The 288,358-nt window shown below is 37.3% G+C and overlaps 1 protein-coding gene across 1 annotated transcript; it reads right to left on the bottom strand.

Annotated features, from left to right (window-relative positions):
* Nucleotides 1-57,457: 57,457 nt before the first annotated feature.
* LOC149216054 (protein disulfide isomerase-like 5-4) lies at nt 57,458-263,893 on the bottom strand. The gene is made up of 15 exons (XM_089392687.1): nt 263,501-263,893; nt 210,086-210,176; nt 209,569-209,663; nt 208,692-208,749; nt 158,918-159,111; nt 142,483-142,540; nt 142,178-142,218; nt 141,937-142,011; nt 122,765-122,821; nt 122,255-122,321; nt 121,982-122,122; nt 92,232-92,444; nt 58,775-58,936; nt 58,422-58,499; nt 57,458-58,032 (listed from the first exon to the last, which is right to left on the bottom strand). The coding sequence occupies exons 1-15, from the start codon at nt 263,539-263,541 to the stop codon at nt 57,955-57,957; spliced, it is 1,449 nt and encodes a 482-aa protein (XP_089248813.1). The 5' UTR covers nt 263,542-263,893; the 3' UTR covers nt 57,458-57,954.
* Between the last annotated feature and the right edge of the window lie 24,465 nt (nt 263,894-288,358).

Genomic DNA, 288,358 nt, shown 5'->3' with positions numbered 1-288,358 from the left:
CCTTGTTTGATGGTACAAACTTTGGTTTTTGGAAGAAGAGGATGTCCTACTATTTAATGTCTCTTGGACCTGAAGTATGGAAATCTGTTTTGGATGAGTACAAAAATCCTCCCACTCTTCCGACTGATCAAGATGGAAGGAAATTTTACATTGAAAATGCCAAGATTTAAATTCCATAATTAGTGGAATTACTGACTATGAATTCACAAAAGTCATGGGTTGTGATTTTGCAAAACAAATGTGGGACAAACTCATTGCTTTATATGACGGGGACTCCAATGTTAAGAAGGCAAAGCTCCAAACTCATGGAAGTCAATTTGAGAGTCTTAAAATGGATGATGAAGAAGACATTGCATCATTCTTTGTCCGAGTCGCTGAAGTCGTCAACTCACTTAAAATCTTAGAAGAAAATATTGAAGAAAGCACAATTGTTCAAAAAGTCTTGAGAACTCTTCCAAATAGATTTGACTCCAAGGTAAGTTCCATATAAGAAATGAAGGATTTAGATACTTTAAAAATGGATGAACTTCATGGAATTCTCATTGCTTATGAAATGAGAAAAGGGATCCCAAATTCCAAGGAAGCAACATTAAAAGCTTCAAAATCAAAAAAGAAGGGGAAGAATTGGAATACCAGCAGTGATGACTCTGATACTAAATCTGAACTTGCATAGTTGTACAAAATCTAAGAAAAGGATCCAAGATAAAAGATAAGTATCCTCACATTTGTTTTAAATGTGGAAGGATAGGTCACTATGCTGCAAAATTTCCTCATAAATATGATAGTGATGATGATGAGGAATATAAAAAGGGGGTGTTCAAAAAGAAAGGTTTTAACAAGAAGAACTTCTTCTCCAAACAAGAATATTCTGATGAAGATGAATTTGTGATCACCAAGAATAAATCAACTAAAAATATCACTTTTCACAAAGGAAATGATGATTAGTTAGATAAGGAAAATGACTATGCTGGAAGCAGAGAAGTATTATTCATGGAATTTACAAATGATGATGACTCCGAACAAGAAGGCGAAGGAAATGTGTATGAGTTACTAATGAGTTCCATTGAATAAAATGAGAAATTACGAAAGAATATTGTTTCTCTCAAAGTAGAAAAGGAGGAAGCAAAAAGGAGGGAAGATGTCTTGAATAATAAACTAAAACATAAAGAAGAGATTTGCGAAAAATGTGAAACTGAAATTGTTTCACTAAGAAAATAATTGGATCAAGTTAAAAGGAGTTGGAAAAGCTCTCAAACACTTGATTACATCCTTAATGCTCAAAGACCTCAATATGACAAATCTGGGATTGGCTTCAAAGGATAATCATCAAGTACAAATGAGAATGTGAATAAGGAAATCCAAAGAAGTTATGCTGGCATTCTTTCCAGTGCTCCAAAAGAAGAGAATTCATCTCACCAAGAACCAGTGTTCACCTTTATCAATCCAAGGAATGGAGGAAGGACAACTCCAAGGAAGAATAATACCTGAAGTCAAGGCTATTCTAACAGGTACCGAACAATATTTCTTGGTTATTGTTTTTATTATAAAAACTTGTGTCATCAAGCCAAGCATTGCAAGGCTCGTAAAGACAATGCTTCAAGAAATAAGAATCAATAAAGTAAACCACTTGGTCTCAAAGAGCAAGGACAAATCAAGACTTACAACTCTTTTGATCCTTTGGCTAAGTATGATCCAAGTTTCTCATTATGTAATGATTATGGTCATGATGAACAAAATTGTCCATTCAAAAAGGAAGATCTACAAAAGGATGAACCCGCTATTGATAAATGTGGCCTAGCCCTATGTGCTCATAGTGATGAAAATCAATGGTTCATAGACAGTGGATGTTCAAGACACATGTCAGGTGACCGAAATAAATTTACCTCCTTAATCAAGAAATATGGAAATGTGTCTTTTGGAAGTGGATCGGCCAAGATAACTGGAAAAGGAACTGTTTCTCTCATCAATGGAAAAGGAAAATCCCAAAATGCATTATTGGTGGAAGGACTCAAACACAATCTTTTGAGTGTAAGCCAACTTTGTGATCAAGGACACAAGGTTGTCTTTAGTACAAAAGATTGTGAGATAAGGAGCTCCTCCTGAAGTGAACTTATAGCTAAAGGAATAAGAACACCAGATAATGTATACATTTTGAACAAAATTCAAGAAGATAAATGTTATTTAAGTCGAGAAGATAAAAGTTGGCTATGGCACAAATGATTGGGACATATCATCTTTGATAACTTGATCAATATGATCAAAACAAATTCAATAAGGGACATTTCAAACATTATCAAGCCGGATCAAGTTTTCTGTGGACCATGTCAACATTAGCTCCTCTTGAAAGTGAACTTATAGCTAAAGGAATAAGAACACCGGATAACATATACATTTTGAACAAAATTCAAGAAGATAAATGTTATGTAAGTCGAGTAGATAAAAGTTGGCTATGGCACAAATGATTGGGACATATAAGCTCTGATAACTTGATCAACATCATCAAAACAAATGCAATAAGGGACATTTCAAAAATTATCAAGCTGGATCAAGTTGTCTGTGGACCATGTCAACTTTATAAAATTCAAATCTGAAGATTTTGAATGTTTAAATTTTTTAAAGATCTAGTAGAAAATGAGAAAGAATCAAAGATTAAATGCCTCAGAATAGATAGAGGAGGAGAATTTAATTCAAAAGAGTTTGATGAGTTTTGTAAAGTACATGGAATCAAGAGAGAGTTATTTGTTGCTAGAACTCCCAAACAAAATTGAGTAGTAGAAAGAAGAAACCGAACTGTACAAGAAATGGCAAGAACAATTCTACTAGCAGTTGATTTTCAGCCCAAGTTTTGGAAAGAAGCAGTCAGGACAACAGTTTATACGTTGAATTGAACTCAACTAAGACCAAATAACAATAAGATACCATAAAAACTATGGAAAGGGAGACCTGCTTTGACAAAATACTTTAGAATCTTTGGAAGAAAATGTTTTATGAAGATCAGATGGCTCACCAGGAAAATTTGATTCTTTAGTCGATGAAGGAATACTCCTTGAATATTCTACAAGAAGAAAAGCATACAAATGCTACAATAATCGACTATGAAAAGTAATAGAAAGCATTGATGTAAAAATTGACGAAGCCCTTCCAGAAAAAGAAATTGAAGTCCATGAAGAAGATTTTATCCATGAAGAATACAAAGAAGAAGAGTCAACAAAAGAGGAAGAAGATCAAGAAATAAAAAAGAATCGTCTCAAACTCCTTCGAAAGTGAAATTCCTCCAAAAACATCATCCAGAAACGCATACTATTGGCAATGTAGTTGAGGGAATACAAACCCGAAGAAGGATGACAAATATACCAAGGTAAGATGATGTTGCTCTCTTTTCTATGATAGAACCAGAAACTTTTACTCAAGCAAGGATCCTCATTGGGTGGAAGCCATGGAGGAAGAAATGTTTAAAATCGAGAGGAATGAGACATGGGAGCTGGTACCTCGTCCAAAAGGTAAAGATATAATTGGAACCAAATGGGTGTTCAAAATCAAAATGAATGAAGATGGACAAATAATCAGAAATAAGGCAAGGCTTGTTTGTAAAGGTTATTCACAAATTGAAGGAATCGATTATGAAGAAACCTTTGCACCGGTAGCTCGTATGGAGCTATAAGGATGTTTTTGGCATTTTCTTGCTCAAAAGAATTAAAATTCTATCAAATGGATGTACAATCATCATTTCTAAATGGGGAACTCAAGGAAGAAGTCTATATGGAGCAACCAGAAGGGTTTGATTTAGCAGAAGGAAAACACTCTGTATGTAAGTTTAAAAGGGAATTATATGGGTTGAAACAAGCTCCTGGAGCTTGGTACGCAAGATTGGATCACTATCTACAACAACAAGGCTTCAAAAAGGGGGTGGCAAGAAGTAATATCTACATGAAGATGGACAAGGATAAATTACTAGTCACTCTTGTCTATGTTGATGATATAATTTTTGCTAGCAATGATGATGAGATGAGCCATGAGTTTGCTCAAAATATGTCAAAAGAATTCGAAATGTCGATGATTGGTGAGTTATCTTACTTCCTTGGACTACAAGTATCTCAAACCACAACAGGCATGTTCATATCTCAAGAAAAATATCTTAAAGACATGCTTAAAAGATATGGGATGGAATATTGTGCACCTATGAGCACACCGATGACCACAGACTGCAAATTGAGCAAAGATGATGAATCCCCCTCGGTAGATGCAACTCTTTACAGATCAATAATTGGATCTCTCCTATACTTAACTGCTACAAGACCCAACATTATGCAAGCAGTAGGAATGGTGGGAAGATTTCAATCAGCTCCTAAGCAATCCCATTTGTTGGCTGTGAAAAGAATTCTCAAATACTTGAAAGGAACTCCTGACTTTGGTCTTTGGTAGCCCAAAAGCACAACTCTTACAGTGACAACTTACACCAATGCTGATTGGGCTGGAAGCATGGATGATCGAAAAAATACCAGTGGAAATGCATTCTTCATGGGAGGTTGTCTAGTATCTTGGCTTAGCGAAAAGCAATCATCTATATCTCTTTCCACAATTGAAGTCAAATATATAGCTGCTACATATTGTTGTACACAGATACTGTCGATGAATGAATATTTGAAGGATGTCAACATAGAAACTAAACAGCCAATCACCATCTATTGTGACAACACTAGTGCCATCAGTCTCTAAAAGAATCCAGTAATGCACTCAAATACCAAACATATTCCAATCAAATACCACTTCCTCCGTGAACAAGTTGTTGAACAAAACATCAAGCTGGAATACATCAACACAAAAGAGAAAATTGCAGATATCTTTACAAAACCTCTTCCACGAGAAGCATTTGAACACCTTCGCCAAAAGATGTGGGTCATTTCTCTTGCATCACATTAAATAATCATCTTCACAAGAGTAGGAGTGGCATATCAGGGGGAGCAACATGACAAAGGAAACAATTTGATGGGGAAAGTACTTGGGCACCCCATCGGCCATTCATGTCAAAGGGGGACAGAATGGAAAAATATTTCTATCAATGACAAAGGGGGAGATTGCTGGTCAATAATTGTCATTGATGAAATATATATTGAGCTCTCCTAGTAAATGTCACAATGAAGCCTTACATTTCATGGCCTTACTCTTCATGAAGCCATTTTGTCCTACCTCCAATTCTGCACTAATTGATGACCAATAACATTAAAAATGTTTTTTCACTACATTAAAGGAAACCTCTCCATATGATACCTATACCATCTTTTAGAGCCTAATTTTTCCTTTCCAATGAGATCTTATTGGGCCCGAAACTCCAAATAGTTTGGGAGCTATGATTTTTTTAAGTTAAGGATATTATTCTGGACAGTGAGCCAACCTATACTGACTTATTCATGTAGGCCTATTTTCATAGACATGAAAATTATAAAAGAGGCACGTATTCATTCTTTACTCACTAGTTCAATCATAACTTCGAAGACAACGAGCTACAGGTTCACATCTCATGAATCTTCAAGAAGGAGAATAAAAAACCAGGAAGTAATATATAGATCATTTTCTGGCTCAGATTGGTGTTTAGCTTGATTGGTGGACTGTTTCTCGGATCTCAAGATCACTACAATGAAAAGGTAGAGGTTGCTCCTTGGGTCTGTGACTCTATATATTTGTTTTTGTTGCAGTATACCTCCACTCTAGATCCCAAGTATGTCTCTACATTTGAACCTATGACATCAAATATTCGGACCTGTGATAACAAGATATTTGGACCTGTGACTTGTGCCAGCAAGATATTCAAACCTATGACCTATGACAATAAGCTATACGGACCTGTGACAACAGGCTATTCAGATATGTGACAACTACATTCAGACCTGTAACATTAAAATACACTTGGACCTATGACAACAAGATACATTCATTCTCAGGCTATCTTTGTGGTGAAAAGAACTCGGGTCTGTGACTGCATAAAAATAGAGATCTCAGTGATGTTTTTTTTTTAACTACAACACACATTTTGACATAAGACTCCTCACTGCAGAGAACTGTGGTTTCAAATTGCTATTACATTGAATTTAGATATTGAACTATGGCATGGAGGTGCAATATTATCAATAACAAAAGTGTTATTTGAACAATGGGACAGTGACATCATAGTGAAGCAAGTGATGAAACAGTGAAAGCTCACAAGCAATTTGAACAATGAAGATATATTTCAAGGACATCCAAGTAAGTGCTCTCCTTCTCTATTAAAAGAAGCAAATAGGATTGGTGTCCTAGGGGTTGGAGCCTTGAGAAGAATAGGGTTGAGGCCCTAGAGGTCGGAGCCTCATTAAAAGTCCAAGTTGGTGCTTGGCTAAAGGTTGGCGCTTGGAACTTTGAAGGGTTGGTTCCCTCAACCATTATTGTACGCAATGATTTGAAAAGAGGAATAAAGTCCTATTTTAATAGAGTTATTATCTATTTCATTTCTGATTATAATTGTGAAGAATTTAACTCGTAAAAAGAACAATTGAAAATAAATATTGATTCACCCCCCTTTCAGTATTTCCAATAAAAGATTTGTTCAAATTGCAATTCACTATATGGAGAAGTTTAATGCTTACCTTGCAAGATCTTATACTTCCAAAATTTGTTCATAGATTTAGAGTTAGGAGGTTGTTGTAGCCCAATTTTACCCTATTTAAATTGAGTTATCTCTGCAAATTTGATCTCATGTGGACCCTCATCTTATAATTACTAGCCTTATTTTGTTTCTTAAAACATATTTTTGTCATGCTAATATACTCCTCATAGTTGATCTCTATCTAAATCATTTAAAGTCTATAATCATAATCATACCCTCTCAAACATTTGCTTTACTATTTTATTATATCAATTTTAAAAAGTGAATTTTCGATCATACATGAATTTGATTATTCTAATGCTCTAACACACAGCCTCATTAACTAAATCTTATATATATATAAATATAATAAATGCATATGTTTTAGATTTGAGTCAAATTAAGATTATTTCTATTAAATCTAAAATACTAATGTTAGCTTAGTATCTTTTATAATCCATAAACATGTGATAAGGGTGTTAGGAATAAAAAGCAAATAATGTGAAGGTAAATTCATAAAAAGTCAATTCACTTTAAACATAATGCTTTCCATATAATTAAATTATTATTGAGGGAGATAACTCATACTATGATTTAACATTTCCACGCTAGTTAAAACATGGACATCCTTCTACCCAATATGTTTTACCATTGTTAATTTTCAACCCTTTGATACATAGCGCTCACACCACATTTGAATTTCACATAGCCCTATACCTGATATCAAAATTCAATCAACCATTTAATCTCTCATTTATTATTTGTTTTAATTCAAATTTGGAAAACAAATTTATCAAAATTAAAAATGAAACATGTCTCAATATTTTAAGGTCTTGTCATATATGTTACAATATTTTAGGATTTTGTCATATATGAGTTAATTGAGAAAATTATTTTTTCAAATATTTACTCTTGAATATAAAAACAAAAATAACCCAATATTCTTGCATGTAATGAGGGACATGTAAAGTATTTATTTAACCTAGAAAAAATTATTTCAAGAAAATAATGATGCAACTAGGTAAGAAAATAAAGTTGTTTTTGTTTTGTGTCCAAAATCATTATATAAATGTAATTCTCATTTTATATTATGCAGGAAAGTAAATTGGGTAACAATTAAAGTTTTGGGCATAAATAATTCAACTTGGTTTGAATAAACTACAACAAAGGATTAATGCATTTTGCTAAATTGTGTGGATTTAACAAGAAGCCATTAATATAGATTACCAGTAATCTGAGAGTTGTTAAAAGATAATTTATTAAAATCATAATGGTAAACCAAGTTTGGATGGAGTAAAAAGGTTGGAAACTATCAAAGCAAGGGAGGCTTTTTATGCAGGGGAAAGGAGACCACGCTTAGGAGATGTTGGTGGGCCAAATTTTATTGGAGTAGATTGAGATTAGCGAACAAATTTATCTCCATCACATAGATTTTGTTCATCTTGCTTTATGATTGTAAACTCTTCTTATGTATTTCAATATAATTGCAATTTTTTTGTAATAATTGGTTATAGTCATGAGTAATTTTAATGTTGGCAAAGCTCCATTGCTTTTCACTCAATGATTATCTTGAACATAATTTAATAACTTAGTTATTTAAGAGTTTACTTCTTTCTAAAATTTATCACTCGTGGATCATGATAATTGTATTTCTTAAAGAATGAACATTATAATAACTTGATGATATGGTTTTCAGGGAATGAGTTATTTTGGATTTTTTATATGAAAAAGGTATACACTATCGGTCATCAATCATAAATATTTTGTTTCTTAAATAATCAATGTTTTAAAGATCTACTTTATTGTGAACCATTAAGTTGACTATTAATTTATGGTTTTCATGCATGCCCTAATTTTGTTCATGCAACTTAATGTGTTTTCCTCTTGTTAAATACTAAGGCAAATTCATACTATTACTTAGTATTTAAAATGCTTCTATGTGTTTTCCTCTTATTAAATACGAAGACAAATACATGTTATTACTTAGTATTTAAAACGTTTCTCTTTGTTTTCCTCTTATTAAACTACAAGGATAATACACGATATTACTTAGTATCTAACATGTTTTGAAGTGCTTCTTTCTTATTAAATACTAAAAAAAATATACGTTATTACTTAGTATTTAATATGTTTGTGTTCCCTTGTGCTAACAAATACTTACAATATTTGTTAAGACACATTTTCCTCTAAATATTTCATTCAATAATTCTTAAGTATCTATGTGGTAGGAATAAAGGCACTTGATGTGGCAAGCCTTGATTCTCAAACATTAGTTTGAGTGCTTCCTCTCTTTCTTATCAAATCTTCAAACTCCCCTTTACAAATTCATTAACTCACTTGGCCTATCATTAATTAAAAGTTATTATTATTTGTAATATTTTTTATTCCTTCATAAATAATATAAAATACAAGGAATACCCTTTGTGGTTGGAGAATACCAGTCTTCAACCTAAAGCAGGAAGATCATTTGGTCCTCATGAGATGCCTTAACAATGTTTCTTGTCACCGACAATAGTTTGGGGAACAACATCCTTTTGGCATCATTTTCGAGGAGCGAAGTGAACGACTTATTTTCCTTGGGAAATGGCAGATGATTAGGTTGCACCCTAGTGGTGAATAAGAACACGACAAAACACACATGGTAATTTTCAAGAAAATTTGTTTTTTAAAGTTTCATCTGGCAACTCTTTAATTTTGTTTGTATTTTTTGCACTGCTTCAATGATTACTTCTTGGGTATCTTCACAATTTGCTCATATTAATTTTACTAATATACCTAGTTTCCATAATGATATACCTAACATAAAAATGTGCGATAAATATATTCCTTGATTTTGAGAAGATGAAATGATGACCCTACTCAACATGTGATTAAATTTCATGATTGCATTCATAAAATTAGGATTTACCATAAAAATGCACTTATGAAATTATTCATGATGTCTTTGGAAACAAACACTAGAAAATGGTACATAAGCCTTCCTTCTGCCAACATCTCTTCCTTAAGAGATTTTCATTTTGTATTTCATACTTATTATAAAAACATGTACCCTACCCAACTAATCCTTGAAGATTGTTGTGATTTGAATGAGCATTTCAATAATATTGATTGTTGTGATTTGAATGAGCATTTCATTAATATTGATTTAGCATTTCAAGAAAATAAACATTATGTTAGTGATGAAAATTCAAAAGTTATAAGTTTTCGGGAAGAATCTACACAATGATAGTTGGAGTTTAACATTAGTTTAGGGTGTATAATATCATAGCATTTACATTGTCGCATGGAAACTTCTCGACCACCCTTCTCGTGCTCTTGCATTGCACACTTGGATGTTTCCCCGCCGTTGATCTGGTCTTTGATCGACGGTCCTACTTTTGGGGATGGCAGTTAGGGTACTACCCTCTCCCCAACCCCTACCTTTGTTCTCATTTAGCTGCCGCTCCGTGGCATGGTGTCGCTATGCAACTTGGAATGGTTTGAGCCTTCTCTGCGAGTCTTTACCTCAACCACAACGCTACAGGTGTGACTGCACTTCTCTGGTAACCCTTATCTTTGTAATTTCTGGTCTGCAGTGTTTTTCCTCATTTTTAACTGTTCTGGGTTTGGAACTTTTAACTGTTCTGGGTTTGTTCCACTGACAAGTTCTGGAATCATTAGTGCACAGGGGTGAGGCCATGACGTTGTCACCAACCAGTGAGTCGATTCTTCAATACCTCCGTTGCACTACCTTTAAACTGCGCTTTGTGAACCTGAGCAGGGTTTCTATTTGTTTTCCCTGGTTCCAACAACCTCGAACGACGTTCACTTTTTTCTACATGTATTCTAAGTTTTTCTTCTTACACAGTTCCCTAAATTTTGTTTTTTTTTGAAGTCTCATAACTAATGTACCCTCCCCTCTTTGAATGGTGGTGAATTCAGGTATACCTCCTAGTCCTGCTGGTTGTATACCCTCTACGTAATCTCCTACACAAGAAGGAAACGTGATATTGTTTTCTCACCAGGTAATTTCAGAAAAGCCCAGTGGGCTCTGTATCAGGTTATGCTTGCCCTCCTGGCTTCACGAATTGATAAGGAGTTAGGGACTTTCTTTTGAATTTCCATGTTTATTTGTTCGGCTCCTTCAGGGACCAGTACTGTAAAATCTTAAAGGATTATGGCCCATTATCCTACCCATGGTCACGCCAATTAGTTTTATGTACATTTTGTCCTCTGGGTCAATTGTTTGCGAAGTTCCGAACTATTGTTGAATGTCTCTGTTGTTAATTGACTGGTTCAGATTAAGGCTTGAATATGTGGTTTATCAATTATGCCTTCACTAATGGAATACTCCCCTCGATTACTAAGCAAATTTTGTTAGCAGTTCTCGCTGTATTGTGTGGAAGCTTCTAAATATAATGTTACAGATTCACTGTTTTGAATAAGGATTCGTTTTAGTTTTTATATGGAATACAACACAATATTCATATTGTTGAACACTAAAATTTTAGTTTTACAGTTATATTACCTCGTGTGTATATATATATATATATTCTCGCATGTATACGGTGTTTGTACAAGATGTTTCTAACATAAAATTCCGTCGTGTTATATATATATATGTATTTACAGAACCAACATTCCTGTAGGACTCTGACTTTAGTCCAACATAAAACTTTCTACATCTATAAATTTTGTATTTACAAGTAACAAACTCATACAAATATTAACAAAACTAAGTAACTAAGTAACTCATGTAAAGTACTTATTTGCACCCATGTAAAGTACTTATTTGCTGATAGTAGCCTGGAAGAACTCAATTAGAGGAGTACCCTCCTCCCTTCCACATGGGCAATAATGTGCAATAATGTCTGGATCTCTCCCCTGAGTCTCTACTGGTATCTCTCCCCTTAGCCTCTACTACCAGAGCAGTTCCCAACTGGGTGAACATTGCAGACCTCAAGAACTCCAAGAGTCTAGTCCAAAGTTAATAATATGGACCATTCCACTGGGTCCAACTCAGCACAAGAAATTATTTTCACATGTGGCATTCAACTGCCCTTTCCCGGTGTGATTCCGTTTTTCCTTTCTCCTCTCATAAAATTAAAAAGGCAAGAACCATTTTCCTCTCCCGTTTTTCCTTTCTCCTCTCATAAAATTAAAAAGGCAAGAACCATTTTCCTCTCCACTAAGACCCATTTATCTTAAGAACCATAACTATTTAATTGTTTGGTAGTTAGATAACTTTGTTTAGTGGCAGCATTCAACTGTCCTTTCTTGGTGTGATTCCTTTTTTCCGTTAACTCATATATATATATATAAAATCCCATAACAATATAAATCACCAGAATTTACTTAACAAAAATGATTACTAATTGTTTTGTACAACACGAAACATGTTTATCCTCTTTCGTTTTACAAACTAAATATTGTGTTGAATAGGACATGACAACATATAGCTTTCATTACCAAGAAATCCTTCTATTCTAACGTACTATCAAAGTGTAAATTTATGTCTTGAAGAATCTCACATGACTAATATTGAATGTCTCTGTTGTCAATTCACTAGTTCAGATTAAGGCATGAATATGTGGTTTATCAATTATGCCTTCACTAATGGAATACTCCCTTCGATTACTAAGCAAGTTTTGTTAACAGTTTTCATTGTATTGTGTGGAAGTTTCTAAATATAATGTTACAGATTCATTGTTTAAATTTATGTCTTGAAGAATCTCACATGACTAATATTGAATGTCTCTGTTGTCAATTCACTAGTTCAGATTAAGGCATGAATATGTGGTTTATCAATTATGCCTTCACTAATGGAATACTCCCTTCGATTACTAAGCAAGTTTTGTTAACAGTTTTCATTGTATTGTGTGGAAGTTTCTAAATATAATGTTACAGATTCATTGTTTTGGTTTCCAGTAACATTAATATGGTTTTTTCTTGAATAAGGTTTCGTCGAGTCCAAAGTTAATAATATGGAGCATTCCATTGGGTCCAACCCAACACAAGAAATTCTTTCCACCTGCACCATTCAACTGCCCTTTCTTGGTGTGATTCCCTTTTTCCTTTCTCTTCTCAGAAAATTAAAAAGGCAAGAACCATATTCCTCTTCACTGAGACCCATTTATCTCCCAGGAGAGGAAACCAAGAACCATAACTATTTAATTGTCTGGTAGTTAGATAACTTTGTTTAGTGGCAGCATCCAACTGTCCTTTCTTGGTGTGATTCTCTTTTTTCTTTCTCTTCTCAGAAAATTAAAAATGCAAGAACCATTTAACTCTCCACTGAGACCCATTTATCTCCCAGGAGAGGAAACCAAGAACCATAAATGCAAGAACCATTTAACTCTCCACTGAGACCCATTTATCTCCCAGGAGAGGAAACCAAGAACCATAACTATTTAACTGTTTGGTAGTTAGATAACTATGTCCACACATTTATTAACATGCCTAATTTTTATGCACACACACATATCTAAGACCTCCAAGAGTCCAGTGCAAAGTTAATAATATGGAGCATTCCACTGGGTCCAACTGCCCTTTCTTAGTGTGATTCCCTTTTTCCTTTCTCTTCTCAGAAAATTAAAAAGGCAAGAACCATTTTCCTCTCCAGTGAGGGGAAACAAAGAACCATAACTATTTAACTGTCTGGTAGTTAGATAACTTTGTTTAGTGGCAACATTCAATTGTCCTTTCTTAGTGTGATTCCCTTTTTCCTTACTCTTCTGAGAAAATTAAAAAGGCAAGAACCATTTTCCTCTCCACTGAGACCCATTTTATCTGACAGGAGAGGAAATCAAGAACCATAACTATTTAATTGTCTGGTAGTTAGATAATTTTGTTTAGTGGCAGCTGTCATTTCTTGGTGTGATTCCCTTTTTCCTTTCTCTTTTCAGAAAATTAAGAAGGCAAGAACCATTTTCCTCTCCACTAAGACCCATTTATCTCCTAGGAGAGGAAACCAAGAACCATAACTATTTAACTGTCTGGTAGTTAGATAACTTTGTTTAGTGTCTCCTTTTTTATTTTTTCCAGTCATGTCCACACATTCATCAACATGTCTAATTTTTATGCACACAAACATGTCTAAGACCTCCAAGAGTCCATTCCAAAGTTAATAATATGGAGCATTCCACTGGGTCCAACCCAACACAAGAAATTCTTTCCACCTGCAGCATGCAGCATTCAACTGCGCTTTCTTGGTGTGATTCCCTTTTTCATTTCTCTTCTCATAAAATTAAAAAGGCAAGAACCATTTTCCTCTCCACTGAGACCCATTTATCTCCTAGGAGAGGAAACCAAGAATCATAATTGTTTAATTGTCGGGTAGTTAGATAACTTTGTTTAGTGTCTCTCCCTTTTGATTTTTTCGAGTCATGTCCACACATTTATCAACATGTCTAATTTTTATGCACACACACATATATAAGAAAATCAATTAATTCCCCTTTTTTTAATTACGTGATTTTCCCTTAGATATATATATTAATTCCTTTTTTTTTAATTACGTTAGCTTCCCTATATATATATATATATATATATATATAAATAATCCCATAACAATATAAATCACCAGAATTTACTTAACAAAAATGATTAATAATTGCTTTGTACCAAGGTGTGACAGGAAACATGTTTATCCTCTTTCATTTTACAAGCTAAATATTGTGTTGAGTAGGACATGACAACATATAGCTTTTATTACCAAGAAATCCTTCTATTCTAACATACTATCAAGGTGTATATCTATGTCTTGAAGAATCTCACATGGCTAATGTTGAATGTCTCTGTTGTCAATTGACTGGTTCATATTAAGGCTTGAATATGTGGTTTATCAATTATGCCTTCACTAATGGAATACTCCCTTTGATTAATAAGCAAATTTTGTTAACAGTTCTCGTTGTATCGTGTGGAAGTTTCTAAATATAATGTTACAGATTCACTGTTTTGGTTTCCAGTAACATTACTATGGTGTTTTCTTGAAAAAGGATTCGTTTTAGTTTTTGTATGGAATACAACACAATATTCATTTTGTTGAACGCTAAAATTTTAGTTTTACAGTTATATTGCCTCGTTATATATATATATATATATATATATATATATATATATATATATATATATTCTCACATGTGTACAGTGTTTGTACAAAATGTTTCTAACATAAAATTCTATCGTGTTATATATATGTATGATGTATTTATTTTCTAGTTAGTCTACTAGTTCAAAATTACTTGTATGTTTTCAACAACGTATGAAACTTTCTTACTAGATTTTATAGAAACATTAATGAATTCTTTATAGACTCTAGTTCGAACTAACTAGTACTACCAGTACAGTTGTGTCAGGTCTTACTAGATTTTATAGAAACATTAATGAATTCTTTATAGACTCTAGTTCGAACTAACTAGTACTGCCAGTACAGTTGTGTCAGGTTTTACTTTCAAACCTCTGTCAATCCTATCCTCACAAGGAAATAACTTAATTTCTACTTTACTTGTTTAAACAATTTTTACAAAGCCAGCGTTCTTGTAGGACTCTCACTTTAGTTCAGCATAGAACTTTCTAAATCTGTAAATTTTGTATTTACAGGCAGCAAACTCATACAAATATTAACAAAACTGAATGTCGCAATAACAGTAACTAAGTAACCCATGTAAAGTACTTATCTGCTGATAGTAGCCTGGAAGAACTCAATCAGAGGAGTACCCTCATCCCTTCCACAAGATCGGCAATAACATCCAGATCTCTCCCCTGAGCCTCTACTACCAGAGCTGATCTCTCCCCCGAGCCTCTACTACCAGAGAAAATCTCTCCCCCGAGCCTCTACTACCAAAGCAGTTCCCAACTGGGTCAACTTTGCAGACCTCAAGACCTCCAAGAGTCCAGTCCAAAGTTAATAATATGGAGCATTCCACTGGGTCCAACCCAACACAAGAAATTCTTTGCACATGCAGCATTCAACTGCCCTTTCTTGGTGTGATTCCCTTTTTCCTTTCTCTTCTCAGAAAATTAAAAAGGTAAGAACCATTTATCTCCCAGGAGAGGAAACCAACAACCATAGCTATTTAACTGTCTTGTAGTTAGATAACTTTGTTTAGTGGCAGCATTCAATTGTCCTTTCTTGGTGTGATTCCCTTTTCCCTTTCTCTTCTCAGAAAATTAAAAAGGCAAGAATCATTTTCCTCTCCACTGAGACCCATTTATCTCCCAGGAGAGGAAACCAAGAACCATAACTATTTAACTGTCTGGTAGTTAGTTAACTTTGTTTAGTGGCAGCATTCAACTGTCCTTTCTTGGTGTGATTCCCTTTTTCCTTTCTCTTCTTAGAAAATTAAAAAGGCAAGAACCATTTTCCTCTCCATTGAGACCCATTTATCTCCCAGGAGAGGAAACCAAGAACCATAAATATTTCATTGTCTAGTAGTTAAATAACTTTGTTTAGTGTCTCTCCCTTTTGATTTTTTCCAGTGATTTCCACACATTTATCAACATGTCTATTTTTTATGCACACACATATATAAGAAAATCAATTAATTCCCCTTTTTTAATTACTTGATTTTCCCTTTACTCAAATATATATATTAATTCCTTCTTTTTTTTTAATTACGTTAGCTTCCCTTTATATATATATATATATATATATATATATATATATATATATATATATGTAAGTATTCCCATAACAATATAAATCACCAGAATTTACTTAACAAAAATGATTACTAATTGCTCTGTACTAGGGTGTGGCAGGTACATGTTTATCTTCTTTTGTTTTACAAACTAAATATTGTGTTGAATAGGACATGACGACATATAGCTTTCATTACCAAGAAATCCTTATATTCTAACATACTATCAAGGTGTATATCTATGCCTAAGAATCTCACATGACTAATGTTGAATTTGGTTTATCCCTGTTCCATTTCCCTAATCATGGTAGCAATGAAGTTTGTGGAGAAAGCGAGTTTAAAGAAGAAATTCCATCTGTAACACATGATCAAGAGGAATAATGTTATACATTCATGAATATGCACATCAACAATCAATTGACGAAGACCCTTTTCAAACAAGCGGTTCGGTCTTTTGGTCATCTTCTACAAAAGAAATGGTATGTGATGACATCTTCAGCAGTGCTGATTTTGTTCATTTGATTTTTATGTGGATTATTCTAAACCACCCGTATATGATGAATATGAAGATGAACAATTAACTTCTTGTTGCAATCTTGAAATATGTGATAGTTCATTTGCAAGTGCTAGTTTACAATCATTGTGCGACTATGATCTCTTTTATACTTATAAGTACAATGAACATGAGCATGTAACTAACATAACACTCTTCCATTTTCCTAATCATGTGCCTATCTATAATAGTCATGCATAGGATGATGAATATGACAAATTTTCCTTTTTTTATGACAATCATAATGTCCAAGGAGATCAATATGTAAAAGGTTATTTTAGAGGTTTGTAATCAGGAATTATTTCAAGTATATAAAACTCTCGTAATTGAATCTTGCTCTTATTTCTTCAAAATCTATACTCTTCCCTTAGTTAAACAAAATGAAGATATGAATGCTTTGAATTGAAAATTTAAATATATTGATAAATACACTGTCATTAATAATAAATCTTTTCGGAACATTCTTATAAATGGAACCACAAATGGCCTATCTCATAACTTTGTATCAAATGATGTGTTATTTGTTACTTCGCCATTTACATATTATCTCTTTGATAGCACCATACAAATCATGCATGCATACAAAAACAAAATTATAAAACTAATGTTCAAGAAGGACAACCATCAACTTATATCACTTAACCAATTAAAGTGTTGAAAGGGATATTGATTTTCACATTCTTGAAAACGTTGCTAAAGTCTTTTGGAAAGCATGCATGTTTCATATTTTGCTCATCTATCTTCAATCCTTGTTGGAAACAATTGAAAAATTGAATCATTCTTTAAATAGTTTGAGATACAAGAATTTTTTGATAATGTGCATAGCTCTATCAACGAATTATCTTCATGTTGTTATATGCAAAACCATCAAAGGAATTTGAGTTGTCATATGACTCGCCTTGGTATTATTTCAAATAGTTGTGAGAGAGAAATAAATCATGCATGTGCTACAAATATCCTTATGTCAAAAAGGTCTTACCAATTGAACAATCACACAAAGTACTATGACTTTGTGGAGGACTAGATGGAGGAGGTTTTTAAAAGGATATCAACCTATTATCATTAGGACATCAACTTATTTCTAAGAAATAGGTTAATGAGACTTCTATGTAATACATTTTCATTTTGATGACTTAATGATAAAACTATAGTTTATGGTTAAGTTCTTGTGTTTGTCAATTTATCATCATTGACGTAATAGTAAGTACTAGTTGTATCATTGATGAATCATGATTGTGTGCATAATGTATGATTGAATTTATATTATCATGATGCTCATGTCCCATGTCATCATCTAAAATAATTTAATCATTAACTAAGTCACAAACAAACTTCAAGAATAAACTTCATATTTTATTGTTACAAATTGCAAATTCATAAAAACTAATCAACTAAATCTTAGTAGCTCCTATTTCTAAACCTAGGCATCTTTCACTATATCTTGAAATTGATTTACAATCGTAACTTAATCTAGATGGATAACAATTATTTAATAGCTTGGATAACGAATGCCCCATTAAGTTTTTAGGATATGGAGACATGTGGATGAGGATACATGTTTTGGAACTGTTACCCACCATTTTGTGGGTGATATCCCTAGGAGAAATTTTTCTCTAAGATGGTCCTTAGCCGACAGCGCCTTGCAGCCACCAACTAGCTCATTGTGCCATTTCTATGCCACTTGAGCCATCCACGTGGTCCCTCACCCATCTGTCATGATCGTAAGTCTGAAGGTGGGCCTCCCAAACCCAAAGGTATGCCTTGTCATTTGGTAATTGAGTATTGTAGTTTTCTTATCATGGAAACTTTTGGGCATGGATTAATGGGGGGATTCAGTGGAAAGTGTGGGCTAGGTCTGTGCTTCTGTCCCCTAGACCTCTTTTGGATTTTACCCTTAGATCTTAGTCCCATGGGATCTCTTTTACTGACTTTTGGGTTTTAGGGTGGTACTATATGTGAAACCCTGATTTTGGTTGCGGCCCTTCCATTTATTATAGACCCATTCATTATTCTTCCCACCTTGGTCCACACAAAGTTGGCCTCCCCTTCCCCTTGCCCACACCTTGGGTCAGGTTTGAAACGATGCCCCAGAGCTTGATGCAGTTGAAAAGAAGGTAAAAGCATAATTGGCCACATTCAACAAGAAAATATACCACAAAATGCAAAAGATGGTTGGGACAAACACATTTAGCACGTGGGAAAAATCCAAATGCATGAGCTCTACCCAATGCCCATGGTCATCACCTGGTTCCTCTAGGTCGTAGATGAGCCTTCTTTATCATTCTGGAACCCATAATTTTCCTAAGCCCTGCTGGGAAATGAATCGTCCTACCTTAAAAGGGGTATCCACTACTATACCTTACACGTCATGCTCTTATCTTTTGAGCCCCGAGTAGTTAATCAAAGAAAAATCATAAAAGAAAAAATCCATATAAAGAAGGGTGGAAAAATCAAAGTTAGGGTATCTCTTGCACCACAATTTCTGCTTTCTTTACATTATATATCCAAGTGTGGGCTTCCCTTTATTAGCTAACCTTGTACCCCAACATGTGGCTTAGGGTTTCCCTCTCATTCCTTATTCCATTCATCTCTTTATCACATGCCACCACCATGAGGGATGAACCTTGGACATACTATCCCCTCTAAAAGTAAAAACCACCTAGTAGGATACATGGTTAACCCCCTTTGGAGCTTGGAGACTTTAGCATATGCTAAAGCCCATTATGGAAGGGCATGTCATTATGAAGTGCCCACCTGTTGTCCATGGTATTTAAGCTCTTTAACTCGATTCCTTTAAATAATTGGTTGTACTGGAAGGCTAAAGGATGCATTGGATCTTATGCAGGATTGCAGATGCTCCCCATTTTGGATTTTGTCTCCCTATACGTGGTCCTAACCCGCAAGAGTGCTACATTGGCACATGTAGGGTGTGTATAGAAATAAATGGGCCTCCACAACAATAGACAACATTCCTTGGATCCCCAGACATGTTCAAAGATTGCTTGAGATTCACCTATTGAACGAGGAAGATGCACTTAGTTCACCATGCCCAGTCGGCCCCACAGTTGTACCATGCACTTGGCAGATGACCCATGACTTGTATGTTGATGTGGCATCACTTACACCATCATCTAAGCCCTTGCAAATGGTCTACAGGGATCTTTGATCTATTTGGAGACCTGTGAGGTTACTTGTGTGCCCCCACACCCATTGGGAGCACCACAAGTTTATTATTTGGAGAACAAGGGGCCAACCCCTTGTCCACTACTTTTGGGAGTCTTATTGATCATTGTGGCACTTATGGACTTCATCAAGCTTCTTACAAGGCCCAAAAACATGTATTATTTATCATTTGACCTCTTAAGAGGGTTATTCTTTTGTTTATGAGCTAGTTTGGCGGGCTTGTCACCAAAAGTTAGTCATTTTGCAAATTACTTTATTTTAGGAGCTAATGTAGGCCCAAGTAGCTAAATCGAACTCATTAGAAATGTATAAATAAAAGTATTGAGGATTCATTTTAGCATCATCACTTGGATTGGACTTATATCCCTCTTGAGAATTTCGCTATCCTTCTTGGAGGACAAATTTTGGAGCATGTAACGAATTTTGATGTTTGGATTATTTTCTCTCGTCTTGGAGCTTCTTGATCGACAAATTCTTTATGGTTGGATATACTTTTAATACATGTAAGTACAATTTAATGTTATTTTCTTTTCTATTCTTGTCACATACATTGTTGTTGGGATTTCGTTATACTAGGGCTAATTTACTGCATCCAATTGCGCAAAGTTGTGGAAATTCAGTTTCTAGATAGTGATGCTTCATGTATGGGCCATGTATTATGAATGAATGTTCCTAGAGATGCTTCTTCATTGAAATTCATCTTATAAGCCATCAATCTTGCAAAACGAAGTATAAATTTCTTGAAGATGTTTTTGTTGCTACCCTAATGCTATGCAAAGTTGTATTTGAGGCCTCCTTGACATATAAAATTCAATGTCCATTGCCATAATTACTCTTACTCCAAATCTCCTCAAAGAACTGGGCACTGGTCCACCATAAGGTGATCACCTTAAACCTATTTTCCTTCTCACCAAGGGAATTTTGAAGTTTAAAATGGGCCTCCTAATGAAATTATAAAATAATAGTGGAAATAATAAAATAAGATTAGAATACATCATCAAATTTTAGAGAGAAAAAAGAAAAAAAGAAAAAAAATTCAACTCATCTCCATATGGGTTTACTCAAATTTCGAGCGGAAACACTCTTTGGATGCAAAATTTTATTCCTTATCCAAGGAGTACCATTGTTGTATATTTTCGATGGACCCTACTACACGAAAAAAAAGAAATACATGAAAAATGTGAGTGTAATAATGTTTTTTCATGTATTTCTCATTTTTCGTGTAACCTAGTCCATTAAAAGTATGCAACATAGGTACTCTTTAGATGATGAATTAAATTTTGCATCCAACGAGTATCCTCTCTCCAAATTTGAAACCTTAGGGAGATAAGTTGAAAATAGGATTTGAAAAAGTAGTTTTATTATTTTATTATTTTTTAATCATTTTATTTTTTTACTCCAAAAATGGTGAATCATCCCCCATGGTTGATATCATCATCTTGAATCCTATTGGTCCTTATAAAGTTTATTGGTTGTACATTTTTCTTAGGAGGCCCATTTTAGACCTCAAAATTTCTCTAATGCCCCTCTCCTCTTCTCTAGGTCTAGTCCTCTAGGTCATCTAAGGCATCAATTATCTCACAATTTATCCATTCAAATACTTCAATTTTTGGTCCACAGCTATGATGATGTGTCATCAATAAGCCCTCCAAATTGCTTGGGATTTCGATGGTGAGATCTTAAGATATCGCAAGCCATAGCTTGAAGACCAATTCTTGCCCTTGGCTTCCCTTAGGCTAGAAACCTCACTGGGATCCCTGCATTGCCTTTCACTAAAAATTCATTCCTTGATTCCATTCCCTTCCCTAATTAGTTCAAGCATATCATTGGTTTTTAAATATGATCCCCTTGACCTAACTTCGAGTCCACATTGTCCCCTTTGGTCCCATACACTATCAAGGTCAATTCTTCAAAAATCACCTGGAACACAAGTTTCCATAAGAATTATAGAGCTTAGGGATCTCCTTTATAAGGCACATACTCAAAACCTAACCCTTGAAATTCTCCCCAAGCCCTTCCTTGAGAGCCTTCCATCTTGTCTTCCATGACAAGCAAGGCACATATTTGAGCCTCTCTTGTGAATAGGCTTTTAGGATCACCCTTTTCTCTATCATTGGTTCATACATTTCGTGATCCTTATCATAATCTCTCTCCTCCCATTGGTGAAAGTTCGTAAAGAGTAGGGAGCCTTAGCCGAGGTGATAGTGGGCTATCGCTCCATTGTTGCTCTTAGCCTAGTAGTAGCCCTTCAAGGATCCCCTTTTAGGACCCTTGCTAGTTTGAGTAGTAACATTTTTGGCAACATTTTCGGGGACACGAAACGTGTGTTTTATTCCCCATATGACATATTGACATAACATTATTGGCGACTCCATTGGAATAAATAAGCCCTACTTCTTCATTGAACTTTAAGGTCGATGCTTATAGGGTGAAGCATGCATTTTCTAGGCATCTTTAAATTCACCCTGACGACTCCTGCATATTTTTCATGTATATCATAAATAGGTTGTCTTTCTTTGATAAATTTCATGCTTTAGACATTGCTAGCATCCCTGAGCACCCCAATCATGTCACAGGAAGGATGTACATGGGATGCTTGTGTTTGATGGTGATCCACTCTTCACAATTAACCACGTAGAAATATTTAATGCACATGCTTCAAGAGAGGAGGTCGTTCACCAAGATGTCCTTATGTTGTTATTCATGGGATCTCTTGGTGGTCATAACTCATAGTTGCATGATCATGAACCTAAGAGCATCTCATCTATTGAGGAGTTTGTTGATGGATTTCTTAGACATTTTCAAGTATGCCCCACATTAAACATCCAAGAAGAATCCTTCATTGACCATCATCTGGACATTAAGAATCTAAGTAATGAGTAGGAAGACGAGTCCTCCTCGGGTCCACATGACGAAAAGGATGATTTTGAGAACACATGTTGGAAAGGATGAAGTTAAGACCAACCTTACCTTTCTCGAGGATATTACTCTTGATGACTCTCCTTTTGAGAACCTTGAGGAAGGTGATCCCATTTGCCCCTTAGAAGATGTCATTGGAGATTACTTCCATATTGAAAAGGAGAAATGGGAAATTGTTGGTCTTCAATTTGAATGTGCCCCCATTTACGACACTGACAAGGAGGATGAGGCTAAAATTGGTCCTCCCTTTCTCTTGGGTATTATTTATGATGACATATCCATTGATGCCCTTGGGAAGGAGAAATTTTATTTTCCCTTGCATAAGGAGGGGTAGTTGGAAGTGATCAATTTTCCTGTTAGGAGAGGCCCAATCTTTGATACTAAGGAAATCGGTAAGGCTCCCACCTCTATTAAGTATGATGCTATATTCAGGTCCCCTTAACCTTATGATTTTGGGGAAGAAAAACCTATTATATACAACACTCCACCCTCCTCCTTTCCTCCCTCTCTTGTTCATCATTTTGAAAGTAATTCCCGCACCTGTTCTCATATGATTTAAAGTGACCTTGATCCCTTTCCCCTTTCTGATGATAGTATCATGGAAGAGCCCCTCATTGAATATTCGTTATCTCCTTGGGCACCCTCTCAGGATCATGATCAAGCTATAATTCTCCCTTTCCAGTGTGATCATCATGGGCAAAGTACTTGTGCCTCTCCATCTCATCAATCTCCCTTCCCTACTAATCATAACTCTGTAGAGGCCATGAAATATGACATAAATAATAAGGACCATAATAACATGCTCGAGTTTGCCCTCCATCAAAATTTTATGAGCCTAATCATTGACATCTCTATATTTTGGTTAGAAGAGAGTATCTCATGGACTAGATTACCTATTTTTGTAATGATTATCTGTGTGTTGCCATTAATTTTTCCTACCTCCCACCAACCTGATCATCCATGTGATTCTATCCACACTCGTTTGGTGTTTTCTACATGAGTAATCATATAAGCTGACATATTTATATTGTTTTGATGATATGCTGGTTGCGTTGGCTTTATGATTACGCTTAGTATTAGTTTTGCACCATATGCATGTTAAAGTAGGATGCATTGCATCATGATTTTTGCATTAGAACTAATGCCATATGATATTTTCTCATAGAAGAGTAGTTTCATTTAGATTAAAATTTGCACATCCTATTATTTGTTGATTTTACGACCTAAAATTAAGCATGGGTGATCATAAGACACCATACAAACATGTTTCTCTGTGGGTTTAATCTTTGATATGTGCAGGTAACAAGTCTATGGTAAGCAAGAGATTGTTGGTGTTCTCGTGACCTCCCGTTCAAGTAGCTTCGGCCACTTTCCAAGAGATCACGTCCCAGTTAGAGCCAGATGTTACCCACCATTTTGTGGGTGATATCCCTAGGAGAAAATTTTATCCAAGATGGTCCTTAGTCAGCAACCACCAACTAGTGCGTTGTGCCATTTCTCCGCCACCTAAGCTAACCATGTGGTCCTTTAGCCATCTGTCATTATCATATGTTTGAAGGTGGTCCTCTTGAACCTAAAGGTATGCCTTGTCATTTCGTAATTGGGTATTGTAGTTTTCTTATCATGGACACTTTTGGGCATGGATTAATGGGGGGATTCATTAGAAAGAGTGGTCTAAGACTGTGCTTCTATCCCCTAGAACTCTTTTGGATGTTACCTAAGATCTTAGTCTCGTGGGATCTCTTTTATTGACCTTTGGGTTTTAGGGTGGTACTACATGGGAAACCTCGATTTTGGTTGTGTGGTCCCACTCCCTCATCCACATACATTACTTCCCTTCTATTCATTATAGCCTCATTCATTATTCTTTCCACCTGGGTCCAAACTACCCCATTGGGTCCACATAGGGTTGGCCTCCCATTCCCCTTGCCCACACCTTAGGTCAGGATTGAAATGATACCTTGAAGGTTGATGTAGCCGCAAAGAAAATTAAAAGCATAATTGGCCACATTCAAAAAGAAATTGTAACACAAAATGAAAAAGATGGTTGGGACAAACATATTTCGCATGTGGGAAAAGGCCAAATGCATGAGCTCTACCCCATACCCATAGCCATCACCCTAGTTCATATATGCCCTAGATGAGCCTCCTTTATCATTCTGGAACACATGATTGTCCCAACCCCTAGTGGGAAATGAACTGCCCTACCTTAAAAGGGGTATCTATTGCTATACTTTACACATCATGCTCTTATTCTTTGAGCCCCAAGCAGTTAATCAATGAAAAATCATAAAAGGCAAACGACATATAAATAAGGGTGGAAAAATCAAGGTCGAAGTATCTCACATACCACAATTTCTCCCTCCTATACATTATATACCCAAGTGTGGGCTTCCCTTTATTATCTACCCTTTACCCCGACATGTGGCCCAAGATTGCAACTCTCATTCCCTATTCCATTCATCTCTTTATCACATGCCACCACCATTTGAGGGATGTGCCTTGGAGATAATATCCCCTTGAAAAGTAGAAACCACCTAATAGGATACTTGGTTAACCCCCTTTGGATCTTGTAGACATTAGCACTTGCCAAAGCCCACTATGGACGGGCATGCCATTATGAAGTGCCCACCTGTTGGCCATGGTTTGTAAGATCTTTAACTCGATTCCTTTAAATCACTGGTTGTACTGGAAGGCTAGGAGATGCATTGGATCTTATGCATGATTACAAATGGTCTCTATTTTTGGTTTGGTCTCCCTTTATGAGGTCCTAACCCTCTAGAGGGTTTCATTGGCATAGGTAGGGTGTATGTAGAGAGCCATGGGCCTCCTGTTAGAAAATCAGAAAGGCAGAAAGATTTTATTATTCTTGATACTTACTTGTGATGTTTCTTATTATTACAATTATTTATATCTTCTTTATTTTAGTTCATCAAGCAATTACCAAAGCAACATCACATAAAACAATAGACACTAGATGTAGGCACATGCTAGGGAAAAACACCCCTCGAGGGGAAAACCCAGTCAAGATAATTCTTCCTTTCAATAGTATTCTTTGAGACTCTTCACCTTAGACCGAGACCAGACCTTCCTTCCACGCCAAGTCAGCCTCCCAAAATTTCAACCTATATCCAGCAACTTCGACTAGGCAACAACTTACGGAAACTGGCAGCTTCTGACAGCAGATAAATTTGAAGACTTCGATCTCCCAATCCAGAGCACGAAACAGAGAAAGAGAAACATCAAAATTTTGCTTTTCCTTTTCTCCTCAGACTTCCCCAAACTCGCATTCACTTCGCACTTCTTCCCAGCTACAAGAGAACTTCACATTTCTTCCCAACTACAAGAGAATTTCACACTTCTTCCTAGCTATAATAGAAATCGAATTTGTGAGTGAGAATAATTATCTAAATGAATTTAATGAGCTTGCTTTCATAGGATTCTTGTGAGGTTGAATAGGGTCCTTACGCTGACTTGATCTTCTTCTAAGCCAACATGGTGTGAAGGTTTACATAAATCATATTTGACTCAATACTTAACCTTTTTACATGATTCAAAAGCCCAAGAAGGGTCTCTTTAAAAGTACAATGACTATTGACTCAGAATATATCCTAGAAGCTCTCAATGGGGAATTTGACCTAAAACATGGTGACCCAAGCATGAAACTCATGCTTTAATAAGTCACTAATAATAATAAAAATTATTTTCTTTATTCTTTTGACAAGTACATTACATGATGACTCAAGTACATTAATGAAGACCGAACATAGTTACATTTTCCAACACTTCCTCTTAACTAGGGAGGTATTCATAATGTACAAAAACAATGGATGATCTCAAACTATATGAACCATGAAGAACTTTAGGTACTAGAATGCCATGGACTAGATTCCTGACTAAGACAATCTATCCAAACAATCACTCAACAGTTTAGGCATTAGAATGCCATGGACTAGATTCCTAACCAAGGAAATCTATCTAAGTGGGACTAAGATGGACTCAAGCTTTCAACCCATTTATACACCCTCGGTCTTACTTACTAACCATTAACCCAAAAATCCAGGTGTGTATCCAAAACAGAGCTCCATAACTAACACCACCTTTTCAACTTCAGGACCTAGATATCAACACAAAGTGCCAGCCAGATGTCTGCCCAGGCAATGCTTCACTCACAAAGCCTCAACACCCCTCGATCCAGCAAATCAAGAATGACCAATCTCTCCCAATCAAACTGATTGGTAATAAGCATGCTATCAAAACCTTTGAGAGATTTACCTGTACAAACACAACCCCAATCAATAATATACTTTCATATGTACATAATTAAATACAAACCTTCAGGGTCCTTCATACATCTTGATGTTGCCTCTCATCTTTTCATAGTAGGACTATCAACCAAATCTTTGATAGAAGACTCCTAAATCATACTTCTTCCTTCCTACTTCCCATACAACAACATATCCTCAAAAATGTGTTCTTCAATTTAACACCAAGCTATGCCCTCCTTCTCAACCAGGAAGCATCTCTTCATCTGAACTCCCTCTTAATCTTAGGTAGATCTCTTCTATACAGGATTACTCTTAATTCAGTGAGATCAACTTATTCTTTTTTACATCGAATAATCCTTCACAGCTTCCAACCATTTCATCAGAATTATCATTATCCTCATCCTGCTTATCACATCAACAAGCATCTTCACCAAGTTGAAGACTACGTACGCGCACAACTTAGATAGTAAGTACAACCAAACCTATAGAAGCATGATGTTATGCAATATCATAATCACAAAATCATTTCAACTTTATACATATTAGATACCCAGACTTAATTACAAACAAGAGACATATACTCTTCATCATCTTGCTGGGGACTTTTGTCACAGACCCCTAGACTACTCCATAACACTTTTCATTCCATCTAGGGTTTCAATGTTCCTTCTAAAGGTATGACATACATAACAAACCCTAGAAACAATTCAAGCAAATACATTCAACAACCTTTCCAAAATTCATATGTTGGACTTTTCACTATGGATTCATACAAATCCTAGATTTCATACAAAAGAATCAATCACAACTTAGTCATTAACATGACCAGCTTCCATTAGGGTTAGTTTCAAACCCTAGATTTCCAATCAACCATCATATCCATCAAAGACTCAAATTCAACAATCTTTCACAAATCTCAAATTATCGTTTTGTCAACATTCATCAGAGATTTTGCTTCTACTAAGGTTTAGCTCCAAAACCTTAGGATTTCATTTTCACAATCTCAACAATCACTAAATACATAGATCTCAGATTGTTATATTACACACACTAGACAATGTTACTACTAGGATTTAGCTGCAAAACCCTAGATTTTAATTTTCAACAATCATTTAAATAGATCTCATATTGTTATATCACACATACTAGACAATTTAACTACTACTAGGGCTTCGCTGCAAAACCCTAGACTTCCGAATATCATCATCCTAGATTCGTAGACAAGGATTTCCATTAAATCCTAAGACTCATGACCATAAATGACTAAGTCAACACACATATCTAAGAGTTCATAATCATATCATATGTCCAATAACATTAATATCTTACCTAGACCAAGCTAAGGTTTCAACCTAGATTTCATCATCAAGTAAATATATTTCATATCATGTGTTAGTCAAACCCAACTTCACAATGATCAATACGAGTTAGATATACAAACTAGATTAGACTTGGGTTTGTTAAAAAAACACACACATACCAAGGAAATCATTTCTAAGACAATATAAGGGTCTTGCTCACACATTTCCACCAAACCCTAGCTCATTAGGGTTTCAATGTAGAAACATAACAAACCCAACATTACCAAAACTTCAAAAATTCGGGACTTTAAGCCTTATCATTCAACCCTAAGAAGTTAGATTTTCCCAATCATACCAAAATCCTAAACATGACATCATCAATAAAACCTTCAAAAAACATTTCAAAATATCCCTAAATAGTTTAGGGGTTCATACATTCACATAAGCATACCCTTCAGTTAGGGTTTTCCAAAACCTGTCTCGGGTTCTACAAAACTAGTTAAGAATATGAGTGGGGTGGGTAGATTTATCAAGTTATGAATCACCCAAAGCAAGAATCACTATTACTCAATATAGCTAGACAAAACAATGTTAGCAATAGATTATCAAATTAATAATCCTTTCAATCAACATACATTTGAACCTTGTCTTGAAAGATCCTCTTTCATACTCTTTGCAGATGTTTTCCCTAATCATGACAATAGAGCGAGAATGGTGATTAGTATTTAATATAATCAAAGTTGAATGAATATATACACCCAAAAACTGAAAGGAAATGAGATACTTGTCTTTGGGAGTAATTGGAGGCTCCCTCCAAAGCTTGAGGGATACCTACAAACTTATAAAAGCAATACAAAAATGTCTTTTCCAAAATATGTTAAAACCTATAAATTCTAAAACATATAGAACAAGATATATAAAGCTATGTTAGGGTCCTATGATTATAGGAAATCTGATGATTCAGATATTATTTGTTGCTCTCATGATGAAGCTCTTGGCTTGCTGACTCGTCCCGCTTCCTCTCTATTTTGCATCATCGTTTACTCAGCTTCTTGCTTTATCACCCACTTTCCTTGTTAATTCATCTGAATATTACCCCAGCATAAGCCGAATACCTGCTTTGAAATCATTAAGAATAGGTTTGTGTGACAAGAAGGTTATATATTGCAGACGGGCTTGTATCCTCTTTCTGGGTTCACTAGGATTTTTCCTATTTGGGATCTCGAGTTATTTTGGTGAGAACCTGATACCCCTATTGTCATCTCAGCAAATACTCTTTGTTCCACAAGGAATTGTAATGTGTTTTTATGGTATTGCAGGTCTGTTCATTAGCTCTTATCTGTGGTGCACAATTTTGTTCAATGTGGGTAGTGGCTATAATAAGTTCGATAAAAAAAAGAAGGAATTGTATGTCTTTTTCATTGGGGATTTCCCGGAATAAATCGTCGATTTTCCCACGATTTCTTATGAAGGATATTCAGATGATCAAAATGGAAATTCAAGAAGGTATTTCCCCTCGTCGTGTTCTTTATATGGAAATAAAGGGCCGACAAGACATTCCTTTAACTCGTATTGGTGATAATGTGAACCTAAGGGATATCGAACAGAAAGCTGTTGAATGATTCTGGTTCTAAAGCCTTGGATTTTATTGAAATTTTCATAAAAAATAAGCCCAAAAGCTTAGCTCCCGCTCCATCTCGCATTCACAATACCTAAGTCTAGCACACTTAACACCAAGCACAAGTGGGTAGCCTTGGACTTATTTTGTCAAAACACAATGTAACTATGAGCTTATATAAACCATCATGAAAAATGTTCCCTTGTGAATATGGGGTAAATCCCATAAAGTAAATAAATAAATAAATATATATATATATATATATCTACTTCACTAAACCCTATTAATATAAACTTTTGGACTTTATATTAATTTCTTCCCGCAAGCCTATACTACCTCTTCCCCCTACCCAATGGCCCACCCGCACTAAGAATTAAACCCCCTTCATTTTTATTTACCTCAAGATTCATAAAAATAAATGAATTTGTTTTGAATCTTATAAATGTTATGGGAATATAGGGTGGATTAATTTCAAGTGAAATATAGAGATATTAGAATGCGGTAATATTCCAGAGCTACGGATGAAACCATACTTGAGGCAAAATTATTCAAAGTAAAATGGTTTTACAGCCACACATGAAATAAAATTCACGGATGCCATGAAATTATCAGAGAAAATAAAAGGGAAAATTTCACATGAAATTAATGTACAGGAGACCAAAGATAGCATTCAAGTAAATGCATTTTACGATAAAATATTAAGGTGAAATCAATTTACAGACATGGTGAAATCAATTTACAGATGTAAAATCATGTTGTAGGTGAAAGTAAAATAGTAAAGTGAGAATACTCTTCCAACCATACAAATCAACACATGGTTTTGCAAAACGATCCATGTATTCTACAAGGGTAAAAGGATTTTACATACAGATAAAATGAATTTATAGATGAAGGAGTAATAGAAACAAAACTACACATGGTTTTGTGAATTCATGGAAAGAGAAAACAAACCACGATTGGAAACAATACATGGTTTTGTAGAAATTTAATTATAAATTTCATTTAAAATATTTTGGAAATATTATTCAAATATATATATTATTATATATTTTCCAAAATATTTTGTGACACTAATGGATAATAAAACAACAGGGCAGTCAGAGGATCCACTGATCGACTATCAGTGAGGGAAGTCTCAGATTATCAAGTCAGAGGATCAGAAGACAGTTAAGTGAATTACTAACAAAAAGAGAGATACATGCTGATCAACTATCAGTGAGGGAAGTCTCAGATTATCAAATCAGAAGGTAGTTAAGTGAATTTTAGTTCATCTATAGCCTAAAAATGTCTACAGGGAATATGAGAATAAGGTTGTGGAATGAAATTCAAAGGTAAAATGGTTTTACAGCTACACATGAAACAAAATTCACGGATGCTATGAATTTATCAGACAAAATAAAAGGGAAAATTTCACATGAAAGCTTTTAGTTCATCTATAGCCTAAAAATGAGACTAAGGTTGTGGAATGAGATTCAAAGGTAAAATGGTTTTACAGCTACACATGAAATAAAATTCACGGATGCCATGAATTTATCAGAGAAAATAAAAGGGAACATTTCACATGAAATTAATGTATAGGAGACCAAAGATAGCATTCATGTAAATGCATTTTACGATAAAAGATTAAGGTGAAATCAATTTACAGACATGGTGAAATCAATTTATAGGTGTAAAATCATGTTGCAGGTGAAAGTAAAAGAGTAAAGTGAGAATACTCTTCCAACCATACAAATCAACACATGGTTTTGCAAAGCCAACTAGGTATTTTATAAGGGTAAAAGGAATTTACATACAGATAAAATGAATTTACAGAGGAAGGAGTAATAGAAACAAAACTACACATGGTTTTGTGAATTCATGGAAAGAGAAAACAAAACCACGGATTGGAAACAATACATGGTTTTATAGAAATTTAATTATAAATTTCATTTAAAATATTTTGGAAATATTATTCAAATATTTTTATTATTGTATATTTTCCAAAATATTTTATGACACTAATGGATAATAACAGGCTATCAAGAAGGGAAGTCTCAGATTATCAAGTCGAAGGATCAGCAGGCAGTTGAGTGAATTACTAACAAAAAGAGAGATACATCTGCATTTGCTAGTTCATCTCCCAACACAACCACAAATTTGGGTCCACATCCTACTTGCTCCCACTTCCACAACAACAACATTTACAAAGCACATTCCACCAGAACTATTAATCTACAACATTTAGAGATTTTAGTTCATCTATAAAATAAAAGAAAATAAAACCATACAACCAACCATACTCTTCCAACCATACAAATCAACACATGGTTTTGCAAAACCATCCAGATATTTTACAAGGGTAAAAGGAATTTACATACAGATAAAACAAATTTACAGAGGAATGAGTAATAGAAACAAAACTACAGATGGTTTTGTGAATTAATAGAAAGAGAAAACAAAACCACGGATTAAAAACAATACATGGTTTTGTAGAAATTTAATTATAAATTTCATTTAAAATATTTTGGAAATATTATTCATATATATATATATATATATATATATATATTGTTATATATTTTCCAAAATATTTTGTGACGCTAATGGATAATAAAACAAGAGGGCAGTCACAGGATCATCTATCAGTGAGGAAAGTCTCAGATTATCAAGTCAGTTGAGTGAATTATTAACAAAAAGAGAGATACATCTGCATCTACTAGTTCATCTGCCAACACAACCACAAATTTGGGTCCACATCCTACCTGCTCCCACTTCCACAACAACAACATTTACAAAGCACATTCCACCAGAACTATTAATCTACAACATTTAGAGATTTTAGTTCATCTATAGCCTAAAAATGTCTACAAGAAATATGAGACTAAAGTTGTAGAATGAGATTCAAACGTAAAATAGTTTTATAAAATTCACGGATGCCATGAATTTATCAGAGAAAATAAAAGGGGAAATTTCACATGAAATTAATGTACAGGAGACCAATGATAGCATTCAAGTAAATGCATTTTATGATAAAAGATTAAGATGAAATCAATTTACAGACATGGTGAAATCAATTTACAGGTGTAAAATCATGTTGCAGGTGAAAGTAAAAGAGTAATGTAAGAATACTCTTCCAACCATACAAATCAACACATGGTTTTGCCAAACCATCTAGGTATTCTAGAAGGGTAAAAGGAATTTACATACAAATAAAATGAATTTACAGAGGAAGGAGTAATAGAAACAAAACTACACATGGTTTTGTGAATTCATGGAAAGAGAAAACAAAACCACAGATTGGAAACAATACATGGTTTTGTAGAAATTTAATTATAAATTTCATTTAAAATATTTTTGAAATATTATATATATATATATATTCCAAAATATTTTGTGACACTAATAGATAATAAAACAACATGGCAGTCACATGATCGGCTATCAGTGAGGGAAGTCTCAGATTATCAAGTCAGAGGATCAGCATGCAGTTGAGTGAATTACTAAAAAAAAGAGAAATGCATCTGCATCTGCTAGTTCATCTGCTAGCACAACCACAAATTTGGGTCTACATCCTACCTGATTCCACTTCCACAGCGGCAACATTTACACAACACATTCCACCAGAACTATTAATCTGCAACAATTAGAGCTTTTAGTTCATCTATAGCCTAAAAATGTATTGTAAGCACTTTGTAAATTTTGTATAAATACTTCTACTTTTGAAGTATTAGGGGTCGATTGTTTGACATAAAAAATATTAGTTATATGTTGGAGCATTGTAAGTTTTTTTAATGCACTAGAACATCAATACTAAGCAGACCATTCATAGGATTCTTGTGGCTTAAATATTGGTGATGTTTTTCTTATGTTTAAGTGTTTCACTGTCATCTCTTCATTGTAATCATCTAAATTCCAATTGCAAAACAGAAAATGTGATGAATAGGATTTAATTTTGAGTACCTTATTTTGGCCGCTTTTGCAATCTGTGTGTTTTCTATTGAAGGACATACTAAAGAATTCTTGATTGCTCTTTAGTTCTACCTGATTGACTGAATGCCACACTAAAGAATTCTTAATTGCTCTTTAGTTCTGCTGAAGATTTTCATTGTTTTGCCATCATCCACTTATTATTCTGAAAGATCCAGTAAATATTCCTAACTTGCTCTGAGTTTACTTTGTGAAAAATTGATGCAATCATTCAGTTTACCTTTTGACTCCATTTCCCAATAGATGCTAATTAAATTGAATACAATCAGACTTGCAAAACCCAAAACACAAGTACTATCATAAATAGTCTAAGATTTTCAAGCAACAAAAATAAATTTTATAGAGAGAGCCCTCTCTGGGATTAGAAGGGCTAGATTCCTGTCTCAAAGTTGGTTTGATGTTATATTCTTGTGATTTGTCCTACAACCTTCAAATTACAGGGTGATAACATAGTGGCGACTATATTGGGGAACAGTCCTCAGTTTAATAAACCTTAAAGGAAATTTTAAATCTCATCTCTGCACCTTAAGGTCATTTTAGGGTTGTTAAAAGGTTTCGCTTAAAAAATTAAAATTCTGGCTTCCAAAAGAACACATTATATTGGGGCACATCAAGATCCAAACCCTGCTATAATTGTTGATGATCTTGACAAAATTTTAAGAAAACCAAAAAAGGTAGAAACTCAAGGAAGTAGTAGTTAGTTAATTAAAGCAAATTCACTTCCTAAAGAATTATCAAGTTTAGAGGATATTCAATTTGATTTATCATTTGAGCTTTATTTGTTTTGTACCAAATCTGAAAATTCAATTCATGATACTGTAATAGACTCCAATTTTATTCAACTTATTGGATCAAAGAAGGTTCCTATACATCCTGATTTAGATCAACATGTTCTGGATACTTTTGACAAACTAGAAGCTTTAACCTCAACTTTGATAAGGCATATAGACGAAGCCTATCTTCAACAATCAGTTGAATTAGCTGCCCTAACTGCTGCTACCCCTGAAATTTCTACGGAGTCTTCAAAAACTGTAAATACAGCTTCATTTACTACCACCTCACCTATAATATCCACTATAGTTCATTCCCCAAAACCATTCATACCTCAAATTCCTTTCCAACCAAACATCTCAACTTCATCTAGTTCATCTACAGCCATCTCAAGTTCTTCTTCAAACACCACTACTTTACCCCCTAGTTAAACCAAAGTCTTAGCCATGACAGACATATATGCACCTTTGGTCTTACCATCTCAACTACATGCCATGCCCCAAGACTACCAAACTAAGATCTTTATGTTTGATGCTATTGGTCAGTATACTGGCCAACAGAATGTGAATAAAATGACTGATTATTTTGAGTCACATGAGATTGATGAGTCTGATGTGTAAATGAGATTATTTTCTCAAACACTAGCAGGAGATGTCAAAAAATGGTTTAAAGATTTATCTGCTAATCATATTGTTGATTTAACTGCTTTCCATATATTGTTTATCAATAGGTGGGAAAGAAAGAAAAACCCTTTACAAATATTATCTAAATATGAAAACATTAGAAGAGATCCAAATGAATTTGTTTAGGACTATTGTACTAGGTTCAACAGTATCTATAATGTAATTCCTGCAAATACCAAACCTCAACCAGACTTGGCACTAATCAAATTTCCTGATGGTTTTGACACTGATATGTCTTACCAATTGAGAAAAAAAAACCCTGAAACATTGGAACAGATACAAAGTAATATTGTTAGTGTAGAAGCCAATTTATTAGCTAAGAGAGCTAAGATGAGAAATGAGAAAAGAGTTACCATTAAAGAGGAACCATCCACTTCAGATGGTAAGATAGATAGTTTAGCTAAAAGTGTAAAAAGGATAATGGATAGATTAGAAAATATGGAAAGAAAATATCAGTGGGAAAATCAATAAGGACCCCCAATTAGAAACCCCAACTTTAGGAAAAATCTTAATATTGGAAAAACAAGAGATGTTATGCCCGATCAACAGGTTAGACCACCTTTCTAGGAAAATTATGCTGAAGGTTCATAAAACCATGAAGAAGATGAAGACACCTAGATAAACCTATTAGGGATTAAAAACAAAGATGTTGTTTTTCTTACTCAGGAAGAACAAGAATTGTATATGTGACAACAATTACAATTAGAATCTAGAGAGTCCTTTGACTATAAACAAGGCTATGAATCTGATATCTATGAAGTTCACAAACAATATAGCCTTAGAAGCAAAAATAATATAGAAGTTCCCACTAAGAAATCAATCCAAACCCAAACTAAAATAATAGTAGAAGCTCCTGTGACCAAAGTTCTACAAATTCTCCCTAGAGGAACTCATGAGACTTCCAACCCAAAAACTGTAGGCATAACTTCAATTGAAACTCAAATTGAAACTGTTGCTCAAACTATTCCAAATGAGAAAGTTCAAAACAAAACTGTTGGTACACAAACTAACTTACCAAGTGCTGATAAAGAAGACAAAAATACACAAACCACAATTTCTAAGGAAGATCTCATACAATCAGGCAAAACTCAATTGTCATTCAACGTTAATATTGAGATAGCCAAATTGAAAATATCAGTTCCTTTGACAGAGTTAGTGAAAAATGAATCATACAAAGCACAAATCACTGAAACACTAAACATAGGTGAAGGCGAAGATGTTGTAAACCTTAATGATGATCAACCTGAGTTATTATTTGGTCCAAAAGTAAATGGCAAACATCAACAAGGGGGTATCCCTCCATTCTATATTAGCTTAAATGTTCATGATAAAATTTTACATAATGCTATGCTAGATTCAGGGGCATCCCATAACCTAATGCCTAAAGCAATCATGGAAAGATTAAACTTAGATATCACCAGACCCTACAAGGACCTGTTTTCCTTCGATTCTAGTCAAGTCAAATGCCTTAGTCTAATTAAATATTTGTGTGTAATTGTTATGTAAAAATTATTTAGGGTTATGTAAAATTAGATTAGTTGTAGTTATTTAGGCAAAAGGGCATGACCAAAGATCATGCCATTTCACCAAGAGGCACCTAAGGTTGTCTATAACCGGGCCTCTCTCTAAAAATGTAGTCATCAATTCAATATTCATTTATTAATAAGAGCGTTGAATCTTCTTGCCTATGCTGGTTTCACGTATCCAGCCACTGTTGTCACTATACGTATCGCCATTCTGTCCGCTGCCATACTCACTGTACGTATCACCATTTTGTCCACTGCATTCCACTGTCCCTTTCCGCCCATCGTCTGTCGTCTACCGTCTGCTGTCCCTGACCACACTTCCGCTACTTTTCCACCCCCGCTTCCCTGTTGCGTCCATCCTCTACACCTCCAACGCCCATCCACTGCAATCTGTGTCCCTGCAATCCGTCCGCTGTCCATTCTTACTCCGTCTGCCACGCACTTCCGCCCTTCCAAAGCTACAGTGCCAACGTTGTATCCCTCATCGTGTCCCAACAGTGGTTTTTTGCATCCGTCGTTGTCCTTGGTGAACGTCACGTTGTCCACAACAGTCACGCCTCTCCACCCTAACGTTGTCCCATCAAACATTGAATTTCCCTCGCTCGATTATCATATATAGCGACCAATCAAGAAAATTCGATAGTTTTTTTTTTAACAGTCAAAAGATACGACGTGACTGTCTGTAGTGACGCATATGATATACATATAATATAATTAAACGTTAATTTAATTGTAATATATGTATATGATACCATAATTTATATATAATATATAATACAATTATACATAAGTTATATAGATATAAGGTTAATTTAATTAATTAATTAAAAAAAATTATTAATTAAACTTTTAAGCTGGCAGATAAATACACACCCCCACATACTCGCTCGATGTCAATGACAATGGCTGATTTCTAAAAAAAATTGATTGACGCGGAGCATAATATAAATAACAACAATGATGAGGTCAATAAAAGATTAGATGAATTCCAAATCAAGCTTGAAGGGCGCGCTGACAATATCAAAAATCTTCAGATACAACAAATCGAATAGAAATAAAGATGGAAAATCACCGTGTCCAAACAGAAGTAGGTCTCAGAGAGTCCTTAACATTGCTGAAACTTCTGTGTAAAAAGATGAATTGTACACCCACACAACTACTACAAGAAATCAAGAAAATCAACAGCATAACTCATCAGATTCAACGAAGTCAACAAACTCTCATGAAAAAGCTGAATCCCTCAAAAAATCAGCGACACCCCACCAAGAAATGAGTAACGCGACTCTTACAAACAAGAAACTCTGGGATACCTTTACCAATCAACACCCCTTTTTCGCTCAACCATTAGCGACATACCAACAAAGGGCAAATGTCGAGATGCCTAAATTCAATGGAAATGAAAAAAACAATGTTGCATGGATAAATAAAGCAGAAGAATACTTTGAGATAAATGACATCAATGATGATGACGAAAAACTCAGGCACACATCCATGAAAATGGAAGGAAGCATATAATTGGTATATGTGGTGGAAATAGACAACATACGTCATTAGTTGGAGAAAATTTAAGGATGCATTCTTTAAAATATTCCAAGGTGTAAAGGAAGAAGAGTTCTTTTCAAAACTCATCAAATTGTGACAAGAAGGAAGTGTGGATGAATACACTCAAGAATGGGAGACCTTAGTAACACGAGTACTTGGGTTATTAGAATCTTGTCTAATTCAATCATACGTCTCGGGACTCAAAACCCATTAACAAGTAGAACTTGAGATGCATGACATTACATCAATAAAAGTAGCAAGACGAAAAGCAAAAACAGCCGAAAAGAAATTCGCACAAATATTTTGGTCAAAATCAGGAAAAACATATTCAAGACGAAGAATACCCCAGTATGCGGACTCAAACAATACAAGATATGTTCCACCACATCGTCGTGAAGATGAAAAATCTAATGTGGAAACACAAAGGATGAAAGAGGATAAATGCAAACGCTGTGGTGAGAAGTGGGACCCCAAACATAGATGTGCTAAAGGAAAAGAACCAAAGAACCTATATAATTGTGAAGCAACCAATTATTCAAACAGTGAAGTTTCTAACATAGAAGAAACAGAAGATGCCCCAGAATTCTCACCAGAATTAAATGACACAAGTATTTTGCAAGTGTCATTATCAGCTATGACTGGTATATCACAACCTCAAACCTTAAAGTTAAAAGGACACATATAGAAGAACAACGTAGTGGTTCTCATCGACTCTAGTAGCACACACAATTTTTTAGATGCAACTGTGGCAAAGAGACTCAATATTTTTTCATTTCCCTTACCAAATATGAAAGTGATGGTAGCTGACGATAAGAAGATTGAAAAGGTGGGGAAATGCCATAAGGTCAAATTGCAGATTCAAGACTTTAATTTAGAGTCTCCGTTCTTCATGGCACCGTTAGGAGGAGTAGATGTAGTCTTAGGTATCCAATGGCTACGAAATTTAGGTACTTATGCCGCCAACCATCAAGTACAATTTATAAAATTCAAATGGGGAGGTCAAAAGTACAAATTACATGGATTCCAAGCACCAGAGAATCAAATTGTATCATCATCTCAGATGATGAAGATGATTCGAAAAGGAGCACCTGCTTATGTAGTACAATTTCACCAATTAGAAATGTTATATGCAAATATGACCAGTGAAGAGTCACCAGAGATATAAGATCTAATTCGGAAGCATGAAAAAGTATTTCAAGACCTACCTATGAAGATGCCACCTAATAGGGAAATTGAGCATACAATAGAAGTCAAGGCAGGGTCAGACCCCGTCAACATCAAGCCATACCGACATCCACATCACCAAAAAATGGAACTTGAGAGATTAATCCAAGACCTTTTAAAGTGTAGGATCATCTCGAAAAGTAAAAGTCCTTACGTCGCTCCAGTGGTATTGGTAAGGAAGAAGGATGGTTCATTTAGGCTATGCATTGATTATAGAGGATTAAACAAAATAACAATCAAAAACAAGTTCCCAATTCCCTTTATCGACAAAATGTTGGATGAGCTAAATGGTGCAAGGTACTTCTCAAAATTGGACTAAAGATCATGCTACTATCAAATTAGAATCAGATTGGAAGACATACCAAAAACGGAATTCCGAACACACAAAGGTCACTATGAATTTAAAGTAATGCCGTTTGGATTAACCAATGCACCAGCAACATTTCAAGCAACTACGAATGAATTATTTCGTCCACATCTTAGGAAGTTTGTATTAGTATTATTTGACAATATTCTAATTTCAGTCAAACTTGGAAGGAGCATGTGCAACATCTGGATAAAGTTCTTACACTACTTAAAGAACATCAATTTTATGCAAAAAATCCAAATGCACCTTCGAAAAGGAAGAAGTAGAATACCTTGGACACATTATATCCCATGAAGGCATAAAGGTGGACCCTAATAAAATCAAAGCTATAAAAGAATGGACCAAACCTGTCAATATATCCAAGCTAAGAGGTTTATTAGGTTTGACTGGATATTACCAAAGGTTTATTAAAAACTATGCACATATAAATGCACCTCTAACAAATCTTTTAAAAAAGAATTCATTTCTATGGGATGAGGAAGCAGGAAGGTGTTTTGAAAAATTAAAGGAAATTATGTCTAATGCTCCCGTATTAGCAATACCATAATTTTTCTAAACCATTTATCATTGAGTGTGATGCTTCCGGATTCGGTATAAGTGCAATATTAATGCAACAAGGACATCCAATAGCTTTTGAAAGTAGGAAGCTCAACAAAAGAGAATGCCTCAAATCCACATACAACAAAGAAATTCTCGCTATCATGCACACACTAGCTAAGTGGAGGCAATATCTTTTGGGAAGTAAGTTTTCCATTCGAACAGACCACAACAGTGTCCAACATATCCTTCAACAAAAAACACTTTCTGAAGAACAACAAAAATGGATTGAAAAAATTTCCGCTTTTGACTTGGAAATACTACGCAAAAGAGGTAAGGACAATATAGTAGCAGATGCCCTATCCAGGAAAGATGAAGAACCAACACTACTTGCAATTTCGGTTGTTGTTCCTGAGTAGCTTAACGAAATTCGAAGTGAGTATGCCAAGGATCCAGAAATAACGGCAATAATCAGTAATCTTCCCAACAACTCAAAATTTGAGTGGAATAATGATATCCTATTGTACAAGGGAAGAATCTATCTAAATGAAAATTCCGAGTTTAAATTTAAGATACTTAAGGAATCACATGACTCACCGTCAACTAGACATGTAGGATTCTTTAAGACTTACTACAATGCACGTCAATCTTTCTTTTGGAAGGGAATGAGTCGCGATATTTAGAAGTATGTAGCAGACTGTGACACATGTCAAAGGAATAAAAGTGAGAACATTACAACACCGGATTACTTCACCCTTTAAATATTCCAAATCAGAAATGGGAAGAAATTTCGATGGACTTTATCGAAGGATTACCAGTATCTGAAGGCAAGGACAAGATTTTCGTAGTAGTCGACAGACTCACCAAATATGCTCACTTTATGGAAATAAAGAAATCATACTCAGCAAAAGGAATCGCTAAAATATTTTGCAAAAATATATATATAAGTTACACAGTTTTCCAAAAGTCATTGTAAGTGATAGAGGTGCCAAGTTCAGAGGTAATTTCTGGAAGGAATTGTTCAACCATATAGGAACCTACCTAAATATGAGTTCCACTTATCACCTTCAAACAGATGGTCAAACAGAGGTTTTCAATAAATGTTTGGAGGCCTACCTACATTGATACGCTACAAAAAAACAAAATAAGTGGGCTCAATGGTTATATCTTGCTGAGTGGTGGTATAATTCCACTTATCATACATCAACAAAAATGACGCCATTTCTAGCTTTATACGAGTATGAACCCCCGAAATGGAATGATCTAGCTATTGTCTAGACAAATCTACTCGCTGTTAAAGATCAACTAGAAGAAACCCAAAAAATCATCCAAATATTAAAAGAAAACTTGAATAATGAAAGGAATCTATGAAGCAACAAGCAGACTGTAACAAAACCGAAAGAGAGTTTGAAGTCAGAGAATGGGTGTTTGTCAAGCTCCAACCATACAAACAATTATCCTTAAAACAAAAAGGAAAAAACAAATTGGCACCAAAGTTCTATGGACCTTATCAGATCAACAAAAAGATTAGCCAAGTTGCGTATGGTTTAAGCCTTTCAGAGACAAGTCATGTTCACAACGTCTTCCACGTATCTTGCCTTAAAAGGGGACTAGGCAACAATCAATCAACACAAACAATGCTTCCATCCCTAGATGATGAGGGAAGAGTCATTCTAGAACCAGAAGGTATTTTGTCTACTAGAGAAAGAAAGCTTCGACATCGTACTATCAAGGAATATCTGATCAAGTGGAAGGACTTACCCGAAGAAGAAGCTTCTTGGGAGAATGAGTCATTTTGTCAACAACATCCGTCATAATGTATGCTTTGAGGACAAAACATTCTTTCGACAGGAAGGCAATGTTATGTAAAAATTAGTTAGAGTTATGTAAAATTAGATTAGCTGTAGTTATTTAGGCAAAAGGGCATGACCAAAGATCATGCCCTTTTACCAAGAGGCACGCAAGGTTGTATATAACCGGGCCTCTTTCTAAAAATGTAATCATCAATTCAATATTGATTTATTAATAAGATATATATATATATATATATATTTGTTTGCCATTGAAGTCTGTTACTTCAATAACTCTAGTCCAGTGCCCAACAAAGAGTATTGTTATGGACATAGTAGTTGCTAATATCCCACCCAAGTATGGAATGTTATTATCTCGCTCATGGGGAGCAAAATTGTAGGGATCTCTACAGTTAGACATGTCATATGCTACCATCTCCGTATTTGGTCAACAAAGAAAGCTTTATAGAGAAACCTTTATGAAATACATAGTAAGTAGTGCAAAAAAACCACAGAATTACCCTATATACTCCATGCATTCTGATATGGACTCATTTATCTTGTATAATTCAGACAATGGCAAAAATGAAATCACAGTTGTAGAAGAAAAATACAAAGCACCTGATAGTGAAAACATAACACATGAGTCTCTATGGCATTTAGATTTTCATGGCTCTGTAAATAGGTTAGGAGCAGGTGCAGAAGTTTGGATTCATAACATGGAAAATAATCATTCTGAAGGCCATGACTTTAGATTAAACTTTAAATGCACAAACAACATGGCGGAGTATGAAGTTTTAATCTTATGACTGCAAATTGTAAGAAAACTTGGAGCTAAGATAGTTTCTATCATGGGAGACTCAGAATTGATCATAAAACAAATAGTAGGAGAGTATTCTGTGAATGATCCTAAACTTAGCCAATACAAAGAAATTGTTCTAGATCTGATAAAGGAACTTTTTGAAACTGATTTTGCTGCTATTCCTAGGAAATAGAACATGCAAGCTCACAGTTTGGTTATTGTTGCTAGCACTTGCAGATTACCTTTTTCAACCCAACCACCAATACACTGCAGAAGTAAGACACGGACCTGTTATACCTGATAATTTGAAATATTGGCATATTTTTTCATAAGATTCTCAAATCTACGATTTCATGAATGCTGAGGGAGAATTCCAAAACTGTAACATAGATACTGATTGTACAGTAGATAACATCATAAATAATGAGATAGATATAAATGCTTTTGATGTAAATAAACCTACTAAAGTCACTAAAGTAGAAATAGATAACTTAGAAAAAGTAGAAATAGAATAAATAATCAATGATGATTATGAGATTTTAAACCTTAAAAATAACTTTTTGCCTAAGGGATTAGTCTCATTAGAAGCTTTGTTTGATTGAAATGATGTAACTAGAAAACCAAAAATGGAGCCTTTAAGATCAAATGTAGAAGAATGTAACATAGAAACAAAAGAAAAACCTAAGATTATTAAAATTTCCAGAGCATTACCTCCAAATGAAACGCTGAAATACATAAGTCTGTTTAAAGAATTTCAAAATGTCTTTGCCTAGAGTTATGAAGACCTCAAGTCTTATGATACCAACATTATTCCACATAAGATACCCATCAAAGAAGATCAGAAACCCTTTAAACCAAATCTTAGGAGAATTAATCCAGTTCTTATGCCATTAATTGAAAAAGAAGTAAAAAGGATGTATGATGCACAAATCATAGCACCAATTAGATATTAAGATTGGGTCTCTAATTTAGTCACCACAAGAAATAAAACTGGATAAATCAAACTCTGTGTTGATTTCAGAAACTTGAACAAAGTATCACTAAAAGATAACTATCCCCTCCCTAAAATGGACCACATTCTCCAAAGGGTAGTAGGGTCATCCAGAATTTCATTACTTGATGGATTCTCTCGATACAACCAAATGTTAGTTCAACTAGAGGATCAAGCAAAGACTGCATTTACCACTCCCTCGAGTGCTTTCATGTATTAAAAAATACATTTTGGATTAATGAATGTTGGAGCAACATTCCAAAGAGCAATGAACATAGCTTTTGCAAAAGAAATCCATGACTTTCTAGTTGTTTACCAAGATGACATCACAGTGTTTTGCAAATCAGATAATGAACATCTAGATCACCTAAGAAGAGTTTTTATTAAATGTAAAAAATTTGGTATTTCCTTGAATCCCAAAAAGGCACTCTTTCGGCTAGAAGAAGGTAAACTCTTGGGACACATAATATCAAAAGATGGAATTAGAATAGATCCAGCTAGAATAGAGGAAATCTTAAACATCAATCATCCCAGGAACATTAAAGAATTTCAATCATTCTTAGGTAAAATAAATTTTGTTAGAAAATTCATTTCTAACTTAACAGAGCTAATCAGATAATTTAATAACATGCTAAAGAAAGATTCAACACTTAAGTGGACAGTAGAGGTTACGCAGTCTTTTGAGGCAATCAAGAAGCCCTTATTAAAACACATGTCCTCATAAGTCCTAATTTCAAAAAAGAATTTATAATTTTTTCATTTGCTTCGGAACATACTATTGCAACAGTCTTATTGCAAAAGAATGATCAAGGTTATGAGCAGCCTATTGCATTTTTCAGCAAATCTTTGAGAGATGTTACACTAAAGTATAACATAATGGAAAAACAAACACTTGCTTTAGTAAAGGCTATTAAAGATTTCAGAGTGTACATTTTATACTCACACATCATTGCATATGTTCCAAATTTAGTAGTAAAGGACATTTTAACACAGAATGGGCCTGAAGGAAAGAGAGGCAAATGGATTGCCACTATTTTGGAATATGACATTGAAATAAAACCTACAAAACTTATCAAAGGCCAAGGTTTAGCTAAACTCATGGTTGAATCAAACTGTTAGGCCTTAGATATCAATTTCATTGGTACCCTAGATGATCAGGAAGAGATGGCGACCCCACAGATCAATGAATCTTTCATAGATTCACCCTGGTATGCAGATATCATATTTTTTTTACTAAATTTACAAGCTCCTCCTGGTTTATCTAGAATTAAAGGTAGATTCTTGAAAATAAAATCAATGAAATATTGTATCATAGACAATGCTTTATTTTGGAAAGATAATAGTGGCATTTTGTTGAATTGTTTATTAAAAGATGAAGCTGACAAAGTTATGAAAGAATTTCATGTAGGAAATTATGGAGGACACCTATTTTGGAAAACAACCGCTGATAAGATTTTAAGGGCAGGTTTTTATTGGCCCACCCTTTTTGCAGATGTCAAGAAATATGTGACCTCCTGTCACAAGTACCTAATATTTGAAGGCAAAAAGAAACTCTTACCATTACCTCTCAAACCCATCTCCACATAAATGTCTTTTCAACAATGGGGTTTGGACTTCATTGGGGAAATTCACCCATTCTCCTCAGCCTAGCGTAAATGGATTTTGATAGCCACTGACTACTTTACTAAATGGATAGAAGCCATCCCTTCTAGATAAGCCACAGACTCTGTCATCATTTCATTCCTTGAGAACAACATCCTTTCTAGGTTTTGGTGCCCACAAAAGATCATTTCTGATAATGCAACTGCTTAACTGGCTTCATTGGCATTTCTGTATTATTTAAGATAGCTTGATTTTCAACAATATAGGGTAAGGTAGCAGGGTGCAAATAAGCTCAGGACTCTGAGCCTTTTTTTTTAGTTTCAAATTCAGTTTGCTTCTCAACTTTCAGTTCATTGTGTAGTTCAATATTCAGTATGTAAAGTGGTTTTGATTTCAGTTTGAGAGTTGGCAGAATAGGTTGCAGATTTGGGAACAACCTAATGGAGAAGGCACTGATATATAAACTCAGAGATCTACAGTTCTTGGCACCTCCAAGGAGACTGCCATCCTCAAAGCTGGAGCCAATGTTAGGGTCCTATAATTATAGGAAATCTGATGATTAAGATATTATTTGTTGCTCTCATGATGAAGCTTTTGGCTTACTGACTCGCCCCACTTCTCTCTATTTTGCATCATCCTTACTCAGCTTCCTGTGTTATCACCCACTTTCCTTGTTAATTCCTCTGAATATTACCACAACATAAGCCAAATACCTGCTTTCAAATCATTAAGAATAGGTTTGTGTGACAAAAAAGTTATATATTGCAGAGCTTCTGGTTTTAAAGCCTTGGATTTTATTGAAATTTGCATAAAAAATAAGCTCGAAATCTTAGCTCCTGCTCCATCTCCATGCGACCTGCATTCACAATACCTAAGCCTAGCACACCTAACACCAAGCATAAGTGAGTAGCCTTGGGCTTATTTTGTCGAAACACAATCTAACTATGAGCCTATATAAACCATCATGAAGAATGTTCCCTTGTGAATGTGGGATAAATCCCATAAAATAATATATATATATATATATATATAATCTTTGTTTTTACCCCCTTACTTCTCAAAACCTTATTAGTATAAAGTTTTGGACTTTACCAATGGCCCACCCCGCACTAAGAATTAAACCCCCTTCATTTTTATTTGCCTCGAGATTTGTAAAAATAAATGAACGGTTAAAATTCCATATCGCGCGCTCATCTCATCCAACACTTAACACTCAAAAAGCACGCGAGATTAGTGGTTTTCCCAGCTCACTTTTTGGTGCGCATCCTCTAAAAAAATACCACCTACCACTCAAAAGCGATGCGATAAACTATTAATTGTTTTCGTTTTGAATCTTATAAATGTTATGGAAATATAGGGTGGATTAATTTTAAGTGAAATAGAGATATGAGAATGCGGTAATATTTCAGAGCTACGGTTGAAACCATACTTGAGGTAAAATTATATAGCTACAAGAAATATGAGACTAAGGTTGGAATGAGATTCAAAGGTAAAATGGTTTTATAGACACATGAAATAAAATTCACGAATGCCATGAATTTATCAAAGAAAATAAAAGGGAAAATTTCACATGAAATTAATGTACAGAAGAGCAAAGATAACATTCATGCAAATGCGATAGAAGATTAAGGTGAAATCAATTTACAGACATGGTGAAAACAATTTACAAGTGTAAAATCATGTTGCAGGTGAAAGTAAAAGAATAAAGTGAGAATAATCTTCCAACCATACAAATCAGCACATGGTTTTGCAAAACCATCACGTATTCTACAAGGGTAAAATGAATTTACATACAAATAATGTAAAATGAATTTACAAAGGAATGAGTAATAGAAACAAAATTACATGTGGTTTTGTAGAAATTTAATTATAAATTTCATTTAAAAATATTTTGGAAATATTATTCAAATATATATATATATTTTCCAAAATATTTTGTGACACTAATGGATAATAAAACAACGAGGCAGTCATAAGATCAGCTATCAGTGAGGGAAGTCTCAGATTATCAAAGGATCAGCAAGCAGTTGAGTGAATTACTAAGAAAAAGAGAGAAACATCTGCATCTGCTAGTTCATCTTCCAACACAACCACAAATTTGGGTCCACATCCTCCCTGCTCCCAGTTCCACAGCAACAGCATTTACACAGCACATTCGACTAGAACTATTAATCTGCAGCAGTTAGAGCTTTTAGTTCATCTATAGTCTAAAAATGTCTTGTCTATTAGAGAGCATTTATTGTAGACACTTTGTAAAATTTTGTATAAATACTTCTGCTTTTGAAGTATTGGGGGTCAATTGTTTGAGATCAGAAATATTAGTGATCTGTTGGAGCATTGTAAGTTTTTTTTAATGCACTAGAGCATCAATATTAAGTAGACCATTCATAGGATTCTTGTAGCTTAAATATTGGTGATGTTTTTCTTATGTTAAAGTGTTTCACTGTCATCTCTTCACTGTAACCATCTAAATTCCAATTGCAAAACAGAAAATGTGATGAATAGGATTTACTTTTGAGTACCTTATTCTGTCTGCTTTTGCAATATGTATGTTTTCTACTAAATGACATACTCAAGAATTCTTGACTTCTCTTTAGTTCTGCCTGATTGGCTGAATGCCACACTAAAGAATTCTTAATTGCCCTTTAGTTTTGCAAAAGGCTTTCATTATTCTGCGATCATCCACTTATTATTTTGAAAGATCCAATAAATATTCTTAACTTTCCCTGAGTTTACTCTATGAAAAATTGATGCAACCATCCAATTTACCTTTTGACTCCATTGTCCAATAGATGCTAATTAAATTGAATACAATTAGTCTTCCAAAACCCAAAACACGAGTACTATCATAACTAGTCTAAAATTTTCAAGCAACAAAGTAAATTTTATAGAGAGGGCTCTCTCTAGGATTGGAAGGGCTAGATTCTCGTCCTGAAATTGGTTTGATGTTACATTCTTGTGATTGGTCCCACAACCTTCAAATTATAGGGTGATAACAAATTAAAAGCAAAGGATTTAGTAGTGTAAGTCCTAAATGTCGAGTTCTTCGGGCTTGACTTTCTTTGAGTCTCCTTCCTCAACAAAGTTGGCTTGATCCCTTCCCCTCTTCTTATTCTTTGGATTGCCGAGACAGTCACTTTTGTAGTGACCTTTCTTATGACATTGATAGCACTCTATCTTGGACATGTCAACTTTCTTCCTTGGTCCCTTCGATCTCTTACCTTTATGATGAGCAACGTATGCATTTGATACTCCTTCAATATTGGTAAGCATTGAGATCCTTAGTTCTTGTTGACTGCAAATGATCCATAATTCTTCAAAGGTGGGATTTACCTTCCAACTATTGCGACCTGCTACCCCAAGAGTGTGGCAATCATAATAGTGCAGTGATCACAAATTCTTTGTTTGGAACAATCTCATCAATGGCCAAGGGATCATCCCGAAGTCTAGATATCTTCACAAAGAAGGTTACCACAATGTCTTCTTTAGTCATCTTCGTGGTCCTTAGTTCATTCTTCAAACTTGTTACTTGACCAATGTTTTTAACAGTAAACAGCTTCGACAAGACTTCATACATTTCCTGAGCATGATTGATGTTAGCTATGAATGGGACAAGATTGTCCTTTATCCCTTCTACCATCAAGGTCATGGATACCAACTCTAATTCCCTATATTTTACTTTGTCAGCATCACTAGATTCCTCTAGAGGCTTCTTTACATTTCATCTTACCATGTCCAGTACCTTGTTCTTTTCAAGGATTAGGTCAATCCTCTTCTTCCAAGACCTAGCTAAGAGTACGGTAAGGGTACAAGAAAGGCTACGAAATAGCTAGGGGATAACCCACAATAACCGAGGTCTAGGATCTTAAGGTAAACCCCTTCCTTCCAATGCTCTTAGTTCAAGTCTGTGAGTCAGTGGTGGTAAACAAGAAAGGTGGTAGCATGATGACACTAAAATCTCTTCAAAATAAATTCATGAGGAAGGTATCTCTTTAGGATCCACTCCAGCGTCTAGAAGTTGGTTAATGGGTAGAGAGACGTGTATTTGGTGTCTTGCCCAAGATAAAGATCCAAGTCCTAGTAACCCTGCTAAATGATGGTTCAACATGGATTCTACATCCTGGAACCAAGCCAATTTTGGGGTAGCTTTGTGATAAAACCAAGACATCACTTTTACAGAGAAAAGTTAAAGGTTTGAAAATATTTTTTATTTTGTACCATATTCAATTCTTTAGGTTTCTATTGAATTGAAGTTAGAGGCTCCTTCAAGTTTATTCTCACCCTTGATTGAGTTAGACATATTCCTTGAATATAATAGACTCCTTCCCTGATATAGTCCCTTTGAATGGTTCTTAAATCAAGTGCTTGAGACTCCTTTTTACTTCCTTCTTCACCAAGTCTCTTATACCATGTTAGAAAATCAGAAAGGAAGAAAGATTTTCTTATTCTTGATAATTACTTGTGATGTTTCTTATTATTACGATTCTTTATATCTTTTTTCTTTTAGTTCATCAAGCAATTACCAAAGCAACAACACATAAAACAATAGATATCAGATGTAGGCATGTGCTAGGGAAAACACCCCCTCAAGGGGAAAACTCAGTCAAGACAATTCTTCCTTTCAATAGTGTTCTTTGAGACTCTTCATCCTAGACCAAGACCAGACCTTCTCTCCACACCAAGTCAGCCTCCTAGAATTTCGACCTCTTTCCAGCAACTTCGACTAGGCAACAGCTTCTGGCAGCAGACAAACATAGAAGACTTTGATCTCCTAATCCAGAGCACGAAACAAAGAAAGAGAAACACCAAAATTTCGATTTTTCTTTTCTCTTCAAACTTCCCCAAACTCGCATTCACCTCGGCTTCACGACAAAAAACTTCACACATTTTCTCAGCTACAAGAGAACTTCACACTTTTTCCTAGCTACAAGATAATTTTGCACTTCTTCCCAGCTACAATAGAAATTGAAATTGTGTGAGAATAATGATCCAAATGAATTCGACGAGCTTGCTTTTATAGGCTTCTTATGAGGTCGAATAGGGTCCTTAGGCCGACTTGATCTTCTTCTAGGCCGACATGGTTTGAAGGTTACATAAATCATATTTGACTCAATACTTGATATTTTTACATGATTCAAAGGCCCAAGAAGGGTCTCTTTAAAAGTACAATGACTCTATTAACTCAGAATAAATCCTAGAAGTCCTTAATGGAGACTTTGACTTAAAACATGGTGACCTAAGCATGAAACCCATGCTTTAATAAGTCACAATAATAATAATAATAATTTTTTTCTTTATTCTTTTGACAAGTACATTACATGATAACTCAAGTACATTAATGAAAATTGAACATAGTTACATTTTCAAACACTTCAAAACCAGTAGACATCATTCCATGGATCCCAAAAGATGTTCAGATACTACTCAAGATTCACCTATTGGACGAGGAAGATGTACCTAGTTCACCATGCCAAACTGACTCCACAGTGGCACCATGCACTCGGCAGATGACCCAAAACTTGTATGTTGATGTGGCATCACTTACACCATCATCTAAGCCCTTTCAAATGGTCTATATGCAGCTTCGATCTATTTGGAGACCCATGAGGTTACTTGTATGCCCCCACACCCATTGGGAGCACCACAAGTTTATTATTTGGAGAACAAGAGGTCAACCCCTTGTTCATTACTTTTGGGAGTCTTATTCATCATTGTGGCATGTATGGACTTTATCAAACTTCTTAGAAGGCCCAACGACATGTATTATTGATCATTCAAACTCTTAATAGGCTTATTACTTTGTTTATGAGCTAGTTTGGTGGAATTGTCACCAAAAGTTAGTTATTTTACACATTACTTTATTTTAGGATATAATGTAGGCCCAAGTAGCTAAATCGAACTCATTAAAAGTGTATAAATAAAAGTAATGAGGATTCATTTTAGCATCATCACTCAGATTGGACTTGTATCTCTTTTGAGAATTTCTCTATCCTTCTTAGAGGATGAATTTTGGAGCATGGAATGAACTTTTATGTTTTGATTATTTTATTTTGTCTTGGATCTCTTGATTGGAAAATTCTTGATGGTTGGATATACTCTTAACACATGTAAGTATAATTTAATGCTATTTTCTTTTCTATTCTTGTCACATACATTTTTGCTGGGATTTTGCTATACTAGGGCAATTTACTACATCCATTTGTGCGAAGTTTCGATTTCTAGATAGTGATGCTTTATGTATAGGTCATGTATTATGAATGAATGTTTCTAGAGATGCTTATTCATTGAAATTCATCTTGATAAGCCAACAATCTGTTAGGTCTCTATACTATTAGTGTAATCCCTTATCGTTATTAGTACAACCCCCTTATTATATTGTTGTGCCCATATAGTCTCCATATTGTTATTATTGTACCTCATAGAAGCTCACTATTGTTATTATTATGCCCTTACATTATTATCATTATGTTGGCTCTGATTATATTATGACCCCTTAGACTCCTATATATAGAAAGAAAGTCTTGTCATTTGTATCATCCAAGAATTGTTCATTTTTGTAATGTAAAGGAGGTTGTCCCCTCGAAAAGGCTAAATTCTAAGGCGTTGATCTATCTTTTCTATCTTTTTGTGAGCTGGTTTCATAACATTTAGTATCAGAGCTTTGGATTCTAGGGTTTAACTGCTCCAAACAGGGCATCGTGGCATTTTCACTATAAAAAAAAATTCTGCGACGTTTCAGAAGCTAAAAAAAACTCATTTGAGATGACATCACGCTGAACCTCGGCTCCAAATTTCAGATCTTGTCTCGCTATATTGTAGGATATATGATCTGGTGAATTTAGGGTTTTTGCAAGCACCAAAATTTCATCTAAAACAAGTCATCGTGGAATGTTCGCTATAACTTTGTCACTACAAAGTTTCAGAACCTAAACAAAAAACCCATTTGAGAAGAAATCGGTCTAAATCTTGGGTTCGAATTTTAGATCTTGCCTCGCTATATTTTCAGATATATGATCTGAGGAATTTAGGGTTTTTGCAGACTCCTGAATTACATCATAAACAAATGACCTTGGGAAAATCATCATAACTTTCTCTCTGAGCATCAGATTGAAATTTCGTAAGAAGTTATAGAAAGAGGACGGACTGTATTGTGTTTGAGTATAATTTTCAGAACCTAAAGTTGAAACAGTGACACGTGGTACGTCGTACAAGTTCACTCTACTAAACTAGTCTATAATTAAGTCATCACGGAAGATTGGGAATAAATCTTCTTTTAGGAATCCAATTTCGATTAGACTTGCAGAGTTAGAAAGAGGTCTCAGAGGGTTATTGTAGACTGAAATTTCAGAACTTAAAGATCCGAACACAGTGAGTTACAGTCATTTCAAAATCGAGCTTCTAAAATTTAAAAGAAAAAAAGCCAAAAAAAAAAAAAACAACAACAACAAGATGTGGAAGTTTGATGGCAAGGATCCGGTAAATTGGATACTACAGATGGAGAAATATTTTGATCTACATGGTGTACCACTATTACAAAAGGTATGTATTGCATCATCATATTTAGAATCGGATCAATTTTTATGGTATAAGGGGCTTTTTTCTCATAAACCACTTGTTACGTGGTCAATTTTCACAGAGGAAAATGATAGCACATTATGAGGATACAAAGAGAAACACCTTCTTTAGCCAATTGTTAAATTTCAAACAAAAGGGTTCAATGGCAGAGCACATTGAGGACTTTTAAAAATTCAATATAATGGTAAATGATATTCCAAAGAAGCAGAAGATTGATGTCTTCATAGGGACTTTAATAGATAACATCCAACATGAGGTTTGCCTTTGGGAACCTGATTCATTGAAGAAGGCATACAGGTTGACAAAAAAAGTGGAAAACAAAATTATGGCAACGAGGAAGTATATCCCTCACAGCTATAAAGATGGAAGTGTTGTTTCTCCTAGCCTTTCACAAACTACAAGGTTGACACCACAACAATTGGAAGAAAAAATAGCAAAAGGGCTTTACTACAATTGTGATAGCAAACACATTAAAGGTCATAACCGTGCTGAGAAGAAATTATTTTACATAGAATGTGAAGAGGAGGAAGAAAATGATCAAGAAATGTCAAAAGAAGAGGATATACATTGAGAACCAACCCTAGAGAAAGAAGAAATGAATTTGACCATATCTTGTATTGCATTGGCAGGAATTACCACTCCTCAAACTCTCAAGATAGAAGGACATATCAAGAAGAAGAAGGTTCAAGCAGTGAAATATCAAGAAGAAAAAGATCAAGAAACGTCAAAAGAAAAAGATAGTCACCAGGAACCAACCTTAGAGAAAGAAGAAATGAATCTGACCATTTCTTGTAAAGCATTGGCAAGAATTACCACTCCTCAAACTCTGAAGATAGGAGGACATATCAAGAAGAAAAATGTTCAAGAAGTGAAAGATCACATCGAGCATCAAGAAATGAATCCAACCATATCTTGTAATGCATTGGCAGTAATTACCACTCCTCAAACTCTGAAGATAGAAGGACATATCAAGAAGAAAAAGGCTCAAGCAGTGAAAGATCACATTGAGCATCAACAACATCTCCAACTTTTAAAGGATAACGCCACTTTGGTGCACAATCGAATGAAACAACAAGCAGATCAACATCGCAGTGAAAGAAGTTTTGATGTAGGCAATTGGGTATTTTTACGACTACATCCATACAAACAAATATCCCTCAAGAAAGCTATTTATGAGAAGGAAATGTTGACAATACTAAATGTACTTAAGAAATGGCAACATTACCTAATGGGAAGACACTTCAAGGTAAAAACGAATCATGATAGTCTTAAATATTTTTTAGAACAAAGATTATCTTCGGAAGAACGGAAAAAATGGGTCACAAATATGTTGGGTTATGACTTTCAAGTCATCTACAAAAAAGGGAAGCAAAATGTTGTTGCAGATGCACTCTCAAGAAAAGATGAGGATGTGGAAGCATTGTTTAGTGTTATTTCTATTATCCAACCAGATTGGATAAACAAAGGGAGGGATGAATGAAAGGACGAAAAAGTGTGGCCACTCATTCAAAAGTTGCAAAAAATCTCAGTTCAAACAATATTGTCAAAAGTTGACGAGGAAGGAAAAATCATATTGGAACCTGGAGTAGTCACAGAAACAAGAACATGACAGCGACGAAATCGATCAATTTCAGAATATCTCATCAAGTGGAAGAACTTACCCACTGAAGATTCCACATGGGAGGACAAGCATTTTATACAGAAGCATCAAGAACTACTCAAGCGTTGAGAACAACATTTTTTGAAGGAGAGGGACATGTTAGGTCCCTATACTACTAGTGTAATCTCTTATTGTTATTAGTACAACCCCTTATTATATTTTTGTGCTCATATAGTCCCCATATTGTTATTATTGTGCTCTTACATTATTATCATTATGTCGGCTCTGATTATATTATGACCCCTTAGATTCTTATATATAAAAAAGAGGTCTTGTCATTTGTATCATCCAAGAATTGTTCATTTGTGTAATGTAAAGGAGGTCGACCCCTCGAAGAGACTGAATTCTAAAGCTTTGATCTATCTTTTCTATCTTTTTGTGAGCTGGTTTCATAACACAATCTTGCAAAATGAAGTATAAATTTCTTGAAACTGCTTTTACCATTGCCCTAATGCTATGTGAAGTTGTCTTTGAGGCCTACTTGACATAGAAAATTCAATGTCCGTGGTTATAATTACTCAAGACTCCAAATGTACCCAAAGGATTAGGCACAGGTCCACCATAACGTGATACACCTTAAACATGTTTTCCTTCTCCCCTCTCCTCTTCTCTAGGTTTAATCCTTTAGGTCACCTAGGGCATCAATTATCTCACAATCTAGCCATCCAAATACTTCAATTTTTGGTCCACAACTGCACTGGTGTGTCCTCAAAAAGCCCTCCAAATTGCATGAGATTCTGAGCATGGAATCTTGAAATATCGCAAGCCCTAGCTCGAAGACCAATTCTTGCCCTTGGTTTCCCTTAGGCTAGAAACCTCACTGGGATCCCTACATTGGCTTTCATTGAAAATTCATTCTTTGATCCCTTTCCCTTCCCTAATTAGGTCAAGCATATCATTGGTAGCTAAATTTTATCCCCTTGACCTAACCTCGAGTCCACTTGGTCTTGTGTGGTCCCATGCACTATCCATGTTAATTCTTCAAAGATCACCTAGAACCCAAGTTTCCATAAGAGTTCTAGGGCTTAAGGATCTCCTTTATAAGGCACATATCCAAAACCTAACCTTTGAAATTCTCCCCAAGACCTTCCTTTAGAGCCTTCCATCTTGTCTTCCATGACAAGCAAGCCACATATTTGAGCCTCTCCAGTGAATAGGCTTCCAGGATCACCCATCGCCCTCTCATTGGTCCATCTATTTCATGATCCTTATCATAACAAGTCTCCTCCCCTTAGTGAAAGTCTGTAAAGAGTAGGGAGCCTTAGTCGAAGTGACAGTGGGCTATCGCTCCATTGTTTCCCTTAGCCTAGTAGTAGCCCTTCAAGGATCCCTACTAGTTTGAGCGGTAACAAGAACATGGAGATAACCACCAAATTTAAAGGAGCATCGTGGTGGATTTTAGGGTCCTAGCATAAAGCACCACATCCATAAAATCATAAAAAGTTAAAATTTATGGATATAAAAATATCGATGATACATCTAATTGAGTTTCATCAACCATCATTGCAATCATACAAACACAATTAGACTAGTGGTTTAGGTTTTAAGGTGTAGCTTTTTTGTTAGATCCTTCCTTATTTTTCAAACATGTACAACATCCCACAATATATGAGAAACATTTCACTTTTGAGGGGCATTGTGAAAAACCTCTAGCAAGTTTCACCATCTCAGGAGTGTGTCCAATGTAGTACTTTAGATAACGCTTGATACATATAGAAGCAATGTGCACACAATTATGTGGAAAACAGTGACACATCTCCACACAATAAAAAAAGAAGTCTTCTAATAAATATTCATATCTTTTCAAAACGTGTTGAATCAATATAAAGAATTAAAAGCTGTTCTTAAATAATACATTTTAATTAGTATAATAACAACCAATCCAGTCACAAAATTTGGTGGCATAGCTCCCTGGTAAAACCCTGTAACTTGAAACACAGTCACAAAACCACGCATTATGCACTCCACTTCTCACAGCTCATACACATATCCAAAGAGCTGAACCATGCCACGCAAACTGTGCATATCCAGACTAATTTTACATTCTTTGATGAGGATCTCAGAAATATGCTCAAACCCACTTGCTCACATATCAACATATATTCAAACATATCACTGTAAGGGGTTTTAAAATTAACCAGTAAAGCATGTAACATTTCTCGACTTGCACACATACATGGGCACCAAACACTACAGTTCAAAGAAAGACCTTCATATTATTTCTAGCTGCACAAGGATCTACCTTTAGAACATTTTAAGAAGAAACACTTACTTCGATGCAAGATGAGGATTATTTTGAGGAATAAGAACCTGTAACTCTTCTTAACTATATTTGCTGATTCGTGGTAGCAAGAAGTGAATTCCATTAATCCGGGCCAATAATGTGCACAAAATTACCAAAAAACACTACTGTCATTGTCTCTCAAAAGATAACTCATCTCTTGAAGTTGAATCAACGTTATTAGCTAAGAATGGTAAGTTGCAATCCATCTTGTGCCAAAATAGCTGCTTCTATACTTGTAGTGTAGCAATTTTACAAAACTTCCGACGCCAAAAAAGGGACTTTTTCGCTTGTACAAGACTATATATCTGGACTTCTCCAACAAGCTAAATGTAGAACCCAATAACTGGGGAATTTTGGAACATGGAAAACATCTATTTGAAATATCCAGAGCAGATCAATTGCTAAAAGCAAGGACGGAATCCAACTTACACAATCCATACAATGAATAAAGGATACCCATAAACTACTCCGTGTCTGCTCAAATAATGGTCAACAGGTTTCAATGAGAAACCAAAGAACAAGATAGCGTTATGTTAATATCCATTGTTCACTTAAACTATATTTGTTTACCGAGCTCTATTTTTTTTAACATTTGCATTGTATTATGGAACATGGAATCAATAATACCTGCAACCTGAGAGAAACACAATGACAGCAAGCTGATATTAGAAAAATCTTCCCAAGTACTGTTTTCACAAAAGGCAATTGCTGTAAAACATATCAAAATACTCCAATAGAACACAACTACAAATCAACAAATGAGATCATTATGACAAATTATATTGGTGAAAACAATCGATCACACAAATAGAATGTAGAACTTGTCAAACACTTTGATTTTAGCGACACCTGGGAGACCACAATGAACATGTATATCCCATCCAAACTGTAGTATTGAAAAATTTTGATTCAAAATAAAATTGATATTTCTGATTTTCCTAGACAAACAATTTATATTATGTCCACCAAAAAAATCAAAGCAAAGGAACAGTAATAAACAAATAAGAATATTGAAAATGTTACCGTGAAAACACCACCAATGATAGCGCAAACATTGGTAATGAAGTGTGAAAATGACCTGGAATTCTCTGTCATCAAGACCTGATCACGACAGCAACAAATTATAAAACCATGCTAAAGAAAATAATAACCATATCATTAAGATCCTTACTGGCATAAAAGAATATGTAAAATTAAGCCCGAGTTAAGAAAATGAAGCAGTAAAAAGAGAAAAACAGGAGAGCATTTCATGGTTTGAATAGGACAAGACACATGTATTTCATAAACATGGAATGAGAGTTTAGAAATTTTCGATGACATTATTAATTGCCTTCTATTATTTTATGAAATTTGTTTGTGAAGCACAAATTACCAACCTGCAAGGGGGAGAGTTCAAAATGAAATTTTGCAACAGGAACATCTGCAGTTTGCATCATACTACTATGTGCAGTGTAATCATACTGTTCAAGTAAAATTTCACTTCTGCTACCTTTACTTGACGCCACCTCGGTCTTAACAACTTGAATATAGTGATCAATCTGCATGCCAACAAGTAAACTAATTGTCAACCAAGGCAATGTATCCAAAGCAGCATACAATAAAAGCGTAAAGCACAGAGACCCTATGTTGAGTTTGGTCAAGAAATAAATATTTCCCCTCATTCTCAAAATCATAGATGCACACATCAGCAAGCCTTCATATCCATGCTAGATTAATTGCCGATGTCCATCAAGAACTTGACCAACATTATAGTTTGATTTATCATAGTATGACCTGGAGGTATTCTACACAATAACAAACTATAAATAATACAAATTTGCATAATTTTCTCAGAAACAGATATGTCTTCGTATGCATGCTAGTGTAACTGCTAATATCCAATCACGGGAACAAAATTACACCTTAATTATCATTGTGACCCTATGTTGAGTTTGGTCATGAAATAAATATTTCCCCTCATTCTCAAAATCATAGATGCACACATCAGCAAGCCTTCATATCCATGCTAGATTAATTGCCGATGTCCATCAAGAACTTGACCAACATTATAGTTTGATTTATCATAGTATGACCTGGAGGTATTCTACACAATAACAAACTATAAATAATACAAATTTGCATAATTTTCTCAGAAACAAATATGTCTTCGTATGCATGCTAGTGTAACTGCTAATATCCAATCACGGGAACAAAATTACACCTTAATTATCATTGTAAGCCCTCCAATAACTCTACACAATACCAATGATAATTAACACACTTTTGCTGAATTTTCCCAAAGATATAGCATTGAAAGAGCATATACTTTCTTCCAAACAATCAATTTACAATTCCAAAAGATATTCTAATAGTGTAATACTCTAAAATTTATAAACTTGGCAATGCATCTCGATGCCTTTTGGTGTGTTGACACGGGCAGCATCTGAAGGCCTTCTACGACTGCTTGGTGTCTTTGCATTCGGAAGACAATATTTTGCCTCTTCTAGTGATTTATGTCTTCTTTCCTAAGTTTAACTTAGGAAAACTACAATAATTAAAGTCAATTAATTATTGTGGACTATTGGCTTATTTTCTAAGGATAAATAATTTAATTATTTAAGTGACTTAGAAATAATCTCTAATCTTGATCTTCAAGATGTTTCTAAAGGGGAAATTGGGGTTAGGGATTTGGACTCAATGAAGATTATTATAAATGGGAGTTAGTGATGGAGGTGAAGATACAACGAAGACCACAAATGTGTGAGCGAGTCATCACGAGAGACAACGATTTTCCCTGCAATGTGAGTGGCTCAGTGACCAGTGCACAAAGGAGGAAGAAGTGCGAGTGGGTTTGAACGAATCCAAGAGGGCCGAATTAGAGGAGATTGCAAAGGTAAGTTGCCAAAAGGAGATCATGTTTCTCTGGAGAAGGCTGAGTTGTTGGAGTGTTGGGGTTTTTCCAATGCGCATTAGTGGCAGGGCGCAGATCGAGTTTGCTGGAGGGCACAGATCTGATTGTTGGAGGCTGATTTCTTCTGGAGGCAAATTTCCTTGAGGATGATTTACCTGGGCTGAATTCATTTTGAGGGAGTCGAGTTGAAGGTTCCAAATTTTATTTTTCCTAGCATCTTTATGGGCCGGAAAACCCAAATTTTCCAGATAATGAAATGACAAAAAATTGTTTGTGGGTTAATTAATTTTGCAATGTGTGATTGATCTCTCTGATTTGTTTCACTTGCATATTTTAAATTCTAAAAGTTAAAGGTACCAGCGATTCTATTTTTGGGTTACTCCATTATTATTTGGGTAAATAAATAATAAAATGGGGATAAATTAAATTGTTGTCACAAAATAAATCTGGTTGGTATTAGAAATTTAACATGGTGCACTAAAGCCAAACCTAAACTACCACCAAGTAATAGAAAATCCACAATCATCCTTATGTAATGGGCCTACAATTTAGAAAGGCATTGCCTCTATAGAGATGATCTTAATATTTAGAACTTAGAGAGTATTTGGACCAGTGTTGCACGACTCTTATAAGACCCGTGAGTACCCGTGGGTCTTAACGGGTTCTATAGCAAGACCGGTCATTGAAGTAGAAAACTCAGCAATTTATCATAAATGATATATATATTATTTTTTTTTTTTAACAGAATCGGTTACTTTTATATTATAAAAACTTAGAAGCATAATTCTAGTACATAGATATCGGAGGTTTGGGCGAAGAGGATCAAAACCGGGTGCGCAGACCCATTTTCCTCGTTTCTGCCTCTATGATGACTGAAATTGAAGAGAAAACGGCTATATTGCCTTACAAAAGCGCCTCCTAACCAACAGAATTTACAGACCATAGATTTTTTTAAGGGAGTTTTTGAGTGACCGAATCATCCGGCATGGGATCTCTCCTGGCACTGGCTTTGGTGGAGGCTTCGGCTTGATAGCTCTGGGAGAGGGCTCTGATCTGTTCGATGGCTTCCTCCATATGGCTGCACCTTCCTTTCAGATTTTCAATCTCTTCCTTCTGCTTCTCCAATTTCTTTCTCTTCGATCTGCTATCAGCTTCATAGTCGTCTTTCAGGTCATTAAAATGCTTGACAAATCTGTTAATCATGATTGTGTGGGTTCTGCACATGGTGCACTCATTGTTGAAAATCCTGTCTATTGGATTGATTGCTGGCTCCTGAGCGTTCGGCTGGTCTTGATCCGCCATGTAACTGGACTGATTGAGAGAATCTGAAGTATAGGGAGAAAGGTGGAGATCGGGGAGAATGGGAATATCGGGAAGGGGAGCAGTATTACAGTGAATGTGGCTCAGAGATGGGAGGATCGAAGAGCGCTGGGGGAAGGGGTGGATGTATAGCGATGTAATACAAAGGCCTCTGCAACGATCAAAGAACAAGAAGTCAGCTTTAAATAAAACGACAGAGCGAAAACCAGCATTTACCAAGAGCGAGGGGCGAAGCTCTGGGTCCCGATGAGAGTTGGAGACATCAGATTGTTGCCAACGCTTGATGAGATCACAGCGGAGATGCCTTGCATAGCCACGGACTGAAGAGTTACTGAGGATCACACTGCAATTTATAGATATAGAGGTGACCCTCAGATGCTTGATCCAGTTCTGTGAATATCTGTTCTTGGGAGAGGAGAGATCCTCTGTAATGATTTTACTGCGATCGAGGAGCATGCCGACGGGATGGGCACGATCACGCTTCCTGAGAATGACTGCGCTGATCAGAGAGTGATTCATGATGAGACAGTACCTGCCTGTATGAACCGGATCCTGAGGGCGGCTTATTCTCCTTTGGTACCAGGGTGGGCAGTCGAGAAGATTTGAGGGTGAGGAGGGAGATTTGGGGAAGGACCAGATAAAGTGGAGATGATGCCTGAGGTGACCGATGTCCTGAGATGGGGGGGAGAAAGCCTGCTTAGGATATATCTTTTTCATAAACCTTATCATTCTCCCTGACCTGGCCTGTGTGTCTGCCTGTAGCTTTATTAGCTTGCTCATCTGCCTCCATGTTGTTTCCTCTTAGAATGTGCTTGAAGGTTACTTCGCTGAAACACCTGATGTTTTCCATTATCCGGTCTTTGATTCTATTTAGAGCTATTTGCTTGAAATCTTTCCCTGAGTTCATGGCCGCTATTATGATAGCAGAATCGCCCATGACAAGAAGGTTTTGGAGGACGAGTTTCCTAGCGATAGAGGTTCCCAGTAGGAGGCTGTATGCCTCTGCCTTATTATTTGACATGGTGCCTAATCCCCATTCATAAGTGACTATGGTTTTCCCCTGAGAGTCTCTGATAATTCCACCAGCTCCAGCTTGGCCCGGATTATTTTTTGATGCTCCATCAAAGTGGAGGGTGGATCTCTTTTGTTTTTGTATCCAATTTTTGACTTCATCCTTGGTCCCTCTCAATTTCCAGTCCAGATGTCCTATTCCTGTGTTAGCATTTTTTTGGGCTCTTGTTTCATGATTGAATCTACTCATCCACTCTTTTATACTGTCATCTGTTAATTCCGAATCTGCCTGGGATATGCCATTTGCTTCAATGGTCTCTGAAATGAGTGCAATCGTTTTGGCCAGGATGCTAGAGATACTTGGCTTCTTGTTGTTGAATATGCACTTGTTTCTGGCGATCCAAATCTGCCAGCAGAGATTTGAGGGAATACTGTTCCACATCCTTTTAGCTAGGTTCTTGCTTTTGTTGGAATGAGGGAAACTTTTTCCCCAGCCTTTCTGAAGGAGAGTGATCTGGTTAGGGAGATCACCTATATTTAGGGGGCTGGTGATGAGTTTCCAACAAGACTTTGCAAAGGGGCATTCTGTAAAGAGATGGTTGCTGCTTTCCTCAGCCTCCTTGCACATGCAACACATTGAGGGGCCTTGTATGCCCTTCTTCCTGAGGTTTTCCGCAGTAAGAATTTTGCCATGAAGAAGGGTCCAGTTGAAAAGTTTTACCTTTGGCAGGCATTCAGTTCTCCAAGCTGCTTTATGGAGTGGCCAGTTGTTGATTGCTGATGAATTTTGGAGTGCTTTGTAGCCTTCTTTAACCGTATAGCTGCCTCCATTGGGGTCCCAAACAAACTTGTCATCTGACATTCTGTTTGTTGGAGCTGAGCCTATGAGTGAAAACTTAAGGTCGACCCAGAGGTTCTTGAGATCATTGGGGAGAGAGAAAGATTTCCAGCCTATCCAGCAGTTCTGTTCCCAAATAGAGATATCATAAAGAGTTTTGAGATTTGCCTCTGTCATCCACTGTTGCAGGGGCCTGAATTTAGGGAACATTTCCCTAGTCTCTGTGCCCATTATTCTATCCTCCCATATGCTGATATGTCTGCCATTGCCCGGAGCTCTTGAAATACCTGATTTGAATTGGGGGAGAGTTTTTTTGATTAGTTTCCATACAAGTGTGCACTGTCTATCGATGATGGCTTCTGAGAGGATATTGTTGTTGACCCCGTTCAGATATTTCCTCTTGATGACCTCTGTCCACCAGGTCCCTTTCTCATTGAGAATTCTCCACGTCAATTTGAAGCCCATAGCCATATTTGCTAATCTTGGTATTCTAATTCCAAGCCCTCCTTTTTCTAAGGGAAGAATGACCTTGTCCCATTTTACCAGGCTGAACTTTTTTGTGTCTTGCTTTCCCCCCTTCCACAAAAAGCTTCTAATAATCAACTCCATGTGCTTATGGATGCTTGCCGGGGCGAGAGTAGTGGCAAATTGATAGATAGGAAGGGCTGAAAGGATGGCCTTGATAAGGATTGTTCTGCCCGCCAAGTTAAGCCAATACACCCCCCAGCTCTGAAGCTTCCCTCTCAATTTCTCAATTAGCTTGGCCCAAATCTCGGTTTTGATTGATTCCTTGGCTAATGGTAGCCCCAAGTACATAAAGTGGGACCAGTTCGATTGGGCAGGGATTTCCATGATCATAGAGATTCTTTGGGTTATGTATCTTGGGACATTCCAGGTGTAGACCATGCACTTGTTGTTGTTTAATTTACCTCCAGAGGCTTGGAGAAAGAGGTCCAAAGTTTTCTTGAACCTCCTGGCCATGAGGCTTGAGGCACCTCCGATTAACAAAGTATCATCAGCAAAAAGGGAGTGATTGATCCCCTTGGTTCCTCGGACAATATCTACTCCTGTTATTTCCTTTAACTTGCGCTTATTCTCTAGGTGCAAGCTTAGCGTTTCAGCCATGATAATGTAGAGGAAGGGTGATAGCGGGCATCCTTGCCTCAGGCCTCTTGAACTTTTGAAGGCATTGCATGGCCTACCATTAATAAGGGGAGCTGTCCAGTTGAAGGAAATGCATTCCATGACCCTGCTGATGAAGTGCTCAGAGATACCAAATTTCTTTAGGACTGCCTGTAGGAATGAATGGTTAACCCAGTCAAAGGCGTTTGCCATGTCGAGCTTGATGATCATGCCCCTTTCATTTCTAGATATGCTGCTGTGAATTGCCTCCTGTATGAGAATGACATTATCCGTTATCTGCCTCCTAGGGACAAAGCCTCCTTGGTTCTCGGAGATGAGGGAAGGGAGGATTTTTTTTAGCCTGTTTGCCAGGATCTTAGTGATGATTTTGTAGGAGACATTACACAACGATATAGGTCTGAATCTATCAAATGTTTGAGGGTTGGGATCTTTAGGGATAAGAGCTAGGTGGGAGGATTTAATACTGCTGCCCATTTTGCATTTTGTGAAGAAGTTTTTTGCCATTCTGATGTAGTCCTTCTTGATGATTTCCCAATGGGTTCTGTAAAAGCCCACTGTGAAACCATCAGGGCCTGGAGCCTTGTCTAAGGGCATGCTGTGAATTGACCATTCAATCTCCTCCGTCGTGATCTCTTTGTCCAAATCTGCATTTTGGGCTTCTGAGATCTTGTTCTCAATTATATTGAGGAAATCCGGGTTTTCCAAGTATTGAGGATCAGCTGTGAGAAGAGTTTGAAAATGACGGGACGCTGCTTCCTTGATTTCCCCTTGTTCTGTTAGCTCTCTTCCCTCCACTGTTATTCTTTCAATGTTGTTCCCTGCTCGCCTTAGTTTGAGGTTGTTATGAAAAAACGAGGTATTTTTGTCTCCTGATTTGAGCCAAAGGCATCTTGATTTCTGCCTTTGCTCTTCCTCTTCCTTTCGATTCTGTTTGTATAGCTCCTTATACAGTTCATTTTCTTTCATTTGATCTTCTTCTGTGTCTTGGCCTCCTTCCTTTTCTTGATTCCACTACACTATTTTCGTTTGGAGATCGATTTTTTTTTCCCTTCCTCTATTGCGTATTTTCTTGCCCATTGCTTGATGGCTGTTCGGAGGAGCTTGAGCTTGGTTTCCCAAATGTAATGAGGGGAGCCCGAGATTTCAATTGCCCAGTGATCCTTTATCAAGTTTCTGAAGTCATCGCTGCTGTCCCAAGCTCTGTTATACTTAAAGGGAAGCGGGCCCATATCTTTCCCTTTATCCAGATGCAATGCCACTGGTTTATGGTCTGATATATAGCCTTGGATAATTGTGCTTTGAATCCTTGAGAAGTTAGCCACGATTCTCTCCTGTGCCAAGATACGGTCCAGCCTCTCTTTTATATTATTTTTGCCTGTTCTCTTATTTGACCAAGTGAAACGCCCATTTTGAGCTGGGATGTCAACTAGACTGTGAGCTTTGATGATTTCTTCTAATGCATCTCTTGAGGGATCTGCCAGGAAATTCCCTCCTATCTTCTCCTCCGCATTCCTTATTAAATTCAAATCTCCTCCCAGGAAGATGTTCCTTCCATGGGCAGTCATTAGATCTGAGGTAAGTGACTCCCAGCAGGAGGCTTTTTCTCTAAAGTGGGGGGGAGCATAGACATTATATATTGTGTATTCTTCTGTCATGGTTATGTTTTGCATATCTAGTCTTATCCACCATCTATTCTGCCTGCTGTCTTTGAGTTTCCATCTGTTTTTGTCCCAAATTGTCCCTATTCCTCCTGAGGCCCCTGCTGCGCTCAGTGCTATTCCTTCATAACTTCTGCTTCTTTTCATGCTGTTTTGAAATTCCTGTTCAGTGATTTTGGTCTCCTGGAGTAGGAGAAAGTCTGGATGTTCTGTTTTAATGAGATCTCGGACTGCATTAGCCTTTAGGGAGGAGCCCATCCCCCTACAATTCCAAGAGACCAAAATCATCATTTACTTTGTTTGTTGTGGGTCCCGCTTTTCTCCTTCATCTTCTCCCCACTTCCCTTGGTCTTGTCTAGATATGTATCCATTGGCTGTTGGGTCCCTGTGGCCATTTCTTTTGCAGCATTCTCATCCCTTATCTCTTTGTTTGATTTCCTTCCAACTTTTCTGGGGGGGTCCGAGGTGGTGTTGTTTTCCTTCGACTTGTTCCTAGTTAGGATTCTTTCCACTGTTGGGGGAGGGGAGGTCTGGAGGGGAGAGGAGGGGGTTGCCCTGGGGCCTTTCGGGGAAGGAGGAGGGGATGGGGGTTCCTCTGCAAACAGAGATTCGAAAGGATTGGAGGAAGAAGGGAAGGAAGGGCTAGATCCAGAGGGTTGAGATGAGGGGATGGGGGTTTCAGAGGAGGGCTTTGAAGATGCCCCTGGAGGGGGGTTTGATTTTTTCTTCTTGACTATTTCCCATGCTTCTTCAGGAGCTTCATCATTGTTATTAGAGTCTATTGATTTAGATTTACTACATCTATTAGCAAAATGCCCATATTCGTGACATACCTTGCACTTGAAAGGCAGTTGCTCGTAGTCCACTTGCTGTATGTGCGTCCACTGGTCGACTTTAAGTTTGATTGCCTCCGATAACCCTTTCCCCAGATCAACTTCTACACATATCCGTGCACATGAGTGCATGTTCTCCTTTGGTTCCGATCTGTCAATATACTTCCCTACAGCATTCCCAATGGCTTTCAATATATATATTATTAATAATGAATAACTTGATGATTTACAAAGTGAGAGGCTTGGGCTTAAATACAAACCTACGTGCCTCTCGGTGTATGGGCATGATCTTTGATCATGCCCTATGCCTTAATTAGCTAATAGTTTTACAGAATACTAAATTTTTTATATAACATTGCCTTCCTCCCAAAAAGATGCTTTGTCCTCAAAGCATACGCAACGATAGATGTTGTTGACGAAATGCCTCAGTCTCCCAAGAAGACTCTTCTTCTTGTAAGACCTACCACTTGATCAAGTATTCTTTGATTACTCGTGATTGGAGCTTCTTTTCCCTCATGGATATGATACCTTATGGTTCTAAAATGACCCTTCCTTCATCATCTAAGGATGGAAGCGTTGTTTGTGCTGATTGATGGTCACCAAGTGCCCTTTTAAGGCAGAATACATGGAAGATGTTGTGGACACGACTTTTATCCAAAAGGCTTAAACTATATGAAACTTGGCCGATCTTTTTTGTTGATCTGGTATGGTCCATAGAACTTTGGTGCCAATTTATTTTTTCCTTTTTGTTTTAAGAATAGATGTTTGTATGGCTGGAGCTTGACAAATACCCAATCTCAAACTTCAAATTCTCTCTCGGTTCTATTTCAGTCAGCTTGTTGTTTCATACGATTCCTTGCATTATTCAGATTTTCTTTTAGAGTTTGGACAACTTTTTGGGTTTCTTCTAACTGGTTTTTAACAACTGGCAGCTTCGTCTCGATGATCACAAAGTCCTTCCATTTCGGAGGTTCATAACCATACAAAGCTTGAAAGGGAGTCATTTTCGCGGATGTGTGGTAAGTGGAATTGTACCACCATTCAACGAGATGTAACCATTGAGCCCACTTGTTTTGTTTGTCTGTGGCATAACAAGGCAGGTGGGCTTCCACACATTTATTGACAACCTTAGTTTGGCCATCTGTTTGAGGGTGGTAAGCGGAACTCATGTTGAGGTAGATTCTTATATGATTGAAAAATTCCTTCCAAAAATTACCCTTAAATTTGGCATCTCTATCGCTCACAATAGCCTTGGGAAATCCATGTAATTTGTAAACATTTTTGCAAATATTTTGGCAGTTTGTTTTGCTATAACTGTTTTCCTCATTGCAATAAAGTGTGCATACTTGGTGAGTTTGTCGACTGCTACAAGAATCTTATCCTTACCATCAGATACAGGTAAACCTTCAATAAAGTCCATTGATATTTCTTCCCATTTCTGATTCGGAATGTTTAAGGGATGAAGTAGTTCGGGTGTCATAATATTTTCACTTTTATTCCTTTGATATTTATCGCATTCTGTGACATACATTTTGAATATCATTGCTCATTCCCTTCCAAAATAATGACTAGCGTGCATTGTAGTAGGTTTTAAAGTATCCTACATGTCCGGCCAACAATGAATCATGTGACTCTTTATTCCATTTGTCGTGTCCTCAAGTGTCTCGATTATGTCGCCATGTTCAGTCACCTTAGCCTCAAGTTCTATCAATTTTTTATTGAAATCGGCCATCGACATTGATGCAGCCATTGATCTGGTATGCAACAGAATATTCTAATCTAGCCTTACTTTTCTATATAAAATTTTATTTATTTATTTATTTATTTATTTATTTTTTATATATATATATAAACATTAATTAAAATTTATATAAGTAGTCGTGTATCGTTTGAATTGAACCGGTGGTCAGACAGACAATTAATCAAATGGAACGAACACATCGGATGTCGATTTGATTGTGAAAAGACTTGGTTGTTGGGACCAGGAATTCGAACGCTACAACGGATAGTGATTGCGGCCAAGAGGCAGCCTAACGAACGGGTCACGAAATGGACGGGTGGACAGTGCAGGTTAATGGTGGAGAGAGGGAGGTCAGATGACACTGTGGAAGGAACAGCGGACAAAGGGGGGTCGACAACAGACGGTGATGGTAGGTAACTGGAGTGCAACGGAAGTGTTGGAATGTTTCACTGGATGACTGAGTAAAGAGGTCATATGAGGTGGATTTGGATCTGCGTTCCTCCAAGTATGAACACCTGTATGAGCTAGAAATTCATCAGTAAGAACCCTTCAGATCATAGTGTGGAGTTGCCAGAGCAAACATCTTGCAGCCAAACTAAAATACAAATCTTTGTTTTCCCTCAGAGATCTGATTTTCAACAATAAAATCGTTAGGGGAAAAATATGCTTTTCGTTCCCCGACAACATCGCCAAAATGTTATCACTCAGGGAAAACCCTAGTTGCAAGGAAAAACCCTAAGGTAACCTCAAAACCTCTTTTAGGTTGAAGCTGGCCCTTCAACCTGAAGAGAGATCTCTCCATAAAACTCAACTACCCTATGATCACAGTAGTATAAGGTTTTGTGCAATTGAGTTCAGGTGGCCATATTTAGGTCTAGGGATAAATTAGTTGTGTGATCTTCAAAACCATTGGGCATGGAGTCCAACTATTAAACAAATGAGATCATAGCTCCAATGAGCAGGTTGTACAAAGCATGAAAGTCACAAGTCCTTTGACTATTTGGGAGCTTTGGAAGAAAGATTATTGAAGGAAAACAAAGTTTATAATGACTAGAATAACACATTAATGACTGATAATTTAAGAGAGGAGCATCAATGAAATCCAATCTCATAAACTAACATTCTAAGACATGGAAGAAAACAATTATATAACAGAGAAAAACTGACAAGGAAAAGTAACATATGAATTTCCTACAAACTTCTCATTGAACATTGTGAATACATTCAAAATTGCTCAAATATATTTGGACTACAAGTGTTTTTCCAATAAAATCCAACCTCATTTCAATATTCATAAACTGTTTATATAGTGCTCACATAATTGTTTGCAAAATAATAGTCATCACATAATTACAGAAACCGAGATATTTTAAATATCTTTCAAGTTCATGTATGCAAAGATAAACTTAAAAATATTATGTTTTTCCTAGAATAACTATAGGAAAATGCTTGTATTTAGGCAAAAAGAAATATCTAGTCCACTGCCTCCCTTGAAAGTAGGGCAGGTCCCTAAATTGTAGTTTAACATCTCTGTTATCATAACAAGTCCCTCTGCAACAATCCATCAAAATTGCTCCTTTGTTCTTCTTCAATCCTGCTGGAAAATTTTTATCCTTCAAATCTAGAAATTGGTTCATTAATGTTGATCCTTTGCCTTGGAATCTACCGTGGTTGAAGTTGTTTTCGAAAAAACTTGTTGACTATCCATTCAAACAACTAACCCCTCTTTTCCTGTGATTCCACAACTGCCGACTCATAAGCCTTCAACTCTTTGTATGGTCTTATGGGAGAAATTTCCAACTTATTGCTTCATCGGTACTCCTTAGCCCCCTTTGGCATTTGTTTTGTTATATGACCGGGCCAATGACTATCGGCTTAATGCCATATCAGAGCCCCTTTATAATGTAATTTAACACGAAGTTCCAATTTTGTCCTGGCTCCTTTTGCTTTAGCCCTTCCCACATTTCTTCACCATAAGACCAAGGGTTGTGACCTACCGCTTAGCCTTGAGGTGCTAGGGTGTTTTGTTCACTGTCAAGGGCTATTTTTCCTTTGTTAAGTGCTTAGCGCCCGAGTTTCTTTAAATTCCTCTCGACCATGTGCCAGCCCAATATCAGAGCCCCTCTCATCGGAAGTTTCCAATCGGAGGATTTACTTTGGAGCTGCGATATTCCTCAACCTTCAATATGCGACCTCCGATATGACGTCATTAGTCCACGTGGCACCTTGTGAGTGGTGACATGTGTCACCCAATTTTCTCCCCTTAGGCCCCCTCAAAACACCAAAAAAACATGCCACGTGTCCTTCCATACCGCCACATCATGCTAATGTCGAATGTCACTATAGCTTATCAGGACCAATCATATGCCACCACATGTCCTGCTAGAGGAGAGAGAAGAGGGCCCGTCCACCTTTGGTTTTGCGATGAAATCCTTTGTTAAATTGCATCGGCGTTCCCCAATGTTTTTAACCCTATCGACATTCCCCAGTGGTTTTAACTTTTAACACTATTGGCATTCCCTGACGGTTTTAACACTATCGGCATTTGCATATCGCAACTTTTTAAAAGTTATCACATTCCCTGATTCGTCGATTGCCGATATAGCATTGTTATATAGCAAGGCCTTGACTAAAAGCTCTATCACTCCATAAGATCAAAGCACAATGCTCGCGATACCAATGATTTATAGACATTCTCATCATTGTCTCTCTCAGAACATATCCCACCCAGGTTCTCTCAGGATATGCTCCATAAGAACTATTCTTTCCTTGGACTCCCTAGTCCCAAAAGAATATCGGTCAGTGTTGCGGGGGAGCACCCCCCCTCAATCCCGCTCCCAATCCGCACTCCGGGCAAGAGCGACTCAGGAGCGGGTCGGGAGCGGGCTCCCGTTAAAAAAATTTGCGTTCCCTGTCTATTTTTGGAGTGAAGCAGGGAGCGTCGCTCCAGGAGTGATTTTTATAACTCGGGAGTGGTCAAGAAGCGATCGCTCTCGGGTTATAAAAATCGCTCCCGGAGCGACGAGAGCGGCCAACAGGAGCGGACCGCGCGGAAACTATTTAATAACAAAAGAGAAAAACAAAAAACAAAAAACAAAAAGATAATAATAATAATAATAATAATAATAAAATTGGGCGGAGAAAAAAACTGGTTTTTTTGGAAATAAAGTGAGTGAGGGAGGGAGGGAGGGTTTCATTTCATCATTGTGAGAGTGAGAGTGAGATTGAGATTGAGAGAGGGAGATTGAGAGAACGTGAGAGAGAGGAGCAAGGAGAGAATGAGAGAGAGCAAGGAAAGAGTGAGGAGCAAGGAAAGAGCAAGAGAGGGCAAGGAGCAAGAGAATGAGAGAGCAGGAGAAACCAAGGAGCAAGGGGAGATTGGACGCCAAAGAGGTAGGCTCTACAATATTGAATAGAGTGTCTAGCAATTTTTTTTTAATGTTTATTCCTAATTCCTAAATAGATTAATAAATTTTTCTTTATTTCCGATTCCCATTCACATTCCATTTTTTTTAATTTTGCAGATTCAAAACTTCAAATTTCAAACATCATGGTTATATTTCTTGGCATTTTCTTTTTCTTGGTTCCTTTTTTGGTTATTATGGTGCTGGAGAGTAGAAAAAGGAGGGTTGAAATTGAAAATGAAAAAGGGGATGAAGAAGGGGGGCATTGTGGATTTGATGAAAACCCCAGTGAGGAGGAGTCGGAGGGGAGTGAACATGAGTTAGCTCAAAAAACTAAACAAGACCAAACCCCATCATGGAAATATGTTAACAAGCCTGAAGCAGGGAAAGGGGGTCGAACCACTAAATTTCATTACCCCCATTGCAACAATAATTACACAGGTTCATACACCCGTGCCAGAAAACACCTCTGCGGGAAAATGCCATGGGATGGAGATAGACAAATAGGAATCAAAACTTGTACAGGTGTGTCAGCAGTAGATAGAGTCAAATACATAAGGGAAGAGGAAGAAGCCCAATACAAATCTAAAAAATCAAAGGGTTTCTTTGAACCAAGCTCGCAATCACCTGCACAAAGAACTCCTTCAGCATCCTCCCAAGGTAGTGGATATGGAGGCACAGGGTCACCAGGTTTAAGGCGTAGAACCATATCAAATTTCCTTGATGAAGGGTGTAGCAATGATGTGGATTCAAAAGTTTACACGTTTCTCTATGCATGTGGGATACCATTCAATGTTCTTCGCTCACCTTATTGGCACGAAATGGATTCTGCCATAAATGATGCCTGTAGTGTTCTAGCTAGGGTACTAGGCTAGACTATATTTAATATCGACCAGGATGCGTAAGATTAGAGGCATGCGTCTAAAGTATATAGACATAAAGGATTGTTGCCTAAGTGGTTATGATGTAGGTTACAGGGCTTCTTTACGGAAGACTGGGATATGTCACCTATCATCAAACACTCAGATCACCCTACTAATATACCTGATTACAATGCTTATCATTAAATGCATTTACCAAATTAAACATTGAACCTAAACACTGTGTATCACTGCAACAATGATCTTAATCTCCTTACAAAGATATTACCCAGAAAACCCTTGTTCAGTAAGCACCCAACATTTGCTAATATTTACACTATATCAAAATATACAGAGATCATAAATAAATTGTGAAATGAAGACAAAGTTTATGACAGTACTTTTAAAAGACACACAGGGATCGAATCCATTACAGGACGCACTTCCAGATCTCAGTGATGACTGTTCAGCATGACCATAAACGCAAACCAACCATAAGCGCAAACCATATACATTCAATGGAAATCAAAAGCTATGGAAATCGAAACCCAAGTAATTGTAACTGCTATGCAAACCATATAAAACCTATTGAAATCAAAATCCAATCAATACTACTGTGCAAACCATACGAGAACCGAAATGCAAATAAAATGAACAAACAGTATACCGATTGAACGCAGGGCCCGTCCGCGTTCCAGGGGTACACTGGATTATATTTGACCGGCTACCAAATCAATGCACGAGACACACAAGTCGTAACTATAAATGGATCTTAGTATTAAACTCAAAAGCTCTGTTTTTGGAACGATTCAACGATTAACCTTTTAACTGCACTGTATTTACATATGTATATCTACAACCATGTCATTTCGACAATGAATGTACATTCAGAGTTTGGCTGTTGCCGCTTTTATTACATCAAGCTTTTCAAAATGTTTCTATCCTAGTGTTTTCAAAAAAAACAAAAACCAAATAAAAATAGAACGAGCTGCTGTTGCTACCTTTGTCGCCAGTGTGCCATGCTTTGACCTGAGTTGACTGCACATGTAGGAGGGTCGATTCAGCTGGGGGATAGGTGTTTGTCCATGCTTGGACATTCTACTTTTCATCCATGCCTTTCGTTCTAGCCCAGCTGTTGCGCCACATGTCAAACAATGAGCTTATTACAGGATGTTGGAACTTCCTGTAACCATTTCATCAAAAACTTCTAATTCTTCAACATAAAATCCCTGAATCAATTTCTATGCAATTTAATAACTATAAGACTATTAATAATCAATTTTCAAGGATTCTAAGGGATATATGATGAAAAGGAATGGATAAATGATATGTTTTTAGGAGGAAAAAGGGGTCTTGGGATGATACCAACAATGCCCCTAAAGGATAGAAGAGCCCTGGGTATGACAAGGCAAGAACCGCTGGACTTGATCATGAAAAAGCAAAAATATCACATTCTTTGAATAGAATGACAAGTTCTTCGACGGACCATGGGGTGTCCATTGTATCTGATGGATGGACAAATGTAAAAGGCAAGCCATTGATAAATGTTCTTGCTGTGTCTGTTAGTGGTGCCATCTTTCTTTCAGCATATGATTACTCAGACAAGTTCAAGACTGCCATCAAAATTGCAGAACCATTACTTGAAACAATTGATCGTATTGGGCCATACAATGTCATCCAAGTCATCACTGATAATGCTCCTAATTGTAAGGCAGCGGGAGCAATTATTAGGATAAATACCCCAACATATTTTGGTGTGGGTGCTTGGTTCACACAATGAACCATTTGATGCATGATATTGTTAAGAACAAAAACGAACAATACAAATAGATTAGTGATTTGTACAAGAAAGGCAAACAAATGATAAAACATTACAAATCATAGCAATACCCATGGCCTTTTCCGTAGTCACTCAAGATTGGAGTTGTTGAAGATTGCGAGGACTAGATTTGGTAGCTATTACCTCACCTTCAGGCGCCTTTTGAAGGTAAGAGAGTCATTGGCTAGCATGGTATCAAGTCCACGCTGGCAGGTATTAAAGGAAAGGGCTACAAATGCAGCTGACAGGCAAGGTTTTGAACAGGTGGAGGAGGCCACTCTTGATGGTATGTTTTGGGCACATGTGAGGCAAGTATTGGATTTCACCAAGCCCATTTATCACATGATTCGGTTTGCAAATACAGATAAACCAGTGATTGGCGAGGTGTATGAGTAGATGGATACCATGATGGGGCAAATAAAAGATATGTTCATAACAATGATCCCAACTTGTACAAACTGATTCACAATTGTGTGTGTATACGGTGGGATAAACTTAATGTTCCACTACATTGCTTGGCGTATATCCTTACGCCAAAATACTACTCTACATCTTTGTTGGGCCAACCTGCACCAGGGGGTGGGGTTAGGGCCAAACCCCATATAGATGAAGAGGTATCTACAGGATATTTGCAAGCATTAGAAAAGTTGATACCTGACAGTGCTAGTGTGCATCTTGAAATAGGCAGATACTTCAGTTGCACTGGTTTGTTTGGTACCTTTCATGCAATGGAAGATAGAGACAGATTTGATGCTCTCACATGGTGGGAATCATATGGCGGCCATGGACTTTTGCCAAAATTGGTAAAAAAAGTTCTCTCACAAGTTGTAAATACTTCTTTTGCAGAGAGGTGTTGGAGCACCGACAACTTCATACATAATGTGAAAAGAAATAGACTCAATGAAAACCGGGCAAAAAGCTTGGTTTATGTGCACTACAACTTGAGGTTTTTGAGTCATTACTATGATCGGGCTTATGAGGATCCAACATATAAAATTTGGGACAACCACCCAGAGGATGATAATTTGGAGGATGGCACTATACATCTTGAAGAAGTGGAAGTGGAACTTATAAGAGAGCAAGACGAAGCAACAACCATGCCACCTCCACCATCCAGCAGCAGTACTCGAGTTCCGAGTCTTGTTCCTTTGTTGTCGCCGCCTCCATCTACACCCTCACGTGGAGGGCATGTGCCTTCTAGTTCGGGTCATCAGTCTGTGCGGGAGACTCCTAGAAGACCACCACGACTTGCTAATACATTAGACACTTCTCGTGGCAAGGGCCACACGTAGTAGTAGATAATAGATTTACAATTTACTTGTCTTTTCTAGTTTCTATTAGTTTTCATAACTATTGAGTCTTGACTCTTTTTGTAAACAATATATGACTGTGACAACTTAAGTTTGAAGTTTGAAGTTGGCAATTATAACTCATTGGTAATGACTCTAAATTATGAATATGATGCTTCGCGAAAGTTGTTTCATTTCATTTCATAATTCATTTTATAACATTTTATTTCATGTTAGATATTATTTCTTGTAATGGTTAAACTTAGCTTACAAGTACAACTTTGGTGATCAATGATGATAAATGTTATATATTGAATTTTCAATTTTAAAAGCTTGAAGTTGAAACTTTAAGATTGATGAATCATGATTCACGAGACTCAATATGTTGTATGTTACTAACTTGTGGACGTGGTTGATGAAGATTATAACTTCTGGAATCTAGATGATTGATGTTATATGGTTGATGGTTCAATGATCAATCTATGTTTTTTTACGTTTTTTATATCTAATTCATCATTCTACATGTTTTTGTTGACATATATGTATCAAAATATAAAAAATATAAAATATATATATTATATAAAAATCGCTCTGGGATTCGCTCCCAAACCGAGAGCTTTTGAAAATGTTGTTCCTGCTCCCAAGTAACACTGATATCGGTCCTCCACGACTACTCTTTCATGGGATTCCCTATCTCATCCCACAAGAGCATCGAATGCCAAATGATTACACAATCCTCAATTATGTCTTTCTCAGGTGAAGCACAGAACAACATGTCTATCGCTCCTTCTTATACTAGGAGGTTTTATTCCATTAAAGGAATGTACTCATTCCTATCATAAAGGAATGTACCTAAGCTTCTGGCTTAGGAATTTTCGAGTTTCTTCCAAGTAAGAAACTTCTTCTCATGCTCCCTCTTAACCAGGGACCTATAGCAACTGTTCATGTGGAGATCCTACAACAATCAGCTGCATGAAGAACTCCTTTCTTCGATGTCATGAATTTATTTTAAGGAGTCTTCAACCTTTTGGGAACTTCTATATACAAGGCATATATCATCCATCACTTTATTCATGAGTTAGTCATGTTCTCAACTCACCAGAAAGTGATCCATCATATTTTCCATTTGGCTTTGCTTCATGTCATTCTGCTTTCATGCCATATTTCTGTAAGAACATTACATCCTTCACATATCTTCCCTTTTACAGTTCTACATAACCCCAACCAAATGTTAGTTCAAAAAATAATCAATGTACACTTCAAATTAGAATTACCTTTGTGATGATCTTTCACCATGACATCTTCCTGCAAGTGTCAGGATCTACATGCAGATTGGCACATCTCCCATAGATGTTTAGTGTCAAGGGTCTCTATCTTTTTCGACTTCCATAAGAGTTTTCACATTATTTCAAGAGATTTTATCGTCAAACCTTCCTGAATTTCAGATATTGAAAGCCTTCTTTCTTTGTTGCATATTATCACGATCTCTTCCTATATTTTCACACACTTCATTCCAAGGGGCTTCTAATCAAAGTTCTTCAATTGTAGTCTACCATCGCATACTTCATATGAGGACATATTATGTTGATTTCATCTACTGTGACTCATTCCTTTCTGACATTCTTTCATAGGAGTAGATTCCTTTTGTTCATGCTTCTCAAAATAGAAGTAGTAATGCTTGTTATCTGCAACCATACGACATGACTTAATAATACTAAATACAAGCATACCTTATTCACCTTTAGGTCATCTAGACTTCTTTCAACAACTTCCTTGATTGAAAAGATCTTCAACTCCTTGATCTGCTTCATCTCTCATGTCATCATACCATCATCCCATGAACTCCATAAGTTGGATTTCCTGATGAAACACTTGCTTCCTTTCTAGATTGGTGAATCTTCCAATGAGGATTCCATCTCGCAGATGTTTGCATTCAGCAGATGTTTCCTTGAGGTATGATGAGACTTGTCATGGATGACTTCTTCCTTTGATCTTCCAATGAGGTCACCAAGAGCTATATCCTTCAAAGTTGACAACCATAGATTTTGTTCCAACGGTTCTTCATGTTTCCCTATGGCTATGTCATGAGCTCTTACTTCTAATGCTTCTCTTCCTTGGACTTCCTTCTTTCAGCTTCCTCCACTTCTTTCGGTGAAATGGACTTCTTCTCTATCCTTCTTGATATTGTCCTTCTTAAGCTAAGGACAATATTTCCTGTAATGTTCATAGCAATGAATCTTAGCTATGTTCATTTCTTTCAACAAAGTGTCTGAATCCTTTCATTTGATTCTCCAACACTTTTGCCTTCAAGTTGTCTTCTTGCATAGAAACCACAAGTTGTCGAATGAGGCAACTTTCTTATCCCCATGGATATATGTTACCTTGATTATTAGTTAGGGCATTATAGATCAATGATACTTATCTTCTTTCCTAGATCTCGTAGATGAGATCTTATGAAGATATCCTTCATCCTTTGATAACTTTGATTTTGGGTAGATCGTATCTTCAGAGAGTATTCCTACTATAGGGCATTATAGATCAATGATGCTTATCTTCTTTCCTAGATCTCGTAGATGAGATCTTATGAAGATATCCTTCTTCCTTTGATAACTTTGATTTTGGGTAGATCGTATCTTCAGAGAGTATTCCTACTAGATTATCATATAAATCTCTTTGATGTCTCCAATATTTCTATATGAAGGGACCTTTAATAAGAATCCCTTTCCATGAATTCAGAGGAGACCTTTCCATTGATTTGTTCAATGTCTATCCTCCTTTTCCATGCAAGGAATTTTGATGACCCATCCAACTTATAGATCTCCTTGCAAACATGAAGTCATTTTACCAAATTGATTAAATAATGAAAATTACTTACTTGACAAGTGAAGATGAAATTTTCACCTTGATCACTTTGATAATGGTTGAATAAGATGTATTAGTGGTCCCTCTTAGATGATCTTCTTCCAAATGAATAGGCCTTTCTTCAATAGAAAAGGTTGCTCCTTTTTTATGAGGATGATTCGCTGCTTTCTCGAATGATATTCTTCTAGGGCAAGGAGAGGATACTTGCTTGCTTTATAACCTTGAAAATGGTGACAATGCCTTCTCGCCTTTAATATGCATCAACTTCTCTTGTAGTGTAGATCAGAAGCGCTTCTAGGGTTTCGACTTTCTCCAAGATGATGTCATCTTCATCTTTAAAGTCCTTCGAGCTATCTTGCCTTGTAGAAAACTTGATGAGGGTCTTTGTGGCCTTTTGATGATAACTATAGAAACAAAAGCTCTTGTTGTTGCAAATTGCTTCTTCGATCTAGGGTTTGATTTTTCAATGTAGACCTTGATCTTTTGATTTGATAACCTTCAACTTGCTTTGATGCCTTCCTTGAAACTTGATCCTTGAATGTCTCTTTAATTAGATGCCCTTTCTTTGACTTCAACACCTTAGCTTTGATTCCATGTTGAGAAATCTAGGGCATGTAATATTAACAATTTCTCTGCTTGATAATTGCTTGTGATATGTTTGTTCTTCTTTACTTATGATTTTTCACTTTGTTAGCCTATTAGTGTGTTCTTTTCATCAAGACAATTATCAAAATAAATAACAACAAGTGACACAGTATATAGGCTTCTTCAACCAGGGCCAAAACCTCTCGCCTCTTGAGAGGAAAACCCGATCAAATTCTTCTTCTAGATCTTCAATTGGTAAGTACCAAGACCATGACACTGACCCTTGACTCTAGTATCCTCTTCAAGAACCTTCTAACCAACTTGGTCCTCCTAGTTCTTCCTTCTATTTCTCCTTCTCTGCTTCTTCTAGAGAACCTCGGTCTCTATTTCTTATATTGCACCTTCATGACTACTCTAGAGAATCTCAGTCTCTAGGTCTTCTAGAGAAACTCGGTATCTACTTCTCTGTCCCAGAAGATTCCTTCCTTTGCTAGCCCAAACATATTTTTTAAAACCGAAACCAGTGACCGGACCGGTCCACCTAATGAACCAGTTTACCGACCGGAACCGGTCTAACTGGGACTGGTTTGGTCTAAACGAACCGGTTTTAGAAAAATACATTAAATAATTAATTTTTAATGAAACAAAACTATTTTTAAGATTTAAAACCATAATTCCAAGCCAATAGAGACAAAATATGCAAAGTTTTCTCATTTATATACCATTAAAGGTGAATATATCAAAATGGCACCGAGTGCAATACATATCATCGACAAAATAGCAAAATACATAAGCAATGAGGCTCTAAATGGCCTATAAAGTCCAAAAACAATGCTGCAAGCTATGAGGCCATTGGCCTACTACAAGTCTACAGTGTACACATGATCAATCATCAAGTTCATCACCACTACTAGCCACAAGATCATCATCAGGAGCTACATAGACATCATCTGGTTCAGAGTATCAGGATGCCTCAGCCTGATCTGCAACCTCAGTATCAAGGCCACCAATAACAATAGAAGTGGACCTAATGGAAGCACGAGTTTGTCGACCTGCATGACTAGTGCCTTGCATTGGTTCTTTGCCTTTCCTTGATGTCGCTATTGATCCTGGTTCTGATGCCACCACATAATTTGCTTCATCCCCCGCTAAAGCTATGTCGATATCAAAATCAGCCTCAAACACAGGTTCTTCAGTCTCCTCCACCCATTCTGATGTTGGATCAATATCGTCCAACACAATGGGATCTAGATCAGGGATTTTGCTCATCATTTGGAGCTCCGATTGTATTTATTGTTTACCCCCAAACCATGAAATCCTGAAAACCATTAAGTCTGCTGAATTTTGAGTGAAATCTAAAATTCTAGTTTCTCCATATGAAATCCAATGAGGTCGAAACCACTCTCAAACATCCTGAGTCATTTCATGGTAATGTTAAAAATTTAAGTAAAAGGATGAAAATGAAAATTAAAGGAAATGTCACTTTTACTTTAAGAATTTAACATTACCAATAATTTCCAACATTGTTAGGGTTGAAATGTGTCAGGAAAATGAGAGGGTAGGCATGTTTTTCTTGGAGGGACTACTTTTGGAGGAAAACAACCGCATATTTCCCTCAAAACAGTTTCAAAACTCACAAAAATGCATTTTGTGGGGGTTATACTTGCCCTGGAAATAAATCGGCCGGTCCAGTCCTAAACCTACCAGTTAGGACCAGTTAGCTCCAATTTTTGGCCAAACAAGGTGTCTGACTGGGTTTTTTTACCGATTCCAACCAGTGGGCTTGCTAATCGACCGATTAGACCGGTAAGCGTTTAGCTGGGCTGATTTTGAATACTATGATCCCAGAAGAGACCTATTCACTGCCTCCCAGAAGATCCCTTCTTTGTTGCCCCAATAGATATCTCTCCGCTTGCCTAGAAGATCTGACTTCACTGCCCCAGAAGATTCTACTTTGTTTGCCCCAAAAGATCCTACTTCGCTTGCCCCATAATATTCTACTTCATTTGCCCAAGAAGATTCTTTCTTCGTTACCCTAGAAGAGTGTCTTTTTAGCTTTAGAGAAAATCCTTTTTCACTGCCTCTTTTTCGCACTTCTTTTTGCACTTCTCTTTAATAAAATGAGTTTGAACTTGATGCTTAGAATGGAGGCCGAGTTCCTCTATTTATACCCCTCTTCACTAGGTCTTTAGGCCGAATTGACATTTGGATGTAGGCCGACTTGTTCTAGCAGCTTCTTCAATGTTTGTAGGCCGACTTGAAGAGGTTAGGTGACAAGTTCATTGGAGGATACTTTACATAGACAAGATGACCTTTTGCAAAGTGTAACATGACTTATTTACATGACATTGACCCTTATATTTTATGACTAGATGACAAACAAATCCTAAAGACCCTCAATGGGAGTCTTGACTCAAAAACAAAATCCCTTGCTCATGAAACCCATGAAGCAAGTCAATATAATAATTTCATTTTTCTTATTTACATCTCTTTACAAAAAATCATAATTACATGTCATTATGAAGTCTGAACCTAGTTACACCTTTCAACACCCTTGGCTCATACTTCAAGCATACTTCTTTCAATACAATTCTTTACTTTAAATTCTTATGCTCGTAATTGTTTAATTGCTACTTAAAGGCTTGAATGATAGCTAAGCAAAGAATAGAGTTCTCTCATATTCTTTAGCTTAGCATTTGTAGAACATATTGTACATATACTTTTGCAATTTCTTGATTAGTTGCATAGCTAACACTTGGTTTATCTTGCAGTCCTCTCCAACATGTTTTTGTGCCAGCTTGTGGGAATCATTGTTTAAAACATTTAAAAAGTTGTTTTGCAAGACCCACAATTTGAGGCTAGCATTCAAGGAGGTTGTGGGCTTTTTGGGACTCCATTTTCGCAAGGCCGAGTTCCCTTTGAGGGAAACATTATTCTCTCTAGGTCGTGGGAATGAGGAGGACTAGCCTCTCTCAAATTCCTCCTCTCTTCAAATCTGATTTTATATGTAAAGAAAGCCTTCAATTTTCAGATTCCAAGGCCTCGTTTTGGCTTCTTTGTATCAAATAGCTCATCAAGGAAAAATCTATGCAATAAGGCTTTCATTGTAAAGATTTTCCTTGAGCTTGGTTGAGGCATTTAAGGGCTCTCGTCTCCTTTAACTAAACTAATAAAAGTTTGATTTCTTTTTGTGGGATCTTGGGAATTTTTACCATAGTATCTCTTCTCTCCATTTAGAGGGAGAAATTTTGTTTGTGAATTGACCAATTTCTTAGTTAGTTTCTTTAATCTCCCTTGCTAATTTCATTCCATGCATAATTAACATAGCACTCATAATCTTCTTATTCTATGCAAGCTTTTCTTATTTGAGCAAGCAAATATTCTATTTAGGAAAATTTAAATTATCCTACTTTGCTCTACAAGTTCATGAGAATATTGCTTCAATATTTTTATCAATCCATATTCATATGGCATTTTGGTCATTGATGGTTATTTCTTGAAATATCTCGTGTCATTTCATTTGGAGCAAATTTACTTTATTGCAAGCAACATATTTTAGAACTTCTGGTTTTACATCAAGCTAATTGTCTCACATTTCATTTCCATTGAAAGTTATTCGTGACACTTACTTGAATATTTTCTCTCATTTAGACATTCTTAGCATTAATTTGCATCTTTAATTAACTTACTTCCAAGCATAAGCTTGGATGAAATACTTTTAGGACCCTCTCTCTCACCCAACTTGAGAAACATGGACCCTCTTTTGTAATAAACACAGTGACCTTGCATTCGTCAGAGCCACAATCTCTAAAGCGCCGGACGTGTGATAATTCTATCACTGCAACAACTGATTTACTTTTCCTACTTATTCCACAATAAGTTATCTATGAAATTACTTCAATAAACATTAAAATAAATATTGTTGCGGATATCACACTGTAATACTAAAACAAACATATGCACAAGCATCAACACATTGACACAGATATTTTGGACAACAGTCCCCGGAAAAAACCCAATGTGGGAAAACTGGTGTAGCAAGGGAGGATTTTATTATTTAGCAATTCTTCAGTACAACAGGGTGCCAAACTAGCTTACCCGCAGAGAGAAATAATTCTCCAGCACTTCTCCCAATCCCAGTGTCAACCCGACTGACCTCTGCGTGGCTCTTAGACCCTTTGCGTTAGCCCCTACTTGACTGCGTCAACCCTGGGCCTCTTTGCGTCACCCACGCAAGTCCAGTTAGTGACTGCGCAGTCTTTTATTGCCTCTGCATCTGCCTCTCCTGCCTCAGCACTGATTTCTAGTGGTTGATCCCGTCTCTCTGCTCCATAGTTGCTGCCTCCTGACTGCTCACCAAACCACTAGTTCAATTTCTCAGCTGACCATGCTCCAGAAATTGAACTGACTGGTCTCCCTCAGTGTGTTCTCCGAGTGACCCTCAAGCCTACTCTTATAATTTTCTCATTGATAAATCAACAGTCGAGATTAAGTCCCTAATCAACGGCTAAGATTAGATCTGGCTTGATCCATGACTTTTGGACCATTCTAACACAGTTTTATATTAATTCACATTAATATTTTATTTTCACTAAGTTTAGACTTAGGGACTCCATTAAAAATATTGATTATTTTAATATCTCCCAAACTGTTTAGAATCTTCCCAAAACCTTTCTGGGTATTGGAGATCTCATGTGCCTTAGCCTCTCCACCAATTTTCGTGGCTAGAGCACATCCGATGCTACCTCAAATCAACACTCTCTCTCAGCGAGGACTGTGCTCTAGCAATACTCCTCACTGAGCATCACCCTGATCATCCGACATCGGTCCCTGCGCTGATGCTAGGCTCGTTGCCCATCATCCTCTACATTGTTGTATCCTGCACTGCTGCCCATGGCTCTGCCACTGCCACTGCTGCATCTGTACGACAACTCCCTTTGCATCCGTGTTGTTGTTGGTCCTTTCTCCCAACACTGCAACTCCTTCTGCATCTGTGCTGCTATCACTCCCATTTCTGCTTCTGAAACGAGTTCTTTACCATCCCCATCTTTTCCCTGAAGTAGTCAAAATTTGTCCTTCCAAGGGCCTTGGTGAGGATGTCCGCCACCTGTTCTCCTGTAGGAGTGTAGCTCAACTATACAGCTCCTCGTTGGACAAAGTCTATGACAAAGTGACACTGGATACCAATATGCTTCAACCTATCATGAAACACTAGATTTTCAGAGAGCTTGATGCAACTCTAATTATCGCACGTGATCTTGGTCGCCTCCATATTCCTTCTGAATAGGTTCACAAGCAGTTTTCTAAGCCATATGGCCTCACACGAAGTTGTGCTCGCTGCCATATATTCTGCCTCAGATGAGCTCAAAGCCACGAACTTTTGTTTCCTACTGCACTAGGAGGTCATTCATGATCCAATGTTAAAACAGTACCCAGAGGTACTTTTCCAATCCACTGAACTTCCTACCCAATTTGCATCAGTAAATCCACTCAAACTGGTATCCTTACCTTTAGTGTACAAGAGTCCATAATCCACTATTCCCTGTAAATCCCTGAGAACGTGTTTGGCTGCTGCCTAGTGTGCCCACTTTGGTTCCACCATGAACTGACTGAGGGTGTTGACAATGTAGCAAATGTCTAGCCTGGTATTGACCAGATACATCAGGGACCCTATGAGTTGCCTGTATAGGGTGGGATCGACATCCTTGTCTTCTGATGCATCAATCTTCTTCCAGTTGGTGATCATTGGCGTAGCAATAGGTCTATAGTCCTCCATCCCGAATCTTTTTAGGATTTATGTAACATACCTCCCTTGCCCAAGGAAGATTTCTCCCTTTTGTTGCCAAAACTTCCAACCCTAGGAAGTAGTGCATTCGTCCCAAATCCTTCATATCAAATTCTGTGGCTAGATTTTTCTTGCAGTCCCTAATGAGTCTGGATGATCCTCTCAAAAAAAGATCATCCACATACAATACTAAGATTAGCGGCTCGTTTTCTATAACCAGATAGTAGAGATTTGGATCCACGTCACTCTTAACAAATCCCATCTTCTACAAGTAGCCATCTATTCGACCATACCATACTCTCGGTGCTTGCTTGAGCCCATACAATGCTTTCTTTAATCTGCATACATGAGAGTTCTTCTCATGAGTTTCAAAGCCCTCTGGTTGTTCAATGTATACCTCTTCTTCTATTACACTGTTCAGAAATGTCATTTTGACATCCATCTGATGAATCTCCCATCCCATCTGGGCTGCAAGAATATCACGGTCCTAACAGATGTATACTTGCCTAGCGGGGCGAAGGTCTCCTCATAGTCAATCCCTTCCTTTTGAGCATACCCCTTAGCCACAAACCTGGCCTTGTATTTCTCAACACTATTATCTGCAGCGTATTTTATCTTGTAGATCCATCTTGAACCTACCACTGATTTGTCTTGAAGCATTGCCACCATCTACCAGACATCATTCACCATTATGGAGTTGTACTCCTTTACCATCGCATCTACCCAAACCTGATGTTGAGTTGCCTCCTTGTAACTGCCAGGCTCTCCATCCTGAGATACTAATGCCTAATACCTATCTAGTTGTTTTCACTCCCTCTTTTTGTTTCTTGGCGCACCGATGAAGTCCTCTGCATCTCGCAGAATCTGACGAAGTTCCCTGCTAGTTCTTCCTCTGCCAACAAGTGTTTTTGTTTGCTCCTCCTTCTCATCCTAAGAATCTTCCTGACCTGAGGAAAAATCCTTTACTTCTGTTGGTTGAAGAGGATTAACCAACGGCTCCTCTTTAGACTACTCCTCAGAAGGCATCTCAAGGTATCTTCTGAAAGCCCTGTCCTCCATGAACTTTACATCTCATCATACTACTACCTTCTTGCTCCCTGGAAGATAGATTCTGTATGCCTTAGCATTCCGCTATATCCCACCAGATATCCCTTTTTCACAGTCTGATCTAGCTTCTTCCTCTTTTCTTCGGGTATGCGACAATATGCTAAACTCCCAAATATCTTGAAATCACTGACTTCAGGTGTCTTCCTTGTGAAGACTCTCTCTAGAGTAATCTTGCCCAATGCCTGATGAGGAGTCATGTTCTAAACATAGACTTATGTGTTTCATGCTTCTGCCCATAGCAATTCTGGCATATCCCGATCATACATCATGGCCCTAGCTGCTTCTACAATAGTCGTGTTCTTTCTTTCTACTATGCCATTCTGCTCCAAATTGTATGGAGTTGTCCACTCTCTTTTGATGCCCACCTTAGCGCAAAAAACAGTGACGTCCTTATCGACATATTCTCCACCATTATCTGAGCGCAAAACTTTTATTTTCTTCCCAATCAGATTCTCCACCGGAGGCTTGAACTCCTTGAATTGACAGAAAACCTTGAGTGGTCATCAATGAAGGTGAGGAAATACTCAGCACCACTTAGAGCTTTGACAAACATAGGTCCGCAGATATCAGAGTGTATCAATCCTAGTACACTCTTGGCCCTGTGTTTGCTCCTAGGAAATGTTGCGTTGGTATACTTTCCTAGAGCACATCCCTTGCATCCATCATCTCATTCCGTACTTAGATCCGAAACTCTCGTTACAGTGCTCCTGAGAATTCTCAGAGCTCCATGGTGCAAGTGACCCATTCTTTTGTGCCATAGTTCGTTCAAGTCCTTGTCTCCATGACTGCCTATTAGTGCCATTGGTGATTCTAGTTGTAATCTATACAACCGATTACTTTTGATCACGATCTGCACTTTCATTTTCTAGCTCGGGTGTTTGACGTATACCTTCTCCTTGATGAAGTAGACGTCATAGCCCTTGCCTTGTAGTTGCGACACGGAAAGTAAGTTCATCCCCAATCCTGGTACATGCAGCATATTTGTAGCATGGATCCGTTCTCCCGATTCTGTTTGAAAAACTATGGTACCCTTCCCTACTGGAGCACACTTTGTCGTGTTTCCCGTCGTGATCTGAAAGTTCATCTTCTCTTCTCAATATTCTGACAAACACTCCCTGATTCCTGTCATATGCCACGAGGCTCCACTATCTGTATACCATACTTCGATAATGCAGCACTAGTCATACACGCCACTTCTTCTTCCAACCTGGAAGCCAACATAGAGAAATCGAAATCTCTTTCTCTTATGCAATCTTCTGAAAATTTGTGTGAGTCCCCTAACGTGGACGCCTCTGCATCGTGGTCTTGACCCATAACTAATTTTCCCTATCTGTCGTTGATTACTTCCTCTGATACCATGTGAAAATTCTATCACTGTAGCAACTGATTTTCTTTTCCTACTTATTCCACAATAAGTTATTTATTAAATTACTTCAATAAACATTAAAATAAATACTGCTACAGATATCACACCATAATACAGAAACAAACATAAGCACAAGCATCAACAAATTAACACAGAAATTTTGGACAACAGTCCCTGGAAAAACCCAATGTGGGAAAATCGGTGCAGCAAGGGAGGATTTTATTATTCAGCAATTCTTCAGTACAACAGGGTGCTAAACTGGCTTACCCACATAGAGGAATAATTCTCCAGCACTTCTCCCAATCTCAGCGTCAGCCCGACTGACCTCTGCGTGGCTCTCAGAGCCTCTGCGTCACCCACGCAGGCCCAGCTAGTGATTGCGCAGACTTTTGTTGCCTCTGCTTCTGCTTGAAAAGCCCTGCGTCTGCCTCTCCTGCCTCGGCGCTGATCTCCAGTGGCTGATCTCGTCTCTCTGCTCCGTACTCGTTGCCTCCTAACTGCTCACCAGACCACTGTTTCAATTTCTTAGCTAAACCCGCTCCAGAAATTGAACTGACTGGTCTCCCTCGGTGTGTTCTCCAAGTGACCCTCAAGCCTCTTATACTTTTCTCGTTGACAAATCAACAGTCGAGATTACGTCCCTAATCAACGGCTAAGATTAGATCTGGCTTGATCCATGACTTTTGGACCATTCTAACACAGTTTTATATTAATTTATATTAATATTTTATTTTCCCTAAGTTTAAACTTAGGGACTCCATTAAAAATATTAATTATTTTTATATCTCCCAAACTGTTTAGAATCTGCCCAAAACCTTTATGAGTATTGGAGATCTCATGTGCCTTAGCCTCTCCACCAATTTTCGTGGCTAGAGCACATCCGAAGCTACCTCAAATCAACAAGACGCATCAGGTGGTTGGATATTCCAAGGGAGGTATCATTAATACAGCCTTAGTTGTTTTTTCATGGGTATCCCTCCACAACTTACACTAGAGACTTGTTTCAAAATAGTTGAAAGAAATGTTACATCTAGATAGGCATTTAGTTTAAAATTTACTAAGATAATTGCACTCCACATTAAATAGATTATATACCATTCTAATTTAGTCATCTTGGAGAACTTTTAGATTTACTTGCAATTTTATTGGTTTCATGTACTTATCATGATGGCTGACCTCACTATTTCTGAATGTAATTATCTCTTGTTATTCAGTACTTCCTTTAACAAGTGCAACATCTATTTACATTTTTGCAAGTAATATTTTTGGATCTATAGAATCTCATTTGCAAGCATTGTCTATCTTTCAAAGCACTCTCCTTATTTTGCAAGTAGTGTGGCTCCTTCATTTGCAATCCTTACTTTACTTGCTAAGTATCTATCTGATGTACTTGATGTTTAGCTCATGATTATTGGATAATATTCTCTTGTTACTTGAGCATTTATTACAAGTACAATATTCTATTTATATCTTACAGGTGATAGATATTTCTTTATTGATCTAACATTTTTCTCTTTTACAGGATTGCTTGTCATCATATTTCGATTTGAGCAAGTACATATTATTTATTTGAGCAATTATTTCTTTAAGCATTTGTCTGTGATTGTATGTTTTTTAATAAATCATTGAATGATGCTCATATACATATTTCATTACTTGTTCATAAATTGATTGTGATAGGCTCTCCATTTATTTTAATCTCCTAGAAACTCACATTTCCTTTAATCAACCTTCTTTAAGGACCACCCCCCTTAGCTTTAACTAGGAGAGAGCTTTAACGCAGAGAGTTGGGAATAGGTGACAACCCCATCTCTTAGTTTGCCACCAAGTCACACCTTGTGGGGTTGAGGATTTTTCCCACATTAACTAGGTGTGCAAGCAAGGAGACAACAGCTTGCATGAAAGGTGCATTTTTAGTAAGGTCGTGACATACGAATTCAATCTCCCTTATAAGATCTCACAAATGCAACCTCCAATCTTCTTACCAAGCTCTCACAAATCTGCTCCTCAACAACTAATAAACAACCACGAAAAACCCTAGCAAAAATGAGTGAATGAGAGCAAATGGAGTGAGTGAGTATTTTAACCCACCAAGGATCCCCCATCATGCTTACAGCAAGCATTTGGAACCACGTCTTCATTCCCACAAGCAAAAAAGATAGCCAAATTCACCTAATTGCACAAGAGTGCCAAGGCAGCATTTTTAAGCACCCAAGCACATCCTATGAGCATTTTGGAAGCATCCTGGGCAAGCTCAAAGTGCTACACTCCTTGAAAGGGCAGGGAGCATTTCTCTACAAAGAGAGTGTGCTCCCTCAAAGCAAAGCACTACGGAGCTTGGGGGAAGGGGGGATAGCACATGCTCCCCCCACAGCATAACTTGAAAAATTAAAAGAGAGAAGAAAATAACACCCAAGAGGTGTAGAAGCTCAGGAAGAACAAAGCCCAACTCAAGAAGGTAAGCACAAAAACCTCAATGATCTCACATTGTAAATTAGGAGCATAATCGAGTACAAAATTTGTGTCATGAAACTTTGATTGTTTGGGTTACTACTCAAATTTGAAGTGAAAAATAAGAAATATGATCCATTAAAGTTAACAGGACAAGTGCCTTCTTCAACAAATATATGCAGATTCTTATCCATATCATTGGCAAAAACATAGATAATCTTGTAATTGATGGATGTATTGAAATCATCATCATCTCTACAATACTCTGGGATCTAAATCTGCAAATGCAAAACACAAATCAGCTAGCTACACAACAACTGATGTCAAGCCTTCACCCAAGCAAAACAATTAAATAGCAAGCCCTAGCTATTACAACCTCTTCTACTTAGCAAAAATTTTAGCTCTCATCAAGCGAACTCATAACATACTTGAAGCAATGTTTCAAATGCTGGAAGTGGACTCAGAATCAACTGAGGGTCAGAGCAGACTCAGTTCTAAATTGGAGAGGAATCGATTGACAATTTGGAATATGAACTAATTCACTAGAACATCCATAAAATATTAAAATATCAAAGAAAAAAATAAATTTATGGTTCAAACCAGTCAAATTGGCCAGTCAAACCAATTCGAAACCCAGTTCAAGGTCCTCAAGGGGTAAAATGGTCAAACTGGATGATTCTATTTATCATTCAGACGGTTTCCATAACACTAATTTGAAGTGATGTGCTCCTCCTTCCTTTTATAGAGTAAGAGAAGTGGGTTACAAGTACAGTTAAACCCTAACTCTAGACTAGATCCATGAATGGAGAATGGGTCCACAATTGGAGCACTCTACATGTGCCATGCAGGTAGGCACATGCCCTCAAGTACTCACATGCCCATTGCCCAATCCCCATATTTTTATGCAACAACACATGTTTATGCACCCATTGATGACACCTCACCCACCCCAGATGTTTTTATGCAATGAGAGCACCCGCAGTCTAAGTGACACAATAGATGAAAGCATGAGACAAAACACCCTCCCCTTCAAACTCTCTCCCATAAAGAGCTCACTCACAGCATGATTCAAACATTCTCCACGCAACAAGTAAACTAACACAATTGACTACTGGATGATGATAAAACCGTTTTGTAGGAAATATGCATTATTGATATTCAAATGTCTATTTCACTGTTGGTGAAATGCTTTCTTTGTTTGCTGTTTGGTGTACTAGGTGTTTTTTCGGCTCCACCATATTCATATGATGAACAAAAAAATCTGCAAAGGATAGCAGATGCACTCGGCTTTGACAAATGACCACAAGCTTTTAATTCAGGAAGCCATTGCATCTCTAAAGATAGAGCAGCTATGCAAAATTATAGTAATGATTCCTTAGCATCGAAATGGTTATCAAGGTTTGCACATTTCATTTCAGGAATTAGAAAGGGGTTTGCATATACTCTCTAGCTTGGACTTTGTCTGAATGATGTGAAATGAGATGATCATTTCCATTTCCTAAAGTAGCGTAATATCTGCCAGATTTAACTGTACATCTCATTACAACATGATTTCTGATCCTTTTTAGTGATGCAGGAATGCTGTTAAAAATACAAGAGCAAGAGCGATAGCATGTAATTTGGAAAGATACAAAGCTAGCTAAATCCCAATTTCTCCATTGCAGAATAAATTAAAAGACATTGGTCTAGTTGAGATTTCCTTAATTCTTCCTCTTGAAATTCAATTTCCACAACCAGCCATGCATAGTGCCTACATATAATAAGGAATAGAACAATACAGCCAGCACACAATGAAGGATTTCATGAAACATGAAACCAAATTAGTAAAAGACAGAAGGAAATTACTGAAGCATATCGTTAAATAGAGTTACCGTAACATTTTCATGATCTGTAATGTAGGGCTTCCCAGTCAAGCGATCTGTACCCGCACCAAGATAAGGTGTTAAACGCTTCATTTCCTTCACCATTTGCCAGGAAAGTCTTTTTCCAAAAGTAAAATAAGAGATCACGTGGGACATATTCATTGTTGTAGCATCAAATGAATGTGATCCAGAGTGAGCAGATATTATAAGGTTTCCAGGCACCTGCATCCAAAAGAATGGTGAAGAGCATCCATGACAAATTACTTATTTCAATACCAACAGAGCATCAGAATGACACTTTCTTTCAAGGAAAGACTTGCCATCAGTAACTTTGCACTGAGTTTTATGTGAACAGCTGCTAGACATTAACAAATTAAACATACTTCAACCTGAAGAAAAAAAAAGCTTGAGACTGCCCTAATATTTGAATGAACTGGAACTGTTGATGCTGCTCTAAAATATCTATGATATGCTGCAGAGAAAGTTTATAATGACACACTGAAAGCATAGACTAATTAATCGACATATTATCAACAGAAAAATTAAATTAAATTAAAAAAATGCTTGTAATAAAGAATACACCATGTCATCAGGAAAGGGCAAAGGACCGCCTACCACCAACATGTAAGACCAACTGACGCTAGAGCACAGGCATAACTAGAAGAAAAGGTCATAATGGAGCATCATCATCAACATTGTTGTCGCCTAAAATGCACACCTCAATGTGGTCAAATCCCAATCCCACCAGGTGCAATTTTAGAAGTGCAACCCTCAGAATAGGGGTTGTCACCTATTCCATACTCACTCCGTTTAAGCTCTCTCCTAGACAAACTAAGGGGGGTAGTCCCTAAAGATGGTTAGAAAAGGGGAAAACTCGTTAGAATCTCAAGTCCTAGGTGACTAAGGGCGAGACAACTACCTCTCTAGGCAACTTGAATTAGAATTAATTAGAAAGTGTGATTATTAATGAACAAGATAGATTTCCAATTATATCAATATGGCAAGATTAGCAAATATGGACCAGTGCCTTAAGACAGTGCTTAATAAAGATTAAACCACTTGCAAAATGGAAATACTTCAAGTTACAAAATAGGCAGCACTGCAAGGAAAGCGTTAGTACAAGAAAATGGCACAATATTAAAGTATGAGCAGATAAATGTAACTTGCAAGAAAAATAACTTGTACTTCAAGAGAAATGCTCAAGTAAAGTATGACAATATGAAGGAACAATGAGCAAGTAAATTAAAGACAAGTACAAGAATGGAAATGTGATAATGCAAAGAAAATATAATGCTCAAATTTAACAGTATGCCACAAGAGAAAAAGTTGGACAGATGAAATGCAAACTAAGCTATGTGAGATGCAAAGTCCTGGTTGACTTTAATTAAGATATATAATGTAGGTTAAAGCCTTCTCTTCAATTGTTTTGGAGCAGGTCTTAGACAAGGTTGTAGAAAGAAGTCCAGAGGAAGGAGGCTATGGCCTCATTAACGATACCTACCGTGGAGTTCTAACAACCCAAGTGTCTCCATTCCTACAAGGGATTGCCCACAAGAGAACTGCAAGGTCACCTATTTTAACTGTTGAGTAAGGGTCAAGCTCCTCAAATCGGATGAAGAAGGTGGTCCTAAAACTTTCTATACAACCAAGCTTATGCTTGGAGGTAAATTTCAAGATGCAAGTTAAGATCCTAAATGTAATTGCTTCAATGAGATATCAATGATATCCAATGTTGCTTCAAAGGAATCAAGATGCCAATATGCTTACATTCACAAAATAGATGAATACTTCAAGAACAAGATTACTGGCTAATGACAATGATGAATGAAACAACACTAATTACTTAATGAAACAATTATGATTAGAAAATGTTAGAACAAGATCTCACAATGCCTTAAAATAAAGTGTTCTTAAGATTGTTCTTCACTTATTTAGACAATTGAAACAAGTAAAGGTTATATAGTGAAATCAAAATTATTATATGGCAGATGAGATTGCTAATGGTGACTAAAAGAAAACTACTTTAGATTAGATGAAACATGACATTAAATGCTCAGATGCAATTTGATTAGAAAGCAATTAGGAGATGCAAGAATGCAATACAAGGGTTAGCAGCTAGATCTAAGTTCGAGAGAGAGAGAGAGTTAGTAAGTTAGTGATTTCTCCCTTTTAAATAAGGAGAAGGGATACAGTTAGACTCGAGTACATACCAATAGAGGAGCAGACAGCAGACGTTATGACCCAGGATTTGCCAAGGGGCAAATTTGTTTACCTCAGAGAAAAGTTGGGTGTGGTGTATAACGCCTTCCTCTCTAAGAGGGAGTGTTGATTGGACTAGAGCAGCAAAGTTCCTACTTGCCTAGATGCCAAGGCTAGGAGAGGGACCCACAAGACAGCAACATAGCAGATTGTTAATTTAATTAATTATTTCCTAATGTTGGACTTAGAAAAAAATAAAAAGGCCAAAATCAACATATAATTAGATCTCATCCCTTCATCGAGATTTAATCTCATCCAATGAAGGTGATGGTGGGCCCAAGTTGACTTATAAGAGGAAATAGGGCGCAGAAGTGGCTAGTCCAACACTAGTCAACAGGAAGATCAACAACCAAGAGGGAGAAAGAGAGAGGGTCGAACAACCTAATCTCAGCCCAGAATCAGCAAGTAAGTTTGGGCAGAGAAAGGCCATATTGTGAGGTCATACAACTCGTACATGTGAGCAAAGAGGCCGTACTGCACAACTTTACAGCAGCAGATTTGCGCAGGAGATGATTAAATCTTGCTTGGAAGTCGTTCAGAGGGTATTGTTATAAAAAGCAAGTGCTCCCTTGATGTATTAATTTATGAAAATTATTATTTCGTTGAGCTAATAAGAAAAACACAGTTTGCATGCATTCCACAGAATTGGGGTTTCCTGGGTATATTCAGTGTTGCATGTGTTTGTCTTCGCCATTATTTACTTCTGTTGTGCATGCTATGGTTAGAAAACTCAGTTGTATTTGTGATTTAAGTTTCAGAACAGCAATTTAGTTGTTTTTTGGTGGCATGCTTAAAACATCATAAATCAGTTGTGGGTTTTAAGCAAAACTAACACACCCATGCAGGGGGCATGCTCCCTACATTTCGCACACTCCTAGGATAGAGGAACGTCTAGGAAAACATGGAGAAACGTAAGGGGAAACATCTCCCCAATTTGGGGGGCGTGTTTCCCCAAAAGGAATACTTGTGGGCAACCCCCCTCTAAAGAGGGGATGTCTGTGTGACCCCCCTGAATTCTGCCTAAAACCAATAATTTATGAGTGGGGAAGCCTAATATTGTTAATTTGGCAGCTCAGGGACAAATTCCCTCCTTTGGAAGCCTTCCTCTTCAAGAAAGACCCCTCCTAGTCCTTGGAAGAATTTAATTTGGTCAAGGAAAAATAAAAATTTTAATGATGGAACCACATGTGCACAAAAGCACAGGTAAGCCTACAACACAAATTAGGTCTCCTCCAATGCATATAAATACACATCATGTCACATCACTTTGGAGCACCATCATCATTCATCTCATCTTCTCTCTCTTCATTTCATTAGTTCATACAGATCTGAAATAAGGAGGTCTGAGCTCACACGTGCGAAGGGAAGAAGTCTCTTTCTAATTTCTGCGTTGACTCTCTGTTTGGAAAAGTTTGACCAACTGTTGACCATCTTTGACTTGCTTTGACTTGGAAATTTTTTATTTTTGAAGGCACAATTCATTTGGCAAAGGACCAAATTTTTCTAGGCATTTTGACTTGGGTTGACAACAAACCTTTGACTGAAGTTTGACCACTGACCATCTCCTTCCTTTGACCAAACTTTTGAGAACTATTTTCACTGAGGTTTGACCAGCGAAGAAGGTCAGGTTGTTTGACTATTGACCGAGCTCATTTCGAGGAATTTTGATTATTGACTACTGGATTGGTTAGGGCATCTTTGACTATTGTTGACTTTGACCAAATCTGCAAATTTGACTTGTTGATTAGATTTGACCTTTGAGCTATGTTGACCACTCTATGTCAATGACCCCATAGTAGTACACCCATTTTTTTTTGCAAAAGGGATCTATCGTGTTCAAGTGCTTGCATCATTCAGATTTCATCATCAGTCAGCAGTTTGTTAAAGATGTAAACCCATTCGACATGCTTATAATGTAAATGATATTAGTAAGACCATCATGTATGTAACAACCTACGTAAGCATAGTATTTTGGTGACGATTTCTATCCTAGGAGGTTTTTTGTCTCACTGATTCATTTGTCTCTGACACAAATGATCGCTAGAGTTTTTCCCCTCCAACTTCACCCCAAAGTCAGAGTAGATTTTGTCGTCAAGATATTAAGTGAGTCCTAGTGTTTTTTATGGAGTCTTTGTAAAAATTATTTGGGAATAATCCTCGCTAATTGGCTAGATTATTTTATTATAAATTACTTGGTCTACTAGATCATATTTTGAGTCGCAGAATTTGATAGATATTTGAGGGTCTATATCGAATGGTTGTTCCCCTTTCATGTATTAAATTGTAATATCTTGATGTAAAAAATATTTTATTGCATGGTCCCTCATATTTAAACACCATGGCTAAACTAGATGTTTTCATGAATCAATTAATTAAATTTTGTGGACAAAATAAATTTAAATTATAAACTTGAAATTTAATTAATTTAGGGTCTTAGGAAAAATTAATTCTCCATATTAAAAAATTCTTGGGTTTTAGACGAATTAATTTTTGGAGGTCCCCGGCCAAGGAATATTGAAAATTTCAAGAGATTTTGAACCCTCGGGATTTGGTAGTTAAATCAAAGTCAATTTTTTGAGGAAATCAACTCAAAATAATTAATTTTGAGTTCATTAAATTCAATTAAATGAAAAAATCGAATTTCCTCAAAAATAAAATAATTTCGACCGAGGAGATTAAAAGATAATTAAATCTTTTTCAATAGCCAAGATTACTTTGAAATGGATCAAGCCAACTAACCGTTGCAGAATTAATCAATAAATTAGGAGTTATTTGTCAGTGGAAAGGATCCGATCACTGAATCATGTACTAGCTTTTAAAGCTCTTGTAAACTTTTTCTGGAATAATACAATGCAAAGTCTTTGGGGTCTTACTTGATGGTAGTGTTTCTCTCTAGTATCTTATGGTAACGTGTTTAAAAAAAAAAAATTGTTGATCATATTTTTAAGCCGCTGGTTAATAGCTCTTGTAGATCAATTTATTGCACAGTATCTTGCTTAAATTGTTGGGTTTTAAGATAGCACTAAGATTTTTATTTGAATGGTAGGTATCTCCAATTTTTGAAGATTTAACCATTATTTTATACCTCGATTTATTTGATGACTTATATTTTAAGTGTGCAGAAATCATCATTATTCAGATATTTTGGGTGTTTGGGGAAATCCTCGGTTGGACCAACTATTAATTTTGGCAAATAAGGCCAAACTTCACATTGGACAACTCATACGAGGCAACTCATATTTTTCTTGGATTCCTCTCTCCGAGAGGTGTAGGATTGATCTAAATATCATCTCATTTGACATGTACAAATGGAATTATGAATTTATTTTGATTATGGCCAAATTGTCAAGGTCGGCCAGCAAACTCATGTAGGCTTAGAAGCCCAACAGTCACGTCTATTCATCCTCAACATTTGCATATATATACATGATGCCTCCTCATTTTGGACACTTCATCACTCACATCTTCTCTTTCTGCTTGATTGGGTACGAATTCCTGGGCACCTCTCTCTCTCCACGTGTGAAGGGAAGACTAGTTTTTCTAGCTGTTGCATTGACCAGATTTGACCGAAATTTCAGGAGGCTGACTTCGACTAGCATTGACCCTATTTGACTACAGTATTGTGAGGGAGACTTTTGTTTGGGCAGGCCGCAATTCTAGGCACAAAAATAGAGATTGTTTGACTCCAGCGTTGACCAATGTTAACTACCCTAGTTTTGGTTGTTGTGTTGACTTTTGTTGACCAGGTCTGATTGGTTATTTTCAGAGTGTTTTGGGCTGCATTTTCTTGTTGTTGGAGGCCGAGTTGACCAAGGTTGATCGAGCAATTTTGAAGGTCTATTTCAGCCCTATTGACTAGCGTTGACTTTCTGGTTAGGGATTTTTGTTTCTGTTGTTTTGACAAATCAAATTGGGAAGTGAATATTGTAAATTGTACTCTCTCTGCTGAACTTTTTAAGAATTATAAGAAGAATTGATCAAGGGTTCCCCACATTGGGGTTTGTCCCTGGTTGGTGCCATATCTTGTGTCCTCTTGTGTTGGTTTGTCTTCTATTGTCATTGTTTATGTCATATCTGCGTTTTACTATCATGATGATGTGATTGTTGAACTGGATATTGATATTGATATTGGGTTAATAAAGAAATTGAAGTAAAATTGTTCTAAGTATAGAACATACCAATGTTATCCTAAAATTAACATGGTATCAGAGTTGCGGTGAAGACAAAGCCCAAGCAAGAGTGAGAAGAGCAATCACTGATCAAAGACAAGATTCAATGGCTTCCACATCCTACTTCAAGTCTGATGATAATCTTCATGATAAGTCTGATTAACATGCATTGAGGATGTCTCTTGATTTGACATTAGAAGAGCAAGATGTGATGGATTATGTGCAAGGAAAGATTCCAGAACCTCATACTAATGCACTGGTTGCTACTAAGACCAAGTACAAGAAGGGTGAAGTCAATGCCAAGAAGATCATCAAGGGTTCTATTCATAAGCATTTAGTTGCTTACATTTCCGATTTGCACACATCAAAGGAGATATAATGACAGGATTCCAGGTCTTGAAGAATTGTTGACTAGATGATCTCAAGAAGAAACAAGGATGATGGAACTAGATATGCCTTCAAGTAGGAATGATCCTACTGCATTCTCTGCTCATGCTAAAAAGAAGTACAATGCAGGTTCAAAGAAGCAATGTCAAGGAAGGTCGGGTTTCAAAAATGGAAGGAAGGAAAGATGTTTCATTTGCAACAAATTTGGTCACTATGCTAGGGCGTGTCCTAATAGAAGGGATACACCTCATGATGATGACAACCACAACAACAACAATTTCAGGGGCAACAACAACCAAAGGAATGGCAAATTCAACAACCAAGGAAAAAGGAATGCTCCCGCTCCTCATCAAGGAAATAGTCGCCCTCCCAAGAGATCAAGAAACACCAAGAATGATGAATCTAATGTTGTTGATAACAAGCAAAAAGAATTCTATCTTATATCTGACCCTTCTACTACATCTCCTCTAGACACTTTGGCAAATTGGTTGATTGATAGTGGTGCCTCAAGGCACTTCACCGGGTATAAGGAAGCTCTTTCAAATCTGATTGAAAGTGATACAAACTTAGAAATTATCCTTGGAGACAATGCCACCTATCCCATGAAGGGAGTTGCGAATGTTTCTCTTCAATTAAATCAGGGTAACACCATTCATTTACAAGAGGTACTATATGTACTCGATATAAAGAAGAACCTGGTATCTATCTCCGCGATGGAAGACAAAGGATTCAAGGTGGCTTTAATCGATCGAAAGGTACGCATGTGGAACAAAAATTTCAAAGATCCATTTACAATTGGCTTTAGGGTTGATAGCCTATATCAAGTTGGAGGAAGCCCATTAGGAGCTATGTCTTGCGACACATCACTTCAATCTGAATTATGGCACCAGAGATTTGCTCATCTACATTATAAGGCTCTACCTGATGCGAGGAAGATGGTGACAAGTATGCCCGAATTTAAAGTAGAACATGAAAGTGTTTGTCAGCGGTGTGCCGAAGGAAAGCATACAAGGGGACCATTCCCTTCAAGTGATAGCAAGACTACTGACATATTGCAATTGATTCATTTTGATCAGTCTGGTGCAATGCCCGTGAACTCATTGTGAGGATACTTATATTATGCAACCTTTATAGATGATTTCTCTCACAAGACTTGGATATATTTCTTGAAGAAGAAGGACGAAGTATTCTCATGGTTCTGGTCTTTCAAAGCTTTGGTCGAATATCAAACCAAGAAGAAGATCAAAGTATTAAGGATTGGAATCAAATAAGTTCAAAGATTATTGTAGAGAAGCTGGCATTAAGAGGGAGACTACTACCGCATATACTCTTCAGAAAAATGGCGTTGCTGAAAGGAAGAACCACTCTATCGTAGAAGCCACTCATGCCATGCTTCATGATCAAATCCTTCTGAAGTTCTTATGGGCCGAAGCCGCAAACACTGTCGTGTATGTTCAAAATAGATGCCCTCATCAAGTGTTGGACTCGAAGACTCCTGAAGAGGTTTTCACCAGTAAGAAACCAAATGTTTCTCACTTTAGAATTTTGGTACCCTCGTATATTTGTGGGCTACAATCAAACTTCTAAGGCATATAGAATCTATGTGCATGGTAAAAGAGAAGTGGAGATAAGTCATGATGTCACTTTCAATGATGATGTTGCCCTTGGGAAGATTAGTAACCTTCCTCTTCCAAGGAAGAACAAAGAAGCAGATTCTGGAAAGTAGGGAGAACCGTAGGAAGAGAAGCTGCACGATGTTGAAGGACCAATGGATCCTATTGATCCACCCCCTCATGAGCCCTCCTCCTCAAAAAGGAGACCCTCATGGCTTAGGGAGACTCTCGAAGATGTCAAGAGACATGTTGCACCAAGGGGGACATTTCGTGAAAGCAAGAAGCCAAATATAGGTACCAAGGGTACTTAACTGCAATGAGCACCATTGTTCAATCTGAGCATTGCACATTCAAAGAAGCTGCCAAACATAAATTTTGGAAGGATGCAATGAAAGAAGAGTATGAATTGATTATGAAGAATGATGTCTGGGATGTGGTCCCTAGACCCAAGGACAAATCCATTGTCACCTCGAAATGGCTCTTCAAGATCAACCATGAAGTTGATGGAAGTGCTGAAAAGTTCAAGGCCAAATTCATTGCTCGAGTCTTCTTTCAAAAAAGAAGGTGTAGATTATGATGAGATATTTGCACCAGTTGCCCTCTACACCACCATTCATTCGATTATAGCCCTTGTTGCCTCGCAAGGATGGAATCTTCACCAGATGGATGTCAAGACTGCCTTCTTGCATGGTTCACTCAAGGAGGAAGTCTATGTAAAACAACCTGAGGGGTTCGAAGTTCAAGATCGTCAAACACATGTATGAACGCTAAAGAAAGCCCTTTATGGGTTGAAGCAAGCACCTCGGACTTGGTACGAGAGGATTGATAGCTATCAAATGAAGCTGGGATTTACGAGAAGTGAAGTTGATCTGAACCTTTATTTTAAGGTTGAGAATGATAGACCTCTCATCTTGGTACTCTATGTGGATGATCTCTTTCTGACAAGTGCAGACCCTCTTATTCATCATTGTAAGGGGGAGTTGGCTTCTGAATTCGAGATGAAGGACCTAGGACTGATACATTGCTTCCTAAGGTTGGAGGTCTAACAAAAGCCAGGCGAGATTTTCCTTTCTCAAGGAAAATATATTGTGAAGATCCTTGAGAGGTTTGGGATGGTGGATTGCAAGTCCGTGACTACTCTGATGGAAGTTAACTTCAAGAAGTTATGCAGAACTGTTGATGGGCCCCATTTGGGAAATCCTTCTGAGTATCATCAACTTATGGGGGCCCTGATGTTCTTGGTGAACTCTTGTCCGAACATATGTTTTTGCAATGAATACATTGAACCAATTTATGGTCAAGCCTCATCACATACACTGGATTGTTGCCAAGAATCTCATGAGATATCTTCGGGGCACAATCACTTATGGACTGAGATACACTGTCGGGAATGTGAGGCTCCATGGTTACTCTGATGCAGATTGGCCTGGCAGTGTGGTGGATCATAAAAGCACATCTGGATGTTGCTTCTCTCTAGGTTTTGCTTTGATCTCATGGATGAGCGGGAAGCAGAAGTCGATTGCCTTAAGCATCACTGAGGCTGAATATATTACTGCATGTTTGGCCTCCTATGAAGCTGTTTCGTTGAGGAAGCTCTTTAGTGAGCTTTCTGGACATGTGTTGGATACCACCGTGATCTTCTACGACAATCAAAGTGGGATTCGTCTTTTGGAGAATCCCATGTTTCATGACCGCTCCAAGCATATTGATATTAGCTACCACTTTATCCGGGATATGGTACAACGAGGAGAAATATCATTCCAACACATTGGGACTGATGATCAGGTCGTCGATATTCTTACAAAGCCATTAGGAAAGGTCAAATTCTTAACCTTCCGTAAACGACTTGGAGTCATGGAGAGACCCTCTTTTGAGGGTCCCATATGAGATGGATGTTGAGCTCTAGGAGCTCCAGAGGGCTTGGGGTACTTCCTAGAGCGATGAGCGACCATAGGGTGAGTGGTTCACCTTCCCCTATTGGCGCATGATGTACAATGTGAGTGGTTCACCTTCCACTATGATACCCCATGGTGGCATATGCATAGGATGAGTGGTTCACCTTCTCCCACAGGCACATCCTACCCATGCAGTCCGGGGCTCATGGGAAGTACCTCTCATTTGGCCAATGAGTAGGGAAATGAGGATAGGGACCATAGTACTACCGATGGACGCATCGTGTACTACCATACTCCTTATGCTAGAATGTTTGATATGGATCTGGGATCAATGGAAAATGACTTCAAGTCAGTTAAGAGTGGTATGACACACTCTCTATTACTGAAGATTGACTTCGAGTCAGTGGAGAATGATATGATACATTCTCGATCATTTCTTCTTTCTTGATAGTTCAGCAGAGCAGAGCAAAGCAGAGACAGTGATGGTACAGATTGTCTGACGATTTTGCAAGTGAAGTTCTCCCTAGTTGAGAGGGAGTGTTAATTTTGGCAACTATGGCCAAATTTCACATTGGACAGCTCATATGAAGCAGCTCATATTTTTCTTGGATTCCTCTCTCCGAGAGGTGTAGGATTGATCTAAAGATCATCCCATTCTGGCATGTACAAATTGAATTATGAATTTATTTTGATTATGGACAAATTGTCAAGGTTGACCAGCAAACTCATGTAGGCCCAGAAGCCCAACAATCACGTCTATTCATCCTCAATGTTTGCATATAAATACATGATGCCTCCTCATTTTGAACACTTCACTCACTCACATCTTCCCTCTCATCTTGATTGGGTAAGGATTTCTGGGCACCTCTCTCTCTCCACACATGCGAAGCGAAGACTGGTTTTTCTAGCCGATGAGTTGACTAGATTTGACCGAAATTTTAGGAGGCTCACTTTGACCGGCATTGACCCTATTTAACTATGGTTTGGTGAGGGAGACTTCTGTTTGGAAAAGCCGCAATTCTAGACACAAAAAGCGAGGTTGTTTGACCCCCAAAGTTGACCAACGTTGACTGCCCTAGTTCAGGTTGTTGCATTGACTTTTGTTGACCAAGTTTGACTGGTTATTTTCGAACTATTTTGGGCTGCACTATCTTGTTGTTGGAGGCCGAGATGACCATGGTTGACCTGTTTTGGAGGTCTATTTCAGCCCTATTGACTAGCGTTGACTTTCTGGTTAGGGCTTTCTTTTTCTGTTGTTTTGACTAATGAGATTGGGCAAGTGATATTGTAAATTGTACTCTCTCTCTACTGAGCTTTTGAAGAATTATAAGAGGAAATGATCAAGGGTTTCCCCACATTGGGGTTTATCCCCGGCTGGTGCCATATCTTGTGTCCTCATCTGTTGGCTTGTCTTCTACTATTATTATTTATGTTCTATCTGCATTTTACTATCATGATGATGTGATTGTTGAACTAGATATTGATATTGGGCTAATAATGAAATTGAAGTAAAATTGCTCTAAACATAGAACATACCATTGTTATCCTAAAATTAACAATCGGAAAGTCCTCAGTTAGACCAACTTACTCCCAAAACTTAAGATCTGGAGAGCCTTCTTGATTAAAACTCCAAGATTATCTAACGAAACATATCTTGCAGAGATTTTTTGGGCTAGTACCTAAATTTTAAAAAATATTTATATTCAAAATATTGTGCTAAATAGTTTGATCTGGCTAGCAGGAGCCTAAAATCTTCATATCTGGGAGTGGAGTCGGACTCATACTCCTTAGATTTGATAGATCTATAATTTTAAATCTATAAATATTTAGAAATTTTAGATTTGCCCTTCTAACTTTGGGTTTTAATTTCAGATTTGTATATATTTGTATGGGGTTTATGGGTTTTTGTATATTGTTTGTGTAGGTATAGATCTAAAGGTTTTTTAAGGAAATAATTCAAGATCTAAGACAGATCTAGGCCCTGGAGGGCAAGATCTTGTCTCAGAAAACAATTTGTTTGCAAGGAAGATTCAAATCTAAGGCTTTTTTAGAACAAATTTGAAGCAAAAATATATCAATTTGAAATATAAATTTCTAGGAATTTTTTAGGGCCCTTGGGCTACCATTTTTCTTCTCTTATTTGCTACCTTGAAGCTCCAGCTTTCTACTTCCTCTTTTCGAGTGCCATTGCATTTCCAAGCCCTTGAAATTCCACTGCTAAATCCCTGCGGTTTTTCTCTCTGCTCCCTCAAAACCCTCTTTCCTTTGCTTGTGTTTTTCTTTCCCTCCTTCCCTTTGCATTTTTCCTCCATCTCCCTTTTTCTATTGTGTTTTCCCTCATCTCCCTTATTCCTCCTCTACCTAACCCTATTCTTCCTGCTCCCTGCAATCATCTTTGTTGCCCATTACCTTCCCCTAGCCCGCAGTCTCCTCCGTTTGTTGTGTCCCTCATCCTTTCTCCCTTCCTGCGTTCTCCTCCCTCTTTCCTCTGCATGATATCCTTTCCCTCTCTCCCATGGCCATTTCTTCCTTATTTTCCTTCGCTCCTCCGTCTTATGTTCTCATGTTTCCCCATTGCTCCTTGCTCCTTAGCCATCACAGCCATTCTCCTTCCCTTAGACCTGCGTTAACCCGTTCTCCCTTCCTACTGCCTTTACACTCCTCGACCTTAACTAATCACAAAACAAAAATAAAAAGCAAACTTTTAAATTTCTTTTTGTTAGATGGCCTTTCGGCCATTAGATTTTTTTTCTTTCTAAACATCAATAAAATTAAAAATTTAACTTTTAAACTTTATTTTTATAAAAAGAAAATTTCATAAACATTAAAATATTAAAAAAATAAATAGAAAATAAAAATAAACATTTTTTTAGGTTTTCTTCAAGATAGGGGTTTTGGGACATTTAATTGTATAAAACCCTTAGGCTTGAGAAAGGAAATTCGATTTTGTGGAAAATAAATCCTTATAGTCGACGTGACTTAATATTTTAATATCTCTAAAGATTGACTATATAAAGAAAAAAACATATTTTCTGGATTGGAGTTATTTAAGAAAATCATTTTAATTCCAGAACTGTTTGAAGATGTGTTTATTTAATTAGCATCTAAATTTCATATGTTTTTCCTGGTAATTAATTATTGAAATTTAAGTGCTTAGGCCTTCACTTATTTGTGCACTTCAGCTAAGTTCCATGATCATTGGCATTGGATTTTAATTTTTGGTGCTTGATATCTATTGAGATTGTTCATTGTTCTAAAGGAAAATTAATTAGTGTGGATTTACTTGAACTTTTGGATATTTCTTGCATATTTAGTTTGGAAATTTTCAAATAATTGTGATCTACATTTTTTTATGAATACTCTATCGTGGACTTGTGGAAAATTGTAAATCTTTCAGTTCTTGAGTATTTTGAGCATTTACATCATGGCATTATCTTGAGGGTGATCTTGTAGAATTGTGAAGAAGTTTTTGTTCTCTTTGAGCTATAATTGCATTGGAAAGAATCTAGATAAATTGAAGTGATAAGCTTGTGATTTAATTTCATATTGGACATTGTATTGTGATACTTTAAGCACATTGTTGAGCGGAATGTTTTAAGAAGTTTATCTCTCAGTCGTTGTCTTGTAAAGTGATTATTTATTTTGGCAATTAAGTCTTTGACATATAACTCAGAAATAAATCATTATATAAGTGCTTTCAATCCTTGATCTAGCTTCATCTTGCTCCATCTGCTAATCATCTCATGCACTTGCATATTAAGTAAGTCTTGCATAATTAAAATTTACTTCCAAGCATAAGCTTGGTCAATAGAAAGATAGGTGTCCATCCATATTTGCTTGAGAAGCCTGTTTCTCCTAGTACTTAAAACAATGACCTTGCAGTTGTCAGAGCCACAGTTCTCTACAATGCCGGAGCATTGGGTATGTTAGATTTTCAAGAGAGGTATTGTTAATCACACCTTAGTGTGCTTCACTTTATCTTCTCTCTGCCACTTACTACAGAATCGGGCTCAATATAGAAAGGATCGAAGGGTTAAAACTTAGATAGGCATTTAACTAAAATTAACAAAGATTCCTACATCTCACATTAGTTTTAGGATTTGCATTTCATATAAGATATTTATTCATCCAAGCAGCAGTTGCTCATCGATTACTTGGTCCTGAATTTCCTAGCAAGATAGTTGACTCCATAAGGCACTAGTATCAATCATCTAAATCTAATTGAATCCTATAACTCTTGTTAAATCTAAAACAAGTACTTGGTTGCTTAACTGTGTCTCCCAGACTAGTTGGTTCCCAACTAGTTCTCCTTCATTCCATTTCCGTAGGGTCTACCCCCTTAATCTATTATTGGGAGATAGCTTAAACGAAGAGATTAAGGATCAAGGTCAATGTTGCAGGAAGCACCCCCCCCCCCCGGATCCTAGGCCCGAAGCGCGCCCCGTACGGTAGCGCCCAGGAAGCGCCCCCGAAAGCGCGCTTCCGAAAATGGCGAAGCGCGCTTCGCCCTTTTTAATGCGCTTCCTGGAAATTAGGAAGCGCCGGCCCCGAAGCGCGCTTCGGATGGCGCTTCGGGCCTCCGAAGCGCAGCGCTTCGGGCCAGGAAGCGTGCGCTTCACGCAGCGCTTCGGAGCGCTTCCTCCAAAACCGCGCGCCCAACGGAAAAAAAACCTCATTTTTTTAATTTTTTTTTAAAGTTAACTTAAGTTAGCATTGAGAGGGTGGGTTAGGGTGAGGTTAGAGTGAGGTTAATGTGAGGAATGAAAAGAATAAAGCCCCCATTCATTCCTCATTTTCTCACTTTGAGTTTATGAGAGTTGGAGAAGAGAAGAGAGGAGAGGAGAAGAGAAGAGAGGAAAAGAGAGGAGAGCTTGGAGGAGTGAAGAAGGAAGAGCAAGGAGAAGGAGGAGGAGCTTGGAGCAAGAGCTTGGAGGACTTCATCTACAAGAGCTAAAGAGGTAAGTTCAAACCCCAAACTCCCTTATTTTTTGTGACAATTTTTTTGTATTTTTCTCCTCCCTCTCCTACTCTTTCCCATTGTTTCTACTTGCTCCTTTATTTACAGGTTGTCCACCACCTATATCCATATTCCAAGATGGTGTTCTTTTGGCTTCTATGTATCATTCCACTCTTGGTTCTAATGATGGCAAAGGTGAATAGGAATAGAAGGGAAGAAACAGAAGAGGGCAGTGGTGATGGTACCAATATGAGTGACCCAATGTATGATGAGGAGGAAGGGTTTGAAGAGGAAGGGGATGAACTTGAAGGGGACACTGAAACACAAGATGGGAAAGCTACATCAACACCCTTGTGGAACTATGTGACCAAACTTGATGGGGGAAAGGGTGGTGGATCTTACAAATTTGTGTGCCCTCATGGTTGTCATGGAGGAAAACCATATTGTGGTTCATATACCCGTCTGAGGAGGCATCTTTGTGGGGTGCTGGACAGTGATGAAAAAAAGGGTTCTGTGGGGGTACAAATTTTCCCAAACATTTCAACTGAAGAAAGAAGAAAATACATCCAAATAGAGATGGCTGCACAACAAAAAAACAAGAAACAAAAAACTCATTCTGAATCAAGTGCAACCTCTAAATTTGGTAGTTGTTCATCTCCTCATGGTACTTCTGCAAGCTCTGGAGGTAGAAGAACAATAGGGGATTTCCTTAATGTTGCTGGGAGGGATGATGTGGATGGAAAGATAGTCCGTTTTCTTTGTGCTTGCGGTGTACCATTCAATGTGCTTCGCTCTCCCTATTGGCATGAAATGGTAAAGGCCATCAATGAAGCCCCAAAAGGATACAAGGCCCCCAACTATGAGAAAGCTAGAACAGTGTTATTAGAAAGAGAAAAAGCTAAGGTTCAAAGAGCTTTGACACGTTTTACAAATGAGTGGGTAGATTCTGGGGTATCCATTGTATCAAATGGGTGGACAAATATTAGAAACCAACATTTGATAAATGTTCTTGGTGTTTCTTCTAGTGGTGCAGTATTTATTGCATGTCATGACTCCTCCTCCATCACTGTATCTGCACAAAACATTGCAGATCTCCTATTGAAATCAATCAAAGATGTTGGTCCGAATAATGTGGTTCAAGTGATCACAGATAATGCAGCAAATTGTAAGGCAGCAGGAAAAATTATTGAGCGTACTCATCCACACATCTTTTGGTCTGGGTGCCTGGTTCACACATTGAACCTTTTGATGCATGATATTGTGAAACACAAAAAAATGTGGGTGGATTGCTGAGGTTTACAGGAAAGGGAAGCAGCTCATTAAATTCATCACAGGGCATACAAGGGTAAACTACTTCTATGGCACTTACTCCAAGTTGCAATTGCTTAAAATTGCAAAGACAAGATTTGCTAGTTATTACCTCACCTTTAGGCGGCTAGTGAGGGTGAGACAAGCTTTAACTAATTTGGTGTGTGCTGAAACATGGGATGAAATTAACAATGACACAGATGGTGCTAATGCAGTCAAGGACACTGTTCTTGACAGTTACTTTTGGTCACAGGTTAAATATGTTTTGCAATTCACCAAACCAATTTATTACATGATCAAGTTTGCAGATTCAGATCGACCAGTAATTGGGGAGGTGTATGAGCAAATGGATAGCATGTTGGGGCAGATTAAAGACATTGTTGAGCCTAGAGATACCACCTTGTACAATTATATTCGTGTAGAGGTGCAAAACCGATGGGAAATGCTAAATATTCCATTGCATGCATTAGCATATGTTTTGACACCTAAATACTATCATCCATCATGGCTTTCAACACCAGCACCTGGGGGGGGGGAAGCAGGAGAAAACCACACCAAGATAAAGAGGTTCACGAAAAATATATGGCTGCATTGAGTAAATTAATCCCTGATGAGGAGGACGCTGCATTGGTACGGAGACAGGTGAGCAACTATACGCTCAACACTGGTCCATTTGGGAGCATGCATGCAATTAAAGATCGAGAGACTTTTTCTGCTCTTGAGTGGTGGAACATGCATGGAGGGGGTACTCCACTTCTACAGAGTTTGGCATTGCGGGTGCTATCACAGGTGGTAAACACTTCTTCTACAGAGAGGTGTTGGAGCTCTTATTCTTTCATCCACAGTGTTAAAAGGAACAGGTTGAGTTTAGACCGGGCAGAGAGCTTGGTTTATGTTCATTACAACTTGCGATTGTTGTCCCATTACTGTGAAGATGCAAAGTCTAATAAAGACTTGTTGATTTGGGACAAGAATCCAGAGGAGCCCAATTTGGAGGATGGAGTGTTGCGACTAGAGCAATTAGAGGATGCTCTTATCCAGGTATGTCCATTGTGGTATGAATTTTCCAATTTTCCCTTATAAAGCATTTCTCTAATTCATGTTTTTAATTTTTTTGTTAACTAGTGTTTTTTTTTTTGCATGAATTTTTTGAGCGATTCTAGGATGATGATGACCGTGTTGATATGCCACCACCCCCACCCCCATCTGGTCCCTTGGTTCCTAGGTTCCATGGTTCAACACCAACAGCAGGGGGGTTCTTCTTCATCAGTTTCAGTGCCACGACTTACACAGGCACCATCTTCTTCATTGCCACCACGTGGAGGCCCGCCACCACGTTCTATTCGTGGTGGAAGGAGGAGAGATTAGTAGATATATTCACAATCTACTACTTTTTGTCATAGATTACTCATTAGACTTGTAGACGTGTGAATTTGAATTTTGAACCTTTTTGGCTTGGCGGTGACCAAGTGACATATTTTGTAAACATTATTATTTGAATTTTGGACATGACAAATGTTGACAGTTGCTCACTTGCTAGATAAATCATAATATGCTCTATGTTTTATGTTTTATAATATGCTTAAATGTTTTATGTTTTATAATATGCTTAAAAATTTGATGTATGTTTGTAATAGCTAGAATATAGATGATTGTTGTACATACTAGTAACTACAATGGAATCATGGATGCCATATCTATCTTGATTTATGCAAAAATATGCATGTTTTCATGTCTTCTACAATTAATTTGGTATTTGGGATGTTTGTTTTGAGTATAAATGCAAAAAAATATAAATATATATATATATAGCAGACGCTTCCGCGGACGCTTCGCTTCCTAGATTTTTGGAAAATGACGCTTCCGCGCTCCCGCTTCCGCTTCCGCTTCGCTCCCGCTTCGTGCAACATTGATCAAGGTGACAGCTCCCAATCTGAGTTGTTGTCGCGGTGCCTAGACATTATGTGCGACAACAAACTCATCTCATGGATATTGGTTGGTTGAATTTCAGATAGTCAAAAATTTTACTTTGACTCATTGTTGATGAATTGGAACATTGTCTCTCTCTACTGAACATTTGATGAAAATCTAATAGAAGAAGAATTTTGAAAGGGTTTTCCCCTTTGTGAAGTTTTTCCCTAGCCTTTGACCAAATCTTGTGTCTCTTATTATTGTTCTGGGTTTTCTTCTATTGTGCATTGGATTCACTGTTCTATCTACAATTGCTTATTGTCATTAGAAGATTGAATTTATTTGAAAAGTAAATGCAAATTAAAGAAGAATTGGAATAAGTGATTGTGCTAAGCATAAAACATTGGAAAATTAACATGGTATCGGAGTTGAGCTTAAGACAAGAGACAAAAGAAATCACCTTTGAAGTAATCATCTTTGGAAGAGGTTGAAGGAGCCTATTTGACATGGTCAAGATGTCTACCTCATACTTCAAGGATTCAGAGAAGTTCAATGACTCATCAAACTACCACTTGGAAAATCAAGTTGAAAGTAACCTTGGAAGATGTCAGGCCAGGAGGTAACTCCTCAAAATGAATTGTATTTCTTCATTAAGATTGCTCATGGATATATATACAAGGAGGAAGAGACTCATGGGCTTACCTCCCAGTGCCTCTTCATCTTCCTATTCTCCATTATTTACTATTTACATTATTTACAAATATTCACCCAATCCCAATGACTAGGTGTCACCATTCCCCCCTTAATCTAAAGGGATGTTCGTGAGTCCAAGTATTGTTCTGAATCTTTCAAACATTTCTCTCCCAAGCGCTTTGGTGAAGATGTCTGCAATCTGCTCATTAGTGGAACAATGGCGTAGATGGATTGTCTTGGCCTCAACATGATGTTGAATCAAAGGTTATTTTGTGTTGATGTGCTTCGTTCGATCATGGAACTTTGGGTTCTTGGCCAACTTTATTGCAGAGGTGTTGGCAATCATGAGTGGAGTTGAATGTACTTGTTTCACCTACAAATCTTCCAGAATTTTCCTGAGCCACACAATTTCTTTTGTTGCCTCAGCTACTGCCACATATTCTGCCTCTGTTGTGGAATCTGCTGGAACTGATTGTTTCTGTGATCTCCAGGAGACAACTCCTGATCTAAGACTCATATCATAACTTGAAGTAGATACCCCAGTTTCTTTGTCTCCATCAAAGTCTAAATTAGAGTATCCAATCAAGTTGAAGTCGCACATGTGTGTATACTTGAGTCCAAAATATTGGGTTCCCTTCAAGTACTTTAGAACACTTTTTGCAACAGACCAATGTCCATCACAAGGCTTTTGCATAAACCTGGAGAGGATTCCAACAGCAAACGAAATGTTCGGTCTGGTAGTAGTCAGGTAGTTGAGATTTCCTACAAGTTGTCTATACTTTATTGCATCCTCAAATTATTTTCCTTCAATGGATGTGAGCTTTAAGTTTTGTTCCATTGGAGTAGTCAAAGGATTGCATTCAGCCATGCCAAACCTGTTCAACAGATCTCCAATGTACTTCTTTTGAGAGAGGAATATAGACTTCAGATGTTGAGTTACTTCAATACCAAGATAGTAGTGAACATAGCCCAAGTCAGTCATTTCAAAACCTTTCCTCAATTCCTTCTTTATGGATGCAATGTAGCTCTCATTGTTCCCTGTCATCAAAAGATCATCTACATATACCACAAGATATACAACTGTTTTGCCAACTTTCTTGACAAACAATGTTGCATCATCAAGATCATAATGTTTGAAGTTGAGTTTCAGAAGATGCTCAGTTAACTTTTCATACCAGGCTCGCAGTGCTTGTTTGAGGACATACAAGGATTTCACAAGTTTGCATACTTTGTGTTCTTGGACCTTCACAACAAATCCTTTTGGCTAGGACATAAAAACATTCTCTTTCAGATCTCCATTCAAGAAAGTATTTTTTACATCAGTTTGATGGAATTTCCAACCGTTTCCGAGCTGCCAAGGCAAAGAATATCTAGATGGTAGCCCATTTTGTTATGGGGGCAAAAGTCTCCTCATAATCAATACCTTCCTTTTGTGAAAAACCTTTTGCCACAAGCCTAGCTTTGTGCTTCTCAAGTGAGCCATCAGCTTTATACTTGTTCTTGTAGACCCATTTGCAGCCATTTGGTTTGGTTCCCAATGGAGGATCAACCAGCTTCCAAGTTCCATTCTTTATCAAGGCATCATACTCCTTTTCAATTGCTTTTTTCCATTCATCATGAGAAGCGGCTTCTTTGAAGGAAGCTGGTTCAAAATTTGTAGACAAATTCAGTTCATAATCATAAGAAACATCCATATCAACAGGTGAATCAGAATCATCTACATCACATCCATTTTGATTGGTTGAATTTCTTGTTCCTATCTTTCCAACATCATCAGGATGAACACCTTCAAGTATCTTTGTCAGCCATTTTGGAGGACCTTTTTGAGATGGCCAGGCTGCTCAGTTGATTGAGTTGGGAGCAGTGTTGTTAAATTCGCGGTATTATCGTTTTTTCGCGATTTTTTTAGCAAAAAGATAAAATGGCGAGTAGTACTCGGATTTTTCTTTATAGGCGATTTTTTCGAAAAAATCGCAATCGAAAAAATCGCAGGGGGTTGGAGCAACACGATTTTGTTTTATTTCATTTGGACAGCAGAGCACGCGGAGGGCTATGGAGACTTGGAGTGTTGGAGAGGCTTGGAGATTTTGCCATTTTGGAGCTAAATCAACTGCGTGGAGGAGAAAATCAAAGAGTGTGCTAAGGAGGAGACAGATTATCTCCATAAAAACGTTATGGGTACCAAAAAAATTTTGTTTTCATTGTTTTGAAACTTTGTTTTTGTTTTTTTCAATGTTTTTGGTTGGGTTTGGAATGGGGTTTTTGACATTTGTCTAATGTAACTTTTTTTTAGTTTTTTTGGTTGGGTTTGGAATGGGATTTTTGACATTTGTCCAATGTATTGTTTTTTTAGTTTTTTTGGTTGGGTTTGGAATGGGGTTTCTTAAATTGTATGTAATTTTTTTTTAGTCTTTGTACAAACATAAAAACATTCTCTTTCAGATCTCCATTCAAGAAAGTATTTTTTACATCCATTTGATGGAATTTCCAACCGTTTTCGAGCTGCCAAGGCAAAGAATATCTAGATGGTAGCCCATTTTGTTATGGGGGCAAAAGTCTCCTCATAATCAACCCCTTCCTTTTGTGAAAAACCTTTTGCCACAAGCCTAGCTTTGTGCTTCTCAAGTGAGCCATCAGCTTTATACTTGTTCTTGTAGACCCATTTGCAGCCATTTGGTTTGGTTCCCAATGCAGGATCAACCAGCTTCCAAGTTCCATTCTTTATCAAGGCATCATACTCCTTTTCAATTGCTTTTTTCCATTCATCATGAGAAGCGGCTTCTTTGAAGGAAGCTGGTTCAAAATTTGTAGACAAATTCAGTTCATAATCATAAGAAACATCCATATCAACAGGTGAATCAGAATCATCTACATCACATCCATTTTGATTGGTTGAATTTCTTGTTCCTATCTTTCCAACATCATCAGGATGAACACCTTCAAGTATCTTTGTCAGCCATTTTGGAGGACCTTTTTAAGATGGCCAGGCTGCTCAGTTGATTGAGTTGGGAGCAATGTTGTTAAATTCGCGGTATTATCGTTTTTTCGCGATTTTTTTAGCAAAAAGATAAAATCGCGAGTAGTACTCGGATTTTTCTTTATAGGCGATTTTTTCGAAAAAATCGCAATCGAAAAAATCGCGGGGGGTTGGAGCAACACGATTTTGTTTTATTTCATTTGGACAGCAGAGCACGCGGAGGGCTATGGAGACTTGGAGTGTTGGAGAGGCTTGGAGATTTTGCCATTTTGGAGCTAAATCAACTGCGTGGAGGAGAAAATCAAAGAGTGTGCTAAGGAGGAGACCGATTATCTCCATAAAAACGTTATGGGTACCAAATTTTTTTTGTTTTCATATTAAAATACTAAATTGTAAGTTTGTAACTTGTAAATAATAAATTGTAATATTTATTTTCCCATAGGTTCACAACTTCACCGAAACACCATTCAAGTTTTCAACTTCAAATTTCAAAATCAAACATGCCAAGGAAATTTGGATCCTTTCTGGGAATATGGTGAACCTAATGATCCGAATGATAGACTAAACTTGACTTGCAAGTTGTGTGGGCACCATATGTCCGGGGGGTGTACAGATTGAAGTATCACCTTGCAAAAATCCCTGGATTTGATGTAGGGCTTTGCAAAAATACAAATCCTGAACTCATCCAAAGAGCCATGAAAGCATTGGAAACTTTAGACCAAAATAGAGAGGCCAAAGAAGAAGTGAAGAGGCAACTAAAAAAGTCAACTGAACAAGCAAGTGGCACTGGTTCTACTGCAGCATCAACCGATCCGGTAGCTGCCTCATCATTTTTTGTTCCTCGAACCACACCTGGTTCACAGCCATCTATCAGTTCAGTGCTAAAAAGAACTGAGAAAGAACAAGCTGACAAGTTGCTGGCAAAATTTCTCCTTTGGAGTGATATTCCTTTCAACATTGTAAGGAATAATCCATTTTTCCAACCTGTTATTGATGTTGTTGAATTGTTGGCCCAGGGTACAAAATCTCTTCTTTTCATGATTTCAGAGGTCGGATTCTTCAAAATGAAAAGCTTGACTGCACCAAAAGATTGGAGGATTTTAGGGCATCATGGGCACAAACAGGATGCACTGTTATGTCAGATGGTTGGACTGACCAAAAGGGGAGAACCCTTATAAACTTCTTGGTTAGTTGTCCCAAGGGGACTATGTTTATCAAATCTGTTGATGCATCTGCACAAATCAAAGATGCAAGAACTTTATGTGATTTGCTAGATGTGTTTATTTTGGAGGTGGGTGCAGAAAATGTTGTCCAAGTCATAACGGACAATGCTGCAAATTATGTTGTTGCTGGCAGGATGCTTATGGACAGGCATCCTACTTTATTTTGGACACCTTGTGTTGCACACTGTATTGATTTGATGTTGGAGGACATAGGGAAAATTCCCTTTGTCAAAGATATTGTTGAGCCATCCAAAAGCATTACAAAATTTATATATAACCATACATCTGTGCTTAGCTTGATGAGAAGATTCACCAACAACAAAGAGTTAGTGCACCCTGCCATTACACGGTTTGCCACCAGTTTCATATCTCTTCAATCCCTCTTGAATTCTATGTGGGATGTGAAGAGAATGTTTCTTTCAGAGGAGTGGCGTGCTTTGCCAATGAGCCGCAAACCAGAAGGAGAGGTTGTATGCAGACTAGTTTCATACCAGGAAGACTTCTGGCAGGAGTGCAGGAGGTGTGCGCCGTTACTGAATCCTTGGTAAAGATTCTTCGGTTAGTTCATGGTGAGAAGCCCGCAATGGGCTATTTGTATGAGGCCATGGACAAGGCCAAAGAAGCCATCTGGGCCTACTATGATGATAAGGGAGATGATGAGTTTCAGAGACAACTCCTCCTATGGGGAGTGATTGATGAGCGATGGAACAACACACTCCATCGTCCCATTCATGCTGTTGGGCTTTTCCTGAACCCCGCATTTTCTTACGCATGTGGGTTTGTATTTGATGCTGAGATCATGGATGGATTCTTATCCTGTGTCCAGAAGATGGTGTGATCTCCGGCAAAACGTATAGAGATCTCTAAAGAAATTGAGACATATAGGATGGCAGGTGGCACATTTGGCTTTGACATGGCTGTGACTGATAGAACGATTAAAATGCCAGGTATTTTTTAGTTTGTAACTTTGTTTCAAATTTCATTGTCTCTTCAAATTTCATTGTCTCTTCAAATTCCATTTTTTCTTATGTTTATTTAAAATTTTATTTGTACCCCTTCTGCAAAAGCTTGTAATTTGAATCCTCAACCAAACATGTAGCACCTCAGGATGTGAGCACAACTGGAGTGTTTTTGAAAAAATACACAACAAGAAGCGCAACAGGTTAACACTTAAACATTTAAAATATTGCAAATTTCCAAATAAATTTTTGAATTCATCAAACAATATTTTTTTTATAATTATTAATTATTATTTCATGATCTTTGTACAGGTTGGAGTCCTAGCGACTTAATGACATGGTCTACGTCTACTACAATCTTCGATTGTGGGTGAGGCAACTTCAGAGGACACCTGATATGGAGGCCATCTCATTGGATGGGATTGACACCACTGCTGCATGGAGGGTTGAAACCGAGAGGTCTCTCATGGAGTCTGTTGATGATTGGTTAGTGCAAGATGTAGTGGAGGAGGAGGAGGAGGAGGAGGAGGATGACGAGGAGCAACAGGAGGAGGAGGTGACACCACCTGCCCGAGCTACCCCTGCCACCAGTAAAGGACGTGGTCTACCTCCTATAGCTCCTACTTCTAGTTCTTCAGCTTCTAGAGCACAGCAGACTCCACTGCCAACTCCACCAGCACCAGCATCTACATCTAGAGGGAAAGGGAAAGCTGTGGCATTTTCTCACAAGAGGGGCAGAGGAAATCATTGAGCTATTTTGTTCATTTTATTGTATATGACATTATGACTCATGAGATACATTATTATATTTTTTGTTGATATTTTGAGGCTGTGTTGGGACTCAGGAGTCAGGACTTACTATTCAAGACATGATTCACTGTTATGTGTGATTTTAGCACTAGAAATGATATTAAACATCTTATATATTAGTTCTTTTATCATATTTATGTGTCAATGTATTTATTTTATGTTGTAGATGGTTTAGATATTAAAAAAATTGAAAAAAAAATGAATATTTTTGTACCAAACGATTTTTTCCCGATTATTACGATTTTTTCCGATTTTTTCCTCATGCCGATATTATCCCGATAACGATTAGTGCAACATTGGTTGGAAGTGAATCAAAATTGAGTCTCCCAATTCTGTCAATCAAATCACTCAAAGTATCATCAGTGGTTGGAGCTTCATGTAGGGGAGAGAGTACTTCAAAAGAAGATTCCACAGATTGATTCAGTATAGGAATCCCCCTTCAAGATGTAGAATATGATTATCAAATTCTTGAAACGATTTTGCATGTTTGAATCTTTCCAAGAGACCAAGTTATCGCTCAACAACATTGTCAGCTTTGGAAGATTCAAGAAAGATTACATCTCTAGATACAATAAAATTCTTATTAACTTCATCATAGAGACGGTATGCTTTGGATGTATTTGAATACACCCCAAGAAGATACACTTACGACTCCTTGCACCAAGTTTGCTTCTTTGTTCCTTTGTTATCAAGCCATAAAACTTCTTGCATAAAAAAATTGCTCTTCTACTGGCAAAAAAAAAATTGCACTTCTTGCGTAAAAAGAAATTGCATTGTAGTAGCAATATTGTGAAAAATATAAATATGATATGTATATATCAAAGGTATATTTGGGGAAGGGATTATATGGAGAGGGTATATTTGGGGAAGGTGTATATGGAGGAGAGGGTATATAGGGGAGGGAGTATTTAGGGTACAACGTTCATGTAACTGGAGTGGTGAGTAATTAACGGCGCTATATGCAATATGGAGGGAGGTATGGCGCAGTGTGGGTGGAGTATAACAAGCCAGCGTTCCAACACTGCCTTCACAAAATGGTTGAACGCACATAATATGCCATACATACCAGATATATGACCCAACATACCACACACCAGTCAAGAATTGAACAATGAATAGCGAAGGCTGGAATACACAAGTCGACAATTCGAACTCAGATTTCACAATAATGCAACACTTCATTAACAGGTGGTTTGTGCACACAGTCTCATACCATTTTTCAAACGTAGAAATTTCATTGTGCTAGATTTACAGTTGTCCTTATGCATGCTTGGAGAAAGGAGTGATTATCTTATTATTTGTTCTATGAGAGGGGAATGGATCAAAACGAAGAGTGGATCCCAATAACTCATTTATAATTTTAGTAAGAAGTTTGTTGAGGAGGATAGAAATTTAATATTTATTATATTCCTTGGAGAACTAATCATCAAGGTAAACGTCTACCTTTTACTGTAAAAGGGTTGAGCTCAAACCTATATAAGGTTTTGCTCTCTTCATTTGATAGGGGTTGACATTTTGGGGATTGAGGAGCTCTTCCATTAGGCATCACTTGTACTTCACATGTTTGGAGCCTAATGGAAGATTGAAGGTATATAATTCTTATGTGAGACATTCTTTGTGCACTTACATTCCACATGATTCCTTTTTTATTAGGAAATCCTTGTAGTGTATTCTAAACACCTTGTAATGAACCATGTGTCATTTGGATACTGTGAGGATTTATCCCTCTTATTTCTATTGATCTTATGTTAATATTTCATAGGATAAACCAAATTTTTGCTACATTGACATAACCTCACATTTATGACACCTATGGCACCTATATTGTCACGACCACATGCTGAGCACATGTGCAATGAGTGGCAGTGGGGACATAACTTCAGTTAAAGGCGACAAGCCAAGTTTGCGACAATGAGTAGGTGCGTTCAGTTAAGCGCGCCCCGGCAAGTTGTGCGAGGACGAGTTGGGACAGTGCGACGAGCTACTTGGAGAGTCAAAAATCAAGAATGGAAAATCGGCTAAGGATGGGGAAGCACATGCGCCGAGTTTATAGAGGTGTCGAAAAACCAAGGAGTCAGTGGGCCGACGTGCGGAGCGGGTTGGTTGGGTGGACCGACGCATCTTTTGGTATTTTATTGGACGACTTGTGTGGTCCCACCATGGGTTAGTCTCTGCCTAGGGAAAAATGTCCAAAATAATTCATTTCCTAAGTGTGACTTTATAAAGTGAAAGTGACTTCATAAGTGGTAAATTCAATGTTAAATTATAAAGTGAAAAGTGACTTTAGACATAAAGTACAATGTGGGTACTTTATTTAATGGGTTAGATAAAAGATAGAAAGCGAGAATTAAATGCACATTTATTCTCATCCCTTGATCTAAATGAATCTGAGCCATTAGATCTTAGGGTTGCCCAAAATTCATTTAGGGAAACAAAAGGGGGAAAAGAAAAGAGAGACTGAATTCATTCTTCATGAGCAGATTGGAGAAAGGAGGCTAAGACCTGGAGAAAAGTTTTGAAGGAGAAATTTGTTGCAACAAATTGAAAGAGTGATTTCTGGGCAAAGCTGGACATGGAAATCAAGGCATAGAAGACCGCAAAAGGTATAGTACGAATAGCATTGAATGTTGTGAGTTGCACACCGTTCGAGAGAAGTTTTTGAAAATATATATATATATATATATATATATATATATATATATATATGTACAGTTCGTACAGTCGTATCCGTACAATACATATTTTCAACTTCAAGTGGACACAGAAATCGAGATAAAGTGGGCATGGTTTTCAAGGAGTTTTGGGCTGTAGAGATAAGTTGTATTTTGTTGTTTTGTTTTGTCTACAAATGTATTTTTCCTGAATTTGAAAGATAAATAAATTTGAAGAGATTTCTAACAGGTTTTCCCCGGAGAAGATTGAAGGGGTTTTGCCTAGATCTAAGTTGACCAAAAATCTGTGTATTTTTATGTGTGTTGGTGGTCTGGTTATGTCCATAATTATTTTCAGCATGTGTTGACAGTCCCATGTGTTTTCATCTGAAAATTTCATTTCCAGAAGTCTAAATGTTGAATGTATGTTTATGGGAAAGGGCATTTAACTGAATGGGAATGATAAGGTGAAATTAAAACCAGGTTGGGATTGCAGGAAACTTTTTTTAGTCATCAAATTTCAACAACCCGACCCGGTGAGTGGGCAACCTGACACGAGTAGGTCGAGCTACTGGTTTTGGCAATTTGTCAAGGTGAATTTGGGGTTCTTGGCAAAGGTTGCATCTGTAAAAATACTTGTAAAGATTGTATTATTATTATTGAGCAGACTCCAATCTGGGAGTTGCCCCTCCCATTAAAAGAAAGTTATCCGCTGTGCATATTTATAATATGATGATGATGAATGTTATTTCTGCTATGTAAAATGATGAATGTTATTTCCGTTGTGTAAAATGATGAATGCTTAGTCGAATTGCAGAAAAATAACCAAGTGTTGAATGTTAGGCGTAGCCCGTACTCATTAGTATTGGTGAAAAGAAAGTGGGTAGCGGTGCCGCACCTGCCTATGTGCAATTGGAAGACCACCGCCAGGATAGGGGCATGACATATATCCTTCCAAGTCAATCTTCCGTTATCAGAAACTGCAAGTTGAGGCCAATTTGCAGCATGCATAGCAGCCCCTATTGCCTTTCATTCTCATGCACTTACTCTTTTTGATCTATAGTATCATGGCTCCATTTTCCCAAGGTGTGTTTAAGCACTTGGTCTTGGGGTTTCTACTTTCATATTCCTTTCCCACACCACTTATTAATCCATTATACTACTACCACCCATTGATTTAGGCTTACTTTTCAAAAATCACCTTGTGCCTACACACAATAACACTTGTAATCTTATCCTTAGGGAACCCCCCCCCCTGAGTTGGACAGGAGCCAACCAGAAGCGTGTGGAAGAGCAACTATGGTGACAATGGGTAGCCTTCCTGGGTGCAAAAAACTAGCCCCTTGATGCTTATGGTTTAACATTACGAAGGTGCTAGATTTTGTTGTAACAGGTAGAAAGGGAAATATAAAGAAAATGCAGTAACTTGTATTTTAAGAATAGGGGAGCCCTAGGAGTGCATTGGGAGCGCCTGAAAAGCCTACAGAGTGCACTACTAAAAAAATGTTCTTAGGAGGGAGCGAAGTTGAGGGAGGCATTCCCCGGTGGCTTAGGGACATGGTGTACTTGATTTTTGATAGTTATAAATCACAAAGTAACCTCTACACTCTGGCAGCAATACCACATTTTATTCTTTTGTGTTTTAAGCTTTTACCTATAGATTTGTATATTGTATAGCCTATAAACTCTATAGACAATCCATTGACTCCACATGCTCTATTCTGCAATCTCACTGACTGCTTTTGATCATTTGCAAGCATTAACATGTCTATTCCTTCTTACTCTAAATCACAGATAACATGGCTTCATGCTTTGAACAAGCACATTAATTATGACATAATAAACAAAAAAAAACAGCACGTCAGCTCTCTCTCATGCATTTCTTGTCAGCAAACAACATGGGTGTAATACTCAATGAAGAGAAATACATTTCCAGATGAAAGCTACCTTCTTTACTCGTACAAATCCCTCTATTCTGCAAGCCCCTGTCTTTGGTGCAGGCCGCTTGGTTGCATTTGCAGTACCTGATTTATCTTCCAATGCCAGATGTGTCTCAGAGGGAATGGTTGTAACCAATGTCTCCATTGCCTTACATGACAACAAGAAATCCCAACAGATAAACATCAAACAGGAATCATAGGCACTGGCATTATCAGAGAGCATACAATTACACCAAAAGGAATGTGCTTTAAACATTTGTAGGTCAGGCTCTATGCATACCGTAACCAATGAATCAGAGTCTCTGTCTCCATAATAAGATTCATGTTCGTGGTGTCCATGACTTTCCCTGTTCATGATAAATGATCATCAATACAGTCAAAATTAAACTAGCAATGATGATCCCTACAGTTTCCACTGACCATGAATTCCAGGAATGCTTGACTACAACGTCAAAATAAAATAAAAATAAAAATCAGTACACCAACGTGGCAAGTAGCCAATAAAAAACATCCATGTATTAACAATAAATAATGTGTAGCTCATATTTGCGAAGATTATGGGAAATAGGCCAAATCATATTTATTAGGAAGAAAAATTACATGTGACAATGCTGGTTGAAACAATCAGACCTCTTATTGTAAATGCCAAAAGTGGCAAATGAAATAGAAAATAGCATATATAAGTTGTCAATCTATAGGAATGTTCTGATGCACTGAAAAAGGAGCAACATACAACCAGACAAGGTAACAGACTATGACAAAATTTCAAACAATTTCTGCTCTGGTTTACCTTACATCATTTCCCTTACGAAAGATCCTAATAGATGGGTACCCTTGAATGTGATGCCTGCAAAATCAACTGGAGCATTAGCTTTGAGTTCATAAAGTAATGAGACAAAATAATAGGAGCATAAATTTAGATAGCAAAACAGAAAATTTGGGCATTAAAAACAAGTGCTGGTAAGCAATTTATGAGCTAGTATAAATTCCTAATGGAAAGCAAATGCAATTGTCAGTATCAAGCCATGACTCGTTTTCATAATATTGTAGCGATAAACAAGAAAATATAAGAAGCAGCAAAACAAGATAGGCTCAAAAATTATATCAAATAATCAAAGTACGTGAATGAGCTTCAAAAGTACATCAAGCAACAATTTCAGTGCAGGAGTGCCTAAGGTATCTCTTGAAAAGGATAGCAAAATAATAGAACAACAGGCTAAAACCTAGATAATCAAGCGAAGCCCAATTATGTGCAAAAAGAATGGACAAAAACTCTGTAGCTTACAGTAATTTTGATAATTACATCCTGAAGTTAGGAAAACACCTGTAGATACTAGACATGATGACATGCTCATCAGGTAAAAGTTTGAAACTACTAAGAGACAATTATGATTCAAATTCCCCAGACCAGCAAGGAATAATAAATGCCTAGAATGTAAAGCTCTATAAAAAAATTGAAAGTAGAGTGTCAAAGTGGTGTTACAGATGTTTTCAAGAGGAGGTAGATTAACTTTAGTGAAATTAACTACAGTGAAATCAGCATTGAGGCAATTCATGTATATTGGCACTCTTTAGTTTATAAACAACAAGGAATGTTAGAAAACAGAAGAAAGAAATTTTTAGTTTCTTGTGCACAGGCAATAAGGAAGGGAAAGTATCTCCTTAGTAAAATGGAATAAGAAAGCCAAACCCAGAAAAGAAGGGCTGTGGGAATTAAAAAACATACATCATTTTGGACAAGCTTCCGTAGTTAAAATACTTTGGAGGTTATTGAAATTTGAAAGGACTATAGCATTTTTTTCATTTAATAACCTCCAAAGTCTCATTGTAGCCCACCAAAATCCTGTTGAAGCTTGTGGTAACTTCAGAAGGTCTTCCACATGAGCTTGGTGTCTTAGCATGTAGGAGATGGTTAATTGCCTCTTTAGGTGCTTGCTTGGTGGAATAAGTGATTTAAGACTTCTTTCCTAAGTCTTACTTAGGAAAAGGACAATAACTAAAGTCAATTAATTATTGTGGACTAATAAGCCGAAGTACTAAGGATAAATAATAAAATTATTTATGTGACTTAGATATGATCTCAACTGTTGATCTCAAGTGACATGAGATCTAATCTCAACCATCAATCACTTAGGAGATTAGGGTTAGGGATTTGGCTTATTGAAGATTATAAAGAGATGCCTCAAGAGGTGAAAATACAAGACAAGAGGCAGCTACTGCATTTTGAGAAAGTGATTTTCTCAAAGAGGGAGGAAGTGATTTTCTCTAGAACAAGAGGCTCATCTAGACTGAGGAGAAAGAGGAAGAGTGCAAGGTTATTTGGGAGTATTTCCAGGAGGCCAAGACATGAAGATTGAGGGAGACTGAATTGCTGAGGCTGCGTATTGGAGAGGCCAATTTATCCAGGGCGAAATTGCTGGTGAGAGGTGGGCCGAATTCTCCAGGCTGAATTTCTTCAGGGGTTGATTTTCAAAGGGCCGAAATTCCTTGGGCCAAATTATGCCCAGAAGGGCCGTGCTACAGGTACCAGTCATTTCATTTTTTGTGTATTATCTTTGTGGGTCAAAACCCAGATTTTTCTGAGATTATTGAATGGAGGAGAATTGTTATGGATGTATATTTGTATATGAGAATTGATCTCTCTATTTTTATTTTTTCCACTGCATATTAATTTCTGGACGTTAAAATACCAGCAATTTTATTTTTCAGCAATTCAGAAATTATATGGGTAATAAAATAAATTTCTGGGAATAAATAATTGTTGAGAAAAAATAAATCTGGGCTCGAATTGAAAATTTAACAAATCCTGCAAGGATTATAATGGACAGGTGATATATCTATTCAACCAAAAGTCCACTTTTTTATCAGTGTGTGTGATGCAAGAAATAGAATGTAGATTCTGTCACACTCCAAGAACATGGAGAACATCCCCATACTTGCATTATAAACAAAAACAAAAAATGCCACAACCAAAAACTAGGAGACTTGATTCATAACTAATAGTTACTACTCACCTTTACCCTAATCGCTATAGTTAAAGAAAATGTCTGTGTTTTGGCATATGATTAGTTTCCCTGGAATATGCAATCCATTCCTGTGAGGAGGTGGAAGACCATAAAGCACAGTGCACAACTAAGTGTGCGGGCAGCAGAACTACTAACTTTTTTTTTAATAGGGCAATGTTACCAGTGGTTTGCCAAGCAATTTCTTAAATTTTTTGAAGACAGAGACGACAACTTCTCAAAGCATGACCCTCCTTATGGCAATAAGAGCAAATCATCCTATTCTTATTTGAGGATTTGGGATTGTCCCCTGCAAACTCATGTATGTATGGGGTAGAATTCTTAGAATGCGTCTGATCTCTAGCAGGTAGGTAACCCAAATTCCTCCAAGGTGACTTGAAGCTAGATCAAGTTAGAAAACACATCCTCTAAAGTAGGCAAGGCAAGTGCCTTGAGAAAAACAGCAATGTTGTAAAATATGATAGAAAAACTCTTGAACGCAGGAGAAATGTTATTATTATCAAGGATATTACTGATAAATACCAAATCCTATTCACCTTAGCCATCAGATGCAATAATGTTAGGCTTCAAATTCTTGTGGTTGGAGAGCTCAGTTTCTAGTCGATTGACTTGACTAGCATTCACTCCACCAAATAAATTGTGGAAACATCCTAAATATGCTTTACACTCTTGTTACCTTGCTGTCATGAACAATGTTTGGCTAGACATAGAATGAGATCAACCCTAGGGGTCCATCCTTCTTTAAAGAAACTAAATCATCATTGTCATCATCTTCAGCCGGAAATATTTTCTCCAAATATATCCGTAAGCCTGTGCTACAAAGAAGGGTTACCATTTGAGCAGCACAAACAAGGCAATTGGCCCCACTCATTTGCATTTATAACACCAGAACTGCCCGTGAAACTGCACAAATTTGGCCACAAGAAGAAAGGAGTGCAATGCCCTAGGGGAGAACACAAATGTGAAATATTGCCCCTTGAATTTGCTGAAAAGGACTAATGAACAGGAAAGGGCATTAGCGGAAAAAAGGGTAAAAAACCCTAAAATACAGTTGGTTGCCAATGGGGAGTGCTGAAACCCTAGTTTCAAAACAGGCTACAAAAAAAACATGAAACAGTGCTGTAAAGTTTAAACCCTAGTTCCAGAACTGAGGCAGCCCTGAAACAAAGCTGGATAGTGAGAAGATTCCACACTAGCTCTAGTACCATGTTGAGATCATAAAGTATTGAATCTATGGTAAAATCTTCAATAAACCCTAATCAAGTACAGCAGAAAAATAAACAGCACTTCAATAATGATGAAAATAGAGATCAACACTTATCATGTGGCTGAAAGAGAAATCCAACACCAACAAAAGAAAATCATTGCCCGAACACCATTACTCAAGAGAGGGCCACTACAGATAAGATTTCCCTTCATAATTTTATTAAAAAATAACTAAAGTCAATAATTTTCATGTGATGGGGTAGCGTATTTACGCCAAGGCTGTTGGAAGCAGGAAGCAGGAAGTGGAAGCAAGAAGCACAATTTTCAAAAACCTTCCAGGAGTGTGTTGTTCATGTGCATTTTCTATACCATACATATTTTGATGCATATATTATTAAAAAAACATGCAAAATGTCGAACTGACTAGATAAAAGTAATAACATGAAAACATAGATTTAAGAATTGGACTAATGATGATTCTTAAAGTATCAACCATTTAGTACACATATAACATTAATCACCCCAAGTAGTTATAGTTTATAACTTTATAACATTGTCATCAAATCCTAAACCATCGACCACAACATCAAAACTCAAGTTTCAACAGATAAAATTTGTCATCAACAAATTGTAATAGATAACATCAACCATGAAATGAAACAAAGCATCATATTCATTACCAAACAGTTATAAGATTCAATCAGCAATTCAAAGGCAGGTTACTAGGTTCAAGATTCAAAGTTCAAATGTCAACTATTATACAATGTTTCCAAAATAGGAAATTATAAAAACATGGTACTAAGTTCTAGAAACTACTAGATTTCTAAACAAGAAAAAGGAAAAGAGATCTAGTATCTATTGAACTTTCCTATTTCCAAGAGAAACCTTTAGTTTCATTTCCTATGATCTATGAAGAAGAGGGCCCACGGGGCGTAAGAGCAAATAGTGACAAGGTGTTCTGTTAAGGCACTCTGTGGTGAAAAGGTCACCGGTTCGAAATTCCGTGGGCAAAATCCAGCCATGCTAAGGGGTGGTCGGGCCCGTGCTAGTTGCAATCCCCGAGTGATTTTGATGGCTCTGATGCCCCTAGGTCATGGCTACTCAAGCCACAGGTTAGGCATGACAGTCATCTCAGGGCTCGCATAACCTAGCAAACAAAAAAATAAGATCTATTAAGAAGAAGAGCAAGAGTATATGGAAGTGTTCATGGAAAGCAACCAACCAACAACACAGCCCCCATGTAATGCTAGACATTGTGAAGATAAAGACAAATCTCCTACATCTGGAAACCTACTAGTGGATGGGGGTGACATGTCTACTCAATGAATATGATCACCATCATAATCACAGAAAATATGTAGTATTCCAAATGCAAAAAATTTGCAGTTTTCTTGAAAATTTAACTCACAAATACTTCAGATAAAATTTTCATTCATAAACAGAAGATTGCCATGCAAATAAAAGTAATGAGCAAAAGGAAATCTCAGCTTTATTTATAATATATAAACTGGGGTTTTACATGCCAAAGCCACTGATATAGCTAATATCGAACCGGCCTCAAGAATCTGCTTCAATGCTGCCATGGCCCTCCACCAAAACTGAACTGAATTGCCACTACTAAGCTTTGCTATGAATTCTGGATGAATTCACCAAGGGGAGATGGGTGCTCGCCCAATCTCTCTAAATCACCTGAGGGTTTTCATCCTGGGGCTACTGTAGAAGTAGAGAACTGGGTTCTCAAACCTCTCCACAAGAAGAAAACATAAATCCAAGATGTCCTCTAATGGTCTCATCCTCCTCCTTTTATAGATCTGATGGACCCCTCTAGAAGCTCCTATTTTATTATTATTTTAACCATTGAGCACATTTCCCTTCATTGAAATATTCTTTTTAATGTGGGAAAATGGTAAATTGGCCACCATGCCTCCTCGGGCCATTGAAAATCACTTCTAACTATCCCATCCTATAGATCTTCTCGTTTTGGTTCCAACGAGCTATTATGCTAAGGTGTTATGCCAAGTATTCCTCCCGAAATGCCACTTTAAGCGTAACTAATTGAGTCGGGCCCATTAATAACTCTGTTTTTCGAAATTTGTTGGAATGCAACGGAACGAAAGGCAAATTGTGCAGATGATGGAATATACCAAGCGAATGCGATCAGACCTCATAAAAACCTCCTCAAAACCCCTCCAAAGGCCCTTGGACCCGTTGATGACGCCAACCTGCACCTGTGACATGTCTACCCCCAACTTTGAAAGTCCATCCGAACCATGCCATAAGGAACACCAGAAAAAGGAACATCACAAATCCTCCGCCCCAGGATTGCTTGCCCTCAAGCAATCCATATCTATCGGCAGATTTGGCAATCCTTGGATCCCTTTTACTATTCTTGATGTTTTGCTCTCCTACGCAAGTCCAAAGATCTCAACCCAAGAAATGATACACCAGCGTGTGGGTGAAACTAACTTGGCCAGCCTATGAAAGAGAAATTGCGGCCTTCACCAACTTAGGAAACTTATCTCCCACCCCAAATCAACCTCAGCAAGTGGCCCGTAGCCTCTACATGTAATACCTCCTCAACGCAGATGTGATTAATCTCAGACACATCCAGCAAGTAAACTACGGTCTCTTCACGCTCAGAATGTACCATAACCAGTGAATCTAATCTACACGCACAGGAAATTTTACTAGCCACCAAACAACTATGAATCTCGCCCTTTTTGTCATGCACCAAATCTCGGGGATATTGATTTGCAATGACCAGTGTCATGAAGCACGTCCATATGTTCTGCTAGTCAAACAATCCATCACCAAACTCTCCAGTGTGTCATTACACAAGTGTATGCTCGGATCACCTTCTAATTAGACTGGGTACCACACAAATCGATATGAAGAAACCAATCATTTCCCTTATTCGGCAGCAAACGGATTCCACAACTGCAAATTTTGGCATTGATCAGCCCTCTGATGATACAATATTTCAATGTCACCATGGATTTGGCTTCAGCAATATAATAAAGGCCCAATTTGGTCTCAAAGATGTTTTGACCTTAGTCCCACGATAGGAGTGTCCCAACTCCTGATAATGAGAGACTCGTTCTCCTCCCATAACTGAGCAGTAGCTCGCATTTTATGGCAACCACGGCCTCTTCAATCATTGCGTGGTGCCATGATATCTACTGGCTCGGATCCCTACTGAACTATTCGACCATGGTCCCTTAGTCTTTGCACACAATCCGTTGAGATTTGCATAGTAAGCAGTGTTGATTTGTGGTAGCATTGGATGTGCTCTAGCCATGAAAATTGGTAGAGAGGCTAAGGCACATAAGATCTCCAAGACCCAAAAATGGTTTGGGGAAATTCCACCTGGTTGGAGAGATATTAAAATAATTAATATTTTTAATGGGGTTCCTAAGTCTAAACTTAGGAAAATTAAAATATTAATGGGTATTAATATAAAACTGGGTGAGAATGTTCTAAATGACATGGATCAAGCCAAATCTAATCTTAGCCATTGATTAGGGACTTAATCTCGATCATTGAAGACTCAACAGGAAAAGTATAAGAGGAGGCTTGAGGGTCAGTTGGAGACACACCAAATTGATCAGTCAGCTTGATTTTCTCGAGCAGGGTTTTGCTAAGAGGATCGAGCTAGTGATCTATTGCAGTGAAAGGTAGTTCGGTACGAGGCCGAGAATACATACCAATGTAATGACCAAAAATCTATACGCAGCAGAAACATTTAAAATACTTCGTAAACAAAGACATGCATCGTAGGACAGTAATTGTAATTATATATTGAATAAAAGAATTGATGTAGGATGAGTACAAATGAGAATGAGGGTCCTGTATATATAGCTAGGTAAGTGCCCTTTCACTAACAAGCATGTCTCTAAGACATGCCTTTTCATTATTAACTAATTAACCATTAGTTTATTTACTTATTACTTATTATTATATTTATATTATTATGATTATTACTTATTATCTATTTTTATTTATTTCTACATAATTTATGTTCATAACAGTGATGCAGAGGCTCAAAGGGCTGACGCAAAGAGCCTAGAGGCTGACACAGAGACAACAGTAGTTGCACAGAGGCTAGTAAAGCTGACGCAAAGCCAAGAGGCAGCGCTGGGTGTTTTTTCGTGGGGCAGACTAAGTGCGGGTAAGCTGAGAGGGTGACGCAGTCCCTATCAGAGTGATGCAGAGCAATGGAGAATCTTGGAGCAGCGTTTGCTGTCTAGCTAAGGAGTTGTTGTAGTTACTGTGGGATCGTTCATCCGGTAATTGATCAGCCGAAATATCTGTCTCCGAGGAGAGGTACTTCTGCCAAGGAAAATCTCTGAAGGGTGAGCCATTTCTGGCACCCTAGTTGTATTCAGAAACTGCATAATAACAAAACCCTCATATCTGTTGCACCAACTTTTTCGGGGACGATTGTCCAAAAATAATGGTGTCCCTTGTGTGATTGTCTCAGTTATTTCAGTTGTTGATCTGTATATGAGTTAAGGTTGCATTTGTGTTTATTTCGGTATTTATATTTATAAATAACTTGTTAGTGGAAAGAACAAGTAGGAGATAATAAACCAGATAATGCAGTAGGGATTTCTAATGTGTCAGACTTAGAAATTCCAACAAGCAGCAACGTTCAAACATTACATACTTAATGCAGCCACTATAATATTCAATCGTTCCATCATGCACATGTACACAGCAACAACGCAAACAATACACTTGCACTTAGTCTACTTCATGTCCAGCTACGCCTACTTCAACACATGCAGCGTCAGTGCGTGTGGCTACAGCGGGAATCGCCCATATGTTTCACCATCAGATTAGCGCAACAGATTGGTTGTCCCCTTGCACTCTCACAATTGTGGCCCACCAAGTGCTTACGTGTAATCGCTGCCCTCACAGACTGACTCCTACACCCATGCAACCAGTTGTTTTGGCAAGTTGATGACAACCTTATGTCTAAGGTTCTCGGCCAACCATGACTGCGGTTTTCCTCCCCTTATGATCGGCCTCCAAAATTTTTTTAATTTGGCCACTTCCAAAATTAATTACAATGCCCAAAAATAATGTGATAACACAGTGAGTGTGGCATCCTTCAATATAGTCATATTTGTAGGAGAGAAAATTCACCCTGAACTTGGCAATTGTGACTCCCAGTGTACAAGGTTAACTCTAGCGTATTGATGAATTTGGCCTCCTTGAATGAATACTATTTGGATTTTGATTTGACAAATGACAAACCTTGACCCTCACAATCAGAGCATATTCGACTTCTTGGGGAATAATTCAATCCCTAGCAACTCCAACATCAGCGACCCACAAATCTTAACTTTGCAATAAACCCTCAAGCTAGCAGGAAAACTGGCTCTAATACCACTATAGTATTCCAAATGCAAAAGTTTGCGGTTTTCTTGAAAATTTAACTCAGAAATACTTCAGATAAAATTTCCATTCATAAACAAAAGATTGCCATGTAAAATTTAACAACATAAAACTGCAAATAACAATAATGAGCAAAAGAAAATCTCAGCTTTATTCATAATATATAAATTAGGGTTTTACATGCCAAAACCACTGATATAGTTGAGATCAAACCGACCTCAAGAATTTGCTCCAATGTTGCCCTAGCCCTCCACCAAAACTGAGCTGAATTGCCACTATTAATCTCTCCTTTGAATTTTGGATGAATTCACGAAGGGGAGATGGGTGCTCACCCAATCTCTCTAAATCACCCGAGGGTTTTCGTCCCGGGCTACTACTGAAGTAGAGAACCAGGTTCTCAAACCTCTCCACAAGAAGAAAACATAAATCCATGATCCTCTAATGGTCTCCTCGTCCTCTTTTTAAAGATCTGATGGACCCCTCTAGAAGCTCTTATTTTATTATTGTTTTAATCATTGAGCACATTCCACTTAGTTAAAATATTCTTTTAATGTGGGAAAATGGTAAATTGGCCACCATGCCTCCTCAAGTCACTGAAAATCACTTCTAACTATCCCATCCTATAGACCTTCTCGTCCCGGTTCCAACAAGCTATTACAATAAAGTGTTCTGTCAAGTATTCCTCCCAAAATGCCACCTTAAGCATAACTAATTGAGTTAGGCCCATTAATAACTTTGTTTTTTGAAAGTTGTCGGAATGCATCGGAACGAAAGGCAAACTGTGTGGATGATGGAATATACCAAGAGAATGCTATCGGACCTCATCAAAACTCATCAAAACCCCTCCAAAGGCCCTTAGGCCCGCTAATGACGCCAACCTACACTTGTGACCTGTCTACCCCCAACTCTGAAAGTCCATCCAAACCATGACATAAGGAACAACAGAAAAAGGAACATCACAAAAGATCAAATTCCAAGCGCTCTAAAACTATGTCTCCATCCTATAAATTAGCCTCCTTTGGATTATTGTCCCAAGTAACATTTGTCCTATCTTCCTTGTCACCTCAAAATAATGAGACAATAACCTCAAGTTGTAATCCACATAAACCAAGCGTGTTTCCTAGTATACACTCAAGTTGTTCCTCTATGCACTATTGATGAAGTTCTAGGTGCTCCAAAACACTATCTACAAAAAGAAGTGTTAACAACGTGCGAAAGCACCCTCACCGCCAATTTAAGTAAGATGTGTGGTAGAGGAGATATGTTCCACCATTTAATAAGATTCAACCTATCTCAATCTTCAATTACATGCAAGTTATCAAACACTCCATGTTCAATAATTTACTTGCTCAAACGGCTTCGTAATTGAGCATGCTTCTCTTCATCAAGGACTAACTTGTCTAATGGAATCATATACACATTTTGTACCTCAAGACACGTGTGCAGTTTTCTCCTAACCCAACAATTAGGTATTGGGAGGGCCAACCAAGATGAATAATAACACTTAAGTGTAAGGACATCTGCTAGGGCATGGAATCAAACATTAAAATCATCGTACGTTTTGACGACACATTGATGCAGATCATACAAAATCACATCTCTTAGCTCAGCAATCACTTTGATTTGGCCTAGCATGTTGTACATAAACTCAAACACCTCCCCAATCATTGGCTAATATGTATCAAATATCTGCAAACCAAATCATATTAAAAATGGGCCTGGTGAACTACAAAATATACCTAACATGTTGCCAAAACTAACCATCGCGCATTGTATCCTCCACCTCCTAAAATTCATGTTATTCAAATGCGGATGAATCCTTGTCTTCCAAACCTTGACATGAATCACTTCAAGCAATGCTAGCCAATGCCTAAATGTGAGGTGATATCTCATGTACTTAATATTGCTATATTCATTGAACATCATGTATGCTCGAACATCTTTTCCCAATGTTGCATATTCTTGAAAATATTATGTGAAGTAATTTTTCTTTGTTGTTCCTTGGTTGGTTGTCTCTTGATTGTCCAAAATTTGACGAAGTAAGGGTCTATGATTACTTCCATCGTTTGCCCTAGCATTAGACTGTGCAAAAGGATTGAAAGGGCCAGGATTATGGTTGTTGTTCCCCTCTGTACCAGTCCTATTACCAAAATTCAAACCATTAGCAACATTGTTACCTAGATTGTTTAAAGCTTGGGCAATGAACTATGTCATCTGTTGTTGTCCTTGGAATATCTGCTAGTACCCTTGCAATAGCAAATTGGTCATTTCTTGTTGCCCATGGATTAGTGTCTACAAGAAATCACGAGGGCCTTGTTCTTCTTGTCCTCCCCTATCTTCCATAGTTGAACAGTGGGTGATCCTCTTTCTTCTTACTGTAACATTGCTTGTATATTCTAGAAGCATACAAAGTTCATTCACTCACAAGCTAGCAGGATGCACGGCTTTGATACCACTGTAATGTCCTAGGCAAATTTTAGCCCTTAGGGTTTCAAAACAAGCAAAAAATATTGCACTAATATCACAGTAGTCCTACAACTTCACACAATGTTCATTAAAATGCAATAGTGATAAGTACCATCGAAATAATGCATCAGTTATAACTAAGCTATTGATAAACATAATTAAAAATTCGGTAACCTATATTGGTTCCACAATCATTTACTAGGGTTGTTACATCCTAAACGGCTTTTTTGGGGGAAACGGGAAAACATGGACAAAGATTGATGTTTGCAATCCAAAGTTGTTCTCGGATAGGCCTTTCTAAAGGGCTATTGTGCGCACCAAACATAGATCATATGCCAAAGTTACAACCCCGAGAGGTTAACGTTCCAACTAACCCCATCAAGGCCCACAACTTTTGTCGCTTCATCTCCTAGGGTTAGGTTTTTGGATGTTTGTGGTTTCTCATTGTTTCTTCATGATAAAAAGTCCTCTGAGCCTCATTGTAACACAACTTAGAAGGCATGTAGTTGTCACATCTCTTCTCATAGATAAGTTACCATCGCCTGAGCTAGTTTGCTTTCATTCTGCATTTAAATAGTTTTCAGCATTTATTATTTATTAATTGAAGTTTAGTTTCATCGTATCTCTATGTTTTGTTTTAAATTTGTATTTCATTATGTTCCTTCATGAATTCGCATCATTTCTTTAATGTGAGGGGTTGCAATTGCAACCCCCAATTTGGGCTTTTTGCGCCAGCGACCCCAAACTTTACCCAATCTTGCCCCAAAAATTGGATATTTGGGTTTTCACCTTTACCAAAGACTATAGCCTATGGGGTTCGATAGGCTACCTCATCCTCCCTTAGCAATTAATCCATATGGGACATTACAATCATTTGAAAGCCAATATGTATCAAAAAATTGACTTGTAATGGCTAATAAACAAGGTAGAGAAAAAACTCGACAAATGGTGCAATGGATGGTTGTCCAGAGGAAGTTGATTGGTTCTTGTCAACTCAATCCTAGAAGCCATCCCTATCTATTAGATGTGCCTAGCATGGATTCCAAAAGGAAACATGGAAAAATGAGATAATTACGCTTTAGGTTAATGCTTAGCATGGATTCCAAAAGGAAACATGGAAAAATGAGATAATTACGCTTTAGGTTAATCTGATTTGGGGAGGTAGGAAAGAAAGGGATGGTTCTAGCCTCGTTGAAAAAACTTAAAATACCAAAATCTCAAGGTGGATGGGACCTTAATAATATATTCCTTTAAAGGCCCTTGCAGCCAAAAATGAATGGAGACGAATACAAGGCTTTGGAATATGGGTACATGTAATCAAAGATAAATATATTTCTTTTGAATCCATGGAAGAATAGGTCAGAAAGTCGGTTTAACACTCTCACAAGGAATCAATAATATGGAAAGTGATGGTTATGGCCTTCCCCTTCATAGGCAATTAGTTGCTTTGGAAAATTGACAAAGGAAACAAAGTCTAAATTAGCTTTGACCCCTGGATTGGCAATGATGATGCATATAGACTCCCATACAGTCTAATTATTGTTGAAAAGGTGTACTAGGTTCGATCTTCATAATGACATGTAATTATGATTTTATGTAATTGATGTAAAGAAGAAAATAAAATTATTTGTAATGCTTGACTCATGGGTTCATGATCAAGGAATTTTATTTTGGTTAAGGCTCCCATTGTGAGTCTTTAGGGTTGGTCTTCAAGTCATAGAGTCGAAGGAGTAACTGCCATGTATTAAAGACATGTTACACATTGTAAAAAGTTATTTTGATAACCCTCCAAGACCTTGTCACAAGCTCACCTTCAAGTCAGCCTAAAGATATTTCTAGAAAGGCATGTCGGCCTTGTCACTAGGAGAAGTCAACTTATTTGATGAGCAGATCACTATATATAGGGCAGCTCGGCCTCCATTTGAAGATAGATTTCGGTCAATCAATCTGAAGAGAGAAAAGAAGTGCGAAGATCACATTAGAAGAGCCTCTCTCCAAGCGAAGAAGGAAGGACTAGAAGACAAGTTGTTTTGGGTTGTTTTAGGGCTAATATCTATCACACGTGCAAAGAGGAGTACCATCTGCTATAGGAGAAGCCGAGATTATCTCATTCATCCTAGGAGGTCGAATAAAGTAAGAAGATAAGTCAAGAATGCAAGCCAAATTGATATAGAAGAAGTCTCCATCCTAAGTGAAGGGAACAAGGGAAAGAAGTTGATAGAAATACTTCCCATGTGTTGCAATTAGGGTTTCTGAAGAAACCGAGAATTGTAGGTCTGAAACAAGTAGTTGAAAATCTGAAGTATAGTCGAGTTCCAAAGGAAAGCAAGTAGTTTGACTAGTGTTGACTTGGTCAACAAGAAGAAGATGGAAAGAAGGGTTTGTGACTTGGTCATGGAAAGGGTGTGTCAAGGGTCTTGGTCTTGGTCTTGGTATTCGTCAATTGAAGTCTCTATCAGAAGAAGAATTCGTTTGGGTTTTCCTCTTAAGCTGGAGAGGTTTTGACCCTAGCTGATCACCTACATTCCATCTCTTGTCACTTATTGTTTATGCATTGGTAGTTGTTAGATGAAGAACACTATAATAATTTAAGTAAAAAGAAGATCCTAATCCAAAGAAGTAAAAAACATTCACAAGCAGTTATCATTAGAAGAGAAATCACCTAATTGTTGTGCCCTAGATTTCTCAACATGGTATCAGAGCTAAGGTGACAAATCAAGGAAAGGGCATCTCATCAAGGGACACTCAAGCATTCAAGGACCAAATCTCGAAGATAGCATCAAAGTGAATTTTAAAGATCATCTTGAAGTCAAGATCTTCAAAGAAGTGTCAAAACCCTAACTCGAAGAAGTTTACACCAAAAGAAGTCTTGGGATCCTCAAAAGACCACAAAGACCCTACTCAAGTTGAAGGGACTTACAAATCAAAGTTTCTTGAAGACTATTCATCCTAGAGAAGCAAGATCAAGGATGTTGTCATCATCTTCAAAAATTCTAAGGCAATTTCCTCTCATTGAAGCAAGGACCTTACCATTGAAGAAGATCATCCAAGAAGCATCAAGACATCATCAAGAAGTCAACATTATCAATAAGGACATCACCATCGAAGGATCTAAAGTGATCTCCCTCTTTACGAGGTCAAGGATCATTCTTGGAGAGAAATATCTTCATCAAGAAGAAGTTTTCTATTAACTATATCAAAATCAAATTCAAGGAGGCAGCATGTGGAAGAAGCATCTTCATAAGTAAGTATATTTATGTCTGAATCTATCAAAATGTCTTTTTGCAAGGAAAGCAACAAATTGGTTGCAGCTTCAAACTATCTTGCATGTAAGAAGAGGACAGATTTGAATCTCATTGAAAATGAGGTTATGGATCATGTCAAAGTATCTATCACCAAACCATTGAAAGAAGATGCTCAAGCACTAGCAAAGTTTATGAAAGGGGAAGTGAAGGCTTAGAGGATTTTCATAAAATCTATCAAGGATCCCCTCATTCCATATGTATCTAAACTCGACACCTCAAAAGAAATATATGACAAATTGGTAGAGTTGTTTTCTATAAGCACTACAGGAGAAGTTATCTCTCTAAGGCAAGAACTCTACAAGCTAAGGATATCAAAAGAAGAAGGAATAGCTTCATACTTTATGAGGATATCTGAAATAAGGGATCAACTTCAATATTTGGGAGAAATAATGTCTGACAAGGAGATGACCACCGTAGTACTAAATGCACTACTATTCAAGCATTTACGGGAAGAAAGAAGCTACTCCATTCCAAGACCTATGGTCACTATGCAACATTGAAGAAACCAGGCTGAAGGCAAAAAACTTTATGTAGGATCAAATGAGCAATATCAAGCATATGCTGCTATGGCAAAGAGAAGAGGAAAGTCTGGAAAATTCGGTCCTCAGAAAAAAGAAAAAGAGCATGGCTAAGATTCAATGCTATGGATGTCAAGAATATGGGCATTACAAAAGAGATTGTCCTAAGCTCAAGAAGGACAATAACAAAAGAGGTAGAGAAGAAGCCCATATCACCGAAGAAGTGGAGGAAGCTGAAAAGAATAATTCCAAGAAAGAGGAAATAAGAAATCTCTTCTATGATTGAGATAGTCTTCCTCACCTAGTTCTTTTCAAGTTCATGTTTTCAAGTTTTTTTGTTGTAAGATATGGCTATCATGATTCACTAAGAAAAAACATAGGATGCACCATGGCATCATAGAAGCATTAAAACCAAGAGTTGGTGATCATAGAGAAATAGAGATCTATGGCAATCACCTATGGAAGGATATAGCTCTTGGTAACCTCATTAGAAGCATAAGTGACACTTATGGGAAAAAAAAAGAAAAAGGTCATCTAGCACAGAGCTCATCATACATCAGTGAAAAGGGAACATTTGCCAGATGAGGATACTTAGGATCCTCTATTGGAATCTTCATCGAAAGGATCACCAATCTAAAGAAAGCAAGAGATTCATCAAGAATTCCATCTCAAGGGAATTCATGGGGTGATCATATGATAACAAAAGAGGTGAAGCAGATCAAGGGATTGAAATTTTTTCAATCAAGGAAGCTGCTAAAGGAAGTTTAGATGACCTGAAAGAAAATGAGGTATGTATGCTTGTATTCGATATTTTAGAGTCATGGCATATGGTTGCAGGTAACATGGATAAAAGCTCTATCTCGAGAGCATGATCAAAAGAAAGTATTTCCTCCATTGTCTAGACGAAATCAACATAATATGTCCTCATATGAAATATGAAGTGGTTGACAAAATTGGAGGAACTATGACTAGAAGTTCCTAGAAGGAAATGTGTGAAGAAAGAAAGCAAGAGATCATGAAATATGAAACTATGGAAAAGGCAATCAACATTCGAGGACTGAGAAATTTGACTAGGATATCTCCATGAAGGATATGAAGACTCTAATGAAGTCTGAAAAAGAAAGAGAGCCTTGACAGTATATATCTTTTGGAGATGTGTCAATGTGTATACAGGATGTTGATGTGAACTAGAAGATGTCATGTTGAAATACCATCACTAAGTTAATTTTGATTTAATGTTCATTCCTTATTTTTTAATGATATCTGGATGGGCTAATGCAGGGTTGCCAAGGGAAGAGCTATGGATATCTTCCACCATTGATGTCCATGTAGTAGGAAGAAATATACTTAAGGAAACTTGGCATGAAGAAGGCATCATGGCATGAAGGAAGGCCAGATATGAATTGATGGATCGCTTTCCGATGAAAGGAATAATGACATGACTGACTCGTGGATGAAAGTGATGGATGGTTTGTTCCCTACAAAGAAGTCCCAAAACATGAAGACTCTTGAATAAAGAAAATAATTTCATGACATCGTGAGGAGGAATTCTTCAAGCAGCTAGTTGTTCCATAATCTTCACCTAAAGAGTTGTTGTAGGTCCCTAATTTAGAGGGAGCCTGGAAACAAGTTTCTAACTTGGTAGAAACTTGGAAGTAAATTCCTAAGCCAAGAGGGACCTTAGGTACATTCCTTCCGTAGGAATGAGTACATTCATTCATTGGAATAGGTATGTACTCCCTAAGTTGAGAGGGAGGGATAGACACATCATTCTTGTCTTCACTTGGGGAGACAAAATGGAGGATTGGTAAACATCTCGCATCCGATACACTTTGAGGATGAGTCTGCATCCAAGATAAGAATAGTCATAGAGGACCAATATTCTTTGAGGACTAGGAATCCAAGATAAGAATAGTCCTAATGGAACATACTCTAAGAGAACCCAGGTGGGGTATGTTCTGAGAGAGACAATGATGGGGTGTCTATACATCATTGGTCTCGCCAGCATTGAGCTCTAATCTTGTGGGGAGAGAGAGTTGTTACTCAAAGCCTTGCTATGTGGCAATGTTGGTTGATATGATGTTATACAGATGGGTTACCAATCTGACTCTTCTTATGAGCTTTCTTCAAATTGAGAATGTCCAAGTACCTTGTATGGATTATGAATACCTCCCTAGTTAAGAGGGAGTGTTGAAAAGTGTAACTAGGTTCGGTCTTCATAATGACATGTAATTATGATTTTATGTAATTGCTGTAAAGAATAAAATAAAATTATTTGTAATGCTTGACTCATGGGTTTCATGATCAAGGAATTTTATTTTAGTTAAGGCTCCCATTGTGAGTCTTTAGGGTTCATCATCAAGTCATAGAGTACAAGGAGTCATTGTCATGTATTAAAAACATGTCACACATTGTAAAAAGTTATTTTGATTACCCTCCAAGATCTTCTCACGAGCTTAAAATACTCCTTGAAGAAGTCAAAAACCTAAGTTGCACGAAACGGGGAAACGCGGAAGCGAAACGAAACGGGGAAGCGAAACGAAACGCGACCTCCCCAAATTTTGGAAACGGGGAAACGCGAATATATATAATAATATATATATATATATATATTAAAAATATTTAAAAATTATTATTATATATATGTGCAATCATAAAGCATGAATGATACATTTACTTACATAAACATTTAAACATTAAGATTAAATTTACATCACATTTACTACCTGGAAACCCTAAAAAAAATTAAAAACAAATTAAAAAAAAAAAAAAAAAAAAAAAAAAAACAAGTGTTTTTTTGGGGAAACGTGGCACGTACGGCCTGGAAACGCGTTTCCGGCCATACGGCCAAGTTTCCGTTTCAGGAAACGTGGCCGTACGGCCGGAAACGCGTTTCCAGGCCGTACGGTACGGGGAAACGAGTTTCGTTTCGTTTCCCCTGGGGAAACGGACCCCCTGCCCACGTTTCCTGCAACTTAGTCAAAAACAAATATTTTACTTGGGATTCTTTTTATGGGGCCTCCTAAGGATACCTGACCCCCAAGAAAAAACAAAAAAAAAATTGGTAGGATGAGGGAATTAAACATCTATACCCCACTCACAAAATCTCTTTTAATGCTGGACAGGGCAACAACACAAATAACTTCTGTAAACTCATGGCAATAAAACTGGTTTCACAACACTAGCTCAGGAATAACGCATTTTTCAAATTCAAATTTACAGATAGTCTCTGCTTGTGATTCAACGGATGAAAATAGAATTCAATTAGCATAACTTCACTCAGAAACATTTTTTCATGACATTCTGCTTCTGACATCAGCCTTCTCTCACTTTTCTTTCATGCATGTTTACAGGGACAACAACAATGAAGCAGATAAGTACTCTTAAGGATGGAGTGGCAGATAAGTTGGAATATGTCCATGCTCCTTGGTTACTAGTTTCTTTTGCTTACTATTGAGCTCTGTTATAGGTATCTCTTCATGGAAAGATGGAATGAACTCCTTTAGGAAGACTAGCTGAACTCTCTCCGAGTATAAAGATGACTATACTTTTTTAGAAATTTTGACAAGTGTATATGATGTTTCACTCATATAGATCCTAGTCTAGGTCTATTTGAAAGAAAAAATTGCAGCCACAGGTGACAGTTTTTTGACTAAACTGACAGACCCGTAAAGAAAGGTTTTGAATGGTTGCTCAGCATCTACCACCATAATTTTGTTTTTATGAATAAAATTACTAGAGTTTATCCATGCAAAAGAAAAAAAGTGTTGAGGGACTATATGAAAACAATCATACTACAAGGACATAAGAATCATATTCTCATCTGACAAGATTGATTTCCGGCCCTTTATAGTCATTCAGGAATTCTCATGACCAAATAAAATTTCTTCTAAGAACTCAACTGCTTTTGTCATACCTAAAGGAATATCTTCTTCACAGCAAAAAGAACATCTCTAAAATATAAACCCAGAAAAATTCAAACACTGAAGCAGTGAATATGATAGCATCTGTACTCGATTGAAGCACAAGGGAAATAGACATTACCGTCTACATAAATCAGGTTCTTGAGTGCAGTCCACCTTGCCCAACAGGATTCTTTTATCAAGCTCGGGATGATATCTGGCAATCAATAACAATAAATTGACTAAAAGTCCATGAAAACAATTTTTATTTTAACAATGAGCAAGGAAATCTTTAAACCGCCTAGACAGGAAGGTAATAGTGAAATCCGTTCACATTCAACAAAACTAAAAATCTTCGAACAGGATAGAAAAGAAAGAACTACCTCTCTCTCATAATGTTAGCTGCTTTCTCCCACGAGGGTTTCTGTAAAGAATATCATGAAACAGGCCCCTCAAAATTATAGCATATCCAAACTTGAGTCTAAGAATAAGAATTGCTTCAATGATATTATCTTTGGCACTTATACAGAGCCAACCAAAATATTCTTACAGAATTTCAGAATAAACCAGAAAATCAAACTGGTCACATATATATAAAACAAATGCATGAACAAATAATTAGAATGACTGACTATCATGGAAAAAAGAAAATCAAACATTTCGCCTGAATTTCAAAACCACAAATTACCAGACGATTGCTCCAGGCACACCAAGGGGCAAAAAAATTGACCACCAAAATCGTATACCTACCACCAATTAAAAAAATTAAAATTAATGGCATTAAAACCTTTTGAAGATAAATAAATGAATAGGTCTATGTTGATAACAAACAATTATATGTAGCATCCTTATAGCATATTGAAAAAATATTTTTCAAAATGAGTTTTTCCTCTAAAATTAGACAATCTTTACCATTGATTGTACAATTCAGAAGGAAAAGAATATATATAGGCTAACCCAGGGCTGTTGGGAGTGAGGGGGGGAGCAGGAGCAGGAATCACAATTTTCCAAAAAACTTCTGGGAGCAGAGCATTTCAGGACCATTTTCTATAAAACACATATTTTATTATATTTTAATGCATATGTATTCGAAAAAACATGCAGAATGCTGAATCAACTGCAGAAAAAATGAAAACATAAGTTTAACTACTGAATTAATGATGATCACTAAAGCATCAACAATTTAGTACACATATAACATCAATCATTTAGTAATTATAACTTATCACAACATCATCAAATGATCACTCATCAACCACAATATCAACCTTCAAGTTTCAACATATAAAATTGTCATCAACAAATTGTAACTGACAAATAACATTAACCATAACATGAAACAAACAATCATATTCATTGTCAAAGAGTTGTAATATGCAATCAATAGTTCAATAGTAGGTTCAAATTCAAATTTCAAATTTAAACTGTCATATAATGTTTAAAAAATAGGCCACAATAATGACGAAGTAGTAAGCTTTTGAGATTACTTCGAAACAGAAAGAAGAAAAAGAGATCTAGTGCCTACTAAGCTTTCCTCTAGCCATGAGAAACTTCTAGTTTCTTTTCCCATAATTTATGAAGCAGAGGAGTGACAACAGGTGGAAGTGTTCATGGAACAAGACCAATAGCTACATGGTTCCCCACTCAACATTGGACCTTCTGAAGCTAAAAGAAAAGCTCCTACATCTGGAAACCAGCTAGTGGATTGGGGTGGCATGTCTGCTCCATGAATAGATCGCCATCATGATTACCCAAAAGTTCAGCTTCCAAGCACTCTAAAACTATGCCTCCATCCTCCAAATTTGCCTCCTAAATATTCTTGTCCCAAATCATATATGTTCTATCTTATTTATAGAACTTTGTGGTTGCATCTAGTACAAACCCTAAGAATAGACGAGTCTAGATCACTCTCTTAATTGAGGATAAAGTGATAGGCTTTTGTGTTGTTTATGCTCCTAACGTCAATGCGGAGCAAAGTGGACTTTGGGATTGGATGGCCTCATCTCTTCTTGCTGCAAAGTGGATTGTTAGAGTGTATTTCAATCTGGTGGAGTTGAATGGTGATTGATGGGGAGGCTATGATCAATCGTTCGAAGAAGAAAACATGGAGCCATTGTAAGGACTCTCTTCAGATTTTTTATGCCAATTGGAAATAAATGGGCCTAATAATGTTAGTGATTCACATAAGCCAATTATAGATAGGGACAATACAAAGTTCAAGGTCCATTGGATTGATTCTATGGTCCTCTAGAGGATATTACCTTTTCTAGCGAGCTTCAACCCATACATGAGATGATGCATATGACAAGTTAAGATCAGCTACCAACTCAAACAATGATTTTTGGGTTACTCAATTAATTCACCTCCTTTGTTCAAGTTGAATATGTCATTTTACCCACCCATATACATGGGTAACCCTACGAGAATTTTTCTCCTAGGATGAAGTATTTCCAGCCCAATGTTGCACGATCCTTCCCCCCACCCAAAGTTCCAAGAGCAGAATTGCGTCCCATACAAATCTGTGGGGGATCCTTCGACAGAAACATGGATTCGAAAATCAGATCCGCAGTTCCGCCAGCATGGATCGGTTCATAGAAATGTGGAACCTCGCGGAACTAATTCACAATTCTAGATTTCCAAACCCCGGATCTGAACAGGGATCAGGCACGGATCCGCGGTGAATCCCACACAGATTTGAGGGCCGACGGGCAGTTCGGCGAAGGCCTTTTTTTATTTTTTGTGGCTTTAACTTGAGTTGGGGCAGGTTTAAACTTTAAGGTGAGTTAAGGATAGAATAGATGGAGAAAAAGTCATTTCCCCTCTCTTTTCCTCACTCTTGCATCTTTGGAGATCTTGGAGAAGAGAGGAGAAGAGAGCTTGGAGAAGAGAGGCTTGAGAAGAGCTTGGAGGAGTGAAGGGGGAGGAGCTAGGACCAGTGGAGGAGTGAAGGAGGAGGAGCTAGGACCAATGAAGGAGGAGGGGCTTGGAAGAGTAAATAAGGGCCTCCATCTACAAGAGCTAAATAGGTAAGTGCAAACCCCAAACTCCCTCATTTTTATGTCATTGTTGTTTGTATTTTTTCTCCTCCCTCTCCTACTCTTTCCCATTCTTTCTTCTTGATGATTTCATTGCAGGTTTTCCATCTATATTCATATTCCAAAATGGTGTTTGTTTGGCTTCTATGTATCATTCCATTTTTGGTTTTCATGAAGGTAAGGGGGGATAGGAATAGAAGGGAAGAAGAACAAGAGGATAGTGGTCCCCATATGAGTGACCCAATGTACGATGAGGAGGAAGGGTTTGAAGAGGAAGGGGATGAAAAGGACACTGAAATGCAAGAGGGGAAAGTTGAATTGACACCCTTGCGGAATTAAGTGACCAAACTTGAAGGGGCAAAAGGTAGTGGTAGCTACAAGTTTTTGTGCCCTCATGCTTGTCATGGAGGAAAACCATATAGTGGTTCATATACCCATGTGAGGAGGCATCTTTGTGGGGTGATGCGCAGTGATGAGAAAAAGGGTGTTATGGGGATAGCAATTTGCCCTAAGGTTTCAACTGAACAAAGAAGAAAATACATCCAATTAGAGGAGGTTGCACAACAGAAAAACAAGAAACAAAAAACTCATTATGAATCAAATGCAACCTCTAGAATTGGTAGCTCATCTCCTTATGGTAATTCTACAAACTCTGGAAGTAGAAGAACAATAGGGGATTTCCTTAATGTTGCTGGGAGGGATGATGTGGATGGAAAGAGAGTTTGGTTTCTTTGAGCTTGCAGTGTACCATTCAATGTGCTTCGCTCTTCCTATTGACATGATATGGTGAAGGGCATCAATGAAGCCCCAACTATGAGAAAGCTAGAACAATGTTATTAGAAAGGGAAAAAGCAAAGGTTCAAAGAGCTTTGACACGTTTTACAAATAAGTGGTTGGATTGTGGGGTATCCACTGTATCAAATGGGTGGACAAATGTTAGAAACCAACATTTAATAAATGTTCTTGGTCTTTTTGCTAGTGGTGCAGTGTTTATTGTATGTCATGACTCCTCCTCCATCAATACAACTTCCCAAAACATTGCAGATCTCCTATTGCAATAAATCAAAGATTTTGGTCCTAATAATGTGGTTCAAGTGATCACTGATAGTGCAACAAATTGTAAGGCAGCAGGAGAAACTATTGAGCATACTCATCCACATATCTTTTGGTATGGGTGCATAGTGCACACATTGAACTCTTTAATGCATGATATTGTGAAGCATAAAGAATGTGGATGGATTAATGAGCTTTACAAGAGAGGGAAGCAACTCATTAAATTTATCATAGGGCATACAAGGGTAATTTATGGCACTTACTCCAAGTTGTAGTTGCTTAAACTTGAAAAAACAAGATTTGCAAGTTATTACTTCACCTTTAGGCAACTAGTGAAGGTGAGACAAGCTTTAACTAATATGGTGACCTATGAATCTTGGGATGACATTAACACTCATAAAGATGGTGCTAATGTAGCCAAGGACACTATTCTTGACAGTTACTTTTGGTCATAGATTAAATATGTGTTTTCCATTCACCAAACCAATTTATTACATGATCAAGTTTGTAGATTCATATCGGCCAATAATTGGGGAGTTGTATGAGCAAATGGATAGCATGTTGGGGCAGATTAAAGACATTGTTGAGCCTAGAGGTATCACCTTGTACAATTATATTCATGTAGAGGTGGAAAAACGATGGGAAGATGCTTGGTAGGATATCTGGTCGGCCTATATGTTGATGTCTAGATCCCAAAATAGGGAGGGTGGCGTTGGTCATGGAGCTTCGACCTTGGATACACACCTAAATCTATGGGTTGGTGTTAGAGCTTAAAAGCTTGATGGTACCTAGAGTGTCTAAAGCTCGAGTACACCTTAGTCCCACCTAATTAGAGTACCCTTGTTAGATATCTAATCTGTAGGACTACGTGTGCTACAACTCTTCATAAGTATATTGTGAAAAAATCGGTAACCCGGTTCCTATTGCAGCAACTGGAAATAATTCTCCTAATTGTTAATTAAATTTAACAATTTATTTACTGTGCTACAGCAAATACTGAATTAATCACACTGTAACCTACACAAATAAATTGTGGAAGAAATAAACACTAGAAGAAATACACACATAAAATGACAGTTATTTTTTAGACAATTGTCCCCGGAAAAACCCAACTTGGGAAAACCGGTGCAGTAGATGAGGGTCTTATTATTTATGTTCAGCAGCAAATATAAGTACAATAATTTAGATGCCCAGCTGGAAATCTAATCTGAAGAAAACACTGGCAAAAATATTGTGATAATTTTCTCTCACCCCTCTACGTGAGATGCCTGTGTCAGCGTCTACGCAGTCCCTACGGTGGCCCTCTGAACCTTCCTTCCTTCGACTCTTCCGGGAACTGAAAACTTTCTCCTGAAATGTTGTTGCTCTACTACTACTCACCCTCTGGCTCTATCTTCCTTGCTGAGTTGCTGCTACTGAGAAAATCGAATTGCCTGGGCAACTGAATAACTACAATGGATGATCCCCATCACCACATCGACTTTCTTTTATAATCCATTGTTGGAGCACCAACGGCCAAGATTAAAACTTAATCAATGGCTAGGATCATTTCTAGGTCGATCCATGTGAGTTTCTAAATGATTCACGCCTTATCTCAATTAATACTAATTAATTAACCATATTCCCTAAGTTTTGACTTACGAAATATTTAAAAACTAGTTAATAATCTAATTAAGACACTTCTAGGCGGAATTTCCAGAAACAATTTCTAGGTTTTGGAGATCTCATGTATTCTAGCCTCTCCACGAAATTTTGTGGCTAGAACACATCCGATGCTACAAAAACAAACACTCCCTCTTAGCGAGGAATGTGTTCTAGTGTTGTTGCCCCTTGTAGCATCACATTGTCTCTGCATCACCTCCTGCCACACTACTGATGTCTGGCTGCTGCTACCCACCAACTACTACGTAACTCTAATATGTGTTGCATCTGTGTTGTTGTTGACTCTGCAAAACTGCTACCAACACTGCAAATCCCTCTTTATTTGTTGCTACTGCAACTGCAACATCCAAAATAGCCTATCGCTACTACTAAAATGGGTTCTCCACCATACACATGTTCTCTGAAATAAGCAAACTTAGCTCTCCCTAGAGCTTTCGTGAGTATATTTGCAACCTACTCTTTTGTGGGAACATATTGTAGTTGGACTGCTCCTCGCTATACACAATCTCAGATGAAGTGACACTGGATATCGATGTGCTTCAACCTGTCATGAAACACTGGATTCTCAGAGAGCTTTCTGCAACTTTGATTATCACAATAAACATTGGTCGCCTCCATCCTCTGTTTGAACAAGCTTACTAGCAACTTCCAAATCCATATAGCTTCGCACGTAGCTGTGCTAGCTGCCATATACTCTGCTTCTGTAGAGCTCAGTTCTTCTCACTTCTGCTTCCTACTACACCAAGAAACCATCCTTGATCCAACATTGAAGCAGTACCCGGAGGTACTTTTCTTGTCCACTGAATTGTCTACCCAACCTACATCTGCATACCCACAAAGTCTGACGTCATCCTCTCGAGTATATTTCAACCCATACTTGACTGTTTGTACCCTTTTCAATTTCACCATGAACTGGCTAAGGGTATTGACTGCAAAGCAAATGTTTGGGCTAGTGTTGACAAAATACATGAGAAACCCAATGAGTTGTCTATAGAAGGTGGCGTCGACATCCATGTCATCTGATACATCTATCTTCTTCCAGTTGGTAATCATGGGTGTAAACATGGGTCTGCAACACTGCATGTTGAACCTATTTAGAATATTTGTAGCGTATCTTCCTTGCCCAAGGAAGATCTCCCCATCCTTCTGTCACACCTCCAATCCTAGGAAATAGTGCATCAACCCCAAATCCTTCATGTCAAATTTTGCCAGGTTCCTCTTGCAATCCTCTATGAGCCCTAATGATCCTGTCAAGAATAGATCATCCACATACAAAACTAGAATGAGGGGCTCATCCTCTACTATCAAATAGTAAAGGTTGGGATTTGCGTCACTCTTGACGAACCCATCTACTGCAAGTAGGTGTCAATTCAACCATACCATGCCCAAGGAGCCTGCTTGAGCCCGTATAGAGCCTTCTCCAATTTGCACACATGTGTGCGCCTCTCCTAAGTCTCAAAGCCCTCTAGTTGTTCTATGTAAACTTCCTCCTCTATCAGTCTGTTTAAGAAGGTTGTCTTGAAGTCCATCTGATGAATCTACCATCCCATCTGAGCTGCTAGAGATATAACTGATCAAATCGAAGTGTCTCTGGCAACTGGGGCGAAGGTTTCCTCATAATCTATCCCTTCTTTTTTTGCATACCCCTGTGCCACGAACCTAGCCTGTACTTTTCCACATTGTCGTTTGTCGCATGTTTGATCTTATAGATCCATCTCAAACCTACAACTGATCTATCTTCTGCCCTAGGCACTACCTCCCAAGCATCATTCGTCATGATTGAACTACACTCTTCTATCATGGCATCTATCGACACCTGATGTTGTGCGACCTCTTGAAAGCTAGAAGGTTTTTTAACCTGAGCTACCAATGCTTGGTATCTGTCAAGTTGTCTGCTTTGTCTCTTACTTGTCTTAGAAGTCCCAATAAACTCCTCTGCATCCCCTAATGTCTAATGAACCTCTCTGCTGGCTCGACCACTAGTCATGGGAGGTTTTGCCAGCTCCTCCTCATCCTGTCTCTATTGCTCCATCTGTTGAGAACTCCCCGGATTTCTTGCCACTGAGGAAATACTAGTACTGATCACAGTACTTGACCCTTGTGATTGTCCTCATGCTTGTCCCACTGGCTGCTCCTATGGTTGCCCCTGCTGTTGGACAAGGAACTCTTGCTGCTGGACTAAAGGAGCTCTTGTTGACTGATTCTGATCACTGGCAGGCATTTCTCGAGACCTCCTGAAAGCTCGCTTCTCCATGAACTTCACATCTCATCTTACTACTATCTTCCTACTACTAGGAATGTAGATTTTGAATGCCTTTGAGGTTTTGTTGTACCCAATGAAAAACCCCTTCTCTGCAGTCTGATCCAGTTTGGTCCTTTTATCATCTGGCACGTGACAATAAGCAACGCTGCCAAAAATTCTGAGGTGGCTAACTTCAGGCTTCTTCCCCGTGAAGACTCCTTCTGACGTTTTCTTCCCCAATGCTCTATGAGGAGTCCTGTTCTGAATATACACTGTCGTGTTACATGTTTTTGCCACAGAAATCTGGGTAGATCCTGGTCATATAACATAGCATTTGCAGCTCCAACAATGGTAGTTTTTTCACTCCGCTACACCATTTTGTTGTGGATTATATGGAGTTTTCCATTCTCTCTTTATGCCTTCCTTCGCACAAAATTTGTTTAGTCTTTATCAATATACTCTCCACCATTATCTGAGTGAAGTACCTTGATCTTCTTCCCTGTTGCATTCTCCACAAGAACTTTAAACTCTTTGAAACCATCGAAGACCTCATCCTTGGTCTTCAAGAAGTAAATCCAGGTTTTTTTTGAATGATCATCAATAAAGGTGACGAAATACTCAGCAAGGTTGAGAGCTCTAGTGGACATCAGGCCACAAATATCTGTGTATAAATCCTAACACGCCATCAGTTCTGTTGTCACTCCTTGGAAATGCCACCTTAGCATACTTCCCAAGTACGCAACCTCTGCACACATCATCATGTTCAGTCCCTAGTACAGGAACCCCTGTTACAGTTTCCTTGAACATCCTGAGTGCTCCATGATGTAGATGTCTAATCCTTTTGTGTCATAATTCATTCAGCTCCTTCCCATTGTTATTGTTGTTGCCTATCAGTGCCATTGGAGAATCGATTTGTAATTAGTACAACTTGTTACTTAGAATTCCAATTTGTCTTACTTTCTTCTAGCTCGAGTGCTTGACATACACTTTCCTCCCTACGAAGTGAACATCGTACCCTTTATCTTGTAACTGGGATACTAAAATCAGGTTCCTACCCAATCCTAGGACATGCAATACATCTGAAGCGTTGGTGCTTGCTCCTGACTTCCCCTGAAAATCTATGGTACCTCTCCATGCTGGAGTACATTTCGTTCAGTTTCCCATAGTAATCTGAAAAGCCATCTGCTCCTCTTTGTAGCTAGAGAAATGTTCTCTAACCACTATAATGTGAATTGAGGCTCCACTATCTATGTACCAGACTCCTTGTGAAGTTGATCCTACTAAGTAAGCAAATTCGTCTTCCAATCTAGAAGAAAAATCTAGTCTCTTGAATGTGATTTAGTGTGTTATTTCTCTTTTCCTCCAGACGCGAATTTTTCACCCTGCAACAAAACTTTTTTTGTGTTAACCAGTATTTTGCTCAGCAAAAAAAAAAATCTGAGCTGCAAGTTGCAACTACTCCCACTAACTGTTGGAATCACTAACTGGGGAATTTGATTTTCCTGCCTCCTCTCAACTGAGAAAATCGAACTGCTGCCCTAGCAACTCGAACTGCCTAATCTAGGCTCTGTGCAATGTCTCTGGAAATTTCGATCTCCTGCTCCCTCTGAACAGCGAAATTCTGTTTTCTGCTTCTGAGCTTCCTAGTTGATCAATTAAGCTCTGATACCATGTGAAAAAATCGATAACCCGATTCCTATTGCAACAACTGGAAATAATTCTCCTAATTGTCAATTAAGTTTAACAATTTGTTTATTATGTGCTACAACAAATACTGAATCAATCACACTACAACCTACACAAATAAACTGCGGAAGAAATACACACATAAAATGACACAGTTATTTTGGAAAATTGTCCCCAGAAAAACCCAACTTGGGAAAACCGGTGCAACAGATGAGAGTTTTATTATTTATGTTTAGCAGCAAATCTGAGTACAATAATTTAGATGCCCTGCTAGAAATCTAATCTGAAGAAAACACTGGAAAAAATATTGCGAGAATTTTCTCTCACCCTACAGTTATTTTCTACTTCCAAAATAGCTTTCCCAACCTCTGCGTGAGATGTTTGCATCAGCCTCTGCGCAATCCCTACGTTGGCTCCCTAAAGATTTCAACCTGCCTTCCTTCGACTCTTCTGGGAACTGAAAACTTTCTCCCGAAATGTTGCTACTCTCTTGCTCCACCTGCTACTCACCCTTTGGCTCTATCTTCTCTGCTAAGTTGTTGCTATTGAGAAAATTGAATTGCCTAGGCAACTAAGTATCTGCACTGGATGATCTCCATCACCACACCGACTTTCTTTTATAATCCATTGTTGGAGCACCAACGGCCAAGATTAAAACTTAATCAATGGTTGGGATCATTTATGGGTCGATCCATGTGAGTTTCTAGATGATTCACGCCTTATCTCAATTAATATTGATTAACTAAACATATTCTGTGAGTTTAGACTTATGAAATATTTAAAAATTGGTTAAGAATCTAATTGAGATACTTCTAGGCGGAATTTCCAAAAACAATTTCTGGGTTTTGGAGATCTCATGTATTCTAGCCTCTCCACAAAATTTTGTGGCTAGAACACATCCAATGCTACAAAAACTAACATATATCATTTTGAGATCTTCCATGTACCTTTATATATATGTCATTATGTATACCTCCCTAGTTAAGGAGTGTTGAAGAATGTAACTAGTGTTAGTCTTCCTAATTGTCTGAGTCATGATGTAATGTATTTATCAAAAGAAAGAAAAAGGAATTATTTATTATAAAAGAAATTGACTTATTAAAGCATGGGTTTCATGCTTGGGTCAATGATTTTAGGTCTAAGCCTCCAGTGTAGGCTTCTAGGGTTTATGTCAAGAGTCCTTATCTTTTTCATCATATAAAAGACCCTTCTTGGGATCCATCTATCAAGAAAGAAATTTATTTTTAGGTAAATTAGGTCTTTTAGGCCTCCTCCACCAAGTCAACCTCAACCTGGACAAGTCAACCTAATTGAGAGGCACAATCAAATATATAAGGAAGAGGAAGAAAACCCAAGCAAAGGTGAAGAAAAGGGTGTGAAATTCAAGGAAGAGGAAGAAAACCCTAGCGAAGAAGAAGTCTTTGCCAAGCAAAAAGAAGTCGAATTTTCTCTCTCTACTCACACGTGTGAAATTCTAAAGCTCCTGGGGAGGCCGAAATATGAGATCTGGAGTAGGGCCGAAATTCTGGATTATTGTTAGGTTGTAGCTATTGGACAAGAAGTGACTACTGAAGTTTGCTTAATCATCTTGGAAGGTCAACTTGGTGGAGGATGAAGGTCTTTTGATCAAGTCTAAGGTCTTGGTCTATTTCAATTTGATTAGTGGAAGAGTTTGACTGGGTTTTCCCCTATAGAGGGGTTTTAGCCCTAGCGAAGTGCCTACATCTAGTGTCGTTGATCTTCATGTTTTTTAATTTGATGATTGCTTTATGAAAACAAAGATTAAAGAACATAAAAGATAATAAGACTACAAGAATATATCAAGTAATTATCAATATAAGACAATCTTTTTGCCTTTCTGATTTTCTAACAAAGACCATGAGAATGTTAGAGATCGGAAAGTAGCTAAAGCACTACATATGATTATTTGCAACTGTTGAAGTTGTAAACAAGATTTGGATGTGTTTTCATTGAAATGTGTTTGGATATTGCAACAACCTAAGCACCATCACCATAGTTGAAGACCTCGAAGATTGTGCTAGCATACAAGAACATATACATTGGAACTTTGAATATTGGTTGGGGTCGTGAAGCTACCATATATGCCAACAGATGAACAAGTAGTTGATGTGTTGACGAAAATCACTTCCCCACAAGAAGTTAGGAGCATGCTCGAATTGGTGGATGTGTTGATCTCTTCCTGAAAGGTTGGTAAATGTTTCTTTTGGAAATTTCTTTTATTTGATTTGATTGAGAGGGAGAGATGAGATGATGGTACTTGGGAAGACATCGTGGCCTGGTTAGTATAGAGATCTCAATTGATTTCTAGATCCTAGAGGGAGGGTATCGGTTGGAGCTCCGATTTAGTGTTGATACCCAGATCCCTGTCAGGGCATGAAGGCCTAGATGGTATCCTATTAGCTGGATGTCAGCGTTGTAGCTTGATGGTACCTATAGTGGCAAATGCCTAGATGACACCTCAGTCCCTGTTGAGAGGATACCTTGGTAGAAATGGTATCCCAAGCATTGTGTATGTTGTTGTCTTCTTCTTGGAACATTTCAAATTAAGGTCAACCTTGTATCGGTTGAACAATTATGAATACCTCCTTAGTTAAGAGGGAGTGTTGAGAAATGTATCTAGTATCGATCTTCATAATTGAACTTGAGTCATGATGTAGTGTATTTGTCAACAAGAAACGAAAAAAAAAATATTTATAAGCATGGGTTTCATGCTTTGTTTATTTTGTCTCTAGGTCAAAGCCTCCATTGAAAGCTTCTAGGGTTTGTGTCTAAAAGTCTTAGTCCTTGTCATCATGTAATTGACCCCTATTGGACTTTGTAAATCAAGAAATAAATTATATTATTGAGTCAAAAATGTTATTGTTGTCTCCTCCACCAAGCCAACCCCAAGAGAGAACATGTCGAATTCACGAAGAGATTCGACCAACTTGAAGAGACATTAAATAAGAGGAACATTCAACCTATTGAAACCATCTATCTATTAAGAATTTGCTTTGCAATGAAAGTATCAAGAAAAAATGTGAAGTCTAAGAAAATAAGAGACAAAAACAAGCAAAGGGATGGGAGACAAGTCAAGCAAAAAGAATTGAATATTCTGCCACACGTGCGAAGTATTTAAAGCTAATTACAGGAGTCCAAGGTGCAGGTCAAGTTCAGAAGTTTCAGGGAAGAAGTCTAGATGCAAGATAACTTGATGTGAAGAAATTTGTGCTAAGGGTTGACTTGGTGGATGGAGTGTTAAATTATGGTATATTTTATGCTTAGAGCAGTTTACTTATTTTGCTTCTTATTAGCCACAAATTAGCAATCACATATACATTAAGTAAAGTGCAGATAGAACATTAAATGATCAACAGAAAACAAGCCAAGACAAGAGACACAAGATGTGGCGGCTAGCCAGGGACAAACCCCAATGTGGGGAAACCCTTTGATTAAATCTTCTTTTATCTTCAATAGTTCAGCAAAAAGAAATAGTACAAAATCTGAATTCTGTAATTTTATATTAGCAGCAGCAAACCCTAGATCAGCAAAGTCAAACTTGGTCAAACTAACTGAAATTGACCTCTAAAATACTTGGTCAATTTCCAGTGAACTTGTCCTCGAACAGCCTGAAGAAACAACCCTTGAACAGCCCCAAAAGTTCATTCAATTTTCAGATTTCTGAAGTCAACTTGCAGCCCTAAACTAGGGCAGTCAACACCGGTCACACCAGAAGTCAGATCACCTCGATTTTCGTGCCAAAAGTTGCGCCCTGCCTAGGAGAGGCAACCACGCCCAATCCACAGTTCTGGAAGGTCAACGCTTGGTCAACGCTAGTCAAAGAGATGACTTGCTACCCTAGCATCCTCCTTTCTGCATCTTCCTTGCCCTAGGACGTCTTCCTTTCAACCACACGTGTGAGAGAGAGAGGCTCCTTTTATGCATAGGAGAGAGAGAGAGAGAGAGAAGATCAGTGAATTGAATTGTCCAAATGAGGTTGAATAGACATGACTGTTGGGCTTCTAAGCCTACATATGTTTGCTAGCCGACCTTGACTATTTGTCCATAATCAAAATAAATTCATATCCCCATAAATACTTATCGGAATTGGATGATCTTTAGATCAATCCTACACCTCTCGATGAGAGGAATCTAGGAAAAATATCAGAAGCCATAAATAAGGTGATCCACATGGAGTTTGGCCCTAGTTGCCAATTTTAACATGGAGGAACTCTATGTCTTGGTCAAAGGTCTAAGTTGTCTCATTTTGATTTGATTCTAAAGAAGAGAAGAAGAATTTCTAGGTTTTCCCCTACAAGAGGGGTTTTTCCCTAGCTGAGTACCTACATCTTGTGTTCTCTTGATGTCTTTGTGATCTTCATAGTTTTGGTAATTGTCTTGATGATGAATATCAAATTACGAAGAAAAAATAAGTAATGACTAATCACAAGATTTTGTCAAGTAAAAGAAAAATCAAATCAATAAGGAACCCTAATATGCTGCCCTAAAGAAGTTCTCAACAAGAGAGATATCACCTCTTGTACCTCTTTTTTCTCTTTAAATTCACCGTGGAGCACTAGTTGAGTGTCTTTTCACTTGGGAGATTTGCTCACCTCACTTTGGCTCGTTGCACAATGGAGAGATATCACTTCTCTTGTACTTCTTTTTTCTATTTAAATTCACCATGGAGCTCTAGTTGAATGTCTTTTCACTTGCGAGATCTTGTGATGAAGACAGTTTTCCTTTCAGGGATGATTATTGGTGAACTTTGATAATATGTGCTATTCAATGTAAATTGTCGTCTTCCAATTTTTTTTATTGTTGATGAATAAGGGTTACTAAATATTCACCATAGTTTTGTTGGTATTTCATCTCTTAATTCTCCTAAAACAATGTTTTTTATTAAGTTCTCTTGAGGTGACCTAAGCTAAGCTCCCTCCCTTAGCTGTCCAAGAAAATAGGACACTAAGGATAGAGGATTAAGGAACACAACTTCGTCTCCCTTGGTTTCTTTGAACCCACATCCATCTCTTGCTTTCCAAGGATTGTTCCTTCTAAGCTCCAATAGCCCTAGAGTGAAAAAGGCAATAGACTTGTCCCGTGTCAATCATTTAACTCTAAAACTCCTTTTTTTGTTCTCATTTAAATTAAGGTTTAGTTACAGCAAAATCATATATTTTCATTATTTATTGACTTTGACATTAATGTGCCATGGTTAGAAATTGTTTGAAGTATATCGTAAAAGCAAGTGACATTTCAAGTGTAATATCCAGCCATAAAATAGCGCTGACATCTAGGGTTTGAAGAGTTTTCATACGCTGTTTGAACCATTGAAAAAAATAGCAATTATTAATCTTGTTCATTCTTATTTTTAGCCCTCAGTTTTCACTTTATCATCATAGGTTTCAGGGCTGAATTTGCTGCTATTGTAAAGAAGTTGTTTGCTGCAGTTTTTTATTTTTCATGCTAGTTTACTTCAGCAAAGAGTGGATTTTCTATCGTGTGTGTTTGGAGACCTTCTTTGAGCCTTTATTCCTTGACCTAAACCTCTAAGATATTCATATGACCCTTTGAACTCATCTAAAAACTACCATCAAATCCAAATTAAATCCTAATTTCCTAGGCGTATTGTTTGGTGGAACATCATTGTAGAACCTTTAGGGAGAACTTAACGAGGTCATTTGATCCTTAAGATCTGCTAGGGAAGCTTCCCTTGTGTTGGAGTGTGTCCATCGCTAAAATGAGCATAGTAGTTGCTAAGGTGACAGTGGCGACACTCCCATTGTTGCTGATTATCTATGTTATTTAGTGAGGCTTTGCACAAGGTGCTAGATTTTCCTATAACATGTCCCACTTGGATCCAAAGGACTTTCAAGCCCTATTAGTTGGAATCTCTCACTTAGGTCCATGGGCCAATAGGGGTGCATCGTTTGGTGGGAGGTTGTAGTGTAATGTACCATTAAATTTATGAGAAGTAGGGTAGGATTATAGCTCCGACGAAGGGAAAGGAGTCCAGGATGGCTTGGCAACGACTTGAGGAGGTTTGCATCATTTTCGAAGAGGATCTTCATAATGTTACTTTTCAAGTAGAGGATGGAAAGTTGGACATGGCTGCTCACAAAGAAGATAACTATATTGCTAGTGGTGCTTGGGTATTCTCCCATCTTCAATGGATTCAAGAGAGGAAATGAGGACTCCAAGTTCTATTTTGACATCCTAAAGAGGAAGATGGTTGAAGATAGGGTGCTTGGTTCAAGTACAGATCACAGTTATCTTGCTAAAGATCCTTCTAATGTTAAAGATATCTTTCATTTGCATTTTCAAAATATCTTCCCCTGGTGCTTTAACAGACAGGATGGTGGCCGCTAGAGATGCCCGTTTTCAGTTTTCAGTGTGGGAGGCCATTATAAGTTTGGAATCCTGTTAATGAAAAATTGATTTTGAAGGGAAGAAAATTTGCTATGTATTTGGAAAATTATTTTATTGCAACCACTGTTTATTATCTAGTTAAATTTCCAGCCAGCATAATTATTCTATGATCTGAAATTTCAGTTTTAAATTTAAGTAATTTAGCTTAAAGATCATAAGTAATCTCCCTAGGGTCGGAAAAGAGATTTTAACACTCTTCTCTGGCTGATCTTTGGACCCTGGATGTAGAATCTTTGAAGTACATGTATTTTGATTTATACTGTAATAAATGCAGCATTTTCTGGAAAAAGAAAAACATAGGCATAACAGATTATCGATATGCATCCAAGCCCCAAGGGTTCCAAGTAGTTGAACGAGTGGCATATACTAGAGCATTGAGGTGCGAAAGTACAGTACTTCAATTCATATAGTGGCAAGATCAATAAGGATTAAGGACAACATTTTCTGTGTGAATATTAACCTGCTAGCCCATGTATCTAATGCTTTCTCAGCAGTTAAATTTTCCCATCCAAGCTCAACAGTAAGCACATTCATAGAATCATAACTTCAGCAAAATCTACCAACTTTCACATTTCTGACCCATAAAACAATGCTGCATATACCATGCATCATTTTCTCATTTGGACCTAATACTGCTCTAAAGTTGAATGTCATATCAAAACCTGTACCCAAACGAGGTAACAACAAATTAATAACTTGTTTCACGGACTTAACATAAAAATGAACAAATAAACCAATACTAGAAGTCAACTACCTGATTTCAAACCAGAAATTAATAATGGACCTCTTGGCTCTTCTAGGATTTTTCCTTTAAGGATCTATCATCTACGACTGCCAAATCCCAACTGTTAAATATCTATGCTACCATGATATTCACCAAAACTTAACCCCCATTTAAATAACTTCAACAAAAGACAGAAAAAGGGATACTAGATGAAAAATTTTAACATTCTTTGATCATTAAAAACAGCATGCCAGAAAGATAATTGGGATAGTCAGATCAAAACTACACATACTCATGGGCATATTTATCAAAGTTCTTAGCATTCATATTGACAGCTCCTCCACCAAGCTCCTCGTCACTTTCATTCTCATGCTCTCCATGGTTTGAAAGACCTGGAATAGGTCCTGGGTGGAATTCGGGACCAGCTAACTTCATATCAGGACTTATAGGAAACTTGCGCACTGTTTTTGTTATATTCAGTCTATTCTGCAAGGCAAACATTCATAATGCAACACAATGAGAATTACTTCTTGAGGAAAGATGGAACTCAAAATCTAAGCATAGAGTGTAGAAATATATCTGCAAATTTAAAAAATGACAGTCAACTGGGTTTAGCCCAAGTTGTTGTCTGATCAAGCATGATCCTCCCCACCCAGGTTCTATTCTAGTAAGTGGCATCACAAAGCTTCAAGCTTCTACAATATGCTGTTTACTATGGTACCATCCTCAGAATGAGGGGAACTGCCTCGTCGGTTTCCCATGGAAACACAATAGGTGAATAGAATACACACAAAAAAAAACAAATACAACGATACTTAAACACTAAAATATACCAAAATGACATTAAGAGCCCCTTTTCGCAGCCTAGGAGTAGTAAGCCAGTTAAACAACTGGAGATAAAGGAAGTAAAGTTTAGAGAGTGACAAAATGTAATAACTATACAATATGCCAAAAAGATCATCTTCTGAATCAAATTTATATATACAGTAGAATAATATCACTGCCCTTTACAGTGTATCTTAAAACAGTTCATCAAATGATAACTGCATAATGTCAGCCCAAGTAGCATATAAATCATGAACTGGATAAAAGAAGCATACATTTTTTTCTGAGCAGAATCACAGAGAGATAGACGCAATGTACCATAATAATTTTCAAATAGTATTGATCATAGTGATTGCTGCAATATTAATAATAGTTTAAATACTAACAAATCATCACCTAAGTTGCAGGAAACGTTGGAGAAGGGTCCGTTTCTAGCCGGAAAAGAAACAGAAACGAGGAAACTCATACCATATGGCCTGGAAACTCGTTTCCGGCCGTACTGGCCCGTTTCTTGAGGAGGAAACATGGCCAGTACGGCCGGAAACGAGTTTCCAGGCCGTACGGCGGAGTTTCCTCTTCTAACTTGATTTTTTCTTGTATTTTTTTTTTATTTTTTGGCTTCTAATTTTTTATTGGGCAACTAAAATATCTTATGGATGCTTCTAGATGCCTCTCAAGTTATAAAAAAAAAAGGATTTTTTTTAGTGAGGCAGCCCATGGCCCTAGTGTTGATATGCAGGTCATGGTAATGTTAAATTCTTAAAGTAAAAGTATGATGAAAATGAAAAATAAAGGAGAAAGTAGAATTTTAGAGTGGTTTCGCCCTCATTGGATTTCATATGGAGAAAGTAGAATTTTAGATCTCACTCAAAATCCAGCAGATTTATCTGTTTTTCAGGATTTCAGGATTGGGGGGATTGCAATGTTTCCATTGGATTTTATAATGTACTAGGGTATGGAACTTGTATTTAATCAAGAGAACCAACCCCTCTATGCAAGGGAGGCTCCCAATAATCAAAAGCACGTAGGGTACTAGGGTATGGAACTTGTATTTAATCAGGAGCACTAAGGTTGTTCGACTATGTAGGAGAAGACTCCCAATCAAGCACGAGACAAGAAATTAGAAATTTCTTGTGGCTGATTTTGGATATTGCTATTTTCATTATGTGATCATTCATGAGTAAATGTGATGTAAATTTAGAAACTTATAGTTTATGCATTGACAATTGACAATTTAATCATAATGTAATAAATTATAATGTATCATATATGCTTTATGATTGCACATTATTTCTTAAATGTCCTATATATATATATATATATATATATATATATATATATATTGTGTTTCCCCGTTTCCAAAATTTGGGCAGGTCACATTTCGTACCCGTACCCGTTTCGGAAACTCGTACCCATTTCCCCGTTTCGTGCAACTTCGATCATCACTAGTATAATCCTCAAAAAGACATGTTAAAATTAGGCAGATATGGGACGAATTCCCATATGCCCCAAATAACAAGCCTATTGCCCCAAAGAAACAAAAAATAATAATATTTAATAAAGGTTAATATATTATTTGGGCAATTAAATTTAAGAAGGAAAAATATTTGGATCGAAATTTAAATTTCATGTTTTGAGATTCCCTCCAATCTTTCGAAGTCGGCTTCTTATCTTTTCTCATCGAGACAATCATAAAAGGATGTCTCTCCTCATTTGCTCAGATCATCAATCAAGTTAGATATATTCACACAAGTAACATTCGAATGGCTCTGGGTTGAAGCTCGAATTTTGTGTTTGTCTTCATCTTTACATCATTGCTTGGTCTATTCATATGGACTCACATTACCTTCGCTCTTGATATGAGGACTCAGAGTCTTCGCTCCTGGTGTGACACTACTTTCGCATTAAAGCATGATATTTTTCTTTAAATCTTTTTTTTAATCTTTATATGTACTTTTGATCCAAGTGGATATTGGTGGCCACCCGCCAAGTCCACTTGGAACCCCACCATTGTTTCTTTCAGCTTTTTAGTTTCCTTAATTGTAGCACAGTTTACTATTTTTAGCAATTTTTAGGGTCATGAACTTCCAGAGTCGTTTTGAGGCCCTAAATGATGTTTTTTGGGAAAATTGGGAGCGACATGGGTCCATGGACCGATGTTGCTCTTCCCAAAGTTGTAGTTCTCGGATAGATCTTTCTAACAAGATATTGTGCGTGTCAAGCAGTGATCATATGCCAAAGTTACGACCCTAGGAAGTTGATGTACTAATTTACCCAAACGGGGCCCACAGTTTGGCGTTTCATCTTCTAGCGTTAGGTTTTTGGATGTTTAGGGTTTTCCATTGTTTCTCAACAATAAATAGGCCTTCGAGCCTCATTGTAACACAGTTTAGAGGCATGTAGCCGCCACATCTCTTCTCAAAGATAAGCTACCAACGCCCTAGCTGGTTTATTTCCATTTCTGTTTGTAAGCATATTTCAATATTTTACATTAATGAAAAGAAGTTTCCATTCCGTTGCATCTTTGTGTATGTGGTTATCTCTGTATTTTTTGCGTTCCTGTTTAAATCCGGATCAACTTTTTTTTCTTTTCTCTTTTCTTTTTCTTTTTTTTTAATGGCCAAAGCCCTGAATGACGAAACTGAAACAGAGAAACTCCAACTTTGTGTAGCAAAACACTTCAATTGTGATGACAACAAAGTTGACAAAGGATTAATGGCCAAAGGCCAAATCAAACTGGTTCTCTTCAGCGGTGAGCGTCCAGAGGATCGAACAACTCTGATACCAATGTAACAACCAAAAGTCGTATACACAGCGTTAATCTTTAAAACACTTCAAAGACATAAATGTCCATTGCAAGACATGTAACTATATATTGATTATTGTATACTGAATTGATGTAAGATATGAGATATGGGATATGAGATGATTACAAATGAGAATGAGGGCCTGCTTATATACCCTATGCAAGTGCCCTTTCATGAATGGTCATGTCTCTAAGACATGCTTCTTCATTACTAACTAATGAACCATTAGTTAATTAATTATTATTTTTTATTATTATATTTATATTTATATTTATTATTTTTATATGAATTATATTCATAACATATCCTTGCCCTTGTGGTAAGTTGATCTTCCTATTGGATAGAGGGTTGAGTTGGGGTCCCTATTGTGACTCTAGGTTGATTTGGGCTCCCTAATGTTGTTCCGGATTGAGTTGAACTCTCCGATGTTGTAAGTTGAGTTCGGCCCCTCTCTAATTTTACATTCTTCAAATTCGATATTGTTCGACATATGGAGATGAGTTGAGATGAGATATGACGAGATGATGATGATGATTCTATTTATTATTGGATGTAGGATGGAAGACGAATGCTTCCCTATGATGATGATATGGGTTGAGATGAACTTCCCTATGATGATTCTTCTTGTTCTTCTATTAGATCGAGATTGTTCATCTAATGGTCAAAGGAAAGTGAATCAAGATGTGTCAAGATGGATTCCTTGTTGATATAGCTGAGATGGAGGTCATGTGATTTGACTTTGAGAATAGTAGGGGTTATGGATTGATCTCCCCTAACTTTGATTGCACATGAGATGAGATGTAATGATGATACAGCTATCGAAACATAGCATCCGAGATGAGATCCTATTATGGTCACTTGCTTAAGACATTTGTTGTCGATGGAAATTCCTCCCTCGCTGAGAGGGAGTGTTAAAATTTGGCATCTACGGGACGAATTCTCATATGCCCCAAATAAAAAGCATATTGCCCCAAAGAAACAAAATAATAATAATAATATTTAATAAAGGTTAATATATTTATCTGGACAATTAAATTTAAGAAAGAAAAATATTTGGATCGAAATTTAAATTGAGATTCCCTCCAATCTTTCGAAGTCATCTTCTTATTTTTTCTCATCGAGATAATCATAAAAGGATGTCTCTCCTCCTTTGCTCAAATCATCGATCAAGTTAGATATATCCGCACAAGTCACATTCGGATGGCTCTGAGTTGAATCTCGAATTCTGTGTTAATCTTCATCTTTACATCTTCGCTCGTTTTGTTCATATGCACTCACATTATCTTCGCTCTTGGTGTGACACTACTTTCGCATTATGGCATGATCTCTACATGGCATCGCATTCACTGTATGGCATCGTATCTTTATTTTTTTGTTGGAATCACATTATGTCATCACTCCTCGCACCGCTTTCACAATGGGCATCTTCTAATGGTATTGAATCATAGTCACTTTATCAATCTCGGCACAGCTTATACACATAAGTCTTGGTTGTGGCATATGGACATCGGTCTCAGTTCTATTTCTAGATACAGGAAAATATATATATATATATATATATATATATATATACATATATACATGTGGTTTCATCTCTCAACAATATGATTTCGACGACATTGTTTTGATAAGACATTATGGTTGGTATATACATCATTGTTGTACAGTTGGTCTCGACACTTTACAGTTCAGTTGATCTCGACTTCTACAGTATAGTTAGTATTACTCTGCATTACATAGTTCTTCATGGAGGACAATTTATATGGTATGGCTATATGACATAGTTCATGGCAGACAATATGTATGACACAGTTCTTCAAGGCAGACAATATATATGAATGGTATGACTATATGACATAGTTCATGGCAGACAATATGTATGAATGGTATGGTTGTATGACATAGTTTTCCCTGGTAGGCAATATATATGGTATGGCTATATGACATTGATATTCATGGCAGATTGGACAAGGTATGTATGGAATATTATTGTTCTTCATGGCAGACAATATGTATGTATGTTATCGCAGGCGTATCTTATATGTCTAGGTAGATAGTCTTCTTGCCAGATATGTGATGGCTTCAACTTCATCATAGTTGTAACTTGATATTGGTCAGCACCCCCTATCATGACTCAGATGTGTATGCTCAACAGTTTGTATGTAATGTGGCATGATGGAAGATGGCAGTGACATGATGTTGACTTTGATGACATGATGTAATGATGTAATCTCCCCATGGATATACTTTGTACCTCATTTGAATAGTTGATGAAATCTAATAGAAGAAAAGGAGTTGAATTTTGGGTTTTCCCCCTTGATGGGTTTTGCCCTGGTCTCTGACCAATCCTGATGTCTCTACTTGCATGCTTTTCTTCTGATGTTTCTTTTTGTTGCATTATTGTTCTTTCTACATAATTGCATCTAAATTAATAATGTCAAAACTATTGTGGGGTGAATAAATGATGTAATGCAATTATCAAAGCAAAGGCAATATAGCCTTGAGAGAAAAATTAGCATGATTTCAGAGTTGGGCTGAAGAAAAGCCATTCAAACCACCAATCATGTAAGAGACCTAAAAGAATATTAGGGTTTGAAGGAAACCCTAGACACCCTTATTACAGCAAGAAGAATTAGGGTTTGGTGGATAGCATGCGGTTAGGGTTTGGAAGAAACCCTTGGAAGAAGTATGGCCTGATATGATGAAGACTTGACATCTTGAAACACTAGCAAGATCGTGATAGGTTCAGCGTAACCCTAGATTCACTTTAGAAGACAGTATGTTTGATTTGGCTGCTGGCAGTTGAGGCATCCCCTCCTTTGACAATATCTGTTATATATGATTGATGATCTGTGGTACTACATGATTAAGTAGGGAATAGTGATTTTGTGAATGATTGTGTTTCTTCTCAAGGCTCTTGGTGACATGATTTGGAGGGAGATGACAACCTCCTTCAACCCTCGTTAGAGATAAGTTCCTTCTAGACTTATTTCTTTATGATTATGCTCTTGTTTAAATTTATCATTGCTTAACCTTCCTGCAAATTTAAATATTTTAACACTTCTAACTTCTTGTTGAAGATGTGATAAGTTGATCTTTTCAAAAATCGTTTAGGGGCCCATATAGAAAGCGATGGGTCGTTGCAAAAAAGAAGATACTAAAGAAGGAACCTGATAATGACATATATGTGCTACAAAGGTAATTGAATATTATAAGGTCTGTACAATTATGTTACGATTTAGCTATAATATCATGACAAGCCTTGAGGTATGACAAGAATCTCACCCTCAGTAAAGTCTAGATTCATATTTTTGTGCAACATTGATTTGTGGTAGTGCATTCTATAGTATCAAGATATATGCTAACTTCGATATTGTTGATAATACCTATGATGATAAATAGTGTGGTTCTAAGATTAATGCTCAAGATCAAATGACTCTCTTTGATTCACCTTGATAAGGCTTTGATAAGTTCCTACTACTTGGATGACTTGACATTGTGGATGCTTGGTCTTAATATCATAACACTAACCCTTGGTGACTGAGTGATCACTTATGCAATTGAGTAGTTGATAAAGAATTGTCACGACAATGATATGAAAACCTAATATAGTTTTTCTTTGTGATCTAACAGTTTTGTTGATGCATGACAGATAGGTTGATGTCATGATTAATTGTCATTAAAGAGGCTTTCCATTCAGAGGGAGAGACCCTTGATGAGATCTGAACTATTTATTTATGATGGATAATTAGAAATTGTAGAACGAAAAAAGTCTTCTAGACATGACTTAATGAACATCTAACGTTGTTAAAAGATATCTCTTTGATAATTAATTTTATGTGCTAACAGTACTCTACTGATTGGTTCGGTCTCAGGATTCACCTCTCATATAGAAGTGTTCTGTCATAATCACGATAAGTTGGATTACATTTATCTTGTGACGAGAAATTAACCAACAGGTATAACAAGTTCCTTGAGCCTGGCATGTCTGCATTGACAATTACCTAGTGAAGCCTGGAAGCAATATCAATCTGAACCTATAAGTTGGTACAAGGAAAAAAAAGGACTACTTCTCTAAGTTCTACACAAGGCAACATCATTTTTCAGGGATTTGTATTGACACTGAGCCTCATCATATACATTGGGTTGTTGCAAAAATCTTCTAAGATATCTTCAAAGTCCTATCAACCTAGGATTGAAGACCATTGTCAGGAATTCGAGGCTACATGGATATTCTGATGCAAACTGGGCTGGCAGTGTGTTGGATAGAAAGAGCACATCAGGATGTTGCTTCTCTTTGGGATTTGCTTCAATTTCTTGGATAAGTAGGAAGCATAAATTAGTTGCTCTAAGCATCGCTGAGGTCGAATAAATTGCAGCTAGTATGGCCTGTTATGAAGCTATTTGGTTAAGGAAGTTCTTCAATGAGTTATTTGACCATGTGTTGGATGCCACCGCTATTTATCGTGACAATCTCGTGTTCCACGACCGCTCCAAGCATATTGATATTAGGTACCACTTTACTAGAATATGGTACAACGAGGAGCAATAATGCTCCAACATATCAAGATTGATGAACAGGTTGTTGACACTCTCACAAAGCCCTTGGGGAAGGCCACGTTCTTAGCCTTCCTAGAGAGACTTGGAGTCGTGGAAAGGCCCCACCCCCCCCCCCACGAGGGTCCCGCTTGAGTTGGACATTGAGCTCTAGGAAACTCTTGGGGGCTTGGGGTATTTCTTGGAGTTATGTGCGACCATAGGGTGAGTGGTTCACCTTCCCCTATAAGTACGTTGTGTACAGGGTGAGTGTTTAACCTTCCCTTATGACACCCTATGGTTGATGATATATGCATAGGATGAGTGTTTCACCTTCTCCTATGGCATATGAGAAGGATGAGTGGTTCACCTTCTCCTGTGGATGCCCCAGCATACATCCTACCCTTGCAGTCTGGGACTCTTGGGAAGTACCTCTCATTTGGCCAATGAGTTGGGAAAAGTGGTTAGGGACCATAGCACTACATATGGACTCATCGTGTACTGTTGTACTCCTTATGACTACGATGCATGATAGCTTGATCACTAAGGATCAAGCCTGGTAGGAGCTCTACCCCTAGACTTGAGGACTTGCTTCTATCATTTTTGGTGAGTGCGGCACGGTCTTGTGACTCACTTTTTCTTCGATCCTCAGAGTGATCCTTGCCCTTGAGGTAAGTTGATCTCGCCTATTGGATAGAGGGTTGAGTTGGGCACCTTGTTGTGATTCCAAGTTGAAGCTTGAATTTTGTGTTTGTCTTCATCTTTACATCTTCGCTCGTTTTGTTCATATGGACTCACATTACCTTCGCTCTTAATATGAGGACTCAAAATCTTCACTCTTGGTGTGACACTACTTTCGCATTACGACATGATCTCTACATGGCATCACATTCACTGTATGGCATCGTATCTCTATTTTTTTGTTGGCATCGCTTATGTCACCACTCCTGGCATCGCTTTCACAATGGCCACCTTGTAATGGAATTGAATCGTATTGTCACATCATCAGCCTCGGCACAGCTTATATACATAAGTATTGGTTGTGGCATATGGACGCAGGTCTCAAATCTGTTTCTAGATACAGGACAATTTATATATATATATATATATATATATATACACACACACATGGTTTTGTCTCTCAATAATATGATCTCGATGACACTGTTTTGGTGAGACATTATGGTTGGTATATACATCGTTGTTGTACAGTTGGTCTCGGCACTTTACAGTTCAGTTGATCTCGACTTCTATAGTATAGTTAGTATTACTCTGCATTACATAGTTCTTCATGGCAGAACATATATATGGCATGGCTATATGGCATAGTTCATGGCAGCCAATATGTATGAATGGTATGCCTGTATGACATAGTTCTTCATGGCAGACAATAGATATGGTATGGCTATATGACATGGTTCATGGCAGACAATATGTATGAATGGTATGGTTGTATGACATAGTTCTTCGTGGCAGACAATATATATGGTATGGCTATATGACATTGATATTCATGGCAGATTGGACAGGGTATGTATGGTATGATATTGTTCTTCATGGGAGACAATATGTATGTATGTTACGAAAGAACTTATATGTCTAGGCAGATACTCTTCTTGGCAGACATGTGATGGCTTCGACTTCATCATAGTTGTAACTATATAGTCAGCACCCCCTATCATGACTCAGATGTATATGTTTAATAGTTTGTATGTAATGTGGCATGATGGTAGATGGCAACGACATGATGTAATGATGTAATCCCTCCATGGATATACTTTGTATCTCAGTTGAACAGTTGATGAAATCTAATAGAAGAAGAAGAATTAAATTTCAGGATTTCCGCCTTGAGGGGTTTTGCCTTGGTCTCCGACCAATCCTGGTGTCGCTATGCGCATTCTTTTCTTATGATGTTTCTTTCTGCTACATTATTATTCTTTCTACAAAATTGCATCTAAAGTAATAATGTCAAAACTACTGTGGGGTGAATAAATGATATATTGCAATTATCAAAGCAAAGAATAACATAGCCCTAAGAGAAAAATTAACGCATGTGCTATTATTTTCCTTGACTTTTGTCACAACAAAGCATTAGCTATTCAATGTATCCTTTCCCTTGTCTTTAGACTGTTTTACAGCATATATTTTTCTTTGGTTGAAAAATATATTTTATATCATAGAAAATATTTGCAATCAAAAAGCGGAAGGATATAAACAATGTACTTCATAACCTTTTCTTGAGAGCTACTAAACCAGAAACATGAGAAAAATACTCTGAGGGATCCAAAGATTGGACATCTTTGATCAACGTAGTTCTTGCCAAACGCTGATGGGGAACTTCATCTCTCCAAAGAGAACTGAAAATTGACAAAGATCTAGACTCTTGGGCAAAAACAAACTTGCACCTAAGTTTCAACGAAAAAAAGCAAGATCTAACAATGCAAAATCCTAATGAAAGCATCACAAACAAGGGAGCAACCATCACCAAACAAGGTAGCACACCAATGAATCCTGCCCTGAAGTAACACAAAATGTTGAACCTAAAAACAACTCCTAGTGAATTGCCACCCCTAGAAGATATGCTTGATAGTCAACATCAAACCGAAAACCATCAGCTTATAAGACAATGGAAGAGACAAGACATTGTGAAAACAACAAACCCAATGCTCCTCTAAATCCCTAGATACAAAACGCACATTAATGACTGGAGATAGAGAGAATATCTCTCATAAAGAGCCAAGTAAATACAACAAGAGTTGTATTGGGGAAGAAAATGACCAACGATCCTACCCCAATCATTCTAAAACAACCTAGGCATATCAATGTTCATCTTAAACAACTCAAACTCTGGAAATAAGGGTTTATGACTTCATAATTGAGAGACTATTGGTAGTGAGGAGATCATACGCCTGAGCATGTGGGCATCACTCCTTCCAAGAGTGATTACTCACTTCTTTTGTAGAGATTTGTGGGATCTTGCCATCTTGGTACTAGCTCTAGAATAAGGGTTCACATATTCATAATCGAGATACCACCAATCATGAGGAGACAATACTCACGATCAAGTCAACAAACCTATTTCCAGCAATGAGTACCAAGATCCCATAGATATCCACAAAAGAAGATGCCCTTCCTACTCAATATGCATGTCTAAGTAAGGAAACTCTTCAACATAATAGCCCTACTCCATCAAGCTCCAAATAGGCCTACAAGCTACCCAACTTGCTCAACGGCCCTCCCAATGCCACCAAACTAAACTACAAGAGCTTTCCAAGTTAACCAAATGCTCTTGAAGATGAGCAGACCAATCACTTGGGCTAAATGGTGTGTAGCAATAATGTCACATAAACCAAAGATCCCATGAACCATACCCAAACACTACACTAAAAAAACCCAACGCAAAAACAAAGCATGCCACGGCAGGAACCTTAAAGGAATCGGACGAGCCACTTAGCCCAAAGAATGCTACCCTGAAATACAAGACCAATCAAACCAAGGCCCCCCTCATCATCCTTGGGTATAGTACATCCATCCCAAGTGACCAAAGTATCACCCAACTCATACCCTCAAAATCCACTCAAGCTAAGAAAATTAGGTCCAAATGGGTTACCAACAATAAACATAATACACATGAGAGACCTAGAGAATGCATCCAACCATTGTCAACTTCCCTGCAAAGGGGAGATCTTTACGATGTCAAGCATGTAACTTGCTCTACAGCCTTTGTAAACACTAATCCTGCATGACTACAAATGATAAACCAACCCCAAGGTGTATGCCCATATACCACACAAGGACTTTGAGAAAGATATAGGACCAAACAACAAGGATCCATTCACAAGGGAAAATGACCCCAATATGCCAAAAGTCTATTTTGTTGGGACTAACCACTACACCTAAAGCAGGGAAAAAAGCATCCCATCAATAGATTCCTAATGAGCATGCACAAAGAGGAGAGAATCATTAGTAAAATGGTTGTTAACCATTTCTATGCCATCTAGAAAAACACCCTAATCTACCCCACAATGTGAACCACCTCAAAATAACCCAACACATTAGGAGTCAAAACATATAAATAAAGAGCCAAAGGACACCCATGGTGAATGGAAGTTTGGAGTGCAATTTTGGGAGTGGGAGACAAATCTTCGTTGATAGAAGCCAAAGTCAAGGCATTGGTGAAGAGGGTGTCCACAATGGCCATGCAATGAGATCCAATTCCAACAAAGATGAAAGACCAATCAATTGGATCATAAACCTTGTTGATGTCAATCTTCAACATAAGGCACTACTGACAAGACTCCATAGCCTCCCATGCAAAAACCACAATATCAAGAATAAACATCCCTTACACAAAACCAGTCTGCTCCTGTTGCACCACATATCAAGCGACTGAAGGAATCCTTAGGGCCAATGTCTTTGCCACGATTTTGCACGCAACTATAAGCAATGTGATAGCCCACCAACACCTAATGGAATCTCTCAATGCATTCTTTGGAATGAGTTGTTCAACCCCTAATGAAGATATTATGAAAGGAAATCAAATGCAACCACTTCCAAGGCCATACAATTGAAGTTATCACCGATGGAGTCACGCATGGACTTGTAGAATTCACGCAACAAACCATCCAACACTGTGACCTTTCCATTCCACATAAAGGTCAAGGCTACAAAAAGATCATCCCTTGAAAAGACTTGATCCATTAGACAACTTGCAAGGGGCAACCCTATAACAAACGCCTCAAGTAGCGAGTGCCCCATTTGTCAAAGCATAAGGAGCGATAATACATTCTAAATGAGAACTAAACATACCTCAAACTTTAGAAGGTTCCATAGCAAAGAACCATCGATACTGTGCAAACCAAGCACCCTATCAACTGCCACCTTCCATTTAAAGAATTCAAAATAGAACTTGGACCCCTCATCTCACTCCTAGATCCACTGAAGGAGCAAGCAAACCCAAGCACCATGGAAAAATAATCCTCATCTCGCACCGCCACCTCCAACTTTGAAAATATCTCTTGAAGAGTGACATTTTGAATGTTCTTTTAAGGAAAAGTACAAACCTCACCAATTTCTATTCAGCCAACCATTACTCCTTCCTCCACTTTCAAGCCATCATCCCACCCCAACCTCTCATGAACTTAATATTATGACACACAACATCCTCCCACAAAAGGATCTATCTCTAAGCACCCAACCCTGAGTGGAGAGGTTCCAAACCATATGAATAAGGGCTCAAAAATCTATCAACTCTAAATGGGACACATTCAATTTGTAAACTAAAAAAGGTATTGATCCAATTGATTGGTGGAAGGAAATAAAAGTCTAAACTAAGAGATGATCCAAGCCACTCACATCCATGGAAGAAAGCTTACCTAAAATAGTTATCTCCTCCTAAGGACCATAGAAACGATCCAACTAAGCCTGAACCTCGTCCTATACCTATCTATCATTGGTCCAAGTGACCAACCATCGTAGTGATTTATGTCTTCTAGTGATAGATGTCTTCTTTCCTAAATTAGGAAAAGTACAATAGTTAAAGTCAATCAAAAAGATAACCTGAAGGTCAAAGGAGATCACTTTCATAAGGTAGTTATGATCAGCTTAAAGTTTGGAAAGGCTCAATGCAATGCCTTCATGTCAAAGATGAAAGTGATGAGCAAGAGAGATGACCTGGATCTTGTCACAAGAACAATGAGTGGAGATGGCTCCATGACACCTCGAAAGAAAGCAAGCTCGATGAAAGAGATGCGGAGAAAAGAGGGAGCCAGACAGTTATGAAGAACTGGTAGTTGATACTTTTATGAAGACAAGCTATGCCTATAAGGTTTGTTATGAAAAAACCATTCATAAATAACATTACTTAAATAATAATATAAATAATAAATTAAAATTTTAATTAATTAAATGGCCCATTAATTATGAAAGAGCAAAAGGTCAAAAGGTGTGACCACTCACCTTCTTGGCCAGTGAATGCATATATAGGCACACCGCAATGAAGGATTGTAAACACCATTTAAGTGATATTAATACCATTACTTATTACACTTACACATGCAATTACACAAATATTCTTGTGTACCAGGTTTCTCTACCTTACAGTGGTATCAGAGCAATCGATCTTCACGCCTGTGGTATTTTGTAGTTCACCGTGTTCGTCATTCTCTATTGTCGTTGCACATGTCCGCTCATTCCTGTCGTTGTTGCCTCCCTTCGTACATTGTCGCTACATCCACAATCTGTCTTCCTTACAGTGTTGTTGACTATCTCTCATTTGTCCCGACTGTGTTTTCCATTGTGTTTCTTTTCCCCTGTCCACCTGTGTTGTGATCCTTCCTACCCCACGTTCACCCCGTTTTCTTGTGTTGTGTTGCTATCTCCCATCTGCAACCCTGACAAAACTTCGTCAGCATCTAACCCCGATCAATTGTATCGCCATCACACCTCTCTCAGCTTTCTGCCACACCCACTCATCCTTCGATTACTTCTCCCTGCACTGTCGGGACCCTCACATCCCTACCTCAAACCAAATCATTTGTTTCCTGTCTGTTTTCCGACATGCCATCGACACCTTCTTCCAAGCTACATTTTCCGTCAACATTGGCGGCGACCTCGTGGTTTATTCAACTGGTCTCAACTCACAATTTGAACAACATGACCCTTATTACACGATAGTTATACAAACTAAATTATATATTTTTATATAATTCAACAAAAATAAAAATAAAAATAATATATATATATATATAAATTATATAATCAATTAATTAGTTTAAAAATTTAAATAAACACAACAACAACAAAAAAATTGGGTCCGCCAAGAAACAAACGAAGTGAAAATGGGGAATAATGATGATGAAACCAAAAAATATTAAGAATATCTCAATAAAGTATGACGTCGCCTCGACAATATTGAAAAGAAGCACGCAAAGTTAGGAGAAGGTCAAAAGAGAATAATTGTAACTCAAGAGGAATTAGCAAGTGATATTAAAAAAATAGATAACATTGAGAGAATGTTGTTAGGAATGCAGAACCAGTTAATGGGAAGGGTTTATTCATTTTTTAATCTTTTAATTACTCAAGTACCAACACAAAGTCCCAATACTCCAAAAAGCGAACATTTCCCAAATCATGAAATTCCGCAAATGCATCATGAAATTCCGCAAATGTTGCAAATACACTTCTCAGGTAGTCAGTACTATAAAAAATTCCCAGAAAATAAAATTAAAATTAAAAAAAAAAAAAAAAAAGATATATATATCAACGAATTAAAAAGGAGCTCCCAAAATACGATGGAAAAGACCATAGAGGTGTTATTGTGTAACATGTGATTCCCGCTCCTTTCAATGGAAGACGTTCGTGGATGCAGAGGCATATAATTGGTTCCTATGGTGGTTTGGAGAATGTGATGCCCGCTCCTTTCATTGGAAGACATTTGTGGATGCCATGCTAAAAGGATTCTACGACGAAGAAGAAGATGATGTCTACGAAAAATTTGTTCATCTCAAGCAAAAAGGCTTTGTAAGCAAATACACCCACAAATGGGAAGTATTGGCTACAAGACAAAAAGGATTTATTGATGAACAACTGCTTCAAATGTATAAAAGTGGACTTAAAGAGTATATTCATGCAGAATTGAAATTGTAAAAACCTCTAACTATCGAAGAAGCAAAGCCTATTGAACAAAAACATAAGTTCAAAACGTCATCATTCAAGGGAGACAAAGACCAACAACAATACTCAGGTAAAAAGTAGTCAAACAAATGTAGGTATTGTGGAGACAAATGGACGTCAAGCCACAGATGCCTGAATAAGAAATTGTATGCTTATGAAGTTGAGAAAAAATCAGACACTTCAAGTAATGAATTAGAGACAAGGATAATAAAAAAAAATTGTCGCAAGTGTGGAGAAAATTGGACACCCGGACATAAATGTGAAGACATGTCCTTACGCTACTATAAAATAGTAGATGGAAGGCAAGTTGAAGTACAAGAACCTGAGGAAGAAATCATTGTCACACACAATGAAGATTCAAATCCTGAGGAACCATCATTAGCTGCAATCTCATGTGTCCAACAAAATCAAGATGAAGAAAGCAATTCTTCAAAAGGTCAAAAACAACAAGTCACTACAAAATACATTCCACCACACCTTAGGAAGCAGAGAAACTAGTCTCCATGACGAAAGTACATTAAGCCTACTACTCTACCGACAAACCTAACAAGGAGAATACACCCTAAAACCCTGAAGCCTAAAGGGCTCATAAGGGGCAGAAATGTCAATATACTTGTAGATTATGGCAATATTCACAATTGTATAAACATTGATCTTGCTAAACAACCTGATCTTTGCATATGCCCAATCAAGGACCTAACCATGTTTGTCGCTACTGGGAAAAAGTTCAAAGAGATTGGAGAATGCCATAAGGTTTCAATCCAAATACAAAAACTAAAGCTACAAACAGATCTATTTGCCCTACCACTCAAAGAAATGGATGTAGTTCTAGGTGCAGAGTGGTTAATACAACTGGGATGCTATGCTACGAACCTTGAAGAACAATTCATGGAGTTTAACTGGCAAGGATGGCATTATAAATTATATGATGTTAATGCTCTCGGCTTCATGGAAGGTACAAATACTCATGAGGACTTCAACAATCAACATAAAGAGGCCACTCCATAGCAACATGTTCAACTAGAGGAAAACCTTCTTGTTATGCTTTGAGGGCAAAGCATCTCTAAATGGGGTGGCAATGTTATGAATAAAATATTCATAAATAACATTAATTAAATAATATTATTAAAATAATGAATTAAATAATTTAATTAATAAAATGGCCCATTAATTATGAAAGGGCAAAAGGTCAAAAGGTGTGACCACTCACCTTCGTGGCCATTCAATGCCTATATAGGCACACCGCCACAAAGGATTGTAATCACCATTCAGTTGATATTAATACAATTAGTTATTACACTTACACATACAGTTACACACAAAGATTCTAGTGCGCCAAGTTTCTCTACTTTACAAGGCTTGTGGTGTTGACTTCCCAAATACAAAGGAAGTTTGGAATCTCCTCTAGATTTAAGAGGGAGCAAAAGTGTCTCCTTGAATGAGAGCAAGGATCTATTACCCAATCGAAAGGGAGCAAAAGTGTCTCCTCTGATTGAGAAGGAGTGACGTTGGAAATCACGTGCATCACCTTCTTTAGGTGATGAAGAGAGAATGGTGAAGGATTGGATAAGAATCTTTGGTTTCCTTAAGGATATAGAATCCAAGAAAGGAAAGGTATCAACACACTTTGAGGATGGGACAGGTATCCAAGAGAAGAGTGGTCGAAGAGGACCAATATCCTTTGAGGACTCAGGAATGGAGATCCAAGATAAGAATAGTCCTAAAAGGACATACCTTGTGAACATCCAGATGTAGTATGTGCCTTGTAGAGGTAGTGCAGTATCACATTGTACACATAAATCCTTGCAACATAATGCTCTTGAATGAAGTAGAGCTTGTCTAGTTAGGCCTTAGAGACAATGTTAGTCATACTGATGATGCTTATAGTTGACTTATCAATCCCATTCTTCTTATGAGAACTCTTCAATTTGAGAATGATGTTGTACTAATTGTACAATTATGAATACCTCCCTAGTTAAGAGGGAGTGTTGGAAATGTAACTAGTTTCGGTCTTCATAATTGTTGTACTCATTTGAATATGTATCCTATGTAACAAACAAAAGAAGAAAAGAAAACCATATTATTTTAAAGCATGGGTTTCATGCACATTATTGATGGTCTTCTATGTAAAAGCATTTTCTTCATGCTTCTAGGGTTTGTTAGGTCTTAGGAATTATTGTCATGAGTCAGTGGAGTCAAACATCATATTTGCAAGACCCTTCTGGGCAAAACGTAATCAGAAAAATGATTTATTTTGAGTCTAGAAAGTCCTGGAAACTCGAATAGTACAAGTTGGCCCTAGTAGTTAAGAGTCGGCCTAAAGAAGGGAATAGAACCCCCTGGAAAGGCAATAAAAAGAAGCAGTTCGACCCAATGTTGCATGATGCGGGGACAACACAAAGACGCTTTTTGGAAGTGGATCTGTGGAAGCGTCATTTCCCCAAAATGTAGGAAGTATATTTGTACATAAATCAAGATAGATATGGCATCCATCGTACATTAATGATTAATTATTCCAGCATCAACCATATAGAATCTAGATTCTTCTCCTCTTGTCTAGCCTTTGCCTCTACCTCGATTGTCTAGGGATATCAGTCAACATTGCCCAATTTTGATCAAATTACCTAATCCAAGCCTTAAAATATGGTAGGAAAAACTTAACATGCTCGATCGAAGATTTTGACTTGATTGAAAGGTAACTTTTTGCTAAGGACATTACAAAGGAGTTCAACAATTAACACCACCAACGCTAGGGTAAATGCAGGGCTTGGTACTCTTGATTAAATGCCAATCACATACCCTGATACATGATATAATCTAATGAAATGCCACAATCCCATTGATACTAAATTCCTGAAAATTGTTAAGTCTGTTGAATTTTGAATAGGATATTATTCTATTTTCTCTATATGAAGTTTGATAAGGCTAGAACTACTCTCAAACATCCTGAGTCATTTCATGGTAATGTTAAAAATTTAAGTAAAAGGATGAAGATGAAAGATAAAGGAGAATGGCATGTTTAGATTAATGATTTTACATCACCATGAGGGAGCATCCAAAAAGCATCTAAGGAGCATCAAGGAAGCACCTTAAGAGTTTCCAAGAAGCCCCAACCCAACTTAAGTCAAAGAAAAAAATAAAAAATAAAAAATAAAAATTAGAACCCTGTGGAACCGCCCGTCTCCCTTCGGATCCATACAGCACGCGGTTCCCAGTTTGGATCCTTGGGGGGGAGGGGGGCTTGGGGGGGTTCGTGCAAGATTCGAACGTTGACCTCATTTAGCACTCACTCATCCAAGAAGTTCAATCTCTCAAGGAAGAATTCAATTTGTAGTTGGGAAGCAGGATGAAGGAAGTGCGAAGCTCTACAAGGCAAGAAGAAACCTAGGAAGAAGCAAAATTTCTGTTTTTTTCTCTCTATCTCTCACACATGTGAAGTTCTAGAGTTTTCTAGTACTGCAAAAGGAGGCCGAAGTTGCAAGAAAACAAAGTGCAGTATCTTGTAGCTGGAAAGAAGAATACCCTATCTTGATCTCAATGACCTTAAGAGGAGTTGTCTTGCTCTAGGAACGTCTTGAGAGGGAGTTGAATTAGGGTGTTTGTTGCAGCTACAAGGCCGAAATTACAAGGTCGAACTTGCAGGACAAGGTGCAGTATTGAAGCAAGTAGGTTGAAGTTGCAGTTTGAAGCTAGTTGGTGTAGAGTCAGGGAAAGATTTGTTGGAGGGTTGACTTGGTACTTGGAGAAGAACTTGGTCTAGGGTTTGTGTCTTTGTATCTCAATTGTGTTCAGAAATCTAGGGCTTTTAAGGTTAGCAATTTCTTTGCTTGATAATTGCTTGTGATATGCTTGTTCTTCTTTACTTATGATCTTTCACTTTGTTAGCTTATTAGTGTGTTCTTTTCATCAAGACAATTATCAAAATAAATAATGACAAGTGACACAGTATATAGGCTTCTTCAGCCAGGGCCAAAACCTCTCACCTCTTGAGAGGAAAACCCGATCAAAATTCTTCTTCTCTTGATCTTCAATTGCAAGTACCAAGACCATGACATTGACTCTAGCATCCTCTTCAAGAACCTTGTCACCAAGCTGGTCTTTCTATTTCTTCCTTCTCTTGCTCCTTCTCTGTTTCTTCTAGAGAAACTCGGTCTCTATTTCTTATACTACACTTTCACAACTACCCTAGAGAATTTCGGTCTCTAGGTCTTCTAGAGAAACTCGGTCTCTACTTCTCTGTCCCAAAATATTTCTTCCTTCACTATCCCAAAAGAGTCCTATTCACTGCCTCCTAGAAGATCCCTTCTTCATTGCCCCAGAAGATACTTCTTCGTTGCCCCAGAAGATATCTCTTCGCTGCCCCAGAAGATCCTACTTCGTTATCCCAGAAGATTCTGCTTCGTTTGCCCCAGAAGATTCTTTCTTCGTTACCCTAGAAGAGTGTCCTTTTAGCTTTAGAGAAAACCCTTTTTCACTGCCTCCTTTTCGCACTTCCTTCTGCACTTCTCTTCACTGGATTGAGTTCGAACTTGATGCTTAGAATGGAGGTCGAGTTCCTCTATTTATACTCCTCTTCACTGGGTCTTTAGGCCGACTTGACAGCTGGATGTAGGCCGACTTGTTCTGGCAGCTTCTTCAACATTTGTAGGCCGACTTGAAGAGGTTAGGTGACAAGTTCTTTGGAGGATACCTTACATAGACAAGATGACCTTTTACAAAGTGTAACATGACTTCATTTACATGACAATGACCCTTATATTTTATGACTAGATGACAAATAAAACCTAAAGACTCTCAATGGGAGTCTTGACTCAAAAACAAAATCCCTTGCTCATGAAACCCATGAAGCAAGTCAATATAATAATTTCATTTTTCTTATTTACATCTCTTTACATAAAATCATAATTACATGTCATTATGAAGACCGAACCTAGTTACACCTTTCAACAAATTGAAGCAGGTTCTATAAGAAGAGAAGAGTTTTTCGAGCTTTCTCCTTAGAGGTTTTTGCCCTAGTTGAGAGCCTAATTTTTGTGTCCATCGTTCCTGTTTTATTCTTGATATTTTTTTGATGAAAATATCTATCTAAAGAACTGAAGAAGATTAACTAAGTTCACAAGAAAATATTAAGGTTAAAGGAAAATTGTATAATAAGCTACCAAACTTTGAAATTTTCCAACAGTTGCGTCATTAATAATTTTGTTAGATTAATCCCATCCTGATCCAACTCTAGATGTAGAGTCCTCTTAGAACAATATGATACATAGACTATAGAATGTCTCAAATATTGTATAGTATTCATCTACCATTGTAAGTAGATGGGAATTTTTAGATTTTGAGGCAAATTTCAAGGAAGATGATAGGTTGATAATGCTATGAGTTGAAATATTCAAATGATGAGCATGTAGGACAATTTATGGACATGTAGTTAGGCCTATTGTACATCATCATATCAATAGAGTGATCATTGATGAGACACTTGATTTTGTATTTATAGTTATCTTTTTTGTGTAAAGTGTGGTGTATCATGATTTCAATCTTCAAATTTATAAGTTATCTGATGATTTCATTTCTAATGTTGTGATTCATGAATAGTTTTGACTTTTAACTTTGAATATGTTTTTTAAAATTAAAAAAATATTATTGTATTCTTTGTATGTGGTGTTTCCCCACCGTATTCAACTCTTAGTCTTTTCAAAAATCTTGTGGATCTGTATCGAGATCTGAATCTAAATTCGTATCCATTTTTGTTTCCTGGTAATTAAGAAATTACTTTAACACCTTTTACATTAAATATGGACCACTCCAATATTCTTATGGTTCTTGCATCTATGATGTTAATCTCACTTGATTCTGTATGTAACAGATTCTTTCTCTCAAGTACAATTTCCATCCACAAAGGCATTCCGTGATGCTTCTCCAACACTTCAGAGTGTACGTTTAGCTCCATTTGTTGATTCCATTGGGTACCAAAGCTAGGACATTCGTCACTTTTTCAAGAACATTGGTCTTGGGATGCATTCAGCACAGTGGACGACACTCTCCTCCCTCAGAACTTGAAACACTACAAGTACACATCTAAGATAGGGCATTGCTTAGAGAGTCGATGTGCCCCAAAGATGTTAGGGCACTCCCAAGTTGGCATTACACCTTCTTGATGGACGTTGTCCTCTCTCTCAAATGATTTCATGATGTTTATGATGATTTCATACCACTTTGGAGGGGATGGTACATTGGTCTAGATGATGTCATGCCCTAGCTTCATGACATTACCTTGATGTGGCTCATATTGACGACGTGGGCTAATTTTGATGATGACGCCTTGTTGAGGGAGCCTTTACTTGATGATTGGACACCATTTGATAAGGATATGTGACCTTTGGAGTGAGGAGCACCCATTTGAGTCATCCATGGCACAATTTGATGAGAAACACACCTTTTGGAGGATGACATCACCCTTGGATGCAATTTTGGCATTACACGTGTGGGCTACTTGAGGCTTATTTTTATGTTTAATTATTGAGCTAGCTATCTTTGGGGGTCAACTTGTGACCTATCCAACTTATAATCACATTTTATATTTTTGTTGATGAAGACATCTAGAGAACTGTGTGTTGTGACCATATGTTCACCCAACGTTTTGGGTGAACCCTTCACCCATCTTCAGGGACCTGAAGCTTAATTGATGGTGTTAAAATATAACCGTTAGAGGAGGAAAAATTATAACAGATAGGGAAGGTAATATTGAAGAAAACATTGATTATATTTGATTTTAATAAAAGACTATCGGAAAAAGAGGGATAAATTATCGAAGAATTAAATAAAATTGACTTGAACATTTTAAATTATTTGAAAAGGTAAACTCATGGACAAATGTAAAAATATTCAAAAAAGATAGAAATAAATTATTTTATTTAAATTATTTTAGAGGTTGATCAAAATTAATTATGATGACTAAACATATTTAGAGGATAACAAATTATTTATAAAAAAGAATTTTCGATTCAAGATTATTAAAAAGATAAATTTGGTCAAATGAAATTAATGAAGACTTGAAAAATATTTTTAGGAGTCGTGGATTAAATAATATAATAATCTTTGAGAATGTCTTTCGAATTAATCACATCATTAGTTGTTGGTCGACGTTTCGAACCATCTAATGTGGTTCATCCTCAGGACAAAGATGAAAAAACCGATCTATCCTTAGGTATAAATAGCAGAGAAGCATCATGTCCCAGAAGTGAACGTTATAAAAAGTTAGATTAATAAAATATTTTTTTGCTTAATGAATGTTGGGTCAGAGAATTTGGCCATTATATTAACTAATAATAAAATATTAAAAAACAACTAGTTAGTTATGGAAACTAACCAAAAAACCAACCATATATTTGGAAAAAAAATAATAAATAAAATACAGAAAGGGAAGAGAAATTAGACTAAATTAAAATTATATTATTACATAATAAGAGAGAATAAAGAGACCAACTATAATTTAAAATTATTATTATACTAATATAAAATTATATATTATTATATAATATCAAGCACATAGAATTTTAAAAATATAAAAGGGGACCATAGGTTTGACCACTATGTAATACATATATTATAATAAAAGGAGAAAAAGGAATCAATTAAAAAATCAAGATATAGGTCTATGAAAATAAATCAAATATAATGAAGAACAATATAATAATATTATTATATGCATCTTAATATCTTATAGTAAATAATCAATTAAAAGGAAAATAATTATTATATATTTATACTATACAATATTATCATAAATATTATTATTAAAAGCTATTAAATGAATAAAACCCTATAAAAATATGTTAAGATATAGAGGGAAGCAAATATATATATATATATATATATATATATATATATATATAAATTTCAAAATAAAATAATTTATTATATTATATAATTAAAAAAAAAGGAACCTACGATCATCATGACGAGAGGGCAAGAATCCAACTCTTACTTAATTTCATTCACTTGCTTCTACATTCCAATGGATTATCTTAACATACTATGATGGAAGTGATCAATCCTCGCAATGACCCGGGATTCCTCAATGCAGACATGGTACTTAGTTTTTTCCGCATGCTCAACTATAGCTGAGGAGCGGGAACGCCTATGTTTAATGTGTGTTGCATGTGTTGAAAAGTGTGACTAGGTTCGGTCTTTAGAATGACGTGTAATTGTGATTTTATGTAATTGATGAAAAGAAGAAAAATTAAATTCTTGTAATGCTTGTCTCATGGGTTTCATGAGCAAGGAATTTATTTTTAGTGACGACTCCCATTGTGAGCCTTTAGGATTTGTCATCTAGTCATAAAAGTCAATTTGAGTCTATGTCATGTATGAACGACCCTTCTTGGGCATGTTACATTTTGTATGAGTCATTAAAGTATAAAAGCCCTCCAAGTCAAGCACAAGACCTCTCCTTCAAATCAGCGCAAGATAAAAGTAAAATAATCTCCAAAAGGCATGTCGGCCATGTCTCCAAGTCATGTCGGCTAATTAACATGGGAAAACTACTATTTGTAGGCAGATCGACTTTCATTCTTGTCATATATTTCGTTCATACATCTGAAGTACGACAGAAAGTGCGAAAAACAAAAGTAGAAGCCTCTCATCCAGTGCAAGTAGGAGAAGAATCTGAGTTATTCAAGGACTGTTTTGGTTACTTTTTCCTCACATGTGTGGCATATATTAAAGTTTCTATAGTAGGGTTTCCTCAATCAGCAAAGAAGTCCAGAAAAAAGATCTTTACATCAGCTTATATCACAGTGGAGATCTTTACATACCTCCAACAACTCGCACGTGAGAATTGCAAGGGTATGAGAGAAGCCGAGGATGCAGATCTGTGGATAAAACTGAAACTGCAGTAGTGTAGACAGATTGACTTGCGTCGACCATAGGAGGAAGAAAGAACAATAAGTTTGTTTCAAGAAGGTTTTCATCAAGGAAGGTTTGTGTCTTGGTCTTGGAGTGGATCAAAGGTCTAGAGTCTTGGTATTGGTATTCGTCAATTGGAAACTATATAAGAAGAAGAATTTGTTCGGTTTTTCCTCTCAAGAAGGAGAGGTTTTGGCCCTAGCTGATAGCCTATATTATGTGTCTGTTGTCTCTTTATGGTTTATGCATTGGTAGTTGTTTGATGAAAAAGAACACTAATAATCTAAGTAAAGGAAGATCCTAATCTAAGAAAGTAAAAAGCATTCACAAGCAGTTATCTAAAGAAGAGACATCACCTAATATTGATGCCCTAGATTTCTCAACATGGTATCAGAGCTAAGGTGACAAAGTCAAGGAAGGGCATGTCATCAAGGGACACTCAAGGATCAAATCTCGAGGAATGCATCAAATCAAAGATCATCTTTAAGACGGGATCTACAAAGGAAGCATTATAACCATATATCGAAGAAAGATTCTACAAAGAAGTCTTGGATCATCATCAAGAAAAGAAGGACAAGTTGAAGAGATCTATGAATCAAGGTCCTTACCATTGAAGACATCACCAAGAAGTCATCATTGATCTTCATCAAAGGATCCAAAGAGATCTCACTCTCTGTGGGATCAAGGATCACTCTTGAAGAAAACTACCTTCATCAAGGAGAAGTTTTCTACTCTCTATATCATCATCAACATCAAGGAAGCAACAAGGAGAAGGAGCATCCTATCAAGTAAGTATATTTATGTCCACATCTAAATCTGTCAAAATGTCTTTTTGCAAGGAAAGCAACAAATTGGTTGGGGCTTCAAACTATCTTGCATGGAAGAAAAGGACAAATTTGAATCTCATTGAAAATGAGGTTATGGAACATGTCAAAGGATCTATCACTAAACCAAGAAAGGAAGATGCTCAAGCTCTTGCCAAGTATATGAAAGGGGAAGTTAGGGCTCAAAGGATTCTCATAGGATGCATCAAGGATTCCCTCATCCCATATGTATCTAAACTTCAAAATAAATCTATGACAAGCTAGTAGAGTTGTATTCTGTAAGCACTGTTGGACAAGTCATCTCATTAAGGCAAGAACCCTACAAGCTAAAGATGTCAAGGGAAGATGGAATAGCCTCATACTTTATGAGGATATCTGAAATACGAGATCAACTACAAGATCTAGGAGAAGTCATGTCTGATAGAAAAAATGACTACAGTGGTATTAAATGCACTATTGAAAGTGTGGGGTAGCTTCAAATATTGACGGAAAAAAGAAGCTACTCCATTCCAGGATCTATGTTCACTATGCAAGATTGAAGAATCTAGACTAAAGGCCAAATCTGAAGTGAGAGCAGGTGAGCAAAATCAAGCATATGTTGCAATGAAAAAAAAGAAAGGGAAAATTTGGAAAGCTTGGTCCTCAGAAAAAGAAGAAGAACATGGCAAAAATACAATGTTATGGGTTTTTGAGACAAGTTTTCAGCGATAATCACATCAAAATTCATTTGTCGACACATTTCGAACCATCAAGTGTGGTTCATCGTCAGGACAAGATGAAGAATCAAATCAAGGAAGCAAGTTAAATAGAGAGACCAACCCATCCCAACGGTTTGAAAAACAGCTACTTTTGACCAAGAGAAACGACTAACTTTGACTGGCTTCAACTACAATTGACATGACCAAGAGATATGGACAAATAACTATTAATTAACTAATTAAGTTGTTTATTGGATTTATTTAAATATATATGTTTATAAATTCTTTTAAATATGTTTATAGTAAAACTAATCAAAAACTTAAAAATATAAAAAATATATCAAACTATCTCAATATATATAAATAGTTATTTATTATAAGTACCATGTTAAATTAAATAAGGACTAATTACAAACTTGAAAATTTAAAAATATATCTTTTAGTTAAATCTTTTAAATGTCTATAGCTATATTAATTGAATTTAATTTATAATATTGACATGTGTACCATGTTTAAAAAATCTTTTGAATATGAATAAAAGAAAATTGTTTATTATAAATACCTTGAATAATAAGAACTCAATAATACTTAAAGAAATATATATTAGTTAGATTATATATATATATATATATGGTTATAAATAACTAAAAAAATTATTTTATTATGATTTTGGGAAACTTATTATAATTGTTATGTTTAATAGAATGATGTAGGTTAAATTCTATAAACCTAACCTCATACCTAATTAAAAAGAAAAATTATTCTCTTCATATCTATTTAAAATATAAACTTATATTAATACTACTCTAGGAATATTATGAGGAAGACTAGGGTTGAAATAATCTTAACAATACTATAAATAAAATAATAATGAAAAGATGAATAACCAAAAAAGGAAAAACAACAAATAAATGGAATAGGGAAAACCGAGGAAACTCAGATAATCCAAGAGACAGGGGAATGAAATCAAAACTAGAAACGAAAACAACAAAAAGAACAGAAAAACAAGGGGGTCGGGGGGAAGAGTCTTAAGAGGTAAGGGCAGGGATCCAACAACTGTTGATTTTCCATCTGTCGTCCCTGTTAAGATTACTTGGCCTCCTTTCGATTTCGATGGCCTCCCTAAACTTCCGGTGATGAAAAGGAGTAATCCTAGCAATTATACTTCGTTTTCCTCGTGTGTTCAGCCAAAGCTGAAGACCAAGTCCTACCATGCTTGATATCGGTTGCGTGCTCATGAATCCTTTGATTAATAGAGCGCCCAGTTTCACCAACATAGGGGGTCCCACAAGAACAAAGGATAACATAAACACCTTTCATATCCTTAGGGTCAACAAGGTCTTTTACAGACCTTAAGGAGCTCTGAATGGTATGAAGGGGTCTAAAGGTTGACGAAACATTATGCTTCCTCATGATCCTCGCAATCTTGTCAATGGTACCCTGGATGAAAGGGAGATGCACCCCTGAGACCACTACCAGCTTAACCTTGGGACCACTACCAGCTTTGAGGAAAGCTTTCAGGCCTTGGTGCCTACTATACCCATTCTTAACAAAAACATCAAGGAGATGGGATTTCTCATTATCAAGGTGGTTTTCATCAGAGATTCTCAACGCACGAGTAGCTAGTGTGTTGAGAACACCCAACTTTTGAGCCGGGAAATGATGCGACTTGGCATGAAGATACTGCTCAGTGTGAGTTTTCTTTCGAAACACCTGGTGGGAGAAAGAACCATCCTCCTTCTTCGAAATGAGAACATCAAGAAAAGGTAGGCACCCCTCAACTTCTTGCTCCATAGTGAACTTTATGGAGGAATATTGATTGTTCAGATGCTGGAAAAATTGATCTAACTCTTCTTGGCCATGAGGCCAGACGACACAAGTGTCATCAACAAACCTCTTCCAAAGCTTAGGCTGGAGACGGGTTGAGGCCAAAGCTTTGGATTCAAAGTCTTCCATAAAAAGATTAGCAACAACCAGGGACAGGGGGGAGCCCATAGAAACCCCGCAAGTCTGCTCATAGAATTCCCCTTCAAAGCAGAACAAACAAGTACTTATAATAAATAACTATTTATATAAATTGAGTTAGTTTCATATATTTTTTATATTTTTAAAAAAGATATATATTTTTAAGTTTTTTATTAGTTTTACTATAAACACATTTAAAAGAATTTATAAACATATATATTTAAATAAATCCAATAAACAACTTAATTAGTTAATTAATAATTATTTGTCCCTATCTCTTGGTCATGTCAAATGTAGTTGAAGCCCAGTCAAAGGTAGTCGTTTCTCTTGGTCAAAAGCAGTCGTTTTTCTAGTCATTGGGATGGATTAGTCTCTCTATTTAACTTGCTTCCTTGATCTGATTCTTCAACTTGTCCTGACGATGAACCACACTTGATGGTTCAAAACGCGTCGACAAATGAATTTTGATGTGATTATCACCAAAAACTTGTCTGAGAAACCTGATATGGATCACAAAAACCTTAATTCAATTAATATTATGGGTGTCAACAATATTGGCATTATAGGAGAGATTCTGGAAATTTCTAAGTCTAACACGTTAGAAATCCCTACTACATTATCTGGTTTAATTTCTCCTACTTGTTCATTCCATTAACAAGTTATTTATAAATATAAACACCGAAATAAACACAAATGCAGCCTTCACACGTATACAGATCAGCAACTGAAATAACTAAGACAATCACACAAGGTACACTGTTATTTTTGGACAATCGTCCCCGGAAAAACCCACTGTAGGAAAACTGGTGCAGCAAATGAGGGTTTTATTATTATGCAGTTTCTGAGAAAAACTAGGGTGCCAGAAATGGCTCACCCAATAGAGAATTTCCTTGGCAGTAGTACCTCTCCTCGGAGACAAATATTCCAGCTGATCAGCAACCGGATGATTGATCCCACAGCAACTACTGCAGCTCCTCAACTGGATAGCGAAATTTGCTCCAAGCTTCTCCAGTGCTCTGCGTCACCCTCCAGGGACTGTGTCACCCTCTACGGTTCTGCGTCTGCCTCTCAGAGCTAGTTTGCCCCAAGAAAATTTCCTAGTGTTGCCTCTACGGCCTTGCGTCAGCTATAGCCTATGCCAGCCTCTGCACAGCTACTGTTGCTTATGCATCTGCCTCTCAGCGCTAGTTTGCCCCAAGAAAATTTCCCAGTGTTGCCTCTACGGCTCTGCGTCAGCTATGCCAGCCTCTGCACAGCTACTGTTGCTTATGCGTCAACCTATTGGCTCTTTGCGTTAGCCTCTTGGCTCTTTGCATCAGCCTTCTGGCCCTCTACGTCACCTACGCTGGCCTCCTCTGTGTCAATCCCAGCTACCTCTACGTCAGCCTTCCAAGGCTTTTTGCTCTCTCTTTGGCACTATCTCTGCCTCTCTGCTATGTACTCTCGGCCTTCTGTCGAACTACCCCTCGCTGCAACAGATCACTATTTCGATTCTCTCGGCAAACCCCGCTCCAGAAAATCAAACTGACTGATCAGTTTGGTGTATCTCCTACTGACCCTCAAGCCTCCTCTTATACTTTTCTTGTTGAGTCTTCAACAGCCGAGATTAGGCTCCTAATCAACGGCTAAGATTAAATTTGGATTGATCCTCGTCATTTAGAACATTCTCACCTAGTTTTATATTAATACCCATTAATATTTTAATTTTCCTAAGTTTAGACTTAGGAACCCCATTAAAAATATTAATTATTTTAATATCTCTCCAACCAGGTGGAATTTCCCCAAACAATTTCCGGGTTTTGGAGATCTCATGTGCCTTAACCTCTCCACCAATTTTCATGGCTAGAGCACATCCAATGCTACCACAAATCAACAGAGGTTGTCCTAAGCTAAAGAATGACAATAACAAAAGAGGAAGAGAAGAAGCCCACATCACCAAGGGAGTGGAGGAAGCTGAAAATAAAATTTAAAAAAAAAAAAAAAATCTAAGAAGGAAGTAATAGATCTCCAATATTGAGATAGTCTTCCTCATATAAGTTCTTTTCAAGTTCCTAGGTCTTTTGTTGTAAGATATGGCTATCATGATTCACTAAGTAAAATAATGGGATGCAACAAGGCATCATAGAAGCATTGAAAGCAAGAGCTCGAGACATCATCATAGAGAAGCATGTAAGATGGTTAGAATCTATGGAAGTCAAGGATATAGCTCTTGGGAATCTCATTGAGAACATAAGTGGCAAGGTCATCAAGTACAGGGTTCATCATACATTTGTCAAAAGGAAACATTTGTTGGTGGTGATACTTTACATCCTCAAGATTCTCTGATGGAATCTTCATTGAAAGGTTCACCAATCATGAGGGGAAGCACGTGTTTCATCAAGAATTCCAAACTTGTGGAATACATGGGATAATGGTATCATGACATAAAAGGAGAAGCAGATCAAGGGATTGAAGCTCTTTCAATCAAGGAAGCTGTTGCAAGAAGTTTGGATCACCCAAAGGAAAAATGAGGTATGTATGCTTACATTTGATATTGTAGAAGCCATGTTATATGGTTGCAGATATCATGGACCAATGCTCTATCTTAAGAGTGTGATCAAAAGAAAAGGATCTCTTCCCTCAAAGGGATGCAAAAATGCATGGGTCACACATTCACTAGCTGAAATCAGCATAATATGTCCTCATATGAAGTATGAGGTGGTTGACTATGACTGAGGAACTCTGATTGGAAGATCCTGGGAATGAAATGTGTGAAGAAAGGAAGGAAGAGATCATGGGATATACAACCATGAAAAAAGGCAATCAACATCCGAAGACCAAGAAGATTTAACTAGGAGATCTCCATGAAGGATATGAAGACTTTTATTGAGTCTGAAAAAGAAAGAGACCCTTGACAATATATATCTTTGGGAAATGTGTCGATATGTATGCAGGATGCTAATGCAAACTAGAAGATGTCATGATGAAAGACCATCACAAAGGTAATGTTGATTTTAATGTTCATTCCTTTTTGAACAAATATTTTAAGGGGTTTATGCAAGGTTGCCAAGGGAAAACCTATGGATGTCTTCCACCACCGATGCACAAGTAGTAGGATGAAAGATACTTAAGGAAACATGGCATGAAGGAAGGCCAGATATGGACTAACGAATCACTTTCCAATGATGACATGGTTGACTCATGGATGAAAATGATGGATGGTCGGTGCCCTATGAAGAAGCCTCAAACATGAAGACTCCTGAAAAACGAAAAAAAGTTCATGACATCATGAGGAGGATTTCTTCAAGCAGTTGGTCGTCCCATCATCTCCACCTGAGGAGCTGTTGTAGGTCCCTAATTAAGAGGGAGCCTGGAAATAAGTTTCTTACTTGGTAGAAACTTGAAAGAAAAATTCCTATGCCAAGAGGGAGCTTAGGTACATTCCTTCTGTAGGAATAAGTATATTCCTTTATTGGAATCGATATGTCCTCCCTAATTAAGAAGGAAAGATATACACATCATTCTTGTCTTCACTTGGGAAGACAAAATGGAGGATTGGGTAAACATATGGCATCCGATGCTCTTTGAGGATGTGTTAGGGCATCCAAGATAAGAGTAGTCGTAGAGGACCGATATTCTTTGAGCACTGGGAATCCAAGATAAGAATAATCCTAGTGGAACACACCCTGAACCCGGGCGGGGTATGTTCTGAGAGAGACAATGATGAGGGTGTCTATACATCATTGGTCTGGCCAGCATTGTGCACAGATCTCGTGGAGAGATAAAGTTGTTAGTCAAAGTCTTGTTATGTGAAAATGTTGGTTGATATGACAATATACAAATGAGTTACCAATCTAACTCTTCTTATAAGAAATTCTTCAGATTGAGAATGACCAAGTACCATTATGAATACCTCCCTAGTTCACAGGGAGTGTTGAAAAGTGTCACTAGGTTCGGTCTTCAGAATCACATGTGTAATTGTGATTTTATGTAATTGATGAAAAGAAGAAAAATAAAATTATTGTAATGTTTGTCTCATGGGTTTCATGAGAACGGAATTTATTTTTAGTGATGGCTCCCATTGTGAGCCTTTAGGATTTGTCATCTAATCATAAAAGTCAATTTGAGTCTATCATGTATGAAGGACCCTTCCTGGGCATGTTACATTTTGTATGAGTCATTAAATTAAGTATGAAAGCCCTCCAAGACAAGCATAAGACCTCTCCTTCAAATCGGCTCAAGATGAAAGAAAGATAATATCCAAAAGGCATGTCGACCTAGTCTCCAAGTCATATCACTAATTAGCATGGGCAAACTACTATTTATAGGCGGCTCGACTTTCATTCTTGTCAAAGATTTTCGGTCATACATCTGAAGTACAACAAAAAGTGTGCCAAACAGAAGTAGAAGCCTCTCATCCAGCGCAGCAAGTAGGAGAAGAATCCGAGTTATTCAGGGACTGTTTTTGTTACTCTTTCCTCACACGTGTGGCATATATTAAAGGTTCTATAGTAGGTTTTCCTCAATCAGCGAAGATGTCCAGAAAACGATCTTTATATCTGCTTATATCACAGCTGAGGTCATAAGCATGAGTCTCCTAGTTAAGCGAAGAAGGAAGATACCTCCAACAGCTCACACATAAGAATTGCAAGGGTATGAGATAAGTCAAGGTTGCAAATCTGTGGTTAAAACCGAAATTGCAGTAGTGCAGACAGTTTGACTTGCATTGACCATAGGAGAAGGAAAGAACAACAAGTTTGTTTCAAGAAGGTTTCCATCAAGGAAGGTTTTTGTCTTAGCCTTTGAGTTCCACAAAGGTCTAGAATCTTGGTCTTGGTATTTGTCAATTGGAATCTCTATAAGACGAAGAATTTCTTCGAGTTTTCCTCTCAAGAAGGAGAGGTTTTGGCCCTGGCTGATAGCCTATATTCTGTGACTCTTGTCTCTTTATGGTTTATGCATTGGTAGTTGTTTGATGAAAAAGAACACTAATAATCTAAGTAAAGGAAGATCCTAATCTAAGAAAGTAAAAAGCATTCACAAGCAACTATCTAAAGAAGAGAAATCACCTAATATCGATGCCCAAGATTTCTCAACATGGTATCAGAGCTAAGGGGACAAAGTCAAGGAAGGGCATGTTAATAAGGGACACTCAAGGATCAAATGTCGAGGAAGGCATCAAATCAAAGATCATCTTTAAGACAAGATCTACAAAGGAAGCAATATAACCCTAGATCGACGAAGGATTCTACAAAGAAGCCTTAGATCATCATCAAGAAAAGAAGGCCAAGTTGAAGAGATCTATGAATCAAGGTCCTTACCATTGAAGACATCACCAAGAAGTCATCATCGACATTCATCAAAGGATCCAATGAGATCTCACCTTCTATGGGATCAAGGATCACTCTTGAAGAAAACTACCTTCATCAAGGAGAAGTTTTCTACTCTCTATATCGTCATCGATATCAAGGAAGCAACAAGGAGAAGGAGCATCCTATCAAGTAAGTATATTTATGTCGACATCTAAATCTGTCAAAATGTCTTTTTGCAAGGAAAGCAACAAATTAGTTGGGGCTTCAAACTATCTTGCATGGAAGAAAAGGACAAATTTGAATATCATTGAAAATGAGGATATGGAACATGTCAAAGGAGTTATCACTAAACCAAGAAACGAAGATGCTCATGCTCTTGCCAAGTATATTAAAGGGGAAGTTAGGGCTCAAAGGATTCTCATAGAATCCTTCAAGGATCACCTCTCCCATATGTATCTAAACTCAGAACTTCAAAAGAAATCTATGACGAACTGGTAGAGTTGTATTATGTAAGCACTGTTGGACAAGTTGTCTCAATAAGGCAAGAACTCTACAAGCTAAAGATGTCAAGGGAAGATGCAATAGCCTCATACTTTATGAGGATATCTGAAATCCGAGATCAACTACAAGATCTAGGAGAAGCCATGTCTGATAGAGAAATGACTACAATGGTATTAAATGCACTACCGAAAGAGTGGGGTAACTTTACTTCAAGTATTTATGGGAAGAAAGAAGCTGCTCCATTCCAGGATCTATGGTCATTATGCAAGATCGAAAAATCTAGACTAAAGCACAAATCTGATGTGGGAGCAGGTGAGCAAAATCAAGCATATGTTGCATGACAAAAAGAAAGGGAAAATTTCGAAAGCTTGGTCCTCGGAAAAAGAATAAGAATGTGGCTAAAATACAATGCTATGGGTGTCAAGAATATGGGACTATAGGAGAGATTGTCCTAAGCTCAAGAAGGACAATAACAAAAGAGGAAGAGAAGAAGCCCACGTCATCAAGGAACTGGAGGAAGCTGAAAAGAAGAAATCCAATGAGGAAGTGATAGATCTCCATTATTGAGATAGTCTTCCTCACATAAGTTCTTTTCAAGTTCCTAAGTCTTTTGTTGTAAGTAAAATAATGTGATGCATCAAGGCATCATAGAAGCATTGAAAGCAAGAGCTCGGGACATCATCATAGAGAAGCATGCAAGATGGTTAGAATCTATGGAAGTCAAGGATATAGCTCTTGGGAATCTCATTGAAAACATAAGTGGTAAGGTCATCTAGTACAAAGTTCATCATACATTTGTCAAAAGGGAACATTTGTTGGTGGGGATACTTTAGATTCTCTGATGGAATCTTCGTTGAAAGGTTCACCGATCATGAGGGGAAGCAAGTGTTTCATCAAGAATTCCAAACTTGTGGAATTCATGGGATGATGGTATGATGACATAAAAGGAGAAGCAAATCAAGGGATTGAAGCTCTTTCAATCAAGGAAGGTACTGCAGGAAGTCTGGATGACCCAAACGAAAAATGAGATATGTATGCTTACATTTGATATTGTAGAAGCCATGTCATATGGTTGCAGATATCATGGACCACTACTCTATGTTAAGAGTGTGATCAAAAGAAAGGATCTCCTCCCTTAAAGGGATGCAAAATCATGGGTCACACATTCACTAGATGAAATCAACAAAATATGTCCTCATATCAAGTATGAGGTCGTTGACTACGACTAAGGAACTCTAATTGGAAGCGCCTGGGAATGAAATGTGTGAAGAAAGGAAGGAAGAGATCATGGGATATACAACCATGAAAGAAGGCAATCAACATCCAAAGACCAAGAAGATTTAACTAGCAGATCTCCATGAAAGATATGAAGACTTTGATGGAGTCTCAAAAAGAAAGAGACTCTTGACAATATATATCTTTGGGATATGAAGACTTTGATGAAGCCTGAAAAAGAAAGAGACCCTTGACAATATATATCTTTGGGAGATGTGTCGATATGTATGCAGGATGCTAATGCAAGCTAGAAGATGTCATGATGAAAGACCATCACAAAGGTAAAGTTGATTTTAATGTTCATTCCTTTTTGAACAAGTATCTAAATGGGTTTATGGAAGGCTGCCGAGGGAAAATCTATGGATATCTTCCACCACCAATGCACAAGTAGTAGGATGAAAGATACTTAAGGAAACATGGCATGAAGAAAGCAACATGGCATGAGGGAAGGCCAGATATGGACTAATGGATCACTTTCCGATGATGACATGGTTGACTCATGGATGAAAGTGATGGATGGTCGGTGTCCTATGAAGAAGCCCCAAACATGAAGACTCCTGAAAAACAAAAAGAAGTTCATGACATTGTGAGGAGGAGTTCTTCAAGCAGTTGGTTGTCTCGTCATCCCCACCTAAGGAGCTACTGTAGGTCACTAATTAAGAGGGAGCCTAGAAACAAGTTTCTTACTTGGTGGAAACTTGGAAGAAAAATTCCTAAGCCAAGAGGGAGCTTAAGTACATCCCTTCCGTAGGAATGAGTACATTCCTTTAGTGGAATAGATATGTCCTCCCTAATTAAGAGGGAAAGATAGACACATCATTCTTGTCTTCACTTGGGAAGACAGAATGGAGAATTGGGTAAACATATGGCATCCAATGCTCTTTGAGGATGTGTTAGGGCATCCAAGATAAGAATAGTCGTAGAGGACCGATATTCTTTGTGGACTGGGAATCCAAGATAAGAATAATCCTAGTGGAACACACCCTAAGAACCTAGGTGGGATATGTTCCGGGAGAGACAATTTTGAGGGTGTCTATACATCATTGCTCTGACCATCATTGTGCTCAGATCTCATGGACAGATAGAGTTGTTAGTCAAGGCCTTGCTATGTGACAATGTTGGTTGATATGCTGATATACAGATGGGTTACCAATTCAACTCTTCTTATGAGAAATTCTTCAAATTAAGAATGACCAAGTACCATTATGAATTCCTCCCTAGTTAAGAGGGAGTGTTGAAAAGTGTAACTAGGTTCAGTCTTCACAATCACATATGTAATTGTGATTTTATGTAATTGATGAAAAGAAGAAAAAAAAAATTATTGTAATGTTTGTCTCATGGGTTTCATGAGCAAGGAATTTCTTTTTAGTGATGGCGACCATGGTGAGCCTTTAGAATTTGTCATCTAGTCATAAAAGTCAATTTGAGTTTTTCATGTATGAAGGACCCTTCTTGGGCATGTTACATTTTGTATGAGCCATTAAATTAAGTATGAAAGCCCTCCAAGACAAGCACAAGACCTCTCATTCAAATCAGCGCAAGATGAAAGCAAGATAATCTCCAAAAGGCATGTCAGCCTTGTCTCCAAGTCATGTCGGCTAACTAGCATGGGCAAACTACTATTTATAGGCGACTCGACTTTCATTCTTGGCATAGATTTCGATCATACATCTGAAGTGCAAAAAACAGAAGTAGGAGAAGAATCTGAGTTATTCAGGGACTATTTTGGTTACTTTTCCTCACATGTGTGGGATATATTAAGGTTATATAGTAGGGTTTTGCTCAATCAGCGAAGAAGTCCAGAAAAAAATCTTTATATAAGCTTATATCACAGTCGAGGTCATAACAGTGAGTCTCCTAGTTATGCAAAGAAAGAAGATACCTCCAACAGCTCACACGTGAGAATTGCAAGGGTATGAGGTACGCTGAGGTTGCAGATCTGTGGATAAAACCGAAATTGCAGTAGTGCATACAGTTTGACTTGCGTTGACCATAGGAGAAGGAAAGAACAAGAAGTTTGTTTCAAGAAAGTTTTCATCAAGGAAGGTTTGTGTCTTGCTCTTGGAGTGGCACAAATGTCTAGAGTCTTGGTCTTGGTATTCGTCAATTGGAATCTCTATAAGAAGAAGAATTTGTTTGGGTTTTCCTCTCAAGGAGAGGTTTTGGCCTTGGTTGATAGCCTATATTCTGTATGTCTTGTCTCTTTATGGTTTATGCATTGGTCGTTGTTTGATGAAAAAGAACACTAATAATCTATGTAAAGGAAGATCCTAATCTAAGAAAGTAAAAAGCATTCACAAGCAGTTATCTAAAGAAGAGAAATCACCTAATATCGATGCCCTATATTTCTCAACAACATGCTCTTGAATTCTCTAATTAATGGAACGACCAGTTTCCCCAATGTAAGGAATTCCACAAGAGCAAGGGATTGAGTAAACCCCTTTCATGTTTTTAGGGTTTATCAGGTCTTTAACAGATCTAAGGGAGATTTTGATGGTAGCAAAAGACTTGAAAGTGTTGGAAAATCAGAAAGGCGGTAAAGATTTTTGTGATCTTGATAGTTACTTGTGATGTTTCTTATTATTACAATTCTTTATACGTCTTTCTTTCTTTAGTTCATCAGGCAATTCTTGATGTGTCTGTTAGTGGTGCCATCTTTCTAACTGCACATGATTACTCAGACAAGTTCAAGACCGCCATCAACATTGCAAAAGCATTACTTGAAACAATTGACCATATTGGGCCATACAATGTCATCCAAGTCATCACTGATAATGCTCCTAATTGTAAGGCAGTGGGAGCAATTATTGAGGATAAATACCCCAACATATTTTGGTCTGGCTGTTTGGTTCACACATTGAACCTTCTGATGCATGATGTTGTCAAGAACAAAAATGCACAATACAAATGGATTGGTGATTTGTACAAGAAAGGCAAACAAATGATAAAATTTATTACAAATCATAGCAATACCCATGGCCTTTTCCGCAGTCACTCAAGATTGGAGTTGTTGAAGATTGCGAAGACCAGATTTGGTAGTTATTACCTCACCTTCAGGCGCCTTTTGAAGGTAAGAGAGTCATTGGCTAGCATGGTATCAAGTCCACATTGGCAGGCTACAAATGCAGCTAACAGGCAAGGTTTTGAACTGGTGGAGGAGGCTGCTCTTGATGGTCAGTTTTGGATAAGTGTGAGGCAAGTATTGGATTTCACCAAGCCCATTTATCACATGATTCGGATTGCAAATACAGACAAACCAGTGATTGGCGAGGTGTATGAGTAGATGGATACCATGTTGGGGAAAATAAAAGATATTGTTCATAACGGAGATCCCGACTTGTACAAACTGATTCACGATTGTGTGTGTGAACAGTGGAATAGACTTAATCTTCCACTACATTGCTTGGCGTATATCCTTACGCCAAAATACTACTCTACATCTTGGTTGGGCCAACCTGCACCAGGGGGTGGGATTAGGACCAAACCCCATTTAGATGCAAAGGTAACTAGTAGATATTTGCAAGCATTAGAAAATTTGATACCTGACAGGGAGGAATGTGCAGCTGTGTGCCTTGAAATAGGCAAATACTTCAGTGGCACTGGTTTGTTTGGTAACTTCCATGCAATATAAGACAGAGACAGATTTGATTCTCTCACATGGTGGGAAACATATGGCGGCCCTTTTGCCAAAATTGGCAAAAAAAGTTCTATCACAGGTTGTAAATACTTCTTCTGCAGAAAGGTGTTGGAGCACCTACAGCTTCATACATAACGTGAAAAGAAACAGACTCAATGAAAACTGGGCAGAAAGCTTGGTTTATGTGCACTACAACTTGAGGTTGTTGAGTCATTACTGTGATCGGGCTTATGAGGATCCCACATATAAAATTTGGGACAACCACCCAAAGCAAGACAATTTGGAGGATGGCATTATACATCTTGAAGAACTAGAAGAGGAACTTATAAGGGATGAAGATGAAGCAGTTATAGCAGACATGCCACCTCCACCATCCAGTAGCAGTGCTCGAGTTCTGAGTCTTGTTCCTTTGCTGTCGCCACCTCCATCTACACCCTCACGTGGAGGGCATGTGCCTTCTAGTTCTGGTCGTCGGTTTGTGCGGGAGACTCCTAGAAGACCACCATGACCTGCTTATACTCTTGGAGACTCTCGTGGCAAGGGCCACATGTAGATTTACAGTCTACTTGTCTTTTCTAGTTTCTATTAGTTTTCATAACTGTTGAGTCTTGAGTCCTTGACTCTTGACTCTTTCATATCATAATGATATTTTTTGTAAACAATATATGACTGTGACAATGAAAATTTGAAGTTTGAAGTTGGCAATTATAACTCATTGGTAATGATTGTGAATTAGGAATATAATGCTTCGTGAAAGACTAAAGTTGTTTCATTTCATTTCATTATTCATGTTTCATTTTATAACATTTCATTTCATGTTAACGGTTAGAAGTTAGAACTTAAAAATATCTAAGATATTATTTCTTGTAATGGTTAAACTTAGCTTACAAGTACAACTTTGGTGATCAATGATGATAAATGTTATATATTGAATTTTCAATTTTGAAAGCTTGAAGTTGAAACTTTAAGATTGAATTTGATGAATCATGATTCATGAGACTCAATATGTTGCAGTTGTAATATGTATGTTACTAACTTGTGGACATGGTTGATGAAGATTATAACTTCTAGATGATTGATGTGATATGGTTCAATGATCAATCTATGTTTTTTTATGTTTTTTATATCTAATTCATCATTCTACATGTTTTTGTTGACATATATGTATCAAAAATTAAAAAATAAATAAATATATATATATATATATATATATATATATTTAAAAATCGCTCTGGGATTCGCTCCCAAACCGGGAGCTTCTGAAAATGTCGCTCCCGCCCCCACTCCCAAGTAACATTGGTCCTGGTCTAGTGCATGACACATGAAGCAGAGAACCATATCTGACACTCCCTCTCAACTAGGAAGCGCACCTTTATCCGGACTCCCTCTTAATCTTAAGGAGATCTCTTATGTTCATGGCTCCTCCAAGAGATCAGTTTCTTCTTTTTCAACATAGGAGAATCTTTTCATGGCTTCCAACCATTTCATCGGAATTATCATCAACCTCATAATGCTTGTCACATCGAACATCTTCACCAAGTTAGAGATTGTGTACCAACACAACTTGCTTGTCACATCGAGCATCTTCACCAAGTTGAAGAATATGTGCCTCCACAGCTTAGATAGCAAGTACAACCAAAACTATAGAAGCATGATGTTAGCCATATCAAAACCACGAATCAACTTTATTCATATCAGATACCCAAAGTTAATAATAAACAAGAGACATATACTCCTCAACATCTTGCTAGGGACTTTGTCATACACCTTAGACTACTTCATAACAACACTCATTCCATCTAGGGTTTCGATATGTGTTCCAAAGGTATGACATACCTTACTACAACATATATAAAACCCTAGAAACCATTCACATAAATATGGATCTACAAAACATCTAACAAACTTCCAAAATACATGTTAGACTTCTCACTAGAGATTCATACATATCCTAGATATCAAAGTCAATCACAGCTTAGTCATTAACCCAACTAGCTTCCACTAGGGTTAGTTCCAAACCCCTAGATTTTCACTCATCCATCAATCAATCACTATCATGACCAACTACCACTAGGGTTAGTTGCAAACCCTAGATTTCCGTTCAATTATCAATCTCAACCAAAAATTGAATTTCAACAATCTCATCACAAATCTCAAAATATCATCAAAGCTTTTTACTTCTACTAAGGTTCAACTCCAAAACCCTAGAATTCACAAATTCAACATTCAAATACATTTCATATCATGAGATAGTCAAACCCAACTTCACAAATATCAATAAGAGTTAGACACACAAACATATTAATTATACTAGGGTCTGATCATACAACACACATACCAAGTAAATCGATTCTAAGACAATGTAAGGGTCTTGCTCACACATTCCACCAAACCCTAATGAGCTAGGGTTCCAATGTAGAACACACATTTCACCAAACAATAATGAGCTAGGGTTCCAATGTAGAACACACATTCCACCAAACCTTAATGAGCTAGGGTTCCAATGTGGAAACATAGCAAAATCTATATTACCAAAACTTCAAAGGTTCCAAGATTTTAGATCTTAGCATTCCATCCTAACAAAATAGGATTCCTCGATCATACCAAAATCCCAAATATGAAATCATCAATAAAGAATTCAACTAGCATTTCACAATATCCCTAATTAGTTTAGGGTTTCAAACATTCACAACAGCATACCCTTCGGTTAGCGTTTTCCAAACCCTGTCTAGGGTTCTACTAAATCAGATAAGAGTAGGGTGGGTAGATTTATCAAGAGATAAATCACCCAAACAAGAATCACTAGGATTCAATATTGCTAGTCATAACAAGGTTAGTAATAGATCATCAAATGAATAATCTTTTCAATCAATGAATTCAAAGCATACCTTTGCTTCTTGACTAAACTTGTCTTGAGAGATCCTCCTTCTTGCGTTTGTTTTCCCTAATCAAGACAATAGAGAGAGAATGGTGATTAGTATTTTACATAATCAAAACTAAATTAATGCATGAGCCCAAAATAAAAAGACATGAGATACTTATCTTTTTCTGGAACAATCTCACTAATGGCCAAGAGATCATCCCTGAGTCTAGCTATCCTCACAAAGAAGGTTTGCACAGTATCTTCTTTAGTCATCTTCATAGTCCTCAGCTCATTCTTCAAACTTGCTACTTGACCAATGTTCTTAACACTAAACAGCTTCAACAAGGCTTCATACATCTTCTAAGCATGATCGATGTTAGCTATGAATGGGACAAGATTGTATTTTATCCCTTCTACCATCAGAGTCATAGCCACCAATTCTAGATCCCTAAATTTCGCTTTGTCGGCATCACTAGTTTCTTCTGTAGGCTTCTTACATTTCCTTTAACCAAATCTAGCACCTTGTTCTTCTCGAGGATTAGGTCAATCCTCTTCTTCTAGGATCTGAAATTAGATGCTCCTTCAAGCTTGATCAACCCCTTAATAGAGTTAGACATCTTCCTTGAATACGATTGTCTCCTTCCCTGAGATGGTGCCTATGAATGGATCTACCTTTTTCTTCTTTCTTCACCAAAGCTCTGATACCATGTTGGAAAATCAGAAAGGCAGTAAAGATTTAGTGATCTTGATAATTACTTGTGATGTTTCTTATTATTACGATTCTTTATATCTTCTTTCTTTAGTTCATCAAGCAATTACCAAAAGAAGTAGTGCATAAAACAATGGACACAACATGTAGCCACATGCCAAGGTAAAACATTTTTACATGATTCAAAATTCCAAGAAGGGTCTCTTTAAATGTACAATAATTCTAGACTGAGAATAAATCCTAGAAGTCCTAAATGGGGACTTTGACCTCAAACATGGTGACCCAAGCATGAAACCCGTGCTTTGATAAGTCTAATAAGAATATTGAAGACCGAACATAGTTACTTTTTCCAACAGAAAGTAGTTGAGACTTTATTCTTCTTAAGAATATGAACAATCTTATCAGTTGTCCCATGGATGAATGGAAGTTGAACATTGGAAACCAATTCATCTTGAGATTTTTTAATCCTAGGCTCCTTACTAGCTCTTTGAAAAGCCCTGAGACCTTAATGTTTGCCATAGTCGTTATTATCGAAAACTTTCAGAAGATGGGATTTCTCATCTTCCAATTGATTATCATCAAAAATTCTAAGAGCCCAGGTAGCAAGTGTATTAAGAACTTTGAATTTATGCGCCGGAAAATGATGAGAAATGGCATGAAGATATTGTTCCATGAGTCTTTTTATGAAAAACTTGGTGAGACAAGGAACCATCTACCATTCTAGAGAAGAGAACATCAGGCGAATGAAGGCTAGCCGCTACCATCAACTTCAATCTCGACCAACAACTAATGATGTGATTAATCTAAAAGACATTCTCAAAAAAAATATGGATCACAGAAGTCTGAAAACAAAAATATAATAATCATTAAAAAGATAAGATTGGTCAAATTAGATTAATAAAGAGTTGAATATATAGGAATTAAAAGAATTGATTTAAGGTAGGAATCATTAAATGTAAATAGTATATTTAATGATAATCTTAAAAAAAAAAAATTAAGATTAATGAGGACATGAATAGGAAATTAAAAAGAACTAAATTAAATTAAATTAAAATTTTAAATTAATTTAAAATTTTTATTAGATTAAATAAAAATTAAAAATTAAAATGAAAATAAGAAAGACAATTACATGATAAGAGGATACAAGGGAACAATCAAAGGAGAGGAAAACAAGAAATAGAGGATAGGAAAAAGAGGATGGGAGAAGGAGAAATAGACGAAAAAAAAGGGATGGGTGGGCGACGGGTTAAGAGGGGTTAGAACTTGAAATTAGGGGACAAGGTTTAGAGGACAAGAAATGAATAGTGAGCTTCCAAGATTGGCTTAAATGATATCCATCATCCCACTTAAACTTTTTAGGGTGCTTTTCAACTTCGAGGGCTTCCCTAATGACTCAGTTGGCAATATGGAAGAGTGTAGAGGCCAAGATTTGGGTTTTATCAAAACTAATAAGATGTTTGGTATTATGGGAGTGTTCAGCGATGGTGGATTTAGCAATGTGGTTATGGTAGGTGTCAGCCATATGTTCTTTGAGTCGAGCTTTAAAGGATCTATTGGTTTGTCGTATGTAAGGCATTCCACAGGAGAAAGGAATTTCATAGACTTTGGGCCCTAGCATAGGGTTGTTTTTGTCCTTAGTCGATCTGAAGAGTTGGCTGAGGGTTTTCTAGGATTCGAAAAAGGTTTTGATGTTCTTTTTAGAAAGAATTTTGGAAATATGATCGATAACTCCTTGAATGTAGGGTAAGGTTACCTTGATTAAGGTAGGGTTATTGGAATGGATTTAAGGCTAGGATGGAAAGTGAAATGGAAGGCTTTGTTAATCTAGGATGTGGAGTAACCATTGTATTTAAGGGCTTTGGTAAGATGGGATTTTTCTTTGGGAAAGGATTGAGAAGAGGAGATCTGAATGGCTTTGGAAACAAGGGTTTTAAGCACAATAGACTTTTGAGTTGGATGATGGTGGGAGTTGGCATGAAGATATCTATCGGTATGAGTTTTCTTTCGATAGACTTGGTGAGAGAGGGAGCCATCATGGAGGTGAGAGACAAGAACATCAAGAAAGGGAAGGGAATGGTTCTCTTCAAGTTCCATTGTGAACTGAATGTGAGGGGAAATGTGATTAAGATGGGAAAGGAAGGCATGAAGCTTAGGAAGACCATGGGACCAAATAGCAAAGATGTCATCAACAAACTACTTCCAAAATTTAGATTTTAAGTGGAAGGTCTCAATGGCTAAGGTTTCAAAGTGCTCCATAAAAATGTTAGCCACAATGGGTGAAAGGGATGAACCCATGGTTGTGCCTTCGATTTACTCATAGCAAACCCCGTCAAAGGTGAAAAAGGTGGTGGTAAGGCAAATTTTGATAAGGTTGAGAGTATTGGAGTCTACCAGCTTGGAAATGAGATTAATGGCTTCAAGGACAGGAATTTTGGTAAATAAAGAAACAACATCAAAGTTAACTATGATGTCGTTTTCATCAAGATTGAGGTGCTTGATTTGTTGGATGAAATCAAAGGAGTCTTTAATGGAGGAAGAGTATCCAGAAAAGGGACAAAGCTTTTTGTCAAGGAATTTGGAGAGGAATTTGCACAGCAGAACTTATAAAACCAGAAAACAGATCATGCACAGTAAATGTCTTCCACGCATTCTTCCCAATCAACAGTTCTTCATTAAATTCTTCTTAGAACCTACTTGGGCTCCTGTCCTAGGGTTATGGCCCAACTAAGGAATTACATATACAACAATAAACGTAGAGTTATCCACCTGATCAAGCCCTAGGTCTATCCTTTCACTGATCTGAATTTCTCATTCATTACTCCTTGCACTTTCCTCGAACCCGACACGTTGGAGTATCACACTCCTCTTGAGGCTAGTGATGTGGTATGTTGTGTCTTCGACTCAGACCCATCTCGACCTCCTCCCAGTAGAGCTCAAACAAACATCTCGCTCCTCCAGATCTATAGGTTGTGTCCTTGTTTCTAGTGTCGTTGGTCCATACTCAACCTTACGAGCTTCTTGCTCTTGATCCTCTACCCCTGCTGGCTTGCTCGACCGTACATGGCCTGCTCGACCCTCTCGGCCCTGGATGACTCTTCTAGCCCTCTCAGCTCTCTTTCCAAGCCACCTTGCACGGGCCCTCTCAGCCCTCAAAGGTCTAAGGCTACTTGGCCTTCTTGTCCACAAGATGATCTCTTGCCAGCCACCTCCCACGTGCCCTCAAGGGGTCTAAGACCTACTCGGCCTTCTCCTCTTGTGAGAATCGCTCTCTCGCCAACTACATGAATGGATCACCCACCATTGTACTTATACTTTTCCAAAGGTTGTAATACCATGGGTCATCAGAATACCATCGGTCTATAGGTCCAAAGCCCCATCACTTATACCCCACTTGCCCCACAAGTGAGAATACTCTCAATGCTACCCAAAACATTAGCAATTTCCACCAAACTACTTCTGAATCTTTTATAGCTATAACATTTCCTTGACAAGATTATCATCAAATTTCTCTTGAGGAACCTAAGTGTAGCTTCCTCCCATTTTGCCTCTAATTTGAAAAATGTTAGGGTTTGAGGAATTGAGAAAGTTATGCGTAACTTTCTCTCTTCCCTTAACTCGCTTCCATTAGTCTTCTTCCATAAATTTCAGCCTTAGACTCCATTAGCCCTTGAATGAGAAGGCCACTAGTCCACTATTGTGTCAATCCCATAAAATAACAAAATAAAACCCTAAATTTCATTTTTATGTTTTCAAGGGTAAATAAGGGTTAGGTTATAGCAAAATTTGCATCTTTCGGCATTATTTACCTTGGATCTTATAGTCCTGAGGTTAGACATTGCATGCACTAAATTGGAAAAGTATAAATATTATTTTTCATGCATTTTCAGCCATTAATTAGGGCTGACTTATAGGGTTTTTCTTCCTTTTTATGTGTTTTCAGCCACTAAAAATTGTTGTAATCTACTTTCTAGTTTACTCATTGAATAGCCCTTATTTTTCCCTTGTCTACTATAAATTTGGGCCATTTATTTATTGTTGTCATACGTATTTCCATACAGTAATTGTGCCAATAAAAACCCTAGTTTGTAACAACAATTTGTTATTTATAGATAACATCTGTTTGGGAACCTGTTTGATCCTATTGAGAACTTACAAAGCCCTCTAAATTTAGCCATATGGTCCTTTGAACTTGTTGCCTTGGAATTACATCTCATCTCACCTAATACCCTAATTATTGAACATTTATCCTTGGGCAATTTCTTTAGTAGAACCCTTTAGGGGTATTCATCCTAAGAGCACTTAGGTTATTTTATCCCTAACATCTATTGGGGAAGCCTCCCTTGTGGGGATTACATCTGATCACGAAACAACAAGGGAGTAGTTACTAAGGTGACAGTGGCAACTAATCTCATTGTTGTTCTTAATCTAAATTGCTTAGTGAGGCTTTGTACTAAATTGCTAGATTTTGCAATCACAGGCATAATAATAACAGGAGCTCAAGCACAAGCCCTTTGTGTTAAAGGGATTGCACAATGCATCTTAAAAGATTTGAAGGTGTTTTGGCTACACAAAATTAGTCAAGGGATCCCACTAGGAAAGCACTACTAGAAAAGATCCCTTTCCAAAACATTATGATTACCAGTATGAGGGTTAAGCTTGTTGGGATATTTGTACTGCAAAGCATTTGGAAAGTCTAGGATAAGGTCAAACCATTCCTTTCTTGAAAGGAATATTCCCATAAGACAATCATTTCATTTAAGGACCACAACCTTTGGTGGTCTTCTCTTCTGTTGTTTGTTGGCAAGTCATTGCCCAAGATAGCCTAGTTCTTAGTGCAAAGGATTTTGCAGAGGGGCCTACAATTAATTAATGGCCTTTTAATGCTTAGACTCACTCCTAACTACAATGACCAAAGATTAGATAGAAGTTTTGCCCAGGTCAACCTAACAAATTTGTAGGGAACGAGTTCAAGGTCTGATTATAGATGAGTTGATGCTTGAGTTGAGCAAGCAAGGCCCAAGAGCATGGTGAATGGGCTAGAAGCATAGGCATGCAATGACCTTTACAAAATACAAGCCCATGTTCAAATATAAATGGCTCTACCCATAGCCTATTCTGTAGGGTCAATTGATCAACTTATAGAGAGTTGAAAGCAAATAGAAGACCATCTCTTTATGCCGCAAAGCATGAGGAAGTTGAGACTAGAACAAAAGAAAGTAATGCTTACCAGTTGAGAACAAATTATCATTCTTGAGAGTTTCAAGCACATGTTGCACTCATTGTGGGCATGCTAAGAATCTAAAGCATAATTTCTAGTTTTTCCCTTTAGCCACTTTTGTTTGAGCTAGGGCAGAGGCTCTCTATTTGTCCATACACATTGCCTTATTCTAGTTGCTCGTAGCAATCTAAGTTCCCTATTTTCTTTAGAAACAACACAATGATGCAATATTCAACAAGCATAAACCTATCCTTCCCTTTGCATGGTATGATGGGGCATTACTTAGCAGAAACCTATCCATGCAGATTATTGAACAATCGCATGAGATTTAAATGGAGATGGACAACCTGTAGTAGATGTTGGAGTTTTGGGTGGATGCTTCATGTATGATGAGTCAAGCATCATCAATCACTTCCCCGCCAAACTTAATGCAATCCCAACAGAGTGGTCATCATAGGGCCCACAAACTAGTTAGAGAGCAGCAGAAGTGGACCCATATATTCCCAATCCTTGCCACTTGGAACGATGAGTTTCATACCTTGGCCCTTGCTTCTTCTGAGGAGCCCAAGCCCTTAGCGACTGGCAATGGACAAAATCTGGCCCTTAGAAGTTGGCAATAAGCAAGATCTGCCACCTAAGGAGCCTCCACCAATTACTCCGTGAATGATTGTGACAAGACCGGCCTGATGTGGATATTATGGTTTAGTGATCGTTGCTTCAGTCCTTGGGACTTTTGATACATCGTGCTTCAGTCCTTTAGCCACTTTTGTTTGAGCTAGGGCAGAGGCTCTCTATCTGTCATACCTTATAGCCTCCATTTCATGGAGAGCAACTATAAATTACCATGGTCCATAGACGTTGCCTTAGCCTAGTTGCTCATAGCAATATAAAGTTCCTTATTTTCTTTGGAAACAACATAATGATGCAAAATTCGGCAAGCATAAACCTGTCCTTCCCTTTGCATTACTTAGCACAAATCTATCCATGCAGATTATTGAACAATCGCACGAGATTTAAACGGAGATGGACCACCTATAGTAGATGTTGGATTTTGAGAGCAACTATAAATTACCATGGTCCATAGACGTTGCCTTAGCCTAGTTGTTCATAGCAATCTAAAGTTCCCTATTTTCTTTGGAAACAACACAATGATGCAATATTTGGCAAGCATAAACCTATCCTTCCCTTTGCATTACTTAGCACAAATCTATCCATGCAGATTATTGAACAATCGCATGGGATTTAAACAGAGATGGACCACCTGTAGTAGATGTTGGATTTTTGGGTGGATGCTTCATGTATGATGAGTCGAGATTCATCAATCACTTCCCTGCCTACCTTAGTGCATACTGCAATCCCAACAGAGTGGTTGTCATAGGGCCCACAAACTAGTTAGAGAGCAGCAGAAGTGGACCCATATTTTCCCAACTCCTGCCACTCGGAACAATGAGTTTCATACCTTGGCCCTTGCTACTTCTGAGGAGCCCAAGACCTTAGTGGCTGGCAATGGACAAAATCTGGCCCTTAGAAGTTGGCAATAGGCGAGATCTGCCACCTGAGGAGCCTCCACCAATTACTCCATGAATGATCATGACAAGACCCCCCTAATGTGGGTATTATGGTTTAGTGATCATCGCTTCAGTCCTTGGGACTTTAATATCTCGTGCTTCACATTGTATGTATGGGTGTTTTGGCCCAAGCCAGCACAATTTTTTAGTTTTATTGCTAGTGTTTTTGAGTTTTACTCTTAGTGATTCTTGCAGGAGACTTTGGCAGCCCTGTATGCAGCCAACCATTTTAGTATTAATGTACATTTTATTTATTAATAGTCAAAGGATGATTTAAAGTTAAAATAATTTACAATTACATCTTATGGTCATGAACTATTACTTATATATCATTCCAAGACATTCCGTTCCACTAAGAGCATCTCCCAACCTGCAGCAAATTCGTATGTATCTCACATACAATGAAAGCAACATCCAATATATCATGCAGAAGCCTTAACATTATAACTGCATGAAATGCCTAATATGAAATCAATATGCCAAAGGCTTATCATTATCAATAAAGAGTTTTAAAATAAATGCAAGCAGAAGCTTCCAACGGATGTCCCCTCATCTAATTTTTCAAGCCAAGGGCATAAAAGATGCTTTCATGAAAAATAGAAAAAACAGTTTTACAAAAACAAGGGTATCTGTGCTAGCCAGTAAAGGCAACGAAAATTACAATGATACTTCAAAGATTAGTCAGAACCATCAGCTGGAAAATATAAAAATACAGAACATCTTTCTAGCTAGTTTTCAGAAATACAAAGGAATTATAAAAGAACTTACCGTGCCTAACACATCACTCACATCAACTGAAGCAAACTCACATGACAAAGCAAGAAAACTGCATCAAAATTAGCCAAAACAAAAATAGTCAAACAGTTGAACATAAAAAAGCAGTCTCCCTATTCAGATTCCATTTTCTTGGAATTCCATTCCACAAACATAAAATTTGGAGCTGCATAGATATAGAATAACACAGTTTACCAAAATCACAGATAATGTAACACAAGCACAAAGCTGCACTGAAAGATAACAATCCAGCCTTCTGATTTTCTAACATTGAGAACATATGACTATAAAGGCTGAATAGCTCTGATTCCACTCTTTCATATATTTGAGATTTGCATAAATTTTCAGCATTAAATGGATACAAAAGGTTTCCAAAACCACTCCTCAAAAGCACATTTAATAGCCATGATGTACTGATTGCATTTATGACCAAATTCATTAGGTTGTTCTCCCATCTTCTGCACCCCTAATACTGCAGATTTTATCCTCAAACCTTGAGGCCAATCTTAGATACAAACTACAGAAGTATTTATCTTTTATCAATATAAATGAACGCTCGAAAACATCAATGAATAATCTCCAACAAAGCAGGGTATCTATTTGTACACTGATAACCCCATGGGAAGAAACAATAATCAAAATATGCATTAAAAACAATGGAGAGCATACAAACAATATCTGCATTACATTTCAAATTACACGACTGTTGACAAAACAAAACTACAGAAAAAAATCTAGCAACAGAACTTAATTGGACCTATGAAGTTCATTACCAAAATTCTAGCTTCTAAAACTTTGTAAACTTCGTGCCTAAATGTGCATTCATGCGAAATTTTCAGTGGACCATAAGTTTTCTTAGGCTTTAGCTAACCTGATATTAAAGTCAATGCGCAAATGATCACCATCCTGGCTTCTATCAACAACAACATTTGTTGTAGTGTTAACTGTCAAGTAATTGTTCAATTCCTGAGAAGGTAAACCAAAAAGTCAAATGTTGCTCAGATATGGAATCTCAGCAAAGAATGAAATATATTTATTCTTTGCAACTCCACATTATCACATCTCACTCATAACACACTTTTGAAATTATTTAATTTTTAGTGTAGTGCACTTCAAAAAAATGCAGTTCATTCTAGCAAGATAACCGAAACCAAACTGAATAAGATATTAAAAAAATTATTGAATGCAGCATACTAAGTGAGGTTACTAAATCAAGCCACAAATGAACTACAGTGAAGCAAAAGTTTTGACATAAGAATTACAGCACTGTTATTGATGCAACGATTACCTTTAACAATAAAATAGTTTTGTGCAAACAAAATTGGCTATATAAAATTACAAATCCGACATTAGAACCACTGAGCAATTGAATGCACAACAATCCATACCATCCCAAAGAGAAATATCATTGACAGTGCTGCAAATATTGATAACCCTGCCCCTGATAAAGTTGCCTCTGTTAAATCTCGAGGAATCTTCCTGCACCAATAATTAAATATATCAAACAGTTAGCAGTATTACATAAACTTCCCTAATCAACAAAAAATAAACAAACAAGAAATCTGATAGATAAAAGAATAAAAATAATGACTTCTTTAGAGCCTCTCCCGTCTTTAGAACAATAAAAATTTGCAGGATAAACAAATGAAAGAAATCATCAGAAACAATACTTATTCAGTTGAAGTGCCTGTAACCTGATATGTAGAAGAATATATTTTAATTGATTCAATTTAGATGTTGATGTCCACCAGTTACCAAAGATGGCCAATGGCACCACAAAAAGAACAATGACCAGGAAGTGCATTGGGAGTACCCAAATCATCTCGGATAAGAGTAGTAACAGTAAGAGAACAGGAAATAAAATAAACCAAGATTTATAAGTGTTACCACCTGAAAATGTAAGGATTATTTTTGCAATTTGGAGGCCATAATACATATAATAAGTCTTGAGACATTGGTATGAATCATGAATGCTAGCATAATCTTGTCAAGCAGTCTTGGAGAAGATGAAAATCTAAAAAATTACCTTTCTCTTACATATTATGGCACTCACATCTTTTGAGGCATGTTCTTTGGTTGAGTTCACACATCTTTTGAGGCATGTTCTATGGTTGACTTCACACATTTGGAGACAAGATTGCACATGGCCAAAATTCACCTTTTCAATCCCTTATCCACATCTTATCATGCATATTTACTCAAGGAGGATGTGTCTCACATATTGCAAGGAGAAGTTACATGTTTGGAGGCATATTTCTATATGGACTACTATATTGTTTAAGTGCTTTGATTTAGGGCTCTTGTTTTGGTTATCCATGCAGATTCACATTCTTGCCACATGGTTTGCAGTCTTCATGCCCATTTGGAGGAGCACTCCACCTTTAGACCTTGTTTGGAGTTAATGTTAGGGTTTTGCTGAAGGATCCATGTTTTCAGCACATTCAGTAAGGTCATCCACCTTAATAAGGTTATGATGGCATGTTTATCCATGACATCCACTTTGGGAGTTAGTTCATTTGTTTGAGAAAGCACCCTAACTAATTTTGATACTTAGGGCATCTCACTAGCATCTCTAGGTGGTTGACTCCATTATCTAGTGGAGCACTCCCCTTTTCATGGCATCTTGGCACACTTATTGAAGGGGCATATCTTCATTCTCTACGTCACCCACATTTGGAAAGAGTACTTTAATATTTTGTGGCCCTGGATATAAGGATAGCCATAACAACCACTTACTGTAATATCCTCAATTTTGTGAGCATGGGAATTTTTCCTAATCTTGGTGACATTAAGTTCAGGGGCAAATATTATTTTGGAGAAAGGTGGCAAGTATTATTTTATTGGGGATTGATGGCAAATTATTATTTTATTAAAATGGAGGCAAAAGTCACTTAGTGGAAAATGGCCCCCACCAATAAAATAATAATTAAAAAAGGAGTCTAGAAGCATGGGGAGAAATTATAAAAGGAGGATGGACTCATTTGCTAATCATATTTTGACTATTACACTTAACACTTCATCTTCTCTCGGAGTTGTTTAGCGCAAGGGTAGAGTGTTGTTTAGCACAAGAATTCCAAGCGGGATTCCACCCCATCTTCGGAGGACTTCGAGTGCCTCCCTAGTTGGGAATTTAGAGAGTCCATTGTTGGACTTTCATAGAGCTTCACTGACAACAGTGTTTCCAGCTTTGTATATTTTCCAGGCGTAGAGGCAATGCAAGTTATTCATTGTGACCCAGCACACAAAGAGTTGGAGTTTGGGTTATTTGCAGGAGGATTTTCCTAGATAGAGCCAGGGATTTTGTGGTGATTTTGAAGGGATAGAGAGCAACAAATCTGTGGGACGGAATTCTCTTCATTTGGAACTGCGTAAGCCATAAGGGTTTCTGGCTTAGCCTGCGCAAGGGATGGAGGGAGAAGAATTGTGGAGAGATAAGGGTTGGAGATTGGAGGTAAACCTCACGGGGGAATTTAGCCAGTGGTAGATTTGGGCATAATTCCGTAATATCAAATTGTGTGGCGTTTTCTGGCCAGATTCAGCGATTTAGACTTGTTGGGGATCACCATGGGTCAGTGGATTCAACCCAAACCTTTTATGGGTTTTTGTGGGTTTGGTAAGAGAAGTCTGGGGTTAATTTCGTAGAATTTTCTGGGCAGTATTTCTGGCAGAAAACAGCGTTCTAGTCAGCAGCCAATAGCATAAATTATTGGAGAAGAGCACAGTTCACTCTGGGACCATTTCCACGACTTGGGTTTGTGATATTTTTCTGGGTTATTCTAGGTTCCTTGTGAGGAGGCTCTAGTTAATTTCCTAGAATTTTCTAAGCAGCTTAGAGGGTCAAAACACCAATTCCATTCAAGCCAGTAGTAGCAAAATTTACTGGGCTAGCACAGAGACTTGGGGAGAGCAGTTCCATCACTTGGGCAGCTCCATTTTTAGTTGGCATGTGACTAGCTTGCTATAGCAAGCCCAGGTTCCTCTTCTTCATTTATATGTACATTGTTTTCTCAGTTAATAAAATGGCTCAGCTCTTGGTCCAATTTCTAGTGCAATTTGTCATTATTCTGGTATGTTAGTTTTATGGTTACATGTTTATGCTTTATTTGTTGTCATCACTTAATATTTCCCACTAGGAATATTACAATGGTATCAGAGCCATGATCTTGGCCAGCTGTGGGGTAGCCATTTAGATAATGGAAGATTTGGGCATGTATGCACAGTGACGGGTTAAACCATAGACAACCCATGGCTCAAGGAAGATTTAGTATGCAGGAATTCTAGGGTGGAATTTGATAAAACGATGAGAGATTGGCCCAGTTGAGGAAGGTGTCGAACCAAATCCATCCTCATCCTTACAACGGAGACACTAGTGGTGCGCAGGCCGTGGGGGTACAATCATTTACCCCGTGTGTGGAAGTCGACAGAATTAGGGCATCATATCTCCTCAAAAGGGTCATACAAGACAGGGACATTTAGAGGGTGAGACCAGGAGGCGCTTTTGCTAGTGGAGACCTAGCTTTAGATATCAAGAGCCTAAGGAGGAGGTTGAGCATGAGGTTATGAGCACACCAAAGTGTGAAGAGCATGTCGATGTGTCCAGTGTGGCGCAAGAGTCAACCTTGTTGAAGATTCCTTTGATAGCTCCCGCTAACACCTTGGGGGAGAGAGTAGAGCACACACCATATGTTGATAGGTGGTTGTCATTTATGTCAACCCAAGCAGCACCAGGAGCTACCTCGATCTTCCATCTCAAATTTGACATGGAAATTCATGGAATCTTGTGACAAGATCCTTCCAGATAGATTCTCCTCGACGAGATGATTCCGTTGATATATGGTACACCTCGTGGTTCCTCCTGGCTTGAGAGAAAATTGAGGTTGAAGTTGAAGACCCAGTTTTGTGGGCTAAAACCCCAAGGGGTAGAGACATGACACCTTATTCACCAACAGTTGTCAATATATGATAGGGATTCACACCATAATCTCAACACCTATGAAACTGGATTTGCTCAAACTAGGCGACGTGTCTGTATCCCACAAATCGGACACGATTTGTTGGAAATTCGAATCCCAAAATGGGACACAACGTGTCCTAATGGGACACGATCGAATCCCATTCATGCCCTATTAGGACACATCGTGTCCCAATTTTGGGATTCAAATCCCAAAAAGTGAAACCCGAAGGCATAAAACCTATCTTGCCAAGAAACGTGGGTGCGGGGAGGGGGACGGGGACGGGGACGACATTTTTGGAAACAGGGTGCGTGGGTTCGTCGGGTAGTATAATAATATTAAATTTTAATAATTATATTTTATAAATTATAAATTTATAATTAATAATATGTATGAAATTTGAATTTGTATATTTTTTCAACTTTAAACAAGAAAACTTTAATGATAATCATTTAAACATGCACATCATTGAACATTCAACATTGACATTGAAATTTCAAAATTTATCACCAAAAAACTGGTCTTTTGAATCTTTTCCGTGCAACCATGACACTGTGACAGCTATGTGAGAGAGCTCAAGGCTACTACTAAAACTGAAAATTCAAAATACATACTAGGATAAATGCTAGACTCAGTTATTTTGGTGAAACTTGGGACAGATTTTGTCACACACAGGCTTTAAAATAACTATGTAGCTTAGGTTCATTTGCAAGGATGCCTATCAATGAATCACGCTGTGGTCGTACAGACCCTTCCTCCTACACAGCCAAGGAGTGTTAGCATTTCTGCCTCCTGCTCTAATTTCAAGACAGCTTCTCTCCTTATTGAAATTTCTCATTCTGGCTGGAGCTTGAGCTTGTAACTTTGCTTTGAATGTTTAGTCACTCCCATATAAAAACACAATTTTTTCATAGGAGATTCTTCTCACCCTGATAGTGGTCTAGAATTTTCTTGATGTCTAATCATCCACCTGCCCCATGCATGGTGTGCTCTGTGGTAAAGCAATCCCAAAAACAGTGGCAGCCTTACCCTTCCACAAAACACGCTTATCAGTCTTTGTTTCCCAATAAAATGCACAGCAGCCATCTGATGGCTTGAGGGATAGTTTGTCTTTGAGTGCGAAGCTCTGCCTGAATATTAATTATCTAAACATAAAACATCTTCGTAGTTTTTAGAGATTACTTGGTGTACAAGTCTGTAGAGACCATATATGATTTAGGCATATTTTCCTAGTTTTAATCTTAACATGATGTTATCAGAATGCTGTGAGAAATTGGCAGATTTTGATACTTAATTTAGCCATTGTCCAAAATAGCCCTTCGCCATTTAACAGCATCAGCTGATTACAGCTTATGGCTGGTCTCAATCCTACTTTCTATTTGAACGAAAATGTCTGAACCTGTATGTGTGCATTTACAGTTTATAATTTGATGGTTATTTGGCTCGGGAATGAATGTTTCATTCCAAATTGATTTACAAGAATTCTTAAAAAACAAGACTTGTAAAAAACTTAAAAAATCGGGTGCGGGTACTCGTGCAACATAGGTTTTGATGGTAAGGGCCGTGGAAGAATGTTTCATTCCAAATTGATTTACAAGAATTGATTTAGGGTTTTTTAGGTTTTGTTATAAGTTTTACCTTTGTTATAAGTTATTTTTTAAATTTCAATAAAAAAAAAATTATTTGAAAATTAAATCTTTAATATAGTTTTTTTATGAAGAACCCAAAGAACCCGAAGAACCCAAAGAACCCAACCCGAAGAACCCAAGCACCCGAAGAACCCAAGAACCCGTTAAAGGAAAATAACCCAATTTTTTTTTTTGAAGAACCCGGTTCTTCATGGAAGAACCTCGTTCTTCATGGAAGAACCCGGTTCTTCTGGGTTCGTTTGGGAAGAACCCGTACCCAAATCCGGTACTTGGGTGCGAGAACCCGGGATGGGTTCGAGAACCCCACCCCCGGGTGCGGGTACCCATGCAACACAGCATAAAACAGCGTTGTTTCTTTAACTCATTTACCATTTCTCTCATTCAGTTTTGCAAACATTGAGTTGTGGGCAAGGCGCTAAGGCTTTGGAGCAAGGAGCTAAGGGTGTGGAGCGTTCAGCAAGGAGATTCAAGCACCAGGTAAGTGCATTTCATCTCTATTTTTTTGCATTGATATTACAGCAGTTTGTATATGAATTTTTTTCACAGATTTGTGCATGTTTTGTTTATTTTTTTTACAGTGTTCATGGCTCAATCAAGGGCAGCAGGTAGGGGGCAAAGGAAGGGGAAGAATGTCTCCATTGGAGATGCCCCTCCTCCCTCAATATCATCAGAGTCTGCTGCAAGTAATGTTGAGGAAAGACTTCCTCCTGAAGACAACATTGAGAAATATCCCTTGTGGAAATATGTCACAAGAGAGGATGGGACAAGCACCAATGGGAAGTTAGGAGGCAATGTGCAATGAAGATGCAACTTTTGCCACATTTCTTTCAAAAGCACATATTACCGTGTGAAAGGCCATTTGTTGGCTTTACTAGGTTGTGGAATTGGAGCTTGTAAAGCTATTCCTTTACAAAAGAGGAAAGAAATGGAAAAAGAGATCATTGGCGGCATGGCAAACGTGGCTGCAAAATCAAGAAAAACCAAGAATGAAGACCCCCTTCCATTTTTTAGGAAAGGCAACACCAAATTTCCGTTTGAGTGTTCTATTGGGGGACAAGCAGCAAAAAGAAGAGCAATTTCACTTGGTCCAATGGACAAGATTTTTCAAAAAGAGAAACGAGAAGAGCTTGATCTCACCATTGCCTTCTTTTTCTATCAAAACTTCATATCATTTAATGTTGCACACTCACCTTTATTTATTGAGATGTGTCGAGCTCTAACACACAGGTCTCCATCATGGTATGTGCCTCCTGGCTCAGAGAAGCTTAGAACCACATTGTTGACGAAGTCAAAAAAAGAGGTGCAAAAAATGCTTGAGCCATTAAAGTATCATGGCCAACATCTAGGGTTAGCATTGTTTCTGATGGATGGACAGATCCAGCACGACACCCAATCATCAACTTCATGGTATCTTCCTTGAGTGGTTCAGTTTTCTTGAAAGCAGTGGATACACTTGGAGAATACAAGGATGCACAATTTATGGGTGAGTTATTTATTAAAGTTATTGAAGATGTAGGTGTTGATTCTTGTGTGCAAATCATTACAGATAATGCACCTGTTTGCAAGGCTGCTGGCATGATTGTGGAAGCTAAATATCCACAAGTGTTTTGGACACCTTGCATTGTCTATTCATTGAACTTAGCACTGAAATCCATTGCTTCTGATGTGCTTTGGATTGGTAACATTATTGAGGATGCACGACATATCCGTAACTTTGTGCAAAATCATACAAATGCCCTCACTATCTACAAGGAGTACAACAATCTATCATTGTTGAAGATTGTTGATACATGGTTTGCCTCTTCATTCATCATGTTGAAGAGGTTAAGGGAGGTCAAGGCCGCTCTTGGGGCCATGGTTATTTCTAAGTTTTGGTCTTTTTGGAGAAAGACAGATCAAGTAGCCTCTAAAAGAGTGAAGGACACAATGCTAGATGATGCTTGGTGGGAGAGGGTAGATCTAATTATTCAGATCATGGACCCTATCATTTCTTTCCTTCGATTTGCAGATACAGACAAACCCATCCTAGGAGTGGTTTATGAGGGTTGCGATTCCATGATTGAGTCTGTGAGGAGCATTATTCTACAGAGTGAGTGCCCCGAGTATGAGACATCACTAGAGGCCTTCTGTGGTAGTATAGAGGATATTCTTGTCAGCAGATGGGACAAGAATTGCACACTTTTACATTGTTTGGCTCACTCATTGAACCTAAAATACTACAGCCATGAGTGGCTGAATGGTGGACCTTCCCGCATATTCCCTCCTCACATGGATGGTGAAATCTCACAGGGGAGGAAAGATGCATTTAGGTAGGTTTTCCATGATAGAGCATCCCTTGATGAGGTGGAGGATGCCTTTGCAGAGTTTTCCACTGGCACTGGTCGATTTGCAGGATATGACGTGATTAGAGACAGGGGGGCTAAGAAGCCCTATTCTTGGTGGGAAAATCATGGGGCAACAAGCCCTCCTCTTCAACAGTTAGCCATGAGGCTCCTCTCTCAGGTGAATTCATCCTCTTGTTGCGAGAGGAATTGGAGCACATATGGGAATTTGTATAGTGTGAAGAAGAGCAGGCTTGAGCAGTGCAAGGCAGAGACAATGGTGTATGTGCACACCAACCTTCGTCTTATTTACAGGCCAAGGGAAGAGTAGTTGAAGGGAAAGACAAAGGTGTGGGATGTCTTTCCTGATGATATGGGTCTAGACAATAGTGTTGAGTTGGCATTGGCCAACATGTATCTCAATGATCCAGTGTTAGAGCCTGTTAGATTTGATGATGGTGACATTTTAGAGGGGTCATCCTCCACCATGATGATGATGAGGACATTGATGCAGACTCTAATGATGACTATGAGGATTGATGACTCATGAGTCATGGGCTACCTATTGCCTTGAGGCTTGTATACCTATAGTTGTTTTATATTTTCTATTTCTATTTGCCATTGGCATTGACCTATGTAACACATTTTGATTTGATGACTTAATGAGAAAACTACAATTGTCAGTGTCTTTATCTTACTATCTTGTATGTTGTATTTCATTTATTAATCATGATTTATGTGACATGATTTTGAATTTTTTTATGTACTATGAATGCTATAATGTTACTAACTTACTTTGTAAACAGTATAACTAACATCTAGATGAAGATATATGTTTGAAATCAATGAATTTGTATCATTAATGAGAATTTGTGTAAGAAATATCTAATTTTTAATATATATATATATAATAAAATAATATATAACGAATCCTACATGTCCTGTTCCAGGGGGTCAACGTGTCCGAATCCGACACTCGAATCCCGAATCCCTGTGTCAGGTGATTTAGCTCACCATGTATAAGTTGAATAACTTCAAGATCCAAAGGTAGTAAACCAATCATTGACTTCACACTCGTGTAGGACCATATGCACAAACCCAATCATTGAATTCAAATTCTAGTGAAATTAAAAAATATTTCTAAGCAAAATCCTTAATCACAAATATTAAATAGGGTTATTAAGGGTAATTAATTAAGCTTACTAAAAGCATCATCTTAAGAAGCATAGTAAATTAGTTGTCTCAAAAGAAGTATCACTCCTACCTTAACAACTACTATCTCCTCTCCATAAGACCAACAACATCCTTACTTAAGGTTTGACGTATCAATTTAATAGTGTTTTATTAGGAAATTGTGTTCCAAGTTTTAAGGCCTCCAACGTTTATTATTGGAGCCCCTTCTATGTTAATAAAAAAGTGACCCTACCTCACCTATTTCTTAATGGACTTCAACGAATGATTAAGTAATAAAAGCTCTGAATTTTCATCCACACCTGAGGAGCTGTAATGCAAGTATCAACAGAGGGTTAAGGTGTGTTTTTGGTCTCTTGGAGGTTCGGTCTAATTGCAAGGTGCTTTGCAAAAGGAGAGCGAAGAACTTCTTGATAATATTTTCTGAAATTTCGCAGGATCAACAAGAAGGATAAGGTTTTGTCTTAAGCTTGTTCTTGATGATTATTGGGACTTTTCAGAGTACAGGACTCATGCTCCAGGAGAAATGAGGAACTGGATAGGATAGTTGTTTTGTCTTGTGGTTCGGTTAGATTGCAGATCCATTGGAGCAAAGCTCCAGCTACACTATTACAATTCAGATCTGTGGTTTTAGGCTTGAAATTCTCCCTCGAGAGATTGACAATCATTAACTAGTAAAGGAGAGTAAGTTCAAGCCAGTGTCTGAAGACGTCACTTGAAATTCTTTTAAAAACCATCCTGTTGCAGGTCAATGTGTAGAGAAAAAAAATGAAGGTCTGATTGTAATTAAACAAGACTCTTATTTCGTTGAGACACTGTAAAATTCTGTCAAGAATAGTAAGTGTGTCAAGGTAGTTCTTTGTTTTCGGACTGTGGCTAGGGGACACATGCTGCTACAGGTATGCAAAACTATCAATACCAGTCCTCGTCAAGTCTCGGTCTTACCTTAAAGCAGCATATTTAATCATCCTGTATCAAGATTTGAATCAGGTTGTTTTTTTAACTTAGGACTGAGTAAGGGTGTCTAACAATGTTTGTTTCTAGGAGCATGTATTGTAGTCTTTTAGAGCAAAAGTATTAGTCTAAGGTCATCACGTTGTAGAGGTAGCAAAGGGTTCAGGATTGTTTAAGTCTGTTGAAATCTGTGATAAGTTCTTGGTGGCATCTAGCAAGGTCCAGGTGGAAGACCAGGTTAAGTATCTCGTGTATGTTCGTGTTTGTTGTTGCATATTATTACAGTCATTCAAGAATTGTTGAACTAACTCTCTATCATAGGCAAAGGTAAGTGCTTTGGTTAAGGGATTAAATGTTTTATTCTCCTTTGGGTATTGGGTTTCGCTTGGCACTATCTTTCCTTGCAGGTACAAATTAGCTCAAGACACCCAAAGTTAAAAGCAGATCCTTAGCAGGAGCAGCATAAGAAACATCACACAAGAAACAAAGCATAGGCATTAGAGCAAAAGAATAAACTGAATTCACAAGCAGTGACAGCAAAACAAGAACAAACCAGAGCAGCAACAAGGTTCTCCATCAGCTCATTTGGTATAACAGTCTTGAATACAAATTGTAAAGAGTCTTTCCAAGAGTCCCATTTATCAATTGAAGTCAAGCATTGTACATCTTGTAATTGGGCCATTGTCCCAGATTTGGGAACCCAAACTTTGTAAAGAGTCTGTGTCATTGCCTCAAGTTGAAGAAGGCAAGTTTGTTGGGACAAAGGTTTAGGTCCTAGTGTGTTAGTTAGTCAAAAAAAAAGAGAAAATCATTGTAACGCGGATCATTGTCCCTAGTACGGGAGTTCACACTTTTATTTTATTTGTCTCTATAGGGTGGGAGGGTGGTGCTAGGCAGATGAATGAAGTCACCCACAGGTTGGGGGTTGTAAACACTTCAGGGTGGTAGGGTGGTGCTAGGGCGAGTTGTGGCTCGCTAGGGTGTTGGGGCATCCATTCCGCTGACTGCTGATGAAACCAGGGCGTTCGGGCACCCTTCCAATGGGAGCTGGAGAAGAATTCTTTTCTAGAGTTCTAGAAAGTCGTAGCTTTCTTTTCAGTTGGGGATGAAGATTAAAGAACTTATTAGAAAAGTGTTCAGTGGTTTTTGACCCGGAGGGGGTTTTCCACCTAAAATATTGTGCCTACTGTCTCTATTTTTGCATTGTTGTTCACTGCTCTTACTGAACAATAATAATAATAATTAAAGATTAACTAATGCTCTGAAAAGATTAGTAAAGTGCTAATTGCTAAGAAATATTGATTCACCCCCCCCCCAGTATTTCCAACATCATATGGTCATCCATTGATGAGGTGCCAGGAGACACAAAAGTGTCCACCATTGAGGTGCCATCAGTTGTCGAGGTATCCATTGATGAGGTGTTCGGGGTTGTGTCGAGTTTTCAAGTGATAGCAGCGCACATTAGATTGGTGAGGGGCCTAGAGACATATCCACTTTTGATGAGGAGTCGATAGGTACAAAGGCATCTAGATCTATGACAGAGTCTCTGTTGGAAAATGTAATTATGTTCGGTCTTCAATAATGTACTTGATTCATTATGTAATGTACTTGTCAAAAGAATAAAGAAGAGAATTTTTATTATTATTATTGTGACTTATTAAAGCATGGGTTTCATGCTTGGGCCACCATGTTTTAGGTCAAAATACCCATCGAGGACTTCTACGATTTATTCTGAGTCTATAGAGTTATTGTACATTTAAAGAGACCCTTCTTGGGCTTTTGAATCATGTAAAAAGGTTAAGTATGGAATCAAATATGAATTATGTAACCTCCACACCATGTCGGCCTAGAAGAAGATCAAGTTAACCTAAGGACCCTATTCGACCCCACAAGAAGCCTATGAAGCACATCGAATTCATTTGGAGCATCATTCTCTCATCAAGTTCGAATTCTCTTGTTGTTGGGCAGAAGTGTGAAGTTCTCTTGTAGCTGGGAAAGTGCGAAGTCTGTTGTCGGGAAGCTGAAGTGAATGCGAGTTTGGGGAAGTCTAAGAAGAAAGGAAAAATGGAAATTTTGGTGCCCGTCTCTCTGAGTTTCATGTTCTTGATTGGGAGAACGAAGTCTCCTAAGTTTCGTAGTTGTCGGAAGTTTCCAGTTGCCGTTAGTTGCTACCCTACTCGAAGTTGTTGGAAAGAGATCAAAATTCTAAGAGGTTGACTTGGTGTGAAGGGAAGGTCTTGTCTTGGTCTAGGGTGAAGAGTCTCAAAGAATACTATTGAAACGAAGAATTATCTTGACTGGGTTTTCCACTCGAGGGGGGTTTTTCCCTGGCATATCCCTACATCTTGGGTCTATTGTTTTATGTGTTGCTTCTTTTGGTAATTGCTTGATGAACAAAAAGAAAGAAGATATAAAGAATCGTAATAATAAGAAACATCACAAGTAATTATCAAGAACAAGAAAATCTTTACTGCCTTTCTGATTTTCTAACATGGTATCAGAGCTTTCGTGAAGAAGGAAGATAAAGGCAGTCTCAAGCACTCGATCCATCCATAGGTACTATCTTAGGGAAGGAGTCTATTATATTCAAGAAATATGTCTAACTCAATCAAGGATGAGAACAAACTTGGAACATCTAACTTCAGATCCTAGAAGAAGAGAATTGACCTAATCCTCGAGAAGAACAAGGTGTTGGACTTGGTAAAAGGGAATGTAAAGAAGCCTACTAAAGAAGCCAGTGATACCGACAAAGCGAAATTTAAGGATTTAGAATTGGTGGCTATGACTCTAATGGTAGAAGGGATAAAAGACAATTTTGTCCCATTCATAGCTAACATCGATCATGCTTAGGAGATGTATGAGGCCTTGTCGAAGTTGTTCACTATTAAGAACATTGGTCAAGTAGCAAGTTTGAAGAATGAGCTAAGGACTACGAAGATGACTAAAGAAGATTATGTGGCAACCTTCTTTGTGAAAATAAGTATTTCATGTCTTTGCAATTTTGGATTCATGTACTCATGTAGTTTTGATTATGTGAAATACTAATCACCTCTCTCCCTCTATTGTCTTGATTAGGAAAAATGTATGCAAGAAGGAGGATCTCTCAAGACAAGGTTAGTCAAGAAACAAAGGTATGCTTTGAATACATTGATTAAAAGGATTATTCATTTGATTATCTATTACTAACTTTGTTATGACTAGCTATATTGAATCTGAGTGATTCTTGTTTGGGTGATTCATCTCTTGATAAATCTACCCACCCCACTCATATTCTTGATTGACTATGTAAAACCCTAGACAAGTTCTGGAAAACCCTAAACGAAGGGTATGTTAACATAAATGTCTAAAACCCTAAACTGCTTAGGGATATTGTGAAATGTTAGTTGAAGCTTTATTGATGATGTCTTGTTAGGGATTTTGGTATGATCAGGAAATCCAAACTTGTTAGAGTTGAATGATAAGGTCTAAAATCCCATAACCTTTGAAGTTTTGGTAATATAGGGTTTGTTATGTTTCTACATTGGAACCCTAGCTCATTGGGTTTTGGTGGAATGTGTGAGCAAAACCCTTATATTATCTTAGAAATGTTTTCTTTGGTATGTATGTGTTTGTCTGATCAAACCCTAGTGTAATCAAGATGATTGTGTCTAAATCTTATTGATATTTATGAAGTTGGGTTTGACTAACTCATGATATGAAATATATGATTATGAAATCTAGGCATGTATAGATGTGTCCTCTTGGTTGTCCCTAACTTAGTCTAGGTTAGATGTATTAATGTTGTTGAACATATGATATGATTATGAGTGATTATGAACTCCTATATATGTGTGTTGACCTAGTCATTGATGGTCATAAGTTTTAGGATTTAATGGAAGTCCTTGCCTAAGATTCTTGGATGTTGATATTTGGAAATATTGGGGTTTTATAGCTAAAACCTAGTGAAGTTAAAATTGTCTAGTATGTGCGATATAACAATCTGAAATCTAATAGATGATTGTTGAAAATGAAAATCTAGGGTTTTGCAGTTAAAATCCTAGTAGTAACATTGTCTGGTGTGAAATGTAACAATCTGAGATCTATGTATTTAATGATTGTTGAGATTGTGGAATTCTAGGGTTTTGGAGTTAAACCTTAGTCAAAGTAAAATCTCTGAAATATGATGATTTGAGATCTATGTAAGATTGTTGAATTTGTGGAAATGGAATTCTAGGGTTTCGGAGTTGAACCTTAGTTAAAGTAGAAATCTCTGATGAATGTTGACTATATGATAATTTGAGATTTGTGAATAGATTGTTGAAATTTGAATTTTTGGTTGACTCTAATGATTGCTCGGAAATCTAGGGTTTGCAAACTAACCCTAGTGGTAGTTGGTCATGTTAGTCACTGTTTGATGGTTGATTGAAAATCTAGGGGTTAGAACTAACCCTAGTGGAAGCTAGTGAAGTTAACGACTAAGTTATGATTGACTTTGATTGATTCTTTTGTATGAAATCTAGGATTTATATGAATCCATAGTGAGAAGTCTAACATATGTATTTTGAAAGGTTGTTAGATGCTTTGTAGATATATGTTTATGTGAATTGTTTCTAGGGTTTGCAATATGTTGAAGGAAGGTATACCATACCTTTGGAAGAAACATTGAAACCCTAGATGGAATGAAAGTTATTACGAAGTAGTCTAGGAAGAGGGAATGTACAAATCAAAATCACAAAGAACTGGAAGAGGGCATGTGATCAAATTGTAACCTTTAAAATGATCGTTGCCCTACAATAAATGTTGGAAGATAAAGCCCACACACCATACACTTAATTGCTTCACGTGTGAATTTTATAACATGGCATTAGAAAAAGTTGGGCAAGATCTTTTGCAAGTCTACAAATAATCACTAAGAATACAATCTATAAGCATTGAGTTCAAAGAAGGCTTCATCAATTCATACAGAAGGGAGGTCACCTAGACCTTATAATAAATTGAAGCCAATTACTTTGCTTAACACTTCATACAAGATCATGCCCAAAACTTGAGTCCTATGCTAAAACATATCTCGCCTAAAATTGTAAAGTCGAAGGAAACGACCTTCATTCAAGGGCGATACATCTTGGATAAATTTATCATTGTTTGGAAAGGAATGAAGTGGGCTCAAACCTCATGGACAAACATTCTCTTCAGCAAAACCAACTTTGAAAAGTGTGATAAGATAGAATGGCCTTTTAGTCTAGCAATGCTTAAGGCCCAAGGTTGCATCTCGTTATTGAAACTTCATTTGCTAGGACCTTTGTTGATGTTTGTAGAATCAAATAGGAACTTTCAAATAGGTCTAGTGTGAGACACATGGAAGTCGTCCAAAAAGGACATTTTTATTTTGTAATTCACTAGTTTTTTTTTTCAGTCAGCTAACCCACAGGGGGATTTGAATCAATGACCATTCTGCAAGGAGTACCTTAATAGCACACCCATTCACCATCAATTCAAAGCTCCATGGGCTCACTTTAATTAAACTTAATTGTTAAAGTGGAAAGTCTTCTATTAGTGAGTTGATTAATGTCTAGTAAAATGTAAAGTATTTACATTAATGATTTACGTGTAATCTCCACTGACAATTGGGATTTAATCTCAACCGTCAATCTCATCGAGAGACTAAGGTTATGGAGATTTGGTCATCAACTCAATGTTATAAAAGAAAGACGATGTGAAAGGAAAAAGCAAGGAGAATGTTAGAAAAACACACGTGAGAGAGTGATAAAGGATTTTCACTTAGTGTGCAAATCCAAAGGAGAAAAGAGGAAACAATGTGAGCAGCAAAAGGAGATTAACCTAACTCTCAAAAATTAAAGGGGCCATACACAGCAAGTGCAAAAACAACTTCTAGAGACCATATAACCCAACAAAAATGAAGGTCAGTCGTATAAGTTTTTGAGAAAAGCTCCAACAACAACAGCAAGGTTTTTAAAGCAAGTTTTGGCATGGCCATACAAGCTATATGGTACACCCAAACCAAGGTTACTTGGGAGCGGGTAGCAGAAGCAAAAGTGGGAGCGGGTAGCAGAAGCGGAAGTGGGAGCGGGGAGCGACATTTTCAAAAGCTCCCAATTCGGGAGCAAATCGAGAGCGAATTTTTATATATGCCAACAAAGGCATGCAGAATGATGAATTAGATATAAAAAGCATAAAAACATGGATTGAACCATATAACATAAATTATCAAGAAGTTATAATCCTCATCAACCACGTCCACAAGTTAGTAACATATAACATATCGAGTCTCATGATTCATCAATCTTAAAGTTTAAAGCTTTCAAAATTCAATATAGAACATTTATCATTTATCATCATGGATCACTAAAGTTGTAACTTGTAGTCTTGTACTTGTAACCATTACCATTACCAAGTAACCAAATGATAACAAAGAATATCTAACATGAAATAAAATGTTTCAACTTTCAACTTTCAAAAAGCATCATATTCATAATTCGTTACCAATGAGTTATGATTGCCAACTTCAAACTTCAAACTTAAATTGTCATATATTGTTTACAAAAAAATATCATAATAAATATGAAAGAGTCTGTTAGGGTCCTGTAATATAGGGATCATAGTTTTTTTGTCCTATTATTCATTTAAGGGTCTTTTTGTAAATAGTTAGCCTATGAGTTCTTAAGTGTCATAGTCTAAGGAATCTTTTTTCAAAAGAGTCAAATTGGTCAAAGGGTCCTTGTAAATATTTGTGTCAAAAAAGAGTCCATTAGCCTTAATTCAAATTTGTAAGGTCATGAAGGGTCCATGAGGAGTCATCATTAAAAATTAGTAATCATGAGTGGTTAAAGCTATTATAAGTCAGTTCAGGAAGTCGTGTCAGTCATATGAGTCATTTAGAGTTAGTTATGAAGTCAGTCAGTGTCATGTCCTACTCATGATTGTAGAAGTACCATCCCATGTCATGATTCAAAAGCACCATAATGACAAGAAAAGAGTTTTGGGTGGCATAAAATTCAAATTTCCTTGAACCTCTCTCATTCTCCTTCATATGTGATTTATTTTGAGCTCTGGAGCAGTGTCAAGGTGCAAGAAGGTTTCAAAAAGTCGAAGGGAGACATTTAAAGCTCGTGGGAAACAGTCGTTGCGCAAGTAACTAGTGCTACCTAACCGCTGCGCAACGCTCTCGAGTCTCTGAGTAAGGTTTTTCCTCTTTTCTATTGAATCTTTCACGGTGAATGAACTCGGTATAGCACATTCCAACCAGCCACAGGAGAAATCTAGTTTAAGGGCATGGAATTGGATGTGTCACATTACAAGGACTTCCTCAAACCTCAGTATAAAGACAAATTTGGGCCTACATTTCCAAGCAGCAGGAGAACAAAGAACTTAGACAGAAGGCATCCCAAGAGAAAGTTCAGCATGGGAAAGGAGGAACTTCCAGAAGAACTCTAAGGCTCACTGCTCAAGACAAAGGAAAGCAAATTTTAGATGTGGAGAAGGTAAAGTGTCAAGTGAGAAATCAAGGAAGCCCAAAACAAGGTCAGCAGCTAGAACAGAAGAGCAGATGCAGGACACTATTCCATCACAACAAAAGACAGTGTTTGATGAGCAGAAGGAATATGAGAAGTTATTGGAGCAGCCTGAGGAATTCCAGTTACAGGTTGATTGGCTCACAGCTAAGGATGAAGCAGACAAGCAACCCATTGTTGATCATGTGAAGATTGTTGGTGACACTGTCAAAGAGGTGAAACACGTTTTGAAATGGACCCTTCCCATACACAGATAGGTGAGGAACTTGTACACTAAAAATTTGGTTTTAAAGAATAGGTTATGGAATATGAAGCAGCGACTCAAAGAGGCAAAGCAGACATCAAAGAAAAGGAGCAGCCTTCATATTTTGGCTAAAGTTGCCCAAAAATAAATTTTGCTTCAGGAGAAACATTATCAATTTTGTTCTGTTGTAATTTTGCTCATACGCCATGTTTGGTCAAATTTTTTGCTGAAGCTGCACTTCCGTAGCAAGGTTCTGCTACACAAGTTGCATAGAACCACATTTTGATGAAGTGATGGGAATTTTCGAGTTTTTAAGCATGGAAAAGGTGCTATAAGGTGTATTTAGGTGATAAGTATGATCCTCAATCAGTTTGAAGAGGAAAAATCAATTACAAATCTGAAGTTCAGAGTCTGCTATGCAAGTTGGAGTCAGCTATCTTGAAGGTCTGCAGGCATTGGAAGACTACAAGTTACACCATCACACTGCCATTCCAAACATACCCATTTTCTCTGTTGTGCCAGGAAAATTCTACAACCATATCAAGCATGGAGGCCTGCTACACTCTGCTACGAATTTGCTGTGAAATGACTACTTTTGTCATCATTTTCAAAACATTTTTCTGACCAAATGGAAACGAAGTTCGAAAAACCAAAAGTGGTTTTTGCCAAGCACAAGGCAAAGAACAAAAACCTCCTTCAGTTTTTGCACATGTGTTATCGATTGGAAAATTTAAATGCATCTTTAGAGCCTATGTTTCAGGTTTTGTCATTTATGTTTTAGTTATGATGTTTAGGTGCAGATTGTGAAGAGCTAGAGAAGAATTTTTGGAAACTGAGAGAGGTTTCTCTCAAGGACACTCTCATCTACAAAAACCCCCTTTTGTTTTCCAACAACTGTCATGATTCAAGAGATATGAGCTAGTTTTTGACCCCTATTTTTCCAGAAATTCAGTCCCTGTTTTGTAGCAGACTTGCTGTGAAACTGGACAATCATCTTTTTTAGCGAGTTATCTTAGTCAAAACATGATGTAATTTGTTTTTTGTGTTAGTAATTGTAATAAAACATTTGGACACTCACAAGCTCAATTTGGGGCTGAGGAATTAATGTAAATGCTTAGAAAAGAATTGGTTTAAACAAGTCCCTAGTTTTTAGCAGTTAGTTCTATTTTCCTTGCAGAAGTTAGGAACAACATTCCTAATGAGGAATTCGACCCCTGGAGGTGGGAACTGACTCTTTTGAGTCTATATTATGATGTACATGTAATGGAAAAGGGGTTGGTCAGTGGGAAGAAGCTAGACTACACAATTCTGCATTTTTTGTATCATTTCCTCAAGTGAATAGAAGAAGGCAGATGTTGTTTTGACCAATGTTTTACAAAACGGACTCGGATTCGGACTCGGCCGAGGATCGACTCGGAAACGGAAACGGAAACGGCAATGACTCGGCCGGCTCGATTTCAATGACTCGGTCGTTGTAAAAAATACATTAAATATTTATTTTTTTTATAAAAAAACATAATTTTAAAGATTTTCATTCAAGTTTCCAAACACACAACATTATAATATACATGGAAGACAACATATGATCAAAGTAGGCTCATGAACCAATCCATTATATCAAAATGGTACGGTGTACCCAATGGCAATAGTAAATACATAGTCAACTGTAGTCTGTCTGTTTCATACATGATCAAAGACTCAAGAGTCAAAACAAAATACAAATAACCAAGGAGGCTAGTAGCTACTGGCTACTGCCAGAGGAGCCAAGATCATCTCGACCAATCTCTGGATCATCATCATCAGAGCCAGACAAGGAGCCCCATGGCTCCTCCTCCTCATCATCATCGTCATCAGAGAATAAACATATCGACATGAGATACCATTTTATCAAAGAACTAGGACTAAAGGTGAAATTTGTTTGAAATTTTGAAAGTCTAAAGACCAATTGGCAGATATCGAAATTTGTTTGAAATTTTGAAAGTCTAAAGACCAATTGGCAGATATCTTCACCAAACCATTAGCTAGGGATAGTTCTGAATTTCAAAGACAGAATTTAGGAATTGTAAATGCTGAAAAATGTAATGGTAGAAATTAAGGGGAAGTGTTCAACGGAGCTGTAATTTCTAAGTTTTGAAAGTCTAAAGACTAATTAGCAGATATCTTCACCAAACCATTAGGTAGGGATAGTTCTGAATTTCAAAGACAGAATTTAGGAATTGTAAATGCTGAAGCATGTAAGGGTAGAAATTAAGGAGAAGTGTTGAACGGAGCTGTAATTTCTACCACCCACCACTGTACAAACACTAAATGAATTCACAGTAGCTGTCATATCTCACTTTATTAAAAAACAGCAAAAAAATCATTTTTTTTGGATTAAAACGCTGCCACAGCCGGTTTGTAACGGTACGGCCGAGCCATGACTTGACCCGGCCGGGTTGACCGGGTCAGCTATGACTCGGCCGAGTCATTGGATGACCCGGCCGAGTCATAGCTGACCCGGTCAACCGAGCCGGGTCAAGGGCCGGGTCAATGCGGAGGGGTTTGAAACGGAACGAAACGGCCGTTTCCGTTTCGGTTCGGCCGTTTCGTAAAACAATGGTTTTGACAAAGATACTTGTGGCAGTGCTTATTGGTATGTGTACATTTGTGTTCTGTTTCTAATATATATTTCCATGGTGTAAACGTTCTTCATGCTCAGCTTGAAAAGAATATCTCAAGATTCACTTAGTGATTTGTTTTAGATCAGTTGATCATATGTGTTTTCCTTTCTTCAATGGCAATATGAATTCATTAGTATTTTGATGCTCTATTTGTCATCCTTTCTAATGTTGCACTCATCCACTCACTACAATGAGATTTGGTTAAATATCAATAGGCATGCCTATCTTTCCCCTGCTCAAAATCCCATCATATCCCTTATTCACTTGAACCTAAAAAAAGTGGTCTGATTTGAGGTAGATCTACTTTCTTCCACCTACCTTCAAACAACAACATAAATTTACCTTTTTGATCCTTATAGCCAGCCTAAAATCAAGAGTTTTCAGTCACTAGATTGACAAAAAGAAACAACAGTGAGAGAGCCCTCTCCAAGGCTAGTAGGGTTGGATTCTAGCCTAAAAATGGTCAACAATTACCTCTAAATTTCTCTTTTCATCCTAGAGAAATTTAAAGAGTGCTAACACAGTCAGCAGTTATAAAACTACTAGAAACTAGAAAAGACAAGTAAATCTATTATCTATTGCTAATTCTTCAGCCTCTTTCTGCCTCAAGAAATGTCTAATTTCTAAGAAGGTCATGGTGGTCTACTAGGAGTGTCCTCCTGCATAGTCAGATGACCAAAACCAGAAGGCACGCGACCTCCACAGGAGGATGTAGATGTAGATGGAGGTGGCAGCAGCAAAGGCAAAGATGTTCCAACTCGAGCACTGCTACTAGATGATGGGGGTGGCTCGGTTGTTGTTGCTTCTTCATCATCTTTCAAAAGTTTTGTCTCCAATTCTTCTAGATGTAGAGCACCATCCTAAACATTATCTTCCTCTGAGTTGTTGTCCTACGTTGTATATTGTATCATCTCGAGCCCGATTACAATAATGACTCAACAACCTCAAATTGTAGTGCACATAAACCAAGCTTTTTGCCCCATTTTCATTGAGTTTGTTTCTTCTCACATTATGGAAAAAGCTATAGTTGCTCCAACACCTCTTTGCAAAAGAAGTATTTACAACCTATGAAAGGACTTTTTTTTGCCAATTTTGGCAAAAGTCCCTGGCTGCCATATGTGTCCCACCATGTGATAGCAACAAATTTGTCCCTATCTTCCATTGCATGCAAAGAACCAAACACTACAGTGCTAGTGAAGTATCTAACTAATTCAAAACGTAATCTAGCACACTCCTCCCTGTCAAGGACTAGCTTGTCTAATGTTGTCATATACCCATTCTGTACCTCTGGAAATGTATGGGTTTGGCCCTAACCCCACCCCCAGGTGCAGGTTTTCCCAACCAAAATGGAGAGTAGTATTTTGGTGTAAGGATATACACCAAGGCATGCAGTGGAACATTAAGTTTATCCCATCGTGCACAAACAAATTTGTGAATAATATCATACAAGTTGGGATCTTTTTCCTCAACAATATTTCTTATTTGCCCCAAAATGTTATCCATCTGCTCATACACCTTCCCAATCATTGGTGCATTTGTATTTGCAAAACAAATCATGTTATAAATGGGCTTGGTGAATTGCAAAATTTCCCTCACACCTACCCAAAACAGACCATCAAGAGTAGTGTCCTCCACCTCTTCAAAACCTTGCTTGTCAACTGCGGATGGAGCCTGTCCTTTAATACCTGCCAGTGTTGAGTTGATACCATGCTAGCCAATAACTTTCCTACATTCAAAAGACGCCTAAAGGTGAGGTAATAGCTAGCAAATATAGTCTTCACAATCTTCAACAGCTGCAAACTTGAGTGGCTATAGAAAAGCCCATGGGTATCGTTATGATTGGTAATAAAATTTATCATTATTGTAGGAATTTATAGGGTAAGTTCCTCAGACAAAACACCAAAGGACACTGCTCACAAACAGATCACAGATCAATACACCAGTATTCTTGACATGGTTAAAACCCTCAAAGAGGAAAACAGTCCACAGCCTGAGCCAACGCGGCCACTTCAGGCAATTTATTAATAAAAGAAAGAAAATTTACATAGGCTTCTCTCATGAACGGTTACACTACAAATGACCCTCCATGCTCTTTAAATAGAAAACATGGACCAATTGAGTGTTAAGCCACATATCAAGTGTCGGTAATACTGAGAGAATGAACCGTCGGATCACTTCATGTCTAGAACATATCGTGACCATCAGATTGTAAGTTACAAAAGTACATAGTAAAGAAACACACTTTACCTAACTCTACACTAGACCAAGTTATACTTAACTATTTCTTATGTGTCGGAATATCCTAACATCCCCCCTTAAGAACAACGTGGGATAGGATTGAAGGATGTACAAATATGACACAATAGGAGAAGGAAGGAGGCATTAGAGCCTATCCCCCCTTAGTGACAACTTCCTGAACTCCAACTATAAATCGAAGTTTAGTAAACTTCGCCTCTGTGAGAGCCTTTGTAAAGATGTCTGCAACTTGATCATCTATTGAACAATATTGCAATTCAAGAACATGGTCATGAATGAGCTTTCCGATGAAGTGCATGTGAAGTTCAATGTGTTTCTGCGCTAATGTTGGACTAGGTCTTTGCATAGTTGAATGGCACTTTGATTATCACACCAAAGTGTAGTCAAATGCTATTGTTGAAAGCCAAACTCTGACAGGATTTGACGAAGCCACAGAGCTTCCTTACTAGCTTCTACGGCACCACGATACTCTGCTTCTACTAAAGAAAGAGAAATGGCACTTTGTTTCTTGCAAGCCCATGTAATAGGTCCTGAACCAAGAGTGAACACAGAATAAAATGAGAAAAACAGCAAGTATTTTATTATTCAAAGATAAATGCAATGTTCACTTGCATCTTCAAGGGGGCAGCCTCTAATAGAGCAGAGCTCGATTACAAAATAAGACTCGATGATCTTTCCCTTCTAACTACGACTACTTATAGCTAACTGACGTCCAACAACCTAACGACTACTGGTCCTTTGCATAACATGGGTTAACCACTTTATTTATTAATTATGGCTCGTTTGCAACTAACTGTGGTCCCTTTCTTAAATGCGGGTCAACCACTTACAATTATTAATACGGGCTTTATTGACTCTTTAACTAACTATGACTATGACTCGACCCTATTGGGTTTATTAGATTAATAAAGGGGTTAGGGTTGGACCCTAACAAAGTTAGCTTTGTAACCCCTCCAGAATAGAGAAAAAGAGAACCATGTTGTCAACAAAAACGAGAATAGATATGAAGACGATGTGGAGAAGGCAACCATTCTCGAGATGGATATGCTCCTAGAAAAAAGGAGCCAACTCATATATATATATATATATATATATATCCCAAACAAAGTAAGGGAAAGAAGACATCCCTACTTCACCTCAATGGTGCTTTAGATGAAGTTTGATACTCAATGTGATAGGCGAAGTCTACCAAGAACAAAATCATAGAGATGCCTAATAATTATGATAAGGATATTTGAGATGTCAATGTCTCTAGGTCTCTAGAATAAGGCCTCCTTCTAGACCAAGTCAAACAACTTTTGAAAGTCAATAAGTGATCCAAAAATGGATCTTGGATAAACTTCTAAGTCTAAAAGACTTCATATAAGAGGTAAAAGGTGCCAAATGGCACAAATCCTTTGTAAATCAGAGAAAAATGAAAGTCACATGCTGCTCTTAGAAATAGTCTCATTGCAGAGATCTCCTCATTCTGAATCCAACGCAACTTGAATGGGCGAAAACGGACTTCAGATGAAGAAGTTATCACAAAAAGAAGTTCCCCTTTATTCTTTGGGAAAATAGGCAAAAACCTTAAGAAAACAGTGAAATAAGCCCTATCGGAGGCTTAAACCAAATCTACACAGGAACCATCGGATCTGGTCGATCAACGATCCAGATCCGATCTGCATATTGCAATCGGTGAAGGCAGTTGGAGGATATCAGAGGCAGACGCGCGATAGGACCGGGCCAAGCGATATGTCGATCGCCGATATCGGCGGATCGTAATTGGCGATGCCACGAAGCAGAGGCAGGACCCCGAGCCAAGCGATATCGCGATCGCCGATATCAGCGTCGACAGATCGCGTCGGCAAAGGCCATGCCATATGCATAAAACCCCGGTATGCGCGATATGCGATTGCGGCAAGTCGCATCGCAATATCCCATCGGAGCTTACACAACAGCGTGGCATATATATATATATATATATATATATATATATATATACACATATGCGACTTGCGATATACATCCGGACCTGATAAAATTATAAACGATATTCCATATGTTTTGAGATCCACCCAACGACAGTTTTGTGTGTATTTTCAATGGTTTTACCATATTTTTTAAATACAAAGGGAAGCCACAAAATGGGCATTACGACTTGCGACAAGCGATTTCAGGCGGACCCGATAGGAGTGTAAAGTGGAATTAAGGACTTTTGAAGTCCGAAAAACAGTGATTTGGCGGAAATTTCCCGTGTTTCTCTGTGTAAACAGAGAACACTATTGTTGGGGATTTCAAAGGTCGATGGTCCCTTTCGTTACAGCACAAGTGGCCACCATCCCTGAAAGCGTTAACAAATGATTGTTAAACGCTCAGAATGGGATTTGAGCAGGCAGAGGCCAGTAGCCGAAAAGCCCGAGAAGAGGAAAAGGAACAGACAGCGCCAGTGGGCCTAAAACGCCATGAATGTCAGAGACAAGAAGGTTGTTGGGGTTTTTGGAGTTGTTGCTAAAACCGAGCATAAGCAAAAAGCAAAGCCAAAGCAGGAGGCTAAGGCGAAAGAGAGAAGCGCAAAAAGGCAGCAGCAAAAAAAGAGCACAAAAAGCCAAAGTTGAAGCGCACGCAGCCAAGGGAGTCACTTGGAGTTCAAGTGGAAAGCTAGAGGGTTGTAAATTGACAGAGAGCCAAGGAAGTCAGAGCCAAAGAGCTAGAGCCAGAGCCAAGAGCCAAAAAGCCAAGAGCTTCAAGAGCCAGGGGAGAGATGGTGTTCTGAGCCAATTGTTCCTGTGTAAAACAGTGGAGTTGAGCCAATAGCTTGTAAAAGGACCTACCATAATCCCAAAGAGCCTAGTCAAGTTGACTAGAGCTCAAGGAGACGTAGCCCAAGAGTTTTGGGTGAAATCCAAATTAAATTGTTGTCTTATGTGCTTGTTTTACGACTGCTTTATTTACTGTTATATGTATTTATATATCAGTGTGAGCACATTTACATATCAGCACAAACAGTAGATTTTAAAGCATATAATCAGTTTAAAACAAATACCAGCATACACCTTAATATCAAGCACTTTTTAATTCCACATTGGTTAATCAATAAGACTTGGAAATATTTAAAGCTTTGGAAGTGGGAGAGGTCCTTGTAAGTTAGACAAGAAGTCTAAGTGCCCCATTTTCAAATCAGGTGGTATTCGAGCTTAAGTTTGGTTAACTACACCTTTAAGAAGGTTATATCAAGATGCTTGATTGACAAAGCAAAGACTGCTTGTCTAAAAGGTGTTTGAACAGCAAGAGGCTGATTGTATGCTTGTTTTACAGACTGACTATTTTCTGAGTTTGCAGAGGTAAAGAGAAAGCTACTGATAGCTCAGTGCAGGAAGGACAAATAGGAAAGAGAGTTGAAGGCACTCTTCTTATCCCAAAGGACCTCAAGGCAATCCTTGGAGCACAAGAGGTTTGTTGCAAAAGGTTGTTGAATAAGCTCTTTATTTATCTTGTTGAGATTTTTTTGTTCATTGGCATAATGACAACTTCTACAAGTGGGTCCTCAAATTCTGTTTTGTTCACAAGATTTTTCAATGAAGACATGAAGCAAGAATTGTCCACCATGATGGATATGGTGACAGAAATGTATGAGGATGGAAGGAAGAGCAGCAGACTTAGAGAGCAGTTGAATTCCATGAAGGAAGAGATGCAGCTACTTTCTGACAAATTGCAGGAAATGGAGAGGCAACTTCATATTGCAAATATGAACCTAGAAAAGATGCATGAGTTGGAGACACAGCTCTTTGTTGCCCAAGAAGCCTTAGTCAAGTATCAGCTTGAAGAAGAGGTAAACTATTCCAGTTTGTCTTCAAATTCCTTTTAAGGATGCTTATATTGGTTCTTTTGAAAAACATACTAGAGGCATAGGTTCCAAGCTAATGTCCAAGATGGGCTATGAAGGAAAAGGCTTGGGTAGACATGCACAAGGTATTGTTGAGCCAATAATGATTGAGGAAAGGCCTAAGTATTTGGGTCTTGGCTAGAAAGTTCCAAAGCTGCCATGAAGGCCATTGAAACAGCTCCAAGAGGGAGTTGCATTGCACGTGTTCAGAAGCACACACTTGAACCAGAGAGTTGGGGAGACTCTAACAGCCTTTAAGAGATTGATGGTGTTCCAAAGGGAGCAACTTCTTCATTTGATTCACCTCCTCATGAAGGCAATAAAGGTGAAAGAGAAAGGTATAAATCTGGTTCCAAACATTTTCCTTTTGATTGTGCAAAGCATGATAAATTTCCACATATGTATGGGAAAAGAATTGCATGTTCCTTTTGTGGGTTGGATAACCATAATGCTTCCATATGTTGGAAGAGAATGGCCACATACAGGAAAATTTTGAAGGAAAAGAAGCAAGAAGCCAAAGGTCCATTGGACAAGAAAAATCATGTTGTCAAGAGAATGCACATGCAGTGCACTCACTGCCATAAGCAAGGACATCTCGCTGCAAAACGTTGGACCCTGAATCCAGCAATGCTTCCACCAAAGCTGAAGAAAGCAGAAAGAGAAGATGGCAAAAATGGAAAGGAAGATTCCATGAATGATGTGTCCCAAGATGATTCACATAATGATGCTGATGTGCAAACAAAGGTAGTACCTTTGAAAGGGACTGGTAAGAAACGGTTAGAGCTCTTATCCGATTAAGATTGCATGTTTATTGATACATCTACATTATATTTCATTTCAGCTTCGAAAGTACAATGTGCTTAAGTGAAATTTGAAGTATGAAATGCATGCATGAGCAGGAGATGCATGAACACAGGGATGTTGATGATTTCCTTGTTTTTTTTTAATATGTATGTGTAATTAACTTGCAGGGTTGATTGCTTTAACATACATGTGATGCCATGTTGACTTGAGAGAAGTTAACTTGGTCTCCAAATGGAGATAATGATGAAGTGTTTCATCTTTTGAAAAAGAGTCCTAATGGTCTTTTTCTACATGCTTGACTTGAAGGGTCATTTGTTTAAAGGCATGTTTTGTGGGCTTGTTATCTAGTCCATCATTTGTATGCAGATGTAAGGCATGGAGATATTCACCAGAGGTGAAATCTATTTTTTTAATTGAAGCAGGATTTTAGGCCATCCAGTTGTTGTCTGTGTTTCTGTTGTTGTTGGCAGCTTTTGAAACAGGTACAAATGAAAGTTTTATGGAGCAAATGTACTTCACATTTGCTTGAGCCACCTTGGATCAATGATCAAGGCAAAGAAGCTCAAACTACCTTCTCTAACCATTTCAGCAAAAGTTCTGCAGGAAGGCAAGGAGGAAGACAGTTCTTCCCAGGAATACCAGCCCATCCCAGATGGGAAGTGATAAGAGACTTTGGTTCAAAGGCACTATGCAAGGCAAGTGTGTGGAGGCTGAAAGGAGAGGGTGTTGTTACTCTCAGGTACTATTCAGATCAGTATATTAGTCTTTTGGAGACCAAAAGTTCTTTTAGTGGGAAGGCGTGATCCAAAAATGGATCCTGGATAAACCTCTAAGTCTAAAAGACTTCATGTAAGAGGTAAAAGGTGCCAAATGGCACAAATACCTTGTAAATCAGAGGAAAATGAAAGTCGCACGCTGCTCTCGGAAATAGTCTCATTGTAGAGATCTCCTCATTCTGAATCCAATGCAACTTGAATGGGCGAAAACGGACTTCAGATGAAGAAGCTATCACAAAAAGAAGTTCCCCTTTGTTCTTTGGGAAAAGAGGCAAAAAACTGAAGAAAATAGCTAAATAAGGCCTATCGAGGCTTAAACCAAATCTGCACAGGAACTGTCGGACCTGGCCAATCAACGATCCAAATCCGATCGGCATATCACAATCGGCGAAGGCAGTCGGAGGATATTGGAGGAAGACGCGCAATAGGACTGGGCCGAGCGATATGCCGATCACCGATATCGGTGAATCGCAATCGGCGATGCCACGAGGCAGAGGCGGGACCCCGGGCCAAGCAATATCGTGATCGTCGATATCGGCGTCAGCGGATCGCGTCGGCAAAAGCCATGCCATATGCACAAAACCCCGGGTATGCGCGATATGCGATTGCGACAAGTCGCATCGGAGCTACACAACGGAGCGGCCTGTATATATATATATATATATATATATATATATATATGCGACTTGCGATATACATCCGGACCCGATAAAATTATAAACGATATTCCATATGTTTTGAGATCCGCCGAATGGCAGTTTTGTGTGTATTTTCAATGTTTTGAACATATTTTTAAAATACAAAGGGGAGCCACGGAATGGGCATTACGACTTGCGATAAGTGATTTTAGGCGAACCCGATAGGAGTGTAAAGCGAAATTAAGTACTTTTGAAGTCCGAAAAACAGTGATTTGGCAGAAATTTCCCGTGTTTCTCTGTGTAAACAAAGAACACTATTGTTGGGGATTTCAAAGGTCGATGGTCCCTTCCATTACAGCACAGGTGGCCACCATCCCTGAAAGCGTTAACAAATGATTGTTAAATGCTCAGAAGGGGATTTGAGCAAGCAGAGGCCAGGAGCCGAAGAGCCTGAGAAGAGGAAAACGAACAGACAACGCTAGTTGGCTTAAAAAGCCATGAATGTTAGAGCGGGGAGGTTGTTGGGGTTGTGGAAGTTGTTGCTGAAACCGAGCATAAGCAGAAAGCAAAGCCAAAGCAAGAGGCTAAGGCGAAAGAGAGCAACGCAAAAAAGCAGCAACAAAAAGAGAGCGCAGAAAGCCAAAGTTGAAGCGCACGCAGCCAAGGGAGTCACTTGGCGTTCAAGTGGAAAGCCAGAGGGCTGTAAACTGACAGAGAGCCAAAGAAACCAGAGCCGAAGAGCCAGAGCCAGAGCCAGAAAGCTGAGAGCTTCAAAAGCCAGGGAGAGATGGTGTTCTGGGCCCATTGTTCTTGTGTAAAACAGTGGAGTTGAGCCAAGAGCTTGTAAAAGGACCTACCATAATCCCAAAGAGCCTAGTCAAGTTGACTAGAGCTCAAGGAGATGTAGCCCAAGAGTTTTGGGTGAACTCCAAATTAAATTGTTGTCTTATGTGCTTGTTTTACTGCTGCTTTATTTACTATTATATGTATTTATACATCAGTATGAGCACATTTACATATCAGCACAAACAGTAGATTTTAAAGCATATAATTAGTTTAAAACAAATACCAGCATACACCTTAATATCAATCACTTTTTAATTCCGCATTGGTTAATCAGTAAGACTTGGGAATATTTAAAGCTTTGGAAGTGGGAGAGGTTCTTGTAAGTTAGACAAGAAGCCTAAGTGCCCCATTTTCAGATCAATAAGGTAGTAGAAGACTTGTGAAGAGTGATGGCTCACCTCCTCAATGATGATTTGAAGATTAAGTATATGATCAATGGTCTAGCATCATGGTCTGAAACCTGATTATCCACTATCCCTAAAATGTCTCCTCTCGCACTCCTCCAATAATAATAAATGAAAGGCAATTTCATAGAGTTTAGAGAAATTGAGGCCTACCATGATTGTGTAGTAACTATTCGAATAATCACTAGCCCATAATTTGTGGATTTAGTTAATAGCATGGTGGGTCCAAGACTATGAAAAACCCAAGCAAACAACATGGTTTAATAGAATTGCAATGTAATCAAGAAAAGATAATCAATCGTGATCTAAAATTTTGGCTTGGAACTCCTCCTCGTTTGTCTTTCTACTAGTGTTCATCTCCCAAATTACTTATTGAACATCAATGTAGTAGAAAAGGTAACATGACATTGAGGGTAGGTAATGGTTAGGAAGGGAAATCGCCCAATAACAAAATAGAGGGCAATCATATGGATGAACCTGGGCTTGGAGTCAAATGGGTGAAAATTATCTGGAAAGAGGTTTTTCACCTAGGAGCAATGTTGTGAATATCGACATCAGGATAAAATCGGCAAGGTCTGGAAAACCACAAAATCAGGAAAATCGGGAAAATATCTATAGTAATCGGCAACCATCGGCTAGGCCAAAAATTCATGATTTCTAGATCAAATCGGGATGTTATCGAGATGTTCGCAACACTGCCTAGAAGTTGCAAACTAGCATTGTCATCAATGTGGGTGCGCTGAGACCTTGAGACAACTCTTCATATTTTCTCCTCTAGCCATGTTTGTTTGGCCCATGAAAATTATGTGGAGAGAAAGGTTTCTCATCTAGGAGTTGCAAACCAGCATTGTCATCAATGTGGGTGAGCTGAGACCTTGAGACAACTGTTCATATTTTCTCCTCTAGCCATATCTGTTTGGCCCTTGGCAGCTTCCCTCTATCAATCATACATACCTCCTACCTTTGATCACATCGAAAGCTACTCTTCTAACAAATGGATTATCCTAGGCTATTGATTTTAATGCACATTGGACACTTGTACAAATTGAAGTGTTGCTTTATTTGGAAGAAGTGCAATCATGTCATTTTTTATAAGTATGAGCATTCTTGCACTTTCTCTGCATATGATAGTGCACTAACACATGCCAGTTTATCCTTTCAAATCATAGTGTAGACTTAAAAATACAAAATTGGGATAGATGGACCACCTATAATAGTTATTAGAATTCTAAGGTAATGCCCCTTACACAATGAGTTGGGAGCCTCCTCAACCGTCTTAACCTTCCTCGGCAAAGTCTCATTGAAGTGGTCACCTTCAAGCCAACAAAGAAGTTAGAGAGCACATAGTATACTCCTCACCCCTACTATCCAAAACAAACAATTCTTGACTCTAACCCTTGCCACTTCAAAGGATCCTACGCCTCCTAAAAATGCTAATATATAAGCCTCCCACACTAACAGTATGGATCCTTTCCCTAGATGATCATGATGAGCCCCTTCTTACTGTAAGAATTACCATCTAGTGTTTTATGTGTCTATATGTATGCCTTGTGGCACCCTACACTTTGACACTTTGTTTTAGTTGATTAACAATTATTTTCTCTCAGATATTTTGCAATGTTCAATCAAGTTTCTGAGATGAGGAGAGAGACACAGGAACAAGGAGACACATGTTGGACATTAGGTCTAGCACTCCCTGTGTGTTTCGCGACATGGACTAACCGCCTCTCATGGCTCCTAACTTTGGCGCGACATGGACTAATTGCCTCTCATGGATCCTAACTATAGCAATTGTAGCGAAGACTAATGCTTGTGGGGTTTAGTATAACGGCAATTGTGATTCCAACAAGTGGTATCAAAGCAACAGGTCTCGAGTTCGAAACTCACCCGAGCGTGATTCCAACAAGTGGTATAAGAGCAACAGGTCTCGAGTTCGAAACTCACCCGGCTCGCACTGGGGGGGAGATTGTTGGACATTGGGTTCAATGATCCCCATGTGTTTCACGACATGGACTAACCACCTCTCGTGGATCCTAACTCTGGCGATTGTAGCGAAGACTAATGCCTGCAGGCTTTCATGTAATGGCAGTCGTGATTCCAACATCACACAGGGGGGTGTGTGGGAGCACCCACAAATTTTAGGGAAATTTAGGGGGGCGAGGGAGCATTCGTGTGTTATACACACACACACACACATAAATCAAACAAATTCAATAATGAAACGCATTGATTCATACATCATATATGATTCAATGAAATAGAAATAGCAAAATATTGTAGACATTAATTTAAATTCATCATTCTAGAATCTACATTAATTTAAATTCATCATTCATTATTCTAGAATCTAACTAGTACTAAGCAAAATAGTGGATACTAAATGGCATAGTAAATTGAAATGACTCAAACTTAAAAATAGTAAAGACTGACGAGTCAAAGATTTGGTTTGAATTCATCAGTATATGGAGTCAAGACTCAAAAATTAAAATTGAAAATGAAAAGTGGGCAATGAAGCAATATTATCAGATCTAAATCTGTGAACTAGTCGACCTCAAAATTAGAAACCAAAAAAATTACTAGAAATAGTAAAATTTAAAAAAGTCAAACCAAAAAAATGGTTAACCAAAAAATACATAATTATTCAAAGTTTGAAAAAGAATACATAAATATCCATGTGCATCCATATGAATCCAAACCATTACACAAATATGCAAAGTTTCTCATATATATGGCAAGTGTGTATATGACCAAAATAGCATTGAGTGCAATCCATCTTTGAACCAAAAATACATCAACAAAGAGGCTCTAAATGGCCTCTATAGTCCAAAAAAATCATGCTACAACAAATACCTAAATATCATCAAAATCATTGCCTATATTGGGATTCTCATCATCATATCACCCTCTAATCATTAAAATAAGATAAAAAACCTTAACATGTAAAATAGAGATTTTGTTTGAGTGATGGGTACATTTTTACTAGGGTCCTGATAAAGGAGTTCAACAATCAATGCCACCAACATTGAGCTACACAGAGGGCTTGGTGCTCTTGATTAAATGCTAGTACCATACTAGCTTAGGCAATAGAATGTAATGAAAACATTGCAATTGCCCCCAATCCTGAATTCCTAAAAATTGTAAAGTGTACTGGACTTTGAATGGGATCTAAAATTTTACTTTCTCCATATAAAATCCAATGAGGTTAGAACCACTCTCAGACATCCTAAACCAATTAATGGTAATGTTAAAAAATTAAGTAAAAGGAGAATGACACTTCTATGAAAAGGAAATATAAGGAGAATGCCACTTTTCTTTTAAGAATTTAACATTACCACTAATTACATAACATTAATAGAGCCCTAGGGTTGAATATTAGGCTTCCCCACTCATGAATTATTGTTTTTAGGCATATTTCAAGGGAGGCACCTAGTCCTTTTTGAGGGGGAGACTCCCATAAGCACTGCTTTTGGGGAAATGTTCCCCTTCCATTTCCCTAAGTTTCCCCAAAACGGGGAAGTGGGAAAATGTTTCCCCAAGCATCCCTCAGTCCTAGGAGAGTCAAGAGCATCTAACACTCATATTTTGGCTTAAGCCAACTCATTTTTGAGTTTTGTGTATGTTTTTACTAATGCTTATTGTGGCTTCACACATAGCCAATGTTTTTTTGTATCAAAGCAATGTACAATGTACATAATGTTTCTATTAATTGACAAAGGAAGCTTTAATGTAAAAATAAAGATCTTCCTAATGTATAGAAATGGTGAAAATTAGGAACTAGCTTAATATTTTAGGAGTTTAAAACCTGTAAAGAAACCATCATAATTGTAAACATCCAAGGGAACTCCTACAAGATCAAAACATACAATCAATAACCATAAAAACCAAATAAACTTCAAGATTCGTTGTGGAAATATAGCATAAATTCAAGAAGATAAAATCATTTGATACGATGTACACCACTTCTATATAAAGAAGATTCCAAGCAAGATACATCAATAGACAAATAAATGAGGTTTCATATAACCTTTTAACAACTCAGAATTATCATACCTAGCCTCTAGGTCATCCCCATTATGGAGTCGTTGTAGCGGCTACAACCACCCTCCAAAATTTTGCCTATACTTCGATTTTGGAGCCTCCCTTCTAAACCACAACAGCTCATCTTGCACTGATCCAGGTACGTGTGCTTCGACTTAGCCTTATTCTTTTCATCCTGGCTTGTGTTTGCTTACTTAGTTCATTTTCTAACCCACAAGCCAATCCCTTGACTTTGTCCTTTAGCAGTTTCAGGCTTGCCTTCGAGAACTGCGCAATTCTTGAGGGCAACTGGACTTGCACTTGGGAATTGCGCAGGAAATGCGCAGTACTGAATGGAAACCAACCTTGAGCTTGGAAATTGCACAGACAGGAGAGGCAGCGCAGAGCCACTTAGCCCAGAAATTGCGCAAAACCCACTGTGCTCAGAAACTGCTCAGTGCATGAACCAGAGAGTTGCCCGATCCTTCACAGAACTATGCAATCTTTCTGAGCAACGCATGGCAATTTTTCCTGAAAAAAAAAACAAAACAAAAAGCAAAAAGCATCCCTAAAAACAAGGATCTATTTTTAGCAACCTGAAGGAGGTACTTGAGTTATTGTAGAAATTGTTGCTAAGTGTCGCTTTTTCCTTGATTTTAGGCATGTACATCATAAACCCTAACTTGACCAAATATAATTAATTGATGTTGTTAAAGCTCATTTGCACACTCGATCTTGGAGCTCTAGCATTCCCGAGGAGATCAAGGAACCTTCGGTGCGATCGTCGTCACTTTTCCAAGTAAGTTTTGCTTTTCTATTCTTTTGTCGCTTTTTCTGTCGCTTTTTCTGTCGCTTTTTATTGTTTAGCTTGTGAGAGTGTTGTTTCACTTGTTTCTTTGAATGACTGCTGGCGTGTTAACTTGTTTTATAGCTTGTAGAAGTGTTGTTTCAAGTTTTATATTGCCTTTCCCAAGTGCGCATGAGTTTTCCCATTTTTACACCAACGGTCGTCGTTGCGGCGACTCTCTTCACATGCTTTGTTTCCCTTCAGTTTAATTGATTCCTACACTTGTTTCACATGCATGCATCAACACTTAGTCAAATCTGCACTCAGCATCACATCGTGCTTCAAATCTGCTTGATTTTCACTCCCCTTAAGGTAGATATGGGTCCCCTTGCCTGGACCTCACACTTCATTGCATGCATTGCGCAATCTGAGAGCTCAAGGCCTCTGTCGTGGCTTCTGGAATTGCACAGAGCATGTCCTAGGCCGGCTCCAACTGCGCACTATGCAGTTCCAGGAGACAATCTCCCAGATTAACCACTGAGATTGCGCAATGCACAGGGTCTCCCGGCCTTGGCCCAGATTGAGTTGCGCATTGCATAGTTCTAGTCATCAAGCTTCCTCACTGATTGTTGGGACTGCACAATGCACAATTCCCACAGTTAGCCAATGACCTTTGTCAGCCAAAATTGCACAACTCTTCCCATCATGTGCCTAGCTTGTTGCTTGATCTTCTCTTGAAGTTGCTTTGGTTTTTAAGCTGACATTTGCTTGCCATGAGTATCCTCTATGTCCCACAAGTACAGCAGTTGTTGAGCATCTCTCTAGCAGTTACAATTAATATGCATCCAAGAGAGTTGCATCAAAGGAAACCGCCGAGAGCAGTATTGCAGAAGCAATTGAGAAGATATCAACTGATCTACTAGTTTATGCAGATACTCAGTTGTTCATTAAGAAGGGTACAACACTGACTTATCTTAGTATCCAGCGGTCAGGCTTATACAAGAATGCATGCAAGTACCCCACCTTCACATATGCGGACATCATCAGCTAGATTGTCTCACACACAGATGAACAGACTATGACATTGAGCAATGCCAGCGAGAGAGAGCTTGCCACCTTCAGCGCGGAGAATTTTCAGCAGATGTATCATTTACCCAAGCTGGTGAAGCGCATGGACTCACTTTTCTATGCCATCCATAGTTATGTGAACACTAGAGACACCGTTAAGCACTGGGTGAAAGAACCGTCAAAGTTTAGACAGACGCCTACCCATGTTTACAAGACAAAGTCCCTAAAAAAGGCTTATCAATTTTTTATCATATTTGCATGCAGAATATATGGTGAAAAGAAAACAGAAACCTTTCCTGAATGGTGGGTAGTCATACTGGACGAGTTGGTGAGTGATGGAAAGCCATTCAACTGGTCGGATTTGTTGGCTCGTCAGTTGAAGATCCATGTGACTAACACTCGGAATCTGCCCAAGAATGAACAAGCAAGGTTTTACATGTCCACATACTTACTAGATGCAATCTGTGCCTAACAGCAATTCCCTAGCATGAGTTGGACATGGACACCAGAAGAGACTGTCATCAACATCTATTGCAAGTTGCTTTCCAATTGCAGCTATCGAGGAGTGATGGCAAGGCTAACTGACCATTTTATTATCCCGTTGTACAAGCTTATCTTTGAGCAGGATCCACCTTGCATGTCCCGAGAAACAATGGAGGCAATAGTAAACATTGCAGATTGGTATGCCTCGCTAGGCAGCACCTTCATCAGAGTGTTTTGCGGAGAGAAGCCTCTTCATGTTCTACCAACGTATACCACTAACAAGTTGATCATGCAAGAAGTTTCATATCACCTCTCTACAAGGTTGTCGAAGAAGAAAGCGCCATGGCCCGCTCTTCCTTTGCAGATCAGACTATACAAGATTAAGAGCTTGAAAGATGCAGATGTCGAAGCTAAGGACATAGTGAAGTTTGAGTTCGACACCAAAGACTTTAATCCATATGATCCCCACGATATTTGCAAGGACCATTGTGCGAGGGTGTATTTTCCATGGATCCACGAGACATTTCACTAGCCAGAGGAGGACCCTTGGAGGTACTGCTATAATGCCTCCAAACTCAATGAGTCGGTCAACTTAGCAGGAACTTGGAAAGCTTCTCTACAGACAACAGCAGCCCAAGAAGCAACAACAACAACAACAATAGGCAGCAATCCAGTGCAGGACAAGGGAAATAGTAAGATTGTTGAGAACCCAGAGGCAGAGCAAAGTTGCAAGATGAAGGCAAATCCCATTTTGGAAAAAGCGGATTTAGTAGTGGAAGCAAAGAGGGAGCAGCAGATAAAGAGAGCAAAGCAAAGGAAGAGAGAAAAGCAGAGGTTGCAGGAAGCAGAATTGAAGTTGCAGGAGACGAAGAAGAAGTTGAAGGAAGAACAGCAGTTGAGAAGGAGAGAAAGAGAAGAGAAGCAAAAACAGGAGTAAGAACAAAAGCAAGGCGCAATGACAGAGAAAACAACACCCATACAGGTTGATGAGCCAAAACAGTTAGCAACTAAGGAAGAGGGTGAAAAGATGCAGGATCAGGAGCTTGCTTAGTGGATTGAGCAACTAATTGAAGTGACGGACATGGAGTTCACACACGAGCCGCAGAATGAAGACACTGACCTTATGCCGAGAGCACCAGAGGTCATCTCTCAGTCTCCACCACCTCCAGTGTCAGAACCTGTCTCGAGCGAGCAAGGAGATATTGTTCTCCTTGATGATGATCCAGTCATGGATGTGTACAATCTATCATTTGATGAGTTGCAGAAGAAGATTGTACAGGTGCAGGTGAAGCACTTTCTGGATGATCACGCATCACCTGCATTCATCAAGGAAAGGGTGATAATGTCAGACACCAGGAAGCATCCAACTGCCCTTGTCGAAGCCAGCTTGGCCTATGTAGGAGCAACAAGCTCAAATGTATGGCCGAGAATGAACAACATGCAAGCTGCCAAGCAAGAGGCAGAACAACTTCGAGCATCCGAGCAAAATGCAGTTTCCGCGTTGGGGGAGATGAGGAAAGTGATACTCACTTTAGTATCAACACTTGAGGGTACCATGCGGAAGCTCTATGACAGATTTGTCACCGTGCATAAAGCAGTTGTTTGTGTGCATGGCCTATAGCAACAGAGCAAAGAGTTTGTTCAAACTCTCAAGAACATACATGTTGCCATCGCCCATGTACAAGAGTGGACAATGCAGTACAAAGGGGCCCCGCTTGACTTAGTAAAGAAGATGAAGCCATAGGCAGAGCTAGAGAAGGCAAAGGTCTAAATGTTGATCCAGAACTATGAGCAACTCGCCCCATTCATCAGCAGCATACAGGCCTCATATGTGCGGTTGTACAATAGTTTGGATGTCATGGTGAGAAAGCACAGGATCCCATCAATCGGTTCCCTCACTAATGCTAAACCCAAGAACCAAGTCTGGCTAGAGATCGATGAGTACATGGAGCAGCTAAGACGAGAGGCCACTAGGGAAGACTTGGAGTTGAACACACACAACATGCAGAAGTACATCGGTGGTCCTGTCAAGGTTAACACCATGTTGCACATGCTTCAGAACGAGTTGGATACAGGTTCCAAGACCATATACCCGGATGCCATGGAGGCAAGAGTCCGCTTTCAGAAAGACACCATCAAACAGTTTGGGGACACCATCATGTAGTACCAAGCTTGGCATCAATATGTGACTGAGAAGCACCAAGTGGAGGTTGTCGAGTTGGTCTTTCCCCAAACTTCGGAATCATAGTGTTTTGTCTTGTTAGGCTGTCTCTAGCCTATTTTGTCTCACATGGGTACATGTGGAAAATGTAATATTATTTGTAAATATGTTGTAAGTGAAATTCCAAGTGTCATTAGTGGAATGTGAAAGGTCATCATGTTATATAATGAGTTACTTGTAAGGAAGTTAAAGAGTCATGAGGGTAGTTGAAGAGTCACAAAGGGGAATGTCAAGGGTCACCCCACCCTTTGTTATAAATAGAACCTCATAACTCATAGAAGAGGCTTTTGGGAGCCAAGCTTTTGGTTAGGCTTAGGCTTAGAGAAGGCTTGGGAGTATTGTGAAGAGCCTTGGCTTCTCCATAGCATAGAGCGAGTATACTTCTTTGGAGGAGCAGGTGTTCTTGACTATAATGTTCCACTATTGGGGCTAGTGGTCATCAATGGTGTATGTATGAATGGAACTTTCACTTATAATAATAATATCAAAGCCAGCACGCTTTCATGCATATGTTGTTAATGTAGTTGGACTATTTTGGTTGCTTTAACAATGTATGTTATTTAACTTACGCATATGCTTATGAACTACTTTGTATGCATTTGTACGAATCCTGTTAAATGTGTGTTGTTGGATTAACTCATCACTTTAATTTATGGACTATTCTACATTTTAGCTTGTGATGTCATTCCGTTTGTGTGTTCCTTTCAAGTTGCATACTATTACAGGTTTCTAAGGGGCGCACTTCCTTTTACCCTATGTGTGTTAGAACCTTCATGCATCACACTTGACTCTTCGTAGGGTCACACACTTGCTTTCACCTAAAGTTATCATACTTACCTCTGCGCGCTACCATGGTCAAGGCATTACACTACTACCCACTGTTGGGACTCCTACTCCAAACGGTGTGAGGTCTAGTTGGGACTCCATATTGGGGAGATCCCCTGAGGTCCAACACTGTCAACAGGAGTGAATAATTTTTATGGTTTATGCCATACAATCACCCAAACTTGGTTGTCATCCAATATGCTACATCGTCTTTTCCAATGAAATTGCCCCTTGACTTTCAATCTTGTAACTCAATGGGACATTCATGATTGTGAATTAGGCTCAACATAGAAATTGACAAAATAGTGATTGTTGAAAATCAAACTTACTTGAAGCGTTGGTATTAGTGATGAATGGCATGTCACTTGAATCAAAGATGGATGTCTTTAATTGTTAAATGTGGCGACTAGGGCCAAACTCCACCTTGGACAACTCATATGATGCAGCCGATATTTTTATTGGATACCTCTCTCCGAGAGGTGTAGGATTGATCTAAAGATCATCTCATTCTGACATGTACAAATGGAATTATGAATTTATCTTTTTATGGACAAATTATCAAGGTTGGCCAGCAATCTAATGTAGGCTCAAAAGCCCAAGAGACACATCTATTCATCCTCAACGTTGCATATAAATAGAAGGTGCATCTACCTCATTTGATCACTCATCACTCACACATTTCTCTCTCATTTGATTGGGTCGTACACATTTCTGGGCAACCTCTCTCTCCACACGTGCGAAGGACAAGACAGTGATTTTATGTTTGGGTGTTGACCGAATTTCAGAAAGGGTTGACTAGCGTTGACCAAGCTTTAGTTGACCGAGTTTGATTGGGTTTTCCTTGGAGATTTTCTAATTGGGCAGGTCGCATTTCTGGGCATAGAAATCGAGGCAAACAGAGTTGTTTGACCAACGTTGACCATAAGTTTGACCTCTGCGTTGACCAAGTTTGACTATCTTTTTTGGGACTATTTTGGGCTGATTCGGATGACTGTTGGAGGCCGAGTTGACTAGATTTGACCAAACTGTTTTGGAGGATACATTTTGCCATGTTGACCAACATTGACTTTCTAGTTTGGGCTTCCTGCGGCTATTGTTTGACTGGAGAGATTTGACTTTGATTGGGCAAGTGAATATTGCATGGTGTACTCTCTCTACTGAACTTTTGAAGAATAATAAGAAGAATTGATCAAAGGGTTTCCCCACATTGGGGTTCGTCCCTGGCATGCACCACATCTTGCGTCCTCTTGTCTTGGCTTATCTTCTACTATTTTTATTTATGTTCTATCTGCATTTACTGTCATGTTAATGTGATTGCTAATCTGAAAATTGATAATGGACTAATTAGAAAATTGAAGTAAATTGCTCTTAAGCATTGAACATACCATTGCTACCTAAAATTAACATGGTATCAGAGGTGAGGTGAAGACAAAGCCCGAGCAAAAGTGAGAAGAGAAATCACTGAGATTTGTTGGACATGGACAAGAGTCAATGGCCTCCGCATCTTACTTCAAGCCTGATGACAAGCTCAATGATAAGTCTGATTACCATGCATGGAATATGTCTCTTGGTTCGACTTTGGAAGAGTAGGATGTTATGGATTATGTGTAGGGAAAGATTTTTTAGCGTCCTTCAAATGCATCGGTTGCCACAAAGACAAAGTACAAGAAGGGTGAAGTCAAATCAAAGAAGATTATCAAGGATTCTATTTGCAAGCATTGGCATGTTCAAAGCTAGCAATACAAACCAAGTCCTCTTTCTCAAGAACAAGTTGAAGGACATAAAGATGGGAAAAGGTGAAGATATTCAATCCTATTTCATGAGGATTACCGAAATCAAAAATGATCTTTCAATTAGAGAAGCTATTGCTAATAGGGAGCTCACTCTCATTGCCCTTGGAGGACTCCCTCGTGAATGGCATGTGTTCAACACTACTATTCTCAACAACGACGGGATTCCAGGTTTTGAAGAATTGCTGACTAGATGTTCTCAAGAAGAAACAAGGATGATGGAAATGAATATGCCTTCAAATAGGAATGACCCTATTGCATTCTCCGCTCATGCTAAAAAGAAGTACAATGCAGGTTCAAAGAAGCAATGTCAAGGAAGACCGGGTTTCAAAAATGGAAGGAAGGGAAGATGCTTCATTTGCATCAAGTTTGGCCACTATGCTAGGGAGTGTCCTAATAGACAGGATACACCTCATGATGATGACAACCACAACAACAACAATCAAAGGAATGGCAGGTTCTACAACAAAGGAAAAAGGAATGCTCCTACTACTCAACATGGAAATGGTCACCCTCCCAAAATATCAAGAAACTCTAGGTATGATGAATCTAATGTTGCTGATAACAAGCAAAAAGAATTTTATCTTAAATCTTCCCTCTCTACTGCCTCTCCTCTGGACACCTTGGGAAATTGGTTGATTGATAGTGGTGCCTCAAGGCACTTCACTGGGTATAAGGAAGCTCTCTCAAATCTGATAGAAAATGATACAAATTTGGAAATTATCCTTGGAGACAATGCCACCTATCCCGTGAAGGTAGTTGGGAATGTTACTCTTCAATTGAATCAAGGTAAGACACCATTCATCTACAAGAAGTACTATATGTACCCAATCTAAAGACGAACCTGGTATCTATCTCGACAATGGAGGACAAAGGATTCAAGGTGGCATTCATCGATGGAAAGGTACGTGTTTGGAATAAAAATTTCAAAGATGCATTTACACTTGGATTCAGGGTTGATAGCCTATATCAAGTTGGCAAAAGTCCATTGGGAGCTACGTCTAGCGACACATCTCTTCAATCTGAATTATGGCACCGAAGGTTTGCTCATCTACATTATAAGGCTCTACCTGATGTGAGGAAGATGGTGATAGGTATGCCTGAATTTAAAGTAGAACATGAAGGTGTTTGTCAGGGATGTGCTGAATGAAAACATACAAGAGGACCATTCCTCTCAAGTGATAGCAAGATTACTGACATATTGCAATTGGTTCATTATGACCTATCTGGTGTGATGCCCATGAACTATTTGGGAGGATATTTATATTATGCCATCTTTGTAGATAATTTCTCTCACAAGACTTGGATTCATTTCTTGAAGAAGAAGGACGAAGTATTCTCATGGTTCTGTTCTTTCATAGCTTTGGTCGAAAATCAAGCCGGGAAGAAGATCAAAATATTGAGGACTGATAATGTAACCGAATATGAATCAAATGAGTTCAATGACTGTTGTAGAGAAGCTGGCATTAAGAGGGAGACTACTACCACATATACTCCTGAGCAAAATGGTGTTGCTGAAAGAAAGAATCGTTCTATTACAAAAGTCACTCATGCCATGCTTCATGATCAAAGCCTTCCAAAGTTTCTATGGGTCGAAGCTGCAAATATTGTCATATATGCTCAAAACTAGATGCCCTCATCAAGCGTTGGTTTCCAAAACTCTTGAAGAAGTTTTCACAGTAAGAAACCTAATGTTTCTCACTTTAGAATTTTTGGTAGTCTCGTATATTTTCATGTGCCGAAAGAAAAGACAAGCAAATTGAATGCATCTGGGAAGAAAGGAACATTTGTGGGCTATAGTGAAACTTCTAGGGCATATAGAATCTATGTGCCTAGTCAAAGAGAAGTAGAGATAAGTCATGATGCCATCTTCGATGAAGATGTTGCCCTTGGGAAGATTAATAACCTTCCTATTCCAAGGAAGGACAAAGAAGCAGATTCAAGAAAGTAGGAAGAACCGCAGGATGAACCGATGCCCAATGCTGAAGGACCAATGGATCCCATTGATCCACCTCCTCATGAGCCCTCCTCCTCAAAATGGAGACCCTCATGGCTTAGGGAAACGCTCAAAGATGCCGAGAGACATGTTGCTCCAAGGGGGACATTTAGTGAAAGTAAGAAGCCGAATAGGTACCAAGGGTACTTAACTGCCATGAGCACCATTGTTCAAACTGAGCCCTGCACATTCGAAGAAGTTGTGAAGCGCCAAGTTTGGAAGGATGCTATGAACAAAGAGTATGAGTCGATTATGAAGAATGATGTCTGGGATGTGATCCCTAAACCCAAGGACAAATCCGTTGTCACCTCGAAATGGCTCTACAAGATCAAGCATGGAGTTGATGGAAATGCTGAAAAGTTCAAGGCTAGATTTGTTGCTCGATGCTTCTCTCAAAAGGAAGGTGTGGACTACGATGAGATATTTGCACCTGTTGCCCGATATACCACCATCCGTTCGATTATAGCCCTTGCTGCCTCGCAAGGATGGAATCTACACCAGATGGATGTCAAGGCCGCCTTCTTACATGGTTCAATTAAGGAGGAAGTCCATGTTGAACAACCCGAGGGGTTTGAAGTTCAAGTTCGTTAGACACATGTATGCAAGTTGAAGAAAGCCCTCTATGGGTTGAAGCAAGCTCCCCAAGCTTGGTATGAGAGGATCGACAGCTATCTGATGAAGCTAGGATTTACGAGAAGTGAAGTTGATCTGAACCTTTATTTTAAGGTTGAGAATGATAGACCTCTCATCTTGGTACTTTATGTGGACGATCTCTTTCTGACAAGTGCAGACCCTCTTATTCATCAATGTAAGAGGGAGTTGGCTTCCGAGTTTGAAATGAAGGACCTAGGGTTGATGCATTATTTCCTAGGGTTGGAGGGCTGGCAAAAGTCAAGTGAGATTTTTCTTTCTCAAGGAAAATACATTGTGAAGCTACTTGAAAGATTTGGTATGGTGGACTGCAAGTCCGTGACTACTCTGATGGAACTTAACTTCAAGAAGTTATGCGGATGTGTTGTTGGGCCCGATTTGGGAAATCCTTCTAAGTATTGTCAACTTGTGGGGGCCCGGATGTTCTTGGTGAACTCTCATCCGAACATATGTTTTGCAATGAATACATTGAGTCAGTTTATGGTCGAGCCTCATCACATACACCGGATTGCTACCAAGGATCTCTTGAGATCTCTCTGGGGCACAATCACCTATGGTCTAAGATACACTGCCAAGAATGTGAGGCTCCATGGTTATTTTGACGATGACTGGGCTAGCAGTGTGGTGGATCGTAGGAGCACATGTGGATGTTGCTTCTCTCTAGGTTCTACTTCGATATCCTCGATGAGCAGGAAGCAAAAGTCAATTGCTTTGAGCACCGTTGAGGCTGAGTATATTGCTACTAGTATGGCCTCATGTGAAGTTGTTTGGTTGAGGAAGCTCTTTAGTGAGTTGTTTGGACAAGTGTTGGATACCACCGTGATCTACTGCGACAACCAAAGTGGGATTCGTCTTTATGAAATCCCGTGTTTCGTGACCGCTCCAAGCATATTGATATCAGGTACCATTTTAACCGAGATATGGTACAACGGGGAGCAATAAAGCTTCACCATATTGAGACTGATGATCAGATGATCAGGTCGCAGATATTCTTACAAAGCCCCTGGGGAAGGTCAAATTCTTGACCTTCCATGGACGACTTGGAGTCATGGAAAGACCCTCTTATGAGGGTCCCGTATGAGATGGATATTGAGCTCGGGGGTTTGGGGTACTTCTTGGAATGATGAGCGACCATAGGGTGAGTGGTTCACCTTCCCCTAGTGGTGTGTTGTGTACAAGGTGAGTGGTTCACCTTCCCCTAGTGGTGTTCTGTGTACAGGGTGAGTGGTTCACCTTCCCCTGTGATACCCCATATTGAGATATGCATAGGATGAGTGGTTCACCTTCTCCTATGGCATATGAGCAAGATGATTGGTTCACCTTCTCCTACCAGCACATCCTACCCATGCAGTCTGGGGCTCATGGGAAGTACCTCTCATCTGGCCAATGAGTAGGGAAATGAAGATAGGTACCATAGTACTACCGATGGACACATCGTGTACTACCATATTCCCTATGCTAGGATGTTTGATATTGATATGGGATCAATGGAGACTGACTTCAGGTCAATGGAGAGTAGTATGATACACTCTCGATTATTTCACACTGACTTCGGGTCAATAGAGAATGGTATGATACATTCTTGATCATTTCTTCTTCATTATTTCTTCATGGTTCAGCGGAGCAGGGATGGTATAGATTGCTAGATGGTTTGGCAGGTGAAGTTCTTCCTAGTTGAGAGGGAGTGTTAAATTTGGCAACTAGAGACAAACTCCACCTTGGACGGCTGTTGACACCTAATCATGTGGATTGGGTGTAAAGTTGTAAATAGTGTAAATAATAAATAATGGAAAAGAAAGAGTCATCGGGAGATGAAAACCAAGAGTCACTCCCTCATGTATATAACCATGAGCAATCTAAATGAATAAACAAATTCCATTTGAGGAGTTACCTCCTGGCTTGACAACAGCTCATATGATGCAGCTTATATTTTTATTGGATTCCTCTCTACAAGAGGTGTAGGATTGATCTAAAGATCATCTCATTTTGACATGTACAAATGGAATTATGAATTTATTTTGTTTATGGACAAATTATCAAGGTCGGTCAGCAATCTAATGTAGGCTCAGAAGCCCAAGAGACATGTCTATTCATCTTCAACGTTGCATATAAATAGAAGGTGCATCTACCTCATTTGATCACTCATCACTCATACATTTCTCTCTCATGTGATTGGGTCGTACACATTTATGGGCAGCCTCTCTCTCCACACGTGCGAAGGACAAGACAGCGATTTTCTGCTTGGGCATTGACCGAATTTCAGTAAGGGTTGACCAATGTTGACTGAGCTACAGTTGACCAAGTTTGACTATGTTTTTCCACAAGATTTTTTGTTTGGGCAGGCCGCATTTCTAGGCACAAAAACCGAGGCAAACAGAGTTGTTTGACTAGCGTTGACTGCAGGTTTCACCTTTGTGTTGAGCAAGTTCGACTATCTTTTTCGGGACTGTTTTGGGCTGATTCAGATGACTATTGGAGGTCGAGTTGACTATGTTTGACCAAACTATTTTGGAAGATAAATTTTTCCCTATTGACCAATGTTGACTTTCTGGTTAGGGCTTCCTATGGCTGTTGTTTGACTAGACAAATTTGACTTTGATTGGGCAAGTGAATATTGCATTTTGTAATCTCTCTCTCTGTTGAACTTTTAAAAAATAAAAAGAAGAATTGATCAGAGGGTTTCCCCACATTGGGGTTTGTCCCTGGCATTGCTCTTAAGCATAGAACATACCATTGTTACCTAAAATTAACATTAATTGAATCATAAAAACATGTTGCTTTTTTAAAACACTGGCTTACAATGAGATTGTGAAGGTATGGAAATTTAAAATATAATGGTTTAGAATGTTTATAGCAGATCTTTGTATTCAAGTGTCTTGACATTAGCGAGCCCACATTTTTAATTTTAATAGCGTTTTTAGTTCTCATGGATGTTGCATGTTTCCCACCTTTTTTCCAAGGAAATCCTTCGGCACTTCCCCATATTTCACGGATGGTACCTAGTGTAAACATATTGCCACTAATTACAACCTTAGCCTAGTAGGGACATTGAGTGAGGCATGCAACAAAGGCAACTAACCCAAGGGATCAACATTAAAACCTCTAGTATGAAGCTCCAAGCACTCAAGCACTAGAGCTAGTCCACATTTTTTCGTATTCATGATACTTACATAAAATTTTATTAATAGTCAAATGAAGCTTTGATATCAAAAAAAGGGTGATTTCCAAATAATATATTTCACAAAATTTACAACCAAATATATATCCAAGAATTTAAATGTTGCTTGGTGACGATTGTCGCCACACTCAATATAGACAAGCAAGAACCCTCTCCTTAAGGCATTCACTATGCACAATACAATTTGTTGGCAAGCAAATATTGCAACAATTCATAGTCTTCAAAGGAGTCATGATGAGAACACTTGTACTCTGTAAAAGGAAGATAATAAGATTAGAACAATTTACATAGAACCCAATCACAATGAATGTTGTACAATCACAAAAAAGCTGAATTTCACAATTAACAAAAAAATTGTGTTAATTTACCACGATTGCTTAGAAAGTTATAAAAATTCCCAAAAATTATTGTCAGCAGAAGAAAATGATGAAGATTGCATATGCATTGTAATTATAATTGTTTAAGGCCATTATGATGATCAATTTCAGCAAGCTAAAGTGTTAGACAACATAAAACACCCCCTAGTCTATTGGTCAATAATGTTGAAAATAGTAGCAAGTAAGGTCTTTTTTGACTTGTGCCTTAGTCGAAGAGACCACATGCAGTCTTTCTTTAGCATGCACAAGTTCCTATAAGTTAGGATAAGTTCCTAAAAGTTAGGACGAGTTCATGAAGCATTTTAACTCATGTGTATAGTTAGAGGCTCAACTGTTTGTCTCCTAGTGCGAGTTAGATTTGGAAAAGGACAAGTGAGAAGTCTCAAGTTCTAAATAGAGACTAGGATGAGTTACACTAGCCAGTTAGACTGAGTTAACTTAGCAATCACAAGTCTGAATTCCAAAAATACACTTGCCAATTTTAGCATGATTGAAAAGTTTAAAAGGAGGACGAAGGCACATCACTGAACATTCTTGTATGCACAAGATTGTGTGTGAGAGGCTTGCTAGGAGAGCGTGTAAGGAGAAGCCTATACGCAGCAAGAGAAGGAGAGAATTTTTGCTTGCAGGTGTGCGCTAGGATTTAGGAGGATCCTAAATAATAGGAGCCCAAATCTGCGCTAGGAAATAGGAGACTTCCTGCGCTAGAAGATAGGGGCAGAGAAACAGCGCAAGCAAGAGGAGCTGGATCAGGATTGTGTGCAGGGTGTTCAAGCTTAGTTTAAGCAGGGAAAACATGTGTGTTTTCTAGTAACTCTGTATTGCTTTGTAAGAGATCAATTCCTTAAATTCTCTCAAAAAAATCTACAGCTAATAAAGGGTTTCCCAGTTGGGTTTGCATAGAAAAATCTTGTGCTTTTGCTATCGTGTGACTTTGTTTTATTTCTGTTCTATTCGCTACAAATTGGTAGAGAAATTATGTGTCTTGGTGCAACAATTAGTTTCAGATTTGTTCACTGCTGCAGTTGCAGAATTTCAAGGAAATTCTACAAATAACCACTGTTAAGTTGTAGACTTCTTGCAAACATGCTATGACAAAACACATCAACCCTGTATGATCTCTTTCTAATTTTGGTTTTCACTTTATTCTTGATCCAAATCAACGTTCTATAGAGCACTGGAACCATAGTTGCGGGGGAGCGCCCCCCCCCCCCGATCCCGCTCCCAATCCGCGCTTCAGGCGGAAGCGACTCGGGAGCGCGCTCCCTAAAAAAAAATCGCTCCCTGCCTTTTGGGAGCATTTTGCCTTTTTCGCAAATTTTTTTTTGCAATGATGTTCCAAATGCAATTGTTTTCAAAGAAACAAATAAGTTTTTAGTGGGGCAGCTTAATGATCAAGTCTATGGCCCTAGTATTGATATGCGATTCATGGTAATGTTAAATTCTTAAAGTCCTTTTACTTAAATTTTTAACATTACCATGAAATGACTCAGGATGTTTAAGAGCGGTTCCGACCTCATTGGATTTCATATGCAAAAAGTAGAATTTTAGATTTCATTCAAAATCCAACAGACTTGTCAGTTTTTCAGGATTTCAGGATTGCGTTGTTTCCATTGAATTTTGTCATGTATTAGGGTATGGAACTCGTATTTAATCAAGAGCACCAATCCCTCTATGTACCTTGATGTTAGTGACATTGGTTGTCGAACTCCTCTATCATGACCCTCCTAAAACTGTACGCATCACTCAAACAAAATCTTGACTTGACATGCTATGCTTTTTCTATCTTACGTTAATACTTAGAGGGTGATATTAATGACAAAGATCCCTATACAAATACAGAGGTAATGACAAAGATACCTCTGGATATTAATGCTTAGAGGGTGATATTAATGATAAAGATCCTGATTTTCCAACAAGACTAAAAAATTAGACATTTCTCGTTGTGGCAAGAGGCCCAAGCATAAGCAATAGATAATAGATTTACTTGTCTTTTCTAGTTTCTAGTAGTTTTTATAACTATTGACTCTTTCATATTTATTATGATATTTTTTTAAACAATATATGACAATTTAAGTTTGAAGTTGGCAATTATAACTCAGTGGTAATGAATTATGAATATGATGCTTCATGAAAGTTGAAAGTTGTTTCATTTCATTTTATAACATTTCATTTCATGTTAGATATTATTTGTTGTAATGGTTACACTTAGCTTACAAGTACAACTTTGGTGATCAATGATGATAAATGTTATATATTGAATTTTGAAAGCTTGAAACTTTAAGATTGATGAATCATGACTCAATATGTTGTATGTTACTATGTTACTAACTTGTGGACATGGTTGATGAAGATTATAACTTCTAGATGATTGTTGTTATATGGTTCAATCTATGTTTTTTTTATGTTTTTTATATCTAATTCATCATTCTACATGTTTTTGTTGACATATATGTATCAAAATATAGAAATATAAAAAAATATATATATTATATAAAAAACGCTCTGGGATTTGCTCCCAAACCGGGAGCTTTTGAAAATGTCGCTCCCACGCCCGTTTTCGCTCCCGCTCCCCGCTTTTGCTCCCACTCCCAAGTAACACTGACTGGAACGTAATTAGAATGATTGATACAACTAACATTGAAATGTCATTTTTACCTTATTACATCAACTTCTCATTTTCCTCAGTTTAAGATAACATAGATGGGGCAACATTGTGTTTTTCATCTAATATGTTACATTTAGACACAAAAATTAGACAAGGAATCATCCATGTGTCCAAGATAACATAGTTACAGCCAAAAAAAATGTAGAAAGAATGTAATATGGAAAATGGAAAACTATTTAATGATTTCATAAAGAATAAACAACACAATCACATCAAAATCTCCTAATTGATGTAGATTTTATGTTAGTGAAGCTCAGGGCTGACGCATAACTCTATGAGGTCTGCACGTACATTGATGAGAAATCCATACATGGCACTACCAACCTAAAGCACACTCCAAATCCCCCAAAGTAATTTCCAAGTTTAGTAGAGAGATGGTAAATGCTAAAAGCCCTTAAATGACATTTGCATACAATGAAAAAAGAGCCACCCCACCCAAACTTCAAAGGCAACAATAGAATGGAAAATGAGAACATGACAAGAAAGAGTTACTATCGTCTGCTTCAGGTTTTTGTGTGCATCACCCTGATCCTACTAAAATTCTATGTGTTCTAATCATAATAGACTATAGTCATGCTTATTTAAAATTACATCACTTTTAGGGGCAACAAGTGCATGCACGGGGAGGGTGTAGTCTATGACATGGGTGGATAAATGGAAATGGAGTTCACTAAGGGTCCAGGAAATGCTACAAATAATGAAGCTAAAGCACTAGCAATATTACAAGATCTCACCACTCCCATGGACAAAGGGGTTAGAAGGGCTACACTGATAGGCAATTTGTTGGTTTGTGATCCCTCTCCCACTAAATCCTCCCCACAAAATGAACATTATCAATAATTTGTCAAAGAGCCGTCTCGATGATAAGTGAATTCAAGCAACTCAAGTTCTTCCACATCCTAAGATGCCTCGACATAGAATCCAACAACAAGACCAACTCCAAGGCTTGCTTGAAAAAAGGGATTTATAAGACAAAGGAGGAGTCAGAATACCATAGTGCCACTCTACCCCTTCCATGACGCGTAAGCAATTTATGAAAAACAAGCCAACCTACAAGACTTGTCTCATCAAAGGTAGAAAGAGAAAGGATGTTACAGTAGTCTTGTCATCGATGAGGCCACACACTTCCTCCTCCATTGAGCACGCTAATGAACTAGACAATGGCAATATCATCTACTGTGTGTATTATTTCTTGAGTTTCCTGTTAGTTGTGGTAGATCCTCCATGGGTTCATTCCAAACTTCAAAGTCTGGTGAGAAGGATAAGAGGGCAGGGGGTGTCCCCCGGTTCTGCATCTCTCTCTACACAAGCAAGCTTTCTAGCACCATCTGGCTCATACCATTCAGGTCAAGCACTACCATGGCACACTATCATTGCTACAACAAGTGTTGTGTTCTATGTGATTAAATGATGAGCAAAGAGAACTCAAGAGATATGAAAGAGCGATTGTAGAGAGTCACTGCATCATTATGAATGCAACCTAACAGTGGAATTGATCGAAAGAGCGGTTTGGGTAGCAGATTCAAGCAAATAGAGCAAGAGACCACCGTGCAGGATGCAAAGCATGGCCTAGAACTAAAGGAATGGGAAGAATAGGTAGGGTCCTTTATGCTGAGTCACAAGGGAGGCAGATGGATTGGGCCTCCCAATTGGCATGGCCCATCTCAATCTCGCCCCCAAGAGTAGTTTCAAGTCTTTGACACCTCCCCCTGCAGTAGGGAACCTTGGGGGACTCTTCCTTCTGTGGCATTATTGCAGCCTCAGTCGTGTGTTCCAATACCTAGCACACCCAACACTTTGAGCTGATGGAAGGTTCCGTAGAAGCTCTCCATGCATCCATGTACATCAATGTCAGTACGGTGCACATAGAAAACGAAAGATTGGAGTCTCAGGTGGACAAAGAAACTGAAGCCCACCTTCAGCATGAATCTGTTTGGGTTTTATTTTCCTGAACTCTTATGTTTTATCATAGTTTATTATTATTATTACAGTTTGTAAGGCAGTGTACCTGTCAAACTTTATACAGATGGTGCTGTACAGGCAGGCCTAGTGCTTTTTTGGCTGGTAAGTCCTTCGCTTTGGAACTCCAACCAACGCCAAACAGATCTAAATTGTTTTGTATTCCAATGCTGTCTGATTTAGCTGCCATTTTTCTTAATATCAAATCTAAAGATTATTGTGAAAAAACAAAAAAAAAAAAATTACATCAGCTTTGTTGGTCAATACAGTGGTCTATAAGAGGAAATAGGAGGGGTGGGAGTATGTCACGGTGGTTTTGAAGATACTTGTTGAATGCACGATGGTTCATGCATTAATTTTGAAGGCAGTTAAATAGTAAAGTTTATGGCAGCAAAACCGTACAACTCTAAATATTTCAATAACAAGAAAGATTTCTGTGATGACTATCCTGGATCCCGCTACAGTGCCCATTGTAACCTGAACACGGCTCTTGTACTATTTCAGTTGTGCTAACCCCCAAAGTAACATGTACATAAATAGTAAAGAATAGAAAATAATGACTCCAAAAAACTGCTTTGGCTTACAATCTCCATAAACCAAGGAAGCCACAGTACACCAAGCTTCCTTGCTCATGGATGACATGGACCTAATACTCAAATTTCGATCAGTCTGTCATCGGCATTAGGCTCGTTGCCTTATTGAAATGTTCTCTCTTTGTGACATACAACAGATAGTTGATAATACCTTCAATGCTGAGCGAAGACATCAAATCCCTCCGAAATTCAAGGATCCCCACAAATTATACCATAGAAAGGAATAAATAATTTCACAAAAATAAAGCATAGTTTGACCAAATCGTTTAATTTTTTAATACAAGATTTATTTGTTATGAAAAGTGTTACTTTTCAGAATATGATTTTTTCAAATGATTTAATTTTGTTTTGTGGATGATTCTATTCTGTTCTTTCCTTTCTCGATCTCACTTAGTTTTTCTTCATGTGCCGATTACCTTTTTCCTGTAGTTACTCTTGTGGGATCATTTACTGGTTCAATATCGTATGGATTCGTATATCGGACTGTAAATGGATACCCGAGCGTTTCCTTATCAAGAATTTTCCCTTTTTTAACATTAAATTAAGATATTTCTTGCAAATATTGGCAAATTCGGTTAAATTAGGCATTATTCGGGTTATATTTTGCTAAATATCTGGGAAAAAGTCAATTTGACAAACCTAACTCATTTAGATAACAGGTCACAACACACAGCAAATCAGACTTATTTTTGCATTCTCTAACTTATCAGAGATCGATGCTACTAAGAGTCTCGCGCATTTAGAACTGAGGCACTATTTTATATTTAGTGCAAAATAAATATTTAATTCAAATTGCCTAAGCTTCCACTGAGTGACCTCGCAGGGATCTATCGTGTACCCTCCGGACTCGCACACTACTACGCAAAATCCGTCTTAAAGTACAAAATTTCAAATTGATAGCACTTAAACTCAGCTAAGAAGCTGAAAATTTGTCGATTGAGTACCTATTGGCGATTATAGACTATAGTAAATAGAATCAACCATAAGCATGGATATTTATTTGCTCGCATCTACAGTAGATCCATGAAAATGAATTTATATGTTGACTGCTAGTAAGTATAAGATCAGGCCTTGCAGTGAAAGAAAATATCTCAAAAAGTGATAAATAACTTCGAGCTTCACCTGTAAAAGTCCAGAGACTTGATCTTACTGCCCGTGATCATGGCTGCTCAACGAGAAAAAAACTAATGGCCGCAATGAAATTTCGTTGTAGGTTAATTAGGGTTGGATTCGTCCGCTCGATGGATTCGGATGCACAGAGATGTGAGATTCAAGTAGATTCTGAAACGAAATTTAAATTGCCATTCTCCTGTTTGCGCAGAATTGAACAAAAGGGATAGAACCTTCGGCGAGGTCCCAGCACATATAACGCTGCCGTGCAGAGTGGTTTAAATGCGAGAAGAGTGCGCCTAATATCCTGATGTGTTAGATCCCGGGATACCCGAGTGGAAATCCTCTGTGATTGACTATCATTATGGAAATGTCAAGGGAAATTACGGAGTTCTATAGAGGGAAGTATGGTATTTTAGGATGATTTTTCTTAATTAAGATTTATATTTTAGCGGAGGGACTTTATTTTTTTTAGCTTTTTGCCTTCGTGTATGGGAAATCTATAGGTTATTTATGGCTTGTTGTATGGTGATGGTCTAAATTATATAGATTTTAAAATGTACGTATTATTTTGGTGGGTAAGAGGTCAAATTATGCAGAGGAAAATTTGTATCCAATTTGCAATATATTTTATCGGTGTTGTGATATGTTATTATTTTTTTGGGGTTATTACGGTAGGTTGTGGTATAGTCTTATCTTTTTAGGTTATTATGGCAGGTTAAAAAACTATTTTTTATTTTAAGGTTAAATTGTATTTGTTTAAGTTTTTAGAAGGCAATTTAATTATTACGTGTTTTGAAAATGAAGTTTTATGTACTAAAAATATGTTGAGGATTAAATTTTTTCTATTTATTTGTGTTTATGGAAGGAGTATGTATAAGTATTTAAAGGTTATAGTGATAGAGGTTTGAATTCATCCCATATAAAATTAGCCCAATAATTATACAATTATACACTTGCATTTAAGAATTCAAATTACACCAATAAAAATAGGCCAATAATCAAAATAATAATAATAAATTGTGTGAATCACATAATTAAAAACAAGGTTCGTCTTGGGCATGAGTAAGAAGTTAAATTGCAACAAAAGGTAGTATCTAGTCTTGTGTATGGGATTAAGGTTGGATGCTATTAGAAAGCACATGACACCATTGAAGGCAGTCCCAACAATGACTACAAGGAAAATTAGTTTTCTTACATATAGTATCTCAATTAAAATCACATTTTTTCTCTTGGAATACTTAAAGATGTTTTTGATTGGTTAAGAGTTCATCTTTCTTAAACCTAAAGACACAACTTAATAACCCAAAACTTAGAGGTATATAACACTAGCATAGATTCATCTTAAGCATGGATCTAACAGACTCGATAGGGATCAAATTTTTTTAGGTGCAAAATTTGATCCCTCTCGAGTCATGTTATATGAAATTTGCACCTAAAAAAATATTTTAAAAGAAAGTTGTTAAAATATTTTTGAAAAGTATAAGGTTTAAACATTTTTCTCACATTTTTTTATTTCTAATTAGTTTATATGAAATTATATTAGGTCATATGGACAACTAATTAAATATGCAAAGAATTTTTTTTTTGTTTTTTATTATAGTCGACATTGTTTTTCTTTTTAGAGAATATTTTATTTTTATTTTAGGAGGGACAAACATACTTACACATCTGGGTTGTAGAATTCAACTCAATAAGTGAGAGTCTACCCCTTTACGAATCACTAATATATCATTCTCTTTTTATAAGCTTGGTGGGACTACATCTTCATCATATTCAATATATCACCCCGATTTGGATAGGGAATTGGGAATTGAACCGGTGACTTCACATCAAGGAGTATCTATCCGAGACCCATAAACATTAATATATCATTTTAAATAACAAAATTTTCATTAAATAATAATAATGAATCAACCCACATTTACCATTAGTTATTGAAATATAATAAATTTTATCAATTTATATGTAAATAATTAACCAATATTAATCTATATAATTAACTTATACATATTTATTTATTCAATAAATTTATTATTCATCGGCATGCTTTAGTTAGAATGACAAAAGTAAGTCTTCGTAATCATGGATTAAAAAAAAATGACAAAATTAGTTAACAAGTTGTTGGTAATGGTGAGAGATAAATAAGTAGAGATACCCACCCAATCTAAACCTTCATTTCGTAACCTTTTCCTTTACTTGTCCATTTAAGTTAGTTCTTGCAATGTATTTTCATGGAGGATAACATGGCAACATTAGGTTCCTTGAGCTCACGTTTAAAGGTTTGCATCCAATGTTTAAGTTCTTTGATGAGTCGGAAAAATGTTAATTGATGTCTTGAAATCATTGAGATGATATTAGGTGTGCTTCTCATAGTTTGGGAGGAAAAAATAATTTTCAATGTCGGATAAATATAAAAATGTAATTAGATTTGGAAAAGTTTTTATGTGGATAAGTATATGGAAGATGTAACGATAATTAATAATTATGGAAGTTTTTGCGAAGGCAAGAGTGCGAAGGGTTTTTTATCACCTTGATGGAGAAATAGAAATGAAATTTGTTTGGGTTAGGAACAACATCAAATAACCAAGCAAAAGTCTTAGCCCTTTGGCAAGGACTAAAGATAGTGATATTGAGAGGAATTCGACAATTATGTGTAGTTGGTGATTCATTGATCATTATTCAAAAGTATCACAAAATTATTGAAAGCTTAGAATAAAATTTGTCGCCGATATACCATCAGATCGGGATGTTAATCAAGAAATTGGATGCTATCAAATTCTTCCATGTGAAGAGGGAAAATAACAAATCTATGGATGAGCAAGCTAATAAGGGCGCAAACCTCGAGCAAGGAGTGATAATCTATGATCAAGGCAATCCATCTATATCCCACATTCCATGAATTTTCATTTAGTATGGAAAGAACTCTTTACATTAATGATACATAAGGAATTAAGGTTTGATAGGCCACTTATTATAATCTCCAAGCCCAAGGCGAGGAAGGATCTCGAAGGGCGGCAATCCTGTAAGAACGACAGAAGTATTCGACTTTCTAGATGGGAGTTTCAACAAGGAAACATCATGTTAACAGACAAGTGGATTCCATTGTGGCCTGCATTTAATCCTCACTTAAGACCAAGATTGGTAAGTACTCCATTTGATCTGGAGAAGTTAATTCCATATGTGATAGTGAGAAGAGTGGCGGCTATATGGATGGCTCTTCGCGATATGAATGCACAAAGAAGGTACGTCAATTATCAATGTGCATAGTCCAATATCGAAGGCAACATAGATTGTGGCATGCATTATAAAGGGAGTTTGCAAGCAATAAGAATGTTGTTGGTTTGTGTTCGAGGTTGAGTAATTTGCACCATGACATCTCTAGATAGGAACGACAGTGGGAATGTTACAGAGGAACACTTGGCAGCAATCAAGATAAACCTCTTGGCTCTTCTTGCCAAGGTTAGTGACCAAATAGCTTTAGAGGCTTGTTCCCATTTTGCTTTGGTCTCTAGTCAATTGGAAGATTTCCACAAGGATGTTGAATGTCTTTAGCTCTCGGTGCAAAATTTGGACACTAAGATGGAAAATCTGACTATCAAGGTGGATAATATAGAAGTTTATATGGAAGTTGCTAGATTAGGTGTTCTCAAAGAAGTCTTTGGATTTTTTGAACCCTCCCCTCTTTGTGAACAAGTAGTCCCGCAAGATGATGAAGAGATTGGAACAACATTGGCGCCCCCTCTTCAAGTGGAAGGAAGTTGAACAAGGTGAACCAACTGGAAGCCCTAGTGCTGAGAATGAAGGAAATGGGTAGTTCTTTGTTTAGTTTGTTGTCATGATTTTGAATGTTTTGTAGTTATGTAGTATTATGTGGAGTCTTTTGGAGACTTTACAAGACAAATGTTGTTAGAATTATAATTAAGACAAGGTTGGGTAGATGTAGGATGTTTTTTGAACAATGTTGGAACATTATTGAAGAAGTTATTGTAAAGAAGTTGGCCTGTTTTCCGGTTATATTAATATAGAACTACCCATTTCTTTAAAAAAAAAGTATGGAAATTTTTAAAAGTTATGTTGTGGAACTTCAAATTACATTGTATCTAAATGAGTTGGTTAAATTATAAAGAACATTGTGTTTTTTAAGTGCTTAAAACCAAAGAGGGAGTGGTGGCTAGTTTTATGGATGATTCCTTCCATTTGTTAAATGAAGGAAGATTGTTGGAAGTATGTATGTGAGGTTGTTATTTGAAAAAGGTTTTATCTTACTTGTTGGTTGAAAAAAAAAATCCAAGGAATCATAATTATTAAACTTTTCCTCTACATTCTTTTAAAAATTGGAACTGGCAGAGGTAGTTGATTGAGGGCTCAGGGGTGGCAAGATGTAGAAAGACATAGTGAAATTGAACCTATAGTCAGGTGGAGAGTCATCCCCAAAATGTTGGTTGCATCAACTAGATTAGAGTAGCACAACATTTTTACAAATCACAAGTAAGATATTTCTTCATTCTATAGGTAAGTTTCTCATATCCCGTTGTTCTCATAGATTTATACTAATTAATTGAAATATTCCCTATGTTGGATTTTAATCGCCTTGAATATCAGTACCTATTTTTGTGATCAATTTTTTATTCATGTTTGGGGTATTACACATGAACCTCCCTTAAGACCATAACCCCCACTACCTTATAGACTTTGTACATGGTGATGAGTCATGTCTGTGACAAGAAGCAAGTAATGGGATAACATCTGAGACAAGGGGATACAAAAGAAATGAGGGTTGAAAAAGGGGAAGAACATTAGATGACGAGCAAGAATAGGAGAATTAAACAACCCTGCCACAGAGCAACTGTGAAGCCAATAGAGCAAGCAAAAGACGAGAAGGGAACATCCATCATCTATAGCAGAGAATACAGTGAGAGGAATGCATAGAATAGGGAACATCCTTACAACAAGGGGAGGATGAGTAAAATAATATAACCTTCATCACAACATGAAGCAAGAATGAACCAAGCACCATCAAGGAGCTAACAGGAGTAGAGATATGGTATCGGGCTAGCATGAGGAAATAATAAGGGATAGTAATGGTCTTCATCATATCGAGCCTATCAGGAATGAGGTTCATACCATTAAGTGGGAGGAGGATGGTGAGGCACGTTGTCCTCATTCATTATATTGGGTGACGACTAGCCCGCCTCCCTTCTATTTATTACATCCCTTCTTAACCCATCTAGAGGTCATTTCTTTTAAAACTTTGACTTGTTTTAAAATTAAACACAAAGATAGATGAAACCGAATAATTAAAAAATAAAAGAAAAATAATAGAAGTTAAAAGTAAAAGGAAAAGTAGAACGACAAAACCCCTTTCTACTAAAGTACAAATGTCATTATTTTGAAGGTCATAGAGAAACTGTCTTTTTCTTCATTTTTTTAAATGGGTGAGTTTTTCTCCCAAAGGAAAAATTGTAATTTTCATTAATGATGTATTGAAAATTACATGTAGTAGATGTTGTAAAAGCATATCCAAAAATTGTGTAGCAAATACTATGGTAGATGTCCAAAGTAACTTAGTAGGTCTTCTATGCAGATCCCTACTAAGTATCCAAAAATTTATACCGACATGTTTGATAACATCAATCTATATATGCATCATACATACCTCCGAGCAAAATAAATAATATAAACATAAATAAAAACATGATAGACGTCTGGTAGCACCATATGGGTGTACAAAAAAATCTCCTCAATATCCTGGATCTCTCTGTTATTCCTTGTCTTCATGCCTTCAAAAAATATCTATGAACAAATGATGGTAATACTGATAATGTTCAACTCCATTATGCTCAATAATTAACCATGTGCCCAGGTCCTATTGTGTACCTTATTTTGATAACTGATAAAAAATGGTATTCCTTTCCCCGACATCGGAGAAGGGATCTCAAAATCTTGTCGACGAGCTTATGTACCAATATTGTCCTTATGGGTTAGACACCTATCAGAAGGGAGATTTTCTGGAGCAGCCTGTCTCAGGGGAGATCTTTACCTCTGGTGTAGGTCAATCCCCTCTATACCCTGCCTACAACCATGACCATGTGCACCCACTTCTCCACCACTTCTCCACCCCCCATTTTGATTTTGAACAAGTGGGCAGTCCCTAAAAATGTGACCCACTTCATGACTCCGACAACAACAAAATGGAACCCCCTTGTAATCTAGCTTCTGATTATGAGTATACCCTGTATAATACAGAATGAGATCTGTTGCCAACCCCTCTATAGTATCCAAGAAAACCAGAACCCTAGCGAAGGACATTTTACCCATCTCAAGGTTTGACCTATCATGGTCCAAATGTTTCCCAAATAGTCCCCAATCCAACAAAAGATACCTTATGTCCATAAATGCAGAGGTAATATTGGGAGTCTAAGCCAAATTTGACCAGCCCCAATTTCTCCTTTTCTGAGTCTAAAAGAGGTGACCATCTCTTAAAGTAGATTGGAGCTTGTTATATATTCCAATGGTTAGTGAGCACGCTACATGCCTTCTTTGTGTTGTTAAATTTGAGGGCAAACCATCCCTAAGAAGGAGTGCAAATTTCTGGTAAAGTCTGCAAAACCTTGCCCCATGTCTCCTGTGTCCATTTTCTTAAACAAGTTGATGAGTAGCTTCACCCCTAACTCTTCCAACCAAAACCCTCTTCGTTGTTTCCATAAATTCATCAAATTTGAGGTCATCCCCAAGAATAAGAAACCTATCCTTCTCTCTCACTTTTGTGCTCTTATACTTTTTACCTTTCCTTTTTTAATTTGCTTTTCACACTCCCTCCACCATGTGACTCATTCAACACGAAGCTTACATGGCCAGTTAAAACTCCAATCTCTTGCACACCCCTTAGCCCTGAAAGCATAACCCAATCAAAATTGACTCCCCAAAGTTCGATGACTCTAATAAAAATTTTGGAGCATGACCTCCGTTCGGGATTATGAACCTAGAACCAGGGGCAAAAGTGACGAAACTCCCCACTCCATGGATTAGTAAACTTCCAAAATCCCCAAATAACTCTAAAGTCACAAACCCTTCACGCGAAAACCCTACCATTGTTCGATTGATTTAAACAACCTTCTGCAAAACTCAATGCTTCCAAGGAATTGATAGTCATGTTGATATCTCCACTAAAGGATAAAGGCCAAGATTTCACTTCCTTCAACGAATTCGTCGGTAACCCTAATGACCCATCTAACGATACCCCCATTCTAGAACCAAAATTAGGGGAAAATGGGAAACTCTAGGTAAACTAGGGAACAATGAGAAAACACTTGTTTCCAGAGAGCCAACTGTAGTATTTAGATAAACATTTGGTTGCTAATGTGGAGGCTCTATCTAAATCAGATAATCCTTGCATGGGTCTGCCGAGTAATCCACCACATCTTCCTCCATGCTAGTAGATACTCAAAAGGTGTTGTGGAAATACTATGTAATCCCCGAAAAATCCATCGCGGTGACCACCCTTGCAGGCTAAAAAATATGGCCTTCACCACCTTCTAAATAGGTTACTTCCTTATGGTTATGTCATATACCATACAACGTCATTCACATGCTAGGATAATATTGGTGCTTATAAACCCTTCGTTGGATTCCACCCTGACCGTAGGCTGCAAAACAAAACAAAACAAAAAAACTAGACCCTATAATAGAAAGTTTTGCGAAGTTTCACACCGTAGAGCCATCCCCATAATGCTGGTTGTTCCTAAATGGGTGAGTTAACTTGAATTTTGTGTAAATTTATAATATATATATATATGTAAAAAACAAAAAGTAATTTCGTTAGTCATTTTTCTCTCTTTTAATGAATAATTGTGATTTTTATTATATAATTTATTTGAAAATATATATATTATTTCTATCATAATTTTTTTTTTTAATTATATTTATGTTTAATGAAGTTTTGTTTATGTATAGCGGGAGTCTCTTTTCTATAAACAAAAGGGTCTCATACACCAATTTGGTGTTTGACCTAATAATGGATTTAAAAATAGATTATTATTATTACCAAGATATGTCCTAACCCCATATTTATCAAATATCAAGAGTAATCAAACTTATCCCGGTGCAAACATTTCTTTAAGTTTTTGCATTCTAGAAAAAGTTTGCACTTTAAGTTATTCCCTCTCAACACTTAATAAATCTCAATCAAAATAAATTTAGACGAGTTTTTTCCCATAATAAATTAATAACATTTTTTAAATTAAAAATCCTTATTGCTATTTTTTAATAATATTTTTTTAATATTTTAAGACTTTTTTTTTTTTTTTCAAAAGGTGGAAAAACCTATCAAACTCAGTTTGTCAAACCAACAGTGAGGACAGCCATCTCTGGCTGCTATCCACGAATGTTAGTTTAACACATCACTGTTATCAAGGAAAACCACGCCACCTGAAATAACCCGCTGGTGGTCCGTAAGGGAGCAGGCTTTCACTCCTGCCAGATGCCTCTGGGTCTTGGGCCGTTAACCTGTTTCCTTACGTCCGAGGAAGACGAGCTCTTAGCCAAGCAGAAGCAGTTTTAGGGCATACTCCAGGCCCGTAATATTTTAAGACTTATGCTTTCAACTTATCAAAAATAATATTTTTTTTCGACTTATAAAATGAAAAATTAATTACAATAAATTAATATAATAATAAACATATTAATAGGTTAAAAACACTTAACATTCGAATAGTAATTAACCACCCAAAAGATTTTTGAACTTGTCGTGAGTACCAAAACAAACTCTTATTTTAATTGGTTGCATTGATTAATATTTTTCCAATTATCAATCTTCTATGTGGGATGCCTCTAATGATGTAATGGCATGTATTATGTTAGATTTTTTTCCCATATCAATACTCTTCTTTTCATTAAAATATTACCCGGATAGAAAAATATATTCTCACAGTGAATGTGAAAATTTAAAGGCCAAGCTTGTTGGTTGAGATTCTATTTAAAGTTTTATCTCCACACTCCACTGCATTATTTTTTTTATTGGAAAGAGTATTTATATTGTATAATTCTATGTTTGCTTCACAACAAATACATCAGGTATTATAAAGTTGATTTATCAAAATTTTCCATTTTTTTTTAATTTCAATAAGAATACATGATTTTCTTAAGGAGAATATATATAAGCAACAAAAAGAGGGGTTTTGTAGGGGAATGCCTTATAAAACCGCCCTAACAAAACACATAATTTACAAGACATAACACTACTAATTGACTATGAATCTTTCACAATGGCATGTTTGCATGCATGTGTTTCCTTAGAGTTTCCACGAAGTCACTTGGGCCCCCAAATTTCTATTTTTATATTTTCTTATATCAACCAATTTAACTAAAAAATAATAATAGACTTCATCTACCATTAGGGAATTATAGCATGTTTGATTTGGCCATTAATCTTTAGTTCACCTATCTTCAATTTACACCCCTCGTTAACATACTTGTTTGTTTCTCTATTGAAGTCTCTTAGGACATGGAAATGTGCTTTGGATGTGATACCTTCCGTGATTTTCCTAATTCTTTTTATGATGTTTTCCATGGATTTCTTCTTTGGGAGGGAGCCTTTGACTAGATGATGCAGGATTAGGAGAGAATCTCCCATAATCATAAGTTTGTCTGCCTGATGTATTTTGGCTAACAAAAGTCCGTGGTAGATACCATATATCTCTACTTGATTATTTATCATATGAACAAGACCCCGTGAGTACCTAAACAATTGGTATTTGTTGGGGCCATAGAGTACCCCTCCCCCTCCTACCACCCTTACAAACTCCACTACATTATGAACAATAATATAAGTTTATATTAAGTTATTGGCTCATCCCATATAATATGGAGTTGTTTCCATGTCTTCCAAGGGATTGTATGTTCAATTCATGATCCATATAATTAAGCAAAGTTGTATTTTTATTTTGAATTAAACCAACTTATTTTTAGTATTATGTTATTTTTAATTTAAAGTTCTCTAACATAACATCATCTCCCCCATAATTTGCTATAAAGCATCTCTTGATGCAAATATTATTGTGAAAAAATTGATAACAATATAATAGATCCATCCTAAAATATTTAAAAGTGTTACGTCAATGCTTAAATAACATTTCATTTCAAGGGATAATCAGGCTAAAACAAGACCTTTGAATTAGGAAGATAATCAGGATCCACACCTGACTGTGCATTAACTATCATCAACTAAACAAGGTAATGATAAAAAATCAATATCCCTTGGAGAGGATATATGACTTGTTTGACCAAATGAGGGGAGCCACTATGTTTTCAAAGATAGATATGAGATCAAGATTTCATCAATTAAGAATCAAGGTAGAATATATCCCAAAATCAACCTTTAAGACAAGATTTGGGTGTTTTAAGTTTTTAGTATTACCTTTCGGACTGACAAATTCCCTAGGTGTTTTTATGAGAATAATGAATGAGATATTCCATGAATTTATAAATAAGTTTGTACAACTTTTTATCAACAACATATTGATCTACTTAAGGACCTTAGAGGAGCATAACAAACACTTAAGACTAGTTTTACAGTGTTTGAGAGAGAACCAACTATATGGAAAGTTGTCTAAGTGTTCCTTTGATAAATCCAAGATCCATTATCTCAGAAACATTATCTTGGGGGAAGGCATTTAGTGTATCATGCAAAGATTGAGGCCATCATGGAGTGGCTAACATCGATCAATGTCGCCAAATACATATTTTTATGGGAATGGTTGGGTATTATCACAGATTTGTCGATGGGTTTCAAGGATAACAACCCCGTCACCAAACTCCAAAGAGAGGATAAGAAGTTTGCTTGGATTGGAAAATGTGAAAAGGCATTCAAGAGGTTAAAAGTGTTGTTGACAGCTACACCGATCTTTAAGTTACCTTATTGGAGTCAGAATTTTTGGTTTGCACCAACGCCTCCAAGGAAGAAGTTGGTTGCATATTGATGAAAGAAGGAAGACTAATAACATATGTGTCATGATAAATTAGAACCCATGAGGAGAAATATGCAATGCATGATCTAGAAATGGAAGCTATTGTATACACCCTAAATATTTGGAGACAATACCTACTATGGAGGTCATTTGAACTTAATACCAATCATTGTGGACTATGAAACATATTCATGTGAGACCATTTAAACACTAGACAAAGAAAGTGGTTAGAATTAATAAGTGAATATGATTTTGATATTAATTACATAAATGGAATAATAAACAGGGTGAAAAATGCTTTAAGTAGGAGGCCTTGAATATTTTATGTGATTCCCCTAAAGGAAAATCTAAGGGAGAAGTTGCTTAATTTAGAAATTGAGGATACCTGGTACAATGAGGTTAGCCACGAATTAAGGGAGGATGAAATGATGATCCCAAAATATGAGGGGTACTTTCTAGATAATGATGGACTACTACAATTCCATGGAAGGATATATGTGCCATCGAATGAAGAAATGCGTCAGGTCTTGAGCAAAGCACATTGAGAAGTATACATGGCACTCCTCAGTGTTGAGAATATCAGTGTAGACCTAAAATCGTTATTCTTCTAGAAATGGACGAAGAAGGGCATTGTGAATTTGTAGCAAGATGTTTAGAGTGTTAGCAAGTAAAATCTGAGAACAAACATCCAATAGGTTTATTGCAACCCCGTGAGATACCAGAGTATAAGCGAGAAGTTATATCAATGGATTTCATTGTGGAACTACTAATGATTTCAAGGAGACATGATGATATATTTTTAGTGGTGGAAATGTTGACTATAAGCGCCTATTTTATATTAGTTAAAACTACATATAAGGCACCTGAGATGGCTAGAGTTTTCATTGATGAGATTCTAAGATTACACAAAATGCTAAGGAAGATCATATCACATATGGGGAGTGGTGTTTATTGGAAGGTTTTACACTAATTTCCATGAATCCTTGGGAATCCAGTTAAAATTTAGTATTACTTATCACTCAGATTCAAATGATTAAATATAGAGGACTAATCAAATCCTCGAGGACATGCTACAAATGTATGTGATGGATCATTAAAAAAGATGGGAAGAACTTTTACCATTGGTGGAATTTTTTTACAATAACAATTACCAGAGTTCCATTAAGATGAAATGACCATGATCAAGGGAAGGATAAAGGAAGCACACGATCAACAAAATAGCTATGTTGATGCTCATCTGACTAACCGAAGTTATGAAGTAGATGGTAGGGTTTTTTTGAGATTAAGGCTCTAAAAGAGCTCCACAAGGTTTAGGAAGGGAGTGAAGTTGTCTCCACAATTTGTTATACCATATGAAGTCATAGAGAAGAAATGGTCAGTGGCATATAGGCTTGCCTTACCTACATCATTAGCATGTATGCATGATATATTCCATGTGTATGTATTATGTCATTATATTTTAGATCGTTTGCATGTTATTTACTTGAGTTGTTTGTAGGTCTCGGACGAGGGCACGATGATGGCCAAGCCAATTTGAATATTGGACGAATGAAATCTACAACTTAGGAGGCGATTGGTGGACCAAGTGAAGGTCTAGTGGGACAATTTGAGTCCTAATTCGACTATTTGGGAAGATGATGAGGAGACATGTCACTGTTTTCCTTTCTTATTTTGAGGAATTTGGGACGAAGTCTATAGGTAAGAAGGGGTTTATGTAGTGCCTTTCTCTTATTGAATGACTTCGATATTACCTTAACCTTGACATAACCTTATGGAACATACATTATTCTTTGAGGACCTCAAGTTGATGATCAGATTATTTTACTATTATTATTAGTAGATGTGATGATAATTGTGATGTATGAGTTTGATGTTATTTTTGGTTGCATTGGATCTATTTGATGATCATGTGTAATCATGATGATTAATTCGTTATATGTTGCCTTGTTTAGATATTTTGATGACTAGCTCATTGCTTTCAATTAGCGTTTATGTTGTTGCTTATGCCATAATGATAATTAAGCATGTGTAATTATATCAATGACTAACACTATAAGTAGATATTGTTGATGATTATTGAGTGTGGCAAGAGGCCACCCAGATGCACCTACATGTGATGAGTCAACAACCTCTGGTTTGATCAATCGCATACTGTTGACACTAGAATTTAAAGTTTTAACTAATATTTAGCTATGATTACTAATGTCATGAGAGTGATTGTAGGAACAAGTCAGTTGTTTGGATAAATGACTTGAATATGGGTTGATGGGGTTATACAAGACAGATGGAACTCCATGGGAGGGGTGGGACAGTTTCCTTGATTCTACTTGCTACCATTCTCACCGTGACTTGGGATGGAAGGTAGTGGGATGCCTCTACCTTGAAGCTCATGATATCATAAGGGTGGTCCCTAGATTGGGTGACTCATGAGGATTTACAGGGGGGCAAGCATCAAGGTGGATTCCTTGATCCCCAACACCATTAGTCTCACTAGAGAGGGTGACACGAGATGGCAGTGGTCTTTGTCTTCATGCCTAGTTTCTCCTCTTAGCCACAAATCCCTGAAGAGCAAGCAACATGGCACCCTTAAAACTTTGAAAGGAAGTTCTTAAAGGGAACAACCGACTTGGCACCCTTAGCATTAGAAAAAATTTGGAAGGTAAGCAAGGGTTCATGTTCATGCAATGATAAGCACTAATACACATAATGTAAGTAAGTGGGCCTTGGAAAAATTAAATCAGAAGTAAACTTTGGGAAAAGGGAGAATAGGTATAATTATAAAATTTGAACTAAATAAGTAACCTTACCATCCCCAACTCTTGGAAAACCTTAAATATATAATGTATATTTAAATAACTCATAAGTATCTAAATTATTCTAATAACAAAGGGAAAATGGGACATAGAGTTAAAATAGAAACATTAATCCAATGACAATTTATTCTCATTAAGAAAAATAGGGTTGTGCATGAAATTAAAGAATAATAATTTAAAATTTGAGAAATTGAATTTCATGAGAGAACCTCCATGTGGCAAGAGCATAACACAAAAATCTCCAACTAATATTTTAACTTGAGAAAAATTAGGGAGTAGTTGGGGGACAAAATTTGAGACCTACTTGTTGACTTAAGTTAATGAACACAAAATGAGGAGTATAAATTGAGATCAAGGGACAACTAGGAGAAGAAATAGGGAAACATGTGTGGGTGATGGAAAATAACCTTTTAATAAGAAATTAAGAAAATAATTTTAGAAGAGATTTGGGTAGAGGTTGACACATGGATTGATGAATAATTAAAATATTAGAATAAAGAATACACTTATTTCGCATAAGGTGACAAGTGTTATCACTAAAATCTTCTATGTAAGAATGAGCAAGTTATGAGAAAGATACTCTCTCGTTTACCCTACTATTGGATCACTATCCTAATGCCATTATGTTCATAAAGTGACTATTGGGATTTATGGTGAGTTTGCTGGAAGTGGAGGTTTGAGTGGGAAACTCTTGTGTAGGATTGTTCTCCTCCACTTGCTAGTGTTTTCTTTGTCCGTATAGCCCCATTGCAATTCGAGGGTGTGGGGAAGAAGAGTACCCAAGAAAACGCTGGAAGGTCAACGAGTGATTTGGTAACGTTCGGCCAGGACGCAAAATTTCCACACATGCATAAGGAGTACATCAAGGGAGTGCAAAGAATCAACACATCAGAGTTTCAAGTTCCATCCCCATGGTGCATGGTATCAATGGTCTTAAAAAGGTTTTCTATATGTATTATTATTGGTTGTAATAGTTACTAGATTGTAGAGGTAAATGAATTACAGAGTTAATGCTTTTGTGAGATGAGTAAATTTGATATGACATTTTTAGATCCATCATAGTATGTTTTTTGGTCAAGAAAACATACTATGATGGATCCATAAATATCAAATAAAAAGTTGTTAAATGAATGTTTCATAGTTGCAAAATCCTCGGTTGATGGTATGTATACCTTGATTTATTCATATTTGTACAATATTTTACGGTTGTTGTCATCAATTAATGGATGAATTAACTTAAGAAGAGAATCTACTATTTCTTATTATTTTTATAACTATGTGACCTTGGGATGCATAACTTTTGTATGGTACAATGAATATGAATAATCTTTTTTTTTTGTTAAATTGAGTACTTAGGGGGGTCCCTACATAACAATTTCCGTCCATTGTTGCATTCCCCTTACAATTTTGTTGTTTATCACTATGTTATGAATTTTTATGAAAAACCATTCTTCAAGCTCTTAGCTATAGTATAGTTTCACAATGATTTAAAATGGAAACTACTAATTTTTAAAATATTGTATTGCAAAATTTCCTTGGACTTCACAAATTTTCTTCAGTCCATATCTCCTAACTCTCATTAATTGCAATTCATGCTAACAAGACATCAAATCATGATGGCACATTGATCATTGGAGATATTTTAATTTTTAATAACCCTCAATCATATTTCATTTTCTTCAGTCTGATTTAGAGATCTAAACAAAAGATTAATTTTATAGCAATCTGGTGTTCACAAACTTCAAAGCACACTACAATATGTAAATAGTTAAGTTAGATTGGTTGTCACTTCTAATTCAAAACTAACAACTAATTTAAGGAAGCATGAAACAAAAATTTTAGTCTATTCACACAAACTTGAAATGGAAATCACACTTACTTGACTTGAGAATACTTTAGACTAGGCATATACATGAATTTCTCACACAAATCCAAGCTTTCTATGTATCATGTTCAAAATCTCCAAATTTCACTCAAATTTTGGGAAAAATGATTAGGGGTTTTTAATCAAAGAGGTTAACTAATATGCTAAGGCCTTCCTTGCAATGGAGGCAAGTAGACACTCTCGTAGTCTTTTAATAATCTTAGTCAATTTTGACCCAATACTACTTAAGAGAATGAGAATGCACTACAATTCCCCCCATCTATGAGAGTGAAATATCCAGATTGGATCATTATATTGTTTGTCATCCATCTCGATTCTTTTAAAGTGGAAAATGCGGAGTAATCAACTCACAAGACCATTTTAACCGGTCAAACCCAGTTTAGCAAATTAGGGTCTAAAATCTTTCAGGAGCATTTTGAGGCATCAAACAATGTTTTTTGGGGTTAAAACTTTATCACTTTAGCTCCACACCTTTCTTTCATATGTCGTAAGAATCACATCAATCAAAGTTCATATGCAAGAGTTATGCCACTCAGAAGTTGACCTTCCTGTTTTCACCACCATAATTCAAGAGGATGCCACGTCAACCCCCATTATTCTTGGAAAATGGGCTAGCCATGCAATTATGATGAAGAAAACTCTAGAAGAGTCCATATTGTAACTCTGGTTAAGGGTTGAGGTGGTCAAACCTAACCACTAGTAGGTCATCGGGCTATGTTATAACCGAGATGCTAGGAGGAAAAGGGGTCCCATTCTTTCAAGTGCATTTGTTCCATATATGAGAAAAAATAACCGAGAGGGATAAGAGATAGAGTACGTAGAGAGGATTTGTGCACTGTAGTATCCCATGGGCCATAGTCCATACTTCTTTGTACTCACAATCATTTTCTATTCAAAGAAAGAGTGTAGAGCAGCCTCACCTTCTAGCTAGGTTTTCTCCCAAAAGGGTTTCCTAGGTCATATGTTGGGTTAAATCGTGCTTTGTGAGTTTTTATTTCACTGTTTTATATTTTTTGCATCATTTTAATTTGCATGCATACACAATTAAGAGTAATTGACAAATCCATAAATCTAAAGAGAAATAAAACCTTAATAGTGTAGATTTCAGATTTCTAAATATAGTTTTATCAGATCTGTTGTGACGAACTATTTAGTGGAGTATCCACGATAATTTACAAATCAATGAAGATGAACAATCACTCATAGTCTTCTACTCATCCCTTTAGCTAGCATGTTCTCTAGCCATTAGTCTATTATAGGAAAGTAGTAAATAAAAGTAGGGAACTATGGTGTTTGAAAGGTTCAAGGCAAAAAGGCAAAGTCCTCGAGATGCTGGGGCCTTTTTCTCTTAGAAAATTATGGCAATCTCGATGCCTTGGTTACTTTGACCAATTAGGTTGATTTTTTCAAACAACAACTGATCTATGATAATAAAAAATGACATTGGAATATATGAGCTATGAGAAAGAATACAAATCCAATGATGTAATGGAATAGTCATGTAGCTCATCAAATGTAACTATGAAAACTATGATAATAAAACCAAATTGTATCCATGCGAATCAAACCAAAGTATATCTAAACTAATCAACCTAAAGTATGTCTAATAAAAAGGAAAGAACACATATAAACAACAATTTAAAAATAACTTTTAAAGCTAATATGCATGTTATTCAAGAAGTTAGTTTCATAACTAGTCTTAAATTTGAATGTACAAGTTGAATTAAGTGAATATATACATGGAAAACATGATGAAAAACAATATGAAACAAGAAGTATTTACCTTGATGATGCACAACAAAAACAAAGTGTACTAGCTCAAAAGATGTAGGCCCTCCATCGTTCAAGCAAGCACACTAAACTTAAAACTAAAAGTTAAAACTTCAACAACACTTCATAAATTGATGAAAATAGCTAATAACAAGTCTACGCTTACACTTTAAGTTCTCAAGTTGAAAATATGAGTTTTCAGCGTAATAACATGCTTTGGCAAGCCAAGTTTACTTGTCTTTATAGGCAAAACTTTAACAAAATATCCATAAATCTTTTCTAAATTAATAGCAAGCTATTCTAGGAGTAAAATCTAATCCAATCGGCCTTGCTAGTTGCTTAGATTGTGGATCTAAACTTTAAAACTTAGATTTGAGCATTTTTAGCAAATCGTGTTACATTTTAGTTGATATAGTGCATGTGTTCACTACTAGTTGATTGAGCATCTCGGGGTAGTTTCAACCTGAATAAATAGGTATTTCACCATATTGGGATTGCTATGAGAAAAACTCATGTCTTCGTTTTTACCTAGCTCACCTACAAATATGACTACGAAGGATGATTTATAAAATTTGCTAAAATCTGCAATTTCTTTTCATGATGCAATTAATTACATGAAAGTTTAAAAATTAAAAGTTCAATGAAAATACCTTAGGAAAGTGTTATTATAGGGAAAATATTGTCACAAATGATGAAAATAGGTGTTTTTAAAGGAAAAGAAGTCAAAATCCATAACAATGTTTTATGTCAAAAAGAGAACTGACATCCTCCCAAGATGAAGGTGAAGTATGTCCTCATACCGTTCCAAACACTATCATGAACTACATCAAATTGTTTTGGTTTTTTGTAAGAGAATATCTACATTATCCTTTGGAGACTATGATGTTTTCCCTTCTGCCTCGGGTTTCTTCATGAGTATCTTTAATTTCAAATTCTTATTCTCAACCTTAATTATTTTCTCCTTTTCATACCTTTTACATGCTTGAATAGAAATCATATTGTTTTCTTCCTGCAATATTTCGTTCTCTTCTTGCATGATTTGATTTTCCTTGGGCAATGACAGATAGTGCTTGGTCAACAAATCATTATGTGATTTTTATATATCTTTCCAAGACTTGCATTTCTTGCATAGTATTTTTCAATTTATTGATTCTCTTTTTCTTGTTCTCAAGGTCTTGTTCTTGAGAATATATGACCTCTTCTGGCGAAGGTTCACAATGTGTTTCAACTTGTTTTGAGGATTGATTTATGATCATTTCCCTTATTTCTTCCACTGTAGTTATACTCATCCTCCTTATCAACATAAGTGTATTCCTGGTGCAATTTTCCTTTATCTTCAATCTTTTGTTCCTCTTTTTCTTTAGGCTCCAATGATTCTATATAGCCATGAAGGTTTTGATATTCCCTATCAATACCATCATTATCTTCTACTTCAATTATAGGAGAATTTTGAACTCTTTGTTTCTTTGCCTTTTTAGGAAGTATAACTGCTTCTTCATCTCTGCCCACTTGTCTTTATATATACCTAGTCATTCTTCATGGAACTGTCTACCTTACAAGTTTCTCGCGTCTGTGTACTTGTTCTAACTCCTCATCTTGTTCTTCATGTTCATATTGTTGTGTCTCTTTGCTCCACAATCTCCTTTTCTTCCATTGTAAGAAAGTGATTTCTCTTAAGGAAACTTCCCATATCTTGTGGGTTTTGGCAAGATCCCATCTTATAATCATCTTAATCAGGCCATGATGATATATACGCTTATCACTATTTGGATATTTCTATGACATTTTAGATATTTCAGTGAGACTTCTAAATATGTAATAGGGAAAGTTCCAAGTGCTTTATCCTCTTAATTGTTAGAAGATTATGATGTGATAAAGGTAGATAAAGCTAAGTATACCATCACATGTTTTGTACCTTTGTATTATCAATGTTATTTCATCCCATGGATGCCTTAACCAACTGTTAGGCATTCCTATTTTCCAATTTGGACTTGTTCTTGACCTTTTGATAAAATAAGTCCATGGTTTATCTTGCAAATGTTGTGTCTTGAATCATTTTTCTCCTTCTTGAGGTAACCTTGTAATCTGACACAACACATATTTAGACAAATGAATGGTCGAATATCCTTCTTGAGCACAATTACTATCAAATGATAAAGCAAATGCTTTTGAAACATTTTTGTTGCAGCCTTTGAATTTTAGGAGAAGGTCAACCCAAGTTTTGCCCTCCAATATTTTATTGGTCTAAGGATGATATTTATCTATTTCAAAACCAAGTCATTTTGTTTTGCGAACCATCTTACCTCTCTATCTATTAACCTTGTAAACCTCTGGTTGTTCACTATTTTATTAGCCCTGTATATCCATTGTTCTATCAGTCTTGTATGTCCATTGTTTTATCAACCCTATGAAGCTTTTTCAATTTATGTCAATTTACCCTGTCAATTCATATCATGTGGACAATATAAATCAATATCAATTCAAATGCTCTATCTTAACTTAAAATCTCAAGGTAGTTTTTTTTTTTTTTTTTCATTTGAATTTTTGATACCTCATTCTTGTTGGAAATATTTGGTTTTTAGAATATAAAAGAGTTTTTCAAATCTAAGACACCTATTCTGAGAATTTCCCCTGATGTTCAAGTTATGAAAAAAAAAATTCTTCTCCTCTGTTTCTTGTGCATATACTCACTTAGATGAATGTAGTTTTTGAAGTATAAGAATTTCAATACTTCTAATAAAAAATTTCAAAAATTCTTCATTACATTCAAACTAATAACCAAAATTCGATGACCATACCTCTGATGACTAGATCACTATTATATTCAGAGTTTTGAACTTTAATTGTTTTCAAACTTATGTTAAAACCGACAAATAAACTCAAGAACAATCAATTTAGGGCAATAAATCGATTTTAGGCATTTCAATTCTTGGTTTGTCAAGAAAAAATAGCAAACACCGTACAAGCAACAAAACTTTGGAAACAATTACTTTTTGGGCCCTAATTCTGGTTACTAAGAAGAAAATTTGATTTACGATTTGGAACAATTCATTTCTTAAGTAACAAATCATTTTCTGAGTGGCCATTTTTACAAATAGGTTCATCAAATTTTAAAACTATGATTTCTTCTCTAGCATAATCATCGTACGGAAACAAAATGCAGAGTTCTAATGCATTTTTCAAGTTGGCTTTGATACAAATTTTTAAGCGGAGGGTTTTGACAATACACTTACGTCTATGCTCTTGCAACTATTATTGTCCCAATGGCTTTTGTTGTAGCTAATTCCTTCACAAGAATATTGAACTCATATGTTGTAGATGTAAGGTTTTATTACAACATTTTACATCTGACTTTGTGTGTTTTTTTTATAAGTGAGTTAGGCATTACTTTTAATAGAAAATAAACGAGACTTTAACATATGTGTATAAATGTAATTTTCAAGCCAAAACTATGTATATTTTCATACTTGTTGTGAAAAATGCAACTTGATCTTTCTAGCGTGCTTCCTCTGTCTTGATTTCAAGTATTTTTCCTTGTTGATATGCCTCAATTGAAGTGCATTAACACTTGATATCTCTCAAAACAAATCACATGACATAGTTCACTTATGTGTTCTTTCAAAATAGAGAATATTTACAATGACATTAATATATTCTCTTTCACTTGTCGACTTTGAAGTGCTGGATTTCATGGTGCTTCTTCCATGTATCTAACAAGGAATTTATTTCGTCTTTTGAAAACTTTGTTTGCAACTTCAATTCCTTATATGCAATTCGAGTATGAACAGGGGTTAAAATACTCACTTTACTTTGAAATGAAGGCCAATTCAAACTTAAAACGACTGCCTTGATACTTGAATTTACATTAGTTTCCCCCTTTGCCTCAAGAGATCACTCAAATCAAGCATAATATAAGATAATGTTTTGACACTTGGGTTTTCAAAAATAGAGTGTAACCATCTTCTCTTGAGTGCAACTCGATTTCCTTCGTCATTTATGAGCTTTAGTCTTATGAAAGGTGCTATGGCAATTTACGTTATCATGATAAAACCTTGTTCTTTAAAACCTCTAGTATGCATGACCTCCTTAACGAGTTATCATAATACCATTTTATCTTCATTTTTTGTGTCATCATTAGGCTAAGTGCTTTGTTTTTTTAACTGATCCATGTATTTTTACCTTTCAAAAATTCACTTTGATACTTGAAAACTTTTGATGAAACCTCGTGATATCATATCCTTATTGAGAAAAAATGTTATATATGGTTATAAGTAGAGTAATATGGTGATGAGAGAATGGTTATGGATTTAATGACAAAGTAATGAGAAAATGGAAAAGGTAATATAGGAATGCTAATAGTCTAGGATTTTTAGGAGGGAGTATAGGCCTTATAAAATAGTGTAGGGTTTTTAGAAATTTCACAAAATTTTAGGTCTTAGACCATAAAATTTTGTGATAAGGAATACATTTTCAAGGAGAAAGGTATTCTTATTGAAAATTTTTAATTTTTAAATTTGATGTAATAAATCAAGAATTGTAAAATAAATCATCAAACCTCCTTTGTATATGGCTATGTATCATTTTTGTTGCTTGAAATTGTTGATGACATTGTTGATTTTTGACAAGTTTTTCTTTGATGACAACTTGAACCTAACTGCAGGTCTTCCATGAATGAAGGCATTAATAACTTAGGTCCCTCTAATAATAGTGCTATGAGACAACATTTCAAGTCCCTCTTATAATAGTCTTACAAGACAACTTTTCAGGTCCCTCTGAAGCTGATTTGGGATGATTATATTGTTGCATTGATGATGATGAAATAAGGTGGTTTTTAGGTCCCTTTCATAAGAATAAATTGGAGCTAATTATGTTGTTTTCAGGCCCTCTGTGATTTGAATATTGTCCTTAGATTTTTGTTCTTGATCTTTAGTGTCTTCCTTTGTTAATGGAGGTTTTGATTTTATTCCTTCAATTGTTCATTTTCTTCTCTAAGTTGCTCATTTTCTTTGATCAAGGCCAAATTTTGCTTGCATAAGACTTAGTTTTGCTCCATGAAATTTTGTGGAAAGCTCTTTATGATATCACCAAAAATAGTGATTTCATTGAGCATGGAGGATGATGCTTGATGATCTTCTTGTCTTTGTTGAATGATGATGCTCATTTCCTCAGAAACTTTGAAAGAACTTATCATTGTTTATCAAACCATCTACAGATGTAGTACAACAATATTAAGATTCTTAGATTTTTACAAATCCTACAATCTTTGCAAATGAAGATATATACAAGAGTTTAAAAAGTAACTTCTTTTTTTTTCAAGTGTTTTCCTAGGATCCTCCCAATCATCATTAGAATGACTTACAACTTTTTGAGTAAAACATATTAGATTGATATTTTATTTGGAATTTTCATTAGCCAATTTCTTGGTTTTTCAATGGAAATTCAAGTTTAGGATGTGCCAAGAACTTGGATTTCCACAACTAAACTTTTTTTTTTTCATATATTTTTTCTCTCTTTACCTTTTACATTTTATTTTTATTGAAAAAAGTAAATTTTTGGATCGAAGAGGGGTAGAAGTATTGTTCTTAATGCCCATAAACTGCATCTTAGATAGTGGACTGGTTTGTTGAATAGCTTCAATCTGTGGCCATTAATCACAAATGATACTCCTTCCTAATCAATCATATCTATCTTAATTGATCCATTATCAAATACTTCTTCTAATTCATATGGGCGTAGCGAGTGAGTAGTAAAGTTTCCCTTGAAATCTTTGAATTTGGAATTAAAGAGCAAATCCCAATCACCAACTTTGAATAATGAACTTATCATGGCATTTTGACCTTTGTTGTTGGATAATGATGTTATGCTAAAGTGATTCTTGTTTGGTTTCATCAAGTTGATTTAATTGCATAATTCTTTCTTTCTAAGCTTCATACAAGTCTAACCCTAATTCTGCCACTAATATGAATGTTTGTACTTGGAATTCAATGGGAAGAACAATTTGCTTACCAAACACTTGTTCATAAGGAGTAAAATCAATAACACTTTTCCAAGTGGTTTTGTATGCCCACAAAGCTTCTAGAGCCTATCTTCCCTATCCTTCCTATGTAGTTGGATTGTCTTGGTCATGATTACTTTGAGAATCTGATTAGTTTATTCAACTTGTCCATTAGCTTGTGGGTGATAAGGAGTGGATTTTCTATGCTTGGTCTTGTAAATTTCCACTACTTCTTGTACTAACTATAGGAATTCCAAATCCAATAAAAATATCTTGAAAGAGAAAATTAAATACTTATTGTTTAGAATCTCTGGCAGATGCCTTAGATTTTTCCCATTTGGTAACATAGTTAGTACATACTAGGATGCAACTCTTTATTTTTGACTTAGGGTTAATTGGTCCAACAAAATCAAGAGCCCATTTTTCAAATGGCGATAAAAAAACTTGTGGTTATAAGGTCATTTAATCAACTATTGTTGGTTAGGCCATCCTTTGACAACTATGACAACTTCAAACATATTGTCTTGTATCTTTGAACAAGGATGACCAATAATAGCCTTGATTAAGGATCTTATAGGTTATTCTTTTGTTTGAAAAATTCCCACTGCAAGGTTCATCATGACTACTATTAAGAATATCAAACATTTCATCTTATCTGACACATTATATAATAACAAAATAAAATCCCATGTAGAAAAGATTTCCATTAGTCCAACTATAATTTACGTTTTGCTTGATTATTTTCTTTTTTCTATGGAAGTAAAATACGGCGGTAATTTTCCTGAAGACAATTAATTTTCCACGTCAATGAACCAAAGTGTTTTAATTGATATAGAAAATAAATGTTGATCTAGAAAGTCATCAAATAATGGAACAGTCTCACGAGGGTTATTCAAGTGGGATAAAAAAGTTTGTTACCTAATTTTCCCTTATGGGATGATCAATAATAGTGATATTGAATTCTTGCAATAATAACAACCATCATGTAATTATGCCATTAGTAATAGGTTTATTCATTAAATATTTAATAACAATGGTTGGGGTGGATAAAGACTTCGTAACCCGTGACACAATGTCATAATTTATTTATTGCGTGCACAATTGTTAACATTTCTTTCTCAGTGACAATATAATTTAACTTAGTTGGGGTTAAGTTTTTACTAATAAAGTAAATAAAATATGTCCTAAGATGTTCTTTTTTATCTAATTTTGCCCCTACTGCGGTATCAAGTGCATTAGTGGAAATATGGAATTTTAAGGATTGATTAGGTCCTCTTAAAACTTGTGCAATAGATATATTTTCTTTGATGGCTTAAAAAGTAGCTTGACAGTTGGAATTCCAATAAAATTCTATGTATTTGGTAAGTAGTTTAAATACAAGTAGGGTTGTTTTACTAAAATTTTCAATAAATCTACAGTAATAGCCTACACAACCCCAAA

The sequence above is a fragment of the Pinus tabuliformis genome, chromosome 1_1 (assembly GCF_031772625.1).
Source record: "Pinus tabuliformis cultivar Carrire ecotype Pingquan chromosome 1_1, CPIR1, whole genome shotgun sequence".
Lineage (NCBI taxonomy): Eukaryota > Viridiplantae > Streptophyta > Pinopsida > Pinales > Pinaceae > Pinus > Pinus tabuliformis.
The sequence above is the reverse complement of the archived record's forward strand: the minus strand, read 5'-3'. Positions and strand labels throughout refer to the sequence as shown.

Coding starts and splice junctions, on each gene's coding strand:
- LOC149216054 (XM_089392687.1), bottom strand. CDS start 263,541: ATGATCACGGGCAGTAAGATCAAGTCTCTGGACTTTTACAG. Junction 58,937..92,231: donor CAGATCATGAAAATGTTACG/GTAACTCTATTT, acceptor GTTGGCATGCAG/ATTGATCACTATATTCAAGT. Junction 58,500..58,774: donor TTGAACTCTCCCCCTTGCAG/GTTGGTAATTTG, acceptor TGTCGTGATCAG/GTCTTGATGACAGAGAATTC.